Source organism: Daucus carota, chromosome 3, assembly GCF_001625215.2.
Source record: "Daucus carota subsp. sativus chromosome 3, DH1 v3.0, whole genome shotgun sequence".
Taxonomy (NCBI): domain Eukaryota; kingdom Viridiplantae; phylum Streptophyta; class Magnoliopsida; order Apiales; family Apiaceae; genus Daucus; species Daucus carota.
The window spans coordinates 58,590,092-58,873,976 of NC_030383.2; the positions used below are offsets into that span (position 1 = coordinate 58,590,092).

The 283,885-nt window shown below is 33.5% G+C and overlaps 41 protein-coding genes, 1 long non-coding RNA gene and 1 other non-coding gene across 52 annotated transcripts in view; 18 read left to right on the top strand and 25 right to left on the bottom strand.

Annotated features, from left to right (window-relative positions):
- Window positions 1–247: 247 nt before the first annotated feature.
- Window positions 248–2,505, bottom strand: LOC108214475 (uncharacterized). Its single transcript, XM_017386486.2, has 2 exons — window positions 1,639–2,505; window positions 248–564 (listed from the first exon to the last, which is right to left on the bottom strand). Exons 1-2 carry the CDS (start codon window positions 2,457–2,459, stop codon window positions 399–401), a joined length of 987 nt encoding a protein of 328 aa, XP_017241975.2. The 5' UTR covers window positions 2,460–2,505; the 3' UTR covers window positions 248–398.
- Window positions 2,506–6,951: 4,446 nt separating this feature from the next.
- On the top strand, window positions 6,952–9,296 carry LOC108214476 (tropinone reductase homolog). The gene is made up of 5 exons (XM_017386487.2): window positions 6,952–7,103; window positions 7,695–7,902; window positions 8,362–8,578; window positions 8,688–8,794; window positions 8,918–9,296. The coding sequence occupies exons 1-5, from the start codon at window positions 7,015–7,017 to the stop codon at window positions 9,107–9,109; spliced, it is 813 nt and encodes a 270-aa protein (XP_017241976.1). The 5' UTR covers window positions 6,952–7,014; the 3' UTR covers window positions 9,110–9,296.
- Window positions 9,297–9,436: 140 nt separating this feature from the next.
- Window positions 9,437–15,321, bottom strand: LOC108214474 (transcription factor LHW). 2 transcript variants are annotated; one of them, XM_017386485.2, is made up of 10 exons: window positions 14,586–15,321; window positions 12,860–13,066; window positions 12,134–12,221; window positions 12,004–12,045; window positions 11,829–11,888; window positions 10,511–11,743; window positions 10,298–10,399; window positions 10,018–10,161; window positions 9,808–9,933; window positions 9,437–9,703 (listed from the first exon to the last, which is right to left on the bottom strand). In XM_017386485.2, exons 1-10 carry the CDS (start codon window positions 14,681–14,683, stop codon window positions 9,644–9,646), a joined length of 2,160 nt encoding a protein of 719 aa, XP_017241974.1. In that variant the 5' UTR covers window positions 14,684–15,321; the 3' UTR covers window positions 9,437–9,643. The 2 variants fall into 2 exon arrangements, with proteins under 2 accessions (XP_017241974.1, XP_063945771.1); XM_064089701.1 differs by lacking the exon at window positions 12,004–12,045 and having other exon boundaries at window positions 14,586–14,827.
- Window positions 15,322–34,818: 19,497 nt separating this feature from the next.
- LOC108212787 (putative F-box protein At5g15660) lies at window positions 34,819–36,081 on the bottom strand. Its single transcript, XM_017384502.1, has one exon. The coding sequence runs from the start codon at window positions 36,079–36,081 to the stop codon at window positions 34,819–34,821; it is 1,263 nt and encodes a 420-aa protein (XP_017239991.1).
- Window positions 36,082–41,506: 5,425 nt separating this feature from the next.
- On the bottom strand, window positions 41,507–42,769 carry LOC108212788 (F-box/kelch-repeat protein At3g23880). Its single transcript, XM_017384503.2, has one exon. It carries the CDS (start codon window positions 42,767–42,769, stop codon window positions 41,507–41,509), a length of 1,263 nt encoding a protein of 420 aa, XP_017239992.2.
- Window positions 42,770–65,338: 22,569 nt separating this feature from the next.
- LOC108212793 (F-box/kelch-repeat protein At3g23880) lies at window positions 65,339–66,601 on the bottom strand. Its single transcript, XM_017384506.2, has one exon. It carries the CDS (start codon window positions 66,599–66,601, stop codon window positions 65,339–65,341), a length of 1,263 nt encoding a protein of 420 aa, XP_017239995.2.
- A 1,979-nt stretch (window positions 66,602–68,580) lies between these two features.
- Window positions 68,581–69,840, bottom strand: LOC108212794 (F-box/kelch-repeat protein At3g23880-like). The gene has a single exon (XM_017384507.2). It carries the CDS (start codon window positions 69,838–69,840, stop codon window positions 68,581–68,583), a length of 1,260 nt encoding a protein of 419 aa, XP_017239996.2.
- Window positions 69,841–73,458: 3,618 nt separating this feature from the next.
- LOC108211324 (uracil phosphoribosyltransferase) lies at window positions 73,459–77,671 on the top strand. 2 transcript variants are annotated; one of them, XM_064089702.1, is made up of 12 exons: window positions 73,459–73,682; window positions 73,889–73,978; window positions 74,250–74,328; window positions 74,562–74,620; window positions 74,835–74,912; window positions 75,128–75,209; window positions 75,427–75,475; window positions 75,677–75,738; window positions 76,597–76,664; window positions 77,072–77,127; window positions 77,207–77,254; window positions 77,369–77,610. In XM_064089702.1, the coding sequence occupies exons 1-12, from the start codon at window positions 73,539–73,541 to the stop codon at window positions 77,418–77,420; spliced, it is 867 nt and encodes a 288-aa protein (XP_063945772.1). In that variant the 5' UTR covers window positions 73,459–73,538; the 3' UTR covers window positions 77,421–77,610. The 2 variants fall into 2 exon arrangements, with proteins under 2 accessions (XP_063945772.1, XP_017238379.1); XM_017382890.2 differs by having other exon boundaries at window positions 73,460–73,682; window positions 73,886–73,978; window positions 77,369–77,671.
- Window positions 77,672–78,838: 1,167 nt separating this feature from the next.
- LOC108215166 (PRA1 family protein A1) lies at window positions 78,839–82,423 on the bottom strand. The gene is made up of 8 exons (XM_017387542.2): window positions 82,076–82,423; window positions 81,491–81,531; window positions 81,330–81,408; window positions 80,556–80,642; window positions 80,395–80,483; window positions 80,223–80,294; window positions 80,000–80,122; window positions 78,839–78,980 (listed from the first exon to the last, which is right to left on the bottom strand). The coding sequence occupies exons 1-7, from the start codon at window positions 82,231–82,233 to the stop codon at window positions 80,019–80,021; spliced, it is 630 nt and encodes a 209-aa protein (XP_017243031.1). The 5' UTR covers window positions 82,234–82,423; the 3' UTR covers window positions 78,839–78,980; window positions 80,000–80,018.
- Window positions 82,424–85,406: 2,983 nt separating this feature from the next.
- On the top strand, window positions 85,407–94,150 carry LOC108215026 (serine/threonine-protein kinase ATG1c). The gene is made up of 13 exons (XM_017387339.2): window positions 85,407–86,072; window positions 86,699–86,819; window positions 86,918–86,976; window positions 87,565–87,629; window positions 88,319–88,412; window positions 88,503–88,583; window positions 88,712–88,820; window positions 90,212–90,284; window positions 90,378–90,748; window positions 90,859–91,214; window positions 92,312–92,600; window positions 92,975–93,045; window positions 93,585–94,150. Exons 1-13 carry the CDS (start codon window positions 85,830–85,832, stop codon window positions 93,822–93,824), a joined length of 2,172 nt encoding a protein of 723 aa, XP_017242828.1. The 5' UTR covers window positions 85,407–85,829; the 3' UTR covers window positions 93,825–94,150.
- A 1,294-nt stretch (window positions 94,151–95,444) lies between these two features.
- Window positions 95,445–99,948, bottom strand: LOC108215077 (BEL1-like homeodomain protein 9). Its single transcript, XM_064089703.1, has 5 exons — window positions 98,950–99,948; window positions 97,329–97,699; window positions 97,178–97,238; window positions 96,339–96,998; window positions 95,445–95,682 (listed from the first exon to the last, which is right to left on the bottom strand). Exons 1-4 carry the CDS (start codon window positions 99,697–99,699, stop codon window positions 96,480–96,482), a joined length of 1,701 nt encoding a protein of 566 aa, XP_063945773.1. The 5' UTR covers window positions 99,700–99,948; the 3' UTR covers window positions 95,445–95,682; window positions 96,339–96,479.
- Window positions 99,949–115,777: 15,829 nt separating this feature from the next.
- LOC108211268 (protein NRT1/ PTR FAMILY 5.6) lies at window positions 115,778–118,524 on the bottom strand. Its single transcript, XM_017382824.2, has 4 exons — window positions 118,289–118,524; window positions 117,858–118,075; window positions 117,135–117,679; window positions 115,778–116,972 (listed from the first exon to the last, which is right to left on the bottom strand). Exons 1-4 carry the CDS (start codon window positions 118,422–118,424, stop codon window positions 116,099–116,101), a joined length of 1,773 nt encoding a protein of 590 aa, XP_017238313.1. The 5' UTR covers window positions 118,425–118,524; the 3' UTR covers window positions 115,778–116,098.
- Window positions 118,525–121,519: 2,995 nt separating this feature from the next.
- LOC108215141 (protein NRT1/ PTR FAMILY 5.6) lies at window positions 121,520–124,553 on the bottom strand. Its single transcript, XM_017387503.2, has 4 exons — window positions 124,339–124,553; window positions 123,513–123,730; window positions 122,868–123,412; window positions 121,520–122,686 (listed from the first exon to the last, which is right to left on the bottom strand). Exons 1-4 carry the CDS (start codon window positions 124,472–124,474, stop codon window positions 121,813–121,815), a joined length of 1,773 nt encoding a protein of 590 aa, XP_017242992.1. The 5' UTR covers window positions 124,475–124,553; the 3' UTR covers window positions 121,520–121,812.
- A 3,733-nt stretch (window positions 124,554–128,286) lies between these two features.
- On the bottom strand, window positions 128,287–132,630 carry LOC108215142 (uncharacterized). Of its 4 annotated transcripts, none has more exons than XR_010290167.1 (2): window positions 131,478–132,630; window positions 128,287–128,435 (listed from the first exon to the last, which is right to left on the bottom strand). XR_010290167.1 is itself a non-coding variant. In XM_017387504.2 (1 exon), exon 1 carries the CDS (start codon window positions 132,517–132,519, stop codon window positions 131,557–131,559), a length of 963 nt encoding a protein of 320 aa, XP_017242993.1. In that variant the 5' UTR covers window positions 132,520–132,630; the 3' UTR covers window positions 131,299–131,556. The 4 variants fall into 4 exon arrangements, 1 of the variants encoding a protein (XP_017242993.1); XR_010290166.1 differs by lacking the exon at window positions 128,287–128,435 and adding an exon at window positions 128,521–128,668; XR_010290165.1 differs by lacking the exon at window positions 128,287–128,435 and adding an exon at window positions 130,424–130,562.
- A 2,532-nt stretch (window positions 132,631–135,162) lies between these two features.
- TRNAP-AGG (transfer RNA proline (anticodon AGG)) lies at window positions 135,163–135,234 on the top strand. The gene has a single exon. It is a non-coding gene; the product is annotated as a tRNA-Pro (tRNA).
- Window positions 135,235–135,570: 336 nt separating this feature from the next.
- On the bottom strand, window positions 135,571–137,166 carry LOC108212795 (probable E3 ubiquitin-protein ligase ARI8). The gene has a single exon (XM_017384508.1). It carries the CDS (start codon window positions 137,164–137,166, stop codon window positions 135,571–135,573), a length of 1,596 nt encoding a protein of 531 aa, XP_017239997.1.
- A 2,381-nt stretch (window positions 137,167–139,547) lies between these two features.
- Window positions 139,548–140,944, top strand: LOC108213607 (uncharacterized). Its single transcript, XM_017385414.2, has 2 exons — window positions 139,548–139,955; window positions 140,458–140,944. The coding sequence occupies exons 1-2, from the start codon at window positions 139,619–139,621 to the stop codon at window positions 140,712–140,714; spliced, it is 594 nt and encodes a 197-aa protein (XP_017240903.1). The 5' UTR covers window positions 139,548–139,618; the 3' UTR covers window positions 140,715–140,944.
- A 1,367-nt stretch (window positions 140,945–142,311) lies between these two features.
- On the top strand, window positions 142,312–146,985 carry LOC108212796 (probable rhamnogalacturonate lyase B). Its single transcript, XM_017384509.2, has 16 exons — window positions 142,312–142,379; window positions 142,579–142,651; window positions 143,081–143,202; window positions 143,421–143,468; window positions 143,571–143,687; window positions 143,811–143,930; window positions 144,099–144,240; window positions 144,340–144,510; window positions 145,038–145,202; window positions 145,308–145,414; window positions 145,499–145,589; window positions 145,687–145,828; window positions 145,942–146,089; window positions 146,220–146,336; window positions 146,417–146,540; window positions 146,627–146,985. The coding sequence occupies exons 1-16, from the start codon at window positions 142,312–142,314 to the stop codon at window positions 146,867–146,869; spliced, it is 1,998 nt and encodes a 665-aa protein (XP_017239998.1). The 3' UTR covers window positions 146,870–146,985.
- Window positions 146,986–151,618: 4,633 nt separating this feature from the next.
- Window positions 151,619–152,805, top strand: LOC108210968 (probable glutathione S-transferase). The gene is made up of 2 exons (XM_017382433.2): window positions 151,619–152,108; window positions 152,312–152,805. Exons 1-2 carry the CDS (start codon window positions 151,788–151,790, stop codon window positions 152,654–152,656), a joined length of 666 nt encoding a protein of 221 aa, XP_017237922.2. The 5' UTR covers window positions 151,619–151,787; the 3' UTR covers window positions 152,657–152,805.
- A 781-nt stretch (window positions 152,806–153,586) lies between these two features.
- LOC108210969 (probable glutathione S-transferase) lies at window positions 153,587–154,730 on the top strand. Its single transcript, XM_017382434.2, has 2 exons — window positions 153,587–153,930; window positions 154,175–154,730. Exons 1-2 carry the CDS (start codon window positions 153,613–153,615, stop codon window positions 154,514–154,516), a joined length of 660 nt encoding a protein of 219 aa, XP_017237923.1. The 5' UTR covers window positions 153,587–153,612; the 3' UTR covers window positions 154,517–154,730.
- A 4,008-nt stretch (window positions 154,731–158,738) lies between these two features.
- LOC108211468 (probable glutathione S-transferase) lies at window positions 158,739–159,972 on the top strand. Its single transcript, XM_017383074.2, has 2 exons — window positions 158,739–159,198; window positions 159,400–159,972. The coding sequence occupies exons 1-2, from the start codon at window positions 158,881–158,883 to the stop codon at window positions 159,736–159,738; spliced, it is 657 nt and encodes a 218-aa protein (XP_017238563.1). The 5' UTR covers window positions 158,739–158,880; the 3' UTR covers window positions 159,739–159,972.
- Window positions 159,973–164,456: 4,484 nt separating this feature from the next.
- On the top strand, window positions 164,457–165,680 carry LOC108211221 (probable glutathione S-transferase). The gene is made up of 2 exons (XM_017382761.2): window positions 164,457–164,888; window positions 165,018–165,680. Exons 1-2 carry the CDS (start codon window positions 164,571–164,573, stop codon window positions 165,351–165,353), a joined length of 654 nt encoding a protein of 217 aa, XP_017238250.1. The 5' UTR covers window positions 164,457–164,570; the 3' UTR covers window positions 165,354–165,680.
- A 182-nt stretch (window positions 165,681–165,862) lies between these two features.
- Window positions 165,863–167,301, top strand: LOC108211220 (probable glutathione S-transferase). Its single transcript, XM_017382759.2, has 2 exons — window positions 165,863–166,325; window positions 166,836–167,301. The coding sequence occupies exons 1-2, from the start codon at window positions 166,008–166,010 to the stop codon at window positions 167,184–167,186; spliced, it is 669 nt and encodes a 222-aa protein (XP_017238248.1). The 5' UTR covers window positions 165,863–166,007; the 3' UTR covers window positions 167,187–167,301.
- Window positions 167,302–168,552: 1,251 nt separating this feature from the next.
- Window positions 168,553–169,761, top strand: LOC108213210 (probable glutathione S-transferase). Its single transcript, XM_017384983.2, has 2 exons — window positions 168,553–168,956; window positions 169,221–169,761. Exons 1-2 carry the CDS (start codon window positions 168,639–168,641, stop codon window positions 169,563–169,565), a joined length of 663 nt encoding a protein of 220 aa, XP_017240472.1. The 5' UTR covers window positions 168,553–168,638; the 3' UTR covers window positions 169,566–169,761.
- A 5,994-nt stretch (window positions 169,762–175,755) lies between these two features.
- Window positions 175,756–177,211, top strand: LOC108213553 (uncharacterized). 2 transcript variants are annotated; one of them, XM_017385356.2, is made up of 3 exons: window positions 175,756–176,045; window positions 176,208–176,402; window positions 176,651–177,211. In XM_017385356.2, exons 1-3 carry the CDS (start codon window positions 175,896–175,898, stop codon window positions 176,924–176,926), a joined length of 621 nt encoding a protein of 206 aa, XP_017240845.1. In that variant the 5' UTR covers window positions 175,756–175,895; the 3' UTR covers window positions 176,927–177,211. The 2 variants fall into 2 exon arrangements, with proteins under 2 accessions (XP_017240845.1, XP_017240846.1); XM_017385357.2 differs by having other exon boundaries at window positions 176,654–177,211.
- An 806-nt stretch (window positions 177,212–178,017) lies between these two features.
- LOC108212797 (copper transporter 6) lies at window positions 178,018–178,823 on the bottom strand. Its single transcript, XM_017384510.2, has one exon. The coding sequence runs from the start codon at window positions 178,700–178,702 to the stop codon at window positions 178,253–178,255; it is 450 nt and encodes a 149-aa protein (XP_017239999.1). The 5' UTR covers window positions 178,703–178,823; the 3' UTR covers window positions 178,018–178,252.
- A 1,367-nt stretch (window positions 178,824–180,190) lies between these two features.
- Window positions 180,191–184,500, top strand: LOC108213826 (phosphatidylinositol:ceramide inositolphosphotransferase 1). Its single transcript, XM_017385614.2, has 12 exons — window positions 180,191–180,544; window positions 180,627–180,716; window positions 181,577–181,663; window positions 181,749–181,817; window positions 182,254–182,334; window positions 183,012–183,083; window positions 183,213–183,270; window positions 183,368–183,470; window positions 183,650–183,745; window positions 183,836–183,882; window positions 183,968–184,080; window positions 184,188–184,500. The coding sequence occupies exons 1-12, from the start codon at window positions 180,512–180,514 to the stop codon at window positions 184,266–184,268; spliced, it is 930 nt and encodes a 309-aa protein (XP_017241103.1). The 5' UTR covers window positions 180,191–180,511; the 3' UTR covers window positions 184,269–184,500.
- Window positions 184,501–186,570: 2,070 nt separating this feature from the next.
- Window positions 186,571–190,360, top strand: LOC108211198 (serine/threonine-protein kinase BSK5). The gene is made up of 10 exons (XM_017382729.2): window positions 186,571–186,797; window positions 186,896–187,107; window positions 187,198–187,333; window positions 187,481–187,614; window positions 187,692–187,797; window positions 187,918–188,003; window positions 188,500–188,688; window positions 189,279–189,443; window positions 189,627–189,740; window positions 189,973–190,360. The coding sequence occupies exons 1-10, from the start codon at window positions 186,713–186,715 to the stop codon at window positions 190,213–190,215; spliced, it is 1,470 nt and encodes a 489-aa protein (XP_017238218.1). The 5' UTR covers window positions 186,571–186,712; the 3' UTR covers window positions 190,216–190,360.
- A 143-nt stretch (window positions 190,361–190,503) lies between these two features.
- Window positions 190,504–191,311, bottom strand: LOC108212798 (uncharacterized). The gene is made up of 2 exons (XM_017384511.1): window positions 190,872–191,311; window positions 190,504–190,753 (listed from the first exon to the last, which is right to left on the bottom strand). The coding sequence occupies exons 1-2, from the start codon at window positions 191,309–191,311 to the stop codon at window positions 190,504–190,506; spliced, it is 690 nt and encodes a 229-aa protein (XP_017240000.1).
- A 1,551-nt stretch (window positions 191,312–192,862) lies between these two features.
- On the bottom strand, window positions 192,863–194,331 carry LOC108213915 (uncharacterized). Its single transcript, XM_017385698.2, has 2 exons — window positions 193,644–194,331; window positions 192,863–193,285 (listed from the first exon to the last, which is right to left on the bottom strand). Exons 1-2 carry the CDS (start codon window positions 194,228–194,230, stop codon window positions 193,048–193,050), a joined length of 825 nt encoding a protein of 274 aa, XP_017241187.1. The 5' UTR covers window positions 194,231–194,331; the 3' UTR covers window positions 192,863–193,047.
- Window positions 194,332–199,970: 5,639 nt separating this feature from the next.
- Window positions 199,971–200,598, bottom strand: LOC108212799 (uncharacterized). Its single transcript, XM_017384512.1, has 2 exons — window positions 200,375–200,598; window positions 199,971–200,232 (listed from the first exon to the last, which is right to left on the bottom strand). Exons 1-2 carry the CDS (start codon window positions 200,596–200,598, stop codon window positions 199,971–199,973), a joined length of 486 nt encoding a protein of 161 aa, XP_017240001.1.
- On the bottom strand, window positions 200,244–202,294 carry LOC108212800 (uncharacterized). The gene is made up of 2 exons (XM_064089704.1): window positions 201,975–202,294; window positions 200,244–201,402 (listed from the first exon to the last, which is right to left on the bottom strand). Exons 1-2 carry the CDS (start codon window positions 202,217–202,219, stop codon window positions 200,907–200,909), a joined length of 741 nt encoding a protein of 246 aa, XP_063945774.1. The 5' UTR covers window positions 202,220–202,294; the 3' UTR covers window positions 200,244–200,906.
- Window positions 202,295–204,167: 1,873 nt separating this feature from the next.
- Window positions 204,168–205,748, bottom strand: LOC108213534 (uncharacterized). 3 transcript variants are annotated; one of them, XM_017385337.2, is made up of 3 exons: window positions 205,522–205,748; window positions 204,822–205,258; window positions 204,168–204,627 (listed from the first exon to the last, which is right to left on the bottom strand). In XM_017385337.2, the coding sequence occupies exons 2-3, from the start codon at window positions 205,256–205,258 to the stop codon at window positions 204,366–204,368; spliced, it is 699 nt and encodes a 232-aa protein (XP_017240826.1). In that variant the 5' UTR covers window positions 205,522–205,748; the 3' UTR covers window positions 204,168–204,365. The 3 variants fall into 3 exon arrangements, with proteins under 3 accessions (XP_017240826.1, XP_017240825.1, XP_017240824.1); XM_017385336.2 differs by having other exon boundaries at window positions 204,169–204,627; window positions 204,822–205,318; XM_017385335.2 differs by having other exon boundaries at window positions 204,170–204,627; window positions 204,822–205,332; window positions 205,522–205,747.
- Window positions 205,749–206,597: 849 nt separating this feature from the next.
- LOC108213542 (uncharacterized) lies at window positions 206,598–208,737 on the bottom strand. Its single transcript, XM_017385344.2, has 2 exons — window positions 208,102–208,737; window positions 206,598–207,244 (listed from the first exon to the last, which is right to left on the bottom strand). Exons 1-2 carry the CDS (start codon window positions 208,548–208,550, stop codon window positions 207,007–207,009), a joined length of 687 nt encoding a protein of 228 aa, XP_017240833.1. The 5' UTR covers window positions 208,551–208,737; the 3' UTR covers window positions 206,598–207,006.
- An 11,619-nt stretch (window positions 208,738–220,356) lies between these two features.
- Window positions 220,357–223,012, top strand: LOC108211602 (laccase-7). The gene is made up of 5 exons (XM_017383238.2): window positions 220,357–220,557; window positions 220,712–221,108; window positions 221,198–221,326; window positions 221,580–222,530; window positions 222,654–223,012. The coding sequence occupies exons 1-5, from the start codon at window positions 220,468–220,470 to the stop codon at window positions 222,782–222,784; spliced, it is 1,698 nt and encodes a 565-aa protein (XP_017238727.1). The 5' UTR covers window positions 220,357–220,467; the 3' UTR covers window positions 222,785–223,012.
- Window positions 223,013–228,057: 5,045 nt separating this feature from the next.
- Window positions 228,058–229,898, bottom strand: LOC108211921 (uncharacterized). The gene is made up of 3 exons (XM_017383641.2): window positions 229,682–229,898; window positions 229,260–229,583; window positions 228,058–228,511 (listed from the first exon to the last, which is right to left on the bottom strand). Exons 1-3 carry the CDS (start codon window positions 229,749–229,751, stop codon window positions 228,321–228,323), a joined length of 585 nt encoding a protein of 194 aa, XP_017239130.1. The 5' UTR covers window positions 229,752–229,898; the 3' UTR covers window positions 228,058–228,320.
- Window positions 229,899–230,101: 203 nt separating this feature from the next.
- LOC108211920 (receptor-like protein 52) lies at window positions 230,102–233,091 on the bottom strand. The gene is made up of 2 exons (XM_017383640.2): window positions 231,680–233,091; window positions 230,102–231,344 (listed from the first exon to the last, which is right to left on the bottom strand). Exons 1-2 carry the CDS (start codon window positions 232,869–232,871, stop codon window positions 230,194–230,196), a joined length of 2,343 nt encoding a protein of 780 aa, XP_017239129.1. The 5' UTR covers window positions 232,872–233,091; the 3' UTR covers window positions 230,102–230,193.
- A 5,106-nt stretch (window positions 233,092–238,197) lies between these two features.
- LOC108213663 (uncharacterized) lies at window positions 238,198–241,906 on the bottom strand. The gene is made up of 7 exons (XM_017385463.2): window positions 241,629–241,906; window positions 241,136–241,373; window positions 240,035–240,223; window positions 239,297–239,957; window positions 239,098–239,204; window positions 238,912–238,971; window positions 238,198–238,804 (listed from the first exon to the last, which is right to left on the bottom strand). Exons 1-7 carry the CDS (start codon window positions 241,803–241,805, stop codon window positions 238,740–238,742), a joined length of 1,497 nt encoding a protein of 498 aa, XP_017240952.1. The 5' UTR covers window positions 241,806–241,906; the 3' UTR covers window positions 238,198–238,739.
- Window positions 241,907–245,654: 3,748 nt separating this feature from the next.
- Window positions 245,655–248,234, bottom strand: LOC108214618 (tubulin beta chain-like). The gene is made up of 3 exons (XM_017386716.2): window positions 247,731–248,234; window positions 246,634–246,903; window positions 245,655–246,544 (listed from the first exon to the last, which is right to left on the bottom strand). The coding sequence occupies exons 1-3, from the start codon at window positions 248,122–248,124 to the stop codon at window positions 245,862–245,864; spliced, it is 1,347 nt and encodes a 448-aa protein (XP_017242205.1). The 5' UTR covers window positions 248,125–248,234; the 3' UTR covers window positions 245,655–245,861.
- Window positions 248,235–253,038: 4,804 nt separating this feature from the next.
- LOC108214479 (heme-binding-like protein At3g10130, chloroplastic) lies at window positions 253,039–253,766 on the top strand. Its single transcript, XM_017386489.2, has one exon. The coding sequence runs from the start codon at window positions 253,093–253,095 to the stop codon at window positions 253,699–253,701; it is 609 nt and encodes a 202-aa protein (XP_017241978.1). The 5' UTR covers window positions 253,039–253,092; the 3' UTR covers window positions 253,702–253,766.
- Window positions 253,767–253,799: 33 nt separating this feature from the next.
- Window positions 253,800–262,584, bottom strand: LOC108214477 (protein TIC 100). The gene is made up of 11 exons (XM_017386488.2): window positions 261,949–262,584; window positions 259,549–259,620; window positions 259,245–259,334; window positions 258,982–259,155; window positions 258,241–258,331; window positions 257,916–257,978; window positions 257,769–257,835; window positions 255,960–256,063; window positions 255,740–255,866; window positions 254,653–255,392; window positions 253,800–254,332 (listed from the first exon to the last, which is right to left on the bottom strand). Exons 1-11 carry the CDS (start codon window positions 262,542–262,544, stop codon window positions 253,997–253,999), a joined length of 2,460 nt encoding a protein of 819 aa, XP_017241977.1. The 5' UTR covers window positions 262,545–262,584; the 3' UTR covers window positions 253,800–253,996.
- A 6,729-nt stretch (window positions 262,585–269,313) lies between these two features.
- Window positions 269,314–271,162, bottom strand: LOC108210565 (arogenate dehydratase 3). Its single transcript, XM_017381904.2, has one exon. The coding sequence runs from the start codon at window positions 270,880–270,882 to the stop codon at window positions 269,656–269,658; it is 1,227 nt and encodes a 408-aa protein (XP_017237393.1). The 5' UTR covers window positions 270,883–271,162; the 3' UTR covers window positions 269,314–269,655.
- A 10,727-nt stretch (window positions 271,163–281,889) lies between these two features.
- LOC135151707 (uncharacterized) overlaps window positions 281,890–283,885 on the top strand; it is a 2,760-nt gene continuing 764 nt past the window's right edge. For both annotated transcript variants that reach the window (XR_010290591.1, XR_010290590.1), the window contains exons 1-2: window positions 281,890–283,447; window positions 283,740–283,805. This is a non-coding gene — a long non-coding RNA (uncharacterized LOC135151707). The remainder of the gene's footprint in view (window positions 283,448–283,739; window positions 283,806–283,885) is intronic.

Below are 283,885 nucleotides of genomic sequence, written 5' to 3' on the forward strand. Positions count from 1 at the left end.
AAATGTCACTCCATTTTCCCTTCATAATCTTAAAATTTGGAGTATGTAATACAGGAACATAAACATTTAATCTTATATAATTACAAAGGTATGAAAAGCAATTTTCACATTCCAAATAACACAATTGGATAATGAAATCAACACATACTACAGTAGTCTATTGAGATTCAATCTCATATGGACTATACATTCTCCCATTCCAAAATGACCACCACACCATCCTATACATTGCTATACATTGCCCCATTCCAAATGACCACCGCACCGCACCAAATAGGCTTCTTAAAGTCACGCAACACTATACATTGCCCCATTCCAAATGACCACTGCATCATCCCGCGATTGGCTTGAAATTGTAGGCTTTGGAAGTCCCAAGTTGGGAGCCCAAGCTACATCTCTCAAACAATCGTTGTGTTATCGAATGGCAAGGAAGAAATACATATTTCAAGTACCATTAGACAACTTCTACACCTGCACAGTATTGTCACAGCCACCTGACGACAACTTTTGAACAGGGTCAAGCAAGCCGAATCCAACCAAAGCGTCAGGAGCCATCTTGAGCACCTAAATACAAAAAAAAATTCAAAATTACTTACTAACCAAAACAATATAACATTATATTAAATCAAACAACAATCAATCAACTACACAGATTCTAACAAAACACATACCCACACGTGCAAAACAACAAAAATAAACATAAAACAACGATGTTTTTAATAAACTGAAAATAGATTATAATATTATTAATGGAACATAATACAAACACCTTTAGACATGTACTGCACACAATTATTTGTTGTAAGAACATCTGCAGAACCTTTTTCAATGTAATTAAAACAATAAAAAAATTGTGGAACTTACTTGAATCTTCATTCGGATCAGACATTAGAGACTTGTAACGAAGAAAAAATAAATGTGCTTCAGGAGGAATATATTACCGCTGCTCCAGATCAAAAAACGAAAAGGTGAAACGAAAAAAACATATAAACAACGAAGGACCAACTAATAATCTAGCATTTTACAAAAAACTATTACTTCAGCATGACATTACGAAGGGAGCAATATACACAAACCTTCAACAAGTCCTCCACACATTTATTTGATGTAGGAATATCTTGCGAAACTTTTTCAATGTAATTAAAACAATTAAAAAATCTGCAAAACTTACATGAAGAAAAATAAACGTGTTGTAGGAGTTATATATATTGGCTGCTAAACATCAAAGTACGAAAAGGTGAAAAGGAGAAAAATAAAAGAAACAACGAATGCAGGACATGTTTTCTTCCCATAGAACTCGAAACACCCAAGCAGTTGTAACGGCCGCGTCAATCAGGCAAAACACAGACCCTACTCAAAATAGTGCGGCTGTTTGTGTAAAATAGAAAACAAAATATAGTTTTTAAAAATTAAATCAAATATGCTATTAGCCGTTGGATCTAAATCAAAATGGAGGGCCTGGATTGGGACTCCAAGACTCCAACAAATTATAGGACTCCAAATAACTTTTTATATATATATATATATATATATGCTGGCAAGGCATCCATATATAGAACACTAAAGATGACAATTATACAAAATTTAATATGTTTAATGCGCACATGCATGCAGATGTGTGTGTTTTATTCCACCAACCTCATTGTCGTCTTCGGATTTCTTGTAGCACAATCGATATGAAGAAAGATTCTGCAACCGGCACAATAGTAAATCCATTGTGTTGGCACTATGAACTGCTTGCAGATTAAGCACTTGCGTTTGAAATTAAGATATTGTTGAGGAAAAGAATAAGCCAAGAGAAGAGGATGTGTATGGAATTGAAATTTTCTGGAAGAAGATAAGATTGCACAGTCTGTGTGGATCCAAAAGGGGCATGTGCTGCATTTACATGAGGAGAAACCGCCAGATTCCAGTCCACAGGCGTCACAAAGAAAAGTGGCCATACGCTCTACTAGCACAAGTGCGTGTTGATTGTGACTAGGATGATAAACAATTGGACATGTAACACATTGCAGACACAGTGTCAGATCACACGACTCGCAAGAATAGACTACGGTATGCGGTGGAGGCCAAAAACAGAGAGAACAGAGTTGGGACCGGTGATTATATGGCATTAATTTTGGACAAACAAGGGTAATAGGGTGTTGTGGGTGCTTATAGTAGTCTGTCATTTTGAGGGGCAGTTCTGCACAGCTTTTGTGCACAAACAGTTTAACACAATCAACATTTTCATCAGCAATATTGCCGCCATCACTTCTGCTGCTGCACCGATAGACAGAGTGTATGATTTGAGAGCGTAATCGCCCTTTACAGAGATAGCAAGCTTCTTCTTCACCACCATAAAAGTTTTCATCAAGGATTAGTGGATGGTTATGCTTAACAAATTCCATTTGCCGATTTCTGTCAAGACAGGAAGGATATGTATATGTATAAAGAAAAAATTGGTTAAGACTAAACATATCAAAAGCTCACCCCGTTATAAAGGACAATATTTTTGGATGATACTTTTTCTTTTTTAACACTCTTACGCTTATGGACAATGTTTTTGGATGATACCTTTTCTTTTTTAACACTCTTACGCTTATGTTTTGATTTGGAACATGGATCATTGATCACACATCTTTAGAAGCAACATTTAACTTAAGCATTTTAACATTAATATTTCAGCATTAAAATATGTTTTAATTGTAATAAATATCGTCAACATACTTGCCATGCAACCTCATATGCCATTTGTAATTTAAAACATCTCATAAAACATATGTTTTTGAAACTTTTATAATTCCTTGCGTGTATATATTGATAGGCTAAAACTTTATATATTGTACATGTATTCTTTGCCTTAGTTTAAAACATCTCACATATGTGTTTATAAAACTTTTATAGTTCCTTGCGTGCATATATTGATTTCATGGGTTAAACATTTCACTTCATCGTACATATATTCTTTGCCTTATGTAAGCTACCTAATGACCTGTACCAAGTATGGACTTAAATAATTTTTAAACTACCTTTTGTTTTTAAATTCGTAGTATTGTGATGTACTAGAGTATAAGGGATTTGCGCACCCGTCGCAGAATAAAATCTTGTCATTTTCTACAATGTATCTCCAAATCCTCGTAAACTTAATATCTTTGGTAGGAGAAGAATTGTTTATGAGAATCTTTGGATGGTGATTTCTCAGTCGGTAAATGTTGATCATGAGACGGGTGTTTGATCACCTCCTCATTCAGTTTCTGATCACAATACCTTTTGATAAAACACTGGCGCCAGAACTTTAAATTTGTTTCATCCAGCACTGGCATTGGCACAGGGTCAAGACCAGAATCTCCAATGCTGAAATAAATCAATGTTATTGAAATAAACTAGTATTTGTTTTCTTATGGGAATGCTGCAGGACCGCAGAGCAGAGCCTAATGACTAATGTATGCCTAATTGAGATTAAATAAGATTTTGAAATTAAATAAGATTTTGAATAAAGAATAAGAGTATGACATATTGTGACTTATGAGTTATGACTTAACGTGACTTATGTGATAAGCTGAGGAGCTTAGAATATCTCTTTGAGTAATTTGATTTATTAATGACTTATAAATTATTAAAAATATAATAATATAACCAAAAGTTATTAATAAATAATTTATGTCTTAGGAGTAATATTTATCGAAAAAAGTTAAAAAAAATTAATTTATTGATAAAAATACATCAAACTAACTTTTAGTTTTAAGTCAATTTCCGACGTCGACTTTTGTCTTATTACACAAATATATAGTATATTTTTCAGTTTAAAGTTGTAAATAACTTTAAGCCAGAAGTATTACATATTGCAGTGTCTCACTTAACTATAGTCTATAGAAGTATTACATATTGGCGAAACTGTGATGAAAGCAGTACCATTACTCCATTAGTTATCCATCATATATACTGACATTACAAGCATGTTACACCTGTGGTCAGGATGACTAATTTGTTCATCATTTTCTCGCGTTAATAGCTGAGTGCAAGCAAGGTAGCAAAAACAACAGAAGAAACAGTCAGGTTTACACAGATACAGAGGGTGTTGGTCTAGTTCGCAAATGAAAAATGTATGTTTGTATAATAATTTAGAAGTCGATTTAAAAATAAAAGTAAGAAGGGTATATTGGATTTAGATTTTAAAGCATTTTTTTGCATTCATGAAATTCAAGGGTATTCGATTGGGATTGTTTGAAATCCATTAAAATCTTGAGGTATTCGATTGAGATTTGAAATTATGCTATAAAAGCTGGCGGTATTCAATTAGGATTTTAAATTATACTTTAAAATCCGATGGTATTCAATTGGGATTGTTTAAAATCCATTAAAATCTGATGGTATTCAAATGCTGATGAATTTTTTTGGATTTCATAAAATGATGGATTTTGTGGCATTATTCAGTGTATTTTAAGTTTTTTGAAATCTCATCAAAACCAATGAGATTTTGAATCATTGTGCCTAAATCCTATCAACTTTGCGACATTTGATCAAGAATCCGCTCAAAATCAAAATCACATACAATCCATTAAAATCTCAATCCAATACACCCTTTTAAGTTAGATTCGTACTTTTTTAATCATCTTATTTTATTTTTATAATTTTTCTTAACAAAAATCAATTTTCAACATTAAAATAAATAAAGTATCAAATTTATTTTTATTATTTTTTTTAATAATTCATATATTATCTACAAATATAAAATTACTTAAACGGAACATTTATCATATTAAGTTACAAGCACGAGGGGAGGATTCTAGAAGAGGAGTTGAGCTCCAAAAAAGATAAAATTTGGCCTGTTTTATTCATTGGAATTTTAAAAAAGTATCTGAGATTCCCTCATGGAAATTAATAAATATAGGGATCCTTTTCGCTTTTCGGAAATTTAATTGACGTACCCGAAAGAAAAAAAAAATACTTCCAGCCATCCATCCACCAAGCACAAAATCCTTTCCAAGCAGAAAGCGCCGATTCTTAGTGAAAATAAAATGACAATATGAACAGAGGTTCTCTCGAAAAACAAAAGGACAGCTTTTCAATTACTCCCTCCGTCTCAATTTATAGGTCCAGTTTGGAAAAAAAATTTGTCTCAAAATACTTGTCCCTCTCTTCTTTCAATACAAATTTATCTATATATTAATTGTGATTTTTTTGAAACTCAACATTATTCTCATTTCTCAATGCACTAAATCTCTATATTTATTGTGATTTTTTTGAAACTCAACAATATTCTCACTTATCAATGCACTAATTAATGATACATGATATAAGATTCCATCTAACCAACTTTTTTCTTAATATGTGTGTTTATTCCAAAATTGACCTATAAATTGAGACGGAGGGAGTAGAATAAAAGCATAGCACCAACAGAAAACATTTCACTTTGGAGTTTCGATAACTAATGTAATCAACACCAGCAAACAAAGTTTCAGTTTTCAGATATCTTCATATAAATGCTGCTGACATGTACAATGCGATTCATTTAATTTGTTGGGGGATGGCAGATACTCCCTCCGTCCCTTTTTATCTGTCCATTTTGGGGAAAAAAACACATACCAAGAAATACTTGATTGTGTAAACTTTTTCATTAAATACCTCTAATTAATATCTTGAAAATGGTGGAATATCCCTACTTTATGTCTTGAAAACATGAATTCAACCAAGTTTTAAATAAGTCAAGTCTTGAAAATTGAAATTATGGAGATATATTTGAAAAACTATCATTAAATTAGTATTGAAAGTATTAATGGACAGATAAATAGGGACAAATTTTTACTTCCAAAATGGACAGATAAATAGGGACGGAGGGAGTATCTGAAATAATTTAATACTCCCTCCGTCCCTATTTATCTGTCCACTTTGGAAGTAAAAATTTGTCCCTATTTATCTGTCCATTTATACTTTCAAAACTAATTTAATGATAGTTTTTCAAATATATCTCCATAATTTCAATTTTCAAGGCTTGACTTATTTAAAACTTGGTTGAATTCATGTTTTCAAGGCATAAAGTATGGGTATTCCCCCATTTTCAAGATATTAATTAGAGGTATTTAATGAAAAAGTTTATACAACCAATTATTCCTTGGTATGTGTTTTTTTTTTTCCAAAATGGACAGATAAAAAGGGACGGAGGGAGTACTATTTTTTACCAAGTTTATCATCACATTGTAAAATAAATTAATAAGAGGTACTATTATTTTATTAATATCGAGTTGGGTGGAGGCACGATGATCTTGCATACAGGTAAATAAATTTAAGGAGAGTGGCCAGTAGTCTTAGAGCACCTTCAACGGCGTTGACTAAATATTTTAGTATGTTAAAATAGAAAATATCAGTTTAATATGGTAATAAATGATGTGCAATCATCCTATAAATTTCTTACAGAAAGGTTCACGTGGTTGGAGTATGAATTTTTCAACATGTTGGCTAAATTTTTTATATTTGGAATGCTAACTCATTTTTTAGCTAAAGGATTTGTATGGTTGGAGATGCTCTTATCTATAAACTTAGAGTGGTGAATTAGATTGAGATTTTAAAGCATTTTTTGCATTCATGAAATTCGAGAGTCTTCGATTGGGATTGTTTGAAATGCATTAAAATCTTGAGTTATTCAATTGGGATTTTAAATTATTTTACAAAATCTGGTGATATTCAATTGAGATTGTTTAAAATTTATTAAAATCTGATGATATTCAATTGGGATTGTTTAAAATCCTTTAAAATCTGATGGTATTCAAATACTGATGGGTTTTTTTGCATTTCATAAAATGATGGATTTTGTGAAATTTTCCAGTGTATTTTAAGTTTTTGAAATCCCACCAAAATCATCAATTCTGCGACATTTCATCAAGAATCCGCACAAAGTCAAAATCACATACAATCCATAAGCTAAAAACAATCTATTAAAATCTCAATCGAATATACCCCTTAAATATAAATATAAGGAGTGTGTTGCAATTTATATGAACATTTGATCTCGAAATAAAGAGATAGATATACGTGATGGCAAGTGAGCACATAAGTTCCAAAGTTCAGAGATGGTCTCTTGCTGGAAAGACTGCTCTTGTTACTGGTGGTACCAGAGGCATCGGGTTACTCTCTTATTCTCTTTCTTTACTTAAATATATCATTTGCTTGTGTGCGATGTGGGAGGGAGAGAGAGGGAGGGAGAGAGAGGGAGGGGGAGAGAGAGAGGGGGGGAGAGAGGGAGAGAGAGAGGGAGGGGAGAGAGAGAGAGAGGGAGAGGGGGAGGGGGAGTGGGGGAGAGAGAGAGAGGGAGGGAGGGAGGGAGGGGGAGGGGGAGTGGGGGAGAGAGAGAGAGAGAGAGAGAGAGAGAGGGGGGGGGGGGAAGGGGAGGGGGAGCGAGAGAGAGAGAGAGAGAGAGGGGGGGGTGAGGGGGAGGGGGAGTGGGGGAGAGAGAGAGAGAGAGGGAGGGGGAGGGGGAGAGAGAGATAGAGAGAGAGAGAGAGGGGGGGGAGGGGGAGGGGGAGAGAGAGAGGGGGGGGGAGTGGGGGAGAGAGAGAGAGGGGGGGGAGGGGGAGTGGGGGAGAGAGAGAGAGGGAGGGAGGGAGGGAGAGGGGGGGGGGGGGAGGGAGAGAGAGAGTTTGGTGTCAAGTTTATACTGCTAATCAATTCTAATCATGGGTTGTCTTTGAGTTTTTATGATTTTAAACTGGGAACAGGTGTGCCATAGTGGAGGAGCTAGCAGAGTTTGGTGCAGAAATATATACATGTTCAAGAAACCAAACAGAGCTTAATGAAAAGTTGCAAGAATGGAGAGGCAAGGGCTACAAAGTAAGTGGTTCAGTTTGTGATTTGTCTTCAAGACAACAGAGACAAGAGCTTATGGAGTCTGTATCTTCTACTTTTGATGGCAAGCTCAATATCCTTGTAAGTCTATCCTATATGACTTCTTCTTTGTAAAATTAAATATCTTTACTTTCTTCTTGAAGCTGAGATTTGGAAGGTAACTATTGTCTCGTGGCTCTTCTTAGATGAAGGAATAAAAAACAAATTTAAAAAGATGTTTCACATAACCGTATGTCTCACTTGGAAGTGAAGTCTTGAAATGGCTCGGTATTTGAAGTTCCGGGTAAAGAGAATATGTAATAGGAATATATGTTTCGACATCCTTCTTCTAACTCTAACAACTCTAAGCATTTCAACTCCCGTATAGATGTCTGAATCCGCATTCCTTATTCTGTTCCTAATTTTGCCCATGGAGCCGATTAGAATTCTGCACTACATCCTTTTTCTAGATCGTGTTTGTTTGTCTTATATCTGAGTGTTAAACTGTATATCAATGCTGAGTTTTCGACATCTAATATCATGTTGGTCTGCCATAATCAGATAAACAATGCCGCGGCATTAACAATGAAACGAGCTAATGATCACGAAGCTGAAGATATCTCAAATACAATGGCAACAAACTTTGAATCCCCTTATCATTTGTGCCAGCTCGCGCACCCGCTCTTAAAGGCATCCGGGAATGGATGTATTGTGTTCATTTCATCAATAGCTGGTGTTGTGGCGCTGCCTGCACTTTCAGTCTATGCGGCATCTAAAGGTAAGAAAATTTTGAGAAACAGTATTCTACTGTGTACCAAAGTTCAGCGTTTCAGATATCTCATAAAGCTAATGGTCTAGTGAATATATCTGAATCGAAAATTCTGCAGCTGCAATCAACCAACTTACCAAGAATTTGGCATGTGAATGGGCAAATGACAAAATTCGTGTCAACACCGTTGCACCTTATGGAGTCAGAACAACAATGCAGCCGCAGGTACTACTACTTTCAAACCTAATGTTTACTTCTAAGACATCCAAATTACTCTTACCTATCCTCATGGTGCAGCTAAATATTTTCTTCACATATTGTTGATAATAAATTTTGACTATACTCCAGGAAGAACTTGATAAATCAGTTACAGACACGCTGGTGTCGTTGATGAGTAGAATTCCTCTTCATATGATAGCAGAACCTAATGAAATTTCCTCTGTGGCGACGTTCCTATGCCTTCCTGCGGCTTCATATGTCACTGGGCAGGTTATTGTGGTTGATGGTGGATACACAGCTGGTGGTTTTAAACTCGGCTGATCTTTACGATTTGAAATCTTGAAGCAGCATATTGCTCTTATTGTTACTGCTTGCAAGTGTTATCTAGAAATGACTAGCTTTTGTTTCTTCTTTATATGTGCTTATGTACAAGACTATAAATGTTTGCACTTGTGGCTCACTTTGCAAATCTTCAGAGATTATAAAAAGTTTCCTATTTCTCTTCTTATTTTTCAAAATTCAGCTTGTTCGGCTGGTTCCTAGATCTGGAACATGCAAGGTTTGTTTTTTATGGTAATTAATTATTTAATTTGTCTGGAGAATAAGAAACAGACTTAATAGCGTTCATTTGTTTGGTGCTCGATCATATTGAAATGAAGACTGAATATATATATATACATAATTCGAATAAAATAGCATTTCGGATATCTGATGTTATATACCTTCTCTACTTAAAATACAAAGAAAGCATCAACAACAATCCAGTTCATGTTCAAGCAAATAATTTAAATCTACATAGGTCCAAGAAGGGAGTGTTTCAAGTAAACAAACCAAATTTATATAGATGAGATCATCTTACTGTAGAAGTTGCATCAGTGGCCAGAAGATATCTAATCTGTGGAAACCTCTTGGAACCTGTTCACAGAAATATAATCAAGTAAAAAAATACTTTCCATTTTCAAATAAGTTTTAGATGGTCTAATTTGACAAGTGAAAGGCAAGTAAGGCAAGCTACATACTTCAACAATGAAGCGAGCCCATGTGCTACCCGAGTGATTCTCCATCCCACCTTTCAATATAGTCAATTCCAAACGACGAATTACCTCAGCAATATCAAGGAAGTTTCCATGATCACCGCATACCATCTGTAAATTGAAAACGCTACACTAGAATCATGATTATTATAGCAAATAATCAAAAGTCCAAATGGTAAAAAAAACATGGCAGACCTCGATTAGCATTGTTCCCGGGCATCCAAGATCTTCAACTACTATGGGGCATAGTTGTTGCTCGCTTCCCAGATCATAAGCCCAGCTTGTCCCCTTTTGACTGTCATTTCTGTTAGCAGATTTCCAGTTCTTTTCTTGGTCTGCCTGAATATTGTCTTTTAATGTTAAACTTAAATGCATAGCTATTTTGCTTCTTAACTCAAGATAGGAAATGATAAACATTTAAAATCAAGGAGAAAGTTCTTATTTTCCATCACATGTCAGGGTAAAAGGTTTTTACCTCTCGATGAACTACTTGTCTAAGCTTATCAGCCTGATCCGTAACACTTCTCAAGAACAGCATGTGTTGTATGGTTTTATCTAAAAGACCATCAATGCTACACTGAATATGGAATTCAGAATTAAAATCAATATAGAAAGAGAACGTGTTATGTGAGGAAGGAAAGACAGTAATAAAAATAACCAATCAAGTCTAACCCTGACAAATGCTCACCTTTACACCATCTGGAACTAAGTCACGCAACTCTTTGAGACGGTCCTGGATCAGTTGCCTATCTCGTGGTCTAGCCTTCTGATTATCGACAGCTTTGGATCTTCTTTTGCTATCATTGGACAATTTTGACCCCTTTCTAGGATGTGTATGAGGCCGCCCTTTTTTCTGATTCTCTTCTCCAATCAATGCACTTGTCATACTCTGAAAGGAAGAAGCCGATGGTGAAGAAATGCCACTTGCTTTTCTAACTCTATCCATAACAGAAGATGTCACACAGCTTTGTTGTTCTGTATCATCCACAACCAAGGGACGCCTTTCAGATTGACATTGTTGTTTAGGAAAAGCAGATTGCAGTGTGGTTGTAGATGACTTGATATTGCTAAAGCTATCTGATACGTCCTTTTCCAAGCTAAAATCTGCACCAGCACATAGAAACTCTAACAGATGTTCATTATCATCTTTCATTATAGGCCCCCTTGTTTCCAAGACTGCTGGCTCAGTATAACCATTGAAATTACCACTGCTTATCAAATTCGAAAAATTGTACTCTTCCTCGGCCAAAGGAGGGCTATTTCTTGAGAATTTACTGTGGGATCCCATAGTTGTAGAACCAAGTGCCTTGTGAAGTTCACAGTCTTCTGGGAAGCTGAAGAAAGTGTCAAGATTATCGAAATCCTTGTAAACTGGCGACTTTGTGCCAACAACCCAATCTGAACAAGATACTATATTTGTAGTAAAACTGCCTAGTGCCGCCATATTGTCATTCACGGACTGAAACTGTTCTCCAGTATGAGGAAAGTTAAAGAAACTATTTTCATTACCGATCATGTTGGAATTAAATCTCTGACAAAGTGGTACGAGGCCTTCATGCTCTTCTGCGGAATGGATAGATAGGACTTTGGCATCATTTTCGATAGAACTAGTAGACACTTTCAGCACATCATCCAAGTATATTCCTCCTGAATTCTCAGCCCTGTTTGATTGTGTAATCTGATCCATTGAGAACATGTGGTATGGTTGACTGATACTGAAAATCTCATTTGGTTTTTCACATTTTATACCATTCATGGTCCGGTCTGACATTACATTCTTTGCCATAGGGCACATTATTGATGGTGCTGAATTAAAAGGCAACTGCATATTCTCTGAGACAAGGTTAAAATTCCCCAGAAGTTCTTGAAAAGCGAAAAACATATTTTTGATATTAGCAACTACTGCCTGATCCTCAGCAACCTGAACACACGAAAAGAAGAGTAACAAGGGATGAACATGCTATAAAATTGGAACATCAGATAAATTACCCATAATAATCACACACCTTTTCCAGTGAACCAAGTTGTAGCACTCCATGTGGAAGAACCGGCACCAGGAGAACAGTCTGCATAATCATTTCCATAAATTTTAGAAAGGTTCGAAAGAATAAAAATGGCTACTGTCAACTATAAGAATGCTTCTAATTTATGTTTTAATTTATTGTACCATCATTTGATTACCTTGATACCTGCTGCAAATTGAAATACCCAATCGCTCGAACACTGCCAATTATAATCGCAGTTTCAGTTTGTGCAAAGTTATAAACCAGTTATTTTTCAGCCTGAACCTCAATAGTCGTTAATAATTTACCTCATGTTTGAAGCTTAATGCACCACTTGACATACAATCAGCAGAAGTCCAGTAGTAGATTCCGTTATGTGCCACCTCACCAACAATACTGCATAAAATTTTAATTTTTACAGTAAGATGCATAATCTGCGATGTTCTTTTTGGTATTTTCTACTGACAACTTAATATTACTTAAAATAAGAAGGTATAAACATCAATATCGTCGCTATCCATGAAGATAGAATGATCTTAATTCTTAAACCCACACATAAGCAGCCGAACGAGCATTGGGTAGAGCTGATATAACTATCTAGTCAAAACCCAATAGGGATTCATGGTGCAGATCATCAAAAGACCTCAGTTCATATGACTAAAGACATCAAAAGACCTCAGTTCATATAACCAGCTCATATGGACTTATATTCTTACAAGAGTTCATCTCTAAAAGCTAGCTACTAGAAAGGGACAGCCAATATTTGACACTGGTCCAGCATAGACCTACCATTAACATAATATAGCACTAAGCAACGCTCTCAGGTTGAAGTACACTAGGGTTATGATCTCAGGGCAACTCATCTCCTAAAGCCTACTATCTTGGGATAACCAGTATTATATAGACAACTCTCCCGGTCATGGGAGATCAATATATATACCGTCATTTAGTAATGTGTAATACATTAGATGACTAGATGTACATCATATCTGTATAATATATTTGACTTAAAACAAAACAAACACAAAACTTACCCGTCACCCAAAGTGTGCTGAGCACTTGACATGTAAGCCAGAGCTAGTTCCACAGGATCGGTACCCATATCTTCATTGTTGCATTTGTACTTATCTTTGGGTGAAGAAAATCTGTGTGACTCGTTATAGCGGATATTATCTGATATGCCTTCTGCGGAATTTCTCTCTTGGGGAGTTTGACAGTAGCCTTCTTCTAATGTCAGAAGCCTGAAACGTCAGAGAACTTCTTTTAATACAGATGGATTGGACATAAGTACAATTTGGTGACTGGATTATGACAAATTCAAAGAACTTAGTATCCCTACAAATACAATGGGCAGTCACATGATGTTTTGCCGGAACTAAGTATATTCTACTTTCCTATCCTTACATTCTGTCTTGTTGCAAGCTGAATGGACTATAGGGTTTTTAAGCTAAAATGGTCCTCCAGATTAACTTGCTTGTATCTTATTTGGAAATACCATCTCAAACACAGTAAAAAGGCCTTATATTGGAATAATCAGAAATGTAAGTGTCATGACTTCATTGTATCACAAGCAAGTTAGCTTTCATTTATATTTTGTAAAGAATTCAATTTCAAACTTCACAAACAATATGGCATTAGCCGTTAGATAGACCTCCATTATTACTATCTTGGATACCAATGAAATGTCATTAAAAAGATTGAAGACTCAACATCAACATGGTGTGAAAGTGGTAAATCTATCATACTACTCTATTGCTATATTCGACTATAAGCTTAAGTAGATACCCTTGAATTTACAAGATAAAATTAAGTACAAATTCTCTTTTCCATAGAATCGGCTTAATATTTGCGTAGTTTATTAGAAGTAACTCCTACAATATACTCGCTCATCAGCAAGGTATCTTCATCGATAACAATACATCACCCTCATTACTTTGACCATTGTCCGAGTTCGTACATTTAAATTCTGTATAGAGCGGTTACTTAAATGACAAAAAATACAGAGTGGTGTGAGCATAATTACTTCAGTTCTGCATCTAATTTAACTTTTTCTGCTGTTGCAGAATCTATTGCCGGCAACTGCTATATAAATTATCTTTGATGCCTTAAAAAGTATCCATTCTATAGAACTGATAAGTGGTACAACTTCACATGCGATGCATGCTCTATAGAACGGAAGGTCAGATTCTCATCCTGCTAATTAAAACTTGATTTCAAATGATTTTGCAGACAGATAGATTTGATGAAGAAAGGAAAGGGGGTATCTTGGGAAGGGGGAACCTTTTGATGCTGTAACAATCAAAAATCTGCCGAGAACAGGGGGACCATCAGATTCTCAAGTCAACTTCTCAAAGTCGATGAAAGACGCAGAAGATGCTAAAGTGTAAAAAACAGCTATTCCTAAGTTTCACAGTTTCGATTAAGAGGGGAGATGGTTAAAAATTAATTTATCATAAAAAAATAAAAACAGGATACAATAAAAGCTTTTAAAGGATTTTAATCACAATTCAAGGATTACAAATGGAAGATATATTTAGCACACATAACACACACACACACACACACATATTACAATCAACAAAAGGAAGCTTAGGACAGCTTAGATGACAATACAAAACTATGAAATTGAAATTCTTGTATACTAATCAAATAAGAAAATATTAGACACGGAACCTTCTATAGCAATAATGCATAAAGAACAAACTTGCAGTACTAACTACTCAGTAATTAAGCTGATTTTAGATCTCAAAAAGAACTTACATTTGGTTATGCTGCTGAAACTTCCAAAAGAGTACATACTTCCAAGGAGAACTGTAGCAGATGGTCTGCAACAACTGCCTCAATGATGTACTCTCCATTCTTCTAAAATTTCTTCAAGGGGTCTCTTAAAACTTCTAAATAAATGTAAATTTTGCAACCCAATCTAAATTTAACAATCTAAACTAACTTGCACGGTATGAACCTCTCCCTGCTTGCTTAATCCTCAAACCAGCTCTCTTTTTTATTGGTGGCCCAGTTGAAATAAACCTCATTTCTGAACACCCCCTTTCTCTTTATCCCTGAAGAACAACTATTCACCACTATATATATATATAAAGACTCAAACTTTGTATGAGAATGAGTATGACCCAGATTCAAAAACAACAAAAAGACTCAAACTTGATAAGTTCTTCATCAATCAAACACAAAATAAGGCAAAACAACAAGTGGGGTTTCAAGAAAAATGAAAATCTTGAAATCACCTTACAAAAACCCAAGAAAATCAAAGAAAGTAGAGATCAGACTCATGGGCTTCCATATCTTTCAAAGATGAAGCTCAAATCTAGCTCATTTGATCAAGAAACGCAAAAAGATGAAAACTTTATCACTTTGACAAGAAGAAAAAAGTGACACAAGAAAAAAGTTGCAATTTTTTGTTGAAAAAATAAGTGGAGTAGAGAATGAAATGGTTTATAGGGGTGAAAGGGTTGGGGGTAGTGTCATTATTAATTTGTTTATTTTGTCGGATTTGAAAATGTCCAAAGTTGGATTTAATGAAATGAGAAAGAGGCAGAACAAGTGAGATACCGGGCCCACTAACAACATTGGTTGACAAAACCAAACAGCCAATCATAATTTACAGACAAAAAGGCTTTTATTAAAGTCATTTCTTCACACTCTCTTTGTACAGTATTTTTCAAATCCTTGGTATTTGTGGTGCAAGTAATATACTCCCTCCGTCTCAATTTATAGGTCCACTTTGAGAAAAAAATTTGTCCCAAAATACTTGTCCCTCTCTTCTTTCAATACAAATTTATCTTCATATTAATTGTGACTTTTTTGAAACTCAACATTATTCTCATTTTTCAATGCACTAAATCCCTATATTTATTGTGATTTTTTTGAAAATCAACTATATTCTCACTTTTCAATGCATTAATTAATGATACATGAGATAAGATTCTATCTAACCAACTTTTTTCTTAATATGCGTGTTTATTCCAAAATGGACCTATAAATTGAGACGGAGGGAGTATTTGTGTGGTTGTTTTTGGATTATGAGAAGGGTTTAATAGATAATGAGTCTAGTATTTGTGTCTAAAACTGCTTAAATGAAAATATGAATGAGTAGTTGTGAATTATTTTTAGTGAAATTTGGTTAAATACTAGTAATCATCCATCAAACTCATACAATGTATGGATGTATTGATGTTATTTTTAAATTTTAAATCATAAAAGTGGATTACGAATGAGAGGTTGCTGGCTTAGATTTTTATTGTTTTTTTAAGGAAAACATTCAAACTCAAATTATTAAAAAGAACTCTCTCGTCTCGTTATACATGTTCATCCCTTTTCAAAACAATGTTTCGTATAATTGTCCTTACAATATCTTTGAAATAATGGTGTACTATTATATATATATATATATATATATATATATATATATATATATATATATATATATATATATATATATATACTTATAATATAATTTTATTTAGTGTAATTGTAAAAGAATAGATAATGAAATAAAATACTTAATAAATATTTTTTGAAGATATACAATCTTTTTGAAAGATACATCTAAAATGAAACCGAAAAATATTATACTAGATTTGATTTTAGACGTATTACATAATTCTCAAGAAAGATAATAAATATGCATCAATATGAATGAGAAAACATGTATTACGGGAGTAAAAATTTAAGGGATAAGTGAATATGTGTACTCTACTCTCATAAATAGATAATGGTTTGAATTGTCGTTCACTGGTCTCTAGTTTAACTTATTACCCATAATTATCATAACAAGAACATCACGATCAATTAGTAAAAAAAACACATCAACAATGATCAAGTAAGGCGGCTCATTTGTGGGGTGGTCCTCTTCTGAATACTTAAATGAGTAATTCCCACAAAAATAACATTAACTTGAACATGAGGAATCCAAAGTCCCAACTACTTACCATACTCAAAAAAATTCTTTTCTCTTCTATATATATAAATATTTGGTAGAAAATAATAAATATAGTGAAATTTAAAAGTATAACAAGATCGTGCGGAAAATTATTTAAGTAACTAAATAAGTGAGTGTAAATTTTTACAAATGTATGTCAAATTTTGATTTAATATTATGAATGAAATTATAAATTTATATTGAGAACATGAATAATATATTTCAACTTTTATCCATTCCAAATCATTAAATATGAGTCATCTAATGATAAAATTAGTTCAAGAAATTTTTTTAGAAATACACTTCGATTTTAGTTTTTTCATAAAATACCTTTTTTTATTAAATATTTTGATTAGTTTTTTTTCCAAAATTATGATTTTACAATAAAATGCAACTAAAAGTCAACCTTCATGTAGTTTATCTTAACTTCATTTTTTTCTCAAAAAAATTGGAGTGAATATATATGTATCATGCCATAATGTGGAAACTACACTAAAACTAAATGGATATCAAATGGCATATTTTTATAAAATTATTTTATGATTATATATATGGACTTATGTTGAAGTGAGCAGCAAATTATCATAATTTAAATAAAGACCGTTTCATATATCCATATCAATGCATATTATTAAAATCGAACATGCAAAACTAGTGTTGAACTGTTGATCATTTATCAGTACCCGGCCTAGACTATAATTTTGATCATAGTATATGGGAGGTTATTCGATTGGGATTTTAAAATATTTCTTTTAAATTTGAGATTATTCATTTGAGATTGTTTAAAATTCAATAAAATCTTGGAGTATTTAATTGGGATTTTAAATTATGTTATAAAATCTGGCGGTGTTGAATCGGGATTTTAAATTATACATAATATTAAATTGGGATTGTTTAAAACCCATTGAAATTTGATAGTATTCAAATGCTCATGGATGTTTTGAATTTCATAAAATGACGGACTTTGTGACATTACCCGGTGTGTTTTTAGTTTTTTGAAACCCATCAAAACCCATGAAATTTTAATGTATCGTGGTTAAGTCCTAAAAAATCTATATCAACTCTAATTCGCACGAAATCAAAATCACATTAAATACATTAAAATCCAAATTAAATACATCCCGTATATTTATTTTTGTTATTAAATTTTGTTGCAATATGCAATTATTTTAATAGTGTTTTATGTAGTACATTATAAACGTTGAATTATTTAAATCAAATTATGGGAACCCTTAAATTGAATTTTCAGTAATATTTCATTAAAATGTTCATAAAATTCTAAAATTTGAATCAGGTCAACAATATAATAAAATCAATTATGAATTTAAACATATACATAGTTATTAATTATTAAAATACAACATTACATGCTAATAGTATTATAAGCACTTTAACTGCCTTGTGCACGGATATATGCAATTTTTCAGTATATACTTGGCAACATATCCACCTATATATACAAAAACTGGTTAATGTGTGCACTCGTCAAGAAATAAACTATAGATGGGATGACGACCCAAAATGAATCTTCTTGTTAGGTCCAATATAATATGGCTGTTTGAGTGTTTTATTTCATATAAAATAGTATTTACATTCAAATATTATATATTTTTGGTAAAAAAATATTCAAAGAAAATGATCGATATCTGCCACGAGGGTTTTCAATTTTTGGTCAGGCAATATAAAATGTAAAAAGATCAACATCATGTAACAGCACCAAATTAAAGTCAATGAAATGTACATGTAATAATAAATAATTATAACACAAAGGAGACCAAATGTAATTATATATACCAAAGAGAGCGATGGCAAAGAGATGGATTCAGTGCATGTAATTTTGGTGAATATAATATCTGCGAATACTATTTCTAACTTCAACTCTTGAAGTTGTTCAATGGAAGACAGCCTGAAGGACTTGCAAAAGGGCCAAAAGTAAGGAAGAAAATACCATAATTGGATATAATATATTTAATTATTGCATGATTAAATGGCTATCCAGTCTTGTAAACTACATTTGCTTGTTATAATTGGCTCCTCTGTAAATCTTTCCTATATCATAAAATGTTACATACTTCAAAAAGTGTTTTCAAATGTTTTTGTTAAATCTATTTGACAACGTATGATTGACACGACTCATACTAATAATAATAGAATCTTCTCTATGCACATAGATCATTTAATTAAAATTAGTCATCTGTCTTCCACATCATTTGAGAAAAAATTTGAAAACAGAATTTGGAATAAATAGCACTACTTTTATAAAGAACACTTTCACTTATAAAAAGTTTTAAAAGTATAATCATGTTGTTTTATTGATTCATATTTATACAAGTTATAAAAAATAATAGAAATTATAAATAAAGTTTAATCGAAGCTTCCACCTCACGTCTTAATAGGGATGTCAAAATAAATTGATCTACAGATATCTGATTCGATATAATCAGGTATACCAACCCAGAATTCGATCAGTGATTCGAAATCTTATCTAAACCCGATCTGAATTCAAATTCAAAATAAACCCAAATATGTATATATATATACACACACACACATTCACACCCACATATGTGTGTGTGTATAATATTTTTTTATTATACATACATTAAATATATTATAATTTATACTTTATTTAATATTCATAAAATATTATATTATAATATATTATGAGTTCAATAATTAAAAATTAATTTCTACTTAGTCCAAAATTGAGTGAAGTAGTGATTATCATTTAATGCATGGTTATGAGATATCTATAATTTTTTCTTTAAAATAGTTAATTATTAATATATTTTAATTTTTAAAGATATATCCTAATCCTGCATATTAAGAAGTGTTAGTGTATTTGAAGTTTAATGATTAAGTAATAATTATTTTAAATTTTTAGGTTTTGATTTGAGTTTCGGATATTATCCATATTTAAATTAAAAAAAAACTTGGGTTTTGGACACACCCGAATCTCATGAGAAAACCGTCAGGTCGGGTTGAGAATTTATTTTAAGATATTTCATGTGCTTGATGCGCTTAGGCCGGGTCAATTAAATACGAATAAAAATTCAAATTTAAGTTTGAATACTGTCTCATCAAATCTGAACTGATTATCAGTTAGAGACCGTTGAAAAAAATGTATTTCATTTCAAAGGACAGCATTTGAGTTGTCACTTGAAATTCTTAGATTCATACAAATATTTGAATGTTCGAATTTCAAATAATCTAAATCTAAATTTTTAAACAAATTATTAATTCAAATTCATAATTTCAAATGAAATCCAAATTTCTAACATATCATTACAGTAATATAAATCACTCCACGTTAACGTTAGTTTTAGCGTCGGGCATTTGATGGAGAAATAGGCACGTACGTCTAATTAGTTTCCAGGGCAGAATCTTGTGATAGTTGCACTTTGACATTTTCATATTCTTATGCGGTTACTCATTAATTAACATAAAACAAAATTATACCTTGATGAGTTTATATAAATTGAAAAGTGCTATACTTTTCAAGTTCGTTCTGCAAAAAAAAAAAGAAAAATTACTATTTTTTTATTATTTGTGTTTTTGTGAATTTTTACTTATTATATGTGGTAATAATGAATTAAGATGGAATACGACGGATTTGAGAATGATTTGTGGAGAAATATTACACCTAAAAGAAATTGAAATTTTCAAATATTTGATTATAGTTTGAAGATAAAAAAATAGTCGATCATATACATCAGCAACCTCACATTCCTCCGTTGAGACGGCCGCTATTTTCCAAATAATTAATGCCGACATGATTAGGTGGTTGATTACTTGGAGATAAATGAGGTTTTGACATCCACACATTAGTTTTCCTTATCACTAATTACAAGAAACTGTTGTACACATGTTAAATCAATCGGGATCAAAACATGTCAGTGTTGTGCTACTCCTGTTACAGATAACGTAGATTGTGAGTTTGCTTTAACACCGAGGATTGCGACCAGAAAACTTCCAATTGTAGTTTTTGTCTTTTCCCGAGTTTTCATCTCCTCCGTCTTCTTTTTGGATTTATCAAAATATAGGGTGGTAAACAAGGGTTGGATATGGCCAATTCTGTTCTGAGGATCAAAATTCAAGACTACATGACACCGATCACACATACAATCTTGAAAAAGAATTACTACCAAACCAACCATCGTGATATAAATTTATTATCTCATCCCATTCGGTACCTGCTCCACATTTATTATCTCAACTATGCTTGCAAATGAATCGGATATCCGATCCGATCCGTGGTTAAATAAATAGATTTGGATTCTTAATATAAAAAAATCCGGTCCGATAAAGAATGAATATGGACATGATCAGATCCGATATGTTAACAATTTTTGGACAGAATTAACAATCCGCACATGTTCATGCTTAACTATATTATATATTTTATATTATATTATATTATATTATATTATATTATATTAGTATATTACATACAAAATAAAATATTTTAAAAATACAAGACAGAACACTAAATCATATTTTCTTATAACTCACTCCTAAATCTTGATCTGACTCTCACTTTTACTATCCGGTTAATCTAATAAACACTTTTTTCTGTATGCAGAGTGGGTATAAACACAAGGGAGCTAATCTCTTACAATTAACACCTCTTCAATCACCTGGTTATATATTTAAGACATATTTATTGATTTTAATCCTTATTAATATATAGAGGAGCAGATCATAATTTGCTTTTCCCAAAAGTATTAAGCAACTTATTTATTATTATTTTTATTTACTTGATACATTCTATGTTGAAGTTTTTATAGGAACAAGCAACAAAGTTTTTCAGTTGCATTTTTATTAGTAACATGAAGTTGTAGACTTTAATTTACTGCTTTCTTAGTTTTTTTTTGTGCTTGTTACGTTAAAATTTATGAATTAATATAGGAAAATGAAGATGAATAGAGAATTCATATTATCATGAAGATGAATAGAGAATTCTTTTCAGAATATACGGATTAGAGAATGAAGATGAATAGAGAATTCTTTCCAAAATATACGGATTAGATTTATTATTCAAATAATTTAAAACAACATTACTGAATAAATAAAAATTATATATATGTTTCTTGATCAGCCGCAAGATAGGCGTACAAATTTCCTATTATCTTCCGATCGAAATGCATAAAAGTGAATGCAAGCTAGAATCTCAAAATGAATTCATCATTTTCTTCTGTTTTGATAATTTTGGTGATAATTTTCTTCTGTTTTGAAAATATTGATATATTACTCTCTTAAAACACAAGTATATAGTGTCGGCGCATCTCCGGAAACCACAAATCTTAACCAAAAATGCAAGTGTTATACTATAAATAATAAGAACTTTAATTAATTAACCGAATATTGTTTATATATTGGTGAAATTTAAAATGTTACGGGGTGTATTCGATTGGGATTTTAATGGATTGTTTTAGTGTATGGATTTTAATGGATTGTGTGTGATTTTGATTTTGTGCGGATTCTTGATAAAATGTCGCAGAATTTATAGGATTTAAGCACAATGCTTCAAAATCCCATTGATTTTGATGGGATTTCAAAAAACTTAAAATACACTGAAAAATGCCACAAAATCCATCATTTTATGAAATGCTAGAAAATCCATCAGCATTTGAATACCATCATATTTTAATGGATTTTAAAGAATCCCAATTGAATACCATGCATAATTTAAAATCCCAATTGAATACCACCGGATTTTGTAGCATAATTTAAAATCCCAATTGAATACCTCAAGATTTTAATGGATTTCAAACAATCCCAATCGAATACCCTCGGATTTCATGAATGCAAAAAAATGCTTTAAAATCCTAATCCAATACACACCTCTTAATCAAATCTATTAGACATGGTTTTTCTTTTGATTAAATTTAGAAATTGTTCTATAAACATTAAAGCAGGAGAGATGCCTCGAGAGCAGGGTAGCTCTCGGCTGAGGATGGCCTACTAAATGTTTCTCCTTAATTCGTTCTCCCATATAGTTTTAAGGAGAGAAGTACAAAAAATATCGAAAAGAGATTTCACTGAATTTCGATAACAAAACTTAGCTCTTCAAAAATTCAAAGATCTAAAAGACAAATAAGTAACACGAATTCTTTTATATTTCTACTTATCTCTTTTTTCCTCGCCCCACTCTTTCTACCAATTTTGAGAGCACAAAATGAGTTCTCTAGTGATTTTTTCTTTTATCATAATTCATAACTTATTTTCACAATTTATCTGAGCTTAAACTCCAGATTTTAAGTTATTTTCAATTTTAAACTAAAAATATCCGTTTAATAAGTTAGAAACCGGCTTAAACTTAAAAATAATCATAAACTGACTTAAAACCGGAAATTAGTTTGAAGTTCATTTTTCAGTGACTTAATTTTTTTAAATAAAAAACTGATTAAAATTATCCATAAGATATAAGTTACTCATAAATTATTTTTATTTTTATTATTATCTTGTTAATAACTCATAAGTCATTACCCAAACAGACATCTCAGGATCCCAACATATCACATTAAGTTATAAGTCATACTTATAAGCCGAACGAGCTCTTATAATTTATTGCATTGATCCTTACCTCGTTGAAGATCTATTCATCTTTCTTATCCACTCTAAAAAAAATTCTTTTTTTTGAATAAGTCAATAACTTAACTAAAATTAACATATTTTGGCAGTTATGATTAATATTTTCATTTTTTAGGTTTTGTTAACTTTTTGTTGATATTATAAATATTACATCAGCCGCACTACATTTTGGCTTTCAATACTACTCCCTCCGTTTCTTTTTTCTTTTCCTGTTTGCGATGTCGGTACTGTTCATAATATGAGACAAATTACTAATTTACATCTAATCTATGAAACTAAATATAGTCATGAGTGATCTTGTTAGATTCGTATTCACGAGTACTTTAATACAGTGAAGTTTTTATATTTAATGCTACTACGAAATGAAAGATATTAACGATTTAAAGTGTGTATTGGCAAACGTGAAAAGTACAAACAGAAAAAGTATTTAGAGACGGAGGGAGTATTAATCAGGTAAATGTAGACACGCAGCGGGGGAGATAAGATTTTTCGGATCTGAAAGAATCTTAATCGAACGGTTATGCCACCGACAAAATCATGAAAACTTATACGGAGCATGTTGGTCCGGCGGCATACTCATGTCAGTTTTTCCCACGTGTGTAGGTCCCTTGCCCTTTTCCTTTATTTTTCACCTCTTACTTTGTTACTCCCTCCCCGTGGTTGTTTACATTCACTGTTTGCAAGCATTTTGAGGCTCCTATAAAGTATAGGTTCATAATTTTTTTCTAAATTTTTTTTTGAATAAAAGTTTAAATAACAAATTTTTATTTAGAGAAAAAAAAATTAAAAAAAATTATGAAACTATACTTTAAATGAGTGTGGAAAAACGTGTCAAAAAATAATGTAAAGAAATGAGAGGGACAGAAGGAGTACCTTACTGTGTGTTTTGGTCTTTTGGGCAAAAATATTTTCAAATTCTTTTTTTTTAAGTATATTTTCTTCAGATAAATATTAAGAGATGTTTTATATTCGATATATAGCAAAAGAATAAGAAATTAGAAATGAGAAAAATTTTATGTATTTCTATCCGAAATTAAGTTCTTATTTTCGAAAAATAAGTTTGATCAAATAGTCACTTAATCGCACACTTGGCATGAATCTGCCCGGGGCAAGGTTAAAAAGGGAGTATGTATTGCTTAAAATAAAATAGTAAACATATATATAAATTATTTAAAAATTATAAACTTATGAAGAGATATATGAAGTGCCCATTATTCTTATCAAAAAATATCAAGAAATTATACAATCATTGTAATAATTTTTTTAAGTTGTTAAAATTATTATATATATCACCAGCTAAATTCTGAAAACATATCAACGAAAAAGTAACAAAAAGATAATATATTTACTATGATCTTTTAATATTTCTTTATACTTCAATCCATGTGGTTCATCATAATCTGCTGATTAGAATTGCATTAAATTCCTTAAAAAAAAAAGAATTGCATTAAATTTTTCATTAATTATTTTTCAAAATTTAACATAATGATACATATATGGTGTGTTTGGTTGGGATGGAGAAATAAATGAAATTACTTAACAATTGCTAGTAATCTAATTCATTTTTCAGTCATGTTCTAGAAATTTCGCAATCAATTTAAGATTAAATACTTCATCGTCTATCCTCCCACTTTCTTCTCAAATCTTATAAATTTTTTTGTCTAATTAGAGAATTCTCGTCACGCTTTTTTCTTTTATTTGTTCATTGTAACTTACATTCACTCAATTTTTTCAAAATTTTCTTTTGATTTATATTAATTTTAAATAATCGTACTTTTTTCATTTTATTATTCTCAACCAAACACTACAAATCTACGATAGTGGTTCAAAGAGTTCATTTTCTTAGCTCACTGTGGTGGTAATTCTCACTGTGGTGGTAATTCTACGTACCGACACAATTCAAAATTTCTTCCCCTTTGTGCATCTCTGCAGTAAAATAGATACTTATCGCTGGAACAAAACATAATTAATCTATTAATCACCGGGATTAGTTAAAGAAACACTTTTCTTAAAAAAAGATAATGTAAGGATGTATGTTGAATCTACGAAGAAGTCGATTTTTAGGGTCCCTATACCGTAAAATTTAGAGTCATTTATTTGATAAATAAACCTGCGAGGACATATATTAGTTATTAAATACTAACTTGTTAAAAGAAGTCTATTTAGGTTCGTAATGTAAAATCTTAGAACATTTATTTGATAAATATGTTGTTTACATAATCGATATCAAGTGACAGATAGTTGTCGACATCAATGTCGTTGTAGTCTAGTCGATTGCATAAGCTCGAAGAGAAAATCAATCGTTTATGCCATTTATTTAAAATGCAAAATAAATCCAAAATATCAAAATAAATCCTATGCACAAAATTGGATGACCGATAAAATTTAAAAATATATTGAATAGTATTGTCGTTTGCCAAACTCTCAACTATACAGTTTACATAGTCCAAACAACGGCCACAGGCATGAACCAGATATAACTCGCTTTTTTTTTTTTTTGTCAGCCGAATATAACTCAATTCCAGTTTATTTGGTTTCCACAGCGTTGCACTGCTAACATACAATATCACACATGCAGGAGTAGCTCACCTAACAAAAAAAGGAAAGGCAGGGTAAAATAAGAGCGCGCATGCAAATGCACACATTGCATATCCGCTCCGGCACCGATAGATAGTATCATGTTACATCTGCTGATGAATTTGAAGGATGTACCTCCGGATATTACCCAAAGATTAAACGAAATATATCCGGTATATCATATTTGAAAAGATGAAAAGATAAACAACACACTATCGACATCGATTAGGTACCTCTCATTTTTTTACGTGACTTTTTGGCACGCTTTTCAACCCTCATTTAATGTATAGTCTCATAATATGTTTTTTAATTTTTTTTGCTCTAAATAAAAATACGTGCAAACAGTGAACGTAAACAACCCGGAGGGATAGAGGGAGTAATTGATAAACACTAATATCTTTATTAAATTTTTTTCTGATCCTGGTATAAAATAGATAAATGTATATTTATTTTTGATAAATTAGTAATGAACTCGATAAAATAATATATTTTGTTGATCTCAATGTTATTATTTTAAGAAATTTAACAATAACTTTATGTATAATTATTCTATTTTATTTGAATAAATGGTATTTAGCATAATTTCACATTATAATAAGTTTAAACCATCAGGTTGTCGAGTTTAACATTGTGATATACTAATATCATCGAACTTGGCAGTCAAATTTTATGTCAAAGATACTTCAGTGTACCGGATGCTTAAGTAATTTGATTTAACCTTAGATGATAACAACTGCTACATGAATAAACATAGATGGTGTCGGTTTCACAAATAAAAACATAGATGGTGTCAACACTTGCACTGTGTACAGGTAAGATATAGTCGATTCAGGCACGTACATACGTAGTACTGATTAACTTGCTTTAATTTAGCTCATAAAACAAAGTTGACCACTGTACGTGCAGTTCCGGTACGTATATGCATAATCAATCTATCTGCATCAAACTAGGCGTCTTCATTCTGAATTTCTAATAGAGGACTGTAGGAGACTAGGAGTAGTACTACTTGCTACTCCCTCCGTCCCAGTTATTTCTATACAGTTTTCTCTTTGGGATGTTTCATCATTTCTATACATTCTTAAAATAGCAATTTTTAATAATGTAAAACACTATTACACCAAATACTTTGTTCCACTATCTTTATTAATAATATAAACACTGTTACACCCATTACCTTCCTTCACTATCACAAATCTATCATTAAATACAAATGGGTCCCATCACTTTACCCACTTTTCATCCAACTTTTCTCATTTTTTACACTTTTTCTTGATCTCCGTGTTTACATCAAACATATATAACCTATTAGGACGGAGGGAGTATACACACAACACAGTGCTAATAGTTTCTCAGTGATTATTGATGCTCATATATACAAATATATTTGACTGACGGTAGCGTTTAAAGCTTGATGTCTTGAGGTCGCGATTTCGAGTCTCTGGATGCTCCCGGAGCAAGGAGCTATCATACTCGGTGGTGTGAATGTGCTTTAACCAATTCAAATATAGGTTTCTTTGTGTTATTTTTAACTAATTCGAAACTATTCGAGTGTACAGGTTGGCTAAGAGCATCTCCACTAGTCTCCTAACACACTCTTAAATATAATATAAATTATTGGCTCCTAGTGATTTAAAATGGGTTGAACTCCAACAATACTCCTTATATTCACTCCTTACTTTATTTTATACGGTCTTTCTAATGTGTGCCCAAGGGCACACAATAAACACCAACTTTCATGAAAATGACTTGTTTTGATTGGTGGAATTGATGTGAATGCAGAGGGCCATTTACATTTATTATCCATCCACCAATCAAAAGCTAGTATTCTCGTGGATGTTAGTGACTATTGTGTGCCCCTGGGCACACCATAGAAAATTCGTATTTTATATTATTAAAAGTAAATTATGTACATAAAAGTACAAAAGAAAGTGGATGGAGAGAGAATGTGTGCTTACAAGTTTATTATAAAATAATAGTTAAGAGTGACTAGTAGCTCTTAAAAGTGAGGAGAGAGAGGAGAAATTTAGTGAATTTAAGAGCAACTAAGAGCTTGTTGGAGCAAGCAAAAATGACATTCTCCTCAAATTTCAATTTAAGAGGCAATATAAAGAAGTTATTGGAGATGCTCTAATTAGCGAAACAATTAAGGGCGTTGTGATGTGATTTGCTCTTTTCGAAGGCTGTTGTCTTAAGAAATTATGTGTGAGCCTTTGTGCTATGTCGTTCTGTAATAAAGTTTCAAAACTCCGTAATTTCGCTTTCGGGATGTGTTGTATCATATAACCAATGTATTATATATTTTTTATCTGCACAATATTGTAATCCGAACTGAATAACAGTGCCGGAACAAGATTTTTATTTATGCATAGGCCCAGCATCGCGGGCTTAAATACTAGTAGTACAAATACATTTGACTGACGGTGGCGTTTAAGGCTTGGTGTCTTGAGGTCGCGACTTCGAGTCTCTGGATGCTCCGGGAGCAAGGGGCTACCATACTTGGTGGTGTGAATGTGCTAGTATGTCTTCCGGATTAGTTGAGGTGCGTGGAAGCTGACTCAGACACCGGATTAGTAAAAAATATATATATTTAACTGAGTATTGAGGATTTTTCGAAAACAGTCGTTCTGCGAGACATGATCAACGTATATATTACTCTCACAAGGTTCGCTATAAGCGGGATATAGTCGATATCCGAGAATCATATTATCATACACGATTACAAAACTACACATTCTCGAACAAACCAGCCGAGACATTGCAAGTAATCATAATAATCAAATTCTTGTTTCCCTGCACTTGCTTGTTTGAACTAAACCATAGAGTATGACAACCCTAATTCTTGAGAGCACAGAGCAGGAAGGTACACACACAGTTGCTAAATCTCGAAAATGAAAAAAGCGATCTATTGCATTGTTACAAGAGCCACCAATAAATACGAAAAGCCAAAATGAGTAGTTGGGGGGACAGAAGGTATTGTAGGTGTAGTGTACGATCGGGACCATGCAGCTTTCATAATTAGGGCTTTTATTCTGGCCACTCTACATATCGTGGGTAGGTTTTCTAGAGTGCAACTCAAGCAATGCATCAAAAGAAGAAAGCTACGTTACTGCCACTATGTTCTTACTATCATTGCACACACATTCATTCTTTTATGTAGTATAGCTTTCTCGGTTTTACATTTAGCTTGCTTCATGTTATTGTCTTTTTCTTCTACTTGCCTCGATTCAGGGTTGTTTGTAGTTCCAGAATTGGCAGTTTGGTCCCGTTCTCAAATAATTGCTGTTCTCGAAAATTAATAGGTCTCTGACAAGTCAGAACCAACGTTTTCAAGAATTGCAGTCCTGGTTTAGCAGGTTATATATAGTTCTAACTTCTAAGAGCTGCTCCCTCCGTTTCATTTTACTTTTCCCGTTTGAAATATCAGGACTATTCATAACATGAGACAAATTACGGATTTATGTCTAATCTATACTAAATATAGTCATGAGTGATTTTGTTGAATTCGTATTCATGAGTATTTCGATACAGTGAAAGTTTTATATTTAATAAGTGTGTGTTGGCAAACGTGATAAAGACAAACATGAAAACGTGATCACAGAAAATTTGTTATAAATTCTTGTGTCCATTAATTTGAATTTCTTGTCTCTGATGACAATTATAAATGCTTATTAAAAGAATTTCAAATTAAACAATCTCAAATTTATAATTAACAGGACTCAAAGGCTATTAAAACAGAATAAGTAAATTTCGAAAATTTATATAGGAAAAGTCAGACCACTACTACTATTTTTTATCACTTACCATTATTTTGAATGGGAAGGAGAAGACGCAACTCAGAGAGGACTCTTGGAAAACAGAGAGGGCGCTATGACAAAACAAAAGATGTATGTGCAGCTCTACAGACAACAATATCTACTGGGCCGACCCGATCTGATATGCGGACTACTCATCGGGCCGCCAGGAGCATAGCCCGCTAATTCAGTAACCTTTCTTTTTGGGCTATTACACTGGACTGTGTTGGAGTCTTGGAGATCTCACAGCACTGTTCTCTGCTACTATTTTTTGTTTATATTGGCTGGCTCAATATATTTTTCCGAAATGAGGTTTTATTCATGAAAAAAAATATTTTTGTTAAATAATTTATATAAACTTCGTCTTAATGTTTAATTTCAAAAAAATTATATATATATGTATGAAAATTTTATATAAAATAAATTCTTTTAATTATAACTTATTTGTCGAACAGCATGCCATGTAATTTTTTTTTTTTTTTTTTGAGTAAGCATGCCATGTAATTGTTAAAATCCAATTGTTCACGCACATTGCCTAGCATATCCCAAAAGTATTTGAATGTGTATACTATAAGGCAAATAATAAACAAGATTAAATTGGGCACGTTTGGTGCTCCAGAATCAGTGACTGATAGTTCTGAACATTGGGTTACAGATGATGCTTATGTGAAGGTATACTACTAATTTCATAATTGATGTAGATTGGATTGCTCGAGATATCGGGCCGTTTGGGTTAGCTTAAAAGAAGTGATTTCTTGCTTAAACTAAAGAAGTGAAGTAGAAGTGAGAAATAAATAAGTTAATAAAGTGTTTGGAAAAGAAGTAAAAGCTGTGAGAGAGAAGTTAGCATTCTCAGCTTCTTAGAAGTGCTTCTGTTTATTTACACAAACGGGTCAAAAGAAGCAGAAGCCAGAAGCAGCTTCTGCTTCTATGAAACAAACAGGCACATCATTATAATACTTTTTAGATCTAAGGATATGAATATTTTATTTGTTAAGCGATCTGAAAACAAAACGACTATTTTTTAGTTCGTTCTTTGTTTCATAATCAGGTTGTAGTTGACAGTTCGGGGTTCGAGGGTTTGTCCCGACTGGGTTTGCGCTTCGTATTAAGAAAATCCTTTGTTTGTCAAAAAATAAAAAAGATTAAATTAAATCCCAAATAATTAACATTAGTTATATTGATTAAAACTTAAAATAAAATATAGTTATTATAACATCTCAAATTAAGGCAAAATCCAACAAATTTACCTTCACACCAATCTATTATATGCACGTCCAACCATTCTCTGTCAGTTTAATTATCTAAATCAAGTCGTATTAAATAAGATTAATCTCAATAATCCACAAAATAAACTACATGCCTTCAACATCAGTATACTGATCCAGATGTTACAGATTAGCAATTAAGCAGCAATATTTGCAGATAAAATCATTTTGCTCATCTGACAAATGGCTTTATATTGGTAAAAACTCATTGTCTTTGCATTAGATTCACCTTGAAGCTAGCTATCCACCAGCAAAGTTTCAACTAAATAATCAATGATTTTTCTAGAGCTGTAAACAGCTCAGCTTTCTCAATATTTTTATCCATTGATAGTCTATTGATGGATACAGACAAACAGTAGCCGCACATTTTATTAACCTGGTAATTATATATAATAAATTAATAATAATCTGCCAAGTTTTGAGCAAATAAACATCACATACTATAATTGTTGTTTAGATGAATATGGTGGATGTATACCTATATAATTAATCGTGCATACACGATTTGTTACATTTTAACTAACGTTATATTCATATTTATATGTTGATACCGAGCCTACCTACCATTATATAACAATTTTACTGCTGCATGCCTGCACCAGGCCGAACCAGAATCTTTGATAATCCGGAATGAAGATGCATGACTATAGAAATTACGCTTAGATTGCGTTTGGATGGAATGTAATGAGGGAGAATTAAATAAATAGATATAAAAAGAATTTGTGAATAAATAAAAAATCATAAAATGATTAAATGTGAGAAAATTTAAATGTTTTATGACAAAGATCACATGGAAATATGGTAAGAAGTTGAATGAGCGATCCTTCCAAAACATTTAGGTTGTAGTTTTCATACAAATAATTTGAATGAAATGATTGACATAATGAAAATTTGGACGATTTATCTAATCACCCAAACTTGTAATTTCATCTAAATGAACACAACTTTAATTTTCATAATAAGAGTTTAGACAATTTTTTTAATATAATTTTACAAGATTAATTATGGTTTCACCCTGCCGGATCTGGCATATATTTTTTGGAGGTACCAAACAAAGTTTTAGAAAATTTCTATGTATTTTCAAGTTTTTTACTTAATTTTGTAAAAACCTGCTCCCAGTTACTCCCAATGAAGGGCTTCCAGTGTTCCGAGCACTAAGCACTTAGTTTTGATGGTAGCAGTTAGTTTTGATGGTAGCAGTTAGTTTTGATAGTAGTATACCACATAGCAATTAAGTTAAAAAACTGAAATGAAAATGAAACATGCCCAGATAAGATGGCTTACCATCCAACATATGTGATCAACATCTTACCATCTTCTACACTCACCAAATCAGAGTATTTTATATCTGTGTATGATTATATGGTAGACTTAGCCCTCACAATTAAAATAAAAAAGACTTTATAGACTTAGCAAACAAGAAAGGGTGCCCCTGGAATTACTTAAAGAATATCTTATGTATATCCATCATTAAACTAATCGATTAGAACAAAAACAATTATGAAAATTGAATTTAGTGAGATATGCAAGTAGTTTAGCTGGACCTATCACAATTAAGTAGCAAAAATATAATCCTCTTTTTCGAAGTCTTCGTGCAAGTATTATCTTGCAATTTTCTTGACTTCAACTCTATTACACCTTCCCTTCTACTACTCAATTTAACCATTCCTTCCTCTCTTATATATGATCTTGAGATTCTCTCTTGATTCAAACAAGAATGGAAGGTTTGATTCCTTTTGTGTACAGGGCCATAGTGCAATATCGAAACGGTGGAGACATGGGGTCTTTTCTCAGTGAATCACCTTCGGCTGCATACATGAGACTCCCTGGTGATTCTGGGAGGTTTCAAGCTCTCCAGGCCAATCACCGGGGCAAGTCCCCGTGCTCATCGCCTTCCAAGGCCGCTAAACAGCCTGCGGTTGGAGTTCAGACACGGGGGATTCATGGTCCGGTTATTATGTGATCAAGTTAAGACTCTAGCATCTGCGCCCAAGGAAATCCAGGGACGGATATTAGTTGTGGTCTATTCAATAATATGAGCAGAATGGTAAGTAATTATGTGCAATGCAGTACAACGCCTTATTTATGTTGTAAATTAAATAATGTAACAAGCTGGTGGATAACCAAACGGACCACGGGCTTTGTCATGTGTTGTTTATATTATTATTAAGCTTGGGAGATTTAAAGCCTAATCATGTCGTGAAAATTACGGCAGCTTTGAGAGTGTGTATATGGATGGTTGATTGTGAGCAAAGATTGTGTTAAATGGTTAATTACATGTCTGTTTTTTCTTTAAACATCATTCTAACCGAGAGAAGAAGGGTCCGGGTTCCTGACATACGTATGTTAGTAGCATTTTAACATAAAAAGGATTTTTCACATCCAACGCTTTATTTTCGCTGGATGTATGCTAGTATCATTCGTATGTTCTGGACCAGCTGCCGGAGAAGAATAGTATGATTAACTAGTCTAGCAGGTCTGCACATATGTTAGTATGTGACATTTTCCTTTCATTATCCCAGACTCCAAAGTGATAGAACAGAACTTACATGTTTTGCTGAAGTTAAGCTAGTGTTCTTCTTTTGTTGACGGAGATATTTTCTATATAGATACACGCTAGGAACGAAGTGATGCTAAGTAGAGTGTATCTCAGTATTTAATCAAACTAAAACGTTAACACATTGAGAGAAAGCAAATTTTTCAGCAAAAGACTATATTTAAAAGATATAACTTAACTAACTCTCCAGATATGAAGTGAACCAAAATAACCAAAGCTTCTCACTGAAAAAGTAATATGGATCAGAATACACAAAAAGTGCATCCGACAACAAAAAACTGAATTTCTGATCATCAATCAAACATATAAGTAAGTTTAACCAAAACGACTTATGCAAGAAGTAGAAGTCCCCTGCTCTATCAGATACCATCCAAATCTATAACCTAGAATGGTGACTCGCTTGCTATAGTAAATTGTTCACTAAAAGGAGAACCAACTGGTGAAGAAAAGAATTTGACCATCCCAAGAACACTTAATGATCAACTCTGCAAATGATAGAAGGAGCGAAAGACAATAGTGCTCGGGTTACAACAACGAACCATATTAGTCCATGCACAATGGCACATACAATAATTATACATTCTGGTAAGGGTATAACTTTATAATATGCTAGATTTTGGTAATTGGCGATAAAAAAACCCTTGTCGTACAATGTGTTCAACATTCCAACTGATCGGCAAGTGACTTAAGCAACTCAAACAAACACCATAGTTATGCACACAAAAACAGAGTGTCATAGTCTCTGTTTTTCATACGATCTTCTTAAACATGAACGGTTCTTATACTAGAGACATTACACCATCATCTCAAGTTCAAAGGTACTATATATCTTTCTCTGAGCAAATGTAAAAGAATTGACAACCCTGTCTGACATTCAAACAAACTACTTGATAACCACATTAAGTTCTGCCAATAGATGAATATAGCAATGAAACATGGATCAAGTCATGTAGATCACATGATAAAGGATCAAGAATGTTAAAGCAATAGCAGGGAATTTACCTGCAAATTAAAAAGGATTATGATCAAGACGAGGGAATGTTTCTTAATCTATTACCAAGTTAAATTTTATTAAAAGTTTCGACACAATACATATTAATTAAATTATCTCAACTTAGATCTTAATTAAAATATATAATACCAGCAACCAAACTTCATCGCAAAACAGTACATATTAATAATCTATATGGATCAATGATGAGGATTAGTAGACTTAGATTTTAGGCATCTACTTGCAACCATGATTGCTCCACTCTGCAGACTTCAACAGCTACTTCTGATCTCCCTCGTACATGACCAAACTCTCCATGAAATGAGTGTCCACGGTATATATCGACGAATACTCTGCATATTTTTGAAACTTAGAAAGTCCAATATCTCTATCATGCATGCTTTTGAGATTACATGAGAAAATCCTTGTATTCCAATTGGAGTACCCATATGACTCTATTATAAATGATCCACTCTTTGTAATATTCAGAGGGCGTGCCGCCCCTTCCTTCAGCCGAAATCTAAAACGTAGACTCCAAGAGATAACACCATTTTCAGACCTCATCGACCATATACTGAAAAGCTGGCCACTACTCCTGTATTGAAAATCAAAAACACAAACACAGAGTAAACCCTCAAATTCCATCAGCTTAAATTCGGCAGCTTGTCCTACACAGCTAGACACTTCATCCGGCAATTTTAGTAATTCCCCAAACGCTTCCGTATCAAAATTAAATGACAATATCCTCAATTGTTCAGGATTACAAGAATAGCGAAGAGTAGAAAGCTGAAAAACATCATGAGTTTCGGGGAGCATTGTACCTAACCAGTAAAACCTACCATCGACATATGTCTCATTTTTCGGAATAAGTCTAGGAACTTTAGAGTTTTTTAACTCCTTCCATGCATGCTCCCTCAAACTATAAATCTCAGCCTTAGGAGCTTGCTCTTCATAGACCTTCCCCTTTTTATCCGCGCCAGAAAAAGCCATAACAACTCTATAATCATTAGTAGGTTTATGAAAACCTAATCCGGCTAGAAGAATTTGTCTTCTCCATCTATAAGCCCTTTTATCAAAAGGGCTTTTAGTAACAAGGGCTCTATGTGTTCCAAGAGAGGGATTCCACAGATACAATTCAGAACGTGAACTCAATTCATCAGAAGTAGATAATAAAACAAGTCCATGCAATGATGCAAATAGTGCTTCGGAACTTGTAGTTGTACGCCTAGTATCAAAAGGAAACTCAAATTTTTGGATAAGTGAAGAAGTATCAGTGGAGACTAAGGAGCAATATTTCTCAAAGGAGCCCATATAAGGGACTAGTAACACAGCACTTTCATCATAACATGACACTGATCGTTGAATGTGAGCAGAAATAAAATCAGGGTTTTTGATCAAGGAGCGCCATGATTTGTTGACCAGGGTTGAGCGGATTATAGATTTCACCGGCAGTTTTAAGAGGATTTCGAAGACCGTTTCGTGAGGAAGATCATCGAACGATGACTTGCGCTCAGCATTCTTCGACAACTCTGTGCTTCCCATGTTTCTTCAGAGAAAAAACTAGGGTTCTCCCGGAAGAAAAAAAACATACGATGAGTTCCTCTGGTTGTTTGGACTTTTTGAGTTTATATAACTAGTTGAGAAGCCGCGCGCTGCGGCGGTATATAAAAATTATATTAATGATTCAAAATTAATATTTGTAGAATAAAATCAATTTGTAGTGACTTATAAAATTATATTAATAATTCAAAATTAATATTTGTAGAATAAAATGAATTTTGTATTATAAACATCTTGATGCAATACCAATATAAATATTTAAAATTGCAAAATTGGACTATAATTCATGAGTGAAAAAATGAAAATAAATTTCTACATGTAATTAATGATTTAAAACACGACGAATCTTAATTTTAATTGTGTTTTTTTTCTGGAAAAGTAATCATGTTCTTGACTAACATTGTTATTAACTATTCTAAACACTACTTCTTAGACATATACACCATTCTCTGCATATAAAAAAGCATACGGCTCTTTGATAGAACTGATTGCCTTCGTAGACATATACACCACTCCCTGCATATAAAAAGCATACGGCTCTTTAACAGAACTCATTGATGACATCTAGTCATATACATCGATCGCCCAATAAAGCAGACAGCAAGCTTGCAAACAACAACAAATACGTCCGATAAACAAAACAAATATTATAAAAAAAAAATAACCAACAAACATATAGAGGGAATGTAGGTCGTGTTTAGATGATGCAAAACCATACAACCTATAAGGGTATTTACAGTTGCAGAGTGACTTGTGTGCTACTCTTTTCCATAATTAAATAATCTGAAACAGAATCAGATTAAAAAACTTGCAAGTTACTATATTCTATATATAATCCGAAACAGAATCAGATTAATACTTGCAAGCTATTATATTCCATAAATAATCTGAAACGGAATCAGATAAGTTTATGCCAAGATATATACCATATCAATTAATCTGAAACAAAAAAAAGTAGTTTTTATTTTTGATATCTTTCATCCAAAAATTCCAGATAATTAGAAAAATCGAACGGAGATATCTGAGAGGCGCCACCTACACGCCCCTCGATTCTCCTTTATATAAGTATATTGATGATTTTTGAATAAATATTAATATATTATTTTTTATAATTTTAATTGAAACAAATTTAAACTTTTAAAATTTTTATTGGTTATATATATGTCACCTAATCATATAACACCATGGTGTCAAACAGATAATTCGGATACAATCTGCTTCTATTCGAATCAGAATCCGAAAATTCATATTCGTACATATCCATATCCATACGTGAATTCGAAATTTTTCAAAAGATAATAGGGTATTTATGAAATATACCTCTTTTTAACATATTAATTGCAATAATACTACCTACCTCAAACACGTGCACATTTACTTTCATTTCTCAAAACTTTACTTATAATTTGCAAAAATACGTTCCTGCTCTCGCCCCTCTTCACACCTCCATCCTCATTCTCTCTTTTCACTCTTTCCCTCTCCTATCTCTCCCCGTTCCCTCTCTTCACTCTCTCCCCGCTCCCTCTCCCTGTTCCCTCTCTTCGCTCTCAACAATGGCGATCGCACAAATCGCCACCATTGTCTTCATATACATAATATCCATCCTCTCAGAGTCACGAAACTCCAAGATACAGCGCTCCGATGGCTTCACTTTCCGCATCACTTTCTCTACCAAAAACTCATCGAAGTCTCTCTGTCTTTTTAAATCTCTTCGATTTCGCTTTGTTGGTTTGGGTGTCGAATCCGAGGTTGAAGGTAGGTAGATCGGGTTTATGATGGTTGAAGGTAGGTAGATCGGAGTTTATGGCGATTTTTGATTTGATTTTAGTTGATTTCATGGTTGCTTTTGTGATATTAGTATTGGCCCCGCAGGTGCACTCATTTTTCGTCATTTGAAACTGCTTGCAACTTATTTTGCAACTAAATATAATTTTCAACAGATTTCGTCAAAGTTGCATTTCCGGTTGCATATATGGTTGCTAGCAGTTGCAGACATGGTTGCATGTGCAACCACCGTATTTTTGCAATTTTTTTTTGAAAGATGGTATTTTTGCAATTTCTTTTAAAAAAATGATAGTATTTTTGTAATTTTTTTTAAAAAAATGATAATATTTTTGCAAAAATTCTTTTAGACTTAGTTATTTATGAGAAAAGCCCAAGATAATATGCGAATCCGGATTCGACGGATACTATCCGCATATGGATACTATCCGAATCCGAATCCGATTTTGAATAAGATTTTTTTTCATTAAAAATTAAATAATTTTAAAAATTAAATATTAAACTATAGTTTATGGCTTTACACATCTTGCTTCAGAGAGTATATGTTATGTGGTGTCCGTGATTCACTATCCATGCTCCTACTTCTACTGTATCTTGGTTTTCACTTAGCATGGCATTCTACTAAGCCATTGTTCTTAGCAGAGATGATTAAACACTCCAACCATAACGTTTGGACTGTGCTGTGGCTTCCAGATCTTGAGAATGGATTCTTAACCACTCCTATGCCAATTAATGCAACTTCAAGACATCACAGTCAAAAGTTTTATTGAATTGGAAAACAAAGCCTGGGACTATAAAGATCTCATTAAGTGGATTCCAATTCCAAGAGAGCAGAAAGAAGACTCGTGGTTACAAGGAGAGTATGCTCGTGATCATGAAGTTTCTTGGAAGTGTTTATGATCGTTGAGAATGTCTAGCAAAGTTCGAAATTTCTTGGGGACACTGTAAGGGTTATTTACCAATAGCATATGCTCTGGCAACAAAATATACATTGTTTTTTTCGAAGTTAGGGGGGCTCTAGCATCCCCTAGCCCCCCTCTGGTTCCGCCACTGGGTGTCATGGTGTGGAGAGTGATACCCATGCCCTTTTTTTAGTTTGTGATTTTGCTAAAACAGTGTGGCAGACTACAGAGCTCTGGACGCGGCTTGAAATCTTGCCAAATGACACTTTGTTTGACATATTGCGGAGGAATTCCATTAAGTGTACCAGAGAAAATTGTGTGCTGATAGGATGATCTTTACTAAATTACCCCTATTTCCATGTACAAATACTACTGTTAGAGCATCTCCGACCACTGAAAACCTTTAGCTAAAATATGACCAACAGCTCGAAAAACTCATACTCCAACCATATCTGGCTGTTGTTATAATTTTAGCCAACCTCAGAGCATCTCCAACGGTGTTGGCTATAATCGTTGGCTAAATTGGACCTGTAAGACATTATGTAAAATTTGCTGAACCTGTAACACATATTGCTTCAATGGTATTGGCTATACTGGTTGGCTATAATTTAAAAATAGTATGTTATTAATATTTTAGATTGTTAAAATAGAATATATCAGTTTAATACGGTAATAAATGATGTGTAATCTTCCTACAGATTTCTTACAGACCTGTAGAGGTTCGACAAATATAGCCATCCATAGGAGGTTGGCTAAAATTATAGACAACAGATTAGTGTGGTTGGAGTGCTATTTTTTCAGGACGTTGGCTATATTTTTTAATTTTGGAATGCCAGCTCATTTTTTAGCCAAGGGCTTTGTATGGTTGGAGATGCTCTCAGATGACTAAATTTGTCGAACCTCTACGGGTCTGTAAGAAATCTGTAGGAAGATTGCACATTATTTATTACCATATTAAACTGGTATATTTTATTTTAACAATCTAAAATATTAATAACATATTATTTTTAAATTATAGTCAACCAATATAGCCAATAGCACTGAAGCAAAATGTCATACAGGTTCAACAAATTTTACATAATGCCTTACAAGTACCATTTAGCCAACGATTATAGCCAACGCCGTTGGAGATGCTTTAGAAGTAATTTTGGCCGCCAAAACTACGAGCTTTGTTTAAAAGCCAGCTGGATGTAGGTTGCAATGCCACCGGCAGCCACCGGCAATCAGTTAATTTCAGCTTTAAGTGTCATATTTTCAGCTGTTAAAGAGTCTACTTTTATTGCAAGTTCTTCAGCCTCTGCCCGTGGGAGAAAATTTTACAAAACTGAAATGAAGTTTCTATATACACCTACCTTTAACTAATCAAGCTATCTAATTTTTCACCGAACAAAATGTATGCAAAAAGCTGTACATGTTTCCTCAGCTGTAGGAGAAACTATTATTGTTCCAATACATCCCCCTAATACCAACAGAGTAGCCACAGTACTAAGAGCTTATCAGATATAGCTCGAGAGTAGGGGATTAAACTGCTACGTGTCTCAATCAGTTAATCTTCACCTCTCCACCTGTCTATAAAATGGATGAAAACAAAACACATAAATCATTGACTTTAATTTGGTATTTACTTTTAAGTGTCTAGCTTCCACAAATTTTGAACGAACTATGTCATTGTTAATAATTTTGGGGCAGATGGCAAGTCAAAAATTGGTACCAAACCATGGATACCAGAATTAAGTTACAGTGACGGAGGCGTAAAAAGTTACATTTGATATGGCAGAATAATATATAACAATTATAGATTGTAAAGGAATTCACGAGAATTTCATTTGAACTCTGCTGCGACTCTGATCTACATAACATAAATACTGAAAAGGTTGAACCAGAAGAACAAATGCTGCACAAAGTACCTGCCATGCCCATCCACTTTTGTTATTGATGGATTGGATGTCAAAAACAGAGTTGCATGATCTTCCGAAAATCCCACCCAGAGAAGAAACGCATTGAAGCCAGCCGCAATTCTGCCAAGAATATCAGTACCTTCTGCTGTTCCGTCAATAGCGTTGCATACTTTCTGTACATATCTTGTTGTAGGAAAATCATACTGAGCAGACACCATGAATGAAAGTGCTAGGAAATCTTTTAGTTGCTAGGATCCAGTCATGTAGATCACATGATAAAGGATCAAGAATGTTAAAGCAATAGCAGGGAATTTACCTGCAAAAAGGATTATGATCAAGACAAGGGAATGTTTCTTAATCTATTGCCAAGTTAAATTTCATTAGTACATTTAAGGATCACTAGACCAACACTACAGGGAGAGATCTTATATTCTCTAAACATAGACCTTAATAAACATATATAGTGCCTGTTTGGCTGCATAATTTAAGTGCTTCTTTTTCGGAGAAGCTAGTTTCTGTTTTTCTTAACTCGTTTGTGTAAAAAGTCAAAAGCACTTAAAATATGAGAATGCTAGTTTTTGTTACACGACTTCTACTTATTTACCAAGAATTTTAATCACTTATAAAACTTAAATTATTTCTAACTTCTACTTCACTTTTTTTACTTTAAACAAGAAGCACTTAATTTAAACTCACTCAAACGGCCCCGTAATAATACATCAACCAAACTTCTATCGCAAAAGAGTACATATTAATAATCTATATGTACCTATGATTAGAATCACTAGACATCGATTCTAGATATCAACTTACGACCATGATTGCTTACTCTGCAGACTTCAACAGTGACTTCTGATCTCCCTCGTACATGACCAAACTCTCCATGAAATGAGTGTCCACGGTAGATATCGACGAATTCTCTGCATATTCTTCAAACTTAAAAATTCCAATATCTCTATCATGCATGCTTTTGAGATTACGTGAGATCAAAATCCTTGTACTCCAATTGGAGTAATCCCCAAATGATTCTATTATAAGTGATCCACTCTTTGTAATATTCAGGGGCCGCGCTGCACGCACCTTGAGCAGAAATCTAAATCGTAGACTCCAAGAGATAACACCATTTTCAGACCTCATCGACCATATATAGAAAAGCTGTCCGCCACTGTCGTATTTAATATCAGAAACACAAACACAGAGTGAACCCTCGAACTCCATCAGCCTAAATTCAGTGGCTTGTCCTACACAACTAGACACTTCATCTGGCAATTTTAATAATTCTCCAAACTCTTCCGTATCAAAATTAAATGACAATATCCTTAATTGTTCAGGGTCAGGACGATAAGGAAGACTATTAAGGTACCAACCATCATAAGTTTCGGGAAGCAGCATTGTACCTAACCAGTAAAACCTCCCATCGACATATGTCTCATCTTCCCGGATAAGTCTAGGAACTTTAGAGTTTTTTAACTCCTTCCATGCATGCTCCCTCAAACTATAAATCCCAGCCCTAGGAGCTACCTCTTCATAGACCTTCCCTTTTTCGTCCACACCAGAAAAAGCCATAACAACTCTATAATCATTAGTAGGTTTATGAAAACCTAATCCGGCAAGAAGAATTCGTGTGCTCCGTCTATAAGACCTTTTATCAAAAGGGTTTGAAGTAACAAGGGCTCTATGTGTTCTAAGAGAAGGATTCCACAGATACAATTCAGAACGTGAAGAGAATAAAACAAGTCCGTGTAGTGATGCATAAAACGGTTCTAAACTTCTACGCGTAAAAGGAATCTCATATTTTTGGATAAGTGAAGATGTATCAGTTGAGACTAAGGAGCAATAGTTCTCAAGGGAGCCCGTAAAAGGGACTAGTAACATAGCACTTTCATCACAACATGACCGTGATCGTTGAATGTGAGCAGAAATAAAATTTGGGTTTGTGATTATGGAGTGCCATGTTTTGTTGACCAGGGTTGAGCGGATAATAGATTTCACCGGCAATTTTAAGAGGATGTCGAAGACCGTTTCCAAAGGAAGATCATCGAACGATGACTTGCGCTTAGCATTCTTCGACGACTCTGTGCTTCCCATGTTTCTTGGGAGAAAAATCCAGGGTTCTCCCGAATGAAGAAAAAACATATGAGACTTCCTCTGGTTGTTTGGACTTTTAAAATTTTTATTGGCTATATATATGTCTCCTAATCCTGTAGCACCTGGTGTCAAACGGATAATTTGGATACAATCTGCTTCTATTCGATTTGGAATTCGAAAATTCATATTCGTACGTATCCATATCCATATGTGAATTTGAATTTTTCAAAAGATAATATGCGAATCCTAATTCGACGGATACTATCCGCATATGGATATTATCTGGATCCGAATCAGATTTTCAATAAGATTTTTTTCATTAAAAATTAAATAATTTTAAAAATTAAATTTTAAACTGTAGTTTATGGCTTTACACATCTTGCTTCAGAGAGTATATGTTATGTGGTGTCCATGATTCACTATTCCTGCTCCTACTTCTAGTGTATCTTAGTTTTCACTTTTCACTTAGCATGGCATTCTACTAAGCCATTATATCTTGCAGATTGTTCCCATTGCAGAACACACATCATCTATCTTACCTGCAACAAAGACATACCACTTAGGTTAGAAATCGCTTTTTTGTCTGTTGAACAACTTCATTATCATTTTTGTATTAAGCCTAATGGAGGGACTTGGATACAAAATTATGTACTACTAGTAATTAGTTATCAGTTTTTCTAGTGTGTGCTCATGGCACATGCTAAGCGCGGAATTTTATAAGTTTGAAAGATTTTGATTGACTCTCATATCTTAATAATGGTGGACCACCCTGCAAATACAACAATCACACCAATCAAAACCTCCCAAACATATCAAATTCCGCGCTTAGCATGTGCCCATGGGCACACACTAGACAAACCCGTTAGTTATATATGGATGGCAACCTTATTCCAATACAAATATCTGTCCTGAAGTGTATATTCAGATATTACATCATATAAGATAATCTAGTAGTTTTTAATTTTATTTTCTGCTATTGAACTAGGGATGAACAGAGATGAGGAAACACTCCAACCATAACTTGAAGACATCACAGTCAAAAGTTATATCGACATGGAAAACAAAGCCTGGGACTATGAAGTGATATATGATATTTGCAATGAGAGAGATAGAGATCTCTCATTAAGCGGATTCCAATTCCAAGAGAGCATAAAGAAGACTCGTGGTTTAGGATTTGAGATGAGAAAGGTTTATTTACAATCCGAAGTTGCTATAGGTGGTTATATGCTCGTGATCATGAAGTTTTTTGGAATTGTTTATGATCGTTGAGAATGTCTGGAAAAGTTCGAAATTTCTTGTGGAGGGTAGGGTTATTTACTAATAGCATATGCTCTGGCAACAAAACATGTGGATATTAATATCAACTGCCCCTGGTGTCATAGTGGTGTGGAGAGTGATACCCATGTCCTTTTTTAGTCTGATTTTGCTAAAACAGTGTGGCAGACTACAGAGCTCTGGACGTGGCTTGAAATCTTGCCAAATGACACTTTGTTTGACATATTGCGGAGGAGTTCCATTAAGTGTACTAGAGAAAATTGTGTGCTGATAGGGATGATCTGCTGGCCTGTGTTACATTTTTACAAACTACTTGATAACCACATTTCAGTTCTGCCAATAGATTATAATAGCAATGAAACATGGATCCAGTCATGTAGATCACATGATAAAGGATCAAGAATGTTACGCAATAGCAGGTAATTTACCTGCAAAAAAGGATTATGATCAAGACGAGGGAATGTTTCTTAATCAATTGCCAAGTTAAATTTCTTTAAAGTTTCGACACAGTACATTTAAGAACCATGATTCAGTACAAGCGCCTTGACAAACAGAAAAAGAGGAGACCTTATATAATCACAACTTAGACCTTAATAAAGTTAAATAATACCAGCAACCAAACTTCATCTGAAAACAGTACATATTAATAATCTATATGTACCAATGATTAGAATCTACTTATGACTAGGGGTGAGCATTCGGTACGGTTAACCGAAAACCGAACCGAATAACCGAAAAAAATTCGGTTCGGTTAACCGAATTAAATATTTCGGTTCGGTTTTCGGTAGGGAAAATGTCAAAAGTTCGGTTTTCGGTATTTCGGTTATTTAACCGCGGTTAACCGTTAACCGTTCGGTTAACCGGATTTTAATATATATATATATATTAATATTTTATATTATAAACATAAATACATATCTGTATTATTAATTGGTATATACATTACCTATTTACTTTACTTTTACTCACAAACACTGAACTGAACACCGACGGCCAACACTTCCCTACTTCAAACTCGTTACTCGCCTGCGCAGCCCTAAACAACAATCGAAGTATCAGAACTCAGCAGTCAGAACTCAGCAGATGCAATGTAGCACTTCGACAGTGAGCGAGTCTGCCCTTAATGCTTAGCAGAAGACAAGGATTTGTGGTGTGTAACTGTGATAAACTAATTTGTGATATACTAAATTTAGACTTATGAAGTGTGTTGGTTTAAACTTTTTGTTTGAGTAATCATTCATAACTTGTAAACTTTGGATCTAGATTTGTTTGTGTGTTCTGTTATTCTAAATTTTTTAAAATTTCGGTTTTAAATTTCGGTTTTCGGTAATAACCGAAATATAAATTTCGGTTCGGTTACAAAACCGAATTAAATTCGGTTCGGTTTTCGGTAGGGATTTTTCAGGTATTTCGGTTTCGGTTAACCGAATTGTAATTCGGTTCGGTTCGGTTTTTACCGAATGCTCACCCCTACTTATGACCATGATTGCTCACTCTGCAGACTTCAACACTGACTTCTGATCTCCCTCGTACATGACCAAACTCTCCATGAAATGAGTGTCCACAGTAGATATCACCCAATACTCTGTATATTCAAACTTAGAAATTCCAATATCTCTATCATGTATGCTTTTGAGATTACATGAGAAAATCCTTGCACCCCTGTGGTAGTCCCCATATGACTGTATTATAAGTGATCCACTCTTTGTAATATTCAGGGGCCGTGACTCACCTTCCTTCAGCAGAAATCTAAATCGTAGACTCCAAGAGATAACACCATTTTCAGACCTCATCGACCATATACAGAAAAGCTGGCTGGGACTGTCGTATTGAAGATCATAAACACAAACACAGAGTGAGCCCTCGAATTCCATCAGCTTAAATTTAGCGGCTTGTCCTACACAGCTAGACACTTCATCTGGCAATTTTAGTAATTCTCCAAACTCTTCAGTATCAAAATTAAATGACAATATCCTCAATTGTTCTGGGTCGTCATCAGAATAGCGAAGAGTAGATAGGTACAAATCATTATAAGTTTCAGGAAGGAATGTACCTAACCAGTAAAACCTACCATCAACATATGTCCCCTTTTCCCGAATAAGCCTAGGAACATTAGAGTTTTTAATCTCCTTCCATGCATTCTCCCTCAAACTATAAATCTCAGCCTTAGGAGCTACCTCTTCAAAGACCTTCCCCTTTCCGTTCACGCCATCAAAAACCATAACAACTCTATAATCATTAGTAGGTTTGTGAAAACCTAATCCGGCTAGAATAATTTGTGTGCTCCGTCTATAAGCCCTTTTATCAAAAGGGCTTGAAGTAACAAGGGCTCTATGTGTTCTGAGAGAAGGATTCCACAGGTACGATTCAGAACGTGTAGAGAATAAAACAAGTCCATGCAGTGATGCATAAACTGCTCCGGAATGCAGAGTATTGAAAGGAATCTCAAATTTTTGGATAAGTGAAGATGTATCAGTTGAGACTAAGGAGCAATACTTGTGATAGGAGTCAATACAAGGGACTAGTAACACAGCACTTTCTTCATCACAACATGACACTGATCGTTGAATGTGAGCAGAAATAAAATCAGGGTTTGTGATCAAGGAGTGCCATGTTTTGTTGACTAGGGTTGAGCGGATAATAGATTTCACAGGAAGTTTTATTGGATTTCGAATACCGTTTCCTGAGGAAGATCATCGAATGATGACTTGAGCTTAGCATTCTTCGACGACTATGTGCTTCCCATGTTTCTTCAGCGAAAAATCTAAGGGGCTGATATTGTATCATGATTTTCAATGACTTTTATTGACTTTTAAAATCTAGGTGTATTCAATCAAGATTTTTAAATGCTCTTTAAAAGTAAAGAGGTATTGTATCAGGATTTCTAAAAAGTCTTTCAAAGTTTGAGGTATTGAATTACAACTTTAAAGAGTTATTAAAAGTCAGTTGTTATTCAATATATCAATGACTTTGGTGGAAATATATAATTGATAGACTTTTAATGACTTTCTATGGAAAATTGCATATATTTTTTCAAAAAATTGTCAGGCCATTTTTGAAAAGATTTGACATGACTTTTATCTTCCCTCAATTAACCGGTCGCTCCAACCTAGGGTTCATCCTCTGCAAAAAGTCTCTCCAATTCATCCTCTGTGAAAAAGGTTCCTTTTTTTTATCTATTATGATTTTCTATTATCATTCTGTGTTTTTACATACATATAGATCTACTTGCTTCTACTCATGATTTTTAATTTATACAGATTGTCGAAAATCTCAATCTTGTTAGAGCATCTCCAACTATTGAAAACCCTTGGCTAAAAGGTGAGTTGGCATATTTAAAATAAAAAAATTTAGCCAACAACTCGAAAAACTCAACTCCAACCATGCTCAGCTGTTGTCTATAAATTTAGCCAACCTCCTGTGGATGACTAATTTGTCGAACCTCTACAGGCCTGTAAGGAAATCTGTAGGAAGATTGCACATAATTTATTAACATATTAAACTGATATATTCTATTTTAACAATCTAAAATATTAATAACATACTATTTTTAAATTATAGCCAACTAATATAGCCAATACCATTGAAGCAAAATGTCTTACAGGTTCAGCAAATTTTACATAATATCTTACAGGTTCTATTTAGCCAACGATTATAGCCAACGCCGTTGGGGATGCTCTTATAAGCATACAACGAAAATTCAGCTACATTCAGAGCCTACCAGGCATATATGCCATGCAAAGGCCATACCTACCAATTAAACATCCGTACACTTTCAAGCCTAACAATCCACATATAGTGACTGAATCAAGTGAAGCAGAATTCTGTATCGATGAGAAGCACTACTTAAGTAGACCAAAAATGTTGCAGTATTAAAGGCAACATGATCAGTCTTCCAACAACTCTACGTACTTAGCTATATCAGTCCGTTTATGGTATCAAAACACATCATTATTAAATATGAAGAGTAAAAACATATAATTCTCGAACTCTAAAATCGGTAAATTTATAGTATCAAAAGTGAATACGAAAATCTGATACAAGGTCACAATTAACATTATGTTTATAAATATGATTCAGTAAACAGTATTATAGTATATGCACCCAACTAGGGTATAGCAGAAGATCGAGAGGGTATAGCAAAAGGTCTAGAGGGTTTCAGAGAGGCTATTTATGATTTTAATAAAAGTCTATTAAAGTATTTCAAAGTTATGAATTTGTAAAAAAAAAAAGTCCGTTAAAGTTTTAAAAGTCATTGTCTCGGGAGTCATGAATTGTTTTTGAAATCTTAAGAAGTCAACGAGAGTCATTAACAGTCTATAAAATCCATTAAAGTCGTCCTCCCAAAATTTGTCATTAAAAGTCACGATACAATACCAGCCCCTAAGGTTCTCCCGAATGAAGAAAAAACATATGACTTCCTCTGGTTGTTTGGACTTTTTGAGTTTATATAATTTTTGATTAAAATATTAATATATTATTTTGATTGAAACAAATTTAAACTTTTTTTCTGAAAGAAAAACAAATTTAAACTTTTAAAATTTTTATTGGTTACATGTAACACCATGGTGTCAAACGGATAATTTGGATACAGATCTTCTTCTATCAGAATCGGAATCGGAAAATTTATATATGTATCAATATCCATATGTGAATCCAAAATTTTTCAAAAGATAATATGCGAATCGGATTCGACATATACTATCCGCATATGGCTTTACACATCTTGCTTCAGAGAGTATATGTTATGTGGTGTCCGTGATTCACTATCCATGCTCCTAATTCTACTGTATCTTGGTTTTCACTTAGCATGGCATTCTACTAAGCCATTGTTCTTAGCAGAGATGAGGAAACACTCCAACCATAACGTTTGGACTGTGCTGTGGCTTCCAGATCTTGAGAATGGATTCTTAACCACTACTATGCCAATGCAACTTCAAGACATCACAGTCAGAAGTTTTAATGACATGGAAAACAAAGCCTGGGACAATGAAGTGCTATATGATATTTGCAATGAGAAAGATGGAGATATCATTAAGCGGATTCCAATTCCAAGAGAGCAGAAAGAAGACTCGTGGTTTTGGATTCGAGATGAGAAAGGTTTATTTACAGTCCGAAGTTGCTACAGGTGGTTATATGCTCGTGATCATGAAGTTTTTTGGAATTGTTTATGATCGTTGAGAATGTCTGGAAAAGTTTGGAATTTCTTGTGGAGGGTGTGTAAGGGTTATTTACCCACAGCATATGCTCTGGCAACAAAACATGTGGATATCAATATCAACTGCCCCTGGTGTTCATATTGGTGCGGAGAGTGATACCCATGTCCTTTTTTAGTGTGATTTTGCTAAAACAGTATGGCAGACTACAGAGCTCTGGACGCGGCTTGAAATCTTGCCAAATGAAACTTTGTTTGACATATTGCGGAGGAGTTCCATTAAATGTACTAGAGAAAATTGTGTGCTGATAGGGTTGATCTGCTGGAGTCTCTGGAATCGGAGGAATAAATGGGTGTGGGAGAAGGCAAATGAATCAGCTTTCGGTGTTAGGGCTGCAGCCTATAATCTGCTTCAGGATTGGCGGGCAGCTCAGGCAAAGATGACAAGCACCATTTTTTTGAACACGGCAAATGGAGAATGGAGTAAGCCCCCAGATGAATGGATTAAAATCAATGTTGATGCAACTGGTGCTAATAATGGTGGAGTAGGAATTGGGTGTCATTAATAACTCCAGGGGAATTTAATATTAAAAACACAAACACAGAGTGAACCCTCGAATTCCATCAGCTTAACTTCGGCAGCTTGTCCTACACAGCTAGACACTTCATCCAGCAAATTTTAGTAGTTCTCCAAACTCTTCGATCGGTATCAAAATTTAATGACAATATCCTCAATTGTTCAGGATCACGAGAATAGCGAAGAGTAGAAAGGTCGTACAAATCATTACAAGTTTCGGGAAGATGTATCAGTGGAGACTAAGGAGCAATACGTCTGAGTGGTGCCCATACAAGGGACTAGTAACACAGCACTTTCATCATAACATGACACTGATCGTTGAATGTGAGCAGAAATAAAATCAGGGTTTTTGATCAAGGAGCGCCATGATTTGTTGACCAGGGTTGAGCGGATTATAGATTTCACCGGCAGTTTTAAGAGGATTTCGAAGACCGTTCCTGAGGAAGGTCATCGAACGATGACTTGCGCTCAGCATTCTTGGACAACTCTGTGCTTCCCATGATTCTTCAGAGAGAAATCTAGGGTTCTTCTGGTTGTTTGGACTTTTTGAGTTTATATAATTTTGGAATAAACTAAACAACCTGTAGTCCACATATCATGTAGTACCGTAGACCACGTATGTTTTACAACTATAAAATAACATAAAAACATTGCAAAATGTGTTATTTTGCAAATCATGTTTCATAAACATCATTAATTTGTTAAAAATTTTGACAATTCTAAACATTCTACAAGTTAAATAGTGAAAAACACATTATTCTGCAAAACATGTTAAGTTTGCATAACATATTTACATATTACAGAACATATGTGTTCTACTTATTGAACATAAATGATTTTCAATATTTTTCATGAAATACTGATATTTATAGAATGTATTTCACAAAATAACAAGTTTCATACATTTTGCAATATTTTTATGTCATTCTATAGTTGCAGAACATACGTGGTCTACGGTACTACCATAAATATGTGGACTACATGAAACTTAACTCTAAAATATTAGTATATTATTTTTATTTCTGGCAAAAAAAAATATTATTTTTATTCAAAATAGAGAGTAAGAAAGCGATTTCTTTACTTTCCCGCATAATTTTACTAAATTTGTTTTACCACCTTAATTTCAACTAATATTATATACGACTGGCAATATTAAAGTCGACCCGACAACTCGACACGAATTCGACCCGTAAAATATAAATTAGATTTAGAGTTTTTCGGTTCAGGTCGAATTCGGGTTGACCCAAAATCAACCCGAAAAATAATGAGATATTTATGGGTTGAATTCGAGTTAGTCGAAATTACCCAAATATGAATATAAAAATATATATATTATATATATTTAACAAAACTACATCGATTTATATTATTTTTGTAATATTTATTAGTTAAATTGGATAAAATTTATTTCATTTGATAAATATTAATTTATTTAGATTTAAATGACATTTATTTATTATTTTAAAAATCAATACCCTTTATTAATAAGCGAAACCACATTTCAGTGGAACATCGGTACCAGAAGTACCAAAATTTGATCACTTTTATATTGATTAGGATTTTATGATCATTATTATATTATTATCAAAATACTTTTATAAGTATAAGTACTTATACTTATAAAAGTATTTTAACCAAAACCACTTATGCAAGAAGTACCTTATGCATATACTTATAAAAGTACTTATACTTATAAAAGTATTTTAACCAAAACCACTTATGCAAGAAGTACCTTATGTTATAAAGAAGTTCCCTGCACTATCAGATACAATCCAAATCTATAACCTTGAATCATGACTCACTTGCTATAGCACACTTAATGATCAACTCTGCAAATGATAGAAGTAGGGAAAGACAGTAGTGCTCGGGTTACAGCAACGAACCAAATTTAGTCCATGCAAAATTGCAGATACAATAACCATAGTTATGCAAAAAAAACAGAGTGTCATAGTCTCTGTTTTTCATACGATCTTCTTAAACATGAACGGTTCTTATACTAGAGAAATTACACCATCATCTCAAGTTTAAAGGTACTATATATCTTTCTCTGAGCAAAGGTAAAAGCAGCATTTAAGTATAATTGCAAACGGTTATAGAAACGACAACTACTTCCGTAAAAATATCTTTCTTTCAATATCAGACGAGAACCATCAGGTCTCTGGAGTATAAATTTTCAAAAGGATTAACAAATGTAATATTATGGTTTAGAGAATTAGCAATCCTGTGTTACATATTTACAAACTACTTGAACCATATTGCAGTTCTGCCAATAGATGAATATAGCAATGAAACATGGATCCAGTCATGTAGATCACATGATATAGGATCAAGAATGTTAAAGCAATAGCAGGGAATGTTTCTTAATCTATTGCCAAGTTAAATTTCTTTAAAGTTTCGACACGGTACATTTAAGAACCATGATGCAGTATAAGCGCCTTGACAAACACAACAAGAGGAGATCTTATATTATCTCAACTTAGACCTTAATAGAAATATATAATACCAGCAGCCAAACTTCATCACAAAACAGTACATATTAATAATCTATATGGATCAATGATGATTAGGATCAGTAGACATAGATTTTAGGTATCTGCTTACAACCATATTGATTGCTCACTCTGCAGACTTCAACAGTGACTTCTGATCTCCATCGTACATGACCAAACTCTCCATGAATGAGTATTCTTCATTGGACAATTGTTAGCAAGATGGCCCTTCTTTCCACACTTGTGACAAGTCACCCAAGGCATGGCATAATTGTATGGAATGCCATTTTTCCCTTCATATCTCATTGATGATGTGGATGTAGAAGCTGCACCAATGCCTCCTTTGTCATGAGAACCTTTAGCTTGTTTCATTATAGATTTGAGACTTTCTTCTCCTTGAACAAACTTTCCCATGGCTTTCTGAAGATCTTTGACTTCTTGCTCCAATGACTTGATCTTTTCAGCTTGAATAGAGATTTCGGCTAAGCTTTGGGATTTGCTTAACTCGAATGCCTCCAAGCTTGCATCCTTAGCCTTAAGATCAGCTCTCAGCGAGCTGAGTTCCTTCATGAGTGTATCATTCCTTCTTTGGATTTGCATGTTGTTCCCTTCAAGTTGTGAGATTTGTTCCTTGAGAGTAGCAATGATTCCACTGCTTGCCTTGGCACTCTTTTCATTCAAGAAATCACCTATGACTTTCTTCAAATGAACATTTTCTTTCTCGAGCTCATAGTTCTCATTCTTTAGATCAATGAGTTCCATAATTGATAAACAACTCTTATCCTGCATGGTTAGTTCACAAGATGTTGTATCAATAGAATGTAATTCAGAATTAATAGAATGTACCTCACTATTAGTCTCTGAATCCGAATCGGTTGTCTCTATTGAGCCATCGAGACCAACAAGAGCCAAGTTAACCATCTCATCACTTGAAACATCAGAAGCTGATTCATCTTCATCATCACTCCATGTGAGAAGTGCCTTTGATTTCTTCTTGTTCTTGTAATCAGCTTGCTGTTTAGGCGGCTTAGACTTGTTTTTCAGCTTGTAACAATCCCTTTTGAAATGTCCTTTCTTGCCACATTCGAAACATGCATCATCTTTTGGATCTTTCTTTACACCAAAGGCTTTGCCCTTTTCTCTTTTCATCTTATTCTTCTTTTCAATCATTCTCTTGATTTTTCTGGACATAAGAGCTAGATCCTCATCTGATTCTGTTTCCTCATCTGATTCCAGCCTGCTGGTAGTAGAGTGGAGTGCAAGATTCTTCATTTTCTCTGTTGGCAGCTTGCTGCTTTCTGAGCTGTTAGCTTCAATCTTAGCTTCAAATTGTTCCAACTCAGCAAATATAGCCAGGTGATCCATAGTATCAATGTTGAGAGCTGACTCCAATGCTGTGACCTTGGCACCATATTCGAACGGAGCTGCATTTAGAATATTCATGTTGATTTCCGATTGAGGAATCTTTTTCCCAAGTCTTTCAAGGCTGTTAAGAGTAACTTGGAATCTAGCTTGGCTTTCACGAATGGATTCTCCTTTCTTGATAGCGAAGCTTCCAAATTCTTTCATGAGCTTTCCGAGCTTGACCTTCTTTAGACCTTGTGAGCCTTCATGATATGTTTCCAATGCATCCCAAATTTCTTTTGCTGTTTTGAGAGAGGAGACCTTGTCATATTCAGCTTGATTCAGCCCATTGATCAATGTACTCCTTGCTTTTCCATTGGCAGCAACCTTTGATAGCTCGTCCGCTGTGAGAACATCAACGTCCTTGACTTTGCCATTGCCATCCATATATTCATAAGGACCTCTTTGCACAACTCTTTGCATTAGGGGATCTCTGGATAGATGAGCCTCCATTTGGCCTTTCCACCAATTGTAGTTGTCAGAACCCGTGAGGAGAGGAGCTCTAAAATCGGACTTTCCCTGAAAGTTATCAGCCATATCGATCGATACTATTCCTGTTACAGAAGTATTAGTACAAACCTCGCTCTGATACCAATTGAAATTACACACCTAGAGGGGGGGTGAATAGGTGTTATGGCTAATATACCCGAATTTTAAAAGTTACCGAATACTTAATCTGTCAAAGACAGCCTGCTGTTAATTTTCAGAATAAACTGTTAGCCTGCTAATAAGATAAATGCAATGCAGATAATGTAAAGCAGTATGCTAGCAACACCAAGAATTTTAGCCAGGTTCGACCCCTAACCCTAATGGTCTACGTCCTGGTCCCCTACCAACTGGTAAGAGATTATATTATTAATCAATAATATCAACAATTACAAGATTCAATAATATAACTCCCTTTTTCTCCCTTGTTCCTGTTATCAGCCTGCTGAAACCCCTGAACCACGAACCAAAAGCCTACCAAGACCTATACTTCCCAAGTATACTCTTCTAGCTAACTAGTTCCCTTGTTCCCTTGTTTCACAAGCTGGATACACAGCAACAAAACATTACACCTTGAACAATACAATGAATAAGTGTAATACAACCGAAACTATGAACTCTCAATATAGATATATATACGAATATAAGCACTAGAGCTCAATAAAAGATTTAGCAATGTAAAGAGTTGTATTTCAGAAAGCTTGGTGTGTTCTCCTTCTTCTCTAAAACGAAACCACACTCAAGTTTATATACATCATACCAACGGTCATAATCCAACAAATTTCCCAACGATCTTGGTAACAACCTCACGTTTAAATTTGAATTGAATGATGAACGTTTGAATGAAGTACAATTACTGAGTAAAAGATAAGACACGTTTGAAATCATCTCAGTAAAGATATTTAAACTAAAACCCGTTTGAAACAAATTAGGAGTTTGTTAAAGATAAAATACTTTGAGATAAAATCTCCTATTTGTTAGGAAAACGTTTTTGAATGAAACTCTTTATAAAACTGAGCTCTAATATTTATATCAGATATATATAAATATTAGAATCCTTACAAAGTCGTTTCCTATTCAATCTCCTTGAAAATAGACTTTGATCTTTATCCGATTGTTTCTCTGTTCACGCTGTAAGCCTGCTGATAGCTTGTAAATATTCCTGTAAGCTTGCTGACAGCTATAATCGTGCTAATACCCTGAAATACTGTTAGTCCGCATAAACAACCTTTGATAGCATGCTGACACATATCAGTTTCATGTTATTATCTTGCTGTTAGTGTCATCATCAAAACCTTGAGAGTATCAATCTCCCCCTTTTTGATGATTACACTATATTAGGAAAAGTAATAAACTCCCCCTAAATATAGCAATCTAATATCACTAAACTTTCACAATTATCACAGAGAATATAATCTAACAAATATCTAATTCACAGATATGCATGCAATATTACAGATATTTAACTAACACAGAAACAATTAATCAAAGCAACTTGCATAGATAATTAAAAATAATCCTAACCAGGATAAACCACCTGGTATTTAAAATATTATCCAACAAAACGGACCAATTCAAATCCAACCAACACAAACCAACTTAGTCTTAAAAACAAATAGGGCCAATGTACTTAAGCAGATTAAACAAACTTAAGTAAGTAAAGTATTATTAATTTCCTAATTTCCTCCCCCTTAATCATTAAAAAGGTTAGAAAATCAGGTTCCAGGCTTGTCCTGTGCATCCTTCTCCAGTCCATACTTCTTTGCCAGCTCTGCCGCAACCGCATTCCTAGCCAGCATCTCTTCCCCTGCAGCAGCATACTTGGAGTCTGTGCCAGCAGCTTCCTTGAGCGCATCCAAACATGTTCTCGGCCGTGGGCTATCAGTAGCATCATCCTCTGAAGTGAAAGTAGCCTTCACATCAGATGAACCCCCGGATCCATACATCCTTTTGCACAGCTCATAGGCAAAGCTTCCAGAGCTGCACTTCTCTGACGCAGTTGAAGTTCGAGCCCCAAACATCATGTCCTTCCAGAAGGCAAATTGAGTATTCAACTCAACCATCTTCTCAGACAACTGCTTCTGACCATCCATCACTTCCTTGTGATTGGCTCGAAGTTCATCCATATAATCATGAATAGCTTGTGCAGAGAGTCCCAAGTCAACAACATTCACAGATTGAGCAGGAGGAGTAGGTGGAGACACCTCAACGACAACCAACTGACCATCCTTATCCAACTTCAAGTTTGATTGAGTTAAGAATTTCATATCAAGAAATTCTTTAGCAGACACAGAATCCTCACCAACAAAGGATACCCCAAACCATTCAAAAACTCTAGTCAACAAAAACCCATATGGCAGTCCACCAGATGACTTACCCTCAACTGAATCCAGCATATTCTTTAAAATCAATTCAGCCAAATCAAATTTTCTACCAGCCATTATCATTGACACAACAACAATATCTTGTGAAGACAAATTTGACCTAGTACCAAGTCTTGGACTGACATTCTCAATAGATAGCTTAAAAAGTGCTTGAGCAAGTGGAAGTAGTTGTGTAGTGGAAGGAAACATAGTATCAGAAACATTCTCAGACCCAGTTATCAATTTCAACTGATCGTTGTGAGTAAAACCCTCGACATCTTTAGGACCTCTCTTAGTATGGATAGACACAGTAGATGGTGGGATTTTTAAAATCGCACCCAAAAACATCGAAGACAAACAGATCTTAACATCCGAAACAAAAGAAACAAACTGATCCGACCCAACCAGTTGCAGGTTTGCATAAAACTCACGCACTAAGTCAGGATAGCAAGTTTTAGGCAAATCAACTAAGAAAGAGTGAAACCCTAAATCCTCAAATAACTTGACAATACCACAGGTAAAGAGAGTTTTGCCGGAAATAGGCTTACCCAAGATGACTTTCCGACCAGCAAGTCCACGAGCAGCAAGAACTTCCGATTTGACCTTCTTCTGACCCGATTCAACTCCAGTATCACCGCGATTGACACCAGACAACTCATCGCCGCTTTCCACAGTGACCAACTCATCCTCATCCTCATCAATTAGCTTTCTCTTTTGGGAAATCGAAGAGGGCTGTGGGGTGTGGGCTTTGAGATTAGCTCTCGTCTTCTTCCTCATCGCAACACGGAGACCGATCGAGGCGATGGTGAGTACGAAGAGTTTGCGGAGTAGGAGAGATAAAACCCTAGCGTCTCGGGGAGGTGTATATATGTAGTTGAAGAGGCGCGGAGAAAGGATAGATTTTAACACTCTTTTAACAATTATCAGGGGAGTAGTTTTAGGAATAAAATTAAACGAAGTGATATTCCTAAAATAATTCATGTTAATCTATTATAAACCGAATGAGTTAAAAGATGTTAACACTACTTATCTCTTATCACATATATATATCCATTTGAACGAATTTGAATTTTAAACCTTATCATAAATTACACAGATAAGCACATAATCACGTATCAAAATTCAACAGAATATTTCAACTTTCTAAACACATAACGGCAATATCATTTATGAGCACAAATTTCAAATTAACACTTAAACTGACCGGCATGCAAAAATAACAAAAATTATGTAAAATGTTAGAAGTAAGCTGATAGTACCCGGACCATGCTTAAGAGCATGCTGACTGCACATCACACATACCCAATTCCCTTCTCAGCACGACATAGCGTTCTTCAGGAAGAGGTTTTGTGAAGATGTCAGCTAACTGATCTGCTGTAGCCACAAATATTAACTTGACAGCACCCTTTGCAACATTGTCTCTCAGAAAATGATGTCTAACATCGATATGCTTTGTCCTTGAATGATTGACTGGATTTTCTGAAATGTTGATTGTACTTGTGTTGTCACAAAAGATAGGAGTTTGCTTGCATTTGATCCCAAAGTCCTTCAATTGTTGTCTCATCCATAGCATTTGAGAGCAACAGCTACCAGCTGCTAAATACTCCCCCTCAGCCGTAGATAGAGCAACTGAAGTTTGCTTCTTGCTTAACCAAGAAACTAAGCTTTGACCCAAAAATGCACAAACACCACTTGTACTTTTTCTATCAGTTTGACTCCCTGCATAATCTGCATCACTATACCCAACAAGATCAAAAGCATTTGTGATAGGATAGAATAAGCCCAAAGTAATGGTTCCACTTAAATATTTAAAAATTCTTTTAACAGCTTGTAAGTGAGAATCCTTTGGTTTTGCTTGAAATCTAGCACAAACACAAACACTATACATAATATCAGGTCTAGAGGCAGTAAGATAAAGTAAACTACCAATCATACCTCTATACATTCGAATATCAACATCTTTACCATTTTCATCTGCTGTCAGCTTGCTGACAACGCTCATTGGTGTTGATTTCGCCTTGATATTCTCATATCCAAATCTTTTGAGTAGATTCTTGATATACTTGGATTGATGCACATAAATTCCTTCTGGAGTTTGCTTAATTTGGAGCCCCAAGAAATAATTGAGCTCTCCCATCATGCTCATGTCAAACTCACTATGCATGCACTTTGAAAACCACTTACACAAAGAATCATTAGTAGATCCAAATATAATATCATCTACATATATTTGAACAACTAATATATCTTGACCTTTAATAATGGTAAACAAAGTAGGATCAATTTTACCTCTAATAAAACCATTTTTGATCAAAAATTCACTTAACCTTTCATACCATGATCGAGGTGCTTGCCTTAATCCATATAGTGCCTTCTTGAGCTTGTAGACACGGTTAGGATATTTTTCATCCTCGAATCCTGGTGGTTGCTTGACATAGACTTCTTCCTTTAGATATCCATTTAAGAATGCACTTTTGACGTCCATTTGATGTAGCTTGAACTTCTTGTAGCATGCAAATGATAACAGCATCCTAATAGATTCCAATCTTGCAACCGGAGCATATGTTTGATCAAAATCAATCCCTTCTTGTTGATTGTATCCTTGTGCAACAAGTCTAGCTTTGTTTCGAGTGATAGTACCAAATTCATCAACTTTATTCTTGAATACCCATTTGGTTCCAACAATTGAAGCATCCTATGGTGGATCTACAAGTTCCCAAACATCACATCTTTCGAATTGATTGAGTTCTTCTTGCATTGCCATGATCCAATTTTCATCTTGTAAAGCTTCTTGAACATTCTTTGGTTCCTCTTGAGCTATGAAGGCAGCATAAGCACAAATGTTAGCTTGAGCTTTCCTTGTCTTGATTCCAGCTGATTTATCTCCAATGATCAACTGAGGTGGATGATTCTTCACTGTTCTAGTTGATTTCGGTAGATTATGTTGAGCTATGACTTCTTCATTCCTTGTAGTCTGCCTAGGAGGAGTCTGATCAACAACATTTTGACTTGCTGATGAAGTATGACCTCTGGATTCATCCAATGTAAGCTTTGACATCTTATCCAAGGTTTCCTCAAGAGATGGAGTGGATTCAGTAGCTTTATTGCTTTCTGAAGTTGTGGCAGTTGACTTGTCAGCTTGCTGATTTCCAGTTTCCTTCACTGTCAGCTTGCTGCTAGTACCTGTACCTGCACATTCTTCCTCATCCCTTGCAAGATCATCAGTAGACTCTTGAAATGAAACATCAATAGACTCTTCAACAGTATGTTTAGCAAGATTATACACTCTATAAGCACGACTTGTTAAAGAATAACCCAAGAATATAGCTTCATAAGATTTAGAGTCGAATTTACCATCCCTATCAATGGTTTTGAGTACAAAGCACTTAGATCCAAAGACTTTGAAGTAGCTAATGTTAGGCTTCTTTTTCCTTAGCAAATCATAAGGAGTCTTGTTGAGAATTGGCCTGATAAGCACTCTGTTAAGAACATAGCATGCTGTGTTGACAGCTTCTGCCCAAAAGCTTCTTGGCAGCTTGCTCTCCTGCAGCAATGTCCTAGCTGTTTCTTGTAAGGACCTGTTCTTACGCTCTACAACTCCATTTTGCTGAGGTGTGCGAGGTGCTGAGAACTCATGTGAGATTCCTCTTTCTTCACAATAAGTAATGAAGTCCTTTTGGAATTCCCCACCATGATCACTTCGAATACCTACAAGTCTTGTATCTAGCTTGTTCTCAAGCAACTTGATTAGTTTCTCAAATTCACTAAAAGCACAATCTTTAGTACGCAAAAATAATACCCAAGTGAATCTAGAATAATCATCAACAATAACAAAGGCATATTGTTTACCTCCAATACTCTTATAAGCTTCGGGACCAAAAAGATCCAAGTGAAGAAGCTCTAAAGGTTTAGAAGTAGATACCATTTTCTTTGCCTTATGTGGAGTCCTTGTTTGCTTTCCCAATTGACAAGCAGAACATGTCTCCATCTTGACATACTTAAGCTTTGGTAGTCCTCGAACAAGCTTCTTTGCTGACAGCTTGCTGAGATGATCCATATGAGCATGTCTAAGCCTTCTATGCCAAATTTCTGGATTATTATCCATAGCTGCTAAACAAACACCTGCCTCCTGTTCTTCAAAATTCAAAACATATATATTTCCTTCTCGTTTTGCAACTAGAGGAGTTTTGTTAGCACCAACAAGTATAGTACATTCATCCTTACCAAAGTTAACAATATGACCATCATCAAATAACTGACTTATACTAAGCAAGTTATAAGTAAGACCTTTAACATATTGTACCTTGTTGATAGAAATGATACTATTACCTATAGTTCCTTTGCCAAGAATAGGAAGAGTTTTGCTATCACCAATTGTGACACGTCCACCCTTCTTCATCTTCAAGCTTAGAAACTGGGATTTGTCTCCACTCATGTGCCTAGTGCATCCACTATCCAATATCCATTGATTTGGCTTTACTTTAGACACGAGACAAACCTACAAAACAAACACAACCAACTCAACGTTTTGGTACCCAAATTTTGTTGGGTCCAGCAGTGTTAGATGATAAAACATATAGAACATTTAGATCAGATTTCTTGATCCACATTTGGACCACTTTAGAATTCTTCTTCCATGTTCTGCCAGTCTTATCAGCATACTGTCTAGGAGCTGTCTTCTGTCTGTTTGAGTTGTCAGCATACTGTCTGTGAGCTGACTTCCCTCTCCAGCTTGCTGATTGAGTATTCTTCATTGGACAATTGTTAGCAAGATGGCCCTTCTTTCCACACTTGTGACAAGTCACCCAAGGCATGGCATAATTGTATGGAATGCCATTTTTCCCTTCATATCTCATTGATGATGTGGATGTAGAAGCTGCACCAATGCCTCCTTTGTCATGAGAACCTTTAGCTTGTTTCATTATAGATTTGAGACTTTCTTCTCCTTGAACAAACTTTCCCATGGCTTTCTGAAGATCTTTGACTTCTTGCTCCAATGACTTGATCTTTTCAGCTTGAATAGAGATTTCGGCTAAGCTTTGGGATTTGCTTAACTCGAATGCCTCCAAGCTTGCATCCTTAGCCTTAAGATCAGCTCTCAGCGAGCTGAGTTCCTTCATGAGTGTATCATTCCTTCTTTGGATTTGCATGTTGTTCCCTTCAAGTTGTGAGATTTGTTCCTTGAGAGTAGCAATGATTCCACTGCTTGCCTTGGCACTCTTTTCATTCAAGAAATCACCTATGACTTTCTTCAAATGAACATTTTCTTTCTCGAGCTCATAGTTCTCATTCTTTAGATCAATGAGTTCCATAATTGATAAACAACTCTTATCCTGCATGGTTAGTTCACAAGATGTTGTATCAATAGAATGTAATTCAGAATTAATAGAATGTACCTCACTATTAGTCTCTGAATCCGAATCGGTTGTCTCTATTGAGCCATCGAGACCAACAAGAGCCAAGTTAACCATCTCATCACTTGAAACATCAGAAGCTGATTCATCTTCATCATCACTCCATGTGAGAAGTGCCTTTGATTTCTTCTTGTTCTTGTAATCAGCTTGCTGTTTAGGCGGCTTAGACTTGTTTTTCAGCTTGTAACAATCCCTTTTGAAATGTCCTTTCTTGCCACATTCGAAACATGCATCATCTTTTGGATCTTTCTTTACACCAAAGGCTTTGCCCTTTTCTCTTTTCATCTTATTCTTCTTTTCAATCATTCTCTTGATTTTTCTGGACATAAGAGCTAGATCCTCATCTGATTCTGTTTCCTCATCTGATTCCAGCCTGCTGGTAGTAGAGTGGAGTGCAAGATTCTTCATTTTCTCTGTTGGCAGCTTGCTGCTTTCTGAGCTGTTAGCTTCAATCTTAGCTTCAAATTGTTCCAACTCAGCAAATATAGCCAGGTGATCCATAGTATCAATGTTGAGAGCTGACTCCAATGCTGTGACCTTGGCACCATATTCGAACGGAGCTGCATTTAGAATATTCATGTTGATTTCCGATTGAGGAATCTTTTTCCCAAGTCTTTCAAGGCTGTTAAGAGTAACTTGGAATCTAGCTTGGCTTTCACGAATGGATTCTCCTTTCTTGATAGCGAAGCTTCCAAATTCTTTCATGAGCTTTCCGAGCTTGACCTTCTTTAGACCTTGTGAGCCTTCATGATATGTTTCCAATGCATCCCAAATTTCTTTTGCTGTTTTGAGAGAGGAGACCTTGTCATATTCAGCTTGATTCAGCCCATTGATCAATGTACTCCTTGCTTTTCCATTGGCAGCAACCTTTGATAGCTCGTCCGCTGTGAGAACATCAACGTCCTTGACTTTGCCATTGCCATCCATATATTCATAAGGACCTCTTTGCACAACTCTTTGCATTAGGGGATCTCTGGATAGATGAGCCTCCATTTGGCCTTTCCACCAATTGTAGTTGTCAGAACCCGTGAGGAGAGGAGCTCTAAAATCGGACTTTCCCTGAAAGTTATCAGCCATATCGATCGATACTATTCCTGTTACAGAAGTATTAGTACAAACCTCGCTCTGATACCAATTGAAATTACACACCTAGAGGGGGGGTGAATAGGTGTTATGGCTAATATACCCGAATTTTAAAAGTTACCGAATACTTAATCTGTCAAAGACAGCCTGCTGTTAATTTTCAGAATAAACTGTTAGCCTGCTAATAAGATAAATGCAATGCAGATAATGTAAAGCAGTATGCTAGCAACACCAAGAATTTTAGCCAGGTTCGACCCCTAACCCTAATGGTCTACGTCCTGGTCCCCTACCAACTGGTAAGAGATTATATTATTAATCAATAATATCAACAATTACAAGATTCAATAATATAACTCCCTTTTTCTCCCTTGTTCCTGTTATCAGCCTGCTGAAACCCCTGAACCACGAACCAAAAGCCTACCAAGACCTATACTTCCCAAGTATACTCTTCTAGCTAACTAGTTCCCTTGTTCCCTTGTTTCACAAGCTGGATACACAGCAACAAAACATTACACCTTGAACAATACAATGAATAAGTGTAATACAACCGAAACTATGAACTCTCAATATAGATATATATACGAATATAAGCACTAGAGCTCAATAAAAGATTTAGCAATGTAAAGAGTTGTATTTCAGAAAGCTTGGTGTGTTCTCCTTCTTCTCTAAAACGAAACCACACTCAAGTTTATATACATCATACCAACGGTCATAATCCAACAAATTTCCCAACGATCTTGGTAACAACCTCACGTTTAAATTTGAATTGAATGATGAACGTTTGAATGAAGTACAATTACTGAGTAAAAGATAAGACACGTTTGAAATCATCTCAGTAAAGATATTTAAACTAAAACCCGTTTGAAACAAATTAGGAGTTTGTTAAAGATAAAATACTTTGAGATAAAATCTCCTATTTGTTAGGAAAACGTTTTTAAATGAAACTCTTTATAAAACTGAGCTCTAATATTTATATCAGATATATATAAATATTAGAATCCTTACAAAGTCGTTTCCTATTCAATCTCCTTGAAAATAGACTTTGATCTTTATCCGATTGTTTCTCTGTTCACGCTGTAAGCCTGCTGATAGCTTGTAAATATTCCTGTAAGCTTGCTGACAGCTATAATCGTGCTAATACCCTGAAATACTGTTAGTCCGCATAAACAACCTTTGATAGCATGCTGACACATATCAGTTTCATGTTATTATCTTGCTGTTAGTGTCATCATCAAAACCTTGAGAGTATCATAGATATCGACGAATACTCTGCATATTCTTCAAACTTAGAAATTCCAATATCTCTATCATGCATGCTTTTGAGATCACATGAGAAAATCTTTGTAATCCAATATGAGCCCCCATATGACTTTATTATAAGTGATCCACTCTTTGTAATATGAGCCCCCATATGACTTTATTATAAATTGAGCAAAGATTGTGTTAACTAGTCAAGCAGGCCTGCATATATTTAAGTATGTTACCTTCTCCTTTCATTATCCCAGACTCCAGAGTGATAGAACAGACCCTATATGTTTCGCAGAAGTTAAGCTAGTGTTCTTCTTTTGTTGACGGAGATATTTTCTATATAGATACACACTAGCAACGAAGTGATGCTAAGTAGAGTGCATCCGACAACAAAAAACTGAATCATGACTCACTTGCTATAGTACATTGTTCACTAAAAGGAGAACAAGAAAAGAATTGAACCATCCCAAGAACACTTAATGATCAACTCTGCAAATACTTAAACCTGCAAATAGGTTTTTAGACAAACATCCAAGTGCTCCGGTTACAGCAACGAACCAAATTTAGTCCATGCACAATTGCAGATACAATAATCACACATTCTGGTAAGCGTATAACTTTCAAATATGCTATAGTACATTGTTCACTAAAAGGAGACTTTAGCAATTCAAATAAACATCATAGCTAGTTATGCACAAAAAAAAACATAGTGTCATAGTGCCTGTTTGGCTGCATAATTTAAGTGCTTCTTTCTCGGAGAAGTAAGTTTCTACTTTTCTTAACTCGTTTGTGTAAAAAGTCAGAAGCACTTAAAATAAGTTGAGAATGCTAGTTTTTGTTTCAAAAATTCTACTTATTTACCAAGAATTTTAATCACTTATAAATCTTAAATTATTTCTACTTCACTTTTTTACTTTAAACAAAAAGCACTTAATTTTGAACTCACCGAAACGGCCGCGTAATAATACATCAACCAAACTTCTATCGCAAAAGAGTACATATTAATAATCTATATGCACCTATGATTAGAATCACTAGACATAGATTCTAGATATCAACTTACGACCATGATTGCTCACTCTGCAGACTTCAACAGTGACTTCTGATCTCCCTCGTACATGACCAAACTCTCCATGAAATGAGTGTCCACGGTAGATATCGACGAATTCTCTGCATATTCTTCAAACTTAAAAATTCCAATATCTCTATCATGCATGCTTTTGAGATTACATGAGATCAAAATCCTTGTACTCCAATTGGAGTAATCCCCAAATGACTCTATTATAAGCGATCCACTCTTTGTAATATTCAGGGGCCGCGCTGCACGCACCTTGAGCAGAAATCTAAATCGTAGACTCCAAGAGATAACACCATTTTCAGACCTCATCGACCATATATAGAAAAGCTGTCCACCACTGTCGTATTTAATATCAGAAACACAAACACAGAGTGAACCCTCGAACTCCATCAGCCTAAATTCAGTGGCTTGTCCTACACAACTAGACACTTCATCTGGCAATTTTAATAATTCTCCAAACTCTTCCGTATCAAAATTAAATGACAATATCCTTAATTGTTCAGGGTCAGGACGATAAGGAAGACTATTAAGGTACCAACCATCATAAGTTTCGGGAAGCAGCATTGTACCTAACCAGTAAAACCTCCCATCGACATATGTCTCATCTTCCCGGATAAGTCTAGGAACTTTAGAGTTTTTTAACTCCTTCCATGCATGCTCCCTCAAACTATAAATCCCAGCCCTAGGAGCTACCTCTTCATAGACCTTCCCTTTTTCGTCCACACCAGAAAAAGCCATAACAACTCTATAATCATTAGTAGGTTTATGAAAACCTAATCCGGCAAGAAGAATTCGTGTGCTCCGTCTATAAGACCTTTTATCAAAAGGGTTTGAAGTAACAAGGGCTCTATGTGTTCTAAGAGAAGGATTCCACAGATACAATTCAGAACGTGAAGAGAATAAAACAAGTCCGTGTAGTGATGCATAAAACGGTTCTAAACTTCTACGCGTAAAAGGAATCTCATATTTTTGGATAAGTGAAGATGTATCAGTTGAGACTAAGGAGCAATAGTTCTCAAGGGAGCCCGTAAAAGGGACTAGTAACATAGCACTTTCATCACAACATGACCGTGATCGTTGAATGTGAGCAGAAATAAAATTTGGGTTTGTGATTATGGAGTGCCATGTTTTGTTGACCAGGGTTGAGCGGATAATAGATTTCACCGGCAATTTTAAGAGGATGTCGAAGACCGTTTCCAAAGGAAGATCATCGAACGATGACTTGCGCTTAGCATTCTTCGACGACTCTGTGCTTCCCATGTTTCTTGGGAGAAAAATCCAGGGTTCTCCCGAATGAAGAAAAAACATATGAGACTTCCTCTGGTTGTTTGGACTTTTAAAATTTTTATTGGCTATATATATGTCTCCTAATCCTGTAGCACCTGGTGTCAAACGGATAATTTGGATACAATCTGCTTCTATTCGATTTGGAATTCGAAAATTCATATTCGTACGTATCCATATCCATATGTGAATTTGAATTTTTCAAAAGATAATATGCGAATCCTAATTCGACGGATACTATCCGCATATGGATATTATCTGGATCCGAATCAGATTTTCAATAAGATTTTTTTCATTAAAAATTAAATAATTTTAAAAATTAAATTTTAAACTGTAGTTTATGGCTTTACACATCTTGCTTCAGAGAGTATATGTTATGTGGTGTCCATGATTCACTATTCCTGCTCCTACTTCTAGTGTATCTTAGTTTTCACTTTTCACTTAGCATGGCATTCTACTAAGCCATTATATCTTGCAGATTGTTCCCATTGCAGAACACACATCATCTATCTTACCTGCAACAAAGACATACCACTTAGGTTAGAAATCGCTTTTTTGTCTGTTGAACAACTTCATTATCATTTTTGTATTAAGCCTAATGGAGGGACTTGGATACAAAATTATGTACTACTAGTAATTAGTTATCAGTTTTTCTAGTGTGTGCTCATGGCACATGCTAAGCGCGGAATTTTATAAGTTTGAAAGATTTTGATTGACTCTCATATCTTAATAATGGTGGACCACCCTGCAAATACAACAATCACACCAATCAAAACCTCCCAAACATATCAAATTCCGCGCTTAGCATGTGCCCATGGGCACACACTAGACAAACCCGTTAGTTATATATGGATGGCAACCTTATTCCAATACAAATATCTGTCCTGAAGTGTATATTCAGATATTACATCATATAAGATAATCTAGTAGTTTTTAATTTTATTTTCTGCTATTGAACTAGGGATGAACAGAGATGAGGAAACACTCCAACCATAACTTGAAGACATCACAGTCAAAAGTTATATCGACATGGAAAACAAAGCCTGGGACTATGAAGTGATATATGATATTTGCAATGAGAGAGATAGAGATCTCTCATTAAGCGGATTCCAATTCCAAGAGAGCATAAAGAAGACTCGTGGTTTAGGATTTGAGATGAGAAAGGTTTATTTACAATCCGAAGTTGCTATAGGTGGTTATATGCTCGTGATCATGAAGTTTTTTGGAATTGTTTATGATCGTTGAGAATGTCTGGAAAAGTTCGAAATTTCTTGTGGAGGGTAGGGTTATTTACTAATAGCATATGCTCTGGCAACAAAACATGTGGATATTAATATCAACTGCCCCTGGTGTCATAGTGGTGTGGAGAGTGATACCCATGTCCTTTTTTAGTCTGATTTTGCTAAAACAGTGTGGCAGACTACAGAGCTCTGGACGTGGCTTGAAATCTTGCCAAATGACACTTTGTTTGACATATTGCGGAGGAGTTCCATTAAGTGTACTAGAGAAAATTGTGTGATGATAGGGATGATCTGCTGGATTTAGCAATCCTGTGTTACATTTTTACAAACTACTTGATAACCACATTTCAGTTCTGCCAATAGATTAAAATAGCAATGAAACATGGATCCAGTCATGTAGATCACATGATAAAGGATCAAGAATGTTAAGCAATAGCAGGTAATTTACCTGCAAAAAAGGATTATGATCAAGACGAGGGAATGTTTCTTAATCAATTGCCAAGTTAAATTTCTTTAAAGTTTCGACACAGTACATTTAAGAACCATGATTCAGTACAAGCGCCTTGACAAACAGAACAAGAGGAGACCTTATATAATCACAACTTAGACCTTAATAAAATTAAATAATACCAGCAACCAAACTTCATCTGAAAACAGTACATATTAATAATCTATATGTACCAGTGATTAGAATCTACTTATGACCATGATTGCTCACTCTGCAGACTTCAACAATGACTTCTGATCTCCCTCGTACATGACCAAACTCTCCATGAAATGAGTGTCCACAGTAGATATCACCCAATACTTTGTATATTCAAACTTAGAAAATCCAATATCTCTATCATGTATGCTTTTGAGATTACATGAGAAAATCCTTGCACTTGAACCCCTGTGGTAGTCCCCATATGACTGTATTATAAGTGATCCACTCTTTGTAATATTCAGGGGCCGTGACTCACCTTCCTTCAGCAGAAATCTAAATCGTAAACTCCAAGAGATAACACCATTTTCAGACCTCATCGACCATATACAAAAAAGCTGGCTGGGACTGTCGTATTGAATATCATAAACACAAACACAGAGTGAACCCTCGAATTCCATCAGCTTAAATTTAGCGGCTTGTCCTACACAGCTAGACACTTCATCTGGCAATTTTAGTAATTCTCCAAACTCTTCAGTATCAAAATTAAATGACAATATCCTCAATTGTTCTGGGTCATGAGAATAGAGAAGATCAGATGGGTACAAATCATTATAAGTTTCAGGAGGGATTGTACCTAACCAGTAAAACTTACCATCAACATATGTCCCCTTTTCCCGAATAAGCCTAGGAACATTAGAGTTTTTAATCTCCTTCCATGCATTCTCCCTCAAACTATAAATCTCAGCCTTAGGAGCTACCTCTTCAAAGACCTTCCCCTTTTCGTTCACGCCATCAAAAACCATAACAACTCTATAATCATTAGTAGGTTTGTGAAAACCTAATCCGGCTAGAATAATTTGTGTGCTCCGTCTATAAGCCCTTTTATCAAAAGGGTTTGAAGTAACAAGGGCTCTACGTGTTCTAAGAGAAGGATTCCACAGGTACGATTCAGAACGTGTAGAGAATAAAACAAGTCCATGCAGTGATGCATACACTGCTCCGGAATGCAGAGTATTAAAAGGAATCTCAAATGTTTGGATAAGTGAAGATGTATCAGTTGAGACTAAGGAGCAATACTTGTGATAGGAGTCAATACAAGGGACTAGTAACACAACACTTTCTTCATCACAACATGACACTGATCGTTGAATGTGAGCAGAAATAAAATCAGGGTTTTTGATCAAGGAGTGCCATGTTTTGTTAACCAGGGTTGAGCGGATGATGGATTTCACCGGCAGTTTTAAGAGGATTTCTAAGACAGTTTCTGGAGGAAGATCATCGAACGATGACTTGCGCTTAGCATTCTTCGACTGCTCTGTGCTTCCCATATTTCTTCCAAAGAAAAATCTAGGGTTCTCAAGAATGAAAGAAAAAACAGAACAGAATATTTTACTGCCTCCGGGACTTGTACTTTTTGCCTTTATATAATTTCTGGAGAAAATATTAATATTACCTGTCATCAAATAAGACAAATCTCTAATATTATGAAAGTAAATATAATTTAGATTAATAAGACATATATTTATGGAATAATGATTTTGAACAATAAGAGCATCTCCAACGGTGTTGGTTATAATCGTTGGCTAAATTGGACCTGTAAGACATTATGTAAAATTTGCTGAACCTGTAAGACATTTTGCTTCAATGGTACTGGCTATATTGGTTGGCTATAATTTAAAAATAGTATGTTATTAATATTTTAAATTGTTAAAATAGAATATATCAGTTCAATATGGTAATAAATGATGTACAATCTTCCTACAGATTTTCTTACAGACCTGTAGAGGTTCGACAAATTTAGCCATCCATAGGAGGTTGGCTAAATTTATAGACAACAGGTGAGTATGGTTGGAGTTGAGTTTTTGGAGCTGTTGGCTAATTTTTTTTATTTTAAGTATGCCAACTCACCTTTTAGCCAAGGGTTTTAGATGGTTGGAGATGCTCTAAGATCAACATTGGATAATAATTAATACTGTAACATATATGTTGGGGGGTGGGCGGACTAAAAAACCCGGCGTCTATGTTCAATGGTGTATCGGCGGTTTTCGAGATCAAGGCAGACGGATGCTCTTTTGGGTTGGAGATATTCGGGATTGATCCGATGAGATAAATTCAAGTGTGTGTGGGATTAATTTTGATCGACTCATAGTGCTCAAGATTGTCATGGCTGAGATCTCCAAAAATACATTTAAAAAACAGGTGTGATCTTTTCAAAACAAAAATCTATATGATTATAATTATGTGATTGTTTATTGTTTTACTGTATATATTACTGTGGTGTGGTTCATATTTCATGATTAGGTATAATTGGGTTGTTTTGTATTCTATTTCGTCTTTTTCAATCTATTTTTGTTTCAATGTGAGTAGATTGGATATGTGTTGTTAATCCTATATTATGTGTTCTGCTTATTCATTTTATGTGTTCTGCTTATTCATGTTCATGTGCGTCTCTTACTATTTCGCTTGTGTTCTTGATTATTGTTTGCGGTTCTTGGATAGTGACTTGGATAGTGGCAATGGAGGTGGTGAGAGTGGTGACTTAATTAGTGCACGTTATAATTTTGGATTATCGTGATTGACTAATTTTATTGCGTGATATTAGTTTTTGCTTTGTAATTTTGGATATGATTTGATTTAAATAGTATTAATTGGAGAGCTTAATTTTAGTGATCTTGAATGGTTAGTTGATGTTTTTAAATTTGTTTATTTTTGATTTTGACCATTTTTGGATATGATTTGATTTAAATAGTATTAATTAGAGAGCTTAATTTTAGTGATCTTGAATGGTTAGTTGACTTTTTTAAATTTGTTTATCTTTGATTTTCACCATCTCTTCGTGTTTTAATTTGAAAATTTGTGTTTTTATTAAAAAATTAATTGATAGAATTTTGTTGCGGATTATTGTACCTGAATTCCATTATTCATGGGCGGCATATAAGATTGTTTTATTGTGTCTTAATGAGGTATTAATGCGCCATTAATGGTGGATTGGTTTGATTGGTGTATACCAAATTTATGTTGCTGATACTGATGACAGCTAAAATCGCGAAAAATTTGTTTGCCAAGAATATTTGATTAGATATATCTTACCTTTGTTTTCAAATTTTATTTATAATTTCTTAGTTATATTTTTAAATATTTATTGACATAATTGTTAGTTATTTTCTGATGGTCCTAATATGTATCTAACCAAAGAGATCTCATTATCTCTTTGGTGTAGATTTTTTTAGTGATTTGTTTATATAAGTTTTGATTTTACTTTCCTTATTTTTAAAAAATTATATTATATTCAATTTTTTATGAGCTTGTTAAATCTTTTCCTCCATCATTTTAGATAGTTTTATTATTTTGCTGTATGTATGAACTTATTATGTTTTATTTGTATTGTATTTTTTCAGGTATGCGATTGGAAGAAAGAATGATAGCGGGACCTTTATGGGTGTTTTCTTATCGAACATTAAAGCTTTATTGTCTAAGTGTCCCCGGTCATCTCTGCATGTCCGAGGGTTAGATGGTAAACTTTCTTGAACGAAAGGAACTCCTTGCAGCGGCTTTTGTATTCTGATACAATTCGTTATACGAGAAAGTATCTTGTGACAAAAAAAAAAAAAAAAAAGTTAGAAGCTCAGGTACCAAGTTGAGAATAGTAACTATTGGGGCCTTTTGGACTAACTTAAAAAAAGTGATTTCATGCTTAAAGTGAAGAAGCGAATTAGAAGTGAGAAGTAAATAAGTTAATAAAGTGTTTGGAAAAGAAGTAGAAGCTGTGAGAGAGAAGGTAGCATTCTCAGATTTTTAAAAGTGCTTCTACTTTTTTACACAAACAGGTCAAGAAAAGTAGAAGCCAAAAGCGGCTTCTACTTCCTCCAAACAAACACCCCCATTATTTCATGACTTCTACTTCTTTTCAAACACTTTAATCACTCTTGTTTCTAACCTTTACTCCACTTGTTTATTTTAAAGGAAAAACTTATTTTAAATTCACCCAAACGCCCCATTAAGATCCATTTGAGAGAATGTGGGCTAGTTTTCAATGTAAAAATGTGACACTACTTATAAATTTATTTTAAAAATATTCTCTGTAATATCAAATATGTTAATGTAATGTTTAATCTGGGTTCAGAAAATATCCTACCTCTGTCTCATTTATTTTTATATACTTTTCTTATTTTTAGAATATTGATAGCCATTCCTTACAGAATTATCGATCTCTCAATGTCGTCATATATTTTTAAAATTATGTGAAATATAATTTTATAAATTTTCGATTCAAAAAAGATCCTATTTCAGTATCATGCATTTTCACTCACTTTTTTATACACTTTTCTCATTATTTGAGAATAATAGTCATGCCCTACATAACTATCGATTACTGAATGTTATCATATATTTTAAAACTTTTATTAATTACAATATTATAACTAATTTTTTTTGATAAAAATTTCAAATTAACTTTTAATATCTTTTACTTCAAATCAGGAAAAAATCAAACTAATTAAATGAAATTATTGCATGACAGTGTGTCGTATACAACTCCTTTTAGCAAGTGTGGTGTTAGGTGTACAAAACTATGTACCAAAGATTTGTGCATAATAATATTTTCAAAAAGCAAAAAAGACATGTAAATTGAGATGGAGGAGTATTTTAACGGAAGTTAACGGAATTCAACGGAGTAGGCGCGTATCGTTCTTGAAATATAAAGATAGGTGGTTCAATTTGGGTTTCCAAAAGTATGAGTCCAATATCATTTTTGAACGTAAATTAGGGGGTTCGAATTGCAATTATATTTATAGTGACTTAACGGAGTGCACAGTTAACGGCAGTGGTGCATCTCGGGCTTGAACAGTAAAGACAAAAGCTGCGAGTTGAGTTTTTCAAAATATGAGTACAATATCGTTTTTGAACGATAATTAGGGGTAATATATGTTTTATTACATTAGAGTACACTTTACAGTAGCAGCAAGAAAAGATAATAATTGAAAATGCTATCCAATCTCATAAACAAAACAATCAACACTCAATAAAAATGGCTTCTCGAATCACTTCTCCGGTGGTTGCTTATCCCTCCGGCCACCCCCTTCTCGCCGCCGTTCACCACCGCCCCACACTTACCTTCCCATTGGGTCCCACCTCCTACCTCTCCCTCTCCTCCAATTATCATTTCCCCAAGGTACATCTCAATCTTCTTCAAATCTTGAACTATATTTACAAGTTTTTGTATATCAGTATTTATAGATTATCTGTGCTTGTTTTTGTGTCAGTTTGTTTGTTTTTATATGATTATAGAAGCTGTGTAATAATGTAATGATGTGTGTGTGTGTCTTTATAACTTTATTATTGTAAGGAAGTTGAGTTTGATTTGTGTGATTGTAGAAGGTGTGCAATAATGGTAGAAGGACTATTAGAGATTTTTCGATGAATGCGCAGACGATGGAGCAATTGCCCGTTACTGATGGCAGAATGCTAGTGAGTATATATCTATTTGATTCTGTATGTTAAGAATTATGGTGCAAATGCTGCGCTTTTTGGTAGAGGGGGCAATATCGAATCCTGACATACTAGACAAAATTTTAAACGACACAGATTAGAAGTTTATTCCTTTTAGCCTAAGTATATATGGTCTTTTTTCGTAAATAATTCCAATACCATATGAACACGGTCTAAAATACAAAATTGCAATACCTGTGTTTTTGGGCGGTTTGTGTAACTTTGTATTATAAAATTTACTGTTATGCAGGTGTTTGTTCCTCCACACCCGTTAATCAAGCATTGGGTTTCGATTCTGAGAAATGAGCAGACTCCTAGCCCTGTATTCAGTAAGTTGACATGGGAGAAAAGATAAAAAAATTTGTTCTTCTTTTTTTTAGTTTCCTAATAATTTTATTTAGAGGAGGTTGTTAGTTTGAGTCGAATGAGTACATTCCCTTTATTTTGTTCATTTTGCACATGTTCAGTAATTATGGCGCTCAACTGTAAAATTGTAGCAGTGTTATGAACAAAAGTTATCATTTCTATGATATATTGTAAATCCATGCTCATTTGACTTTAGGGAGTGCTATGGGCGAATTAGGTAGGCTGCTTATCTATGAAGCATCACGGGACTGGCTGGTAAATCTGCTTGTAGATATTAACATTTATCACCGAGTTCAAAGTTTTTATCTTTAGTTTTTTGTTAGTACTTTTTTCCTCTAAAGATCTGCCTTTTAGTGATGCTATCTTTCACCTTTGTATGATGTTTAGAGAAATCATGTATTCTTATTAAGTAGTGTATTTACAGTTTAATGATGTCTTTTTAATAAAAATATGGTCTTCTATCTGCCAGCCTACTGTAACAGGGGAGATTCAATCGCCAATGGGTGTAGCCTCGGTAGAATTTGTTGATCCAAGAGAACCTGTTGCGGTTAGTATACTAATGTTTTGCATACTAGAGTTAATAAAATTGAACAGGGAGCTGTGCACTGTAATTTTGTTCACTATAGTTTATGGCTTTACACATCTTGCTTCAGAGAGTATATGTTATGTGGTGTCCGTGATTCACCATCTCCATGCTCCTAATTCTACTGTATTTTAGTTTTCACTTAGCATGGCATTCTACTAAACCATTATATCTTGCAGATTGTTCCCATCTTGAGAGCTGGTTTGGCTCTTGCAGAACACGCATCATCTATCTTACCTGCAACAAAGACATACCACTTGGGTAAGAAATTGCTTTTTTGTCTGTTGAACAACTTCATTATCATTTTTGTATTAAGCCTAATGGAGGGAGTTTGGATACAAAATTATGTACTAGTAATTTAATTATGGATGGGAACCTTATTTCAATACAAATATCTATCCTGAAGTGTATATTCAAATATTACATCATATAAAGATAATCTAGTAGTTTTTAATTTTATTTTCTGCTATTGAACAAGGGATGAGCAGAGATGAGGAAACACTCCAACCATTTTTGTATTTAAACAAGTAAGATCTTATGTACTGTTTTGTTTGTCCATAAGTGTTTTTTTTATTAAGAGGTATCTTTTGGTCTGCATCCTTTGTTTCTAGTTTTCTAGATTATATACATACATATGCATACATTGCTATTAATCTCTGTGTGTAGGCATGCAGGTGTATTTTAACTATATGTGTGCTTATTGTCATTTCTTACCTATCCGTGTGCAGGCTGCCTGAAAAATTTACGGATGAAACTCGTGTCATTATTTTGGACCCTATGCTAGCAACAGGTATTTCTCATTTTATTTCTGTTAGTTTTAGAATTAACAAGCATTTTCAATGCTCAATCCAATAGTGATTAGTTTAATAACTCAAAAATTATGTCCATATTGGCGTGTGGCTAAAATTAAAACTCATATGTTGGTAATGAAGTTCAGAGGAAATACAATAATAATCTAACAACCTAAATAAATAACTATTAAAAAAAACGACTAAAAGTTACAATGTATCAGACTAGCTTGGCTTAAAATCTTATAACATCTTGAATATATGAATTGACAAAAATAAGTGAAGTTATTGTATCAGACTAGCTTGATTCAAAATCAGGTCTTAACTCATATCTACTCCCTCTATAGTCCATCCCATTCACTCCCAACTTAAAAAACAACTTCCTTCCCTCCTACAGGACTTGTATTGAGAATTTTATAAGTATACTGCATTTTTAAGATAACTGTTTTTAGAATTATGAAACACTGAGATGGCTTGATGAATGTCTCAGAAATAACAAAATCCACATTTGATACCTTCGAATTGTCTTCATATTATTGCGCTCCATGGATATGTCTGTGCTCCAAGGGAAATTCTCTATTTATATTATTGTAGTGGAAGCAACCTCATCCTTAATATCAATTTCTTTAGTTTTAGAAGACTTTTACACGACACAGAACCAAATGTCTAATTTGGAGATTTCTAAAAAATTTGCGTTGTGTTTATTTTGGATACAAGTAGGAAACACGGCATGATTCTTCAATACATAATTTGACAGGACTTTGCAGAAGCTTTGTTGCTTTTAACACTAGAGCTATTTGACATAATGTTACGTGATTTACTGCTATTTCTTGTTGTGATACTTCATATATAATTTGTAGGAGGTACAATAGTTGCAGCTTTGGATATTATAAAGAAGCTTGGAGTTGACAATAGTCAAATCAAAGTGGTAAGTAGACAAGTAACTATCTAATGTAAATTTTAAAATTATCATATCTGTTTATTAAAACCTGCATCAGTAAAGATTATCCCAGTGCCGTGGTGATTAATTATATGCACCTTGCTGCTTATTACTTGCATATTGCAGCTTTCTGTATGTCTCATAGAAATGATGTTACTCCTGGAAAATTCAAGAGTTCAATAAAACCTCAAATTGAATAAATACCTTGTTTACATTTGTATGGCCTTTTTAGAACTAGATAGAGTGAATATCTTGTTACTAATGTATTTTGGGCAGGATTCCTAATAGTCCTTGTATGCAAATGCACTTTTAGCTTTCAGAGTGTATCAACATGCTTATAAGATGTCAAATTTTATGTATGATTAGGACACTAATTTTGCAAACTGCCTTTTTAGGTGTGTGCTGTTGCTGCTCCTCCAGCCCTAAGGAAGCTTAGTGAGAACTTCCAAGGGTAATATATCTATATAATGAACTGTAGTTTGTAATAATCACCCTCGGCAATTAATCCTGTTTGTCTTTGTGATTTACAGGATTCATGTATATGCTGGTATCATAGATCCAGATGTTAATGAGAAAGGGCAAGTAATCTCTATATTTATTGAAAAATCAACTACATAATAAGACCTTCTAATGAAGAAGACTCGACTCATAGTAAGACCAGACTATAATTTGCATCTCTATTCTTATTTCAGGTTTATAATTCCGGGATTCGGAGATGCTGGAGACCGTAGCTTTGGTACATAAAAGTAATATAATTATACCTGTAGTGATTTATAACTCTCAATTCGGCCCAAATTTTAATCAATGAGAATCAGCCATAGAAAAGGTCTACTATAACTTGTTTCTAAAGTCATAGAATATTAGATGTGCCCACAAAAGCATAAGTTATTGATGATAGACTTGGATTATATGATGAAAAATAGAATTTACACTCTGTGGATCGTTGTATTTTGTATTGTTTCATAATAACAAGAGGATAGCTCAATTCTTGCTTAGCTCTATCCATAGCTCCTCTATAGTCAACATTACTCTTTTTTACCCTTGGATCTTCTCAATAGATTACAATTTTGTGATAATTAGAAATCTAATAACAAAAAAAAATAAATCAAAGAGCAAATAAATAAAAGAATGAGTTGTGAAAGGAGGATGCCTAACAATTTTAGAGAGAACTTCGTCAAAAAAAGTTGCACAACAAATTATGCCCATTGTTTATTCCGACTATCTTCTTCAATTTAGGGTGTAAAACTCACTAAACTATAAACATTCTCTGTAAATGCTTTTAAAGGTTTCTAAACAAGAGAAATAGTTAGTATAACAAGAGTAACTACATTTTTATGGATTCCATAACCAATTGATTTTATACGACATGGCTTAAGTTGCATTCACTAGATATAATGTAATGAAAAATTATACATAACAGAAGAAGAAAGTACGAGATAATAATGACTAAATATAAGTGCATCTAAATGGAAACATAATGAAGTGAAATGAGCATTGCTTTCAAAATATGTGAGCTGGTTTTCTGGTTCAAATAGTTGGTAGGATATGATACAAGGAATGAAAAACATAGACGTTTTCCTCTCATCAACCCTGATTTAGAGTACACATTTCATTCAATTCTCCCCCATATTTCATCACACATTTCATTCAATTCTCCCCCCACTCCATCCAAGTAAACTCAGTCTCAAAATATATCAGCCTACAGAGTATGGGGCAAGCCTCCATCCATCCTAAAATATATTTGTATTATAATATCAGCATACAGAGCACGGGGCAGACCATCCATCCTACATACCCTGCCATCCTACATACCCTGCCGAGACCATAGGCAAAAGTTCATTTCTTTTTAAGATAAATTTGACAAAAGCCTCACAGCCCAGCAATCCCAAGTTATCTGTCAACATTGCTTATTTTTTTGGATTCCAAGTATCAGAACTTGTAAGAGTCCATGTAAACTTTATAGCATGAAAATCATGTCTTTTCAACAAATGAGGAACTGAACTAATAGCAGAAAGCGTTTCATATGCTATGTATTGACAAGACTGACACTAGCAGATACAGATAACTCCTAAGCAAGAGTACTATAAGAAGTCTCTGGAGAAACTGCTACTGGACTTTCCACTGCAGCCCAATATCTCAACTTCTAACATGAAATATAAATGGAAAAACTATGTCCTAGTGCAATTTAATTCCCGAATGCAACGATATCTGCATCCAGCTGGCACTTAGTTACTCCAGAATTTTAACATCCAGGCAAGCACGGTATTCACTAAAGCATTGACAGAAAGCATGATCCTTCGCTACCTTCACAACACAACAGGATATTCAAATCAGAGAATAGCAACAGTAGTTAAACAGAATTAGAGGTTACCAAAGATAATATAGTTGCTCCAGTAGCACAGTATCATTTAAGCTAATACCAGATCATGCATGCAGTTTAAATTGCCCTTTCTTCCTGGGGTAAACTTGTTAACAGTAGGACTCTACAAGGCATGCACAACTTGATCACTTAGAACAGAAACACGAGGCATGGTTTGCTTAAGTTGAGGTCATTGTTTAGGATTTTAAAAACTACAAATACCAAACGGCAGTAATAAAATGTCCCTCGAAGGCTCACTACTTATTTGTCATTACTCGGTATCTACCAGAGTAACACAAAATCAGTTATTTCCAATTTTCTTTCTTGAAAACCGTTTTATAATTTTGACCATATTTCCGCAACATTCTACTTAGTCCATACGGCCTAATAGGCCAACAACAAAAAACCTGATATCCAGCAATAGACGGCTCACAAGAAAAATGTCAGTACCGCAGATAACACATCAAATGTAACGGCCATTCAGCTTCCTACAGGTACATTGTGGCCCCACTCAGACACAGTTTACGAATTATTGGTCAGTTTTGAGATCTTTTTGAACCTATGCTCAATTAAAAAAGTGTTGATTGGCGACTGAATGCTATGTTATTAGTAAGAGAACAACACCTGACAACTGTGTCCGGCGTATACTTCCCTACGTAAGAAACTTTCTATTTCCCTGCATTATATGTGACGGACTCGCACCTTATTGGTTACAGTAACCTGTTAAAGTAAAATATTTATCCAAAGGCTTGAACAAACATATTACTAGCATGGTTATTTATTTTACAAGGATAGCATGCATGCAGATTGACAGAAGATCTTGCAAGACACTGAAAGTAATTCATAGAACTATACTGAAGTCCAGATAAGTCACATTTTCTTCATCCCAAATTTCCTAGATTCCAAGAAAAGAAATTTCGAAAAACATATTAAATATACAAACAAAAGTTGGGGAGATACTTACTGCATTAGTATCCATCAAGTTATATATCACTATAATTGCGCCAAACTGCTCGGAATTCTTCACGAAATGTGTTTAGACGAGCTTTGAGGTTGGGTGTTCTAAAACTTGCATGGATCACAGTGGCTGTCAGTCAGAGAGATGAAAGGGTTAAAACAAGGGGGAAAAGAATCAGAGATTTATGTCCAAAGAAGATTGTAAGATAGGACAGCATGAGTGACTATACCAAGAATGCCAATGGCAAAAGCCCATAAAACAGTTAAAAGGCCACATGACACGAACCAAAGTAGAGAACTGGCTGCATAAAAAATAAGAACTAGTTAGCTACTAGTCTACCAGATAACTAAATTATCGAACATGAAACGGTATGAATAAAATGGTTGAAAGTCGAACCATACCAGCAGAGAAGATAGAGACAAACACTCGACGAGGCCGTCCACATATATAAATTGCTCTTTTAGCGGAAGGTCGGCCTCGAATAACAGGTCTGAAAATTGCCAGAAGTCATGTAAGAATCAAAATAAATGCTTTTGAGAAATTAAAAGAGAATTTCACTCACGTGAGTGGAGGCCTCATTTTTGCAGCTAAGTGTGGAGAAAACCGCCTTACAGTTCTTGTTACTTTTTCACTAAAAGTGCCTGCAAAGCTGTATGACAAGGCCTTAGGAAGAGCAGTGAGAAAAAATAGTAATAAAAAGTGCCGACAGGCGACAAGCAATTAATTTATATTCTACATAATTTAGTTTTAAACTTTTATGAAATTTTCCAACATAATCCCCAATTGTTTCTGTTTTTTCTGCATTTCACACACACAGGCACACACATATATAGTCTTCTCCTCTTTCAGCGCATTTTATCTCCGCTTATGAAGATCATTATAACACTGGAAAATTGGAAATGCCACTCAGAAGAAATCCTTATTAAATCTCTTTCTTGTTTATTTAAACACAATAGATTTTTACCTCAAGGTGCGTCATGTAATCCTCTAAAAAGTGTGTGCAAATAAAAATCATGAACAACACATGCTTAAAATGTTTCTTTGATAGAGACAAAATTTTACTTCTGAAGTCTGAAACATTAAATCCCTAGATATTATTTGCACCACATCTTGGCAATTTCCAAATCTATCCAGCTCAAAACACCCCACCACAAGTTTCTAACACAAATGCCCCAGAGACTTTACATGGAGCTTTAAGTGTTAAACCTTTAAGCTCTGGTTTTTAACGCATGGTAATACATGACAAGAAATGTAATCACAAGTGCGGGAAAGGATCGCTAAGAGATCAACACCATAAGTATAAAATACAACATACAAGAATTGCATAATATCACACCTATCATTCAACAAGGCAATAGTCAAAGCGGTTAATAGGGCAGCAAGAATAGCAACTGGCCTCCTCAGAAACCCCATGCCTGCGATACTCAAAAGTTACATACATACGCTAAATCAATATCCAAAAAGCCAAAAAAAACCCAACGGAAAGGCCAAACTTACCAAGAATCAGCACAATCATGATGAAATAATTGGTCCTATAGCTGAAACATCACATCAAAACAAAAGATTTATCATTTTTATATCAACAATTCATGCACCTACTATCTCCCACAAAAGTTCAAGAGTCAATACATACTATAGACGAGAAAAGAGTTCTATAACAATCAAGAAAACCTCATATACATATTAACACAATAAAGCACTTATAGCCCACGCAAATTTAAGAATCAACACATACTATACACAAGTAAAAAAATTAGAAAATCTAGAAATCTTCACACAAAAAATCTACAATTCAATCACCTTTAGTCCATAACATTCAAGAATCAATACAAATAATACCCAAAAGATCCTTTTACAATAATCAAGAACACCTCATACACACTTCTAGAAATTTCAAGAACCAAAACATATCATGAACAAAAAAAGCTTTACACAACAATCAAGAAACCCATATACACAAAAACAAGATAAGTTGATTTTTAACAACATACTAATAGAGAAATCATAAAGAAAAGAGCTTTTCACAAGAATCAAGAAACCCATGTACATAAAAACATAAAGGGTTGATTCTTAAGAACATACTAATAGAGATTACACTTGAGCCGACTAGCCCACTTAGCATAAGATCTTGGAAAAGTGAATCTTGAGAAGAACTCATTGATGGGCCTAGGTGGTGATGACCAATCCACTTCCCTTAGAGCTTCGATCAGATCTTCTCCACTCACGTTCCCCCAATCCATCTTGATCCAACCCAAGATTTTGTGTGTGTGTTTTTGTGTGTGAAACTGGGGAAGACCAAGATTTTGTAATGGGAAGGAGTATAAAATGGGATTTTCTATCTGGGTTTGTACAAAGCAATCAAGATATGTTGTGTGCTTGTGTGTTGTGTGTGTATTTATTTTTCTTATTGTCCAGGCAACATAATTAAGTTGTCATAAGAAAATTCTTCTGATATATATGCACTTATTATTTATTTTTTTGTGTCCATTCCGGAGGAGTGGGATACTGAGATGGGTTTTTCAAATGAAGGCCTGGCTTGGGCCTTAGATTTGGTTTTTGATACCAAACTCAGCCCACCAACTCGATTCAGATATATTCGGCAGAGTTGATTTAGTTTTGATAAAAAAAAAAAAAACCTGATTTTGGGACGGTTTTGACAAATTTAAAAAAAAATGATTCTTTGCTTAAAGTAAAGAATTGAATTAGAAATGAAAAATAAATAACTTAATAAAGTTTTTGGAAAAAAAATAAAAGCTTTGAGAGGAAAACTAGCATTCTCATCTTCTTAAAATGTTTCTGCTTGTTTACCCAAACGGGTCAGGAAAAACAGAGACCAGAATCAAGAGTTGGTTCTGCTAAACAAACAGGGGGTTTGAATCATTTTTAACTTTAAGCTAAAAAATATTTGTTTAATATTGTGAGAAAGTGATTTAAAAATTAAAAATAAGTCATAAACTGAATTAAAGTGAGAAATTAGTATGAGGTACTTTTTCCGGTGATTTTTAATTATTATAAATTTTTTTGATAAAAATTACTCATAAATTATAAGTTACACATAAATCATTATTATTATTATTATTATTATTATTATTATTATTATTATATCAATAAGTCAAGATTATAAATAGACATTAAACTCCTAACTTATCATTAAGTCATGTTAAATCGTAAGTTATAATTTTAATTTCAGCCAAATGGTATATGAATTAGACTCGTGGATGTTGCATAAATTTGTTCTAACCCGTAACTTGTAAGATATTGTGTTCCAACTAGATAATCACTATTTCTCTTTTCTTTTTTTTGTTCTCTTTTTTTGAAGAATCTTTTCTTTTTTTTTAAACCACCCCAATCAAAGAGGGTCTTAATATAATAACAATTTTCTTCCTACAAAAAATTATAAAATTTTATATATTTTGATGATTGCATTATTCTCTAGGATTCACTAAAAAATAATTAATGTTATCAATCACATTCATATACTTTGAAAGACATGATATAATAACCAAAAACTCTTTATATAAACATATTTCAGAATTAAAAATATTCAACGATATCTTAAATTATGTGAATAACTTAATGTCATAACAACATAATTATAAATTGACTTAATTATCCTCGTCGTCTCCATCTAAATGTTTACATTTGAGTTTGATACGGTAATTAAGAAAACAAGTACAATAAGGACGAAATTGTAACAAAAATGAAGATAATGATGGAACCGATTGATATTTAATGTATAAAAGAAGTATATTGGAGAATAGTAGTGGAATTAGTGGATTTTAAAATTATAAAATTTTATTATATTTGTTAACTTTTGAAATGTAAAGAATTGGACGTCACGTTCAAAAAGAAAAGTGCAGAAAAATATTTAGGACGGATGGGGTAACTCAATAAGAACTATATAATGGCAAATTGCTTTTTTATTTAATCATATCCTAACTAGTGAGTGAATTATAAAATTTAAAAAAAAAATCAAATACATGACTAAATCAATTAAATCCGACAAACTAATAGCTGAATACAATTTTAGTAAGTTGAATTGACTTTAACAGAAGTTATTAAATATGTTTTGTCAGCTCCACCTCACGTGTCACTTAAACATATTATGTGTAAGTTGAATGGAAAAACTGACATGAAAATCATTAAACTGATGTTCAACTTGGAGGAGTTGTCCGTCGTCGCACATCCGTTGTGAGAATGACAGAAAACTAGAATATAAGTCAACCAGAATAATTTCAATAGAATGAAGGTTTTTAAGAGATGCCTAAAAACAAAGTTATGCTGGCTAGACTCAAAGCGGAAACTATCATATCATTGTGGAGTTATGATCGTTTAGCTGGCCAAACAAGTGGCTCGACCCCGGTTTGATCCCCGCTCTCTTCACGTATGGGATTTAGGGGATTTTTCGGGGATGGGGATGGGGATGGGGATGTTGGGGGGAGGGGGGAAGTCCTATAAAAAATTTGGGGTTGGGATTCGTGTCTCCCCGTCCCGATCCCCGACCCCAATTGTATATATATAAATAATATATTTATTGTACTAAACAAATTATTGAAAATAGATATTTTTTTATAATATTATATTAAAATTAAAAAATAATCTTTATTTTTATTGATCGGTTATAATTATATTGTAATATGATATATTTTATAATTTTAAAATTGTCGTTTGTTTTTCCATTAAAAAATATATTATATATTATAAAATAATTATTTTTTTATTAAAACATAAATTTCACGAATCCCCGCGGGGATCCTTGTTCCTCGTTCGGGACGGGAAAGAATCCCTGTTCGGGTTTCCGGACGGAGTCGAGGATGGATATCGAATTGGAGGATATGGGGTGGGGATAGCACCCCGAAGTGTCCCTATGTCCATCCATATAGACAAGTGGAATTCCACTTGTCTCATCCTTAAACCTATCCCGGGGTCGCCCATCCCCACTTCCTAGGCATGTCCTAATAGTCCATGTGAGATTATTGCGAACCGTTCCAACCTCGCTTTGATACTACTTGTTTAGATAGTTAAGCGAGCTATAACTCAACAATATTATAATATTATTCGCTTTGCCCCATGACCTTGTTTTTGGACACCTCTCAAAAGGCATCGTATTATTAAAATTGTTTTGAATTTCATCTTCTAGTGTGCGATTGGGCTCCCTTTTAAGCCCATACTGAAAATACGTGTGGCTACCTAACTCATATTAAAACCAACAATTTGTATATTGATTTCAGCTAATGTACTCATTTAATATTAACATATTCAATATCTTTCTACGATAAAAAAAAATTAACAATAAAACAAAAACATAAATATGAATACATATATTTTGATAAAAAAATTAATATTGGAATATCAATTTCGATTTACACACCCATTCAAATGTTCACATATTCTACTTCTCTCCGGAGTAGGGAAAACTTACAAAAACAAAGGCAAACTCAACCTATAAATACATACATTTAGATAAGGACAAACAAATGTAAATAATTAATACAAGAAGAATAAACTTCTCTTGCAAATCGAATCACATCAATCCCAACACACAGTGCCTTCTAAATTCAACTCATTCACAGAATCTTTCACTTCACAGATTTACATACACATGAACATATCAGTAAATCACGTTTAGTAACACCAATTTGATTCATCATCACCCCTCTAATCCCGATCATCAAAACCCATTTTTTCAAACTTCAAAAAAACACAGATAAAATCAAAAAGATTCGAACTTTACACGAACTAGTGCATATTCTTGCAATTGCTTTCTGGGTTTGTCTCAAGGTTTTGATCTGAGTGGAGGGGTGTGTGCTTTTTTGAATTTGGAATTAGGGTTTTGATGGGTCAGTCCAACAAGAGTGTTAGAGTGATCGGGGATTATTTGGTGGGCAAGCAAATCGGGTCGGGTTCATTTTCAGTTGTGTGGCATGGGAAGCATAGAGTTAATCATACAGAAGTTGCAATCAAAGAGATTGTTACTGGGAGATTAACCAAGAAATTGGAGGAGAGTTTGTTGTCGGAAATTCGGATATTGAGACATATTAATCATCCTAATATCATTCACTTGTATGACATGATTCAGGTATGTTTCTAAATTTTTGTACATTTATGTAAGTTTGTACAGTTTAAATTTTTATTGATTATCGAATGGGGTTCAATAATGCGAGACTATGATTTCATGCTTGATGAATACGGACACGTACATTCATGATCAATATGAAAAAAGTTAAACTTTTATGATCGCGGTTCCATTTTGACAATTGAAGTTCACAGTTAAGAATCTAGTGGTTTGATTTATGAGATTATTGATTAGCTTCTGCTAAATATGATTGTACTTTAGGATTAAGTTGTTTGATCTAGTTTATATTTCTTAGACGTTCTATGAAGAATGGTTGTTAATGCAGGATATTGAATGATGATGGTTTTGCTTTGCATATGTATAATATTTGTATGGGAGTGTGGAATTTTCGTGAATTATGCAATCTTTACTCTATAGTCTAGACAGGTAATGCACCAGTGTGACTTGAACAGATTAGGCAACTTCCTTTTTCTTTTTCTTTTTCTTTTTTTCTTTTTCTTTGTATATTGTTGTAATACCTATTCATGAATTCATGTGATGGATGGACTTCTAAGTTCTGTTTTAATACTTAATTAAAAAAAAAATAGTTTATTGCTTTGAAATTTTAAGAAATATATTTCATGTCTCAGGAACCAGGAAAGATATACTTTGTGTTGGAATTTTGCAAAGGGGGTGATCTTTCGATGTTTCTTCACAAACGTAAAGGAAGAATCACGGAATCTACTGCAAAGCACTTCATGCTGCAGCTCGGTATTGCTAAACTTTTCTATGAATTGATCACACCTATTTCTAGTTTGGTTTCTTTCAGAAATCCAGGCAGTAATATACTAAGATTATTTATTCTGCAGCATCGGGACTTAAAATCCTTCGAGACAATGATCTCATACATCGAGACTTAAAGCCGCAGGTAGATTCAATCTCCATTGTCTGGTTTTGACATATGACTTCATTGATGACTTGTCTTGGTTGATGGTTAGAGTATCTGGTCAGTTCTTTCATTTGGAAATCTCCATATTGGTATATGTAAATAAGCATATACTCTCTTTTCCCATTAGTCTACAAGCAGGCAAAAAGACATACTAAATTTAACCATTTTGGACGTCTGCAAATTTCCCACCTTTTGTAAATCTGAGTTAGCCACAAAATATTGCTTTATGAAGAAGATCTCGGGAGAACGGTGTAACAGAGTATGCCGCATGGGCATCTAGATGAACCTGTAGTCTTTTTTAAAATTACTTAGTTTGCTCACTGGTTTTGATCCATCATTACACGAAAGATGTTTCTAATTTTCTTTAAGAAGTTGACTATATCTCAGGGATCGTAAAGCAGTTTATTAGCAGTTCAATTCTTTTACAGAATACGGCTGCTTATTATTGTTATCAATTATTGGTCATAGGATGCCCTCTAGGACTGGCTAAATTCATTGAATGTACTATATATAAGCACATCTGGCATCAGGGTTTTTTCATGTGTCATGTATCTTTTTATTGAACAGAATCTACTTCTATCAACTCCTGGCGACGACTCAGTTTTAAAGATTGCAGATTTTGGTTTTGCAAGGTACTAATTTGTATTTTTGGCAGTTTCTTTTTTCCCTAGAAGCGCATTGTTATGTAAATCTTCTATCAATGAATGAAGCACATTTACATTCAACATGCCTATGATCAGTACAGCCATTCCAGTGTCTTTGTGTTAGATATGTATATATATAGCCTTCTTCCACAATCTATGTACCTAAATTACTATCGGATTTTTATGAATAAGAGGATCAATTTGTTTATATCTCAGTAGATTCATTTGCCACCACACAGTTATGTCATCTGTCATTCTTTTGAGTCTGAATGTTAGTTTGAAACTACAAACAGTACATAAGAGGAGATTTTTGATAGTATCGATAAGCATATTCTTTAAACCTTTTCTTATTACTTCCTGAATCATGACATGACACATAGTCGGAAAGCCACATCAATCTTCCTCAAATATAGGCACCACCCATATTACGATCTGTTTTCGAAGCATACTTGTATACAAGACTAATAGATCAGATGAAAGAAGGAAGTGGTCAAATGAAATATTATTGTTTATTGAGAAGCCTTACTTCTTTGACTCGTTTATAGGTGGCGTTTAATCTTAAATTGTTCTGCCTTTTTTTTTTTTTTTTTTTAATTGAATTCTTCACTAGCTCAACAAGACTAATTTTACCTATTTTTGAATTTTGATTTTGATTACCAAAAATATCTTTTCTGTAGATCTTTAGAACCGAGAAACCTTGCTGAAACACTCTGTGGATCGCCCTTGTATATGGCTCCAGAAATAATGCAGCTGCAGAAATATGATGCAAAGGTACATAATAAACTATCATTCTTCGGTTTTAGCTTATTGTTTTGTTTTTCATATTAAAGATATAAAAGTAACCCTAACCTATAATTACAGGCTGATCTCTGGAGTGTTGGTGCAATTTTATTTCAGCTTGTAACTGGGAGAACTCCTTTTACAGGAAACAATCAGATACAGGTTTGCCGGCTTTGTAGAGCATTGTTTTTTAGCAAATTTCAAGGGGTGATGCATCATAAATTTGGTCTAGGCATGTGGCAATTAATTATGCAGCACAGGCTCATTTTCTTTTCTTGTGTTTATTGCAGTTGCTCCAGAATATAATGAGGTCGACTGAATTGGCTTTTCCTCCACATACAACGGGTTTGAGCCTCGAATGCATAGATTTGTGCCGAAAGTTGTTGCGGCCCAATCCAGGTTTTTTTCAATTCTCCTCATTACTTGCTAAATAAAAAGGGCTGTTCTCAGACCTTAAACTGCTTCTTGGGCATGAAATTCCTTTAGTTACTTGTAAGTTGCATGAAGACGATTTTCAGCTCGGACTCGGGTACCGAGTGTCGGACATGACACATATCCGAGTGTCGAACTTGGGAACTTTGAAAATTGGGGACACGGGGACATTATCCCTATGTTACCCGGACTCGACTAAAAGGGTCCAACATGGATACGTGTCCGAGTGTCAGACTCGGCAATAATTTGAATATTTTACATGTTTTTAGCCTAAAGTAAGTGTCGGCGTGTCCATACCCATGTCCGAGTTTTGAGTGTCCGACATGGGTACTCGAGGCAAAATGAAGAGTCTGGCTAACATAGCATTGTCCTATTTTTGGACACGGGTATGGGGACACATCGTAGTATACTAATAAACAAGTATGGTAAGTTAGACATCTTAACAGAAAGTAACAATAAAACTCAAATCAGACATGATTTTGTAGGGGATTGTAAAGATTAGGCATCTTCTGTGCTTTAATCCCATTTTTGCTTCTATCTTTTTTCTCACATATTTCTTTTGAATTGTAAGTTTGACTCATATTTGATTTTTAAATTGGTCAACGTGTCCACATTTTAGTCAATGAATCTGACACGAAATAAGTGTCGTGTCTGAGTGTCCAAGTGTCCGACACGGGTACGGCAACCTAAACAGAAGAGTCGGAGTAACATAAATATTTCTCCACTAAAATTGTCATTGCAAGTGCATATGTATATATAGACAAATAATCAATAGAAACTAAAATTAAAATAGAAATAAACTTTCTATTTCAACGAATGCATTGATTGATCTGGTTGGCGTCAACTAGGAGTAATCAATTCTGTTCTGAGAGCTTAAATTGATAATATATAGAGTTTATGGTCAATAGGAGTATTGGATTATTGAGAATTGAAAGGTTAACCTCTGACAGAAATATTGATGTGAACAAGTATATTGTCCTTATGTATAACATCAGGAGTCTTAATCAGATCTTGATAGTATAAAGATGCAGTTTCCTTCCATTCCATTTTTCATCGTCGAATTTTATTTTGCAAAAAGGGAAGCTACAATTATTCTCACATTATCTATAGAAAAACTTAGTAGTTACTAGTTGGTATGCACTATGCAGTCCATTTATACCCATATACTTAAATCATCGTAGGATACCTGCAATATATTTGTTGACTAGTGAGGGAATGAGCACAGTGGATGTTCAGGTGTCTTTCAATAAAATGTAACACTATTTAAAGATGGAACAAACAATATTAACATATTTTCGTTACTTTTAGTTTTCTTGCTATGATAAATTGTGTAAAAATTTCAAGTGTCTGTTCTACAGTGGAAAGGCTGACTTTTGAGGAGTTCTTTAACCATCCATTTCTTTCTCAGAAACTGTCTGATAAATCATTGAGGTAAACTTGCAACCGTTTACAATATAAACACCTGTAATTAGTAATTCGTCATTCTTTCTAAATTGGTATAGTTCACTTTCGGGTAATGTGCAGAAGTTTAACATCAGTGGGAAAAGGTGACTTCCCCACAAACAAGACCAATCCTGACTTAAGAACAAACAAAAATTCCAAAGATCAGTTGCCTTCTAGTCCAGAAGATAAACCCACTGGTCCTGAAAGAAGTCTAACCCACATCAACAAGTCTCCTTTAAGATCTACTTATGGATTTTCTGTGGATACAAGAGCCGAGAAGAAAAATGTGCAGAACTTTTCAAGCAACACGGATCTGTCTATTAAGGATACTTGTGATAGACAAAAACCGGAGCTTCTGGCTTATAACTTCAGCAACAGTAATCCATCTGAAGGAAACATAGAGAAATCTCTGAAAACAGTGGACCATCAAACAGTAATTGTTCCTTCAACAGGTACATAGTTACCTTAATATCCTCTATTCTCATTCATTATTTTCTCAATTGCTGTGTGTTCAACTTTAGGAAATGGTCCCTTTATAATATTGTTTTCATATCTGTAACAGTTCTGGATTCATTCGAGTTAATTGCTCAGGAATATGTTATGGTCTCTAATCCGCCTCTGGACATGTCATCGTCAGATTGTGCCTCAGAGCTTAACCATGTACCATCCAAAGTAAAGCACCCTCTTCTTGGTGGGAATATTAACTTGAAACCAAATATCCCTGTAACCATTATTGCAGCTACCACTAATGAAAGCTGCCATGGTAACATGGGAAACCATGGTTCTGCTCCATCTGGGACTTCAATAGGTTCCTTCTGTGTCAGGGAATCTTCAGGTCTGCCATCTACAGATTACGTTTCAAGAATTAAGTTGCTGCAGAACTGTGCATCGACCATTACACAATTAGTGCATGAGAAGGTAAACATACTGCGTCTCTCTTACGCAACAAAATTAGTTTATGTTACAAAGTCCTTGGAGATTGAACCGAGGAAGGTTAAAGGAAGTCTCTGGTAATCTGAGGGGTGGGAAGTCATATTATAGTGACATAAGCAATGCAAAAGCCTATTCATTCTTCAATTCTTGCCCCCCTCTTTCCCTATGTTGTGCATCCACATATACTAAGTGAGTAAGTGGTCATGATTTGTTTAGGGTGTGGGAAGGAAATAAGAGGGAATGAATTTGTAAGAATGGGAATGAAAAGAAAATAAATACATCAGAACTAGTGTTTCTGAACTTTTTTAGTTGACACACACTAAAACATGTAAGGAATAACAAGTTATTAAAATATTGGAAAGGGCATCTATGGAATTGTCAAAACTTTCGCCGTGTTCTGGAGTCTAAGAAAGAAAAGAAAAGAATAGGAACAATTGTTTTCTTTTCTCTCCAATATATACAAGAGATTTCTTTCTAAATCTTTAGATTTCTTTTCCTTTAATTCTCAAAATATTACTTGAGAACATGTTAAAGTTATTAAATCTTTCTCTTTTCATTTTATCATAAGATAAGTTCTAGAACACAGCGTTTTGTACGTGTTTTGCCTATGTATTTTCAAACTTTTTAACTTCAGGAAGGAGAAGTAAAGGATCTTTCTTTTTAATCTTTCAATAAAAATATTGTATTTACACTTGAAGGTTTTTTTAGTAACTCAGGAAAATGCTGTCATGGACATGTATGATATCAGTTTTTATTTAGGGTTTGCCTGATTACTAGATACATAACATGTTAGTGTTTATGGACTTCTACTCAGGATAGGACATAAACTAAAACTTTGCACATCAGTAGCTACATTCCAACAATGTACAAAAGGAAAACACCATCTAATATGCTCATTCACTTTTGCAGTAGTACCATGAGAGCCCAATGTTTATTTGCAATTAAATACAATTAGTTTTGGGATCCCATAAATGGAAAGAACCTTGATTGGAATAGCCCTGTTACTTGTTTATAAATTAAAGCTTGTTTTACACTGCATGAGCTGCTATTGTAATGTTTACTTGCTTCATAATGTTCAATAGGTTGAATCTGGAAAGCATTTAGAAGCATTCTCAGTACAGCTTGTAATTCTAGCAATATGGAAGCAAGCGCTTCATATTTGCCATACACAAGCTGCATCAGCTATAGAAGGGAGTCCAACCCAAGAAACCGTGAGAGAACTTGCTAGCAACGATCATGCTACTCCTAATAGCCGAGAACATCTTATTTCTGCTAACTGGCAAAATCCACAAGATGTTTACTCTCATATTGAAGGGGCATTTCTCCTTGAAGTTGGGAACGCGGAGGAACTTGCCAAGCTTATTGAGCCTGGTATGTTTAAGAAGAGTACTATTAATGTTTCCTGAATATGCTGGTATTTATAGTTGTAGTCTTGTAGGCTGTATGTTCATTATTGCATTTAACTCTATTACACTGCAGTAAACCCTAGTTGATTAATATATATAGTTTTAGGCTCAATTAAATAAAAATCTCTATTAATTAAAAAAAAGCCAGTCCTGAGGATATTGTGATATAGGTTTACTATATACCTAGTAATCAACCCTTCTCAACGTAATCCTGTGAATTCTGCTGGGAGTAACAATTGTCTTATCTCTAGATGCATATATTTAATGTTCATAAGCTGCATCTCTGTTGATTTGTTTCTCAAGCAGTGAAGTTCTGATATTAGTTCTGCTACTATTCAGGAAACCAGGAGATGCCAGATGCAATGGAAACGATATATCAGTCGGCCCTTGATTCGGGCAGACATGGGGCTGTAAGTATTTTCAAATGCTTGGTTTAGTGTTGTGCAAGTCGACAATGAATGCATGCATATATAGACTGTAAAATATTAGGCAAAAGCTGATTCATGCATATGCATTTTGAGGGAGGAAAGTGTTTGGCTGTGATGCATATTGGACCCTATATGTGGAAGCCAATTTAAATGTGATTCAGACCTTAATGTTGTGAATTGTTAAAATTCTGTTATGCAACCAGGCAGAATTGGGTTTATAAACGTCGGGTCTAATATTTTTCTTGAGCTGAAATGTGTGTGCTGTCTGCAGTTTCAACTGGCTTCCTTGAGTAACATGTCTTGGGTATCATTACTTATTTTCAGTTCACTATCATTTTATTTTTATTAGCTGTTTTCACTCTCTGTTTATTCACTTACTGTGTTCCTAAAACTTGAGAAGATTAATACTCTGAGACTTAAACAAGGAATAAACAGGAGGAAAATTGTGACTGCAACCAGTTTGAACTGTAATGTATAATTTGATGATTAAAAGTTGGTGGTTTTCCATGCATATTTGACAGGTCCACGAGTTCAACGGCAACACTGAAGATGCAGCAGAATTTTATTCAAAAGCACTGTGCTTGTTAAATTTTCTTCTACTCGAGGGTCCCTCACTCATTATAAACCATCCTTTTTCTCTCACAAACTCGGACCGTTATAGGCTGCAAACATATATTGATGTCCTAAACAACCGGCAAAACCATTCAAGGTCTCAAAGGATGGTTCTTCTTAATTGTGAAGATCAACAATCCCCGCCTTAAATACAAAGGGAGCTGTTAATATTGACTTGTGAGACCTCTCCCTGTTCACTTTGTATATATTCTTAATGTACAGGCATTCTTTTAGGGACTTTGGAACTTTAGCAGAGTTCACCTCCCTCTATATTCAAAATTTCACGAGCTGTAAATCTAGAAGTAAAAATATACTAGAGCCGAACTATTTCGAGTTAATGCCCTACTCTATTATGAGTGTAGGGGTTCTTTGCATTAACAATTTCGAGTTAATGCCCTAATATGTGATATTCTTGAAATCTCGTTGTAATATGGTGCTTTTGAGTTTCAGGAATGCAAAGTTACTATTTTATTAACTGCTGCTATATTTATTGCATTTTTGCCCTGTCTAGAGTGCTAAACCTTTTGGTTAGTGAATCCTTTGACAGTTTTTAACTCAGTTGCACGAGGTTACATATGAGTTTAACTCCTTTTTGCATCCCACTGGTTTGGGCCGAATGCACTTTTTTACCTATACTTTATACAATTGCACTATGCACCCCTTTACTATTTTTAGCGCATCACTTTGCACCTTTTCGGTTAATTTTGACCAGTAAAGTTAAAAGTCTCGGGGGTAGTTTGGGAAATTTAAAAAATTAATTATAAATAGACTTTTATTTAATTTTTTTAACCCTCCAAATGTTATTTTTCGAAAATTCTTAAAGAATGAAAGTTGTAAAGAACGAAAAGATCATTTCAAAACAATAAAAATTAAAAATTAATGAAATCTTTTGTGTAATTTTTTAATAAATTACAAAAATTAGATATCTTTTAAAAATTTGTAATAAATTCAATTAATTTCATATATTGATATTTTTTATGATTCGGAAAACAGTTTTAATTGCCTCTAAATTTTGTTCATATTGTTTCCTCATATTATGTTTCGAGATATTTTCGAAATAATAAAATGTATTCACAACTCATTTTTAGTTTAAAATTCAATTAAAGTAGATTTTTATTAATTCTATCTTCATTATAACTATTATAATTTTGAAGCTTATTATTTCAAAAAGATCTTTTCATTCTCTACAATTTTCGTTCTTTGAAATTTTTCAAAAAATATCGTTTAAATGGTTAGAAAAATTAAATAAAGATCTGGTTAAAATTAATTTTTTAAAATTTTCCAAACTGTCCCTGAGCTTTTTAACCTTAACAGTAAAACATAAGTGCAAAATGATACGACAAAAATAATAAAAAAATGCATAGTATAATTATATAAAATATAGGTAATAAAGTGTATTTGGCCCAAACTAGTGGGATGCAAAACGGAATTAACTCTAATAAAAATGTATTAAAATCTTCATCACCAATAGAACCCAAAGTTGAAAGTTACAAACGGGTTCAAAAACTTGCACAGTTAGCAAAACGTTTATTTTTAATTTGGATCAATTGTAATTATTACTTAAATTTTAATTATTATACCGGTGCTTATAACATTACATCTTAGTTAATTTTTAAATCTATTTAACCTTCCAAATTTTTAAGAGAAAATGCATTCTGCAATTATCTAAAATTTAAATAATAAAGTATAATTGATCCAAACTAAAGGAACTGTTACGTTTAGTTTGGAAACAAAGAGGGAACTATCGAGTAGAAGTTGCTCAATCCATCTCAGCAGAGAAGTTAGTCTTTCAAATATCAACAAAAACAGGGTTAAAATTTATACAATAAAACGTGCTCAACTGCATGCAAGTAGTCGAAAAAAAAGGTCTTTTGCAAGTACAAGAATCCAGCTGCAGCTTACAAGTTTACATCACATACAAACGCAAAAAGACTTTAACATGAACATCATAAACATCCTCAAGTTCGAAGACAACCCGGTTCCTGAGTCGAAATGCAATGCACCTACCTGCACGATGTCGACGAGCAGAATCATTACCAACAATAAAGTCGCTAAACAAAGTTCATAACAACATCTGAAAGGATCTTAAACACTGTTATATGAAACTTTGATTGCATATGATAGTGTTATCAATCTGTCACATGTGAAGATTGACCCACCTCTTACTTGAAGACAACTCTAAAGTTATTCTCTTAAACCCCTTGCAAAGTGATTATGATTAAAGTAATACAGTTACACCAACTAAAACTAAGGGTGCCCATCATATCATATGTAAAGCCAAAGGATATGATGATTCTTACAGAAAGCAAGCAGAGCCATGCAAAAAAAGCACTTGTGAATCATTTGGGAAAAATTATTTCCCATTTTGGCATGAACTGCCCCCTTTAACAGGACTATTCAAGATTTTATCCAAATTTAATAGATTGCATTTTATTTTTTTAATAGACTTGCAGAGTTCAGCAGTATTCTACAGACATAAGTGTAAGAACATCATGTGAAGTGACACTATCAATAATTTAATCATGCTTGTCATGTCTTATACTAGGACACATGCATATGCAAGTAGCAACATATGGGGCATCTACAACATTAGTCTATATTTCATACATGTAAACAATGGGATCATATATATACACCAGAATTCTCATAAGATGTTATTATACCTTCTAAAACCACAATAGTTAAAAGTGGCTTTAAATGACTTGCTGCTTGGATTCAGATGATTGACTAGGTGGTGTCTGAATGAATCCTGGTACATGATTCGGTCGTGAATGATGCCAATGCAACTCTTGAAATACATGTTTTCAGCCAACAAAATCATGCAAAAGCTGGCCACCAATGTAGTCTCTTCCAAATTGTCGATTTTGTGTTTCAAAGGTACCCATTACGAATCCCTCGTTGCTTGCCTCTATACCGAATCGACGAGCTGCATTCATAGCAAAGGGTTCTGACATTCCTATTCCATTGTTCTGGAGTCCAAGAGTCAAGGAGACACCACTAGTTCCAACTGGACCGTTTATGCCAACACCTACATGTTGATGGCGCAATGCATTGCCATACAACAAATTCATTGGCTCTTCACCAGTCATGATATTATTGGAATAATCGTCTCTAGAGCGTTTGGAGGGGAGTTCGTGAACCCTTTGGGTTGATGTCGAGGCATTTTCAGATGGGACTGAATCGGATGCATGCAGATGGTTGTTAGTCTTTTCAGCACTTTGTTCATCCCGCTGTGAAGGTTTCTGCCTTGTTTCCAGGTTATGAATCTCTTCCACCATAGGTTTCCACAATCTTACTCTTGCGTTGATAAACCAGTTGGATACCTGCCAATTTAAAGCACATTCTAAATCAAATATCTATCTGAACTTTACAAATAATATTAATGCCAATGCTATGGTTACATATAACTGTATCTATGATGAATGATAGAGGAGCAAATTGCGAGAACACATGTGAAGCCTAACAAAGCTGTAAGATCCATACAATAAAGGGTACAAAATACCTGATTTCGTGAAAGGCCGGTCTGCTTGGCCAACATTAATTTGTCGGTGTCAGTAGGGTACCTGCAGCAATATTAGCAACGTCAATAAGGATGCAAAATAAGAACACAGAATTTACTTCACAATATTTAATGGTGAAAAGTAATCACTTACGGGTGAAGGAAGTGCTCAAACAACCATGCTCTCAGCACAGTTACTGCACGCTCAGGTAGTCCCCTTTGGGGTCGCCAAACAGGCTGATGTTCTATAAATCCCATGTTTTGAATTGGCTTTTGGCCGTAGATACTGGTATCTGCATTCTCAGCCCTTGGGATTCCGTCTTTTCCATAATTTACTTGACCGTAAGATTTTATTGTAAACTGCAACTGGTCAGTGATTGCATTCTTTAAGTAGCGAAAATGTTTCGACATTGCCTTTAAAGCCAAATTCGCGAAGGGAGCTGCAGTGCTGAGTCCAGCAACAGATTCAAATGATGTCACAACTGCCTGCATCTGTTGGTAGTATTGTCTGTACCTCTTGTAAACCTGGAACAAATGGAAAATATTCAAAACAAATTGTCTGTACATCAAATTAGCTAACTAGTAAGAACAAAATTTGTCTGAATTAATGTACAATTAAATGAACAAATGCTAAAAAACACTCAATATGCCCACAATTCTTGACATGTTCGACTGAACATACAAAGATATAAACTATCACCGTTCTATAAACAAAACGCCCTACATGCATGACCAAGACTGCAACTACATTCCTCCATTGACTGTGTATTTCCTTGTGCCAGACCACTAAAAGTCGAAAACTCTTGTCATCCATAATTTACTTAACTTGATTACAAACCATTTTGCATTATCACTATCTTGTGAACTGAAGAATCATTTAATTATTCTCTAGTTTATTTCAGTCAAATCTTTGGTATTACTTTCAAAGTAACACTTGCAGTCGAGAACCATCAATTACCCCACATACAAAGAGAAAGATCATCTGAATAAACAAAGTAACAGATTAAATGTATTATACTAAATCATAGCATCTGATGCCCTTGATCACCAGCTTGCTCGGATAAGACATAATTATTAAAGTAGTAGCTTAGAAGCCATTCAGCCACATCTACCATCTATAACTATTATCGAATCGGTAGCACCACTTGCCAATATGAAAAGGATCCATTGTCAAACTGGACTGATGCTCATTGTCTCGGCATTATAGCTCGACAGAATCTAAAAACCTGCATAACGCTTTGCCAAGCTACCTTATCCCAGTTCAATTCTCCATCAGAAAGTAAAAACTACAAGCTGAAGAAAAGTAGATGACGTACACATCTAAACTTATTTCTGATTAGTGTTCATGCACAGTACTTTTCACAAGTATAAATGTGACACATCTTATCAAATGGATTCCTTGAGTGACTTTAAGCAATTTACAACCCCCTTCAGCTCTCCCAAACCCCCAGGCTAGTGGCATTAAGCCAGAACACCTCTCTTTCCATTGTTGTCAGGCACTTTATAGCACTAATATTTGCACATATATTCCTCCCAATCACCTTTTTTAATAAAGACACAGATTCTGCAAACCCTCAAGACTAAAATTTAAGCATCTAATCATACTTCCATTGCAGTTATCAACACTTAAAAATCTGAAAGAATAAAAAGAAAGGTGCACACTTTATGCAAACCAATCATTCATGCAGGCCAAAACAACAATTTGCATCAATGCATGACATAATATCAAATCGAGACATGAATTAATTTGAACAAAATGTTGAAATTAGTACTACCTCGTCAAGCATACACAGAAGCTTTGACTTCTTACTCCTTTGTTCCACAGAACTCCTGGGATCATCATCAGAAACATCACCTCTGCTCAAATTAGTCTCTAGAGGAATAGGATCAAGCAAACATGCATCACCACTAAACTTTTCATTCTGAAAATTCCCCTTATCCACATCACAAATCTCCTCCAGCATTTGCTGGGCAGGCTTCAAGAATCTTGACCCTTTCAGAATCAAAGCATAGCCTGTAAATGGGCCTAAAGGGACACTACTTCTGGACAAATCATAAGCCTGCTGCTCATATGATCTTTGCAGATTGAGAGACAAAGGGGCAGAGTTTTGGTGGGTTTGCTGAGAAGACTTGAGTGAAAGAGATAAGCCTTGCCCACTTGGTAAAACCCCAGCAAAAGACTGATCAAGAACTCTGAGTTGGTTGTTCTGGTAAAAATTATTAGGGTTAGTATTGTTGTTTAAATCTTGAATATGAGCAGGGTTTAGATGGAAAGAGGCCTGAGGATCCATGTAAAGATTGTGAGAGTTTGATGAGGAGCAAGAAGAGATGTAGCCCATGAGATTCATGCGTTCTTCTTTGACACCATGTTGAAAGTTGAGCAAATCTGAGGAAGTCATGATGGAAGGATCATAAAAAGGTGGGAGCAGAGAAGATGAGGTGTTATCTAAATTGCACCCAACTCTTAGCTTATCTCTTCTGCTTTGTTGTGGGACATGATACTGTGAATCAAAGCCTTCAGCCATGATACTACAAGACCAAAAGTTGGATTATAATGAAACGAGAGAGAGAGAGAGAGGTGGTTTTAAAATGTTTTTATTTGATGTTGCAGAGAGAACAGAAAAGATGGAAATATACTCTTTGATGGAGGAGAAGGATAGAAAGATAGATGGATGGATTTGATGGTGAGTGAGTGAGTGAATGGGGATCAAATTAATAAATTATGGGAGAGAGATGAGAGAGATTGGGAGAGAGAGGTCATAGGACAACAGGATGTAGAGAGAGAGAGAGAGAGAGAGAGAGAGAGGGGAGAGGGTAGCTAGAATGATCTTGTTGATAGAGAGCTAGTAGTTCTACTCGTATGAACAGAGAGAGGGAGAAATGATAATGAGTGTAATGGAGTAGAGTAGCTGCTGAGGATGAGCTTCAACTTCTGCATTTAAAATCAAAAATTATTATGGCAGGCAAAAAGGAGACCTCTCCTGACCTTTGGTGGGGGCGCGTATAAGCACAATGACAAATTCCCTAAAGCAACAAGTACCCCATCCCCTTCATGCTACGTACAATTTGGGCAACATAACTCCTTCGTTTTAGTTTTTAATTATTTCGGATATTGTTTTAACTTAGAAATAATTGAATTTTTATAAATAAAACTTTATTTATATGATAAAATTATTCTAATTATTTGTAAATCAAAATTGACAAGATAAATAAATGAAAACAAGTCTTCCACTTTAACGTTATTAATGCATCAGCTTATATTTGCTTTTCATATTTACTAATTTATCTCTTTTAACATACCAGACTTATGAAAATAAAACCCACGGCGCACGATAAATATCAGAATTTGCCACAGGATAGTGAATTTTACTCGTCTATATCATCTCCAGCTCATCTTTATAAATGTGTCATTATGTCAAATTTACTTAATTATATCTGTTTAAGGTTAAAAATTACTACCTCTGTTCCCCATGTTGTTTATAAGAGTTTGACATCCTAAAATTATAGCGCCGTGACTTATTTTTTAATCTTTTTTTAAAATAAAAATTTGATATTTGAATTTTTATACATAAAAAAAAATCTAGAAAATAAGTTACGGAACTATATTTTATAAGAGATTTAAAATGTGTGTCGAGCAATGGAAAAAAAACCGTCAAAAATAAAAGGAACGGAGTATGTCCATGTTTTAGTTTAATACATTATCAAATTTTTTTATATTTTTATAATTCAAAGTTATCCCTCCCCTAGCAACTCCATGAAATATCTCCTTTATTATAAATTATACACAATCCGTGTGAATAAAAGTAGGAGTTTAAATAAGAAAAAACTCATTCCAGCCATGCCTTCTTTATCTAAAAATTTTAGATGCTAGGGAAATGAACTCCGATTAAAAGCAAATTTCTATTTAAGAAGTGTTTGGATATTTTTAAAAGAAGTTAACTATTGTTTAAAGTAAGTGAGCGAATAATAAATATAGGTTACTAAAGTGTTTAAATAATTATTTATAATATATATGAAAGATGTATTTAATCAAGATTTTTTTTAAAATTATTCATGAAATTCAGGTATATTAAACCTATCTTTAGACAAGTCAGCGTCAGAGACCTTTAAGAGAGTCCAATAGGTTACGTATATAATGTGTTAAACTAACATTTAGGTAATGTGTCAAAAATTATTTAAATCACTAGCACAACTATTTATAAGTAACCCCTGGCCATTACCAATTTAATATTTATGAATAAAATAATTATCTCTCTCCTTCTTTCTTTGTCTTTTCTCTCCTTTTCTCATTCTCTCTGTTGAATTTATTATTAAAAAAGAACAAATATAGGAATTGTTATTGGAGTTGACACTAAAATTAGATTACCTAAGAGCATCTCCAATAGCCTCTTTATAGTGGCTCTTAAATTGATATTTAAGGAGGAGTGTAGTTTTGCTTGCTCCAATAGACTCCTAGTTACTCTTAAATTCCTAAAAATTCTCTTCACTCTCCTCAATTGTAAGAGCTACTAGCCACTCCTAACTATTATTTTATAATAAATTTGGAAGCACACATTCTGTCTTCATCCACTTGCTTTGGTACTTATATGCACATGACTTGCTTTTAATAATATAAAACAAAATAAGAAGTGAATATAAGAGGTGTTGTTGGAGTTGAACCCATATTAAATCAGTAAGAGTCACTATTTTATATTATATTTAGTAGTGAGTTAAGAGACTATTGGAAATCCTCTAAATCACTAAGAGCAAGTCCAACACTATACTAAGAGGTTCCCTAAAAATATTATAAAATAATATGTCTTAGTGATTTAGCACAAGATTTAGCACATGAGCTCCAATAGTACTCCCTATATCCATTCCCTATTATTATAATAATATTAAATAGTGGAGGAGAGAGGGAAAAAAAGAGAGGGAAATGATGTGAAGGAGAGAGAGAAATGAATATTTTAATGATAAAAATAGTTTAGAAGTGGCTAGCATATTCTAAAAATAGGGAAGGGGAGGCTTGTGCTAGTGATTTAGCACATCACTAGCATAGTGTTGGAGTGCAATTTTATCCCATATTCCCTATTTTTGGATTTAAGACTTGATTTAGCACACCTATTGGACTTGCTCTAAGACTCACTAGAATTTATTATTTTATATTATTAATAAGTAATGAGTAACTTGCTCTAACAATGCGATTTTCAAGCAAAATAGGACTAGGTATGATGCTCATGCACCATTTATCGTCTCTTTATGGGCATGTTTGGGAAGGTGAACTTCCGGCCGTTTTACATAAAAAGTGGGGTTATATTTTTCATGAGCCAAAAATATTATTAAAAATTGAGAATGTTAAATTTTTTTTCCAGAACTTCTATTTATTTCTCAAAGAATTGAATCATTTATAAGTTTTAATTTACTTTTCATTTTTAGTCCGCTTTTTTACTTTGAAAAAAAATATTATATTAAATTTATCAAAGGGACCCATGTAATTCATCGGCTCCTTCTCGCAACTCAAATGAATCATGTGTTTTTTCAGGAAGTTTGATCGAGGAGCAGTATTATCCAAGTAACAGACAAATTTCCATATTACTTCAAGGTAATCCAAGTAAATAAACCATATAGATAAAAAATAAATACAAGAAGAAGAAATCTGATGAAGGTTGAAACAAACAGTCTCCCCGAGCAGTGCTACTGCAAATTGAGCATTGATTATGAACAGATGCGTTGTTTGTTAACTTAGAGACCTACTAGTCTTGGCAATAAATATGATATTTTCTGCTGCACCATGTTCATGCATGTTCACGGGCTCACATAGCTCAAATTATTACTGCCTATCACCATTGTTATCTTCAAAAATCTTTCACAGAATCACCACTACTATTCAATGCATCCTGTCATCATCGTCATGTAAATTTGCAGTTATGCAGACTGAAACCTTTGTAATAATCTACTTGTGCAGTACGTATTTTTCTAAATAAATGAATAGTCGTCAATCCAAAAAGGCTACTGTATTGATTATCGTATTTCGTAAGAAGACTCTACTAATATACCTAATTATCCTACGTAATTTATCCTTCGATTACGTGTATAATAATCATTACTCTAAGAGCATCTCCAATGTGAGGTGCCAACCAAAATTGCTAAACATGCTTATTCATAAAAAATATCGATATTTTATTTTCTCTTTCTTTTAAGTTACTTTTGGCACCCCTTTTATCGTATTCACTCCAATGGTTGGCAATTAAAGTTGTCAAAAATACTATAATTTTGTTTATCTAGAATTAGATAGGATATTATAGGCTTTTATGACAATAAATGAATTTTTCCCATTTTGGGAGGGTGCCAAAGGGTGCCAAAAATTGGCAACTATGTTTGGCACCCCTATCACTTCAACGGGTAGCCAAAAAGATTGTTATGCCATGTCATGCCGCATGGCATTTTGACACCTCTCCTGACACCTCCATTGGAGATGCTCTAAAAGCAGATGAATTATAATTTCAGAAAGGCCGAGACTAAAAATAAATAATAGTTGATAAAGCAAATCTATCATATTAACCTCTAATATATTTTGAGTACTTTGACTCATTTATGATTTTAAGCCGACTTTTTTTATTAGGCAAATATACATTTTTCAGCTTAAATTAAGGATATAAGCGCATGTAAACACATAATATATATGTATAAATATATGGCTGTACTGAGAAAAGAATTTGAATTTTAGGAATAATTAGAATAAACACAAAGAGAAGAAAACAAAAACTTTTGTGATTCATAATTGAAGTCACATTAAAGTTTCAAATCATGTTTATTTTTTGGTAAACAGTGTTAAGTCGCATGTACTAATAATTTGCCAGCAAACAGAAAAGTAGGGTCTAGTTTTCAAACAAAGGTTGGCCACAGTTGGGTAATGTAGGGTAGTATTAGATGAACTGCACTTTTCATAAATAGTCTTAATTACTTGATTAAGGAACTACTGGTTAAAAGCAATTCACTGTTAATCCAACGTTTGAGACATGATTGCACTCTAATTCGTCATTAGTTGGATGATTACTACTCCCACTCCCTCTTCCCGGTGAGACTTGTACACTTGGACAAATGACTTTGGCATGTACTCCCTCTCCCTCTGTCCCTCTCATTTCTTTACCGTTACTATTTTGGGATGTCCCTCTCAATTCTTTACGTTACTATAAATAGTAAGCTTTTCTCATCATTACACCCACTATCTTCCTCCACTATCTCATATTTAACAATAAAAACTACTATTACACCCACTACTTCCCTCCACTATCTCAATTCTATTATTAAATATTGGTAGACCCCACCACTTTACCCACTTTTCATCTAACTTTAATCATTTTTCATACATTGTCTTGGTCTCCGTGTCCCCCTCCAATGTAAACAATTGAGGGGGACGGAGGCAGTATTGGAAAACTCTTTCAAAATATGATTTTATATATTTTTATAATTTTTTTTACTAAAACTTGATGTTTAAAATTTTTAAAATAAGTTATAAAAGTATGGTTTATAAAAAAATTAACAAACGTGCTCACTAATGAATTTTTTTTTTATAAAAATAAAATGAAACAGACAGTCCTATTAATTATTTTGGATTATATTGGTTGAAATTTTAAAAGCACATGCAGAAGGAATGAGACTCCGGTTTTAAGCAGTGCGAAGTTGTCCTTAATTTACGAGTTAATAAATAAAATAAAACAGTGTACAATGTTAGAGCTTGTTCGACTCAATTCAAAATCATATCATGTCCTCGAGTGAATTTTGATTTTATCTATTTTGTAATAAAGACATAGTTAAAAGATTAGCTTATAGAAGGTATTTTCTTGAATAATTTATTTTATTTTCAAATTTTAGTTGATAATAATTTATATAATTATTTTATATATTTTCCTTAATATCCAATATATATTTTCCTTAATTCTCAAATCAGCACCTATAAATTGAGTTAAGACATCATAAAATTTAACAATTTTTTTGTGTCTATTTATCTTCTCCATCTAATACAATAATGAGTCACACTATGCTACATGCTTTGAATGACGATAGAGATGATTGGCCGGAAAATATTATTCATGCAACACTTCGATAATATCTATTCACTCGGTTAAGCATCTTTTAAGTGAAAGTTGTTTATACAGTACTATTAAGAAAAAAAAGTTGCAAGCAAAGATAGTTACAGACCACTGTCTAAGCCACTATCTCATGGATTTAAATTGATGTTTTTGCGCACAACCAATCCAAAAAATTGCTCCGTCTCTTATATATGATATTATTTTTATATCTATTTATGTAGATGTCGTTGTTTGCTTGACATATGTGGGTGGCTTCAAAATTGTCAGTGACGCGTGGAAAAATAGATATCTAAGAATCGTGACAGATTTGTAAGTTGCTTTAAATCGTTAATTACATGTGGAAATTTATTTTCATTTTTCCACTCATGAACTATAGTACAATTTTGCAATTTTATACATTAATATTGATATTGCATCTAGATGTTTATAATATAAAATTTCTTTTATTCTGCAAATATTAATTTTAACTCATTAATATATTTTTTATAAATCGCCTTTTATTTAGAAAATATTAATTTTAAATCATTAATATAACCGATATCAATATATTTATATAAAGGAGAAGCGAGGGGCGTGTAGGTGGCGCCTCTCACATCGCTCCATTCTATTTTTCTAATTATCTCGATTTTTTGGATGAAAAATATCAAAATTTAGAACTACCTTTTTTAGTTTTGGAAGTAAGTTTCAAAATCTGATTTTATTTCAGATTATTTAATTATGGGAAAGAGTAGCACACAAGTTTCTCTGCACCTATAAATACTCCGGTAGATTGTAGGGTTTTGGATCATCTAAACACAATCCACTCTCTCTCAATACCACAACTCTACTTCTCTCTGGTGATAGTTCTCTTACTCGATTTCTAACTCGGTCTTGCCGTTTTTCTGCAATGATAAGTGAAGGCTGTATATACGGTAGTAAAAAAATAAAGGTTGTTCCAAGCAAACGTAGTTATAGACTGCTATGCGGGAGTCGACAAATCCAAACACGAGAGAAGAATATGTCTTGACATGATATTGATGGATGATATCAATTAATTAATTATTAGTGATGTGTGTTTGTTGGTTATTATTTTATAATATTTATTTTGTTCATCTCGGACATGTTTGTTGTTGTTAATTTTTATATGATTTACTTTGTACACAGGAAAATATTATTAATGCATTATCTGTTTCCTCCGTTCAAGCAACTCTCAAGTGAATTAAGACTGTTCATACAATATTAAAAAACAAAAGTTGTTATAAGTAATGGTAGTTATACACCGCTATCCCACGGATTTAAGTTAGATGTTTTTGTGCACAATCAATCCAAAAAAAATTGGAGGAGGGTGACAATGTAAGAACATGATTACTTTTGAAAAAAACACAAATAAAATTAAGATTCGTTATGCTTTAAATTGTTAATTACGTGTAAAAATTTATTTTCATTTTTCCACTATGAATTATACTCCCTCCGTCCCCCTCAATTGTTTACATTGGAGGGGGACACGGAGACCAAGACAATGTATGAAAAATGAGTAAAGTTGGATGAAAAGTGAGTAAAGTGGTGAGACCCATCAATATTTAATAATAGATTTGAGATAGTGGAGGAAAGTAGTGGGTGTAATAGTAGTTTTTATTGTTAAATATGAGATAGTGGGGGAAGATAGTAGGTGTAATGATGGAAAAACTTACTATTTATGGTAATGTAAAGAAATGAGAGGGACATCCCAAAATAGTAACTGTAAAGAAATGAGAGGGACAGAGGGAGTAGTTCAATTTTGCAATTTTATATATTAGTATTGGTATTACATCAAGATCTTTATAATATAAAATTTATTTTATCATACAAATATTAATTTTTAATCATTAATATACTTTTTATAGACCAGCCACAAAATTATTGTATTCTATAAATATTAACATTGAGTTATTAATATAATTTTTATAGGCCGCCACAACGCGCGGCTTTTCAACCAGTTTTTATAAACCGCCGCAACCCGCGGCTTCCCAACTAGTTTGATATATAATATAAATAAACATTTAACGCGAAGGAAGAGAAAGTGTTCGACTCTGAGATATATACAGCTCTCCTTCTAAGCGGAGTGGGGGAAATCAAATATTTAATTTATTATTTGACGGATACAAGTAGCTTAGTAGAGTAAGTATAAGTGGCTATTTAACAAACTAACGTGTCATGCGACCAAACCCTAGATCATACGAGGCAGTTCCAGACTTTCCGGCCGTGTTTTATACTAGCGTTGATCGTTTTAGGACACTTGTTTGGAATATCCTACGAGAAAATAATGAAACAAAGAAAGAATGATGAATTTTTTTGACTAACGAGGTAAATGCGGTCTTTTTTTTTTTTTGAAAAAATAATAATTCAATAACGAAAAACTGTATGTCATCTGCGTTTATAATTTTTTTTTTTTTTTTTTTGACAGCATCTGCGTTTATAATTGAAATTGAATAAAAGCATAATCGTATAATCCTTCCTTCTTAGCATATAACCAAGTGTATTTTTGAAGATATATATATGTTATAATTCTTCCACTGTTGTTTAGAGTAATCAACACTTAAATACATTATCATACAAACTCTTATCATTAAATCAACACCATGAAAATCTCATAGCGATTCCAAAAATGATGTACAAGAAACAAATTCAAGCAAAAACCAAACTCTTACAAAGTGTGACTAAAGAAAACCCGAATAAAGTAAAAATTTATTGAAAAAAACAACCAATAAAACAGAAATAATAAAAAGAATACAAGAATGAGGCTATCACGGATGAAAGCTAATGAAAGCCCATCAGATTAAAGAGACCGCTACTTGAAGGGTAGAGAGTAACTTTTAGGATATTTCAGTTAAAGCGCTCCTTGATAAAAAAAATAATTTTTTGTTTGTTAATTTTAAAATCAATTTTTCATAAATATTTTTGAATTAAAAAGTTGCGGATTCTGTGTTTTTGAAAAAACTGTTTTTTAAACTTTTGTCGGAAACCATCTTATATTTCACTGTCAAATCTATCTACTAAAAAATATACTCATTTAGAATAGCGTGAACTAAAATCTAATTCTCTCTAGCCTCTTTCTTGTCGTAGCCGCCTGAGGTTTCCATCGATTTTCACATGTGGAAAGCCCCAAGTCACTTAATTGCTTTGTTTTCTTCTTAGTTTTTGAATAATATATCTTCTCGGGAAACTTAGATCTAAAACTATTGGAGATTTCGTTGTCTCTTTTCCAAGCGGGTGAGTTTCAGTCCGATTTCTCTTATTTTTGTGGTTCTACTCCGGATCTATTTCTGGGAGAATTCTTAGATATATAACCATCGGAGATTTCGTTATCTTTCTTCTCTGTTTAAAGCGGGTGGATTTTCAGTCCGATTTCTCTTGTTTCTGTGGTTCTGCTTCAGATCTAAGGTTGTTTTCTCTCCCTGGAGAGAGCTTTGTTTTTCGTTTCTTAATTATAAGCGAGGTCTTGATTTGATGAAAGTTCGTATGGAATCGCCGTTTTGGTTGATAGCTCAAACGATAGTTTTATCAGAGCATGATGAAGAGGGTACCAGTAATTCAACGAGGATGCATGAAGCCGGTGCTTGTATATACATTTTCTTCAAAATATCGTTTAACTGTCTCTTTATGAGAACGGGAGATTGTAATATATTGTTTGTTCGACTCGATCATTGGTGTAGATGCCGTATGTTTTTTTATTATTAGATTAACACCTTTGCTTCAAAAAAAAACTCATTTATATATTACAAAATAAAATATATAAATATTAAAAAAATATCAATACTTATTTGAATTCTACCGCAACATTTTTTTTCTCACAGCATTATAGTTTTAACAAGACCTCCAATAAAAAATACTCCCTCCGTCCCTCCCGTTTCTTATCGAATGTGTTGGGATCACGGAGGTTAAGAAATATGTACAAAGTAGTGGAAAAGTGAAAGAAAAGTGAGTAAAATGGTGGGCCTAATTAATTTTTAATGTATGAAAGCAGATAGTGAAGTAAAAATAGTGTGAGAAAGAGAGAAATATAGAAAACTAATGAGACATATTAATTTTTTTTAATATAAATTTTGAAATTTAAAAAATTTAATTGAACATCCTACCAACAAAAAAGTAAATAAATGATTACGACAGAACAAGCACTTTCGTAATACTCCGAAAAATAACCGCGAGAAAAATGGGCAACGAGTAACGACATAGTAATAACATCGAAAACCAATTAAATACAAATAGTAGCAAGTGTACCTCCAAGTCTAAGCTGGTGGGGGGATTTTAATTAAAGGTAACATGGATGGCAGTTGGTGTAGTTTGACTGATAGAATAATGAGAGATGACCCCAAAATTTAATAAATCATCGAGGTACAATTATTCATCTGAGATTCAAGTACTCTTAGTAGTAAATGTACACAATCACTGTGAGCCTGCATACACATTTCAGTGACCTAGCTACTTGGCCTAGATTCATAGCTAGTCTTTTGTCATGCAAAAACATGTAAAAATAAGAGAGAAAGAGGAGAGAGTGTGTTGAGAGAGAGAGAGAGAAGTGATGATGAATGGGTCAGTGTCTCAGGGTTCAAACGTCAGTCAGTCAAGGAAATGAAAATCTTTTGCTTGGACATGCATCAGATTCATCTCTCTACTACTATCTCTTTCTTCCAGCTCCCCCGTGTTTGGCGTCGCTTTGATCGAACGGACCTTCTGTTTATTCCCCATCTTTTCTTTTACCTTCCTTTACCCTTTTACTGCTCATATCAATGCACCTTTGTCTTTGGACCCTCAAAACAAACACTCGGAGTTGGTAAATTTTTAGTCCGGTTTTATCAATGTCTCTTAAAATTTGAAACGGAGCACGAGGATCGGGCTCCTGTTTGGCTGAGTTTAAAATTATAACTTGTGGACTAAATATAATTTAATATCATAAATTGAGAATTTAAGCTGTTTATTTAGATAATTTTAAAATAAATTATGTAAAAAAATTCAGATTTTAAATCTAGATACATATTTTAAAAATTATTTTAAATTTTTTTACATTGTTGTGTGGGTTCAAAAATAACTTCAAAATATAATATATAATTTTTGAGGGATCACAGGGTAAAGCAGCGGTTGGAAATTAATATACACACTGATATCACTCAAACCGTTAAAGTTAACGACAGATTTGGACAGAATAGTACGGGACTAGAAGTTACAATTTGCACGGAAATGTTAAATATAGGGTTCATATTGCCACGTTTTAAAGTTCAAGTACTAAACTGCGTTTGAAACAAACCTATGAATTACAAAATGTAATTAACTCTATTTTAAACTAATCCATGGATTAGTTTGGCCAAACGGTCTCCTACGTATAAATCAATTGTCACTCATATTCTTTGCAGATTATGGGCCTGTTTGTTTAATGCTTCTGGCTTCTGCTTCTTTTGACCCGTTTGTGTAAAGAAGTAGAACACTTTTAAAAAGCTGAGAATGCTAGCTTTTGTCTCACAGCTTCTGCTTCTTTTCCAAACACTTTATTAACTTATTTACTTCTCACTTCTGCTCCACTTCTCTAGTTTAAGCAAGAAGTCACTTTTTTTAAACTTGCGCAAACGGCCCTAATATTTGGTGAACATTTTAAATGTACACGTATTCATGTTTTATGAGCAAAAAACTTGCAAGTTACATTCTGAAATGATGAAGGTTTTGAATGGGGAAGGAGACGATCACTTCTGGAAAGGTGATATGAACTGTGAGCATAGAGTTAAAGAAATAGTATTCTGCTCTATTTTGTTATATGTGATGATGCACTAATCTAGTTTCATCTTCTACTACAGTAATGTTGCGTCTCTGTATTGTATGCGTTTCTTCATTCTTGGCATGAACTTTGAAAATACTTTCGCAGAAGCAAGATTCGTTTACACTTTTAGAATGCTTTTCAGGTGCCATTATAAACGTCTGTATTTAGAATCGGTAAGGGTGGGGGCCATGTATATAAAATCTGTTTTATATCACAAAGAATACAAATTTTTTTTGTAAGGAAAGAATACAAATTTTTATTTGACTTATCTTATTTTTTTTCAATAAAATTTATGTCTGAAAAAGTATAAAAATATTTTTTTATGAAAATAATAAATTATTTCTGCAAAAAAAAAAACTATTATAACCTATCAAATATTTAATGATAAAAATTTATGTAAATATGAAATTTTTTTCCCGGAATTCATATACCGTAAATTAACAAATTTGATTTATCCCAGAATTTGAGGAGAAATTATATGAAATATATATATTTTTAAAAGAAGTTATTTATTATGTAAAGAAAAGAAAAATTATTTATAAGCGAAAAATGACGGTTAACTAATAATTGAGAGGCCGTCGTTCCCTATCCAAACCTTATTTTTCTCAACTATTTCTTTTCTTTTGCTTAGTAGACGTCAGGTTTCTACCAGATCTCTACGGATGAAAAGTCCCAAATTTTTTTATTTTTATTTTCATCCTTCTTTCAATAATTTTTTTTGATATTAATTTGTTTTTTCGGATCTAAGAATTCAAAACTTTTCAAATTTGACTTTCTTTTTCTTAGATCTCAGTTCCACGAAATTACAGATTTCTCGTGCTTATCGGCGATTTTATTCTCGAAAGTGGTTCGAATTATTTTGTTTTTGTGGGTTTGTTACCAGGATAATGATTGCCTTCGTTTATCTAGTATTTTATTTATGCATTTTGTTGCTAGTTTGTAATTTATGGTTTTGGTTTTTTTATTGTCTTACCGTTTGTGTTAATTTTGTTATTTTCTCACCGTTTGTGCGAGTATGTTGCTTGATTTAGTAATAAAAATTGTTTGGGGATTGCATTCTCAATTGATAGCTCAAACTGGTTACGAAAGAAAGTGGCAAAACAGGTGTATATATCATTTTCAACAAATCACCTGATTTTATTTTCAAGATGAATATCTTAATCAGTGATTTTTTCTATTTTGTTTGTTGGATGTGACTGCTTATGTAGATGGCGTATGACTTTTTATTATTGAATTAACTTATTTATAAAAAAAGACAACTAATAATTGAGACTAATTTATTGATAACTTATAATTAACTAAATATTAAATTTAATAACTAAATATTTTTTGATATATATTTTTATGAAGTTAAAATTTACTTTTCCGAATAATGGAAAGAATACAATAAATCGGTTAAACTGGAAGTTCGGTTTAAAAAGCCAGGCAGGTAGTCCGAAATAACATTTACACCCTTCATTTTCGAGGCAAAAATGATACTCCCTCCATCCTAAATTAAATGACTTCGTTGGTTTCGGGCACATATTTTAAAATTCATTGACCGCATAGCTACATTACTTATTTTTAAAATTTTACTTTTGTAAATAAAAATTTAAATATGAAATTTTTGTTTATAAAAAAAAATTTAAGAAAATTAATTTCAGAGCTAGACGGTCAATGCACCTTAAGTTACGTGCCTAAAGTCAACTAGCTCATCTAATTTGGGATAGGCCTGTCAATGGATCGGGTTCGGATCAGATCAGCCTAAATCCATATCCATATCCATTTATTTTATCGGATTCGGATTCGGATCAGATCGGATCGGGACCGGATTTTTTACAGGCTGATCCATATCCGAATCCATTAGGATCACGGATCACGGATCCATTTAGTTTTTTTTTACTTAGATTTAAAAATATTTTTTAAAAAAATCATGTCAGTGATTCTTAAAGGAAGGACAAGATGAAATGAGACGCCGTGATCGAAGTAGCTTCTTACATTTTTATTCTATTAAAAATCACAAATTAAGAGGCAAAATACACAAAATAACCACCGCAACTAAAAAAATATAATTTATTTATTTATATTATATATATATATATATATATATATATATATATATATATATATTCTACCGGATTGAGTCATTAACGGATCGGATCACCTTAAATCCATATTCGCTTCATTTATAATCGGATTTTTCTTATCGGACCAAATTTCGGATCGGATTTTTTCCCGATGAATCAATATCCGCTAAAAAGGCCCCGGATCGGATCGGAGCTCCGCTCTATTGACAGGCCTACTTTGAGACGGAGGGAGTATTTTTTTAATTCAATGTCCAGTTATGAAATATATAGTACGAATATAAGTTGATTCCGAATCCAAAAAAGCGGAGCCATGAATGTACGCATAGGAAGTTAGGTTTGGTTGAAAGCGAGGGTTTGGTAGAGTTTTAATTAAGTAAAAATAATTGTAGTCAGGTACTGTACGTCTGTCTGACTGTGGTGTCATCAGCAAGCTCAGGTGTTGCGTGAAAGAGTTTCCCCACCTCCTCCTGCCTCAGCCTTTTCTCATTTTTATTTTTGTCCGCTTGCTGCTGCTGAGTGCTGCCACTCTTTTTAATGTGCCCATGTGATTTTCGTTACTGTGTTTGTGTGTGAAAGGTTTTCCTCACGCAAGTCACACAAGTAGAAATATCTGTTTTTTCTTTTCGGAAAATATGCTTCATGAATTTCGTAAGAAATTGTTTTATACATGCATCTGGATCTTGTTAACTTAGAGCATAAGGTATACTCTCTCTATCCCCTCGTTTCCTTACGTTACTTTTTGGCACGTTTTTCAATACTTATTTAAAATATAGTTCCCTAATATATTTTTTATTTTTTCCTCTGAATAAAAATTTGATATTTAAATTTTTATTCAAAAAAAAAATTTAGAAAAAATTATACAACTATACTTTATACGAGCTTTAAAATACGTACAAACAGTGAACGTATACAACCAGGGGGAGGGAGGACAAAATTTAGGTGGTGTTTTGTTTTGCTTTTACGTCTGGATTCGAATTTATAAATCTCAAGTTAGTTTATTTTACTCATATCAGTGTAAAGAATTTATAAAGCGAAGCTATAATTCTAATATTTTTAACAATTTATTTTTATTTTTAAAATTTGAGTTTAGAAGAGAAAATCCCACATTAAAGATAATTTATAATATATATTTATTATTATATTAATAATTTTTATACATGATAATATGTAAATATCAAAATAATTATCCTAACACATAAAAAAAAGTTGTTCACTTGATTTCACGCTTACAAGCATTAAGCACTTCTTTTAAGTCAAACTGTTCCTCGATTTATAACTTATATCTCCGTCACATCCAAATATTTATTTTATATATTATAATAATATCTTATTTTTAGTAAATTTTAAACTATTAAAGTTAGAAGAATTATAAAAATCCTACTTAAATATTGATGGTCGACACCTGAAGAATATTACTCCCTCCATCCCATTTTAAGTGTTTTTGACTTTTTTACACGTATTTTAAGATGTTAAAACAATCACATCTAGACATAATTATTCTTTATAAAATTTATATCAAATAAAAGTTTAGAATCTAAACTTTTATTTGATATAAGAATTGAATTTTTTTATTGAGTATAGATATTGTTTTTTCACACCTCAATATACGTGTCAGAAAGTCAAACATCAGTTAAAATGGGACAGAGGGAGTATTCAGATTTGATTGAGAATTGACATCAGATTCGATATTGAAATTCATAACGTCTGTATAATCAACTTCAAGTCCGACGAGGTTAATTGTTCGTGAATAGCTAGAAGCCATAAATGAAGAGTCGAAAATCGAACCGAATACTATCGATAAAAACTGGACCCGGAGTCTAGAAAATCCTAGAAACAGTACTGGTTGGTAGCTTTGCGACTTTATTAATTTCCACAACAATCGACCCAGCTTCCTTTCAAACAAGGTTGCCTATAGTGACAAGTCACTCATGACCCAAGTCAGTCAAACCTAACTAAGTTACTGTAATATTTTAATTTATTTAGGTGCAAAAAAATCTATAGATCGTGTCAAATTTAGTCATACTTGTGGTGCAAATAAATAATTATTTATTAATAATAAGGTCGTTACAACATTTCTAAATTTCTAGTTAAAATAACGTGAGTATGGTGCTTGATTTAGTAATAAAAATTGTTAAGATTGCATTCTCAGTTCAACATGTGTATATATCATGTTCAACAAATCACGTGATTTTATATTAAAAAAGAATGGATTAATAAATGATTGTTTCTGTGGTTTTTTTTTTCAACGCGACTGTTTATTATTGAATTAATTCATTATAGGGAAAAAAAGTGTTGAAAGACCAGGTGCATTTTCGTAAATAAAAAGTGGAATTTATCTTCTCAATATTCCTTCTCATTTGTCGAAACAATAAAGATCAGAAAATTCTACTTTTTTGAATATATATTCCCTGTTTTCTTTAGTTATTTGCTTAGTTTGATTTCCCTGCCACAAGGTGATGCACTACTTTCCTAAAGAAAAAAAAAAGTGTAATGCGCTACTTGGGCTCAGGCTCAGCTAATAAACTACTACCTATATCCACATGATTATGGGCCTCTGGGGTCACTACAGCCCGAGCTGCTTAATGGGCCTCTCTTGTGTACTGTAATAAGAGATTATAAGTGAGATTTTTACATAAAAGTAAAAGACCACCATTATATACAATATTTTATTATTATATTACTAACTATTATACACGTTAAGTTGAAAATATCAGAAAATTTATTCAAATACATAAACCAAAAGTTTTCAGCTATAAATAACTTCACATTTCATGTTTATAAAAAATAAGCAGGGACTTTTGCATTTCCAAGGGTATATTTGTTTTTCTCTACTCCATTGTTCTACTGCAACCTGCAATATATGGTTGCATTTGCCTGTACAATAACACATTTTTCTCCAATTTCGCACAAATTATATGAAACTAGACCAACATTTCTTGAGCAAAACCATGAGTTCTCTAGTTTCTAGCTATAACATGCAGACTTGCAAGGCTGAGCATATGCAAATGAGAGCAACTTTTTTTTAAGGTGTGGCCTGCATTCTGTCACCTTGATCACAATCTACAATGGCCTTACCGCCTCGTTTCTGAACATTCTTGTATGAGTATCTCTGTGCCACAGCCACATACGCGACGAAGTTCAAGACAGTGAGCACTGCCAACAGCCAGTAAAAATAGTCCAATCTGCTGCTGTTCACATCCTTGCCAAACCAGCTCTTCCCACGTCTCTCAGTCACTTGATCAACAATTGTGATCAGGAAGCTACTAAGGAAATTCGAAACTCCAAGCACACTGAGGTACAGGCCAATGCCTAAACTTCTCATCGAGTCCGGGACCTGATCATAAAAGTACTCTTGCAATCCCACCAGAGTGAATCCATCTCCCAGACCAATGATCACAAACTGTGGAGCTAGCCAGAACACACTCATTGACTGTGAACCATTGATTGGATCGTTGTAATGGCGGTTTAGTCTCTTTTTTTCAACTAAGGCTGCTACTACCATTGTGGCGAATGTGAAGGTCATTCCAACGCCTATTCTTTGGAGGATACTGAGGCCTCTTTCGTTACCTGTTGCCCGTCTTAATAGTGGAACTAGAAGTTTGTCATAAATTATGACTGAAATGATCACTCCAAGGGCGTTTAGGCTGTAGACTGAGGCTGGTGGGATGATGAAACTGTGGGTGATGTTACGGTCCATTGTGGCACTTTGTTTGATAAAGAATGTTGAGATTTGTGCTTGACAGATGCCGAAGGTTAGAGAAGTTAGCCATATTGGAATGGTTTTTAAAATGAGTTTGGTTTCCTCAACTTTGGTCACTGTTGTGAGTCTCCAGGGGTTATTCTGTTTGTCAACTAAACTCTGTCCGCCTTCAATGATTGCAGCCTTGTCAAGAAAGCTGAAAAATAAAGACAATAGAAAAAAAGAATTCACAAATCACAATGTAATAGAGGTGCTTAAGGAATGCAGAGATATCTGATATTCATCTAATATAAGTACCTAAAAATACAACAAAGAATCAATTGTCTCAATGTCTCATGATCAAACCAACTTTGCTCACCTAAGACCCGTTGTGTGGCAGAGAAGCCTTCCTTGATTGTTCGCTGATTTAGGGGCCTCGTACAATTGATCTGGGCTAGAAGGAAGTGGCAGTTTCCTCTTGGTTATAGCTGCCACAAAGACTTGCAGCATTGGCGTCAAGGGGCTTCCTGATGGTATCCTAAAACGATAAAATGGCCTTCCCAAACAGAAGATCACTATAGTAGAAGCCATAACACATGTGAGGATAATATCTGCAGTCCCCCAACCTGCATGGTCTTGGACATAAACAATAACAGTTACAGCAGTTAAAAGTCCAGAACAGAGGCCACAGGACCACCAGTTGAAAAAGGACATCTTTTGTATTCTCTCTTCGGGGTGATCATCATCAAATTGGTCTGCCCCAAAGCTCTCGAGAGCTGGCTTGTGTCCTCCAGTGCCTATAGAGATCAAATAGATTGCAAGAAAGAAGAGCACTTCATGTAACTTCCTTGGTTTGTGGCAAAGGCCGGAAGCACAAGGCCTCCAGCTCGGAATTACTCTTGACATTGTCAAAAGAAGTAAACCCTGTTTTAGCAGTAAACCAGAACGTGTTACCTTCTAAAACAATCTGAAACCACTAAAAAAGGTAACTTGAGTCTTACATTAGTAGTGCCCCTTACTTTTACAGGATAAAAGCAACTAGATACTGACGCTAAGCGGCTCTAGTACAAATAGACCATAATTTGGAATCATATGTAGTTACCAGCAGATAAACAATAGACGATATCAGAACTGTGGAGAATCGTCCCAAGTAGGCATCCGCAACAAAACCTCCGACCAGTGGCATTACAGTAGTTACGCCAGACCAATAATTGACACTCTTTGCTGCAGTTTTAAGGTCCTGATGGATCACCTTGGTTAGGTATATGATCAGACTCGTCGCTATCCCATAATAACTCAATCTCTCACTGAACTCAATTGCTGTAGAAAAAGGCGAAAAAAAGATGCACAACTGCAGTTAAGACTCTGCACTGAAGGTGGAAATTTGATCATATATGAAATAATTTATGATTCTTTTTATAATTTTAAACTTTTAATCACGACCTTAGCAATTCCTAGCAAATCCACGCAGAAATGAAAAATCACCAAATCTGTATATGTAACAAGAAGCAGAAATGTTAAACTAGTTCTTACTTATGATAAACAGAGAAGCTTTCCATACACCAGTGGAGGCTCGAAGAGGAACCTTTCCTTTATGATCCACCGAATAGTCATGCACAAATTTATCTTCATTATCATCAAGAGTCTCTTCTTTCTTTAGTTTCTCCATCTTAAGTTGTCAAGTAGGTCTGAGATGATATGTTAGAGTTTGCTTGTGGACTGATGGAGAATGCAGTCTCAGTGTTGTGGTTCTTAATGCAAAGAATATATAGGTGGTCTTACATTTTTATAGACATTACAATATTGGACCATACAGGGTTGAATACTAGCATGCTTTTAAAAATCAATCATGTCAAATAATTACCTTTCTAATAGTCAATTTAATGGAGTCATTTTGGAGTACTTAAAGAGTACTAAGAGACTGAATTACACCCTATGAAAAGTATGCAAAAAATCTCATTCCTTCAACTAGAAGAACAGACAGTACTCTTATCATGGCTTGTGTGAGTGTGACACAGGCATGGCGTCTTAATAATCATAATGGATCATTGTCCATTTTAGTCATGGTTAAATTTGTTTTTATCATCACATCTAGCCATGGTTGTCGAAATCACGAATCGGAACTAATCAGTTGACATACCATTTCAGGAGGGAGAATTTTTTCCCGTAAATTCAGATTTTTTAGTCAAATCGGAGTGTAATCAATAAATTGGTAAAATATTTTTTAAGGATTAACCGGAGAAATCTCTTGGGATTTTCCCATAAATCAGGATCTTTAGAACAATGCATCTAGCAATGTTTGATTAGAATAACATTAAATTTAATATAATCTGCCCTGATAATTATCGCGTACTGGGATCAAATATTTTTCATCTGTTATACTAAGCAAGAGGACCTAGTGATATAAATTATTTTTTATTATTGTTTTCAGATGAAGAAATTCGTATCGATTCTTGACTAGTATTAGGTTTTTTCTCATCAAATAATCTGTGTATCCCGTTGGTAAAAAGTTGATCTGCGCATACGATGAATCATTTGAACATGCTTAAAGTCAATCAGAGGTTTCTAATGGGTTGGTGGCTATGGTCTGATGAAAGCTATAGGCCCTGGTGATCCACTTAAATAATGGAAACGTTGCTTTAAACTTTGAGTTAATTAAGATGCTATGAAATATGGTTATGATCAGGGTTAACTTCAGTAGCTGATTGTGCAAGCCACTACCAATAGTTCATCGCGAAAAGTTGGTTATTGCCTGGAAAATGAGCTTCTTGTATGCTCTATCGAGGTTTCGATATGTGATGTAGAGAAAGCTTTGAACTGATCTGACATATATTCAGCAAGAACGTCCAGAGATGGCTTTTAATAAGAATCTAATCAATAAGTATAAAAATCTCGATGTTCATGGTGGCTCTTATTTCATCCATTCTGGTAAAAGGTTTTTCAGGAATAGAAAAGGAAACATATTTAGCACATGTCAGATGAAATGGAAAGTGTACTGTCCATGAAATGGTCCGGCTTTCTCTTGACAGATGCTTTTCACCGGAAAGGACTATGGATAAGAAATCAACATTATCGCGCCTTTTTTCTTAAAGATGGATAAATAATCAGTTACATTAGTTATGATATCATATTAAATGACCAATTCTCCTAAAATCTCAAAATGTTAGGAGGAGAGTTTATCAGGATGATATTGTATTCTAACACTACTTCCTTCGTTTTCCTCTTTTAATTTTGCTCTTAATTTTCCGTTCCATTCCATTCCATTCTACCCAATCGAACAAAATATCCCACGGTTCTGCTTCAACCCTCACTCACAAAGCCTCTCGACAGAAGATTCTCCTCTGTCAAAACGCAGTGTTGCCATTTTGTGCGCAATAAGTGGTTTCTGGTTTCTGAGTGGGATTTATCTTTATCTAGTTGGAGACCAAGACCAGAGTCTGATTTAGTACTAGTATGTGGTCAGACATTCCTCCAAAGAAGACTCCTAGATTCCATAGCCCTCAGAAATATTTGCACATGAGTTGTTGCCTAGTGAAAGTCAAGCGCACCAATGTTTATTTGTGGTGGCTAAAAACTTCTGATTTGATAGCTTGAAAGCCATTTGCGCAACTAAAGCATCGCTTATTAGCTAGAAAATAGAAATAACTAATTATGGTCTTTTACGTTTCCATGATCTGCAGACTGCACTAAGTTGTTATTGCTACTGAATAGCACCACCTCTGATATATCTAGTACCAAGGCTTTGGCCAGTAAATTTTTCCCCAGCATCTTCTTATCAGAGAAAATTCCATTGTTACTAGACTAATAAGAATTGTAATTATAGACCGACTCATCAATTAAGACAAACTTGAACTAAGAAATACTCCTTTTTAGTAGCCTTCTTATCAAACTACTGAGAAAGGCTATAGCCAACAATAAAGGGGCAGGAAGAAAACACAGAAAGAATAATTCTTAGAATTTTTTATTTATTTATTTAGTTTCAGATAGCCAAGGGAAGAAATTTAAAATTCTTAAGCTGAAATATCTCCAGGATCGGAGAACATTCTTGAGCTTATCATCATTAATATGCTTAACTTTATAGGATATCTGAGACAGACTGTTCAGAATTTGACGGTGAAGAGATTCTAACCTTTCTTCTGTTACAAGGATTATCAACTGACTACTCAAATGCACAGCAATATACTGATCCTAATAGCTCGTGATTTCTGAACTTTGCAGATTGAGTTCTGCATGGATATATCTGAAATCCATCAAGTTACCTATCACTTATAAGCAATAAACACTTCCTTTAAGTTAAGTCAAAGAGACACATCGCCTAGCATCCCTGCACAGATGGATGTTGTTGACATCTTTCTATAATTAATCAAAACTAGCTTGCTTTTCCTTGATTCCCAGTCCCTCAATTCAACAAATGCAACACCTTAAATAGCTTCCTTCGCATCTGGAAAGAGTAATACAATTTCTATTTGTCTCTGCAACTAACTTAGGTTGCATGTTTCGTTTATTCTTGAACTGTTGTATGCACATTTCTTAATATAAATTAATTTATGCAGAACCAGAAACTATGGTTCAAAGATGCTTTGTCTTATGTCCACAATAAACTTTTTGATTCACAAAATTTTTTAAATGTATTATTCCAGAGCATACAGTTTAGAACACCTTGGGTTTTAAAAATTAGAACAATAGGCAACTCAGCATTGGTCGAGATCACGAGTTCGAGTCCTTACCATCCCCCCCATCATTCTCAGAATTTATATGGACAAGCAAGCAAACTATATACTGAAGTGATTCATACTGTATGTTAACACAAAAAGAGAACAAGAAAGTTGCAAATCCATAGCCTATTTATAAACACTTCATATACACTTCTGAGTCCAAAGATAATCTCAGTCGACTTACATTAACATAAATACTTCTGCTTTCCCCTTTATTCTTTTTATGACCTGCAATTTATTGAAGTACTTTCCTTGCACAGTACTGTAATATATCTTCTTCCATTAATACGCGATTGATATCAAACCAGATCAGCATTTCTTGACAAATAAAGTCAACAGAATTCAAGGTATTTCCTCATTGCTGTCACCTTCATAACAATCCGCTATAGCCACAGCGCCCCTTGCCTGAACACTTTTGTATGAGTAACGCTGAGCCACAATCAGATAAGCGCCAAAGTTTAAGGCTGTGATGGCTGCCAACAGCCAGTAAAAGTAATCCAAGCGACTGTGGTTCAAATCCTTACCAAACCAGCTCTTTCCACCTTTTTTCGTTGCTTGGTCCACAATTGTGATCAGGAAACTGCTAAGGAAATTTGCAACCCCGAGAACACTGAGGTACAAACCAATACCCAAACTTCTCATTGAATCTGGAACTTGATCATAGAAGTATTCTTGCAATCCTACTAGACTAAATCCGTCTCCCATTCCAATTATAAGAAACTGAGGAGCTAACCAGAACACGCTCATTGACAGTGATCCCTTTATTGGATCCTTGTGAAAATGGTCTAGTCTCTTTTTTTCAACCAAGGCTGCAACTACCATTGTCACAAATGTGAATATCATCCCAATGCCAATTCTTTGGAGGATACTAATGCCTCTTTCGTTTCCTGACACTCGTCTTAATAATGGGACAAGGAGTTTGTCATAGATTATAACTGAAATGATCATTCCAATGGCGGATAGGCTGTAGACTGAGGCTGGTGGGATAACGAAACTAGGAGTGATGTTGCGGTCCATTGTAGTGCTTTGTTTGATAAAGAATGTTGATGTCTGTGCTACACATATACCGAATGGTAAAGAAGTTAGCCAGATTGGAATTGTCTTAAGAATGAGTTTCGTTTCCTCAACTGTAGTCACTGTTGTGAGTTTCCATGGGGTTTCTTGTTTGTTTGCTGTGCTCTGCTTGTCCTCAATAATTGCAGCCTTGTCAAGAAATCTGAAGATAGTAGAACATTTTCACTCTCCATGTTAAATATAGATGTCGTGTTCCTCAGGGAATCCTGAGGAGTCTATTCCTTATATAATGCAAGTACCAGATAGTAAAACTAAGAATTAGGAAGTTTTAGGTTTGTATAGTATGATTATCTTATGCAACTTAGCAAATTAACTTGGCTTACCTAAGACCCTCCGTGTGGCATAGAAGCCTTCCTTGAGTGTTTGCTGACTTAGGAACCTCATGCAACTGATCTGGGCTAGAAGGAAGTGGCAGCTTTCTCTTAGTAAAAGCTGCAACAAAGACTTGCAGCATTGGTGTTAAGGGGCTTCCTGATGCTATCCTAAAGCGATAAAATGGCCTTCCCATACAGAAGATCACAATAGTAGAAGCCATAATACATGTGAGGATAATATCTGCTGCGCCCCAACTCACATTGTCTTGGACATAAACAATTACAGTCACGGCAACTATAAGTCCAGAACAAAGGCCACAGTTCCACCAGTTAAAAAAAGACAACTTTTTTCTTCTTTCTTCGGGATGATCATCATCAAATTGGTCTGCCCCAAAGCTTTCAAGAGACGGCTTGTGCCCTCCAGTACCAATAGATATCAAATAGATGGCAATAAAGAAGACAACCTCATGGACCTTCCTTGGCTTGTGGCATAAGCCAGAAGCGCAAGGCTTCCAGCTCGGGATCACTCTTGACATTGTCAGAAGAAGTAAACCCTATTTAAAATGAAGAAGGTAAACAATTAAGGAAGTGGAATGGCGTGGTTCTATTATAAATAGTTCAATTTTCTTTTGAGTATCGAATGAGATTGATTACCAGAAGGTAAATTACAGATGATACAAGCACTGTGGAGAATCGACCTAAGTAGGCATCAGCTATGAATCCCCCCACCAGTGGCATTATAGTAGTTACACCAGCCCAATGGTTGACACTCTGTGCTGCAGTTTTAAGGTCCTGATGAATCACCTTGGTTAGGTATATGATCAGACTTGTTGCTATCCCGAAGTAACTCAACCTCTCACTGAACTCGATTGCTGTAGAAAAAGGGAAAAAATATACATAGTTCACAGTTACCATGTTAAGAGTTGTAAGAGGATAGGTATCACTTTTAAGCAGCACTACAATGGTGCAGGAAAAAGAAGAGAGGATATATTTTTCCGCAAGGTACATCAGAAATTTCAGTTTAATATAGATTCTTCTAATGATTGTACATCAGAAATATCACTTCTAATATAGATTCTTTGTTCAAGCTCCAAACTTCATACCACAAGACAGAAAGATTGATCACACTGTAAAGCATGATTTTTTAAAAGGTGCAGTTGGTAAATTTTCCGTTTTTATGGGGCATCTGATACATGCATCAATGTGACCACAATATTGTCACATTATGTAGTGACACCTAATATGTTGGATTTTTTTGCAAACTCACGAAGAATATCCTATGTTTTCAGTTAGAGGTTGAGACATATGATAATGATGTTTGACACCCTTAAATTCTTTGAAGTCGTATACTTATGTTCAAAGTAGTCAAGTTTCTGCACATTATAAAGCCGAATAGTACCAGCAGAGCATGTAGTTAAGAACATGAATTATCATAGCACGAAGCAGACATGGCTTTCATATCTAGTGTCGTAGTACTTACTGATAATAAACAGAGAGGCTTTCCATACACCAGTAGAAGCTCGGAGAGGAACCTTGCCTTTATGATCCACAGAATAGTCTTGTACAAGTCTATCTTCTTTAGGATTGAAGGATTCTTCTTTCTTTAGTTCCTTCATCTTCTGTTATCACTACAAAAGAGAGAAAATAAGTAGGCTAATATTGAAAAGGTTGCTGTTTTAGGTGGTGTACTTCTAAATGCATATGAAGTACTTGTATATATAGGCATCTTAGAATTGGCTAAACAGGATCTCTCAAGTAACCATCACTCCCTGAGTCCCTGTAGTTTATGCTGTTGGGACGCTCGACATGTATCATGGTCACGTGTTGATATGCCCCCTTACTCGAGACTCGAAAGCAGATATGGTTTAATATGTATATTGTGCAGTGTGTTGATTGGAACAATTTTACACACCCGACACACTCTTAATATGTTTTGAAGCTTAACTTTGAACTGATACAACTATTGTTAGATCAAAGTAGAGATGCAACTTTAGGCCTTAAAGGTATGTAGATGTAATTTTTTTACCAAGATATAATTTTAAATTGTATCTTCTGCAAATAAACCAGAACTGATTTCCTAGCAGAGTTTGTATTCAAAGTAAAGTGAATGGCATTTATGATTTATCTTCATATGGGTCCGGGCTTGTGACTCAATAAAAAACCGTTGGAAGATGGTTACAAACAATCGCTAGTCAGGGACTAGCTGACACCTCTATAAGATTTATCATCCCACGAGTTGCTTTAGAATGACTGAGACATAGATAAAGCAAGATATACTAATACTTGATAGTTGCTTTATACAAGAAATAGAAACATATCAATAGCAACTCAATACATGGAACTAGTGGGAGTGTATACTCAAAAAAGCAAGTAGCTTAAGCCTTTGATTAATTGGTCAATCTGTAGAATTGTACTGCTCCAGCCATAATCTATTTCTTAATTTCTACTTCTACTTGTAGAACTTGAAATAATTATGTCGACAAAATGCTTAAGTATGGTGGAAACATACTGCTCTAATTTAACATACAGAAAATCATGCTTTTAAAGAGGACCATCTAGATGCAATACGCATTATGGACTGAAATGCTACAGGCTTGAAAATATTTTAAATGTGTGCAAATTATTCTCTTCAGGTACAAACGTCAGTTAATTCATGCGGTGATTGACTCAAAGCGGATAATATCACACTATTACGAAGCTAAGTAGGACATCCCAGGATGGGCTAAGGAAGAGGGAGATGGACTTCCAAGCGGAATCCAGGATGGCCTTTGTAGTTTGTAGTATCGGTTTTGGGGAGCCAGATTACATGGTATGGAGACAGAATTCTACGGGTGTTAGTACTATGTGTGAAGGGGAAGATTGTTGGTTTATCTCGCCTCAATTACGAAAGGAGCGAAATGTAGATTAATAAATAACCCAGTTTTTTTTTTTTTGAAAAGGAATTAATAACCCAGGTTGATTTACTAAAAGAGTATGTCAACTTTTGTTAAATTAAGAACATGGTTCAATGAACGGGGCAAGTACTATTGTTAAAAGAAATAGAAAAGACATTATGTTAACTATCAAGAAGATGCCAAAGGACTTGTGAGATAATGCATAGACTCAGATGATTACAACTTGTTTTGCATATCACACGTTTGCTGAGTTCCCATCAAGACAAATTGCACAGCCACAGCTTAATACTGAGTGTAACAAAAAAGGATGCTATTTTAAAACATTACTAATATGCTGTATTTTTATGAGATTTGAACTCTCGACATTTAAGAAGTGAGAGTGTCTCGACAATCAGGAAATGAGAATGATACGTTTAAAACACCGAGAAAGTCTCTCGTGAACCTGACCTCTTATACCATGATAAATGATTAATTCTCTCAAAATCTCGACATAGGATCATACTCTAACACAAAAGACCAGAAGTATGCAAAATGTACAGTACATTACCATATTATAATCACGTTCATATGTAACATAATGGATTTGGAGAACTCGGAAAAAGTTAAAGAAGAACTGTTTGAATATCATTGATTCCTTTAGTGGTCATAGTGTCATACTGTAATTAGTTGCATTTCACAGAGAAGCAAATAAAAAACAAGTTTCTTACTGTGATTAGCAATTGGCACTAATGACCTACTAAAAATATTGGACGACATCATTACTCTAAACTTGATTAACTACTAGAGCCTATTAGAACATGGTTGACAATTGATGTCAATGTTCAAACTTCAATGACAGTACAGTTGAAGACAACTAGTGCTATGTTCAAAGCCAATACTCTCTCTATCTCGATGGACTTATCCCTTTGACTTTTGACTAGTCAAATTGATTATATTTTAATTGAAATATATATATATATATAATTAAAAAATATATAAAAATAATTTCATCGAAAAGTAATCTAGTCTATTTTAATATGTAACTTTCCATTTTCTAAAACAACAAATAAATATTTTTTAATAGTTGGTCAAAAATTAGTCAATTTGACTCTTCGAAAAACAAAACAACGTGTAAATTGAGACGGAGTGAGTATAATTTTATGTATAATTAAACCGAACCAAACGAATGCAATTTGCAGATTAGTCTATAATATAAATCATCATGGTCAATGTGTTTATTATTTGTATGCTCTTCATCTTTGACTGCTGCTCTAGATTGTAAAGGATTTATCGATAAGATATAAAGCAGAGAAAGCTTTAACTGAGGTGATAGAATTAGCAGAACCAGACCCAGAAATGCGACAAGATCCATGCAAGTGAATTATCAGAAACCTTTAATTCATCTTTATACAATAATTTTAGTTATCTTTTACATTTGAATTTCCTTGGTTCTTTATCCTTTATGAATTTCTCATGTATAGAAAAGGCAACATATTTGGCACATGTCAATTGAAATAATAAGTGTATGTTCTTGATTTACAGTAGAGATGATCGGGTTGTTGGGAGATCTTCTGTCTTACTATTGACATATATTTATTTGTACAACAAGTAGCAGGTTCGATTCCATCTTCCTCATGTATCGATAATAGGCGGATCTAATAACAAGTACAAGAGACACATGTCCCTCCTAAATATTTTTTTTACACGTTTTCAACATTTTAAATTTTACGAAATTATAAAAGTGTCCTCACAAATTTCGAAAAGATACATGTGTTTTTCAAAAATGTGTTCAGTGCCCCAAGAATATAATCCTAGATCCGCACCTGGCTCCATTTGATCTGTTCCCGGTAGTATTCTTAAAAAAAAACCTTCCCTCTCCGGGCCATTTCGGGTTAAGAAGATGCGAAAGCGTTTTTCTCGAATAGATGAATTTTAATTTCTATAGTATCTCTGTCTCTCCAAATAATGGTTTCTGAGTAGGATTTATCTTATCATGGCTGGAGAGCAAAGCTGTTTTGTGTGGCTAGCTGCTTTTCAAGCAACATTTCAAAAGTTGAAAATCAAAGTAGGGAATATCTGGATACTGGAATCAGGCTGCTCCCACGTTTCCTTGGCTGCAGATGATTTCTATCATCTCCACACTCCACTCCACCTATTTCTCAAGTTTCACCTAACTTATATTCTCCATGCAAAAGCAAGGTGCACTACACTAATTCAGATATCTCCATTTCCACTTCAAACTCCCAAGTCCTAACCACAACATCAAAACACAAACACATCTCTCTAGTCCTAACCACAACATCAAAACACAAACACATCTCTCTAGTCCTAACCACAACATCAAAACACATCTCTCTGGTCCGGAACGACCTAGATTTATACCTAAACTTTATATAATTGCACATTACATTCCTTTACATGTTCCGGGGTAACATATTGGACCTTGGTTCATGATTACATTTCCATAATCGGCACATCTTCCCTAAATTACTACGCTGACTGCCCACGGCCACTCTGTTAAATCCAAGTGGCCAGGGGCAGAAGATTTTATTGAATAAGAAGTCATAAGCTAACATGTTTCCATAATAATGATTTGCATTACCTATTTCAAAGCTTAAAGGCAGAAAAGAATGATTACAGAAACACATGAGCGAAGAAACTATACCTTCTCCAATTATGAACAGCACCGATTTTGTAAAGTGGCCTGCAAGTCAACTAATTACGTTTGTCAACCAATAACATATGGCTAAAAAATAACTTATTAGTGGCGTATTAGAAAATATTATGTTGAATGTTTCCGCCAACAAGAAAAGAACTTCTAGCCTCTTGTAAAAGAAGCCACTGATTCAAACCACTATGAAATATATTCTGCAGGTGAAAAATGTTCCTGAATTCAAATTGCAGGGAGCAAATGAAGCAGATGGACCAATTCATTCACTGAAAAAATATTAAAGAATGAAGCCCACTTAGATCAACTCGAGAGGGTGGCTAAATATTAGAACCCTCACTTTAAACTAGTGCTAAAGAGTCAAACAGTTGAATTTAAGATCAAAGAAGATAGAAGGTTCTACAGAAGCACATTTGGTTATGTAATAAGTAAGTGGCTTCCACTTTCCAGAGATTTCAAAATAGCAAGTACTTTTCCTTCATATCAAATTAGAAACCAAGACTGACCAATCATATCTTCAATATCTCTTAATTAAAGAAAAATCCATTATCGCTAAAACAGAATGATTACAATCTAGAGCTAGACAAGAATGATTACGAAAAACCAACAGAAAGCACAGTTGTGCCATTTTAAGACAAGAGACCAAATTAACCAGGACCAGATCCAACCATTTGCCAACAACAGAGGAAATAAAGAAGAAAATCATTCCTAGCCTCTTATGATAGGAGTCACTGACATTCTTACGAATCATTTTATGCGTAAAGAAAAAAAAACTCTGCACATTTGCAGCACATGGATCAATTCTTTTAAAATACTAAAGGAATGCAGCTACTGAGATCCACTGGATAGGTCAGTAATGGTTGTAAGAACCCACTTTTAAAAGGTGCTAAAGAGTGATAGTGCTTTGACCACTGAGAAGAGCAGAATTAAACTCAAGAGTGACAATAGAATTTAAATCATTAAAATCAATTGAAGTTCAGACCAGTTATGTATGCAATGATAACCACCCGAGCAGCGCAGAGCTTGGTTCGCTAAAAAATACAATGTTCGGGGATCAGGAATGTGCTTGAGTTTAGCTAGTTTAAAATATATTGTGTTTGAGCGGAGTTGGTATTTCATGATCATTTCTTGACCCACGAGTTCGGTTTCACAGAACCTCATTTTCAAATACACTTATATTGTGTTTGGTTGGGGAGAATGGAATTGAATGAATAATAATAAATGAAAAAGATAGAGGTAGGAGAGGGAAGTTTTTTAAAAAAATTGAGTGAGTGCAAAATTGTTATTAGAAGATTTGTGAAGAAACTTAACAATTAACATAGGAGAGGATGGAGCATTCCTTCACAAATTGTAGGTGTGATCTTTATTATAGGGTGTAAGTAATAGAATGGAGATTTTAATGAAATTTATAAATAATTGCCCACAACAATGTTCAAATTTCATTGTGTTCCTTCCAAATTCATTCACCCCAACTAAACACAACATGCATGTTTATATCAAAGAGTTAGCAGGTTCGTTAGTACAAACTTATATCCAAACTACTCAGAAGCCTTAACAAATATACATGGTTCGAGCTTCAGCAGAACTCATTTGACTTTCTAATGAGCACGTGCGAGTTTTCATCAAATAAACAATCAAACGGCCTATGATTGGCTTGAATCATGTCCAGCCCCGGCTAATTAAAAGAGATTCGAGGATGAACCTCAGTTTCTTACTAAAATGTGAACACGATAATAGGAATCTTAAAATATATAAATTTTGCACGTTTGAACCTAGTCTGTTAGTAGGATGATTGGATGAATCAATTTGGCAGCAACAGTTTCGTGGAGTCCTATGTAAGATTTCTGTCGATAGAGCATGTAAAAATATTTAAGTACTGGCTTAGGGAATTTATAATAGCATTAACCAAGATTATATCTGATTTTCTGCATATTTAAGCTTAATGAAAGCTAAGATGGTTGTATGAATAAGTGAATCCTAGATGCTTCAAGCTATCAATTCATCTGATATCAAGTAATTCATATAATATTAGACATCTTGATACTGAATCTTTAACTCTCTCTGTGATAGCTAATTTAGTTTCAGAATAAAAACGACCAGTGCTATGATTTAGAAGTAATTCCATTGTAATAGCCCCTTTGACATCTAGTGTGGAAGTGTGGCCTGCAATAGGGATGACCGTTTTAACATTAGACAAGGGAATTGGTTTTGGGGCTTCAATTCATTATACATTTTCCAGATGCTAATGAGCTTCCAGGACTACTCCGGCTTGTCCTTGTACATAATACTATGTAAACTCACCTTTCGTTTTCTATAATATGAAATTAGTTTCCCTAAAGCTTGTGTTCTGTAGCAACTAACCCCCAAACAAAACAACATAAAATGCTCAAAATTCAAATGGTGACCTGCTCGCTTGAGCAAGCTAAACCATTTTATTTCTGTACATGTATGGTATGGTAAGATATGGTACACGCGTTTTGCAGGACACCGGATGCCCATAAGCTAAAAGATTTTGAGAAATAAATAAAATTATTTAGCCTCACAAAGCCTGACAAAATGACAATGGCTAGAGCTCAATCAAAAGTACTCGGAGGTGAATGTAAGTACCTCAATAATATAATCGAGATGCATCGGCAATATATCAATATCTTTCACGTTTTCAATCTTTTCTGTGCTCTAAAGATGGATATAAATTATAGAGAAATTATCATGACCAACGTATTATGTAGCAATCCAGCAACAATTTTAACTTAAAACAGTATGATGTAATTTTCTTTAGATTACATGTATTACAAATGTTTCAGAGTCAACATATGATTAATTTAGAATCAGGTGGGTGAATAACTTAAAGCAACAAGATGTAAATACGTAATATTAATATCTCATTATCTGATCATCATCCAAACAATAATCAAGTGTAATTAGTATACCACGTATCGGTTCAGTCCTGTTATGTCATCAAGCTAACAACTTGAACTTATAAACGCAATAAACATGGATAAGCTGTCGTGTGATGACAAGTAAATGCTCTTCTACATCAAATATTTGATAGAAATAAATCAAAATAATGTTACTTACATATCAATCTCTCCTAGCTCAACCAGCACTATATACCAATCCTCTGGCGAGAAATCCAAATGAAATCCTTAATTCAAACTCATTCATTTTGTTCTTTAAACCAGTAACTACCATCTCGTTGCAAATCCATATCATAAACCTCCGAATTAGCAACTTTCACTTCCCGTTTATGCATTCCCTTACCAAATGACCCATCTTTCTTCACTACCCGTGTTCTCCCACTATCACCCCTATCATACCCATTTTTTCTTGAATGCATCCCATTACTCATATCCCTCAACTTCATACCATTATCGTCCGAAATCTTATATGATCCATCTTTCACATCCCTCAAATCCGAATCCCCCACCCTTTTCCCATTTCTCTTCTTCCTCACTTTCCCCTTCCTACCCTCATTCAACAAATTCCGCTTTTCAACATACTCATCAAAAGATCCAATCTTTACCCCCTTCTCATCCCCTAAACCCTTCCCCAAGTCCCCAAATTCCTCAATTTCCTCATTAACCCTCCCATAAGGCCTAATACTATGAACCACCCCTTTCGGGAAAAATCGTGCAGAGGGGAACCCATCAACAGTCTTAAACAACTCAGGCCCATCTTTCTCAGACCACAAATCAAAGCCACCAGGCTTCTGAAACCTATCAGCCAAAACCTGGACTTGCTCATCAGCACTAGCTGAAAACAACTTCGGGGCCTTCTCCACAACTTCCCAGGGTCTCTCGAGTTCCGAAACAGCAGCTTTCAGCTCAGCCCTCTTCCTCATTTCATAAATTTGCCTCTCCCTAGCCAATCTTGCCTTAAGCAGCTGTTTGGCTTTCTTGGCTTGCATTCTTTTCCACTGCCACTTGTTGACCCCACCTGGGAATGTCCTGGGCCCACCCCCCATTCTGATTTTTGTGGAGGTTCTTGTGGTGGGAGTGAGAGAGAGGTGGGAGAATTTGGGGATGAGGGTAAGGAGTGTTTGGCCTGAGAGGAAATTGGATGATGGTGCTGAGAGATTTTGAGGGGTTTGTAGGGGAAGTGACATATGAAAGATTGACATTTTGGGGTTTGCCAAACAGGGTCTTAGGTTTGAAGAAGATGTGCAGAGAAGGAGGAGAAGAGATGGAAGATGATAAACGATGAATGATTTGTATTGTAGGGCTGTTCTTGATTTTCTTTGAACTTTTTAGTAGAAGGAAAAACCATAAATTAATAAATTATTATTATTATTATTATTGTTATTATTATTATCATTATTCTTATTATTTGGTTAAATAAATGACCTAAAACCCTGTTTCTTACTGCCCTGTTTCTTACCATTATCAGTGGATTATTTTATGATGCCCAAAATTTTCTATACTAAAGTTATGTTCAAAGATTCTCGATTTACTAATTTTTTTTGATTACTTACCAAAAAATATTTTACTAATTTTTCGATTACACTTCAATGTGATTCTTTTCAGGGTTGGTTTCCTGTTTTTTTGGGGCAGGAAAGCAGGATTTTGAGGACCCTCCAAAATTTTCTCCCCGAGTTTCAAACCTTCAAGTTGTTGTCGATGAGTCTTGTATCCATTTACTTCATTATTTCATAGAACTGCACATTTTCTCCTCAAACTTTGTTTAGTTATGTTTCAAATAATGTGATTAATTTATCCCCAAGATCATTTCCAAAATACAGGTTGTTTCCTGCTGGAAGGATAAACATGTGCATGGTCTGAGGTTGCCGAGCTGCTGCTTGCACGCGCAGCTCTGCGAATCAACGCCTTGTCTCTCACTGTATAATCTAGTTACATCTGCAATTTGGCACAGGATCTCCAACAAATTATTTCTGTTTTTATGTTGAGAAATTAAAAATAAGTATTTCATAATGTTACAGACAAGTAAATGTCAACAAATTAATTTTAAATAGGTTAGGAGGAGACTTTTCTGGCCTTCAGCTCCAGTCCTGCAATATGAATTACATAATGAAAGTCCTATACGGTCATTGGAGACAAGCTACTAATCTATGGAGCCGTTTGGCTAAACTTATAAAAAGTTACTTAGTGTTACTAGAATAGAAGATAGAATAGAAGTAGAAGTTGTAAAAAGAATACTTTCTCAACTTCTAACTTCCCTCTTTAGAGCTTTTAAGAAGTACTTTTGCTTCTTTACACAAGCGGGTCAACAAGAAAAATATAAGCCGACTTTTTATTAAAAGAAGCCCTAGCTTTTCATCGCCAAACATGCACTATGTCACATGTCCCAGATTCTACATTCAACAAAATGCCATAAATGTAGCAAATCTGATTTTGAAAAGAAGTTAAAATACTAGAGATTTTGCTGAAGCAACAGCTGCATAACACATGCTCCATATCAGATGCTGCAGAAGTTGCCTAAACATGTGGTTTAATATTAACTTCAAATGGCTGCAAGCCTAAATAGCAACCTCTGCCATCTTCTTAAATTCTAGATTTACACGACAAGAAGTCAAATTAATACTTAATTTCCTACTACAATATATAAATCAGTACTCTGTAGCATCTGTACATATAAACATGAAAAGATCATGTTCCCTGATTCAGATGATAGTGGTATCGAACATAATCAGAAGACCACACATGTTTCATTATTGATTTCCCTAATCTCAGGACAATCCGCTGATAGCTACCTGTAGTCTGCTAACAACTTGCATTTTTAATTCTGTTTTTGCTAATTTTTGGCCTATATTCTTATAAAAAATAAAGAGAAGTTTCCACGCTGGAACACAATGTCGTCTTAGATATGTTGTCGCTTCTCGCCATTCACCTATATATACTTCCTAAAAAGGCTCTGCTTACATAATCAGTTCTGGATCATATATTATAGAGCAACAGATCACATTTTTATACATTTTCGCCATGGCGCAGCTATCTGTCATCTTCTTTATTTTTCTACCTTCTCTTATGATTTTTACCGTTTCCAGTGAGTCAATTGCAGCACTGAATACAAGTTCATCAAGCAATAACAAGACCAGAAAACTTGGGAAACACAACCTTCAAATAGTAAAGTTCTATGCTGATGCACCACATCTAGGTCCATCCAAACCACCTCAAGGTATAGACAAACATTCAAATTCTAACAAAGAAACCAGCCAAAGTCCTCAAAGCGCGCTTGGGGACAAGATTCACGGGGACAAGGGACATCATGTTAAAGGATCAGGCAATGACTCTCCTGCAGGTGGTGAAGTGATTCTTGGAGGCCTTGCCACCACTTTCTTAATTGCCATTTTTTGTTACATTAGAGCGACTAGAAGAAATAATGCAAGGCTTCAAGAGGCTAGTCCTTTAGAATAATTATGGCAAATTGGCCATCATTAGTAACAGAGAGAGTGGCATACTGTAAAGAAGCATGACAAGTAAATAGTAACATTGATTAATAAAGCCTTCAAAAATTTTATACAGCAAGACATTGGCATGGCTAATGGGAAATATCTGATTCTTCGCTTCACTAATTAATTCTGATTCAGTTTCAAAGAACACATTTGGCCTATTATTAGCTGAACTATGGTTCTTTGTTAAACTTGTCCTAATCACCGAATTTCAGCTTTCTCTAGCCACTGTCTGTGTCTGAAATTTGCATGCATTGACTCTGAGTCATTTTGTTAGAACAATCAGAAACAGAGTTCACCATGCTCCATATTTGGCAGGCAGGTGTTCCAACTATTGTTCTGTTTTCTGAACCGTCTGGGCATTTGGTCTAGTGGTATGATTCTCGCTTAGGGTGCGAGAGGTCCCGAGTTCAATTCTCGGAATGCCCCCTTTTTCGTGGCCAACATACGACATTTTTTTGAGTTTATTCATAAAGACGGAAAGCAAAATGTAACATTTTTTGAGGTTATTACAAACATTAAAATGTAAAACTTGCATAATATAAAATACGAGTTTATTCTAAACATTAAAATGTAAAACTTGCATAAATAAAATACATGATAAAAACGGGAAGCAGAATGTAAGTAAACCTTTTAACAATGTAAAACTTGCATAATATAAATTACATGATAAAAACGGAAGCAAAATGTACCTAAACCTTTAACACGACATTTTTTCTCGCTTCCTCGATAGATTCTTACCTAACGAATCTCTGGCATGGTGCTTTAGCTCCCCCTAACCATCATGCAACTATAGCAAATGTTATGCTCACCATCATTCAGGAAGGTGCAAATTGGACACTGCCAGTCACCATCGGTCCGTGAGACATGCCTTACTTCCAATGGAGCATCATCAACTTCAGAGAGCCCATTTTCTAATCCCTTAAGAAAGTTAGCAAAATATCTTCCAGTTACCCTGGTCAGATTTGCAAGCTCCTTCCGAAACACCTCATTAAACTTCTCCAAATCAGCATCATCTCTAAAGTATTCCTGGACCTTATTCTCCGCGTAATCATGAAGCCTTTCCAAAGCCACCTCAGCCTGACCTTGTAAATACTCAAACAGTTCTGTCTTGGTCTGTTCTTCCGGTGCCATATAATATCCATAAACATACGTCCACTTCAACACTCTCCTACATTCAACAATCTGTTCCCAGGCTTCCGTAACAAAATTCAGCTGTCCTGCTGGCAGACAGAGCTTTTCCCCAAGTTGCTGAAGTTTCGTGGTCTTTACCTCAAGTAAATCTGCTTCTGCTTTCTCTCTAGACTTGCGATTTGCATTCCATCTTTCAAAATAATGAGCATATCTCCTAATGTATTCCCTAGCGGACGCTCTAAGCCTATCCACTTCACTCTCGCCTCTCCTTACCGTCTCCTTATAACCATTACACGCCCTGGAATCATGAGACCTATACGATCCGAGGCAAATCCAGCAAAAATGATATCCGCAGGGAGGCTTACAAGTCATGTGCATACAGCCAATGCCTTTCTCAATTGGCACCTTGCATTTAGGACAAGGCTTCGTATTAGCAAGTACCCATGTCACATTCTCAGACTCCGAATTATTCTTCAAAATCCAATTTTTCACCGTCTCACATTCAACCGGACTATGAGAATCCTCAGCACAATGCCAACAAAAACTCCGCAAACATTCACAAATGACACCAGAGCTCTCACTCCCGAGTTCATACTCAATAGCACATCCACAATCCGGGGCAGGACACCATTTCCTCTCGCTATTCAACTCAACATACGATCTCAAATAAAATTCAAAATATTTTTTCCTATCTTTACGAGTCACCAACAAATTAACCATATCTTTCCCAATTACAGCACGACAAGACATCTCCGGACATCTCAAATCCAAGCATCTAGGACCCTCATCAATAGCCACACTAACATAAATCCTCAAACATGCAGCACAAAAACTATGATCACAATACGCAACAGCAACAACACTTTCACAAAGTGCATTATAACGATAAGGCTCAAAACATATACCACATACCAATAACTCTCCGTGTTTTCGTGATCCTGCATCAGGCTTCATGAGCAAACCAACAGATTCCCTCACTGCATCTTCATCACTAAACCATGCTTCTTGCCCATTCTCGACATTCCACTTATAATTCAGTAGCAATACAGCAGCAGCAGTTCTTGGTACAGAGAGAGCAGAAGAGAGTAGTGCAACATCATGTTCTTGATTTTGCTGTATATTATCTTTCGTCAAAACCTTGTAATTCTTTGAGTCCACAGTCTCTGTTGATTCATCGATTGGTTCATAGCCTTCGTCATCAGAATATGGATCTTCCAAATAATCCATCTGTATTGGAACAAAAGAAAACACGGTAACAAGAGCAGGATTAACAGAGTATATGTAAACAATGCGTAAAGATTTATGGTATCTAAGATTTTCTTTGTACAAGAGAGACTTGGTTTAAACAGATTTCTACACGGATTATAGTTCTTTTAAGAATAATATACTAATCAAAATCATGCATGGTACAGTTTAAAAATTATCACATATATACATCTTTTATAAGATAAACTTTATCCTGTATTTCGATATGTTATCGAATTCCTTTTTGAGCAAATGTTATCGAATTCCTATTCCTAATTGTTATAGGATTTCAAACTAATTAAATTTTGATTTATAAATTATATATTGATCATAAATTTTTTTAAGCAAATGATACTGATAAATTAATTCTCACAAAGATACAAACACGCCTAGTCCTGGGCAACGGTGTAGGGACAAAATTAAGAGGGGCACAAAAATTTTAATTTACGTAACTGAAATATAATTTTTTTTTCTTAAGACAGAAAATATTAAAATTAATTGATGAAAAATTAGAAGGGTTAAAAAATTCCGCTCATCGTGATAATAGCAAAGAGAAGTTTTTCAATATCAAAACTGATAGAAAACTATTTGAGGTCTTTAATGTCACAAAATCAGTTAAATGATGTTGTAATTTTATCAATCAGAAGGGACGTCCGAAAATATTAAATCAGTTATTATTATGAATTTTGCAACTTAAAACTCGAATTTTATAAATATATTTAATTTTTTAAGTAATCCTAATTTATTTTTTGATTTAGAACCCCGATTACAAACAAGCAAGATAAACACTACAAACCGCCACCACTTTTATATTAAATGAGTAGCGGTACCTGACATATGATTGTCACGGACATGTTAAGGAACATATAGTTTCTGACCGTTGGATGAAAAGTATTATAACATATTTATTAATCCGTCTAACGCTTTTTAACCGCTAGATGGGGAAAATCCGCGCTAGACGAGATTTTTCCCACATGTTAAAATCTTGTTTAATCCTAACCGCTGGATATTCATCCAACGGCCCAGAACCTGTATGCCTCTCATATGTCAGTGACCGGGACTCATATTAAATTATGTCGCAGTGTTTGACATGCAATGGTTGAAGTTTCAATATGCAATACAAAACAACAGGCTAAATGTTGTCCAAATCATGGACAACCAGAACATAATGAACAGCTATCAGAAATTAAGTAAAAAAACCAGAGTATAGTGACGACCGCATATAATTAAAAGAAACTTATGCATAGCTTTCTTCATTTAGCAATATCTATCAGAAACATTGCAGTTGCCACTACTCATTCTTCAAAACTCGACTGAGTTATAAGGAATTTACAGACTTATGTTTTGTCTATATATTCGAATAGTTTTATCAATTTTTAAATATAATATTATTATATATTTATTATATATTATATGTATAATATTTTTTATTTATCATTTTAATAACCAGTTTAGTTCGGTAGTATAATCAAAACCCAACCATTTAAATCGGAGAGGTTTTTAATTTTTCAGTTTCGATTTCCGATCGGTTTTATTCAGATTGGTTTTCTCCGATTCTTTTCAGTTTCGGCTCGATTTCGGTTTCAAATCGGTTTTTTCTCATCCCTCCATGTGATGCCAAGAAATCGTCATGACAATGTCACATTGGTGTTACAAACTTACAATGTGTAATGCAGCCAACTATTTGAAATTTGATGCACTTATTTGCAGGTTCAAATGCAATACAAGAAACTAATGCTCAAATAAACTTCGTTGACATATTCTTCAATCTCTTTTCACTTTTTTTCAACAAAAGCTGAAGAAGAAGACTTCTTCCTTTTACAAGACCAACTAATCTTTGGCAAATTCTAAGTAATCAAAGCAGGATTAGTGGACTTATATTGTAGAGACTCATTTTTCTTTTATGTAGATTGCAATTGCAAATCCATATTCACATTTTACATTAACAATTTCAAGTATGGACTCAAATTTAATTTACATTAATAATTTCAAATGTCATGCCAACCCATTTATTAAGAACTAGCAAACCCTTAGGGGCCGTTTGGCTGAGCTTAAAATAAGTGCTTATTGCTTAAAATAAATAAGTGGAGTAGAAGTTAGAAGCCAGACAAGACTTATAAGTGATTAAAGTGTTTGGCAAATAAGCAGAAGTCCTGAAACAAAAGCTAGCATTCCTAGCTTTTTATAAGTGCTTCTTGACTTATTACACAAACAGTACGAAATAAGTGCTTCTAACTTATAAGCCCAGAAGTCGGCTTAAAAGCCGTAGCCAAACACCACCTTAAACATTAGGCCAATTTGCACTCTCCTCTTCTAGATTTGTCACAATGTTTGCTATATAAGCTCATTAACAAGTACTCACTTCATCACACAATTCACAAACCATCTTTGTATTTCTTACCAAGTGTAATTATTCTACATTGTCTTAACCATCATGGCTTTCAAGTATGTTCAACTAGTTATGTTATTACTTGTTGCAGCTACATTGCTGGTGGCTAGTGAGGCTAACAGGAACTTCGCTCAAGGGCCTCAAAATTCAGATTCTGGCTTCAATCTTACTTCCGGCTGGCCATGGAATTCACCAGACTCTCCACAAAATTACACCAGTCCTCCGGGCTTCAATTTTACGGCTAACTGGCCATGGAAGGCTCCAAATGTGAAGCAGAGCTCGAGAAGGATTGTCGTTGGAGATGACCAGAAATGGCAGTTTGGGTTCAACTACACAAACTGGGCCATCAAGAATGGCCCCTTTTATCTCGGTGACACTCTAGGTATGTTCACAATTCACAAACATGTATTTGTTACTGAACTGCATGCTGCTAACGTTTGTAGTTCTATTTGTTACCTCAGTGAGCTCATTTCAGAATATTTCTTGGTAGAAACTAATTAATGGTTAGGGACAGATCTGGTAAGAGGCACGGGGGACACGTGTTCCCCTAAAAGTTTGTTTCAAATTTTCTCAATATTCTAAATTTTACAAAATTATAGAAGTGCTCAAACAAAATTTAAAAATATATAGATGTTTCTCAAAATTTGCTTGGTGCCCCCAAGATTTGAATCCTAGATCCGTCCCAGGTTACCCTTCGTTGTATTCCTGGCGGAGTATTAATAACATAAAATTCTAAGGAATTGAAGTAGTAATAAAAGTTGTGGATGATGCACTTACCGTAAAGGGAAGGCTAGTACAAAATTTAGTAGTGCAGAAGTCTGCATTTTTGAAGCAGAGTAAATTATTGATGCAATAACTTATGTAAATGTGCTTTGTTCTTGCAGTCTTCAAGTATGATCCACCAAGCAACACTACACATCCTCACAGTGTGTATCTTCTCCGAAACTATGGTAGTTTCGCGAATTGCGACCTGCGAAGGGCAAAGAGGTTGGCCTCAGTGACACAAGGTGCAGGAACTGGATTTGAGTTGGTGCTGAAGAACCGGAAGCCTTACTATCTGGCTTGTGGTGAAAGCAATGGCTTCCACTGCAAAGTTGGCCTCATGAAATTCTCTGTCATTCCCCTCATCCGTTGGACTTGATCATAAACAGACCTATCCATATATCTAAGATCAAGAAGCAAGAAAGATTTATAGTATGATTTTTAGACTGAATTGTTATAGTTTGTTGTCGGAACAATAAAAGAAAGATGTTTTTTCTTGGAGAGTTTGAGTTCCCTTTATGTATTTGCATGTACTTTTTAGTCGACCACAGAGTCCTGAAGCATCATTTGTAGTCTTTGGTGCAAGATAAATCTATTTGTTATTTTCGAGTTTCGAGTTTCGATTTTCACTTCCAAACTACAAGTACTCTAGCTTTCAGCTGGATTAATTTTCTAAGAAGAACATAGATAATTTTTTTGATCTTCGGATCCATAAATTAAAGAGATACTAGTGATGGTTAATTTTTGGCCAATATCCTTGCCAAAAAAAAAAAACTTTTGGCCAATATAAATTTTAGATTTTAAGTGGATGACGTTTCATGATGTTTCACCTTTCTCTGTAGAGATTTTGCCGGACAAAAAATGTGACCACTCCTTCCACTTCTCTGTTCCACATTTCCTAATTTCTTTTATCTCGAAAAATGTGTCCATTCTAAATCAATATGAAAATTATAATTAAAATTATTAATTTTTTTTGAAGAAAAATATAAATTATAGTACTATATAAAACGATGATTTTGATGGGACGATAAAAAAATTGGGACAGTACTGTACCCATGTTACATAGCTGCCTAATCGTATTTTGATCATCTAATTTTGGCCAAAAATATACCCTCGTCACTAAAATCTTCATGAGAATCTTGTAAAAATGTTCACATTATCAAACGTATTTTCCAAAATATAATTAAAATTGAAAATAATTATTTTTCAGGTTATGACAGTTGCAATTGAGGTTTATCTCAAATTAAATAGAGACAATTCAATCAAATTTCTTATATGAAATGCAATATTATTGAATCTTACCGAACTATAATCTCACTTGTAACGAGTTACGATAACAAGAGCCTCTTACAGTTAAGATATTATTGAATCGGACTAACTGCAATAACGCTCGCAAGATATTATGATAACAGTAGATAGATTTTGATGGCTCGTCGCCACCAATTTATTGCATCTCCTTGTGTGTAAAATAATGATGTCGGAGTGAGTCAGGTCGAATCCATGACCTGAGACGATATAGGATAAACTCTTAACTATATCCAACCGTACTCTAAGAGAAAAACTTTTAGTCAATGCCTTACAGATGTTATAAATAATCCGGATAACTTATATAGGACATGCAAGTCAAAAATGATAGAAGGAAGTGATATTATATGACTATTTTACATGATCTTGGATATAACATAAGCAGTGACACAGTAATATCAAAGATAAGATATCCTATCATCCTAATTAAACTTCTAAACGGAAATCCAAGTTCCATTGATTCACATTCCTCTAACATAACGGAAATAAATTCATTTAGTGCATATAAATAAAATCTCATATTAACACATTCATGCACATACATGTAACATAAATACTGATATTATTACTGCTGCAGCTCCACTAACGCTTCTTCTGTGTCATCCAACTCTATATATTCACACACCAATATACTAGCTAGGAGGATAAAAGTTCTGCACAACATGTTTAACATGGAGAAAAAAGCTTTGTGTTTCTTGATTTTTCTCCAGTTGCTATTGCTGAATCAGTGTTCTGCTAGGTAACATATGAACACCGGGACTAGACTAGCGCGTTAGCTTCTATGTAGCTCCGTCCCTGACTAGTATATATGGAAGTTTTTAATACAGATTTATGTCAGGATCATGCATGCACAAGTTTTTTTTTTTTGATAAAATGCATGCACAAGTTAAATACCAAATTTTGTGACTCTAACAGCTTCTTTCTTGATTAACCTGCAGATCGAATCCAATGAACAGCTACAAAGATGCAGTGTCATCGCCTCCTGTTCAGCTTCATCGACTCCCTGATAATGTAAGAAACGAAACTACAAGATAATATTTCCTACGAGGGGTACTTATGAACTTATGATCAGACCCTGGTTATGATCAAACCTGATGAATTTCTGAATAACTAATAAAAATGGGTGATCATTTCTAAATCCTGGGTGATCATTTCTAAATACTGTAACGTTTTACGGCAGTCAGCAGTTTGTTTTTAGAGAGTTTCGATTCATCTATAAAATTTGGTAGGAATTCGTGGATAAAAAATATTTCAGTTTTCATTTTTTAATCTTATCTCTTTTAATGTTCTGAGTCTGTTACTGATGCTATGAATGCATGAAAAGTACAATACTGTTATTTTTTTTTGATGGATTAGATAGAAGTATATCAGTAGTGCCTTTTTGGCAACAATTAATATTAAAAGGTGAACATTTATTAATTTTATGTATTTTTTATTCAGGTGGTGATGGACAATGGATTGGCACAAATAACTCTAACAATTCCCGGGGGTATGATAGCTGGAATCGAATACAAAGGAATCAAAAACCTTTTGGAATATGAATATGGCTCAGAGTACAGAGGGTAAAATCAAGCACATAAAACTTTTCTTTTAATAAATAAATGCACTTACACACCAAACTTGTCGTCGAATTCATCAACATTAGATAGAGACAGAGATACGATCTGACCAAGAGGTCATTGGTCACAAACTTATTGCTATCACTTATTTAAAATCTTGATTAAATCTGCATAACTGTATAAACTCTTATGCATCATCTTTGTTTGATTGTTTGATTTAGATACTGGGATCTAGTTTGGATAAACGGAGGAAACAGTACTGCAGACAGGTATATACATGGACTTTTCCGCAGTACTACTAAGTTATGATACACATTCTTTGTATAAATTTGAAATGTATGTCGCATGTGATTTGTATGTTGAATGTACAGGCTGAACACAACGCATTTCAGTGTCATAGCGGAAGATGAAAACAAAGTGGAGCTTTCATTTACAAGAACATGGAATCCTAGTACCCCGAATCTCCCTCCAATGAATATCGACAAAAGGTAGTCTCATGAATACATTCTGGTAAACTAGTGCTTGGACAAGTTTAATGTCAAGTTAACCAAATTACTACTTGATTAAGATTGCAGTAATTAAGATTGCTAACTCAGAAAACCTATGTGCAGGTATGTAATGTTGCGTGGCTCGACTGGTTTTTACACATATTCAATATTTGAGAGATTAGGGGGAATGCCTGCTACAATTATCTCTCAAACAAGGGTCGCCTTCAAGCTATCAGAAAAACTGTATGTACACATACGAAAACTCCCCTATATAAATTTACCTTTGTTCATCTATCTTAATTTCTTCAATCACGTACATTTATGAAAAATTTCCTTCTTGATAGAGACCCTGGCTGGTTTTACATATTGAAAAGTAAAGTAATGATAATTTATTTAAATGCACTTGAATAGGTTTCATTACATGGCAATATCTGATAATAGGCAGCGATACATGCCAACACGCGAAGATCGTGAACCATCAAGAAGTGTTCAACTTGCTTACCCGGAAGCCCGTCAGTTGACAAATCCTTCAAACCCCAGCTTCAAAGGAGAAGTATGTCTGCATATTTATAACAGTGATTAGTAGCATACTGATATTCGTCGATTCAACAAACTGTATTCTTATTCATGTAAATAAGTACATAATGTGCAGGTGGATGATAAGTTCCAATACTCTAAAGACAACAAGGATAATGTGGTACATGGATGGATAAGTGATGAGAATGGCGTGGGCTTCTGGGTGATCACTCCAAGTTATGAATTCCGTTCTGGAGGTCCTTTTAAACAAGAACTTACCTCTCATACTGGCCCAATCTCCTTAGCAGTAAGTCATTTGTACCCTTTTAATGCATTTCATGTGTATTAGGCCACCGTCAATTTATATTATAACGATGTCATGTCACTGGTGATTAACCTGGAAAATATTTTATATCCTACAACTTAATACAAAATACTGGTGATATGTTCTAGATTAATCATCTATATTTCACCAAAAGATTTTGCATCTAAGTAAATTGACTGAATAAAATTTAACAGGAGGTCAAATACATGAAATAACTAACAGAGATTGACCTTAACCAGATATGAATTTGATGGAAAATCTTCAAATCAGTATCTAGTTTGATGGGGAAATGAGAATCTAGGGGAAAACCATATACTTGATCAAGGTCCTATGAATCTATATCAAACAGAGGTACCAGATTACCTCTGAGAGTATAAGAGAGATTTGACGGACAATAAACTAAAGTTAATGGAGCAACTGATACAAATTAAATTGGTTCTTGTCCATTAAATATATGTGTTTTACTTGTAATGTTTATCACTGTATTTACATATCTGTGCGTTCTACAGACGTTCTTTTCTAACCACTACTCTGGAGACGAGTTGAATTTACATTTTGGGAAAGGAGAGGCATGGAAGAAAGTTTATGGGCCAGTTTTCATCTACTTAAATTCAGCTTCAACTAAAAAGATTAATGATCTTCATTCCACACTCTGGACAGATGCTAAACACCAGGTAATCGATCTTTCACTTACCTAATTGACTAATTTAAAAACTAATTCAAGTACCAAGTTGTTTCTAAATGCACTCTTATTTGTTACCTACCAATGATGTTTTCAGGCATTGATTGAACAACAAAGCTGGCCATATAGTTTTCCCCTGTCTAATGACTACCCACATGCCGATCGACGTGGTACAGTAAGAGGCCGGTTACAAGTCAGGGACAGGTACGAGAAGTCAAGCACCAATACATATATTGTCAAGCACATTATCTGACTTAACTTTTGGTTTCAACTTCTCATCTCCTCTAGGTACTTAAATCAAGGGCTGATAAATGCAGAGTTTGCTTTTGTCGGATTGGCTCCAGTGGGGGATGAGTTATCATGGCAAAGAGAGAGCAAGGTCACGCGCACACACATTTATTAGCTTAGTCATAATTACCTTTTGCTCAAAAACTTGATAGACATTAACACCAAAAATCCAACTATGATTTTTTCAGGGTTACCAATTTTGGAACCAAACTGATGCAACAGGAAATTTCTTACTTAAAGGTGTCCGATCGGGGACCTACAACTTATATGCTACAGTTCCTGGTCACATAGGCCGTTATGCATACAAACTTAATATTAATATTACGCCAGGTTTGTTTTTAATTTCTTGAGGAAGCACTTCTATATATATTTATGATCATATACATATACATGAATGATAAGACCAAAAGGCTAACTATATATTTAACTTATTCACCTGGCAGGAAGTGCAATCCAACTGGGCGATCTTATTCATGATTCTCCTCGATTTGGACCAACATTATGGGAAATTGGTATTCCTGATGGTACTGCTGCTGAGTTTCACATTCCTGATGCAAGGCTTATCAACAAATTATACATAAATCATGACAAGTAAGCAAATAAATTATTTTAACCACTTGCACACACACATTTATGATATATATAGGGTAACCAAATTAGGTGAATTTACAAATATATTAACTTAATTTTATAAGTTAACCTCGATTGATTTTATGAACAGGTTTAGACAATATGGCTTATGGGAGCGATACACAGATTTATACCCTAAAAACGACCTAGTCTACAATGTTGGAAGTAGTAATTACAGCAAAGATTGGTTCTTTTCTCAAGTTACAAGGTTTGTTTTACAAGAACTATACTTATATACCAACAGCTATTGCTTATAACTTTTGAACTAATCGCAATTTACAAGTGCAGGAAAATTAAGGATGAATACCATCCAACAACCTGGCAGATTACTTTTGATCTGCCACATGTCATCGCTAGTAGAAATTATACACTTCAATTGGCCTTGGCATCTTCAAATTTAGCTCATCTTAGGGTATGGACTTATAGCTGTTTCATCAATTCTACTCCTATATGATTCAAGAGATATTAAGCTTAATTTAATTACTTTCCAATATGCAGGTATATGTTAATACATCTCCGGCTAAGGGAAATCCTGTGTTCACAACAACGGAAATTGGACAGGACAATGCAATTGCAAGACATGGAATACATGGATTGTACTGGCTCTTTAGTGTTCAAATACCAGGCCGAACTCTTGTTGTGGGAAGAAACAATATTTTCTTGAATCATCGTTCATCCTCAATTCCTTTCGCAGGCATTATGTATGACTACATCCGTTTAGAAGGGCCTCCTACATTATAAGACAGGAAAAATTAGAAGTCAGATGTATATTGTTTGATTGTTGCATCTTTACATTTAGCTCTTTAAGTCAAATGGACTGATCAGTGATCACATACATATATTGTTTCCTTCTTCTATTAACATTGAATAACCTATGGAATGTTGAGTTAACATATTAGCTTTCTTCCTCGGTTATTTTAACTTTTTGACTTGAATACATGCTTGGTTCACTTTTCATGAGTCATGGACTAATGTAAAATTACAAAGTACATATTTCTGCACTATAATTATGTTCATTGTGGAGCTGAAGTAGAAGAGCCACACTGAGACCAAGGACAGGTACTAAATTAGTTAATGATTTTGATATTAGCATTAGGATTGTATAATTGAGTTAGTTTGACCTAATTATATTTCATCAGGTCGCAATGTTGTACATTCATATATTTAGAAATTAAATCAAATCAAATGAATCTATGATATACATAATACATCTGACAATGTTTCTATAAGCCGGACTAAAAAAAAAATTGTTTACAGAACTGAAAAAATCGTAGACCAAATTTTCTAACATTGCAGAGTACAAGCAGACACAAACTTAGGTCCATGTCATTTCAGTCAATCAATATGCATGGATAACCATAAGCATCAATTTAAGCTCGAATCTGTCAAAAACTTCTTGTCATTCACAATTGCAGGTAAACTGAAAACTGAAAGGATTTGAAATTCTATTCAATTATCTCTTGAAGATTAATTTTAATCAGTGTTTAGTTCCCAGTTCTCACATAAACCAAATAATAGATCCCTCTGGCTATGATTTGTAACCAGTTGTTCCTGATGTATCTTGCTCAGCGGCATAAAATAATTTACAAATTATGAAACTCAATCTCAGCCATCAAATCTTGATTATTTGCAGCTGAGTTATAACTCAGTCATCGTAACCACTTGTACCAGGACAAATGACCTCATTTTTAATGGTCTTATTTGCAGCTGAGTTATAACTTAGGCATCGCTGAGTTATAACTCAGTCATCGTAACCACTTGTACCAGGACAAATGACCTCATTTTTAATGGTCTTATTTGCAGCTGAGTTATAACTTAGGCATCATAACCGCTTGTATCGGGACAAATCACCTCGTTTTAATTAGTCTTATACACCGTGTATACCTTTGCTATTAATTAACAAGACAAGTATCATATTACATTGGTTTGCTTATCAACCCATTTCAAATATTTTAGAGTATTAGATGACCACTCCATAAGAAACCTTATGTATTAAATCAATATGAATTAAACTTCTCAGCATTGGCTTCGACTACCCCTAGCAATGTAACCCATGGGATCCCCCATTTTTCAACACAACAAGAATTCTAAGGGTTCATAATCCTGTGGAATATAATTTCAAATTAGCAAAGAAAAAAATATATTAAGGGTCGGGTCCAAATAAAAGCATGTCGGCAAAGTATCTTAAGGTCTATTTGGGACTGCTGTTAAAAATTGTTGTGCTGTCAAAAAAAGTGCTGGTAAAAAAAGTGCTGTTGTAGAAATCAGAGAATTGTTTGGTAATTTTTTTGATATTTGCTTATTTTGAGTTATAAAAAAAGAAAAATAATATTTTTGATGAGGCCTGATAATAAAATCTGTAACAGCTTTCTGCAAAAGCTGAAAGCAGCTTTTTCTAAAAGCATTAGAGGACCTGCTTTTTCTAAAAGCAGCTTTTCAGCTAAAAGTTTCTGTTCGGAAAATCTGCTTTTAGATTTACCAAACAGTTTTGCACCTGCTTTTCAGCAAAAAGCTGATGTTGCTGCAACAGCAACCCCAAACAACACCCTAATTTCTACAAACTGAACGTCACCCGACAACAACTATGATAGCCTAATTTACTACTCCCTCTATCCCAAAATAAGTGTCGCTTTGACTTGTTGCACGTAATTTAAGTTGTTAAAAAAAACATACTTTTACACATTATTTTTCAAAGTTTCTTTTTCTAAATAAAAATATAGATGTTAAACATTTTTTCGAAAAAGAAATTTTTTAAAAATAATATGTAGAATTATGTTTTTATTGCACCTCAAATTACGTGAAAAAATTCAAGAAAACACTTAGGGGCCGTTTGGTTTGACTGATGGAAACGGAAAGGAATTGAGAAAGGGAAAGGAACAGAAAGGAAAAGATTGGTACTGAATTGTATTACCTGTTTGGTTTTGATCCGGAAACGGAATGAAAAATTATATGATTATCTTTATATTTGATTTTTCAGAGATTAAATAATATCAAAAGACTCAAATATATTTATGTTTATAATAATATAATTTATTTATATTTTTCATATTTTTATACAATTTATTATTTAAAAATGTCATTAATGTTTTAAATACCTTGACTTATAAATTATATCAAAATTATTTTTAATATATAAATACTAAATTAAAATTTATTTTTATTTTTTTAATATATTTTAAATATTAGTTATAATTTTAATGAATTAGAAAATAAATTATAAATGAAAATGAAAAAAAATAATCAAAGGGAAAGGAAATACCTAGTGGGGGGTGGGGAATGGGGTTTGGAGGATATTGGGTAAACCCAAAACTGAAAAGAGGGAAAGAGAATGATACTTTTTACAAAACAAACACCAACTAAGGGAATCAGCCTTCATGTTTCCCTTTCCCTTTCTTAACTACCCCCAACCAAACGGCCCCTTATATTGAGAGGGAGTAATTCTCATAAAATTTCGAGATGTTTTAAAGAGAATTTAACCCGATCAGGTATAATCTTAACTAGCTAGACTTTTTGCCTTTTGACAACAGTTTAAGCATTAAATTTGCAATGTGCAGATATAAACAAGCATAAAACTAATAAGCAATGTAGTAATGTACTGAAATGGAATCATAACCAAACTGGAAAATAGAATGTAAACAGTAAAGAGCAACTATGATCATTTATTTTATGCTTGAAATTATTTGGTAAATACATAAATTGCAAACATGGAGGTACCTGGAGAAGTGAAAAGGCCCATGGACTCCAAAGTCCAAACAAAAGGCCTGTCAGCAAGTCTGCAACATCAATTTGGGGGTTAGGTTTGTGACATTTGATGGGGAGAGAACGGGTTAATGTGACAGATGAGACAAATTTTTTTAGCATTTGTCTGAATTATAAAAAGTTTTTAAATTTCATTTTCTACAAATAATTTAATTAAAATTATAAAATATTTTTTAACGGATGAAAAATAAGTTGAAATAGTCATGAATGTCTCCTTTTTAAAAAGGAAAATAGCTGCCATCAATTTTGAGTTATTTAAAATATTTAAATAAAAAAATATTTGGAATATTATTTTGAGAGAAATATGTTTTGAAAAATAATTTTTTTAAGATAATTTATTTTAGCCCTTGAGCACTGGTTTTTAAATATAAGTACATCCACTGGTGCGGGTTTCGGGATTTGGGCTCTTCTTTAGGTTTTGTGTATGATAAGCTTGGCCCATTTATTCGTGTTATCTACGGTGCTTGTGTTAGTTTGGACTTCTCTGCCCATTGGGCAGGCTACACCAAACTGTAGTTTTCCATGCCTTTTAATATAAAAATGCCAACCTCATTATTAGTGAATATTTTTTTCATTAAAAAAAAGTGTAAAAAAAATTAAAAATAATAACATTATAGGGTTAAATATCAAAGTGGTCACTGAAGTGGAGGTCATATATCACTTTGCTCACTAATCTTATCGGGGTCTCATTTCAATCATTAAAGTCACAATAAATATCAATTAAGTACCTCCAAATTTCAGTTCAAGGAGTAAAAATATTATTTATAGAGTTTGAAACATTATTTTTGAATACTACCACAACCAAGTAAAAGGTTATGACTTCTACTATTTATGATAATATATTTAGATTTTTTAAATTTTATTTACTATTTATTTTTATTATATTAATACATTTTTTTGTTTTAATTAAAAATAAATACCAAATAAAATTGATAAAATCTGAATATATTGTCATAAATACTAGATGTCATAACCTTTTAATTGGTTGTGGTAGTATTCAAAAATAATGTGTCAAACTCTCTAAATAATATTTTTACTCCTTGAACTGAAATTTGGAGGTACTTGATTGATATTTATTATGACTTTAATGATTGAAATGAAACCCCGATAAGATTAGTGAGCAAAGTGATATATGACCTCCACTTCAGTGACCACTTTGATATTTAACCCTAATATTATATGTATTATGAAAGGTCACGATAAAATACACACTAGTCTAAAATCCAACTCAAGAAAGTCGTTTAGAATTGTAAATTACAATTTATCTAAATGAATTATGTGTATTCATAATTCAATAGATAAAAATGTCAGGAGTTTCTTTGAAGAAGTTTTGTTTTGATATATTTATTTTATTACGATAGATAATCTATTAAAAACACAGTAATCAAACGCAAAGTTTGGAGCATTATTGAGGATTATTTTGACTTTTCTGATTAAATACAGTAAATATGATATTAAATTATATTCAGTTTAGATTCGAATATTAAATATCCGAGATCGGTATATATATGAATAAAATGATCCCGATGTGGAGAAACTCATGATAATATGATCTGATATTTTCACGAAAATATGATCCGATATTTGAGACTGAATGTATATGTTATAATTGAGACCATTTTAGAACCCTACTCATCTCTATGATAGGCAGAGGAGTATTCAAATTGGACACGATATTCCACAATTCCACTAGTGTCAAGTTGCAGAAAAGATAATATATTAAATGATATGTGATCTACTGGATGAGGTCATTTCCAGACTCCAGTACTACCAATCAAATTCAAACACTCTGCTAACTGTACCAAAGAAACATACATTCTGCAGAGCAAAACCAAGATTCTATATTATACACAAAACCTTAATTTACTTCTTTTTTTCAAAAGCCCAGAAAAGCGTTACAATGGCTGCTAGACAAGAAGTTAAATTGTTTGGCACTCCAAATAGTCCATATAGCCGAAGAGTTGAGATTGCTCTAAATTTAAAAGGAGTTGATTACGAATTTGTCGCAGAAAATCTTTCCAACAAGAGCCCTGAGCTTCTCGAATACAACCCTGTTCATAAAATGATCCCTGTACTATTGCATAATGGCAAACCAGTTGTTGAATCTGCTGTTATAATTGAGTACATTGACGAGACCTGGAGTTCTGGCTCCTCCATTTTGCCTGCTGATCCTCTCGGAAAAGCCAATGCCCGTTTCTGGGCTAAATTCATCGACGATAAGGTACCAAGACATATTCGTATTATGAATTTATCTGTCGTAAATTTTATTTAAATAGTATCGGCTGTTGTACATTTATGTAGCAAATTTTATTTATATAGTAGAGAATTTTATTTAAATAGTATCGAATGTTGTACGTTTAAATAATATTTTGTCATGTTCTGGACGGATGTCTGTCATGCTAATGAAAATAATTTGGATTCCAGGCAATGCCTGTGATAAGAAGTATTCGTCGCTTCCAGGGAGAAGAACAAGTTAGAGTCATTGGAGAAGCTGTTGAACTTTTGAAATTACTAGAAAGTGAACTAAAAGGGAAGAAATTCTTCGGAGGGGAGACGATTGGACTAGTTGACATCACAGCTAATTTCATCGCGTTATGGATCGGAGTTTATGAGGAGATAATGGGGATCCGAGTGATCACCAAGGAGAAGCTTCCTGTATTATGTCAATGGATTGATGACTATCTTAACTCCAGCATTGTCAAGAAGAGTTTGCCTTCCAGAGATCAACTATATGAGTATCTAGACTTACAAATCAAAAAACGTCGTTAAACTCACAAGCTATCTTTATTTGTCGTACTCAATGCACAAGGATCCCCATCCTCTTGGTAGGTTCCGGAGAAGGTCCTGGTTTAATTTTCGATTTCTTTGTAATTTATGTTTATGATTTGTCCTGTATTTTGAATCTTGTTTATCGATCAGCTGGTGTCATGAAGTGCTTGTTAAAACAATTTCAACTTCAGTGCCATAGAATTCATCAATCAGAAAGTTGACATTCCAATAATTAAACATCAATAATGACAGGGGAAGGATGTTGAGCTGGACAGGTTAGATAATACTACTAGGAGGCAAGGAGCCGCCTCGCCTTTAAGTCGGAGCTTAAAATTATTTCTGACTTTAAGTCTAAGTCAAAAATAAGTTAGAAACGGATTTAAAACCATAAATTAATTTGAGGTATTTTTTCCAGTGACTTGATTTTTTAAAACTTTTTTGATAAAAATTACACACAAGTCATAATTTACCCATAAATCATTAATAAATCAAAATTATCCAAACAGATATTTTAACTCTCATCTTATAATATTAAGTGATAAGTCAAAATTTTAAGTTCGGCCAGACGGGCTCTAACACAAAATATATGCAATCCAAAATTTAACTGTTGTTGGATTATATTTATTTCGAACAACAGTTCAAAGAAATCAACTAAATTTTACTGAAGTTTCAAAAAAATTTCATAATTTAAAATTTTAACATTTATAAGAAAATAGTATACACAAATATGACTGCTTATCTTTTGTAAATTTAAAGATCAAACTTTGGTTTAGATTTTTGTCAAAGGAATGAAAGATCAAAGAAGTATAGTTTATCTGTTTATGCAGCTTGCTTGCCAAGTTCAGATGCCAAAACTTAGTAGTTCCAGATGCCAAGGAAACAAAACAAAATAAGAGCAGGGCCCATCTCTCTTTATATATTCCTTAAAAATTCCTAGAATCCAGAACAGTGTAAAAATGACCAATCAAGAAGTGAAGGTTTTTAGTGCAATGGAAAGCTCCTTTGGCAAAAGAGTGGAAATTGCACTGAAAATGAAGGGAGTGGAATATGAACATGTAGCAGAAGATCTTTCTAACAAGAGTGCTGAACTTCTCATGTACAACCCTATACACAAAAAGGTTCCTGTGTTCTTGCACAATGGAAGACCAATTGTAGAGTCATTAGTCATTCTCGAATACATTGATGAAACCTGGAAATCAGGTAAATCCATATTACCAAAAGATCCTTACGAACGTGCTGCTTCGCGTTTTTGGGCCAATTTCATAGATAGCAAGGTATGTTTATAATTACTCCTTATATTTTGTCGATAGACTTGATGAACTCAATCTTATTACTAAGAGAAGAGGCGTGCATACTAACATTAAAATTGAAAGATGCATAAGGAAAAATATAATTTAAGCGAAAATTGAAATTAATGTAAATCTACTTTAAGAAGAAGTTTTACCATTGCTACTTGCTAGTAGGATTTACACGTTTAATTTTAACGTACAAAATTCTAAAATTTTAATGTTCTATTAGGTATTAGATGCGCTGACAAAAATTTACAGAAGCAAAGGCGAGGACCAAGATGCAACTGAAGAATTAGGTGAACTGCTAAGTATACTGGAGAATGAACTCAAAGATCAGAAGTTCTTTGGAGGTGAGAGTATCGGGCTAGTCGACATTGTGGCTGATCTTATAGCTCTGTGGTTGGATGTTATTCAAGAAGGTTTGGGTATAGAGATATTCACGCAGCAGACACATCCAAAATTATTTAAATGGAGTGAAGAGTACATGAATTGCAGCATCATAAAAGAGACATTGCCTCCCAGAGCTGATTTACTTGCTCACTATTTCCGGTCCGCCTATGCTTCTAAATGATTTGGTTTGTATTTGATCATACGTCTTCTCTGCGGCCAAAACAGTCAAGTTCATAAACAAGCTACCGTTTGTATCTTTTCTGTGTTTCTTTTATGTTTTTCGTCGGTATGTAAATGTCTTCTGTCAAGATCCAAGGTCTAATGTTCAATAATGCAAAGTTATAATAAGGTGATCACCTCTCCTGAAACCTTTAATAATATCAGATGTTTAAACACATGTATCTTTCAAGTGAATGACTCTAATTTTTTTTAATTATATGAACGGTTATATATATTACCAACTACTATGAACCCCATCTTTGTGATTCTGAATACTTCGAATGAACTCATCTCTGTAACTCTAGAAACTCCGATTTGAAACTTGTTTATAAGAGTTAAATTACTTAATGTACAACTTTGAAGAGTAGAAGAGATAAGATTTTGTGATATATATAATTTCATAACGTTTCGTGGAAATTTCTCTAAAAATTCCAAAGAAATAACGCAGAATACATCGTTTTCTACTTAACTGGCACACGTAATACTCTCAGTAATACTCTCATACCATGTACATTGGTAGTTATGGTTTTTATTCCGCTTGGTAATTTATAAGTAAATGCAGCCGTTAAGGAAATGAATTTAAGTTCTCATCACTTTAGCGCTTGTTTGTGAACATTTATTCTGAACTAGAATTAGTTGATCGCAGGATAAATTCTGCGAATTAGAATAACTTGATTTCATGATAAATATGATGACTTTAATATAGAAATTTCTGTGTGTCTGCTGATAAAAACTGTGATCCAAAAAGTAGAGCTGTGATGTTTACTGACTGACACGTATCAGAACATGCATTTCCCCATCTACTTTACTTTTTTAAAGCTAGACTGATATGATGCAACTTAACACAGGCTATAAGGTGCACAATTCAGTGACCGACAACAAAGACATAGAAGGCCAGGGAGACGTTTTGTTCATAATTAACGAGTCTGGTTAATGAAAATCAGAATTTCAAACTCATATGTTGGGGTTTGGATTAGCAATTTTGTAGTATAGAATGGGAACTGCAATTTCACTTAGAGGGTAAATAATTTCTTACACTCTTTTTGGATACTCATTCTCATACACATCATTCCCGTTCCCGATTCCTGTTCCTGTTCACGATTCAAAAGTCCTGATAATTTTTTATCCAGTTGCCTTGTATGAAACCCTACCACTTTGGTACTTTGTCTCAAATGTTAAAATATCATATGTCACTTGTTGATTGCATAGATTATGTAAATCAAAGAAACAAGCGCCAAGTTCATATCATTACAAAATTACAACTTGTTAGCCAAGTCCAGATCTGAGAACTTACAATTGAACAATTCCAGAAGCTACAAAACATTAATAACAATGAACTACAAGAATAGCGCATCTATCATATTCTGACAAGTCTTCAAACCAATAAAGGGGTAATATTCTTAAACAAGACAGAGTTTATTCTGAGTATATTTAAGGATATATCTGCAATCATCAATATACTTATATAAAGGAGAAGCGAGGGGCGTGTAGGTGGCGCCTCTCACATCGTTCCGTTCTATTTTTCTAATTTTTTGGAATTTTTGTATGGAAAATATCAAAAATTAGAACTACTTTTTTTAATTTCGGGTATATTAAAAGCAAGTTTGAGAATTTGATTTTGTTTCAAATTATTTATGAAATATAGTAACTTGAAAGTTTTAATCTGATTTTGTTTCAGATTATTTAATTATGGACACATCTGATTTTGTTTCAAATTATTTATGGAATATAGTAGCTTGAAAGTTTTAATCTGATTTTGTTTTAGATTATTAGATTATTTAATTATGGACACATCTGATTTTGTTTCAAATTATTTATGGAATATAGTAGCTTGAAAATTTTAATCTGATTTTGTTTTAGATTATTTAATTATGGGAAAAAATAGCACGTACACAAGTCTCTCTGCATACCCCTATAATAGATTGTAGGGTTTTGGATCATCTAAACGCAACCTCCTCTCTTCCAATACCATAACTCCACCTCTCTGTTGTGATAGTTCTCTGCTCGATTTATATCTCGGAGGTGAGCAAAGGTTGTTATAGACCGCTATATTGGAGTTGACAAATCCAAACACAGGAAAATAATATAGTCTTGACATGATGTTTATGATTGATATCAATAAATTAACTATTAGTGATGTATGTTTGTTGGTTATTCTTTTATAATATTTGTTTTGTTTATCGGACAAGTTTGTTGTTGTTAATTTGTATATGATTTATTTTATATACAGGAAAAAATTATTCATGCATTATCTGTATGCTCCGTTCAAGCAACTTTTAAGTAAACGTTGTTTATCGACCGCTATCTTATAGATTTAAGTTAGATGTTTTTGTGCACAATCAATCCATAAAAATTGGAGGAAGGTGACAATGTAAAAACATGATTACTTTTCAAAAAAAAAAAATAAAATTAAGATTCGTCATGTTTTAAATTGTTAATTACGTGTATAAATTTATTTTCATTTTTTCACCATGAATTATAATCCAATTTTGTAATATTATATATTAGTATTACATCAAAATTTTTATATTATAAATTATTTTATCCTATAAATATTAATTTTGAAATATTAATATATTTTTTTATAGATAGTCACAATATTATTTTATTCTACAAATATTAATATTAAATCATTAATATAATTTTTATAGGCCGCCGCAAGGCGCGGCTTCTCGACTAGTTCTTTATATATATAAAAAAATCTTCTATTTTTTTTTCATTCATGAAATCTGAGGATATTCGATTGGGACTGTTTGAAATCCATTAAAATCTTGGGGTATTCAATTGAGATTTTAAATTATACTACAAAATCTGGTGGTATTCAATTAAAATTTTAAATTATGCTTTAAATCCGATAATATTCAATTGGTATTATTTAAAATCCATTAAAATATGAGGATATTCAAATCATGATGGACTTTTTATGGATTTCATAAAATAATGGATTTTGTGGCATTCTTCAGTGTATTTTAAATTTTTTGAAATCCCAGCAAAATTCATGAGATTTTAAAGCATTGTGCTTAAATCAACTCTGCGACATATTATCAAGAATCCGCACAAAATCAAAATCACATATAATCTATTAAAATCCCAATCGAATACACCTCGTCAGTTTTGATATCTGAATTTGGTTTAAAAATCATTAAAATCGTAACTTCAACTCAATTCAAGATTATCATCATCTAGTCGAACTCAAATCCTTAAACAATCCCAAATCAAACTTTTAAGAGCATCTCCAACGGCGTTGGCTATAATCGTTGGCTAAATTGGACCTGTAAGACATTATTTAAAATTTGCTGAACCTGTAAGACATTTTGCTTCAATGGTACTGGCTATATTGGTTGGCTATAATTTAAAAATAGTATGTTATTAATATTTTAAATTGTTAAAATAGAATATATCAGTTCAATATGGTAATAAATGATGTACAATCTTCCTACAGATTTTCTTACAGACCTGTAGAGGTTCGACAAATTTAGCCATCCATAGGAGGTTGGCTAAATTTATAGACAACAGGTGAGCATGGTTGGAGTTGAGTTTTTGGAGCTGTTGGCTAAATTTTTTTATTTTAAGTAAGCCAGCTCACCTTTTAGCCAAGGGTTTTAGATGGTTGGAGATGCTCTAAGAGCATCTCCAACGGCGTTGGCTATAATCGTTGGCTAAATTGGACCTGTAAAACATTATGTAAAATTTGCTGAACCTGTAAGACATTTTGCTTCAATGGTACTGGCTATATTGGTTGGCTATAATTTATAAATAGTATGTTATTAATATTTTAAATTGTTAAAATAGAATATATCAGTTCAATATGGTAATAGATGATGTACAATCTTCCTATAGATTTTCTTACAGACCTGTAGAGGTTCGACAAATCTAGCCATCCATAGGAGGTTGGCTAAATTTGTAGACAACAGGTGAGCATGGTTGGAGTTGAGTTTCTGGAGCTGTTGGCTAAATTTTTTTATTTTAGGTATGTCAACTCACCTTTTAGCCAAGGGTTTTAGATGGTTGGAGATGCTCTAAGTGGCCTCATAGAGACATCGGATATTCAGCTAATATTCGCTAATAAAACCTTTTGCTGATATATAATATTAATGATTTGTGATCTCATCGGTGAGGTCATCTAATAATTTTCTAAAGGAAAAATAAATCGCAGACGCGCACCGAACATATTTACTTGTTCATACATGAGTCAACCATAGCAACGCTTGTCAAGATCCTTATAAGAAGGAACTCAAGAAACCACATTTTCTACAAATCAAAACCAAGATTCAACACACACACACAAAACCTTAAGATTTAAACATTTTTCAACCAAGAAACTAAATGGCACATCAGGGAGTTAAATTGTTGGGTGCATGGGCTAGTCCATACAGCCGAAGAGTTGAAATTGCTCTGAAATTAAAAGGCATCGATTATGAATTCGTCGCGGAAACTCTGTCGCCTAAGAGTGCCGATATTCTTAAATACAACCCTGTCCATAAGAAGCTCCCTATATTCTTGCACAATGGCAAGCCTGTTGTCGAATCTCTTGTCATTGTTGAGTATATTGACGAGACTTGGAGCTCTGGACCTTCCATTTTGCCTGCAGACCCTCTCGGAAAGGCAAATGCCCGTTTCTGGGCTAAATTCATCGACGACAAGGTACTAAAATCTTTTTTAAATCCTTTTCATACAAGTTTGTAACAAGCGTGTTAAGTTATCAGTTCTCCCAAAATCTCAAGATTCAGTATCCAAAACGAATCATATTAAATTTAATTGATCTTTTTCAGATTTAATTTAATTTGTAGCTTAAGGCCTTTGCGGATGAATAAATGTCGCTAATGATTTTGATTTCAATTTCAGTTGATGCCCGCGATAATGAACATTCGTCGCTGCCAAGGCGAAGAGCAAGTGAAAGCTATCGACGAAGTAGTCGAGCTTTTTAAGTTGCTCGAAAACCAACTCAACGGGAAGAAATTCTTCGGAGGTGACACAATTGGACTAGTCGACATCACGGCTAATTTCTTAGCACTATGGCTTATAATTCATCAAGAGATAATGGGGCTACAGATTGTGACCGAAGAGAAGCTTCCTGTATTTTGTAAGTGGATTGATGAGTACCTCAACTCCAGCGTTATTAAGCAGAGTTTGCCTTCCAAAGAAGAATTATCAGCCGCCTTGCTTGCCTATCACAAATCTTAAACACCCACTTTCGCGAGCTATTCCTGTTTTCGTAACCAGTGCACGAGTTTCCCGGAATCAGGTTCATGAGAACGTTTCGGTTTATTTTTCGTTTTGTATTTTGAGATTGTGTCTTGTATTTGTTCCAGAATTTCAGCATTGTTTTGTTTAGGTAGTTAAAATTTAAAACTGGTATATCTACCGTGTACTAGTTTATCAGTTTCAGTAATAAATCATTGGATACTTGTTAATCAAGGTACTAATAATTGAGTTGCTACAATTTCTTTAGATCAATCGACCTATGAATTGTTTAAGGGGGATTTAAATTAGTTGGATTGTACTGCAAACTATAATGGCACGAGTGGACATTGATTTGGACACTGATTCAGACTTGGAGATATTAATTGGATTTGACAATGATTCATTAGAACCAAATCTACCCGTATATTTTTAGAGAAAACTGTATTATTACTCTATTAAATAAATCTAAATAAAAAATAATTATTAGTGTATGTTTATGAACATATAATAACAAGATTTATAAATAAATTAAAAAAGATTTGTTGGGCAGAGAACAGTATTTAATTGTATACATATTAAAGTCTTCTTATTTTATAAAAATATATATATTTCTTCAATTTTATCGATCAAAAATTTAATAATATTTTGCAAACAATCACATGTTTTTATAATTTGTTTTGATAAATTTGTTAGCAGTCACGTGATTTTATGCTACAATTTATAAATTCATGCGGGGTCCATGTCAGAATACTCCTCACCTTAATTAATTATGTGTATTTAATGACACATTTTTTTTTATCATAAAAGAAATTAAAAGATAATTATTAAAATTATCAACTATTACATGTTGAACACTATATTATTTATTAAAATGAAAAATATGTTAGGAAAAAAAATCAATATCAAGGAATAATTAGTTAAAATTTGACATTATCCTAATAACTAATGACAAATCCGACTCAATACATATTTGGGATATATAAATTCTGTCCAACCGTAAATTTTATCACCACCATCATCTCAAATTTGTATCATTTGGTTTGATATTAAAATAATAGTTTTATAATTCATATATTTTGAATTTATTAGATTTAAAATTGATAGGTGTTTTCTAAATATTTAATTAATAATATTTTTTGTTAATAGTTAATAATATAATAATAGAAACATAAAATTTTATTTTCATCGGATAAGTTATTTATATTTTTTCAAGATAAACAAAATATTATCCACATCCATTTTTATTATTTTGAGATTGTTATTTTCACCTTTATTATCTCAGTTATGAGAGGTTTATCTTTGTTCTCGAATCGCTAATAAAGAGAATTTGTTTGTCCCTAATTGTGCATTCAATTTTAATATCATTTACGTATATTAAAAAGGATATTTTTTTTTGAAATAAAAAAGGTTTATATTTTTAATTTAATAATTTAATTAAATATAATATTAATAATAGCTAAATATTAGGTTAAAGTAAAATAGTTTAATATAATTTATATGGGTCGCGCTCAAGAGAGAATCAGTCCTTAAAATAAAACCACTTAGATTCTGCTGCAGAACTCTAAATTTTAAATAGATTTTTAAGATTTAAATCTAAATACATGTTTTTTTCATATTTGTGTGCATTCAAAAATAATTTAAAAATATATACATAGATATTAATATTTTTTATTTTGCTGCAAAACCCATAGATAAGAGTTCTATGAATTTTTTCTAATGTTTTTTCTTCAACATGCCCCAATTTATATAATATGATATATAAATATAAGTTTAAATCAAATTTCGGATAAGTCGCCGAATGAATCAGAATTATACGGATTACGGACTGCATTTTGTCCCTGATCTTGGATTTTTCAAAGATGGCATAATAACCCATGTCATTCCTTCCGAGAAACATGCTACTCCCTCTACTGAGGCAGGTATAATAGCTTTTTGACTTTTTTTTTCCACATAATTTTAAAAGTTTTGACTGTATATTTATAGTATTATTTTTAAAAATTTCTTTTTATCAAAAAAATTATTATTATCACATTTTGTTCACAAAATTTTTTTTTTAAAATTAATATTTATAAGTATACGGTCAAAACTCCTAAAAATACGTGAGAAAAAGTCAAGTGATTATTATATCAGAGGAGTACTCGCATTGTTGAAGAACAACATAATTGATCTGTTTTAGTCTCAATACAATACAAACACTTTTTAGTCTTTACGAATTTTTTGTGAAGCTTCTTCATGATTGAATTTTATGAAATTAAATTATCCAAGGATTTTGAATTTCATTTCAAATTTTAATTTTGAACAAATAATCTGTTTGAGAATATAAATTCAGATTTTATTTAAAATCAAAACATTTGAAGACTACTATTTATGAATGAACTTGAAATGATAATTTAAATTCTATCATTTGAACATCTTGAAATCCACTCAGTTAAAAATATATCATCTTCAACTATTAAAATTAATAATCAATCAATCATTTTCGTCTTATGAGAGTCGGCCGTCCCATTTCTCTCTAACTTTGATCGCCTTCATCTTCTTGTCCACCTCTTCTACCCATCTGCACCTTCATCTCTGTCATCTTTCTTCCCATCTCAATTCTCACCCTCTCTCATGCTAATCTCAATTCCTTGCCAGCACTTCTCCATCCACAAAAACTCTGCTTTTCTTGTTTTTGATTTTCAATCAATAAACATCATCTTTTTTGTTTGTTTCTTCGTGCAATAAAATTGAGTTTTGTGGAACAAAACTCGAAAAACCCATTTGGGTTTTTTCGTTTCCTTCTGTTTGAGTATTGTTTGTGTGTTTGAGTGTATCGTTTTGTGCGATGTGTTGGTTATGTTGAAAATGATTTTATGATGTACCGGTAGATATGGAAATCTCGCATCAACAACACGTGCGGCAGGTCTATAGCCGGTGTACTTGAGGTAGATAGCTAGAGTACATTTAGAATGGTGGTGAATATCACATGTGCTCACCTCTCACAAAAAATATTTGTTCATGACGTGAGGCATCCAAGCTCAGTTTTTGCAACTGAATCCTCTGAACTTTGTACTATCCATGAAATTACTTTGAAGGTCAATTGTGAAGTTAGGGGTCGTTTGGTTCACGGAGTGGTATGTGGTTGGAACGAGGAATCGGGTTAAGGTGGTATGAGGATGAGGTATCATTCTTGATATCATTTGTTTGGTTGAGTGATGGAATGAGTAATATATTGAATTTAAATATTTTTAGATTATTATTTTTTATTGATGAAAAATAATTTTATAATTTTATTTTATCCAATTTTGAGTTGTTGATTTAATTTTGTGTCAAGCATCTGATGTAATTGTATATAATATAAAAATATTTTTTGATTCTTCATACCCATGTTCCATACCCACCTCCCTCCTAAGGTATCAAAAATCCATATCTTGGGGGTTTGAGGTATGGGTTTGGACGAATAAATTTTCCAACCAAACATCAGGTATGAGTTTGGAATGAATAAAACCCATACCTGATACTTGAAAAGGCTGGACCAAACGACTCCTTAGTAGTTTCCATGGAGATGCAGGCTGGATTACTCAGAAAATCATTATCTTCAATTTTCAATTTTCAGAATATTTGTATTCAAATTGTTAAGCAATCCGGAAACAAAACATCTAATTATTTAACTCATTTATTTGTTTTTCAACCTGATTGCATGATCAGTCGGGGGTTTGTCCCGATTTGAGTTTCTTTCAAAATATTAATGAAATTCGCTATAAAAAAAATCAATAATCAATCAAATCAAACTTGATTAAATACCTACATGTTGGATTAAATTTATGCGGAATCAACAGAAGTAAACTCCAAGTCGGGCAAGACTCACCTATCTATAGATAAAAGTAAACTTTCGAAGACATCACGGACACTCTGACATACAGGTATATTATTATTTATATCAGTATTTAATACCTCTGACATTTTGGCCGCCCATCTTCGACAAAGATAAAAATTAAGAGTGAGCTCAGAGTATCAAATATGTCACATGTGTACATATATTACTTGGTTTACCAAAAATCGATGTATGAAAATATTATATGTTCACACCAGTATTCCAATGGTTAGGTAAAGTTCCTCATCCTAGGAATTTTTAAAATGATAAAACAAGCGTGAATCTCATGTAAGCACCCATGTTATATTTTGTTTTGTTTTTGAATTCAGGTAATTTTATGTGGCCGTAATTTGTTTCATTTCACGGTTAAAAGTATAAGATACCGGCCGTTTTTTCTAAAATTTTCATCTAACATATTTAAATTAATATGTTACTTCTTTGATATAAGACCTTGATTTGGAACTCATTTAGCTGAGTTTATAACTTATAACTTAAAGTAATTTATGTCATATGCTAATAGTTTAAAATGTCTCCTCGGATAATTGTGATTTATTACTGACTTGTGAGCTATTAAAAATACAATAATAAATATAAAAATGATTTATGTGGAAATTATGTTTTAAGGATAACTTTTTATCAAAAATAAGTTCAAAACAATTAATTGATTGCAAAAAATATACCAAACAAACTTTTGACTTTTAGTTCGTTTCACTTATTTCAAATTTTAAACGGACTTTGACTTATTACACTACAAACAGTATTTTTAAGCTTAAATTCTTAAATTGGAAAATGGTCTAATTAAATCCGGACAAACATGCTCTTAAAATGATTCTCAAAAGATCATATGACAGATTAACCTGTTATTTAACAAACGACCAGCAAGTTGATCGGATTACTAAACAAAAGACCAGCAAGCCCTTTAAGTAACAAAAGACCTGTTATAACAGCAGAGTGCACCCCTGTGAACAAGAGTGTAAAAATGACCAATCAAGAAGTGAAGCTTTTTGGTGTCTGGGAAAGCCCCTTCAGCAAAAGAGTAGAAATTGCTCTAAAAATCAAGGGAGTGGAATATGAAAATGTTGAGGAAGATCTTTCTAACAAGAGCCCTCAACTTCTCAAGTACAACCCTGTACATCAAAAGGTTCCTGTTCTGTTGCACAATGGAAAACCTATTGTCGAGTCACTACTCATCCTCGAATACATCGATGAGACCTGGAAATCGGGTCCTTCCATTTTACCTAGCGATCCTTATGAACGTGCCACTTCACGTTTTTGGGCCAATTTGTTAGATGATAAGGTATGGTTTTTTTAGCATGCATGCTTAGCTACGGAAATTTAAATACTCAGGCACATATTTCTTGCGCCAGAAATAAGATATATAGTATTAATGAACGGAATCTTGAGATTTTTTTTTAAATTTTTTCAGTTGATTCCTGCGGCGATGAAGTTTATCAAAAGCAAAGGCAAGGAACAAGAGGTCATTGATGAAATATGTGAGCTGCTAAGTAAACTAGAGAATGAACTCGGAGACAAGAAGTTCTTTGCAGGTGAGAGTATTGGGCTAGTTGACATTGCAGCTAATATTGTAGCTCTCTGGCTTGATGTTATTCAAGAAGCTGTTGGTACGAAGATTTTTACGAAGGAGGCCTACCCGAAATTATTCAAATGGATTGATGAGTACATGAATTGCAGCGTTATAAAAGAGACTTTGCCTCTTAAAGCTGATTTACTCGTCCACTTTGCCCAGTCCGGCCATGCATAGATCTGGTGTGGATGCTCTTCCACTTGCTCCGCGGATGGAATAGTCATGTTCTACGACAAACTATCGTTTGAATGCTTTTTATGATTGTTTTTAGTGATTTATGCTTGTATGTTAGTAGCACGGACCTAAGTCCAAGTCCAAGGTCTGAAATTCAGGAGGGCAGAATCTTATCAAGTGTTCTCAGATCTTTAACTCCATGTTTGGAGTTTTTACCTTGTAATTTATAGATCTTATTATTCAAACCGAGTCACTCGAGCTCTGATGTTTGATTTCTGCATCTTCACTTTTGTACATCTGTTCACTTCAATCATACAAAAAATTTGATATTGTGCTTGTATTTTGGACGTCAAATAGAGTATATCAACGCGTTTCATTGCTTTGCCCTCCTCTGGTTCCGCCCCTACCAAGCCGGTAATTCTTGGTTGCCTTGTAATAAGAACTCACCCTTCTGTATTTTTTTTAACATATAAAAAAAAACCTTATCCAAATAGAGACAAGGGTTTAAGCTAAGATCATCACATATGTCACTTAGTTGACCAAATAGCTTATGTAAAAACACTTTATGTTGGCCCTTGTTCCAACTCCAGATCTATAACAAAATTCAAAGCAGACCTAACTTCTATTTTCTCTCAAGAGTCTTCGAAACCTGTAACAATGGTCAGACAAGAAGTGAAAGTTTATGGTGCACAGGAAAGCGCCTTCAGCAAAAGAGTCGAAATTGCTCTTAAACTGAAGGGAGTGGAATATGAATATGTAGAGGAGGATCTGCTGATGAAGAGTCCTGAACTACTCAAGTATAACCCTGTACATGGAAAAGTTCCGGTGCTGTTGCACAATGGAAGGCCAATTGCAGAGTCGCTGGTTATTCTTGAATACATTGATGAAACCTGGGATTCAGGCCCATCCATCTTGCCTAAAGATCCTCTTGAACGTGCCAATTCGCGGCTTTGGACCAAACTCATAGATGATAAGGTATTCTCATACTTTCGCACAATTTGTCTATGTTTTAATTTTTGTATGATATGTTGTCAATAATCTCTTTTAGCTATTTTTCAAATTATAATATCAGAAAAAAAACCTAATCAAAGAGGCTACCTCAATAAACCAAACTGGGTCTGTAAAATGTATGCAGATCATGCTCCTACATAGTAGGGAGGCCATCTCCGTGATGAAAATTATTGAATATTTTGAATAAATTTTGAAATTTGCAACTCTCCATGTTCCCTATGAACCGCATGTTTTTAACAAAATGGACAGAACTTTCTCGATTCCAAGTGGCCAAGTGGGGGTATGTAAACAAGGAGATAAAATCCAAATGTTATACCGTAAACCTTCATTAGTTATTAGCATCGGATGCAGAGAATGTGATTAATTAATCTAAGAACTGCACAGTGTCCATTATGATTGGGACCAGCAAACTGTATTATTGTGATTGTTAACCAATTTATTACTCTGACAAAGTTCTACTCCCTTATCTTATAGTTATTAGGCGCGGTGTGGAAGTATGTCACGAGCCAAGGCAGAGACCAAGATGCCATCGACAAAATAAATGAGGTGCTTGGTGTACTGGAGAATGAACTCAAAGCAATGAAGTTCTTTGGAGGTGAGAGTATCGGGTTGGTTGACATTGTGGCTAATCTTGTAGCTCTTTGGCTTGATGTTATTCAAGAAGTTTTCGGTACCAAGATATTTGAGAAGGAAAAGTATCCAAAATTATCTACATGGACCGAGGACTACATGAATTGCAGCATTGTAAAAGATACTTTGCCGTCTAGAGCCCATTTACTTGCATTCTGGAGAAGTCGCTTCCCTTCGGCCCCTGCTTCCAAGTGATTACATTAGTGTGATCATATGTTCTTACTTAGAAGTTCAAGTCTGGAACAATTATGTGTCACAGACTGACGTTTGTAAGGCTTTATCCGATTGTATGATGACAAAAGTTTTTTTCTTTTTTTTGTAAATAATTTTGGTATAGGTTTTTATAATCTTCTCATATCATTGAGTAGATCAAAATCCAGAGCTTACAGACCTCTCATCATATATAGTTGCGATCAGCTTAGGAACAGGGAAGAGAGCTCTTGCAAATTAGTACCACGTTATTTGCAGAACGCTTAACAAACAATAATGAGGGATGCCTCGTTTCTGAGTAATAAAGATGACAACAACACACTGAAGTATGTAACAATGTAAATTGCGGTGATCATTGGATTGAAATTCATTGAACCAGATACGGTGTTCAGAAGCAGAGGGGCTAATGGTTCGGAAGATAATTAATCATTTTAAATAGGAATTATAAGATATAAATAGGTTTCAGAGAAGCCGATGCATATATATTATGGGATGTAAACTAGTGATTAGTAAAAATATGAGTGCATGATTATCTAATTTTCGGTGATTAGAAACTTTAATCTATTTCCAGAATAGTGCATACTGCATAGTTTAAATCGCTGGAGAACTGTCAGAAAACAATGCCAACTGTACTGTTGCTAGTTGGAATTAATAATTTGATCTCTGATTATTCATTAAAAACAAAAGGCACAAGGCTCATATCAAACTACTCTGTCGATATATACAAGTAGATGAAATCAATACTTTTATCAGCATTAGCACAACCCTTGTCTGATATAAAGCTATGAACCCTACCAATTTGCCTTATATTTCTGACCAAGCCTCCTTTGAATCTTTGATAATCCATATTCATTAAATCTTCTATTCCAGCTTGATTTTATTTTTCACTTTCCGAATAAACTTTTTCAAGGGAATAAAATTTCTCATTTCTTGTTCAAGTTGTTTTTTGTTAAGTAACTAGTTCATCTAAAACAGATGTCAGAGAAAGGCCTCAACAAGATCTCATGCCACAATAAACATTATTCAACACTCCCCTAATCGTACAATTGCAACAACAAAGTATACTAAACCTTTAACATCTTTCGTACCAAAATTTTAGATCTAATATACTTAACATGACAAAAAAACCAGCCAAAATTTTCATCTATTTTATATTTAAGATACTAGAGCCTCATAATTTTTTTGCACATGCAAATATAGGTGGGGTAAAGCTGAGATAATCACATATGTCACTTGGTCAATATAAGTCCAATCAATGGGAAACCAGCCTCCATGTACACACTCATATGTCATTTTCTGCAACTTGTTGGCCTATGTCCAATTCTCTTTAAGAGTTCCAGAAGCTGAGAAAGCTAAGACAAATCAGCACCAGATCAAATCTATATATAGGTTCTCTGATAAGTCTTAGAAACCAAAAAAAAAAAAAAAGGTTCAGCAATGGCCACTCAAGAAGTAAAGGTTTTTGGTGTATGGGAAAGTCCCTATAGTAAAAGAGTCGAAATTGCTCTGAAAATGAAGGGAGTGGAATATGAATATGTGGAAGAAGATCTCTCTACCAAGAGTTCTGAACTTCTCAAGTACAACCCTGTACATAAGAAGGTTCCTGTGTTCTTGCACAATGGGAAGCCCATTGTGGAGTCCCTTGTCATTCTTGAGTACATCGACGAAACCTGGAAATCAGGCACTCCTATTCTGCCCGAAGATCCTCATGAACGTGCCACTTCACGGTTTTGGGCTAATTTCGTGGATGATAAGGTAATTGTTCTACTTGGTCATGCACATACATTGAATATAAACAGTGTTCAAGTTTATAAATCAGAATCTGAAAACTTGAGAATTTAAATGTTCAGCAATTTAACATACAAATATTAAATAGTTTTTAGATGTTTAATTATTACATGCAAAAAGTCAAAGCGATATATAAAAAACAGAGGGAATATATAGCAACATAAATAAAATTGCAGAACATTTGTTCCGCTCTAGTTAATTTAATATCTAAGCTTTCTTGTTCTGCTCTAGTTATTGCCAGCTGCGGTGAAGTACTTGAAGAGCAAAGGCGGAGAGAAAGCAGTGAACGAAGAAATAAGCGAGCTGCTAAGCGTCCTAGAGAACGAACTCAAAGGCAAGAAATTCTTTGGAGGCGACAGTATCGGACTAATTGACATTGCTAGCAACATTATTGCCCTTTGGCTCGATGTTATTCAAGAAGTTGTTGGCGTGGAGGTATTTACCAAGGAGAAGCATCCAAAATTGTTCAAATGGAGTGAAGAGTACTTGAATTGCAGCATTATAAAGGAGACTTTGCCTCCTAGAGCTGATTTGCTTGCCTTCTGGCAAAGCCGCGTTCAGGCTCCTGCTGCTTAGTATGACTGTTCAGTTGTTCTGCATGTTGCATTAGTTGAGTTCTTGAGCAAGTAATGTGTTACAATTTACAAAATCTCGTTTGTAAGCTTTCTTGTGCTGTTTGTGCGTCAGTGTTTTTTAAGAAATTTATTGTTAAGCATTCTTATTCGGAGGGACATTTTAATATAGTGTTTTTAGTTTGACAATTTTTACATAACTACTCGTTAGTGTTTTTACAATTTTTGACAATCTCCTCGTTAGTGTCGACATAGTTTTTGCAGACATCAGTCTCATACTCTAATCCCTGCTTGCAGGCCGGCTGCCGATGCTCATTGATACAACTGTCTTTGTTTTTGTTTTTGTGAAAAATGCTTAAATGATTATAGGGGCCGTTTGGCCAAGCTTAAAAGAAGTGATTTCTTACTTAAAGTAAAGAAGTGGAGTGGAAGTGAGAAGCAAAGAAGTTAATAAAGTAAAGAAGTGGAGTGGAAGTGAGAAGCAAATAAGTTAATAAAGTGTTTGGAAAAAAACAGAAGCTGTGAGAGAGAAGCAAATATTCTCAGCTTCTTAAAAATGTTTCTACTTTAAATAGAAGGCAGAAGCAGCTTCTGCTTCTCATTACCAAACAAGCCCAATATTTTGTGGCCCTGCTGTCCAAAAAAGCAAAAAGTGTACATCAACGCTAGATACCCCATATTTTTACTCCCAACCCCTCAATAAATATGGAGTCTGGATCCTCTGTCTCCTCTTTTTGTCTCCCTCTGTGTCCCCTCTTTCTTATTGGTCAGTTTTTTTACTTTTCACGTGATCTCTCCCCTTCAAAATTTTATTAGTTTTAATTAAGATATATTTTAAATATTATTGCAGGAAACAAATAAACTACTTACAGATCGTGGGTATATCTCAAACTCTGGTATATTAAGAGGGTTTTACTTTGCATAACAAACTCGATTCAATTAGTTAAATCGGAACTATCAAAAAACCTAATACTACAGTATGAATACTGTTTCTCAAACACGCCACTTGAATTTTGATGATTATTCTTTGGAAGACATTGGAATACCTATTACTCCAACAAAGACTAATGAAATCGATGAAAGTATGGTACCGAAGGTAGGGCTTGGGTTTGAAACAGAAGAAGCTGCTTATATGTTTTACAAAGGACATGGAAGAGTTCAAGCTAATGGACAGTCAGGCTGGGCAGGAACTGGTTTTGGTGGATTTTAGAATCCAATAAGTATTATTTGTGGAGTGAACTCTGATATAAAATCTTCTTTTAGTTGCATGCTTAATCTGTTTCTTCTCGGTGTACACCTTCAATTTATAAATTCCCAGTCATGCTTTTTTGTTGCATTAAATATTAACTCTATGATTTACAGTTTGTTTCATCAAAAAATGTACCTATGAATTTCCTTCATATACCACCAATATATTTGCTTTACTAAAAAAAATTCATTATATAAAATTTAATTTTAGTAGATTAAATACTATATTAAATCTCAATTATTAAATATAATTTAAGTCATTAATTAAGTGTTTTTTTTGTTTTAAATTTAATAATATTAAAGTTTTCAAAATTTTAATTACTTATTTAATATAGAAAACATAAAAATAAATTTACTATATAATATTATATTTATACCATGTAAAAAATATTTTTAGTTGATTACGTACTATATGAAAAAGGTATTTAAATAATTAAGATATACGTAAGTAAAGTATTTTTTTTGCCTTTAAATTTAATAATATTGAACTTTTCAACATTTTAATTAATTATTTCATATAGAAAGCATAAAATTAAAGTTACTATATAATATTATATTTATGTCTATGTAAACAATATTTTTAGTTAATTAAGTATTATATGGATAAGATATTTAAATAATTAAGATATAGTTCTATAAATTTGAAAAGGTTAAATAAATTCTGATGAGAAACGATGCAAGAAAGAATGATAGATCACGTGACAAGTAAACAACTGACCAATAAAAATGAGGGGATATAGAGGGAGACACAAAGAGGGGACAGAGGATCCGGACTCATAAATATGAGCCTTCAAAATAAAATTTACTACTTCTTTATTAACTTCCGCGCCGCAAATCATAAAACTCAACCAAGTCCTGTTAATAAGATCATAGGGTAGAGCAAGTCCAACAATGTCTTAGTAAGTGCCCTATAAATATAATAAAAAATAGTGTCCTAGTGATTTAGGACATTCTTTTGATACATGAACTCCAACAACATGCCTCATAATTGTGTCTTATTATTAAATTAATAATTTATTTGAAATAATATTGGAGGGAAGTGAAAAAGTAAGAGGAGAGAGATGCATTGAAATGATGGAAAGTTAATATTTTATTGAGAAAATTGGTTTAGGACAAGCTTAGGAGTGCCTCAAAAATGAGGCACTTGTTGGATGTCCTAGTAATTTAAGGCACCACTAGAACATTGTTGGAGCACGCTTCTCATCCAAATGTCTTAAATTTTAACTTAAGATATCAATTTAGGACATTGTTGGATTTGCTATTAGTAGTTAGTACAATATACACGATTCGTTTTGGGCCGGGCTTAATATACGTGGAATGATGTTTTTCAGGAGTAGCGTTTCTGGACTTTGAGCCTAGATATAATTTTAAGTTATAATTTATAACTAAATTGATGAGTGATTTCCAACCTTAAAAAGTTAAAATTTAAAATTAATATTTATTTGTATTATGAGTAATTTATACTATGACATTTATTACCATGAGGGTATTACGGGTAGAAGTCAAAAAAGTAGGTGTACCAACGGGGAAAAACCAAATCTATGAGTATATCACAGAAAATTTGCCTATATTTTTTTATGTATGTTACATGTGTTATTTTTAGAAAATCAATTTCCTTAGTGAGTAAACTGAAAAAGATATTGAGCCTGTTTGTCGCGGCTTTAAGCCGGGACTTAAAAGCTGTTTTTACTGTAAGCTGAAAAATATCTGTTTATGTAATAAGTTAGAAACCGACTTAAAGTCAAAAATAAGTCAGAAACTGACTTAAAAAAATACTCATAGAATATAAATTACCTATAAATCCATTTTATTTTTATTATTATATTTTTAATAACACATAAATCATTAATAAGTCAAAATTACCCAAACAAATATTTTAAACTCCCAGCTTATCACATAGGTCACGTTAAGTCATAAGTCACATTAAGTTATAAGTTATAAACTCAGCCAAACGGGCTCAATGTGTTTTAGTTAAAAAGAGTAGTTGCTATGTTGTCCGATGTTATTTTTTGAATATTGAGTTTTTTATTTCAAAAGTAAAAAAGATAATAATTTTAGTTAAGAAGGATAATTGATTACATAAAAAGACCCATAATTCGGCTCAAGTACCGACCAGCCAAATTTTTAATGTTTCAGCTTTAAGAGTATTGCATAGGTGTCCGTGGTCTCTTTTTGACAAATAAATGATTTTATTCGGACAAAGAATTTAACAAACATATATTATAAATATCGAATTTTGAATATCTTTTTTAACAAAAATCTTCACATAACTTTTTTTAACTCTAACATGTTCTATTTCAATATAAACACTAACCATTACGTTAAAATAAATATCTTTTTTCTTGCATATGAAGATATACAAAATATGAAAAATTTGATTTAAAATCAATTGAATAATAAATTATCACATATTAATAACTGAAAAAATATTTATAAATAGATAATAAATTGTAAAAGCCAAATTTTCGTGAGAAAATATAATCAGTTGGTTAATATAATTTAATTAAAATTCAATAAATATTAATGAAATGATGTTAAAATTTAAATAATAAATTACGAATTATATATCCGCCCAACATTACTTGTTATCTAACATTTAGAACTATAACGATATCTGCCAACATCTCAAAATTGATGTGAGTCTTATAAATATCTCAAAATAACATATACATACTCCGCCAAAACTGAGGTGAGTCTTTAAGAAAAATAACCGAAACACGTACGAAAACAGACAAAAATATCAAAATATAACTGAATGACATTTGAAAAATATATGAAAAGAACTAAGAGCATCTCCAACGACGTTAGTTATAATTGTTGGCGAAATGGGACCTGTAAGACATTATGTAAAATTTACTGAACCTGTAAAACATTTTGCTTCAATGATATTGGCTATATTGGTTGGCTATAATTTAAAAATAGCATGTTATTAATATTTTAGATTGTTAAAATAGAATATATCAGATAAATACGGTAATAAATGATGTGCAATCTTCCTACAGATTTGTTACAGACCTGTAGAAGACCTGTAGAGGTTCGACAAATTTAGCCATTCATAGGAGGTTGGCTAAAATTATAGACAACAGCTGGATATGGTTGGAGTTGAGTTTTTCGAGCTGTTGGCTAATTTTTTCTTTATTTTTAGAGCATTTCCAATGGCGTTGGCTATAATCGTTGGCTAAATTAGACCTGTAAGAGATTATGTAAAATTTGCTGAACCTTTAAGACATCGTGCTTCAATGGTATTGGCTATAATTTAAAAATAGTATGTTATTAATATTTAGATTGTTATAAATAGAATATATCAGTTTAATATGGTAATAAATAATTTGTAATCAGCGGAAAGGATGAAAATAAATTGCGGGAGATGACGTGGAATTCACTACAGATATGCAGTGGTTCGACGAATATAGCCATCCATAGAGGGATGGCTATAATCATAGACAAGGGGTTCATATAGTTGGAGTGCGGTTTTTTGTGGACATTGATTATAATTTTTAATTATGGTAATCCAACTAAACTTTTAGCCAACTCACCTTTTAGCCAAGGGGTTTCAATAGTTGAAGATGCTCTGACAACCTTAATACTTAATACTAAGGTACTCAATAAAATCTAATCAAAAAGAATTAAATCTAGATTCTATCAGAACACTGTATAAGAAAGAACATAGAAGAGTGAAAGGAGCTTAGAGCAACTCCAGCAGCTTCCCTATTTCATGTCCTAAGTTCAATTATAAGGAATGTGACGTAAATTAGTGCTCCAGCAGTGTCTTAGAGGTGCCTTAAATCACTAGGATCCTCCTTCCATGCCTTATTAATAAGGCACCACTAGCCATGCCTTATTTGATTTCTTTAATAAAAAAATCATTTCTCTCTCTTATTGTAACTTATTTTCTCTCTCTTTCTTCCATCTTTTATCAATCTCTTTCCAAATTTATTATTATAATAATAATAAGGAATGAATTATAAGGATCATTGTTGGAGTTGAAATACAAAATCTTGTCCTAAATCACTAGGATTCAATATTTTATAATATTTATAAGGAAGACACTAAGACACTGCTGGAGATGCTCTTAATCAGCAGAGAGATGGAGATTTGAAAACGGATAAATGACTACCAAAACCCTAACTCGGGGAGTGGACTCTCAAACTAGCTTCTTTCTTCTCTTTCTCCAAGGATTTATAAGGTTTTCCTTTTTCTTTTCTACCATGTCCGTATTTTAGTATAGTTTTCTCTTAGAGTACAACGTGTTTGTCTGATCTTTTCTACTTTATTTTACAGAAAATTGGAAGACATGAAAAGTAGAATTTTATTTAAACCAGCCGGAAGCAAAGTCAAAAAGGAGAAGTCAACAATCGAAACTGATAGGCCGTTTGTGCTTTATGCGGAGTATATCTCCCCTTTCGGCGGGAAAGAAGATTTGGAAGCCGCTTGCGAGAATGTGAAGCAAAGTTGCACACTTTCATACTTTACACAAGACTACTAACACCTCCGAATATTTTTTATTTTGTACTCCACTGTGGAGTCTAATTACATCATTTGATATTGCTAATCCTTATCCTGAATCGTCAACAAGAAATTTAATTTTAAATCATAAATCCGTGCTGAATAGATTATGATACAATAATTTAAACCAGAACAATTTATGTGAGAATAATAAAAATAATTACTTATATATCTTTCAAAAAATAAAAATAAATATATATATTTTTTTAATATTATATACTCTTTTTTTTTACAAATTAATATTATATATTCTTAAACAAGTGTTTTGTATAAAACGCGATCCAAATTATGGATCTGTACCGTAAAACGTAAATATACGAAGAAGAGGATAATAATAAAAAATAATATAAAAAATTACGCGGAACATGGGAAGCATGAATGACCACGTCTGAAAGCGTGGATGAATGGGTGCCATAATAACTTTCGAATTACAGATCGAACAAACTTCCACGTTCTCCACTTCTATATTAAAAAAACGATATAAATTTGAATTTAAACTTCTCCAACATCAGGACACTGCATAGTCTCTGGCTTTGAAGTTTAGTTTGTTTCCTCGGATAAGAGTTCTTGTCTTAAAATTATGGCTGATGAGTTGAATGAAGGCGAGTTTCTGAATGAGCTGTCTCGGAGACTAGCTCATTCCACTAAGAGAATACGGGCCATTTACGACGGACAACTTGCGACAGAAAACAATGATCCATGGAGACTGAACTACAAGGACACAGATAGGGTACTAATATTACTCTCTCAATTTCTCTGTTAACAACATATGTATTAATTTCCGTCCTTTCGGTAACATTCGAACCATCAAACCTAATAGAAGATGGCAATCATTGTTTATATTATTTTTGATTTATTTTTGCTTTCTGGTTCTCTAAATTTATAATCGCAGAACATCGTTACATCGCCTGGAGGTGATATCAGTAATCATGTTTCACCACGTTACGAGGAAGCCGTGAACAGGAACATCGAAGCCACTGAGCTTCTTTATGCTGCAGCCGAGGAAGCGACTAGCCTCCAACGACGAATTACCGGCACCGGTGTTTTCAGTATTTGTGCTCTTCCACCGAAACCTATCTCTAACCAAGTAAGCCAACTATTGGTTAAGCAAAACATTTGAAATTTGGATTTTGTGGGCACAGAGTGACAACCACTTTTTAGTGAAGTAGTGGATTTCTATTGGTTCTGATTTCATTAATAATGATGGTTCCCAGCATGCACAAAAATCTCCACCAATAAAAATTTTCCGCTCAAGTAAAAAGTAAAGACCTTTTGAAATTTAGTAGCTTGAGTAGTTTATAGTTGGTTCATTAACTAGAGTTTTTGGCCTTGTAGCAGTTTATGCAGCAACAGTCAACCAAAAAAAAGCAAAAGGGCTATGTTGCATCTGGTTTATTACCATCTGCTTGGCCGAAACAGAAAAATTCTCACTTCCATGAAGTATCCGTGTCGGATGGTTCAGAAATAAGGGCTGTTTTTCTTGGTAATCAAGTCACCAATGGTGAACGTTCCGGTACTGGAGTTTTTTTGCCTCGCCAAGCTGGAAGTTGGAACAAACATTCCCCTGAAATAGTTCGCAAGAAGCCAGATTATACCTCTCACATTTTTTAGTTCAGCATTGCAATGTGCACAGTTATTTTTTTCCTGAAATTTTTGTAAAAAATTTATATTTTCATGTACTCATGCTTCTACGGATAAATCCTACATACATTTTAGGACCTCACAATCTGATGTGTCTGCAAACAAGAATATAAAAAGTTACAAGGTGTTAGATGAACAACACCAAAATATATGGTATCGACAATGTTTCAAGCCTTAAAAGTATAACATATTTGTGCGTGGTTAGGTTTTATGTATTAATTACTTGAGTTCAATGTTTAAACTGAAATCCGGATTTATGTTTTCATGGTATGAGTTTGGAAACTGAACATATGCCTTTGCTCTGTAATTAGTAGGATATTCAACGGTGCTGCTTCCGCAAAGGGTTGTCCAAGCTCTTAATTTAGACTTAGGAGCCATGGAAACACCTCACCAGCACAATAAAATTGGTTTCTTCCATCAAAAATATGGTAATTGCCCCCCTGCCCATGTATCGACACATGCTGAACTGAGACGGGACATGGGCTGGTCAACAATGACAAACAAGGAGCTCCAGCTTCCTCAGGAATGGACCTACTGACGGACACATTGGATTTAGCTAGTGAACATCAGGCAGCAAATTATAGTCGGAATCATGATGAAGAGGGATATTTATGGTTACAATCATAGTACGAATTCTATGATAGGAGATAGGTTATGTGCAAAAATTGCAGCAATTTTATTTACATACTTGCTGCTTAGTCGTTCTGGTTTCTGTTTTGTTCCTTGGTGGAAACTTGAAACTAATAAACACTTCAGCATTGTTTAGGTTTTCATGGAAGGAGAAAATGTTATTAAGTGTGCACATTTCAAAGTCATTTTGAAATTTTGATGGAAATGGTAGAATGATCATTTGGCTAAATTTCTTTGAAGTGCAAGGTTGCTGCTTTTTGTATTTGTTTCCGGGGTGCAGAATTTGTTCTCATTCCTTTTAACAGAGTAGAAATCAGATGAATCAAACGATCAAATATCTTATCAAAATCTAGGCGCTTGTCTGATACCTCATTCCATAAAATTGCAGTTGCTGGATGCCTAGCAAGATTTAATTGAACACAATAACAGAGTTAAGCAAGATGGCTAGTGACTAGCCATGGATAACAGCATATCAGTAAATAGTGAAGCTAAAAAAACTATTGGACACAACTGTTTTTTTAACAAAAAATTTTGGAACGAGGTTAGAAGACATACCTAAACAGTAAACATAAACAAAAAATACAGCAGATAAAAAGAAAAATTGTTGAATCCAGTGCTCAAGCCTCATTAATCAGAGTGCAGGAAAATGTCACATCTTGACGTTTATTAAACTTTAGGATCAGGACCAGCCTGATTAGCAGCTGCAGCTGCTGCAAGAGCTCGGATCTTAACCAACAAGAAGCCAACACCATGGCCTGCAACCGCGACAATAAATATTCCAAGGTTGTACGACATAACAGAGAGCATAACCAAGTAAGCAAGAGCCATCCGCACAGCATACACAGTCACCTGGATCAACAAACCAATCATTGGACTCGAACCTGGCTTAACAGCATGAGGAATTGACAAGACCTCGATAGCTGCAGACAGAAAGAACACAAAAGCTAGAGCAAGTATGTACATGCCAAGATTGTCCTTAGGCCATCCTTGAAAAAGAATGAGGACATCTTTTCCCCAGTAGAAGTTCATGTGCATGGTCATATGATGCATGTTCGGCCATCCAGGAGTCATGTTCGTCGATCCAGGAGGCGACATAGGCATTGACATTTCCATCATTTTCTCTAGAAATTTTTCGAAATTGGGACAGAAAACAAGAAACAATTGTTAGGCTGTGTAAAATTTATTTATCATTTGTAAACTTGTTTGGTGTAAACAGGGGAGGGAAAACCAAGGGCGTGACAACCAGGAGAAAGGCCACAAGATTCTTCATTTTGTTAGATTACAAACACTGTCTTTGTATAGTTGGCTATTGGCATGACTAAAACCTTGGCAACATTAACAAGAGATGCTTTATTCTCGCCTGGGAGATAATATAGATGCAGGGAGCTTTGGTTTAAGTTATAAAAATAGAAGAAATATTTAAGTTATAAAAATTAAAGAGTGTTAAATAACATAACGCTGATACAAAAAATGCTGAATATTTGAACTTACAAGACTTATTTAATCAGCAAAAGAAAAATCTTGGAAGAATAATTAAATTTCTTTTAAAATAAAAATATATATCGAAAGTTTTGTTTATGTTTGTCTCATAAAAGTAATCTTTTTTTGAAAAAATGGAGACATAATGTAGTTAAAAAAATTTTAAAATTAATAAATCATTATATAATATTTTTTTTGAGTAAAATCATTATATAATATTAAATTGTGTTATATTTTTGGAATTAAAAAATTATTTAGCATGATGATTTGCCCGGCCCTCTCAACACATGCATACAACACAAATTTTAGTTTTCATCTGGATCTAATTTAACGAAAATCAGAAAATGCTTGTATCCAAAGTTTGTTTGTAATTTTTTTTTATTACATCTTACTTTGTTTCTCACACTAGGAGTGACAATCGTTTCGTTTTGTATACTTTCATTTTGTGTATTTTCGTGTTTCGTGTACTCAAAGGTGAAACCCGTATCTGTCCGTTATTAATTTCGTTTACTTAATTTGAAACCCGCATCCGATCCGAAATGTTTCGCGTATTTTTCGTATACTTTTCGTGTATACTATATATATATATATATATATATATATATATATATATATTAATATAATTTTTAATCAAAAAACAGATTTAATATATTTTTCTATATAATTTTATTAAATGTGAACGATATAATTATACTTGTATACAATTCTCTATAAATTTGTTAATGTATCTACAATATATACTTACATATACATAGAAATATGTACTTCTTACATAATTATATATTAAATATATCATAACATATAAATAATAAAAATTATGTACAAATATTTCGTGTACTTTCGTGTACCCAAAACGAAAACTCATATCCGACACCAAATCTATCGTGTAATTTTGTGTTTCGTGTATCGAAAATCAAAACCCATATCTATTTTTTTCGTGTCGTGTTAGCATTTCACGTGTGAAATTACTGGGTCTGCTTATAATATGTCTGTATACACATAAATCTTCATGTAAGTAAATTATGTCCGTAGAATGTAATGTTATTTGATAAAAATTTGCAAAGTTTTCATTTTTGCTAAAGTGTATATTCTATATATTTGTGTAGAGTGTAATATTATATTTGAAATTTGATGCGTCTCAACTGTCCTCCGTGTTCAACTCGCAGACAGTGGTGGACAAATGGAATAACCGCAAGAGACTCGATTTTTTAGTTTTTTCCACTCCACTTCTCCATCTCTCTCTTTCTTCTTCATCTCCAATGTGTTTTCATCTTCAACATTTCAACTTCAAAAGCTCCCCTTCATCTTTTATTCAAACTTTTCGTCACCTTTTGAGATAAATTCAGCAAGAAATTGCTCAAAACTTCTAAAAAGATTTGATCTTTATGGTATTTCTTGCATGCATGATGATGGGTTTTTAATGTGACAGGATTAAACAACAATACCATGTCCCTTTACATTAATCGTGAGGATTCTAAGGTATGTGTCATATAAAATATGTTTATGTTTGTGATTATGATTTAATTTTTTAATTATTGGGTGTTTAATGTTTATATGGAAGATATGGAGGATAATTTGTGCAGAAACTACTACAGAAATCAACCTTCTCTCTGAAAATTGGAAGTATCTTCTTGCTGGTCTTTTTGGCCAGGTTTGCATTTATCCCTTTCTATGTTTTTTTGGATTTTTTGTGCTTTGATTTGATATACTATAATACTACTCCATGCTGCTCCCTTTTTTTCACAAGTATGTGGTTACATGTTCGCGGTCTTTGTATAAACTTAAGTCGAGCTACTAATTGCACCAAAAGAGCTTGATGTATCGGAGAAAGTGATGTGCTTGATTGTGAATACTCTAAAAAGTTTAAGAAAGAGTGACTTGTCATTCGAATAAAAGATTACGAATTTTAGGGGCATGTAGGGGACTTGATTACCAACTAAAAACTAATTGCAAGTTATGTATTGTCAGAAAAAAAACAGGTTTATAAAATACATAAAGGCCATGTTTGTTTTTCGGAGATTATAATCCCAGAACATAACATTAAACTATATTTACTGTTATCCCTATGGTTAATTTTTTAATTGTCCAATCCTATGGAGTTTGTTTAGAAGGAAGAAGTTTAGAATTGGATTATAATCCTTAAGAAAAAAATTATGTTGTATTTTATTGAGCGATATGTTTGGGATTGAACTATTATCCTTTAGTTCTTCAAATCTTAAAATGAAGGGATTATAATATTTAAAAGATGACTTGCTATAGGGGATTAAATAATACATCCTCCACTCGGCCTTTGGCATGTATACACCAGATATTTACATGTGTTGTTTAGTTAGTCTAAGTGTTCAAAAAATATATGTAGATGACATTATTTGCGAGTTCTCTTTTGGGCTTAATATGTCGACCTATATAAGGCGATCTCATCATCATATATATACCTTTAATATTTTAATGTTTGGAAGTTAAAGTAATTTTCATCTAATTATAATAGCGAATTTGGTATGTTCTATTCAGTATATACATGGGGTAGCTGCACGAGGAGTTCATTTTATCCATCGGCCAGGACCAGTTCTTCAAGATACTGGCTTTTTTCTTCTACGGGTTAATATTTAAATCTTTTCTGCATTATTGGTAATTTAGAATCTATTGTTTGCAATATATCACATCTGAACTTATTTTACTATAGGAACTTGGCGAACAAAGAGCATACATCAGTGAGACTGTGTTCACCTTCATCTTTTTGTCATTTTTATTGGTGAGATTCTTTACTATGCGCTGATCTCCAATACTAATTTGTCTGCTTCTCAACTATTGATTGAATTGATTTAATATCTCCTCTTCTAGAACATCTAGTGCCGGTTAGTTTTTTATAGCTGAAATAATTACATGGAATCATAAAACCAATCAGGTGTTTAATATCAAGAAAGAAAATCACCAAGGATCTAAAACTCAGAATCTGGACTAAAATGGGAGAAGCCTGATAATAATGCAGTCAAATAAAAGAATTTTCAGACTGCAGTTGTCTTGGGGGACTCCAGGACCTGAATGTTTAGTTTCTAGGAAATGGCCTAATTTCAAGTATGACTTTCAGAAGTATGCTACTTTCACTTAGTTAATCTCCTCAGTCCTGATATTATGAGAATATGAATTTCCGTCTAATTCCTTAATAAAGAGGCTATGTTTTGGTGCAGTGGACTTTCCATCCATTCATTTGCAAGAGCAAAAAGATCTACACAGTTCTTATATGGTGCAGGGTCCTGGCCTTTTTACTTGTAAGAAGTTATGTTTTAGTTTTTTTTCTTTTTTATTTGTTTTTTGTGAAATTGCATGTTATGCTTATTACTTTCTGTAAACAAATGTACATCACCATTAATTATGTGTTTTACGAATTTCTTTGTCAAAGAACATGACTATGAATTAGTGCACTAATTTAGAGGTAGTTTCTGATCTTCAAATGGATGTTTATTGATTTTTATGCTACCAATTGGCGTTGTATATCTTTTGTAAGTGTCATGAGTAAAAGTGACTAAATGCTGAAGTGCCATAATTTGTTGATCTTATGAACCCCTTATATTAATTTCTCTGGTCCAAAAATCCATAAACCAGTTCAGTGGCATCTTATCTTATTGTTTATCATTTTTTCTGGTATTATAATTATATGCTATTTTAGTGCTGTTCGTTTGAGCACATTTACTTGTACACAATTCACACAAAATTAGAAGTTATGCACACATTTGAGATGTTTCTTTGTCATTAAACGAATTTAATTTATTTTATTTGTTGTCGTACAATACCAACTCTTCCATGTGTATTTCAAGGTTCATATTTGTCGATAAATATTTATGTTCACTTTTTTTGGTTGAGTTCAGTTCTATTATGGTTTCCGGAACTCCAAATCATTATATACTGAATTTTAATCGCTTTTATCTCTCATTTTGTTTTTCTGTAGGGTTGTCAAATACTTCGAATATTAACATTCTACTCTACTCAGCTTCCCGGTCCAAACTACCATTGTCGTGAGGTAATATTTATATGTTGTAGTTGCATGCTACAGTAGATCAGTTGTTTATTTTCTGCTACAGAATGTTTGGTAATTTATTCTGTTAGTTGGTTATGAACATAATGTTTTAAATTTATATGCATCATACAGGGGTCAAGAGTTGCAACGCTCCCACGACCAGACCATATTATAAAGTATTTCATAGTTAGTGAGTGTTTATTGTTATTTTTTCTCAAAGATTTCCTTCTTCTTTAGGTCAAAATGTATACCTATTTATTCGCTTACACAGTTTTTGGAATCTGCAGTCCCTCGTGGTATGCTATACGGTTGTGGTGATTTGATTTTTTCATCTCATATGATCTTTTCTCTGGTCTTCGTGCGAACATATCAGAAATATGGCACGAAGAGGTAATTCTTGGATGGAATATCACAGACTGGATTTATATAGTCCTTGTGTGGTCATACAATTGATAATTGTTTGACAATTAGTCCTGCATTCTTGACATGTTGTAGCCACATTGTTCAAAATTTGCGGGCTGCTCATATTTTAAGCTTAGTTTTTTTCATTCTTTAATGTCTCATTGTAGGTTTATAAAACAGTGTGCTTGGTTAACTGTTGTAGTCCAGAGCCTGTTAATAATTGCTTCCCGCAAGCATTACACAGTCGACGTGGTTGTGGCATGGTATATAATCTTCAATATCTTTGCTATTTGTGTATACATCTGGTAAATATGTGGAAATAGTGGCTTAAGTTATTTTGAAATTTACTGTAGGTATACGGTCAATTTGGTAGTATTCTACATTGACACTAAGTTACCTGGTAAGCAAACCTACACTGATTAATGTGTCCGCTTAATTTTTGGATTTATAAAGACAACATTGACGCTAATTTTGCACCTGTATAGAGCTGCCTGATCGTGGTGCAGCTGCATTGCTGCTTCCGGTGACCAAGGATAGCCGAACAAAAGAAGAGAATCACAAACTATTGAATGGCAATGCTGGAGATCCTACTGATAGGGTATTGATGAAAAGCATCTTTAACTACCTTTCATTAATAATTTACCTTGTTGATTCTGGTGTTTTTCCCCTCCCTCAGTGATTTAACATTATTCTGTTTCGTAGCAGAGGTTGAGATCCCAAGTAAATATAAAGGCTGTGGAAGACGGTAACATATTGCTTGCTGAAACAGTTATGAACGGTGTATAGATGGTAGAAGCTCCTTAAAGAACAACTATCCCCTTTTATCTCTTTGATTCCGAAGGAGTCCAAGAATGAAGGCATGTGTTGTAGTTCTAGTCCATGTAGTGTAACATGTAATGATAGTTTCTAATGCATCAATTTTAGATTCCCAGCATTTGTCTGGCATTATTAAGCCTTCCCGTTGACACCCTTACCATTCATTCAGTTCACAAACATAAGAAACATGGCCAATCTGTTGACAGTGAAACGTTAATTTTCGATTTGATAGGCTGTCAGAATTTGCAGGGACTGCACAGTTTCTACAGCTTTGTCATGGATATTTTAATAATCAATGAACATGTGTAAAGCACAAAATGCATATGGAACAGAGATGTGACCTGATCAATGCTTCCAGCATGCTAACTTTTCCGTTCCAAGTTGTTCATAGTCCTAGTTGTTTTGCAGTACTAGAAGTGTAAACAAGGCTTTTCAATTGAAAATAAGGAGAGCCAAACAACACATGACTTAAATTTGTCTCATCTGTCGAGATTCTAGATAATGAGTAGAGTTTCATAAGGTGAACTCCATAGGGTGGTGATGCATTAAATTTCTTTCTTTCACAAGGCAAAGTCTACAGGTGACATGTCAGGTGACTAACCCATAACTGATAAGCCTTTATCACTAGACTATCCCGTCACGCTAAAAAATGGAATATAACTGGTTAAAGATGACAGAGAGGTATCTTATCCGCTTCCTCACATTGCTAAACCTTCCACAAAGAAGACGAGGACACGAAGAAGATTTCCCGCCCTTAAAGAAGGTATTACCAGAGAAAGAGTTTTTTTCTCCAGTAAAAATACAGAAATTTATCTTTCTTGCAGGATGGCTAGAAATGTGAAGTTCTGCATTTTATGTGCCATGTTGTCTACTTGTCTGTCTTACTCTAGACCTACTCAATATATAGCAACAAATTAAAGAAGGCAAGGCATGAACATTTTTGCTTTGGTTGTTGTTGGTAGGCCTCCATCAAATCTATCTGTCTCTTTAAGCTTTGAGTGGCATTCCTTATATTTTGCAGGTCTATTTAAAGCAGTGCAAATGATTACTACTTCATATAAAGAAACAACTATGGCAACTTTGCAAGTTAATGCAAAAGCAAAAGCCAAAGCAAAAGCCAAGTCATAAGATCTTTGAAAGTCAAGGGACCAATATGTAAAATTAAAGATACAAAGTTCTTATCATCTCTTTAGTAAAAGTTTCAGAAAAATTAAAAAATCAAAGAAAAGAGAAAAAGAAAGAAAAGAAGAAAAACTTTACTCATTATGTCTTATATTTTTAATAATAATTTGGCATCTTTCTAGTCAACTATAAGTAATGGGGAGGTTCATCATTACGCTACCTCATGTCTAATTTGTTTTATTTTAACTGATTAATTTGTTATATTTTTAACTAATTAAACAGCCACAATTTTCACACAATTGGATAAGATAACACAAACAATGATGGCTAATATATCTAATTTTTGCAAAATAATCACTCTACTTATTAAAAAATAAGTAAAAGTTATGAAAATCTGTCGAAATTCTCCCAGAAACTCATTTTTCATTTATGTGTCATATTTCGCTCACATTACATATAACCTTGAAGCTAATAGTGACGATCATTATGTAGCGAGGTATAGCTGTGTCATAGCCGATTCTGTGGCAAAAAAAATAAAAAATTTTGGAATGAAATTATATTTACGAGATCTGAGCCTTGGCCAGACGACATACTTTGGCCTTTGAGCTACTAGAAAGTCATTTTATTATTTTTCTTTCCCAATATTTTATTTTTTTTCTTGATTTCTATTTGCCATGCATTCATACTAAAGCTAACTGCAATTCTGTAAACTTCTTCACCTTTGCAAATTCAATATATACAAACAAAATGCAATGTTTATAATGTGCAAAGGTAACGAGAGATGTTATAAATAATCAAAAGGAGTGCCCAATAGTGCCCATACGCTCTGCATTTTAGTGGAATACAGATGTGTCATTAAAGACTTTCCGACTTTCATAAATAATAGACGTATATTCGGTCCAGTTGGTCTCTGATTTTCGAGTACTCGTCCAAATTGACCGATTTTTACGTGATCACCGAATATAGATGTCAAAATAAAGTGAGAGTAAAGAGGTGAAAACAAAAGGCTGAGAACATGCAGAAGAGTCCTTTATACAAAGACCAAGAAAAAGTTGACATGTACAGAGAAAAGAAGCAGGGGGTAAAATGATTATGTACTTAGTTAAATAAACAGAAAAAAGTCTATGTTTTATGTTTATGTCGCATTGCATGATGTTTTTATTGCAGAATCGTTAAAATCGTTTTTCACTAGCTCTCTGTACTTCTTTTTCTCTTCTTTTAGTACTAAATTTTGCACTCAGGCTTAAAATAAATTATGCAGTAATGCACTTTCCGGCCTAATTGCTCCAAAGATGGGTGCTCGTTGCTGCAAATTCTCCGTCTGCTGGTGGCATTCTCCGCTGAAGCCTTCCCTTCTGCAGCCTTCCTCTGACACGGGTTGGTCTCGCAAATTTGATCTGTTTGCTTATTTTTTATGTTTTTGGTATGAGTATTTTTAGGCTTACTAGGTGTGGTTGTGTGTGAATTTTGCTCAGAGAAAGATGAGAAAAGTGCATTGCCTATTTTCAAAGAGTTTAGCTTAGAGGAGCTGAAGGCAGCCACTGCTGGTTTTTCGACTGATAATATTGTGTCGGAGCATGGGGAGAAGGCTCCTAATGTTGTTTATAAAGGGAGGCTTCCTGATGATTGCTGGATTGCTGTTAAGCGGTTCACCAGGGCTGCTTGGCCTGATTCTCACCAGTTCATTGTTCGTCTTATCTCTAATAGATTATAGGCTACTCACATTTCAGTTTTCATTATGAGATGGCCTCAATTATGATATAAGTAACTTTTGTAGGAGGAAGCAAGATTGGTTGGGAAACTGAGAAGTGAGCGGTTAGCGAATCTAATTGGATTTTGTAGTGATGGACATGAGAGGTTGCTGGTGGCAGAGTTCATGCCTAATGACACACTGGCTAAACATTTATTCCACTGTGAGTTCCATTTTTCCGTGATCATATGCATAATTGTCTTGAGAATAAGAAGTTACTGAGAATTTTTCTAGGCAATGTATGAATCTGTTTCAAGTCTTAAGTCATTTTTCTTCACTTTATATAGTAATGTTGCTGAATTTGTTATAGGGGAGAGTCAGCCTATGAAATGGGCTATGAGATTAAGAGTGGCTTTGTATTTAGCTCAAGCTTTAGAATGTTGCAGCAGTAATGGAAGGGCTCTATACCATGATTTAAATGCTTACAGAGTATTGTTTGATCAGGTAGGGATTATCAATGGTTCATAATTTGTTCCTTCAAATTGGCAGCACCACTAAGCTAACCTGTATTTTAAAAATAGGATTGCAATCCAAGGCTCTCTTGCTTCGGTCTAATGAAGAACAGCAGAGATGGCAAGAGTTACAGCACAAACTTGGCTTTCACTCCTCCAGAATACTTGAGAACTGGTAAGTAACTGATTTTATATTTCCAGCACCAGGCAATGTAGTAACGACTCCTTGCTAAAAGGCCGTAAATGTGTCAACCAAAACTAAATTTAAGTTAATTTTTGTATGTCAATGTGCCAGGAAGAGTGACCCAGGAAAGTGTAATTTACAGCTTTGGCACATTGATGTTAGATCTTCTAAGTGGCAAACATATTCCGCCAAGCCATGTAAGCACTCGACTCTTTAATATTTGTATCATTGGTTCAATACATGGGTTGCAAGAACTGACCTTGTGCGGTATCAGAAGTTGGTGGTAATTGCAAATACTGCAAATTTTGATGTCTGTTGTACTTTTCACTTAATTATTAACCTAAATTGATTTCGTCATCCTAGTGATCAAGAACCTACAGTCGCTTAAATATTGAAAAATTCTGTACTGGATGGTAAAGGTGGATCATGTAGCTTCGCAGAAAAGTAAATAAATAGGGTAGCTCTTGTAGTCATGTTAGACTAAAGTATCACTTATGAATGCGATATCACTACTTAATATGCGAAGCTGAGGTGTAGTCAGGAACTGAAAAGAAAACGATTTACGCTCTCGTATCACTTGTAAATGTAATATCTGCAATGTCTGTTAATGATTGCAAACAGTTGCCACAACTTACCTGAAACACTTTTTTTTTTAAAATAAAAATTTGAAGCTAACACTCGCATTTTTTAAAGGCTTTAGACCTCATTCGTGGAAAGAACTTCCTAATGCTTATGGATTCTTGTCTGGAGGGCCATTTTACAAACGATGATGGAACTGAGTTGATGCGACTAGCTACACGCTGTCTGCAGTATGAAGCCCGTGAGAGGCCAAACACAAAGTCTATTGTCACAGCTCTCATATCCCTTCAAAAGGAAACAGAGGTATTACCCTCCCTTTTCATAAACCTTTAATAGTGCCAAGGGTGGTCCATAGAACTACTTATCTTCAAATCTGCAAAATTGACTTATATGATACTGCATAATCATTCTTGTTATAGGTTAATTAGGGGTGGCAATTTCGGGTAACGGGTCGTGTTCGTGTCAGCAATCGGGTCGATATCGGGTCAAGCTAAAATCACTTAAAATTGAATAAAACTGAAAATTGAAGTTATTAGAAATGAAATTCTAATTTCAGGTCATTTCGGGTCCATTTCGGGTCAATTGGGTGATTTTCGGGTTTCTGTCTCAGTAAATCGGGTTTCGGGCTGGTCGGGTTTCGGGTCGTGTCTGATATTGCCACTCCTTGTTATTCAGAAGACAAAATATTTTATCCAGTACCTATATAAAAGATCTATACGCTATTAATGAACCGAGACAGTATTCTATGAGTCATTTTTTCCAGCTAAGTCAAATTTTACTTGATATACTTGAGGGAAATCACATTATATCTTCTGTTGTCTAAGAGTTATTTAAAGAAAGTTAATGTTTTCGTCTTAGCATAATACCAACTTTTTTTAAAACAAATAAATCAGGTACCATCGCGTGAATTAATGTGTATTTCAAATGAAGATGCAAACTCATCAGAACCATTGTTATTGACACCAATGGGTGAAGCTTGCTTGAGAATAGATTTGACAGCTATACACGAGATATTGGATAAAATTGGATACAAGGATGATGCAGGAATTGCCAATGAGGTATGTTTCCAGACAAACTGAAATTATATGTTTAATATTTTTAAGTTCATGGTTTGGGGATAACAAAGTACTGTTTACTAATGACAGTAGGTTAAAGTGGAAGGAACTTGTTGTAAATGGCTTTTAACATTCTTTACATTAGTGATAGTATGCTAATCTCAGTAACGACATACTGGCTTGCAGCTATCTTTTCAAGTGTGGACAGACTTGATGCAGGAGACATTGAATTCAAAGAAGCAAGGAGATTCTGCTTTTCGTGCAAAGGATTTCACAAATGCAATCGAATGCTACACACAGGTGCCTCCTTTGTTTACTCTTCTTATAAGTTATAGGATTATGCTTCTGTTATTTTGTTCTTAATTCCAACAAAAGAAGTCTGAAAGATATGACAATCTTGAAAAACCACATTTACTGCTTCTGAGTGATGTGGAAGCAGAGACTCTAGGCAGGTTATATTGATTGTATTTGACAGTAGAAGTCTACCAGTTAATAAGTAATTAAGCTAATGCAATTTTTATGTCCAATGCAGTTCATTGATGGAGGGACAATGGTATCACCGACAGTTTTTGCTAGGCGTTGCTTATCATATCTAATGACGGACAAGCCACAACAAGCTCTTGGAGATGCTATGCAAGCCCAGGTAGTGTCTCCCGAGTGGTCAACTGCATTTTATCTGCAGGCAGCTACCCTCTTCAAACTCGGCATGGACACTGATGCACAAGAATCACTTAAAGAGGCCACAAATTTGGAATCCAAAAGAAACAAAAAATGACAGTGTATAATTCCTCAATTCCTGTCTCAGGTTTCTAATAGTCTCTTGTATTTATAAGTCTATCTGTTTGTTTATTCAGAGAGTATGTTTTAAAAGTTTGTTTATTTGAATTATTTTTTCCATGGAAAAGTTTATGTACTTTGCATCGTTTACAGAAATTCTATAAATTTAGTGACCAATATCATTAGGCTTCACGCGATCTTCTGCTCAAAATTTTGTAAATCCTGCTGGCTCATACAATTTCTTTCATTAACGTATCAGAATTCTTTAGCATTACAAGAAATCACATCACATGAAAAGGACGACCAGCAATACAATAACAATAACCAAAGCCATAAAAGTAAGTTGTAAAAAGCTCCGAGTTTCAAGATTTGATGATTCCTGCATCGCGGCTGCTTGTGATGTTAAAGCTGCAGTAATCTGCTGCCATGCTTCAGCATCATTTGTTTCTGCAGTAATAACTCCAGTTGGCAACCTTGACTCGATATCATGTGGGATGTCAACATTTTCCGCGACTGAATGGCAAATTTCACAGATGCTGAGAATGATAAAAAATAAATAAATTAGTTTTCAATTTTAAGATAATCAAGAACTATCTGAATACTGCAATAACAGTAAAATAAGATTTAATAAATTTGAGGGTAAGTAAAACTCACTTATTTCCTTTGATTTTGAACCATGTATCTGCACAATGCTGATGCACTGCAGCCAAATCATCCTTACAAGAACACCCTAACTCCAAAGCCAAACCATACTCCTTGTCTTGAAGACTCAAATTACAGATTCTACAGTCTCTGTCCTCTGTCCCCGAAAAAATTGTTAAAATTGTATGTTCAGGAACTTCCTTATCAATATCAACCACACAATCTGAACCGACCACAGACGAGGCTCTATCAGCATCCAAAACTCGTTCACTTTCAGTTTCGGAATCAGAATCAGAACCAGAGCCATGAATTGAACTATTGGCTGTTGAATACGACGAAGAAAAACAGGAATAACCCTCCTTATCTTCCGAAAGACGTATATTATCCTCATCATAATTTTTCACAGCCGATGAACCAAGTCCACCACCGCATTCTAAATCAACACAGTTCATCTCAAACCCTCAATGTAAGATACTCAGACCTGAATCACGATAAGCCACTTTAGTGTACTAGCAAAGAACTTATAAGTAAAAGCTACACAAGCTCCGAACAGTAACAGAAAACCAGAGCTGCAAGTTATGAACGTAGTAATAATTTATTCTATAACATGCATGTGGGAATGGTTATACGGAGATCGTTGCGGAGACCTGGCCGATGAAAAATAAAACAAATATCGCTGTAAGATTTTCCAATATGTTCTTTACTTGTATCGAAACCTAACACTTGAAGTTATGTTTTTCTATGTCAGATTAGTTTTCTAACTTAAGGAGAAGTATGAAAATTGTCCAGGAGAAATAGATGTCGATTAGGATTCGAATTGTAGATTGCGAGTTGTAAGTTGTAATTAAGATCAAAACCAATTTTTTTTCAATTTTTTGATATTTTATGAGTATTTATTGTTATTTTTTTCGGTTTATATTTATGATTATTGTTCTATCAATATCTTTGATTTCTTTGATATCTTGAGCAAAAATATTATCATATTTTTTTATTAAATTACTTATTTGCTTGTATTTTTATCTTAAAGAGCACGCATATTAATCAAATTATAACAGCATTATTTTTAAAATATATTTTTAATTACTTTTTAGTTTAATTATTCATATTTAAACTCATGTTTGAAAAGATATACTTTGGTTAATTTTATTCTTGGATATATGTTTTTATAATATTTCTATATAATGTATTCAATTAGGTTTATACAGATTAATAATAATATATAGATTTTAATGGATTTTGGATTCGGGCATACCCGAAACTCGAATATTTTTGGATTGAATATCCGAAACCTGAACCCGAAATCTGAAAATATTTATAATTATATATATTCCAAGCACTTGAAATCGCCCACGCTACATGGAGCACTAATAAGAGATAGAATTTTTATATTTCAACTTCAATCATTATATCACAATATCATTTTGGTTTATATATGTATAATTAATATTTTTTAATCAACCCAACTAATAATATTTATCATTACAAAATATTATATTCACCACATTATCCTTTTGAATTATGTTATAGTTTAATTTTGTTAATTATTAGTCAATTTTTAGGTTGAAGATAAATATATGTTCTAAAAATTATACAATAATATATATATATTTATATATAATATGTGATATATAAAGTTATATATAAATTTTATATAATTATATATATATATATATAATATTATATATTCAGGTTTTTTTGGGGTTTCGGGTTCGGATCGGGTTTCGGATTTCGGATTGGGTTTCAGATCCGTATAACTAATATCCAAATCCAAAAAATCGGGTTCGATAAATCCAAAATCTTGGATTTCAGATCGGGTATCCGTCGGATTGGATTATGTTGCCATCCTAATTACTTTCTATAATATATATGAGAATTGCGGAGCCGACGAAGAATGGAAGAGGAGCGGGATGAGGAATTCCGTGCCATAAATTTTAGGGGCTTATCATTTTATGATTACAAATTGACACGTGCGAACAGTTCCGGATCAATTGAGGTGTGTAAACACTTGCTAGGACACGGATAAAAAAACAATAATTCTTAGCTTAACATTGATTTATCAATTAGTGCTATCAGAACAATCTCCATACAACAATTCACGACAGAAAAAAAAGTTAAATTACGACGTAAGTCATCTTATTTAAAAACTAAAAGGACTTATTTGGTGTAGTTGATCGTACTTTTTGGCATGTCATACTGCCATGTGGAAGTGAAATATCCATATGAGGAAGACTGCAAACACCATACATGCAAACATAGAATCCAGCAACAGATGACCATATGAGAACGAAGGAGTCACTATATTCGATGAAACAGGCGCTGAGGCTGCATTTTCAGACAAAGTTAAGGCTTCACTTGCTTGCTGTGGTGGTTCCATATGATCCGAGGCAACGACATTTTGTGCAATTGACTTGCAGATTTCGCAGATCCTGAGGATGATCAAACATCACAAGGAAAAACAAATTATTTAATAATACGAGAAAAATCATGTAAAGATAAATGCACGGGTGTTGGTCTCAAATGTCACTATTTAGCAGCAAAAGGTCTCTATTGTCATTTTCTGAAAAAATGGCCTCAACTGTCAATTCAAAACACAAATTCGTGTTGTGTTAACAAAAACGCAGCTTCAAGACGTGTTTTTCACGTAAAAGTCAAAACGTAATTTCAAGTAGTGTTTTGAAATGACAATTGAGCCGTTTTTACGGAAAATGACATTAAGACCCACTTAACTTAAAATAATGACTTTTTGGACCTTCTCAGATGAATAGAGGTTAAAAAACAACTAACCTATTTCCCTTGATTCTGAACCATGTCTCAGCACAATCTTGATGGGCTGCAGCCAAATCGTTCTTACAAGAACATCCTAATTGAATTGCGGTTCCAGATTCTATGTCACTCCCACCCTTCTGAAGACTCAGATGACATATTCTGCAATCTCTTTCCGCTGTCCCCAACAATAAGTTAAAATCAAGAACATCACTTTGTATATCGACAGAGCACTCTGTTTTAACCAGAGTCAACACTCGTTTAGAATCAAAAACTTCCTCATTTTCACAATTAATGAAGTTATAGCCATCAATTGAACTGTCAGAGTTCTCCGAAAAGGACAGGCTTGCCTCATAATCATCACTCAAAGAGGAGGAAACGCGGTCATCACCACACTCCAAACTAAGACAAGCAAGCTCAAGACTCTCCATCGAAGAAGAATAAGACAGTGAAGTGAAAAACTCATAAAAAAAATGATCATCTTGTATTTTTATAAAGGTGCATGGTGGAGAAGCTGATGTTAGAATAAGTGGGGAGTGGTAATATTTGGAAGAGTCTTTTTGAACTTTTTCTTGGACTAAATTGTTTATCCGACTGACAGTCGTCATCTGATCATGGATTTTCGATACACAAAGTGTAAATTCGAGTAGGGATTCATCAAAATGAAGTCATACAGATTGACTGGGAACTTTGGTGTACTGAAAGAATACTTGGGCATGAAGAATTCCCAAAATATATTGTGGAGATAACTATAGTGCACATACACTTTTAAGTAGAGAAGCACCATTCACCCATTTGATGCATGTCATCGACAGGTAGACTTTCTACCTTTTCACTCTCAGCATGATTTTTCTTTGTGGTTTTAAACCAGATTTTTTATTTTTGATTTTTGGATATTCAAACTGAGCTTGGACTGAGATTTACAAACATCAAATAATCCTGAAAAATAAATAAAAAAAGAAAAAGAAAAATTAATTACAATATTTTATTATATTTAATTTTAAGTTTTTTAAAATAATCAAATAATAAGCTGTAAAATTTTGTCAAAAATAGGTTAATTTGATCATTAAAAAGTTAACATCATCGCAACTAATCAGGATGATGGAGTACTCCAAATTCGCACATGACGTGACAAACTATTTTAATGGGATGGTTTATATTTATACAAGACCATAAATGTGAATGTGAATAAGACCTATCAAATATTATTAACATAATAAAATTTGGAAACAAGTTTTGGATCTTACATTTTCCATAAAAGTTTTATCAATCAGATTACGCCGATTTGGGGTAAAATTAGAGGTAACTAACAGCTATTTACCAAACATAACCGTTAATTCAATCCACTAGTCAAAACACCTATTTCAGTCAATTAGTCAAAACATCTGATTCAATCCGCTAACATCTAACCGCTTACCGCTAATTCCTAAACATGGCCTGCATGTTTAATATCAGATTATGAAAACCAGAACAAAAGCATCATTAGTATAAGATTATAAATCAGCCCCAAGATCTCCAACCCTGTGCATCTGTTAGCTATAATATCTAGCTGGCATGCTGTATGCCTAATAGCTTCAAAAATGGGCCACTCCAACGGGCTCACCTCTTAGGTATATTTTTACCTACCGCAAAACAAGTACGCTACATCTGTTGAATCAAGACCGTCATCTATATTACATCCACGTCAGATTCTTCTCAAACTTATACATATATTCACATATTCAATAATTATATTAAGTCTATTACTAGTTTAGTTTTATATTTAAATTTTATTTTAATTTTAAATGTATATTTTAATAAATTTAGTTATTAAGTTAATAAAGCAAATATAATTTTAACTTCTTAAAAGTTGAACTAAACTGTAAAAAGACATACTTTATTATTTATAATAAAAATATTATATATATATATATATATTAATTTTTAGATATAATATATGTTTCTCACTTTTAAAATTTACATCAATTTAGAGCTAGATGAAAATATATTTTTTTATATGAAAATAAATTTATATGTTAATCAATCTAAAAAATAGGAAAGTTTATGTCAAAACAAGAATAAAAGGTGAAAGATATATAAGTTGGTCATATAATCACATGTGAAAATAGTAAAATGACATATTTTTAAATAATAATGTTATTTTAAATTATTATAATAACATATATATTTGTATAAAAAATTAGCGTAAAATTTACGTTTATAATTCAGAAAATAATTTATTTTTTATATTTATATAAAATATTTATTTAACTGAATTTATAAGAAAGTTATTCAAGAAATTCATTCACAAGAAGTAATTATTATTTGAAAAAATAATTATTAGACTTTGAAAATAATAAAATAACAGAATTTTAAAATATAGCTAATCATTATAGCTAACACCACTGGAGCAAAAAGCTTACAGGTTCAGCAAATTTTTAACTAATCATCTATATTTACACTTTTAGCTAACAATTATAGCTATCTCTCTTGGAGATGCTCTGATACATGTTCCTGTGTACTCCCTCCGTCCCCTTTTACTTGTCCCTTTTGAAAAAATAACGCATCTTAAGAAAATGTTAGGTGGATATCTTGTTTTCATACATATCCCTAATAAATGTAATGAATTAGATAGAGTTGTGTATATATATATGCTAGTCAAACATTGGAAGTTGTTACATTTTGAAAAAATATACAAAAAGTTGCTTTGAAAAGAGAAGTGGACAAGTAATTTGGGACAAAAAAAAATTTCAAAAAGGACATGTAAAAGGGGACGGAGGGAGTATCAATTAAAGAGTCACCGAAGAAACACCACAAGGAGAACAATAGTCAGCAAGCCGATGAGTATTGCACACACAAAACATAAGCAATATTGGCATCGTGAAGTAGATTCTTCAGCTGTCGGAGTTACTGGCTCTAAAATTGCATATGTCGCAAATACGTCGTTTGCAGATACCGGGACTATAATTGCATCTGTCGAAAGTACTGCAGGCTGTAAAACTGCATTATTTGTCGAAGATGCTGGCTGTGAAATTTCATTTATTGGAGAAGTAATGACTTCATATATGGGTGTTGATACTTCATCCATAGAAGAAGTGTCGTCTTGATCAGAGAACTGCTGCACCCATTCGATATATCTTGGGATGGCCACAGTCTGTGCGATTGAATGGCAGATTTCGCAGACGCTGAGAACAATGAAGCAAATCAGATAACATACAAACAAAGTGTTAATCAATTTGAGAAAAATCAAGAATTATATGCATTCTGCAAAGCACAAACAAGGAACTTTCGATAAATTAAACATAATTGCAATCACGTACGGATCTAGTAAGAGGCACGTGACAGTGTACCCCTAAATTGTTTTTTAACATATTTTCATTATTCTAAATTTTACCAAATTATAGAAGTGTTCTTGGAAAAAAATCGAAAATATATAGTTGTTTTTCGAAAATTTGATTGATACCCTCCCAAGAAAACAATTCTAGATCCGTCCCTGATTATATGGGGATACAAACGTACGTGATTATAAAACAAACTAAATTTGTTCCTTAAATATACAGTCATTAGAGTATCTCCAACTACAGTTAAACCTCTTTAAAGTAATATCCCTCGGACCGGGAAAAAATATTACTTTACCGAATTTATTATTTTATCGATATAATAATATTTTATTACTTTATCGATAAAATAATATTTTATTATTTTACCGAATTTCTATATATTTACAAATTATAATTCATTATTTTTAAAAACAAGAATCGGTCACATGCAATGTATTTGATTTAAAATTATTTTTATAATATTTAATAATATGTGAAAACTAAATTCATGCATGCATTAGACGATAGCAATATCATCCCAAGCGTGTCATCAGAGTAAGCACTTCAAGCAATCAACACTTTAAACAATTACTTGTTACAACACGAGCAAAGCATACCAGGAGTTATTTATACTTTACATAAAATCAAGGATGAGGTTAATTTTGGCCTTGGTGAGAAGAAGAAACAAGCTAGTACAGATTCATATTTTAAAAAGAACTGAATTTTGTAATTTATATACATTATGTATATATATAATTCATGAATTATTACTTTACATATTACCTGGGCCTTTAATGAATTTTTAAATTTTTATTATCTTATGCTTTTAGCGAAAATATTACTTTACAACATTGGCCCAAGTTGGGACCGACAAAATTAATTACTTAAGCGAGATTATTACTTTATCGGATATTACTTAATCGAGGTTTAACTGTATGAGAAGCCTTTAGCTAAAAGTCTAGGTGGAAAAAATTTAGCCAATGTCCACAAAAAACATCACTCCAACCATAGCAAACCATTGTCTATAATTATAGTCACCCCCTATGATGATTATATTTGTCGAACCGCTACAGATCTGTAATGAATTTCACGTCATCTCTCGCAATTTATTTACCTCCTTCCCGTGGATTACATATAAATTATTACCATATCAAGCTGATATATATTATTTATAACAATCTAAATATTACATAATGTCTTACAGATCCAATTTAGCTAACGATTATAGCCAACGCCATTGGAAATGCTCTCATATGGACAAAATTTAAGGATGACAAGAACTTACTTATTGCCTTTTTTTATGAACCACTTTTCAGCACACTGCTCATGGACCACCGCCAAATCATCCTTACAAGAACACCCTAATTTAAAAACACTTCCTGCAGGCTCCGAATCAAGACTCATCATACAGATCCTACAATTTCCTTGCACCTTCTCCTCGGGAGATCTAAATTTATCAGCAACGTCCTCGATATCAACAATAACATCTGTACTATTGTTATTTCTCAAGGAACTGTGAAAATCACCGCACACATCACAAGCCATCTCAACACTCCCCATCTTAACAGGTGAATGCTTCTTCAACCACTACACAAAAAGCGGCTAATTTCGATTTGCTACGTAAATTATTATGTTGTTTGTAAATTAGCTGCGTGTGCTTATTTGAAGGGATGTAAATAGGGTAGCAGTATCCGCGTAGTTTATGTGTTCTAATCTTTATCGGATGGAAGTGATGGCTAGAGTTCCATTCTGTATCTATGTCTTGGAACGTTCTAAGAAATATAAACACCTATATTCATGTAGGTTTCTCGTATATATTATTATCTCATGTAGAGGCTAGAGCTATTATAAACGGATTTGAAATAAACAAGATTATGAGAGTTATATATGAAGATCGGCATATCTTAATATTTATTATTTTATTGTTTACATTTTATTTTTATATTTTTTTTTGGAATTTACTTTTTATTGTAATTTAAGATTTATCGAGATAATATAAAAATAGTATATAATGTTTTAAAATATGGTGGTTATTAGAATTTATATATTAATATATAATTTTGAAAAATGTATTAGTATCATAATAATATATGCATGACAAATATAATTGGATATATTATATGATCTAATAATATTCTAAATATATAATTATATTAAGTTAAACTAAAAATAAATATAAAATATTATGACATTACAAATCATAAATATTTAGTACACTAGTTACAAATATTTAGTGCTAAGATTTATAGCAACTATCATAATCGTAAATATTTAGTGTTAAGAGTTATAATAATAATGGGTTGTAATTGATCGATTACGCTCAGTAAATAGAAGTATTATTTGATATAAAGAATGTAGGAATCAACTGATTTTTTTTCCTTTTTAGCAAATGTAACCAATGATTTTTTTTTCCTTTTTAGCAAATGGAATGATTTTTTTTCCTTTTTAGCAAATGGAACCAACTGATCTAATTATATGATCGAAGTTGTGATCGTTATAGCGGTTGTAATTTTAGAAAAATGCAAAACCGTGTGCGTCTGGAATCACAATTTTCTTTTAATGAAAAAAATCAATTAAAGAAACTTAATAATCTTCCCTCGAATTATAAGAAGATTATGAAAACATTATATTTCATAACCTATTATTTTATTATATTTCGGGTTACTTTGTTTGTTCTAGTTAAAATTTCTCAATTCCTGCTTAAAATATGAATACTACGGCTGGTACCTAAGTGTATGCGTGCATGAATTCCTTTTACTTTTTTTTCTTAAATTTCATTTTCTAAATTCCTTTACTTTTGTTGTTTTAAATTCAACGTTTAAGAGTGCATATCACAGAACTGTAGTGAGAATTCTCTTTTCCCTTTTGCTTTTGAAATACATAAACAACTACAAAGAGCTAAAAATAATAATTTGAATCCAAATCCAAATACTATTAATATTTACAATAGAACCCCTACATATAAGGTTAGCACACAAAAGTACTATATATTCTTACCTACACAAATACCACAAAGCTAATTAACAATTTCTTTCTCTCCTATACCATTTCAAAAAGGCATGTGAAAGTGGAATAGCCATGACAGGAAGAAAACAGAAACTACACATGAAAGCAGAATATTGACCAGTTGGTGTCCTATAAAGAATGTCAAAGTCTCTGAAGTTGATGGTGAATTTGTTGCTGAAGTTGATGCTGCTGGTACAGGATCTGCATTTGTTGAGTAAGTACTCAACTCAGCAATCTGCTGCGTCGATACAATGTCACTGGGAACAACAACATTACGTGCAATTGCATTGCAAATTTCGCAGATTCTGAAAATGAACAAGTGTAACAAGAAAAAACAGATCATGTTTAGGATTTAGAAAAATCAAGAACCATATTAGAATATGATATGATCCTACTAAGCCAGAAGTGGTCACGTAACATGATGTCAATGGAACAATCTGATCCAACAGATGACGCTCTTCTAGTATCCAAAACTTCATCAATTTCAAATCAGAATTGAGACCATCAATTGAACCACCAGAATTTGAGTAGAACTGTGTATGACAAGAACCCTCCTCGGCTTCTGAAGTACATGTACTTCTCTCATCATCATCGTCATCAACATCCATGATGAACAAATTGGAGCCAAAACCGCACTCTAAATCAATACGCGTAATCTGTAAACTTCCCATCTAAGATATCCAATGCAAAGTAGTTGGAAGCCACTTTACTTGGTAATTCAGGAAAGCAAACTTCCCATCTATTATTTTATGTTATAATTCAGCACAACATTTTCAACAACACCTTAAATGACCAGCTGAGTCTTTAGTATCAGATTATAAAACCACAACAAAAATACGAACATTTTTATTTTACCTGATTAGAAAAAGAATTCAAGCAAACAGATACATAGCATTCCATGGAACTGTAAAAGTAGCTAGTTCAATAGTGATACCGTCTGCAGCCCCAAGACCCTAGACCAAAGACATGTTCCTATGTATCAATTATAGAGTCGTTGAAGAATCTCCATAACGATAACCAAAGTGATCAGAAAGCAGACGAGTTTTTCACAAAAAGAATCTACACAATCTATGCAATATTGGGTTCGTGAATTAGAAACTGCCACCCCAGCTGCATTTGTAGAAGATACCGGCACTGCATCTGTATAATTTGTCGAAGAAACCGGAACTAAAATTGCATTTGGTGGAGAAAGATCAGCTTCATATACAGGCACTGATACTTCATCTGTCGAAAATGCTGGCTCTAAAATTGTGTATGTCGGAACTAAAATTGCATTCGTCGAAAATAGTACAGGCTGTAAAACTGCATTAAATCTCGAAGATGCTGGCTGTAAAAATTCATTTGTTGCAGAAGTATCGACTTCAAATACGGGTATTGATACTTCATCTATTGAAGAAGTGTCGTCTTGATCAGAAAAATGCTGCACCCATGGGACGGCCACATTTTGTGCGATTGAATGGCAGATTTCGCAGACGCTGAGAACGATTTAGCAAACAAGAGAACATACAAACAATTTATTAGTTGATCTGAGAAAAATCAAGAATTTTGTGCATTCTGCAAAGCATAAACAAGAAACTTCTGATAAATTAATATAATTACAATCAGCAAGTTAGCATAAACAAGAAACTTCCAAAAAATTAATATAATTGCAATCAAGGACGGGACAAATCTGGCACCGGCCCGGACATCCGGACATGTATCCCTCTAAAAAAAATTTGACGTTTTTTCATCATTTTAAATTTTATAAAATTAAAGAAGTGTTTCTAAAAAATTTAAAAATATACAGTTTCTTTTCAAAAATTTGTTTGGTATCCATCTAAGAAAGAAAAACAGTTTTAGACCCGTCCTATATAAAGGATAATGACGTAAGTGATAATGAGACAAACTAAATTTATTCCTGAAATATACTGTCATCTTATGCATTAACAAAACGAAGAATTAACACAACATTCAACAAGAACAACACAGTTTTTTTTTTTTAATAGAACACAGTTTTAATTAGTAAATACGGTGAGAAAGACAAAAATTAAGGATGATAAGAACTTACTTATTGCCTTTTTTTATGAACCACGTTTCAGCACACTGCTCATGGACCGCAGCCAAATCATCCTTACAAGAACACCCTAATTCAAAAACACTTCCCGCAGACTCCGAATCTAGACTCATCATACAGATCCTACAATCTCTTCCCACCGCCTCCACGGGAATTCTAAATTCGTCAGCAAAGTCCTCGATATCAACAATAACATCTGTACTATTGTAATTTCTCAAAGAACTATTATGACTCCCCATCTTAAGACGTGAATGCTACTAAAAGCGGCTAATTTCGACCGACTACGTAAACTATTACGTTGTTTGTTTTGCAAAACCTCGACGTCAATGACACAATATTTACTGCGTGTGCTTATAAGAAGGGATATAAATAGGGTAGCAGTATCCGCGTAATTTATGTGTTCTAACCTTTATCGGATAGTGATTGCCAGAGTTCCATTCTGTATCTTGTCCTTGGAACGTTCTAAGAAATATAGACACCTTTGTAAACACGGATAAGATGTAGCTAAATTCATATCCTAATCTATTTAACTTTATCGGGTTTAGATCGAATCGGATTAAGGGTCATTTGGCAAATCTGAACTAAGTACTATATCTGATTGAATAATATATCTGAATCAATAAAATATCTGAATAATGCTGAATAATAAATATCATTTGACATATAAATTTCAGTAATATATGAATGATTTTATTTCCAAATTTTCTAATTAATTAATTAGTTCAACTAAGAAAATTATAAAAAATCTTTATTAAATAAACAAAAAAATAATGAAAGAATCTTTTAAGCTTCATGCAAACAAATAATAACTAATTCATAAATTGTTAGCAAAAAAAAAAAACTAATTCATAAATTGTAAAAACACTTTTTTTGCACACTATAAAGCTGTAAAATTAGTAATCATTTATATTTTTATTAAAGCTGTTAATCTATTTATTATCTACATGAATTTGTAAATAAGTCTAAACCATGCTTCTGTCAATAAAAAAAGTCCAAATCATGCTAATTCTCCGTGGGTGCACACAGCTGAATTGATAAGACAGAAAATTAAGCAGGAATGAGTCAGCATAATATGTTTCGCTCAGCTATGTGGAAAAAGATTATCAACTGAGATTAATTGGTCAGTTAAGCTCATTAAGCATTATTAAGCAGTAAACAAATGAGGCCTAAGACTCTGATATTTTACAAATCAATCCATATCCGAATGATCGTTGAAAATCGGAATGAGATCCGATCCACTAAAATTTATGAAATATATTTTTGCATCATGGACAAATTATTAATCTTTCCTAAAGAAAAAAACTGAAATATATTCATGAATTAGTAAAAAAAATTGAAATTCAATCAAAGTTATTTATAGCGACATGGACTAACCATGATGAACACATATTTTATGTGGCAACTATAAGAATTAGTAAAAATAACTAAAAAGAATTATTTTTTTGAAGAAATCTATAAGATCTACAATCAGTACAATTTATAATTTTGATACAAACTTTCGTATCCACGAGGTTTAACAAGTAATTATGATGATAAAGTAGCTTACTTGACACATTAAAATTATTCAAATTAATATAATAAAAAAATAATGAAAATAATGAGACACTAGACAAGCACATCTTCACTTGTTTTCATGTTATTTGTTAAATCAAAACTAACAACTATCATACTATCAAATCACAATCCGTCAATTATTCTCAACTAGAATATATATGTGACATATAAAAATTAAAGAATTAAGCAGAATAATTAATATAAATTAACCTTAAATAAATTATAAAAATTATCAAAATAACTTATTCTCTGGTACAAGATGATGAAAACCCTGGGATCTTCTGTGTAGCGTGGGTTCATGAATTAAAAAATTATAAATTATTAAAAAAAAACAATTATATTTATTAAAGAATAGGCAATATGTGGGACATACGTGTATAAAAATATGCAAATAAGGGAAAGATACTTAACAAGTTAGATTGGTAAATTTAACCATGATTTATTTTTATTTTTTATATAATTTTAATAAAAGAAAAAATGACAAAAATGACAAGTTGACTGGATTTCTTGGTTAATAATCATAGTAAATTTATAGATTTTTTGGCAAAACAATGACAAGTTGATTGGATTTCTTAATTAATAACTCTTCTCAATTTAAGGTTCAAGAGTGCATATCTGAACAAAACTGTAGTGAGAATTCATTCTTCTTTTTCGCTTTTGAGATACATAAACAACTACAAAGAGCTGAAGAAAGTAATAATTTGAATCCAAATACTATTAATATTTACAATAAAACTTCTACAAATAAGGATTATCACACAAAAGTACTATATATTCTTATAACTGCACAAATACCACAAAGCTGGAAATCTAGTTGCCTAATTAGGAATTTCAAAAAGGCATGTGAAAGTGGAATAGCCATGACAGGAAGAAAACAGAAACAACACATGGAAGCAGAATATTGACTAGCTGGTGTCCTATAAAGAATGTTAAAGTCTCTGAAGTTGATGGTGCATTTGTTGCTGAAGTTGATGGTGCTGGTCCAGGGTCTGTGTTTCTTGAGTAAGTACTCACCTCAAGAATATGCTGCGTTGATACAATTTCACTGGGAACAACAACATTACGTGCAATTGCATTGCAAATTTCACAGATTCTGAAAATGAACAAGTGTAACCAGGAAAAACAGATCATGTTTCGGTTTGGAGAAATCAAGAACAATATTAGTATATAATATGATCCTGGTAAGCCAAAAGTGGTCACTTAACATGGTATCAGAGTTCAGGCTCACAATAAATACTTCTGAAATTTGGTTAGAGAAGACAAAATTAAGGGTTAAATAAAACTCACCTATTTCCTTTGATTTTGAACCATGTTTCAGCACAATGCTGATGAGCAGCAGCTAGATCATTTCTACAAGAACACCCGAGTTCGATTGTGATTCCAGACTCCACATCACTCCCATGAACTTGAAAACTTAAATGACATATTCTGCAACCTCTTTCCAATGTCTCCGAGACATCGTCACACTCATTTCCGATATCAATGGAACAATCTGATCCAACAACAGATGGAACTCTTCTAGTATCCAAAACTTCATCAATTTCAAAATCAGAATTACGACTATCAATTGAACCACCAGAATTTGAGTAGAACTGTGTATGACAAGAACCCTCCTCGGCTTCTGAAGTGCATGTACTTCTCTCATCATCATCAACATCCATGATGAACAAATTGGGGCCAACACCGCACTCTAAATCAATACGCGTTATCTGTAAACTTCCCATCTAAGGTATCCAAAGCAAAGTAGCGTAGTTGGAAGCCACTTCACTTGGTAGTAGTAAAAACTTTGAAGTAAAAGCTTTGGAAGTTAAGAGTCCATTAGAAAGTTAAAAAATTAGCATATATAAAACCACTTAATACATTGAATTTAATTCAAAAGTAACAGAAAAAACAGACTTGCGACATACTACAGGTATCATGAAACTCCCACTATACAGAAAAAAATTAATATATAGTAAGGGGTTCATATATGATCAATTTTACTTACTTGTAAGTACTAGACAGTGACGAAGAAAGGACAGAGTGTCAGTCGAGGGATCTGGGGCTCCATAAGTCTGTATATGGAAGCGCGGAGAAAGGGGGGGAGAGAGGAAGAGAGATGGTGGAAGAATTTACAGTTTGAAAGAGAATGAATATACTGTACTGTATTGCAGATTTTAACTCAAGGAATGGAGTTATTTGGTTGTTTTCAGAATCTTTCAAAAGAATTTACTTGTGCATCAAGAATTCTTTATGATATCAGTATATTGTACTAAAAAGGCCTTTAATCAGAGCACTCTCATAAAGTGTATGCACACTTTTAAGAAAGTAGAGGCATTGTCGAACCATTTGAGGTCATCGACATGTAGACATCCTTGCTTTGCACCATCAGGATGATCTAAAATGCCAGCCTTCCATATCCATATAAAAGTCTTGTTATATTTAAAACTTTTTTAAGGTATCAATGTTTCTGAGATCATAATGCCATTATTTAAGCGGATTCCTTGATATTTTTGATCGGTCAAGTATAAAATTTATCACCAGCAGCTTCCTCTTTGTTTCAGGTAGACATCTTTACAATCAGATAACAGACTATTATCAAACGAAGAACTATCCCTAGGTTTTTGTTCACCTGATACCAATGTTGTTTATAGTCCAACAGGGCAGCGCATACCAGTATACGACTCTACTCTTGGTAACAAGAGATTGGAATCAAAATTCAAGGCAAAAAGCTTGCAGAGTGCAAATCTTTAAAGAACATACAATTCAAATTTATTGTTGGCCTTCTGCTTTAAAGATTAAGAAGTTCAATAGAAAATTAGAAAGGGTCGAAGGGGAATGATGCTGTCTTTTTTTTAGTTGCTTATTCAATGATATGAAGTTATAGGATGTGGATATCTTTAGTCTTTACACTCTTTAGTCTACGTAGGAAAAGGGGCATTTCCACAAGGACAAGGACATGAAATTGAATACACCCGCCTAAGTGATGATACTCGCGCACAAAGACACGACTGGGAATCTTTATCATGCTAAGATATATGAAAATATATATTTTATCAGAAGAATCCTTTAGTGATGGCACTTTCATGAAGTTGGTCTTTACACTTTTCAGGAAGTTGAGGAATCTTCCAACCTAGTCCATGTTCATCAGTATATGATCATGCAACAATGCCTCGACCGTCTTACCTATCAACATGATCTAAAAGCCCAAAGCTTTCCATATCTTTTTAGGATACTAATTAACTTCACACAAGTTATATGTATGCATTTGATGAAATAGTAATTGACTTCAAATTGTTTTGAAGTTTGAATCAGGATAAAAGAAACACTCTGATTATTGCTAAATTTTTTACAAGAAATAAAAATTCTGGCACCTTCAGGCTTCACATGTATCAAAAAACCTCTTCAGCTATGAATATGCTCAAGGTAGTGTCCGAAATATTGCTGCTCTCTATGATTTCTTTTCTCATCGAAACAAAATTCTTCGGTAGCATCATGAAGGCATGTGAAAGTGAAAAAGCCATGACAGAAAGAATGCAAAAACAATACAGGCAAGCAGAATGTTGACGAAGCGGTGACCTATTAAGAATGCCCGACTGTCTGAACGCGACGAAACTGGCACTGAGGCTGCATTTGTTGGAATAGCACTGACTTCACGAATCTGCTGCACCGATTCAGTCTCAATTGGACCGACAACATTTTGTGCAATAGAATGGCAAATTTCGCAGATCCTGAGAGAGTGATGAAATGTAACAAGTAAAAAACAAATTATATGTAGATTTTAGGAGATTCAAAAACTATCTGCATCATGTAATCAAGATGACTCAAGACAAACATAGCTGCGTGCTTCTCTAGTTCTCTATAATTTTTCGACAATCCTTATTTGTTAGAACTCTGAATCAAATTTTGCCGCGTCATTGCATAAAAGGACCACAGAAAAGGAGACAGAGTGGGAAAGAACAGTCTGTGCATATGAGAATATCACTAATCTATCCAATTGCTTTTTATAACTTTTGCTTTTTTATCTCAATTATTTCCTGCGTCAGCGCAATAAAAATTCTCCTTTCTTAGATATACCGCAATTTTCTAAAAATAACATATCGAGATATACATGTACAGATTAATCAATGCTATTCTGTTAGAACTGAATGGCTGTGAGTTGTAGTTTGTTGCTTGCTTTTGTCATGTAGCTCATGGCCCAGGAAGTTTCTTTACTCAATTCTTAGCAGAACAACAAAACATGATGCATGACTTTTGTGCTCTTCTTTTAGCTATCAAAACATGACCAAATTACAGAGTACAAAAAAGCAATTATGCCGTGTAAGACTGAGCTATGATACCATGTTAAGTGACCAGTTCTCCAAAAAACTCAAGGCGTTGGGGGGAGGGCTTAACAGGATCATATTGTATTCTAAAAATATTAAACAACGTTGTTGAGGAAAATCATCTATGATTAAGTTAACTCCTCGTAACGAGTAAGGCATGCATGCCGGAGAAATCACAAGACTATCAACATGAACACCGCAATTCAAGTACATACTATGCAACAAAGTGAAAGAACATAGAAATTAAGGTAAAAAGAACTTACTTATTTCCTTTGATTTTGAACCATGCCTCGGCACAATGTTGATGAGCTACAGCCAAATCATTCTTACAGGAACACCCCAATTCGATAGCATCTCCAGATTCTAAATCACTACCATCCCCCTCCCCTCGAATACTCAATTGACAGATTCTGCAATCTCTCTCCATTCTCTCCAAGAAAATCTTAAATTCATGAACTCCATTTTCCATATCAACAGAACAATCTGAACCAACCACAGATGACACTCTTCTAGAATGCAAAACCTCATCAATTTCAGAATCATAATTATAGCCATCAATTGAACCATCAGCTGTTGAGTAGAACTGAGAATAACAAGAACCCTCATCAGCTTCCGAAAAACATATACTTTCCTCATCATCATCATCCAGGACCGACGAATCCTGACCACCACCGCGCTCCAAATCAACACAATTCATCTCAGAACTACCCATTTAAGACTTTTACACCAAATAGTTAAAAGCCACTTCACTAGCTATAATGCAGAGGAATGAAGTAGTTAAGCAATAATTGTACTGCGAAATTTGTTTCAAAGAGGAGAGAAAGTGACGTTATATTTTGGTTGTTTCTCAAATTTTCTGATCACACAAAAATCTTTAAGCTGCATGCATTTTTTTATCTACAAAACAATTAATTTCATAATTTATTTAAGTCACCGTCTTTATCTTTACAAGATTCTGTAAATTGGCTTTACTAATCTTGAATCTAATCATCAGTATTGACTAGTGAGTGTGTGTGATGTAATTACACTCATAAAGTGTGTAATTTACACTTTTTTAACAAAGTAGAGTCACCGCCCAACCATTTGATGTTGTCAACATGTTCTAAAAGCCATGACTAACAATGCATTAAAGTTTACTTAACTTCAAAGAAATCAGTAGCATCTTGGCAGTTCTCTCATGTTAATCTGCAGACACTTTGTCAAGAAAAGTACTCTCAGTGCCAATAATAACTTGCACTGCTTATCAGTGGGTCTGATAGTGTAAGTTTTGGTCTAAACTTGTTGGAATTTTGTCATTTTGAGCATCAATTTGAGTGAGCCTCGGCTACGTGTTTGTGGCGGGTTATGCTTGGATTATGTTCTACTCCGAAAGAGCTTTCCAATGCATGTTTATTTACTCAAAACGATTAATGAATGAATGAGTTGTGATGATCCAAAATTGCTTCCTTGGTAGTAGAAAATTGGAGAGGAAACCTTGAATCTCACGTTGATTTAATAAACAACCTTTGAAAGTTTTATATAGCAAGACATTGGTAATATCTAAATATGTTACTAATGTATTGTTCCACCACCTATCTCCACAGAGCACGCAAAAAATGTCGTGTTTGTGTATTATATTAGTTAGAACCTAAAAATTCTACAACAGATCACACATAAAAATGTCGTATTTGTATATTATATTTTAAACATAGAAAGATGCAAAAAAACATATGTTTAGATTTGAATCTTGAAAATCTATTTAAAATTTAAGATTTTGCATCGAAACATTAATAGTTCTATTTAAAAACCCGTTAGATTTTCAACTCAATCTCTTGCGACATTATATGATTATGGATAACATAGAGATAAGAGATTCAATCTTGACACATTATTTAATAGAAAAAAGGTTGAATGAATGCAAATTGTGAACTGACAGAACTTCACAAATATGAGTTGGGCTTTGCCCCCGCATAAGGCCCGAATATCCTGACTTAAGTTTATCCTCGTACTCCCGAGTTATAAACATGAAAGAATGCTCCCTCAGCTAAACTTGCAATTAATTCATCCAACTCAAAAAGTTTTGAGTCACATTATTGTATTCGTTTTTTATTTATTCAGGTCACACGCTGTTACATTCCATTCGTTTTTTATTTATTCAGGTCACACGTTGTTACATTCCATTAACAATTATATTAAGTCAGATTTCCGTCCAATTTTTAACGGAAGGTAACGGCCTATGACCTGAATGAAAATTTTTAAAATTGTTTATGTTTACTGTTTGCACGTATTTTGGTGCTCTTATAAAATATAGTCTAATAATATTTTTTTAATTAATTTTTCTTTTTTGAATAAAAGTTTAAACGTCAAATTTTTATTCACGAAAAAAATTTAAAAAATTATTATGAAATTATAGTTTATAAGAGTCTCAAAATATGTGCCAAAAATTAACGTAAAGAACCTGGTGAGACTGAGGGAGTATTTTTGTTTTGCTTGATATTCTGACACCCTTATGAATATTTTGATTATACGATAAAGGTTATTATTTTAATAATTTTTCTTTTATAAATAAAAATATACGTAATTATAATTTAGCAAATCTTGCACTAAATCATAACAGTACTAAATGTAAAGTTTTGTTTGTTTTGGGATTTGAGATTGTCCAGGTACACCTACGTCACTTAATAAATTACCTCACTCTGACCCAAATTTAAATTGAGAGAATTTTTTTAGCTAAACTGGTGTTCTATTTTACGCTAGGTGTGACACTACATCGATTTAATTCGTTAAATTAGTCAGTCATTTTATTAATAATTGTAAAAATATTATTAATGTATTTCTAAAATTTGATTAATATATTTACAAATATAAATAAATTAAATTTTATTATTTTAATTTTAAATCGTATAACTGATGTTGGCCTTTGGGCAAATATAAATCACTAAAACAATCCCTTTCAAAGAAGAAAATGATGAGTGCACGACGTTCCAACTAGAACATTCCCTCTCAATATAAAACCCTAAACCGGAGCCTCCGCCGACGACTGCCCTTAATGCGGTGGCAACCCTCCATATTTTAGCAACAAATATTAATATAAAATAATCATTAACGAATGAGTAAACGAAATCTGAAGGCGTGTGCACGCATTTTCGCCGATATTTTTTTATTGAAGATGATAGAAGTAAAATAAATATTTTATGTAGTATTTTATGTGATGCAACATCAACAAATAGATCGAGAAACACATGGTCAGGCAGTAATCCGCGTGTACTATTATATATCTACAAAATTTGAGAAATTACAATGTTATTATTATTATGGTTATAGAAATTGAAAATCGAAACTTAATCGATTTTATTAGAGACATTTTTAATTAATTAAAAAATTTTGGTCAAACCAAAATATAATCAATAAATTGATAAAATATTTTTTTAAAATTAATCAAGAGTTTATCAGAAAATTTAATAAATATTGGAGATCTTTAAAATACTATTATGTACATGATTAATAATTTAATATTTTTAAACATCAACCGTCCATCTATCTGACCACTGGAATGTTAGAAAGCACAGTCTTGTTTTGGTTTAGTGCCAGTGCCCCAAAAAAAGTCGTATGGGATCTAAAAATTCCTGAAATTCGATCTAATAATTGCGATTCCACTGACTTCCCACCCGCAACGTCTAATAATTATATCACTTCCGATCCGATTCGATTTCATACAAAAACAATTGGCTTTTAGTTATTGCCTTGTTGGCTCAACCAGAACGTGCTACTCTGGAGTCTGGACTTAGTTACGAGTGATACTCGGTTGCTTCATCTGATTGAGCTCTGATACTTGAACGACTTTGAACTCGAATGGCGTCTAGTTTATCGATTTTACTTGTTATGTTTAATTTTTTATACACATTTTTAAAGTTTTTTTTTTTTTGCCGCGAATAGAAAGGTTTCATTAAGCTTTCAAATCATTTAACAGTACATGATGAAAATCAGAGTGGACATCTCCCACCCGCCAAACACGATCAGCAATTGAATAGCTATATCTCGCTAGATAGTGAGCTACCCTTTTCGCGGACCGTTTAACAAACTTGAATGTTACGTTTTTGTCACTTAAGCCTGCAAGCATGTCTCGACACTCTTGAATCACTCTTCCCAGGTAAGAATAACAAGAGAAAGAGCACTGAATGGCCTGGACTACCTGCAAACAATCAGTTTCCAGCACCACGTTCATCAACTCCTTTTTTTTTACCCAGCTAAGCGCCTCTCTTATCCCAATTGCTTTAGCTAGGTCCGAGCTTGGCTTTCCTCTCAGGCACTTCGATCTTGCTTCTACTAACCTTCCTGCATGATCTCGAACAACGAATGCATGGCTATAGCAATCTGTTTCTTCAAAGATAGCTGCATCGGAGTTTATCTTAACTCTGTTCATCATTGGAGTGTGCCAGTTACGGGTGTACATGAATTGTCCAAACCGTTTAACTCAACCCAAACCGGCCCTATTTTTGGCCCAACCAAACCGAAAAATCTAAACCGTTATTTAATTGGGTTGAATTTGCTCCAACCGGGTTCTAATGGGTTGGGCATGGTTTTAGATTTTATTGGGCCAACCCAACCCAACCCGAAGGTATTTTAATAAAAATATATAATATATATGTATACCTTACACAAAGCAGGAGACATAAGCTCAAAGTCTCAAACCCATTTATATAATTCAAGTTTACTAGTTAATTCTTAGTTGCAGACTAGCATGTCCCATTATATATGTATTACTTCAGTGTACAAGTGTAATTGACAGTGGCTTACTTTTCTTTTTCTAGGAGTAGATACTGGAACCAAGTGTTTTCACCAGTGTTCTAAAAAGCGCATTAAGCGGCCGTCTAAGCGGGCGCTTAAGCGGAATCGGAGGGTAAAACGCTTCGATTTTATATTAAGCGGGAGATTAAGCGTTTTTTAACATTAAGCGGCCTGTTAAGCGGATTAAGCGGACATTAAGCGGATTAAGCGGTCAGAATGATTTTGACTTGCTAATTTTTTATATTTAAATACAAATATTTTTTTATAAATATTATGAAAATTATAATAAAATATTAAAAATATCTTTTTTATCAAAAACATTTTATGTTTAAATTCTTATTACTTAATTATTTTATAATTTTAATTATATATATAATATTATTATATATATAATTTTAAATATATATTATTAATCCGCTTAATCACCCGCTTAAAATTCCGCTTAAGCGTCCGCTTATCCGCTTAAGCGCTAGAAGGTCATCTCACTGCTTAGGACCGATTTGCGCTTTTTACAACACTGGTTTTCACAGTATTATACCATCTTTATATTGATGGGTGACGCTTTCTTTATGCATGACTTCCTTGTTATTTCTTTCTTTTTCAGACACGGATAAATACTCGCATCACCTCTTAGCAATTCTTAAAATGTTTGTTTGAATCTGTGTGTTTCTTTTTTTATATAGGAGCTTTTTTTTAAAAATTTAATAGTAATTTAACCGTACAAACCGGCCCAACCCAACCCAACCCGAAGTACGACAAATTGGATTGGGTTGTAAATTAATTTTAATGGGTTGGGTTCAAAAAATGACAAACCGAAATTAATGGGTTGGGTTGATAAAAACCTCAAACCGGGCCAACCCGGCCCGCGTACACCCCTAGTGTCAGTGTTCATCTCCATCTTCATGAGTCATGTAACTTACAAGACGATCAAAAATTTTATCTTGAACACTCTTCCACTGGTTAAGAATAGAAGATGTTGATTCCACTACCTCTGTAATCTCCAAAATATGTTGGTTCCATACAACTTCGTTTCGATTTTTCCAAATCATCCAGCAGAGCATGACAGTGGTGAGAACTTCAGTATTTTGCTGCTGCTCAAAAATTAATCGAAGCCAGTCTAAGAAGGAAATGAAAGGAGCACTGAGCGGTTGAACATTTAGCCGAGCTCTACAGGATACAGCAAATGGGCATGAAACTAAGGAATGAAGAACTGTCTCAACTGAAGCATTGCAAACTGGGCATAACTCATTAATTTGGACCCTCTTTGAACGTAACAAATCCTTAGTTGGCAAACAATTTGTAGAAACACGCCATAGAAAATGCTTTACTTTGGAAGGAATTTTCAGGTTCCAAAGTTATCTCCAGAAGCCTGAGTTGTCGTCTATGCTATGATCATCTTTGAGATCTTGAAGCAACAAATAAGCACTCTTAACAGAATAGTCTCCCAACTTATCACAGCGCCAATATCAGGAGTCATCTATATCATTATTCAAAGGAATTGATAGAATAACATTGGCTTCCCTTGCTTCAAACACATCTAAGATCAAATCAACGTCCCAATTATTATTGCCATCCATAAGAGATGATACCATTTGACGTTGCAACGCCGGGTTGTTTGAGTGAATATAAGCATCTTGTTCCAGAGGAAGCCATGGATCCTTCAAAATGCTAATGGACGATCAGTACCGACCCTACAGCCTATTCCTTGTTTCAACACTGCTTAACGGGCTTTAAACACTCTACTTATCAACTTTTCTGGATATTTCAGCAACCTCCATCCTTGCTTGCTTTTCTGGACATTTTTAAAGTTTTTGATCGCTTTACTAAATAAAAAAAAAAGTTTTTGATCGCATAATTAAAATCACTAATTTTAGAATATCCTTTTTGAATAAAAAATTATATAATTAATATTATAATTATAAAAATAAAACTTTTGAAAATAATAATTTCAATTTTGCTGTCAAAAACCATGTGTACCAAAAAGTAAGACGACGACCCATTATCATCGTCCTTTTCGTGATCGTGTGCGGGAGATAACGTAGCAGTTGTGGCTGAGGTGGCCGAGAGTTGGGGTGACGGTTTCGGAAAGGAAGGAGTTAATTACGCCTTAATTGAGGGCGTAAATTGTGCCTCATAATTGAGGCCTTGAGGGCGTAAATTGCGCCTTATTTATGGGTGTTAATTGTGCCTCCTAATTGAGGGCGTAAATTGTGCTTCATTTGTGGGCCTTAATTGTGTCTTAATTAAGGGCTTTAATATTTTATTAATTGTGCCTTAATTTAGAGTTTAATTGTCTCAATTATGATAACTCATAATTGTGTGAATATTTTGTTCAGCACATGCATATACACGTGATTTTATTAATAATTAATTATTGATATTTTTTATATTTGTAATATATATAATATGTTATATGTATCGACTTATGTTTTTCTTGTTTCCTGTGTTTTATTTTCAGGATTCTTGGAAGAAGACGCGTTTTTCTTTTCGGACATTAAAGTTTTATTATCTAAATTTCTCCGGTCATCTTGCATGCCCGACGGTTAGATAATAAGTTTTCTTGAATGAAAGAATTATCACAGTTAATTGCTGATTCATATCTGTGAGATTTATTCTCAATTTCAAAAAAAAATAAAAAAATACGGTACCTGACCCCTTTTCCGGCCTATATTTTGAAACATAAAGAGTATTTTATTAATGTGAATTTGCATCCTCAACTTCATTTTTGTCGGAATAACCTAACAAGTTATAACTAATTTTTATAATTTCGAATATTGCATGAAACTTGTTGCAGTAACATAAATACGTAAGCATGCAACTTATAGGCATATTTTTCCGCATCAATTTTTCATGGCTTGTTGATTGTGATAAGATAGTGTTTAGAATAGCTTTTTAAGTTGAAAAATTCTTTTTGTTTTTAGCTTTAAAGTTATTTACCAAATAAGTCAAACAAACTTACATATTAATAAAATATTCTCTCAATTAAAAAAAGGAAGATTTTATATACTTTCGGTCAGTGTTTTAAAGATTTTTGATTTATTAAAAATATTCTAATAAATCTGGAATTGATCTTTAAAAAATATTTTACGTACCGATTTACTAAATTAATTAGACTTCGATTTGACTAAAAACCCTCCAAATGCATAATATTATGCATAATTTATACTTCCTCCGTCCCCTCTTAAAAAAAAATTAGTTGAGCATTTGATTTAATTGTCTACCCTTAATAAATTTACTGAATGAAATTGATTTATGTGTATATGGTAGTCAAACATGAAAATTTATGTTCAAAGACTATTTTTTGGAAAAACATTCAAAAAATTGTTTTGAAACTAAAAATGTGACAAGTATTTTACGATAAATTTTTTTTCTAGACATTTAAAAGGAGTCGGCGAGGGTAACAAATTTGAGGCTTTAACTATATAATACCTTATATGCACATACGCTATCAGATGACATCAAAAATTTACCAACTTAACGTCTACCAAGTAAAAGAACGTCTACATACCAAAGGACTCTATCAACTGTGTGAAATTAATACAGTAGTCAGTAGTAGAATAAAATTGGATTTAACTTATCAGTCAATTATATCTAATACTACGTTTATGCATACGTAATCAAGCCTAACACGCAATAACCTAATCAATAATCATAAAACTATTTATCTAATTAACTAATTTCCACGTTGAGCAATTCAAACTTCCGACTTGATATTGCAACGACAAAGGGGCCTACCGGTTTCACTCGCCCAACTAAACTATAGCAACCAAAATATATAGGCAGATTAGCTCATCACTTTGCATATAAAATTTAGAGTTAGGCGGGCCAGTACACATCTCGAATAGATTGATTTTAGTTAAATTAGAATAGATAGTTAAGACAGTTGCAATTGGCAGCTAAACTATTACCATCACTGCATCGCCACCATTTTAGCTCTTCAATTTTTATTATATGCAGACAATCTTTATTCTAAGAAAAATTATAAAAATAAATTATTAAAAGTATATAAAAAAAAGCATGAGAAGATAGATTTTATGATGAAAACTGTAAAAAACATGATTAAAAATTGTAACGATATTCTTTCTAAATCACGTGGGTAATTCAAATAATTTGGAATGAAATTGTTGAATAAATAAAATTATATAATTTTTTGTAATCAACTCGATTAAGATTATAAATTTCATTCAATTCTTTCTCGTTCTATTTCATCAAAGTAAAGTCGAGTTTAAATTTTATGAATGACCTAGGAGCTTATGATGATTTTTTAATCATGATAATATCTTTTTATTAATTTTATTGTCGTCAGATAATAATTTTTTATTAAAAATGTTAATGTATTTCAGTGTCCGGAATTAACGTGCGGCACGTGATTTTATTATTCATGAATAAATATTTATACGGGATCATAATGGGTTCATGGAAGAAGACATTGAGACAAATTATGTGTACACATCTCTCTATAAGAACTCAACTCATCAGATGGGTGTCAAAAAAACCTTTCTATATCTGCGAGTAACAAATAATCCCCCAGTCTCATTTAATTATATACGTTTTTTTTAACTTCTCAGACACGCATTTTAATGCTCTTATAAAATATAGTTCCGTAACTTATTTTTGAGATTTTTTTTCTGTATAAAAATATAACATCCAAACTTTAATTCAAAAAAAGAGAATTTTAAAAATAAATTACACAACTACACTTTACAGGAGCATTAAAGTCCGTGCTGCGTCCCCATCCTCCAATGTATACAACTCAGTAGGATTAAACATAAACCCACTCAACCCGCTAACCCAACCCAACCCAACCCTTTTTTAGGCCGATTAACCTGACCCGTTCAAAATCGAAAAATAAATGGGTTAATTTTTGAAAAACCTGATAAAGTTGGGTTGGGTCAGGATTTTACAGATTTCAACCCTGAACTTATAACTCAACCCAACCCGATTTTATATATATATATATATATATATATATATATATATATATATATATATATATATATATATATATATATATATATATATATATATATATATATATATATATATATATAATATTTACATACCTATCTTACATTTTTGAGTTTATCTCAATCAATCTTTAACCTAGATTTGATTTAATTTATTTAGGGTCTGTATATACATTTACAATAATAATATGAATAATTTGAAGTACTCGATAACTATAAAATGAAAATGATGATTTTTTGAATTTGAACATGGTTAATGATTTGTTAATGAATTGATATACACCTTATAAATAAGAGTCCATATACTGAGTGTGTATACAACAATTTTCTGTTATTTAACCATTGTTCAAATGTTTCACTAATGTAATAGGCTTCCCTCTTCAATCAAAAACTTACGCATCAACTAATATTGGTGAATAATTCATAAAAACTGAGTAACTATAAATATAAATATGTATGCCGACTCAGGGGGACAGAGGGAGTATATGTTTTTAATAATAATAATCTTAACATTTTCCTTTTATTATGTCATAAATTAAATTTTAATTCGTTTTGTAGATAAAAATTTGTATCACATTTTTTTCCTAATAAAAATTTGTATCCATTTATATCACATTCATTTGGAGAATAAACCGCTCCGTAATATATAATTTATAAATTATAAAATATAATTTTTTTTAGGAAAAATAAACTCTTAAAATTTTTAAAAATATTTCTTCCAAACATACTTAATGGTCAATAGAAGCCCAGCAAGCCTGTCAATATTAAATAGAGCATGCACTCAACATATCCTGTTGCTAATGTTATATCGGTGGAGACTTGAGGTTCAAGAAATAACAGTCTCTATCAAGGGAGATCTTTTATATATAACATATTTCTATCCATTTTAAAAGTCGCAGGGAGAAAGTGTCAAGAAAAGCTCTTCATCTTTCCCATACGTTTATCTTTGCAGTTTGCCAACTCGAATCTCCCCGTGTATCCCTATTCCTTTTGACCACTTAAAATATTAATTTAACTACCATCATATTTTTTATACATTGTTCAGAAAATGTGCTTGCAACTAATTAACAAGCACATAGACTGCATTCAGAAGCTTAGCAGTTGACTTTCTGGGTATATATCAAAGAAAAGAATGCTGTATCTTCGGGATTGAGCTGCCACATGGATATGTTTGATTATTTGAACACCTTTCCTTGTGTTATCACCCCACGTTAGTAGAAATGTTATGTTGTCTATTGCAATACTTTCTGGAATCCATATCTTAAAACTCAAATGCAGAAATAATATACATGGACTGTTTGGTTGGAATTATAAGCCGAGAAGCATTTTATTTGTACTGGTTGTATAACAAATTTATGAATCAATTCCCGACTTATAAGTCTGAATATGAGAAGTAAATTTGATTTTACAAACATGTAACTAGAGAACCACTTTAAAAGATGATCTATAATAATTTATTATCATATTAATAATTTTATACCAAATAAGTTGTAAACACCAAAAAATATATCAAAACCAGTGTTCTAAAAATCGCCGAGTCGGCCGAGTACTCATTCCGAGTACTCGTTTTTAACCCCTCGTCCGATCCGAGTTCCGAGTAATCGGGTTTAAAACCGATTTATTAAAAAATCGGTCAAACTTCGGTTTGACTCCGAGTACTCGAGGTCATATCCGAGTTTGACTTATCAATTTTTTATTGTTTTATTTGAAAATTATTTCAAAAGAGACTAAACGTAAATTTATGTATGTTTTGATCTTTTTTTAGTAAAGTATTGACATTAATTAGAAAGTATATGTGTTTTATGATTAAAACTTGTGAATGATTATTATGTCAAAAACTATCAAACAATTAACTTATATTTGAACTTCATTATTTCAAGTGTTTTATTAAAATATTAATATTATTAGATAGTTTTATTATTAATCAGTATATAACTATATATGAGAGAAAAAAATTAATTAAAAAAAATACCCGATTAGTTATCCGATTACTCATTCCGAGTACTCACCCGAGTTCCGAGTACTCATTTTTCCGGAACCAAACCGAGTTGGACCGAGTTCCGATTTTTACAACCTTGATCAAAACACATAAAATAAAGTTACTTCTTAGTCATAACTAATTTAACATTTTATAAAAAAAATAAGCACTTATTTTAAGTGACGCCAAACAGCCTCTAATTGTATTCTTCTTACTTATATGCATGTAATTAGATATATGATTAAAGCAGCATTATAACAAAAAAAGAGAATCGAACTTAATCGTTCGTGACACGTAATAAAGATTAGTCGTCAAATTAGGATTATTAAATTAATAAGAGATTAATCGAATAATTAATTAAATATTAAGAAATTTAATCAATTCGACAAACAGTTGTCCTACAAGTAACTGAATTAAAGTATATAGTATAACTTAATGTATTGAGTTTAACAGACAAGATCAAATTAAATTTTGTTGCTAACCCATGTCAAACTTCAAAGGTAACAAAAACACTCAAAACACCTAATATTTGTTGTCCTATGCATCATTTTTACTTTCCGCCACGAGGAAACGAATTATAGTTACGTTTAAGCTAATTGGTCAAAAATCTGAACCTTCTTATTAACTTCGAAGGGAGAATCGCACTTCAATTTATTTTTAAATACCATTAGTGGGCAGCATTTATATTAAATTACCACGCAATTGAGGGGTAGAGGCTACGCTTCAACAACTCTAAACTATGAAATTAATTAGGTTTGTATAAAAGTCTATACAAGCAAGTTATTAGATATGTATTTGAAAATTAGGAGGGCTTTTTCTTTTGACCATATCAAAATTAACTAAACATCACAATATATAAATAGCCTTCTCTCTTGCCTTCATTCCATCATAATCCAAAGTCTCACACACTTTCTCAAATGGCACGTCTTGCTTTCTTGCTAGCAACTATCTGTGTTCTTCTGGCTCTCTCTGTTGCCTCTGCTGATATTGTGGAGCATACATTCCATGTAATTTTTTATACTCGGGTTTAAATTTCCGTCGTAAAAAGGCTGTATTATTGTAGTGGTCTAGTGGATAACAATAACAGACTGTCGAAAATAAACTGTCGAAAATAGTAGTTTTTCTGGTAGTATTTACTGATAATATTATTCATGTGTGCAGGTGAAAAATCTGACAGTCCAGCGGTTGTGCCAGAACCGAGTGATCACCGCGGTGAACGGAAGCCTTCCGGGCCCGACGATCCGTGTAAACGAAGGGGACACACTTGTTGTTCATCTCAGGAATGAATCTCCTTACAATATGACGATTCACTGGCATGGTATTTTCCAGATGTTAAGTGGCTGGGCTGATGGACCTGAACAAACGACTCAGTGTCCGGTTCGTCCAGGGCATAGCTACACTTACCGGTTCAACATTACAGGCCAGGAAGGTACCTTGTGGTGGCATTCTCACGTTCAGTGGCACCGTGCCACTGTCTATGGTGCTCTGATGATCCGCCCTCGAGCCGGGAGAACTTATCCTTTTCCTAAACCTTACAGAGAAGTTCCAATTTTGTTAGGTAACGCGTTTTTTTGGAGTATTTCATTATATTTTTAAATGCTGTTTTTTAAGCACATGAAAATATTAATAACGTGATTCGAATTGCAGGAGAGTGGTGGAATGCTAATGTCGTTGATGTGGAGAACGAAGGCCTGGCGACAGGCGCTGCACCTAATATCTCCGATGCTTACACTATTAATGGCCGCCCAGGCGATCTCTATCCATGCTCTTCTGACAGTAAGTCTCATTTGCATGCAAAACGATCGGTTACAGAAATTTAAATACTCAGTCTATAACTATTGGGCTAAAGTCGGCTTAATGTCTTTTTAACTTTCAATGTTTGGGGTGTGATGCCACCTCAATATTTTAACTCGGCCGATTCAATCATCCAAATATTTGATATGTTCCGATTAGCCCTCGATACTGGGATAAAGTCAATGCATATAATTATACGATTCCTCACATTAACATGAGTATTTCTCTTATGCAGAAACATTCAAACTTGAAGTCATACAAGGAAAAACTTATCTATTAAGAATCATCAACGCTGCACTCAACAACCAACTCTTCTTCAAAATAGCCAACCACAACATGAAAGTTGTTGCAGTTGATGCAGCCTATACGAACCCCTATGTCACCGACGTAGTCCTCGTCGGGCCGGGCCAAACCGTGGATGTTCTCCTCACCGCGGATCAGTCCCCTTCATTGTATTACATGGCAGCACACCCCTACTTCACAGTGCCAAATGTACCATTTGCCAATACAACCACCACCGGGATCATTTCCTACAAGGGAGCCACCGCATCAACGCCCATAATGCCCGTCTTGCCCGCCTTCAACGACACCGATACAGCCCACAAGTTCTCCACAAATTTAACCGGCCTTGTCAGCGGCCCGTTCTGGCTACCCCCGCCACTCGAAGCCGATTACAAGATGTTTGTTACTTTCGGTTTGGGATTGGTTCTATGCGAACCAAATGCAACTTGTTTAGGCCCGAATGGGCTTAAATTTGCTGCAAGCATGAACAACGAATCCTTCGTATTCCCTACTAAATTGTCAATGCTAGAGGCCTTCTTTAGCAATGTTGATGGCATTTACACTACCGATTTCCCCAGCCAACCTCCTCTCGTATTCGATTACGTAAATGCGAGCAATAGTTTCAACCCGAACCTCATTATCACGAACAAATCGACGAAGGTGACGAAAGTGAAATTCAACTCGACAGTTGAGATTGTGTTGCAGAACACTGCTTTTATTAGTATCGAAAATCATCCGATCCATCTGCACGGATTTAACTTCTATGTGCTTGCACAAGGCTTCGGCAACTATGACTCCGTCAATGACCCGAAAAAATTCAATTTGGTGAATCCTCAAGAACGGAACACCATTGGAGTGCCCGTCGGAGGCTGGGCCGTTATCCGATTCCGGGCTAATAATCCAGGTGCGTATAATTAAAAATATTTCGTATCCACCAGACTACAGTGCCAGAACTTCCTTATTTCGATAATATGATTAAATTGAGTACTAATCACTTTGTTCTTTCATTCTTATTTCCGAAATCCAGGAGTATGGTTGATGCATTGTCACTTGGATGTACACATGCCGTGGGGATTGGCCACAGCTTTCGTCGTCGAAAACGGTCCGACACCGTCAACGACGCTACCTCCGCCACCAGCTGATCTACCAAAATGCTAGGGCTGATTCATTGCTTCCACTCCAAGGCACCACCACCATTTGTTTGTCTCGTCAAATTAAAGTTGTTGCGCGGCGTCCGAAACCAATCTAATTTTTTTGTTCGTTGCAAATTCGTTGTAATTGTGAAGTATATTGAATCAATAACAACTGTACAATAGTACTGTTTTGTGTTCATAACATTTTTTTTAAAATTTTGATGGAATTTATGTATAGTATTATATTTGATTCTGCCGGCTACATATACGGGATAGCATGTATATTTTTATCATGTCGAATCATACATCAAGCAACCAGAAACGTTTTGTTAGAAAAATAGAGAAGAAATTAGAATAATGTTGATAGAAACACAGGAGCGAACTCGATCTAAGTTCAACGATATGTTAATTTATACTAAAGAAATTGCTGTACACTATATACAATTGCCCTTATAACGTAAAAGTTAAGACGGAGAATTAACAATACAATTCTTTTAAATAAGGAGGTTTGGGCTTATTAACAAAGAATATAGATTTATGTGTTCGTTCAGCCGTTAAGCAACGAAAGCCTTCCGGGTCTCACATGAATGTTAACGAAGGCGACACCCTTACAACGAATCCTCCTTGCAACTAACATGAATTATGACAGTTCACTGGTAAATAATTAAATCTTAATTCTATTGTATGATTAAGGAATTACATATTTTGAAACTCCTATCACTACAACAGTATGGGGGTCTTTTACGACGGATTTCTTGCGACGGATTTTATTTACTCCCCGAAGTTACGACGGAAAGCTATCCGTCATAAGATATGGTCATTTTTTGGCGCATATAAGTCGAATACAATAAATTTTTGCCGCGTTTAATTCCGTCGGAAGAATTCCGCCGGAAATTAAATATTTTAGATAAATAAATGCATTTCAGAACGGAAAATAAATAAAAAATAAAATGTTCTAATTTCCGTCATAAGTATTTCATCGGAAGTTAATTATTTTTGATAGATATATGCGTTTTAGAACGGAAAATAAAAGAAAAATAAAATGTTTTTGAATTCCGTCTTAAGTATTCCGTCGAAAGTTAAATATTTTGTCGCAAATTTCAAAGAAAATAGCCAACTGGGACCTACACTTAAACTACGACCCTTTTTCCGTCGTAACTTTACGATGGACCCCATCCACATTAACTTATGACGCAAATATGAATTTGTTCATATTTGCGACGAAATTTATACGGGCGACCAAAATTTGAACTTAAGACGCGTGTAAAGCGACGGAAATATTCCGTCATAATAACTGCCATTTACGATGGATCTAATGTTAAAAATCCGTCGTAAAAACCTCAGATTGTTGTGGTGTATGTAACGTTTTTTAATTTATTTCTTCTGAATAAAAGTTTTAACGTCAAATTTTTATTCAGAAAAAATAATTAGAAAAAAGATACTCCCTCCATCTCATTTTAAGTGTCCACTTTGCAAATTTCACACATCTTAAGAAACAATTAATGTAATATTTTTATCATTATTTTCACACACCTATTCACCTTGGTTTTTATAAATATTAAATACATATAGCACCACCCCTATTGTTTATTTGACCTTTCTTCATAGGGGCGAGCAGGAAAAATCGAAACCGCAAAAAAAACCTAAAAAAACTGAAAAACCACACCGAAAAAAACCAAACCGCAAATAAAACCGAAAATAACCGAGATAAAAAACCGAAATTAGTGGTGCGGTTTTATTTTCGGTTTTATGCTAAAACCGCACCGAAATTAACCGAACCGAAATATATATATATATATATATATATATATATATATATATATATATATATATATATTAAAAATAGTAATAAAGCACCTTAGTCATTTTTAAACTGCACATCTAATTTTATATGGAGGTTCTTCTTCCATATTTGCATACTTGCTGAGTCACTTAAATAACCGGGCACCCAAATATTTGAAGGAGCGCTTGATCGAAAACTAGGGCTATATATTGTGATTTTCCACAAAGCAGAAATATTTCTGCTGATCAAATTTTATTATGAAACCTATTCTACTTTTTTTATTTATGCACTTTTTGAAAACTTTTTATTTGAATTTCATGATTAGTTGATTTTGGGTAATTTTATTGACTTAACATCATCTAATTTCTTGTCAAAATATGTATGTTTTAGTTTTTATTGTATATTAATGTTTTTTAGATGAAAGTATGTAATGTTTCCTATATCCTCAAATAGAAACAATAGTAAATAGTAACCGAACATATTGTACATGTTCATGAAAATTTTATATATTTTTAAAAAAATTATTATGCACAAGAGTAGCAAATAATAGTGGAAAAACCGAAAAAAACTGCAACCGACTAATGGTTAACCGCAACCGAAAAACCATTTTAATTGGTGCGGTTATGGTTAATGATGATTAACCGAACCGAACCGCATTCATCGGTTTGGTAACGGTTAATGTCCGGAACCGCACCAAACCGCACCATGCACACCCCTATTTCTTCATATTGGAAAGTTGGTTGTATTTAATACTATATTGGAACTAGTAAAAAATTGCATAGGTTAAAGAGTATGACACATATTTTGGGAATTTTTTTTTTGGCAAAGTGGACACTTAAAATGGGATGGAGGGAGTATTATGAAACTTTATTTTATAAAAACCTTACCTTTGGTGAGAAAAAGTAACGTAAATAACTTGGAAAAGGGGGTACTAAATTATTTTTTGCTTGCATCATGTATACTAATGGAGGCATGGGATTCAATTTCCAGATATTGGCCATGTTTGGAAATTAGCGGTTAGCTGTTAGCGGATTAGATGATTTGACTAGCTGATTGAAATAGATGTTTTGACTAGCGGATTGAATTAGCGGTTTCTTGTAAAATTGTTTGGTAAATAGCTGTTTCATTAGTTTTTTATGACACATACCCAAACCTCTAACACAAAAATCTCCTCAAACTAGCTTTTTGAAAATTAGCCTTTTGAGGTCAAACCTCTATTTCAATCCGCTAACTATCAAACACTATCATTAGCGGATTGAAATGGTCAAACCTTTAAATAACCACAAACCTCTATCTTTTTTTCTTCTTTTTTTTTTTGTAAGGTCTACATTCGTAGATGAATTGTATCGAAATACAATAAACCGCATCCGGGATTTCTTTCTTTCAAGAAAGTTTATCATCTAACCGAAAGTCATGCAAGCATAACTCCGGACGCTTAGACAATAAAGCTTAAATGAATTAGAAAAGAAAAACCCATAAGTCCCGTAACAGCTCGCTTCCAAAGTATCCTGAAAAAAACAAATCAAACAAAACATAAATCAATATACAAGAAAATCACGCATATATATAAACAAAAGATTTTATATAACAAAAATAGATAGAAAATAAAATAATATAAAAATATTAATTAATTTCTAACCAAAGGATAATCCTTTGGTTAGACACATGAAAATTAAAATTTAAGTGAGCAATAAAAACAAAGTTTAAAAAGTAATTAAATATATGAAATATAATGATCTACAAAATGGTAAACAAAGCCATAAAAATGGCATCCATAAGTGGAACAAAAAGCCATCAAAGGCACAATAAAGCCATAAAGGCACAATAAAGTCATTCTTAATGACTCTCATAAATGGTATTGAATATTCATAAAAAATATCTATCCAATCACAATCACAATTTAAAATGTAACTATTCAAATTGATGCTAATAGAGTCCAATAATAAATAGTCAACAAAACGGATCCGTAATTAAAGACACTCCAATTTAAAAAAAGAATTATTGCCTAAAAATCAAATTCATAATAATTATGGATTCAAAAACGTAACGGATTCAGCCGCCGGAACAACCACCGCTACACCACCAGCACCACCATTGACCAAGATGTTACATAGTTCTAACATCTAAATGATAAATCAAAAACCTAATTCACACGGACAGTAAAAAACCAATTAAAAAGAAACAAGATTTTAATTTTCTTACAAACAATATAAACAACAATATTCTGAATCACTTAAAAAGAAAGGAACATAATGATATGATAAAAGAATAAAGGGTTGATCAACAGAATAGAGACAAGAGATTACATACCAAATGAAGCTGGTATATGTCATAAGTGCAAAAATAGGGAAAATTAAAAACGTAATGAACAAATGATACAAGCAAAGTGGTCGAAATCTGTAGGCTCTGATCGAAGATGTCGTGGTACCAATCGCGCCGGAAAGTCCAAATCGAAGATCCCAAATCAGCTGATGACGGCGAGGATAACACAATCTCGCTTCGAAAAACCCTAGTTACCTTGAACCAGTAGCCTATTTAAACAGAGCACAGATTTGACCTTTAGCTTTAGTACAAGTTTAGATGGTTGCGGGGGACAAACTCAATTTGCCGGTTCCTGCTCGATTTACTTGTAGTCTTGCATTCGAACTATTATAGTGAGTCCAGCCAAGAAAAAAGAATTTTTAAACGAGGGAGGGAGAGAGAGAGTGAGAGAGAGAGAGAGAGGAGAGGGAGAGACAGAGTGAGAGAGAGAGATAGGAGAGGGAGAGACAGCAAGAACTCACTTTAGTTGCATATCACAAGAGATTTAAACAAACACTTGAGTCAAGTACAAACCTCTATCTTTAAATAACCGCAAACCTCTAATTTTTCCCCAAACTGCTAACTTCCAAACACGGCCATTAAGTGCATGGGCTGATGGGCCTTGATGGCAGCGTGTCACTGTTTATGGTGTTCTCTTCATCTATCCTGGAGCCGGAAGCAGCCACCCTTCTCGGGGGCTTAAATGTGTAAGTTAACGGTTCTCCCAAAATCTTTCACGTATTAAGTTATATAAGCAACTAGCTAGGTCGAAAAACACTTGTAGGTTTTTGGATAGCCGTGACATAAGGAAATCAACAGATATAGCTAATAGCTAGCTAGTTTGAGAATCACAAAATGCAATAATGATGACGTGGTGGAACGCAAATGTGTTTGATGTGGAATACGAAGGTTTCGCCAGTGAGTATTGTCTGCGATTTCATGTTTAATTTTTCGGTACAATCTAATATCTAAATGACTAATGTAATCACTGATTCTTATTCATAATTATCCAAAGCAGACGTCAGAAATAATAATGTGGGCTTCTTTTTGTGCGTGTTTTTACTAGTTAAACACACGGATCATATTTGACAAGGTTCGAACTCTCGATATTTCGTTGTTCGTTGACCGGCTTTGTTAATGGATCATTCTGTTTAATTTTAATCAGATGTTTCCAACCAAGGTTTAACATCAATAGCGCCTGGCTAGTGAGTACATAGCATTCAAAAGTTAGTTTCAAAATAACCAGAGACAATTAGACAAAGCTTTGTCGAACTAATCGACAAACATTACACAGATTAAATAAACTACAATTAAGTAAGATTCTGAGTACGCGCTCAAGAGCATTTTATTGCTTCCAATGTGTATCCAAATCCTCTGCTTCGTCGCTCATGAAAGAGCAATATGTTACTCAACCAAAAAGACAAACTCAATTAATCTCTTTTGCTATGTAGGCAGAAATATCATCACTCTTTCAGTTTCAGTTGCTTGAAGGAGCTGGAGCAATTTCGACATTTTCATCAACTTCACTTGAAGGAGCAGGTGACACAAAATATTCTTCAGCTTCGTCATTTGAAGACGGAGCAAAAGCTGGACTGGAATTCATTAGATCCAGCATTGCACGATGAGGGTTCGTCTTTTGTTTCTCACACAGATCAGGTAGAAACACTCCTGTGTTCAAAAAAAGAAAATTACTGTACTTGAGTAATTATGTAATTTTTACAATTTATTATTTAACAGATCTTGAATGTTGGAGATAATGTAAATATTTTTTTTCTAGAGTAGAGACTAATTAAGAAATCAAATGCAAATGATACTTTGATGTAATAAGAAGAAAAGCAAGTACAAGAAAAGAATATATTTTTCTGACATATGAGAATTAGCAGTGACAAGAAGGTATCAGAATATGAGTTTGCTCTCGTAGGTGGATTATAGTAAAGCGAAACTCTGGAATATCTTATTTTGCACAAAAGAAAGCGTCTATGTTGATGCGGATTTCTCTTTCTGTCATGCCATCGATTTTTACTGAAGTTATACATATACAAAAAAATTCTGCAGACATGTAAATTGTAGAGTGTCTGCAATGAATAGCTAAACTTTGATCCTGTAAAGCAATAATTAGACTATATGCATGAAAACAACCTCATAACCATACCGCTATTGACATGCTACCATTAAATTCTCCCTAGCTTTGCTTTTAAGAAACACGCGTAGATGCATATACAAGAGGACTGCATCTAGGTGTTGACGTAGTGTGTGTGTGTGTGTGTGTTTCAGAACATTATATGAGCCAATCTAATATGTAGACCTTACATCGACTACTAGCAAGATAAATTTCGGCTCAATACTCTATGTATGGTCCAATGCAATCACGAATCATTAATAATCGAGCTACTATTTATTTTTAATAAGGCTGTACCTTCTCCTGCAGCCAAATTGAAGTAAAGGTCAATAATGTTGGGGCAGTTGTGGTAACAATCTGGGGAGCAAAGCTTGGTGGTAAGCTGTGGCTCCAGCAATGAATCTGATGATATCCCTATCGTTCTCCGATCAACTCCACATGCATTAACACATGCCTCTGTCTCTATGTGCTCTGACATTCCCTGCACAACCACATCAGATGTACTGCACTGATCTTCCACACCTTTCTTGGTCTCCGAATTCTCCAGCAAGCACCTTTTCCCAGATGATGAAATGGAAAACGCGCATACATCTTTAGGCAACTCCTCACATATGATTTCACCTGCAAAACCTCATATAGTAGTATATCTACAAGATTACCACAAAAAGGCAAAAAAGCTATGCATATAAACTCTATGACACATTGATTATCAAGATTACCTAGACTTGTTTGCGAGATGAATGAATAAGCAAGGAAAAGAATCAACGCCAATCTGTTGGAGGAAGCCATGCCCTGGAGATTCTGATTTAATGACAGAGGAAACGAGATGATCGTGTGTGTGTGTGCTTGTGGTATTCGAGTGCTAGATATAAGGGAAGGTATCTTAAATAGTAAAATTGATGAAGTATGTCTAGAAATTTCTGGTTGTGCGTCTTGTGGTGGTTAACAACTGCTGGTGAAGTTTCATTGTATGCAAGTTCAAACGTGTCTTCTTTTTGTGCAAAATGAAGACATTTCAAGTTGAAGCTTTTATAAAACTAGCTTTCTTTTTCAAGCATAGTTCTATCAAAAATGAAAACTTGATTGTTACTCAATCAAAAGAACAAAATTGATTTTTTTTCAACCTAAATCCTTTCATTCAAACAAAATAGCTAGAGCATTTGAAACCGAATAATTTTATTTCTGTCAAACAGTTATTTCATTGAAGTGAGCAAGATGTGAATTAAGTGCTCTACAGGTATCTTCTTATCAACTTCTGCTGAGCTCTTTCAATGAAAATCACAAACCGAATAGGCTTTAGAGTTGTAAGAACAATGTATCCCGTAGATAATCCACATACCAATCCACCTGCATACCCTATTAAGATCGTTTTGGGATCAAACCAATCTTCTTCCTCATCATCAGTAATGACTGGTGTTGGAACCCCATCATCTCTGCATTTCTTTGTGAGAGGAACTCCACACAAAGCCGAGTTGCCTAGAAATGAATCCTTACCAAAAGTGTTTAATTGCTTTCCTCGTGGAATTTCTCCAGAAAGATGGTTTTCAGAAAGGTTTAAGGTCGAAAGAAATGTAAGACTGGTCAATTGCCAAGGAATTGTACCCGCCAATTGGTTAGAAGATAAATCTAACGATTCGAGAAGACTCATGTTTCCCAACAAGGACGGTATGTGGCCTGTAAGGCTATTATGAGAAAGGTTGAGCAGGCGAAGTGATTTAAGTTCTCCGATGACTTGTGGAATTGTGCCATTGAACTTGTTGCATGATAAATCTATACTCGTGTATATATTGAGAATCTTTTTCACTTCCAGCTCCACTCCTTTGACAATCAAATTAACAGAAGCTTCGTAATATTTACCTTCTACTAATGTTGTATTCACACCGATGAAAGGATCAGAATCCGCCTTAACTTTGAAATTATCCAAAAAGTTATTTGCCACGTTGCCCTCAAATTGATTGTGGGAGAGATCTATGACGCGCAATTTAGGGAATGGATCTTTCATATTGCTAACATTTAACATACCATGAAGTCTATTTGATCGCAAGACAAGGACTTGTAGCTTCGGAAGAGTAACTAGCCAAGGTGGAAATGTGTCACTTATTCTGTTGTTTCCAAGATCAAGAATTTGTAACAACTCACAATTAGCCAAAGCCAGGGGAATCGATCCTTCCATATGATTGTTGTTCAGGTTGAAAGTCGTAAGTTGGCAGCTCTTTGTGAAAGTTGTTGGTATTGTTCCTTGAAGTTGATTCTCATGAAGATCCAGTATAACAAGATTCTTGGCAAGATCTCCTATACAGTGTGGAATTGCACCGCTAAAGCTATTACTGGACAAATCAAGGATACGGGTTGCTGCTTTGCAGAGTGTTGTAGAAAGCTCTCCTGTCAAACAAAAAACAGATTAACACTTCAACAGTTTAATTATATACATTCACACAGATGAACTCTTGAAGTAAAATTCCTACCCCCATCCACATATATTTACTTAAGATCAAATCTACATTATGTTTTTAGAACCCGAAAGTACTTTAAATCTGTAATTGGATTTCATGAAACCCCATTAATTCAAGCAGTAAACTAAAGCATTAGAACTAGACCGATTATACTAACAAATACTCCATACATACCAATGACAATAGTTGATCAATGCAAGCTGCAACATACTCCTAAGTAAGTCAATGGATGAAATTAAAATTTAATGGTTCATCAATTCTTACCTGAAAAGTTGTTCTTTGATAAATCAACATAACTCAGTGAAGCATGATTTTTCCAGAAGTCCTTCGGAATGCTGCCTGAAAACCTATTGGAATGAAGGAGAAGTATCCTCATATAACTTACATTAGAAAAAGAATGAGGCAATTCTCCTTTCAATTGGTTATTGTTGAGTTGAAGAATACTCAGAAATGTCAAATTCCCAATCTGAGATGGTATAGTTCCACTAAGATTATTGGAGGACAGCGATAATACTCGCAGAAGGGGAATATTCCCAATTGTTGCTGGAATTGAACCTACTAGATGGTTTTCTGACAGTTGTATAATCCAAAGGCCTGTTATATTTCCAATCCCGTCAGGAATTGGTCCTGTAAGAAAATTACCCCCCGCAGAGATACTCATAAGATTTTTCAACATACCAATTTCAGAAGGAATATTACCAGTGAAAGAATTGTTCTGAATATCCAATAGCGACAATTTAGTCCATTTGCTGATATTCTGAGGCCAAATCTCACCGGAAAAGTGATTATCTGATAACTGTAGCTCAGAAATCTGTGTCAGATTTGACAAGGACAAAGGCAGAGGCCCGGTAAAAGAATTCACAGCCAGCCTCAAAGTTTCGAGCTTGGTACACAATCCAACTTCAGGAGGAATACTAGAGTTGAAATAATTGTTTTGGAGGTAAAGTGTTTGAAGCTCCCTAAGTTGACCTATAGACGAAGGAATACTCCCCGAAAACTTGTTCCATGACAAATCAAGATACGTCAAGTTTCTAGAACCAGTTACGAAAGAGGGGAATGTAACAGCCAGATCATTCTGGTTTAAGTCTAGGTGCGTCAGAAATGGCATTTCTAAGAACATAGACCACTTCGATTCAGCCATGAAATTTAAACCCAAGTCTAAATACTGTAACTTCTGCAGATGACTAATTTGGTAAGGAATTGCACCATGAAAACTGTTTTTGTTGAAGCTTGAGTACTCAAGTCGCATTAAATTTCCAATTTCTACTGGTATAGTACCTGAAAATTCATTGCTGCTCATGTCCAAGTGCTCAAGTTGTGTTAGACATCCAATTTCTACTGGTATAGTACCCGAAAGCTCGTTGCTGGTCATGTCCAAGGAAGTGAGATTCGGAAATGAGGAAAAATTGAAGTGAGCAAGTGTTCCGTTGAGTGATCCAAATGATAAGTCTAGCATAGTAACTGATCCTGCATTATTGCAAGTAATGCTAGTCCAGTTACAAAGATTTTTGTGGTTGTTTAAGGCCCAAGAATCGAGTGACGAAGATGGTAATAAACTGTTCTTCCATTTGACAAGGGCTATTGCTTCACTTCTGGGTGATGATGCTATATTGAGTGAGGGCAGAGAGATAAAAAAAGCATGAAAGAGTACAAAAACAAGAGGGTTGTGAAATATAGCCATTTCTTTGTATGTTTTTAATGCTTATAGTCGTGGTTTATATAGATCAACAATATTGTCGATGATTGTTTACAGAAACTTTACGTGTAAACTAAAATGGACATCATATATATATATGATAGAATATTTAAATTTTAAAATTTTAATTTATTAAGTAGGATATAATTTAACTTCCTAAAAGTAAGTGTTACTTTCATAACAAGTGTTACATGCACAATGCAAAAATTTGCAACATGATAATTGAGTTAGAGTGTTTTAATTGATTGTTTACGTCATTACATAGACTCATTCCAATCAAAATTTATACATGTCATATATTTTGTGAAAAAATTTGTACCCAATTTTATCCAGCATTTTCTTACTTTTAGGATTTTATCAGTTATTTTGAGATTCATTGATCTGATATATAATAATAAAATATTTTACACAGAAGAATAATACTCCCTCTGTCCCCTCATTTCTTTACGTTACTTTTTGACACCTTTTTTCACACTTATTTAAAGTATAGTTTCATAATATATTTTAAAAAAAAATTCCTCTGAATAAATGTTTGAAATTTAAACTTTTATTGAAAAAAATATTAAAAAAAATTATGAAACTATGAGTCTCAAAATACGTGCAAACTTACAGGAATACTAAAGGAGTAGAGAGCATACCCTAGTTGTTACTGCATTAACAGGAGTCCCCACCAATTGAATGGTGAGGAACGAAGATAGATCCAGTAGGGTACATGTCACGGCAGTTCTCACTGGCATGCCTATAGGCATGTATTTTACAAAAAAGCATGCCCAAATGGCATGCCATTTTCCATTATATATAGCAAAAACTGCTGCATCATTACAGGATTGATACTAAAGTGCACTTACAAATATAACAAAAGTTAGTAAATATTAAGAACAAAACTTAGTACAGTCTTAGTTTATATTAGTAGTTTATCTAATATTTAACTATGAAGTTGGACTATATTTAAAATTTTCAATATTTATAAGATATAATATTTATATAAATTTTATTATTTATATAAAAAATTAGTAAAAAAGCATGCCAAATGGACAAAAGGCATGCCTAGGGCATGCCCAGTCTGGCATGCCCAGTCTGGCATGCCCGTGCCGCTGTGACATGAACCCTAAGATCCACACAACTACTATGAAGCAGATGAACAGGCAGTTGGGCAATGAAAGTTGCAGCAAGTAGACTGACTTTGACTTTGATTAGTTCAGATTTGGAAACGGTCTTCTTGCTCAACTCTACAGTGATATTCCCTCTGTTTTTTTTATATGACACTTTTGATTTACGTAATTTTAGGTGGATTGATCGGGTAGTAAAAATTATTATTTTTAATTGATTTTTTTTGTGAATTAAAATTTTGATTACATATTTTTATTCAGAAAAAGAAAATTTTGAAAAAAATATTTTTAAATATCCGGTCAAAATACTTAAAAATATGTGCCAAAAAGTCAAACATCATATACTCCCTCCGTCCCATTTTAACTGCTTTTGACTTTTTTACACGTATTTTAAGATGTTGAAAAAATCACATCTAAACATAATAATTTTTCATAAAATTTATATCAAATAAAAGTTTAGAATCTCAACTTTTATTTGATATAAGAATTGAATTTTTTTATTAAGTGTAGATGTTATTTTTTTACACCTCAATGTACGTGTCAAAAAGTCAAACATCAGTTACAATGGGATAGAGGGAGTATTAAAAAAAACTGAGAGAATATTGAAGATGTGTCCATCCTGACTGATCATTTTCCTTACCATCCCCCACTAAATTGAAATATATACCAAAGGTGAATTATTACCTCAATCCTCTACCAAATTCCTGTAGAATTGATCAATTTTATAATGATAATTATTTATATTTATATTATAGTAATAATCATATAGAAAATTATGATCATAAATAATATTCACTCCATACCCTCACTCTTTACCATTTTTCTCATTTTCTGGCACGTATTTCAAATTGTGTATTGACTTAATTTTTATTATCTTTTTCATAAAAATATTTAGATGTTAAATTTTCGTTTAGGAGAGAAAAATAAAATAATTTATGAAATTATATTTTAGAGAAGTGCGTGTCAAACTCCCGTCTTCCCGAATAAACAACTTAGGGAGAGTATTCAATTTATTATAAAATTCAATTTCCAAATTTAAAAATAAACATAAAACGATAAATTTTTTTATTTGAGGCTAAATTTTGGCGATTTTACATGCAAATTTAAAAAAGGCCAAAATGAATGAGACATAATGAATATTATTTATTAATTTTATTTGCTTCTGGCAAACAAATAGATCCAGTATTTTCAGACTTTGTATTGTTGAAAAAATTACAACTTCGAGAAGTTCCCTCAACTCGGCAGAGAAGGTGCTCTTCTGGACAATTAGTTGTAAACTGTCTACAGTTTCATTCCTATATCCAAAATAGTATTTTGTTAATGGTTTATGAAATGCATGAATGACAAATAAAAGTAATATAAAACTAAATAAAAGTATTTTATTATATTGAAAAGTATTATATAAAATAACTATATCATAAGTCTTTATACAGACTCTGCATTAACAAATCAATCAAGCTAAACTAATCTCACTACTAATCGTCCAAACAAATACAACAGAGGATCAGGCCTTAACATCTGGCAGTTGAGACGGCACTGAAGAAGAGCTTGTTTGCTATTCAGACCTTAAGCAGCTGGTTACAAAAGCAAGAGTGAGCTGATATTATCAGTGCAGAGCTTACAAGTTACAACAGTACTCCTTTCAACTATTTTTTCGGATTTACTGGTAGTTAGGGGTGTAAATGAGCCGAGCCGAGCCGAACTCTAGAGTGCTCGTGTATCGTTTGTTAAAATATTAGCGAACTCGAACTCGAGCTCGAGCTCGAGCTTGGATCGAGCCAAAAATATTGTTTGAGGATCGACTCATTAAGAAATAGCGTTGTTCACGAACGGCTCACGAACCGCTCACGAACATGTCTCACGAGTTTTTACTCACGAACCGCTCATTGACTTACGTTCACGAACATGCTCACGAATTTTTGCTCACCAACCGCTCATTAATTTTGTTCACGAGCTTGTTCAATAAACTTTGCTAACGAGCTAACTTATACTCATAAATTATTTACGAGCTTGTTCGTGAGCGTAAGTTATGCTCTAATTAAAATAAATAAATTAAAATGCTAACAATATTTTAATTTATGCTCTGAGGAATCATAATTCATATTAAATTATTCATGAATGAAACTCCCACATCCACGAGCCATGTTTACGAATTATGTTCACGGGCCGAGTCCACGAACCATGTTCATGAACTACGCTCACGAGCCAAGTTCACAAACCATGTTCACGAACTCATAATTCGGACTTGTTCACGAACTATCGAGTCGAACTCTACTGTGCTCAAGTTCAGCTCGTTTATAAAACGAACCTTAAAATTGTGCTCAAGTTCGACTCGTTTATGAATCGAACCGAGATCAAACCGAGCTTTTTTCGAACCGAACACCGAGCGGTTATCGAGCGTATCAACTCATTTACAGACCTACTGGTAGTGCAGTTGGTGGATTTCATTGAACAAGAAGAGCAAGGATGTGAAGTTGAGGCTGATATACATGTGTGTGTGCGCGCTACTGAGATATTTGGTGGAACACAGTGGGCAAAAGGATCAGATGGCCATTCAAGAGTACATGATACCGTTCACAATGAGGTGATTTAGGCTAAAAAGAACGGTAGCTCAACTCGTGACTTACACTTAAGACATATGAGGCTCATATGATAAGTATACCTAAAAGGAATGTCGAAGGAGCTCCCTGGAATTCCAGTGTTAACACAGTTGAGCTCCATAACACTTGTATTGGACCTGTGAAGCTTGCCAGACCCCAGCCAGTGAGAAAATTAGGGTACAAGACAACAGTTGGTGGGGTAATAGTTAAATCCGCATCATTTTTAAAAAAAAAAATGGTGTCATTGTGGTTACTAGCTAGTAGCCGATTTGACAGTGGAGAAGGAAAAGCAAAGAAGCACTAGGAATTGTTGTGATCATTATGCTCATGTAATCAGTGGCGGATGTACAATGGAGAATGGTGTGTCATGTGACACACCATTATCTTAAAAAAAAAAATATTTTTTTTAATATATGTCTGTGTTTTTCAGCAGCATTTGTACAGGTTAGACTCTGTACTCCTGCTTGACTGCTTCTGTTCTTTCACTCTCCAGACTCATCTCAACGAAGATGCATTCATCCTTCAAACTCCACACATAAATCTTCTATATTGTCTTGCTATTTTTGATTCTCAAATTTCAAAAAATATACACTTTGACAAATAAAAAGTTGAGTTTACAAGGTGTTTGTGAAAAAATCGCAGAGAGTTATTTAATAAAATTTATTGCTTTTCTTATTTGTTGAGTAGTGACAAACTGAAAAGGTCGAATAGTGACACACCATATGTAAAATCCTGTATCCGCCACTGCATGTAATAGTTTATTTTGAGCAGTTTGATCATTTTGGTAATTCACAGTGCTTGCTACATTGAAACTGCTATCTTTTGGTGTAATATTATGTTAGCTGTGCTTGTTCATATGAACACGACATTTTATAATCCTAAGTGGTATTTTGAGTATGGATATGCCATCTCTCTGTTTAATAAAGTAGAAGTCATTTGCTAAATTTGTAAATTCATGACAAAGCCGGCATAGACTTCATTATTGAGAAACTACGCTTCATTTCATGCAAGAATAGGGGAAAGGTGAAAGTAAGAAAGAATAAAGAGGGTAGGAGCTACGATGGAAAAGAGAGGGAAGAAGAGAAAAAGGAAGGAAGGATATGTAGAACACTTGCGCTAACTCAGAACTCTCTCACTCTCACTCTCCGGCAAGTTAATATTGTTCTTATTCGACTGGAAAGGTTGTGGTGTTAGGATCCTCAAACATTATAGGTGAGTCTATCAGGTTTTTGACTTAAGGAGGTTTATGTGTAAAAACCAGCTCAACTTAAGGGCAAATGTCTAGTTAAGACTAGTAAAGAACTCCCATGACATTTTCTCTATGAATAGAGTAATCCAATACAGGCTCCTTTTCTTTGGTAAATTCATCAGTCTGTTCTCTTTCTAGAAGCCTGGATGAAGTAGACAAATTGGAGAACCGTCTAGCTTCACTGAAATTTGGTAAGGCAGGTAGGGAAGAACTGCACTTGTATCAACAAAAGAGATCCTCTGATCAGTTTTCAAGAACTGCAGTCCTAAATGAGTAGTAGTATATAGTTCAGGAAGGCTTCATAGAACATCTATTAGACAGTTATGAGCTAACAGAACACACGCATCAATATAGATCATCTCACAAACAGTATATCAATCTAATGTTGGAATTCTCCATTCAATTTAAAAACCAATTCAAGACTTCATAAGCATCAAAAACATTTGCCTCGGAAAAAGTTATATATTCCCCAGTCAGTAAACTATATCAGTTTAGAGTATTATGCCCACCTGAACCCTTATGCCAAAGCCTAACAAGAGACGTCAGCAACTAGCAGGTGATCAATATGTAATTAATCTAGATAGCAAGAAAAGAAATTTTTATAAAACGCTGACAACTATATTCTTTTGCTAGTAAGTTCCTGTGCTGGTGCCATGTTAGCCAAAGTCGTTTAAAGCTGTCGGTTTCTCATAGAGACATTCTCCTGATCTTTTGAAAGGATTCTTTGTTTTTTCACTGCACACAAAAACAAACAACACATACACATAATATATCAATTAAGACATGTATTCGTGTTAAACTGAAGCAAGCGAGAAGTAAGTTTAATCAGGTAAAACAATTACCTGGACTTAATATCTTAACACTTTTTGTTATGGACTTCATAGATGTCACTGAATCAGGCCCTGTTAATGAAAAGAATATCAATAAATTTGTCTGAATTCAGTAGCAAGCAGCTTTAAGATGCACCCTCTTTTCCTTTTTGTGCAAGGTATTACCGTATCTTTTATTACGAGATGCTTTCTTCTTACCTTGTACATTCATGTTTTTCTCTGAAAGAACCTCTGTTACAGTAGATGAAAACTCTGAGATAACTTGGTTACCACCAGCACTACCATCTTCTGGAGTGTTTGCTGACCTATAAATGAAAAGGATAAGGGAATTACTATCCACTGAGGGCATAGATGTATAATAGTAAATATACTTGTTAAGCTGTGCACAATAACTTACCCAGAAAGAGAACCTGAAGAGGAATTCATGACTGGCTGGAATGAACCATTCATATCTTCACCATCTAACCCAAGCTCACTCATCAGTTCAGAAAAGTTAAAGTCCGGCCCCAAAGCATCAAGATCAGGAAAATCAAAATCAAGATTATCTACTTCATTTCTGATTTCAGATGCTGACACCTCCCAAGATATTGGTTTATCTATGCTCGGAGCCGCTTCAGATCCATCAAAATCAAGCCTTCCTTTTACATGATCCCTTGTGTTGGCCCTTCTGATATCTGTCTTAATTGGTGAAGAAGAGGATATACGACAGTTCCTCTCTACTGAATAGGTGATCTGCTTGGAAGGACTAACTGTGATCGTCTCTGAAGCAATCAGGGTGGAGTTTGTGGTTGTTATAGGTTGAGGTGCCACATTATTACAAGTAGCATTTGTAATTTCTTGTGGAGAAGCAATAATTTGTGTTGGAATTGACATTGCCTGAGGAGGTGTATTGGGACTAGATGAATTATATGGATGCTGTTTACTAGGCTGATTGAACAAGCACTTGGCAACACCAGATCCCTGAACTGATGATCTACCAGACATATTAACATGAGCTGATGCTTTAAGAGACTGCAGACTGCAGTTAGATACGTTACTTTGTTGTTGTCTATTTGTATCTGCAAAGAAAAAGAATATCGGTAAGTTGCAAGTCTTGCAATTTTTTGAGGTAGCTATTGCTGAGAGAGTAACATGCCTTTTGTTTGCAAAATCCTACTGGGAGGTTGACTACGAGACCTTTTTGCTGTGCCAGAGTTATCTGAAACAATTTTCCGTTTTGATGTTGCAGCATTGGTGCTAGGTGTCGCCAGATTTTTGGAGGTTGCAGGAGTGTTAAAGGGCCTAGACTCAGGCATCACAGCTTGAGTGTTGTTAACAGGAAAACCTGATACAAATTAAAAGGGCTGAGAAATAAGCAAATAATATATTAAAAAAGAAACATTTTAAAATTAAGAAGCCAATTGCCAAAGAACTGTTTCCAAAATTCTTTTGCAACCTCTATACCCCCGTAGAAAACTATGCCTAACTGTGCAAGTAAAGCCTAAACATAAAATGTATACCAATCAACTACAAGTTGCAAAAGAATGTGTGCGTTGATCAAAACTTACCATGTATTAAAATAGTTTTGTGAATATTAATCCCATCTCAACTACATCAATGTTCAGTAAAAGCAATGTCATTAGCAAACTAGTATAGCAGCTATCAAGGTTCAAATACAGATTGTTTCAGACATTGATCTTTAAAATGTTCCGTCTGAAGTGAACAAAATACCCAGCTAATGTGTCTAAGTAATTAAACTTAGTATGTATCAATAAACTAACTTGAAACAAAAGTTACACATGAATCATAGTCCACATTCAAAAGGACTATAAGATTTTTAATGTGCTCAACTTTTTCATGAAGAATTACAAGCTAAGGTGCAAGACACATCAAACCAGCAATAGTACAACTTGTATTAATGTTCGGAAACAACTTAAAAGCTTATAGTATCTACAATCCCCCCCCCCCCCCCCCCCAAAGCTAAGTTTATCTAACACCACGCTTTATCTTGTAGACATGTAATGCAACCCAATCACTCCCATTTATCAAGCCCTTAAAATTAAGGAGGGTTGGAAACTTCACATTTTATCAAAGGTTCATGAGAGATCACAAGCCTCCTATCCAAAAAATGGCCTTTGGAGTCCTAAAAACGGGGGCTTTGAAGTCTCAAGACTATGACAGAGTCCTTAACATAACACATTACAATTTAGACAAAAATTACATCAAAATTCAGAGCAAGAATGACATTAAAAAGTACCTGCAGTAGACCCGATAGTCGAATTAACACGAGGAACCAAAGCACCAGAATTCGCAATCACAGGCTGAGGACCAGCAGCCACATTTGCACCAAAATTGTTATAAGCATTCATCACATCTTGCATACCCTTCATCAAGTTTTGGACCCGGAGATTTTCTTGATCCAAAATCACTTTCTGCCCTTTTAAAACTATATACTCATCTATTAATTCCCCTAAACTCAATAAACTCCTTGGCGCCTACAAAAATAAAAAAAACCCATATCACAAAAACATTAAAAATAAAAAACCCATATCACAAAAACATAAATAAACTCATCTACATTAAAAATACACCTGCGCAATTATTTATACGAACAAATAAATATTAATACATCGAGATTATTAATTTTCGAGACACAAAAACTTCACTATATCTGCAATGTCGCAACCAAAAAAATCAAAAAAAAAAATTGAGATTATTAATTTATCGAGATTTTTCGAGTTTTTGGGTACCTCTTGAACGGGGGATCTAGAGAAGAGATGCGAAGCTTCGATCCGAAAAGACGAGCGAGTGGTGGTGAATCTGTTATCAGCGAGATATCGATCCACCAGAAACGCAATCTGCACCGGCGTCACCTTGCCTTTTCCGATGCTACTCGCTGAATTTGTTGCTTTCGTTTGCTTCCTCATTTTTATGTAATAAAAAATGAAGAAGCAAGTCGATGTAATAAGAAGAACACGAAGAGTTGCAGAGAATGGTAGTGTACGAGGATATATATATATATATTGTGCGTGTGTGTATAGGTGTGTGTATAAAGCGCGGGATTGTTTAAAAAATTTGGAGGAAAATGAGAGGGCTGAAGGCTGTAAGTATTTGTTGTGTGTGTAAGTAAATATTAGGCGCTATGTTGTGGAGGGAACTAATTTAGCAATAAAATTTGGGGAATGTGTGATTTGATTTGGTATCGAATTTGTGAGATATTTCTTTTTTGTATTTTCTTAATCAGTGATGAATCTGTATTATTAAAATTATATAAAACTGCCCAAAAAGTTGTGTTTAAAAGTGATTATATATTCAAAGTATATAATTTATGTAGATGTATTCGTTTGAATATATTATCTTCTTTACCATAATTGTCAATTTTTTTCCAAATAACGGTTTAAGTAAAGAAGTTTTCATTGAAGATGAGGAATATAATCCATAATCAATATTTTTATTTTTTTTATCAATTTTTTATATTTATTAAGAAAAATAAACATTTACAAACTAATATCCAAATATGCGGACTCATATCTAATCTGTCAGATTTCAGTTCAGTTTGGATATTAACCAGATCTCGATTCATTTATCCAAATATGCGGACTCGTATCTAATCCGTTAGATTTCAATTAGATTTGGATATTAATCAGATCTCAATTTATTTATATTATTAATATAATTAGTTTGAAATTTTTTTATATACTCCCTCCATGCCCTCAATTGTTTATCTTGAGGAACGGAGACTAGACACACATTCTAATGCTCTCATAAAATACAGTTTGATAAATTATTTTGAATTTTTTTTTCTAAATAAATATTTACTATCTAAATTTTTATACGAATGGAATATTCCAAAGCATTCGCTTCTGAAGGAATTTGAACTAATTGTACCACAGTTGAGCGTCAAAGAGAAAAATTTCAAAAAAAAGTTATGAAACTATGTTTTATATAGGCCTTAGAATGCGTGTCGAGCAATGTAAAGAAATGAAAGGGACATAGGGATTAAGAACTACAAAATCTGATCTAATCAATTATTAAACAAAAAAAATAAAAACAATATATGTCTAATAAAAAAGATGTTTTTTATAATTATGAAATAATGACGTAATAATGATAGGTGACCGGTGTTAATTACAAATTCAAGATTTGTGATCCAATCAAAAAATAAGATCCTAAGTAGACAATTAATCTCTATAAGATATTAATAATTCATTATATATGATTTATTTATACAAGTAACAATCAAAATACGACCCATCTAATTTTTTTACCACCCAACTAATTTTTTTATTCTTTTAGTCACTAATGTTAAGTTTTGTTTTGTTTTTAGCCACCAGCTTGGGTTTGGATTTGATTACTAGCATTATGATAATTTTTTGTATCATCATTTATACATAGTGATAGTATCTAATATTTTGATGATGTGTTGTATGTTTATATCCTTATATATAGCAATAGTAATATAAAATGAGCCGATGAAAAATTAAAATCAGAAATAATAGTAATCAGATTCTAAAAATTCAATAAATCATGAATATGAAATCTATGACTTCAAACAATTCACCCTCTCTCATAAGATAAAGTGTAATTGAGTGATATGACGCATCATCTTTCGCTATTAAACTTTCAATGGACTAGCTCAGTCTAAGATCTTTCTTAAATTTATCTCAAAAAATTTTAATAACTTTATCTAATTACAATTTTCGAGATAAATAAATAAAGAGGAAAACTTAATTTTTGATGATTGTCCTCTATATATAATGCATCATTTTATATTATTATTACGGGTTAATTATCAAACTCATCACTGAAGTGGATAAATGGTATCAACTTCATCACTGATCTCCACGGGGTCTCAACTGGCTCACTAAACTCGCTTAATGGTATCAAACTCAACACTGCCGTTAAAAAAAGTAACGGAAGTTTGGACGGAATGACAGATTGGCCGTAGGTTTGACATGTGGCATGCCACATAATTTAATTGAATTTTATATGGAAATAAAGTATGCAATCTTTTTATTAAATTAATTTTAGGATATAATTATCTAAATAAATGCATGAAACTAAATTTTAATATAAAATTAACCAAAATATTAAAATTAACTTTTATTTTTTTATTAGATTATAATTATTTTTGAATAATTATAATCTATTAAAAAAACATAAGATAATTATATATAATTATTTTAATGTCTGTTTTATTGTCTAATTATAATCTAAAAAAACATAAAATAATTATATATAATTATTAGATAATTTTACTGTCTGTTTTATTGGTGAATCAATGTATATGGCTAGATGTCATTATAATCTAATAAAAAAACATAAAATAATTATATATAATTATTTCAAAAATAATTATAATCTAATAAAAAACATAAAAGTTAATTTTAATTGTTTGGTTAATTATATATTAAAATTTAGTTTCATGCATTTATTTAGATAATTATATCCTAAATTAATTTAATAAATAGATTGCATACTTTATTTTCATATAAACTTTAATTAAATTATGTGGCATGCTACATTGCCACATGTCAAACCCTACGGTCAATCTGTCATTTTGTCTAAACTTCTGTTACTTTTTTTAACGGCAGTGATGAGTTTGATATCATTAAGCGAGTTTAGTGAGCCACTTGAGACCCCGTGGAAATCATTGATGAAATTGATACCATTTGTCCACTTCAGTGATAAGTTTGATAATTAACCCTTATTATTACTCCCTCCGTCCCTCTCATTAGTTTACAAATTTTCTCTAGTGCTTAGCACGTATTTAAGATTCTTATAAAACATAGTTTCATAACTTATTTTTGTGTGTAAAAATTCAAACGCTGAATTTTCATTCGGAAGAAAAAAAATAAAGTTATATATGAAACTACATCTTTTAAAGGCCATATAATACGTGTAAAATTCTTATCATCCAAGGTAAGCGATCTTGAAGACATAAAAAGTACTACATATAAAAATACAAATATATATCAAATCATCAAAATATTACCGGCTACCACTATATTTTAATAATGATACACATAAAATGTAATGCTAATAATCAAATCTGAACCTAACTTCAGTGACAAAAAAAAGAGCTAAATCTAACACTAGTGAGTAAAATAAAAAAAATTATAGTTCAGTGGTTAGTTTCTAAAAATGCAATAAGTTTAGTGATAAAAAATTATCATAATGCTGGTAATCAAATCCAAACCTAAGTTGGTGGCTAAAAATAAAACCAAACCTAACATTAGTGACTAAAAGAATAAAAAAATTAGTTGGGTGGTAAGTTTCTAAAAACACTATAAGTTGAGTGGCAAAAAAATCTATTTCCCATTATAAAAATTAATTTAATCAAATGTCAGGAGAAATTTTAAAAAAAATACATATATAATAAATTAGGTCATTATCAAATAATGGCGTAATGATACATATATTAAAAAATTAGCCATGGTTCAGTGTGGACTCCCGAGTCTTGACATTACCTCAAGGTTAGGCAAGCACCACATTCGAAACCATTGGCTCTTGAGGCTCATGTAGAGGAGTTCAAAGCTCCAACACTTCTGTGCTGGATCGTCTTTAAGTGCTTGTAAGTTCCAATCTTTTGGTTGCTTCACAAAAACAAACTACTATGTGCAGAGGAGGCTATGTACAAGTAGAAGTTCCAAGCTTTGCCAAGTGATAATAAACAACAACAGATATATCAAGCTGCAGCCATTCACTAGGATAACTTCAATATTAACATTATGACACTTTAAAGCATAAACTTGAACTGAAGGAAAACAATAATCTAGAGGATAACAAAAGTGCATAGATGTTTTAGACAACCGAACATAACAATTCATAACAAGGTCTGCAACAAACTGTAATCAGGACATCATACTGTAACAATATGGCATAGTAACAGATAATTGAACAAGATAAGCACGACACAACTGTGCGTTGCAGCAAGCTAATTCAACCATCCGACAAAAACAATTCGCTTCTAATTTGGCCCATTACATATCTTGATGAGCCTCTTCCTCCTCTTCATCTTCATAGTAATCTTCCTCCTCAGCGGTTGCATCTTGGTACTGCTGGTATTCTGAAACCAAGTCATTCATGTTGCTCTCGGCCTCGGTGAACTCCATCTCATCCATACCTTCACCAGTATACCAATGCAAGAAAGCCTTCCTCCTAAACATAGCAGTAAACTGCTCACTCACACGCCTAAACATTTCCTGGATGGATGTTGAATTCCCAATGAATGTAGATGCCATCTTCAAGCCAGTGGGTGGGATATCACAAACAGTTGACTTCACATTATTAGGAATCCATTCGACAAAGTAAGAAGAATTCTTGTTCTGGACATTGATCATCTGCTCATCAACCTCCTTTGTACTCATCTTTCCCCTGAACATAGCCGAGGCTGTCAAGTACCTGCCATGACGAGGGTCAGCTGCACACATCATGTTCTTAGAATCCCACATCTGCTGGGTTAGCTCAGGAACACTCAATGCACGGTACTGCTGTGAACCACGGGAGGTCAGTGGTGCAAACCCCACCATGAAGAAATGGAGCCTGGGAAAGGGGATCAGATTTACAGCTAGCTTCCTCAGATCAGAGTTCAGCTGACCAGGGAACCTCAAACAGCATGTGACACCAGACATTGTGGCCGAAATCAAATGGTTCAGATCACCAACTGTTGTACCACAACCACATTTAGATCAGTACATGACGTCATTAAGTAAAAAAATCAATAGCTAAAAAAACACAAAACTAAGATCTTACAGCTAGGAGTTGTGAGCTTGAGTGTCCGAAAGCAAATGTCATAAAGAGCTTCATTGTCAAGAACCATGCACTCATCAGCATTTTCAACCAACTGATGAACAGACAATGTTGCGTTATAAGGCTCAACAACAGTGTCCGACACCTTTGGCGAAGGGAACACGGAGAATGTAAGCATCATCCTGTCAGGGTATTCCTCTCTAATCTTAGAGATCAATAGAGTACCCATTCCAGACCCTGTTCCTCCTCCAAGAGAATGACAGACCTGGAATCCTGCATAATTATGCCCAACACAAACATAAGCATCAAAACTAAACCGATCGAATGCACAACATAAGTTGAAGAATATGCTTTGCAGAAAAAATTATCTTAATGTACTAAAAACAGAATCGCACCACAAAAACCAGTGAAAAACATGTCAACATCAATCCACATAGCAAGAAACTCGAAAACAATTCGACATTTTCAATGGCGTATGTAATACAAACCTACATATTCTGACATAAGCATAAGCATCAAACTAAACTGATCTAATGCACAACATAAGTTAAAGAATATGCTTGGCAGAAAAAACCATCTTAATGTACTAAAAACAGAATAGCACCAGAAAACTAGTGAAAAACTAGTCACCATCAATCCACATAGATACAAACATGAAAACAGTCGACACTGCCAAGGGCATATGTAATATAAACCTACATATTCTGACATTAGAACACAAAAGCAATCCAAACGGCAGAATGTATACACTACAAAATAGACTTAAAGACCTAAATTATCAACATCAAAGCATCAGATGCACACAATCTGTTCGACAATATAAAAATTCTCCAGAATGACCAAAACAAGGCTTACATACACAAACACAGTTTATCCATATACACCAGACATATATACACAACAACATAGCATCAATGCACACCACCTGTTCGATAAATTAATTTAATAAAGATTTTTAATATGCATACCACTTGTTCGACAAAATGACCCACAGAAAAACACATCTAAATACCCACTAGATTTAGATAAAAAAACGCAGATCTACAACAATACATACAGAAAACACACACAAATTCATAGATCTGAGATGAGAATTATACCCTGAAGACAGTCACAATTCTCGGCTTCTTTGCGAACAACATCGAGAACCGAATCGATCAATTCAGCACCCTCAGTGTAATGCCCTTTAGCCCAATTGTTCCCCGCCCCAGACTGGCCGAACACGAAGTTATCGGGCCGGAAAATCTGGCCGTACGGGCCAGACCGGAGGCTGTCCATGGTGCCCGGTTCGAGATCCATGAGAACCGCCCGGGGGACGTAGCGCTGAGAACTGGCTTCATTATAGTAGACATCGATGCGTTCGAGTTGAAGGTCGGAGTCGCCGTTGTATCGGCCGGTGGAGTCGATGCCGTGCTCGGCGCAGACGACTTCCCAGAACTTGGCTCCGATCTGGTTGCCGCATTGGCCGCCCTGGATGTGGAGGATCTCTCTCATTTTTGCTGGGGAGAGATTAGGGTTTCGCGAGAGAGATTTGGGAGAGAAATTTGAGAGAGATGAGAGAGAGAGGGGAAATGACTAATGAGACTATGAGAGTGAGGGGAAGAGTGGTGGGGACTGAGGAGTTAAATAAGGGGGTGGGGTAGGGTTAGTGAGATACTGTTGTATTGAGATTTGAAAAAGAAAATTGGGATAGGGGTTGTAACGGCCAGTGCAAAAAATTTGAATTTCAAATCGAACTGATGAGCGTTGTGTATGCAATATTTTCTACTATTTTTGGTTAATTGAAATTTTTTGAAACGAGAAGAGGTCGGTTAAATTAGTATCGGTTTGGCTAGTGTGTGCCCATGGGCACATGCTAAGCGCGGAAATTTTGGTATTTGGTAGATTTTGATTGGTGTGGTTGGTGTATTTTCAAGGGGGTCCACCATTATCATGAGATAGGAGCCAATCAAAATGATCCAAATACAAAATTTTCCGCGCTTAGCATGTGCCCATGGGCACACCATAGAAAAACCGAATTAGTATAAATTAATTGAGTTATATGCAATTGGCACCCCTTATGTTTGGACATAATGCACATTGCACCTAATAGTTTAGGAAAATACACTTTGCAGCCCCAGACTTTTAACCCGTATACGCTTTGCACCCTTTCCGTTAATTTATGCCGTTACCGTTAACTTTTGCAGGGGCATTTTGGGAAATTTAATTATATTTAATTAAAATCATACCTTTATTTAAATTTTGTGACCATCTAAACGATATTTTTCGGAAAAACTTAAAGAACGAAAGTTGTAGAGAATAAAAAGATCTTTTTAGAACAATAAAATTCAAAATTTAAATTACTGTAATTACTGTTTCTGTGTTTTATGTTTCGAAATCCAACAGAGAAATTTGTATATATGACAAGTGTAAACGTGGTAAAGAAAATAATTAAAATTGAATTTTAAATAATACAGTGTTGAGTTTATTTATGAATTTCCAAAAAATTTGAATTTCATTTAAAATTCACGACATATAAATACAACTATTAAGCTGAGAGCTCAAATTATGTAATTTAAAATAAAATATATTTTTTCAAACATAACTTTGCGATAGTCTTTATATTTTTATTGTAAGTATATTTGATATTCCTCAATTTATGTGTCATCCGGTGTAAAATGTTAAGAAACTGTGTAATATATGTAACTTTTGGATTTGATAGTCAAAAAGTCTAGTAACTTTTTAATGCAAAAGATAATTATAACTTGGTAAAGTTGCTTCCTTTTTATTTAAGGGAAAATAGATTTTTTTGTCACTCAACTTATAGCGTTTTTAGAAACTTACCACCCAACTAATTTATTTTTTCTTTTAGTCACTAATGTTAGGTTTGGTTTTTTTTTTAGCCACTAACTTAGGTTCGGATTTGATTACTAGTATTATGATAATTTTTTTTGTCACTAAATTTATTGCGTCTTTAGAAACTAACCACTCAACTATAATTTTTTTTATTTTACTCACTAGTGTTAGATTCAGCTTTTTTTGTCACTGAAGTTACGTTCGGATTTAATTAGTAGCATTACATATTATGTGTAGCATTATTAAAAGAGTAAACTTCAAAGTTGTGGCCAAAGTTTACACCGATTTTAAAAAAGTTGGCCAGAGTTCCAAATTCTCAGAAAGGTGGCCAAACTTTGACTTCACTTTTTAAAAATGTGGCTCCCGTTAAATGTCACTAACGGAGTAACGGACTGAAGACTAAAAATGAGTTTCAAATTTTCAGAAAAGTGGCCAAACTTTTGGCCCGCTTTTCAAAAATGTGGTTCCCGTTAGTCTTCCGTTAGTGACATTTAACGGGAGCCACACTTTTAAAAAGCGGAGTCCAAGTTTGGCTATCTTTCTGAGAATTTGTAACTCTGGCCAACTTTTTGAAAATCGGTGTAAACTTTGGCCACAACTCTGAAATTTACTCTTATTAAAATATAGTGGTAGTGTGTAATATTTTGATAATTTCATATATGTTTGTATTTTTATATATAGTACTTTTTATGTCTCCAAGGTCGTTTACCATAGATGATAAGAATGTTACACGCATTTTATGGTCTTTAAAAGATGTAGTTTCAAATATAATTTTATTTTTTTTTCTCGAATGAGAATTCAGCGTTTGAATTTTTACACACAAAAAAATCACGAAAATAAGTTATGGAACTATGTTTTATAAGACTCTTAAATACGTGCTAAGCAGTAGAAAAAACTGTAAACTGATGAGAGGGACGAAGGGAGTAATAATAATATAAAATGATGTATTATATATAGAGGACAATTATCGAAAATTAAGTTTTTCTCTCTATTTATTTATCTTGAAAATTGTAATAAGACAAAGTTATTAAAATTTTTGAAGATAAATTTAAAAGAGATCTTAGACTGAGCTAGTCGATTGAAACTTTAATAAAGAAAGATGATGCGTCATATCACTCAATTACACTTTATCTTACGAGAGGAGGTCAATTGTTTGAAGTCATTAATTTCATATTCATGATTTATTGAATTTTTGGAATTTAATTACGATTTTTTCTGATTTTAATTTTCATCGGCTCATTTTATATTATTATTGCTATATATAAACTTATAAACATACGACACATCATCAAAATATCACATACTATCACTATGTATAAATGATGCTACAAAAAATTATTATAATGCTCGTAATCAAATCCGAACCTAAGTTGGTGGCTAAAAATAAAACCAAACCTAACATTAGTGACTAAAAGCAAAAATAAATAAGTTGGGTGGTAAGTTTCTAAAAACGCTATAAGTTGAGTGGCAAAAAAATTTATTTTCCGTAAAATGTTGGTTTTTTTTTCCCTTAAAAAAACGTTGGATTTTTTTTGTCACTAACGTTATGTTTTGATTTGATTATTAACAATATGTTATTTTTTTAGCATTATAAAAACATAGTGGTAGTCTGCAATAATATGGTGATATGATATGTGTCTATAACATTATATACAGTCATCTATATGTCCCTTAGCTAGTTTACCTTGAAGTATGAGAGTTTAACAGGCATTTTAAGAACCTAAAAAATTTAGTTTTATGAGTTATTTTAAGACTCCACAAATATATAGTATCACTTGACTTTATAGTTCTTTACCACTACTTGTCACGTATTTTAAGGTTTCCACTTTTTATAAATATAGTTCCATAAGTTAATTTTGAGATTTCCTTTCTGAGTAAAAAAATCCGTACTCTCGTCCTCTAAGATAAACCACCTGGGACACATATGGAGTACTACATATAAAAATATAGACACAGATCACTATTATATTGCAGACTACCGAAAAATAGATTTCCGAAAAATAGATTTCCGAAAAATATCGTTTAGATGGTCGGAAAATTTAAATAAAGGTCTGATTTTAATTAAATATAATTAAATTTCCCAAAATGCCCCTTCAAAAATTAACGATAACGGCTGAAGATAATGGAAAGGGTGCAAAGTGTCTACGGGTTAAAAGCAAGGGGCTGCATAGTATTTATTCCAAAACTATTAGGTGCAATGTGCAACATGCTGAAATCAAAGGGTAGCTAAATGCAATTAACTCTAAAAAGAATGTTAGTGTTAATAATCAAATCCGAACCTAACGTTAGTGACGAAAAAAAATCCGAACCTAACATTAGTGGCAAAAAAGAAAAAAGTTATAGTTCAGTGGTATGTTTCTAAACAAATAATAAGTTAGGTGGCAAAAAAATCTATTTTCCCTTTATTTAATTATTGCATTAGAAATTTTATACAATAATATGTTAGGGATGAGAAAAAAATTAATATTATAGAGTTCTATTTTTAAAAAGGAATACTTCTATTTTTACCGGATACTGTTTGCGAAAAGAAACATTACAAAATTTTGGATTGGGCTTTACCCTGTACTTCGACAATACCAAAAACCAAGCCTTTTCGAAATAAGCTGTTAAACTATAACAGATGGAGCCCCAAGCAAAGCCCGTGAAACTGTATCATCACGTATCACGACATCGGCCGCTAGTCATCATCGATGAGAAAATGACATAATTATCGTAAATTTTGCATATCTGCACCAAAACAGTACTTTTTATATTAATGATAAAAAATATTATCATATTATTAACTTAAAAATGAATAATCCCATTTCAAAAAAAAAATCCCATTTATTATACGGATAATTAACGATAACTCGATAAGGTGATGATCGACTGATTTAGTTAATCAGTAATATTAAACAAGCGGTGATATTCTGTAAAAAAAAAAAAGCGGTGATATATCTGTAAATAAATATGTAATATTATATATGTGTCTTATGACGAAAAAAAATGTAATATTATATATGATTAGAATTTAAAATAGCAACAAATAAAATTTTAGAAAACATACTCAGAACTAAGGATATATACTCAGAAAACATACTCATTTCAAAAAATATTATAATTTACATGTTATATCTATTTCAAAAATCCATATTTCGAATATTCATTTAGGAATCGGGTTGACCATCTAAATGTAAAATGATATTATTATTGAAGAAATAATTGGAACAAGTAAATTTGTTAATTGCTATTAAATAAAACACCAAAAAAAGGGTAAAGAAAAAATAATAATATCATAGTTAACATATACAGAGAAAAATGAGAAACGGCACCCAAAGTCAAACAACCAATCTACCACACGTAATCAAAAGAAAGACTTCTTATATTTGACCAGATTACATATTCACAAAATAAATATTCGACTTTTCTATAGCAATTCTAAGCGTAAATATAGAAAACGAAACGTTACACGTACCAAATTGTGGTATCCTCAACTCCACGTTACGCTTCAAACTGAAGCCACTCAAAAATAAAAAATCATGCAATGTACATTCTTGACCCCTTTGTCAAGCTTCCCCTTTATAAATAGTAGCGAGGTTTAAAACATAACTACAGCAGCAACACAGTTTTCCTACGAGATTCTGCAAAATGTTGTTTTTGGTGCGTCTTTTATTGGGAAAAATCATTGTGGAAACCCCGAAATACGAACTACTTAAATCTACAAGCAATTACGAAATCCGAAAATATTTACCAGCTGTGGTAGCCCAAGTTACCTACAATCCAGCTCAGTTTGATGGAGATAAAGATGGAGGATTCAAGTTACTAGCCAACTACATAGGTGTATTTGGAAACCCTCTCAACAAGGCACCTCAGAAGATTGCCATGACAACTCCGGTGATCACCAAGGCATCGGAGAAGATTCAAATGACAACGCCTGTTGTCACGAAGAGTAGCGGTGGGGAGGACGAGATTGTCATGCAGTTTATCTTGCCTTCGAAGTATACGAAAGCGGAGGATGCACCAGAGCCGGTGGATGAGAGGGTGGTGATCAGGGAGGAAAGGGAGAGGAAGTTTGGGGTGGTGAAGTTTGGGGGAACTGCGACGGATGAAGTGGTGGAGGAGAAGGTGAAGGACTTGAAGGAGTGTCTGGAGAAAGATGGGGTTAGGGTTATTGGGGAGCATCTGTTGGCTAGGTTTAATCCAACATGGACTATTGCTAGGTTCAAAACTAATGAAGTTATGATTCCAGTCGAATGAGCTTTACATACAAAGTTCTATCTTTCAATTTCTCTGCAATATTACAAAATTATTTCTATGATTCACTAGACACTACACAAATCCAGAAAAAAAATGTGTGCAAAGTAATAAAACTAGTCAATTTAAGCCTCGATTGTCAAAAAATGAAGTGTATCGGCTCATCAATTTTGATGCTACTCTCGGACCAGGCCAAACTGGTCTACACAAAAAAATGTACTGCTTAAAAGACTTGCACAACAGATGCATTTCTGCAGATGTTTGTATGATTAAGATGTATAAAACACAACAGATGAATCTATACTGGGATGCACAATGATAATACGTTTAGATTGCTACCTAAATCAGTGCAATTGGAATGCTTGGACTTGTGCTTTGAACGAGTTCTCATTCTTGTCTTAGTGACAGGCTTGGCATGGAGATGTGTCTGCTTCACTGCTCTTACCTTCCAACTTTGTTGTGACATGTGAGGAAAACTGACGGAGCTTGGTGAACAATGCTGTGTATTTGATGGCGACTTCTGGCAAGCAACTAGAGAAGGATAGGCCTGCGACTTAAGTAAAGGTGATAAAGGGTTCTTCAGCATACTGATTCCCTTCCATGTTGAAAATGGCCGCCGCAATTGAGTAGAAACCTGTGCAAACCATCACAAATATAGTAAGCATTTGAACTTGAGGACTAAACCAGAGTGGCAGAGTCCTGCAAGTATTATTTACTAACACGGTGTTTAGACCAATCAAATTCTGACTTCAATGGCCTAAAGGTTTCCTGTAATAAGTATTTTGTGTTCGCTAATAAGTCCTTATAGAGTCCGTAGGTGCAAAAGCATCAAGTGATGCAAAGTAACTTTACCATAACATGCCATATTCCAACTTTTAAGTTCTGAATGCTATTAACAGCAGTCATAGACTGATATGATTGATTAGAAGAATCTCGACAAAATTAAAAACTCACCGCCGAAACAAAGCTAGGAGTCAATGATAAAGAAGCTGCAGCAAATGGCGACCTTCCATCTTCTGTTCCCTTTTTATCTTTGTCTGGTGAATCCAGTTTGATAGCTGAGCCAAAACTAGAAGGTTCGTCTTCATCATCCTCATCTTCCTCATCTTCCTCCTCAATGTCTACCTCTTGCCCCGTAGTTTTCTCTTCCTCAGCAGCTTGCTCTTCACCTCCGACCTCCTCCACAGCCTCTTCCACGTCCTCCTCCAATTTCTTCTCTTCCTCTTCTTGCAGTTGCTTCAACTCCTCATCCATGTCCTCAATAACCTCTTTAAGAGTCAATTCTGCTTCTGCTAGTTCAAATTCCTTTTTAACCAGCTCTATTGTCAAATCTCGATCTTTTTTCTTCTCTTCACTCAACTTGCCTAATTTATCAACTGCCGATTTCAATTTATTTTCAATTCCTTTCGAGATTCGCATCCATATGGTGGGTTCAACATTATCATCTCGTCCAAAAAATTCATCATATCCAAGGGGTAGGAAATGTGCCTTTTCTGGGTCAGGTTCTTCACCCTCTTTCAATGGTGGTTGCCAAAATAGGCGGATACCATGTTCCTTATCATCCACATAATTGATTATCATTCCAGTTGGGGTATGTAGAATAAGGGGATCTTCAGTGTATATGAGCTTTGATGGATCTTCAGGATCAGGCTCTGGTTCCTTGTTAATGAGAATAAATTCTGGCCTTGTTTCCACTGGTCAAATTATAAAATTAAACATGTGTCAGAGCAAAAAATTATATAAAAACGAATTTTCCCTGTTTCAAAATATGTGTAGCCAAACCACATCTGTTTTCATTTATATTTTTGATCAGGGTCACTATGTCATCTAAAGAAACACAACTTTCCTATTATCCTATAAGTAGGCAGTTATATAATCGTTTTCCGGTCATGCAGCTCCATTTTATGATCTTAGTGTGCAAAACTGAAGAGATGCTAATAGGAAGTCAAATCTACAACATATCACATTGAATCAACAATGTTATTCTTAATGAGACCAAAACAAGTTCTCTGAGGAGCCAAAATAAAGGAATAAATACTACCATTCTCCCACCAATATTCAAGCTCCGAAGGCATAGGAAGCCTTAATGGAGCTTTATAAAAAGAGTTCAACCACATCTCCCTTTCTTCGTCTACATCCTGCACATATGTTTTCCAGTAATCTGGTACCTGACAAAGAATAAATCAGTTTCTCTGGATATTTCCATAATAAAAAATAAGTTGTTTCTGATCAACACATATATAGATATATTATTTACACACTTCATAAAACTGGTTGATGAAGCCTGGCGCCATCCAAACATCCTCTTCCTCGTACAAATATGGATGTTGAGGATCATTGTAAGGACCCCTCGCTTCTCTAACCACTGCATAGGTAAAGTAAAACAAGAGCCACGACCCAGTATGATCAGAAGTAGTCCATAAAAGCATATCACACTCAGTTTAAAAGCTAGAACATAGATCATACAAGGAATATTAGGAAGAAATGAATAGAAAACAGTATTCTGACATTAAAGTATAGTGTGTTGCTTTGGTCCCTACAGCAGAAACCGAAAATCAGTCCATGAAACCAGTACTTAAAAACCAATTATAATAAGATAGGGGGACCATAATAAGGGTTAAAGAAATATTCTGACATATAACCAAATAGCATGCAACAGTTCTTCCCTATACAGCCATGGTGTATAAGACATATGTTTCTCCTAGTTGTAATCAGTTTTAATGTTTAAGATTGTCAAATTGTATCAACCCAATATTAATTTTCTTCCTAGATCTTGTAAATATGTTGGAAACATGGAAAAAGAACTTTTGGTAATAAATATATAAAACTGAAAAAAAATATATGAAAAGGCAAAACACATCATGAACAGTATTTTTTGTCCCTGAACAGTAGATTTAAATCGGTTTGGCCAATAAAAAAGGGAGGGAGGGGGGGGGGGGGGGGGGGGGATGAAACAGCATAAAAAAACAGTACAATAGGTGTAATGCATGTGATAATACGACATGACACGATGTAAAAGGAGCATGACAAATTTTTCATGTTCAGTTACACTAGTTTTTTAAATGCAAGCATCTATTTCCTCACTCCATCCACAAAAACTCCAGACCTTTATGCACCTCTATAGCCCAGTTTAGGAATTCAAAAAGCTAATTGCAGCACTTGACACACATAGCATCCACAGTTCTGTTGATCCCCACATCTTTTACCTCACATCGATTGTGGAAGATTCATAGAGAACATAAACAATGTTTTTCACCCACAGTCAAAGTCTTGTGATATAATGGTTTAATTCCAAAGGAAAATGAATGACATAAATGTAACAAATACTCGTTCAATATCGGCTATCTTTGACATCCATTTTTTACACCAGCAGTGTAATTATCTCGCCCTTTCTCTTTCTTATGGATAAAAAACTTCTCCACTGATTCTTATCAGTCTTAGAGATCCGGTCTGTATCTTTACATATTTTGTAGATATTAAGCTGGGCATTTGACATTTTGTGAATATGTTGGGTTCATTGTAGGGATTGGTGTCGCTCACTACATTCGCAGCAGTATGATGGTGGATCAGAATTGGTGTAGTTGGAGATGTAAATAGCAATGGCATAAAGATGAAGTGCTTTCTAGTAAGAGGGAAAAAAAAATGAAGGTTGGTTTGGTTGGGACAGTTAATTTATAGTTCCACTTTAAATATCACAGTTATTCTTTTCGATACCAAAATACAGCAAGACAACTCACCCTATTTGGCAGATATGCACGGCAATGCATCAGCTATAATTTGTAATATTTCACAACTTAGAGTAATAGAGATGGCAATTAGTTCTAGATAAACGACCATTTATTATAGGTTCAAGCCGTTTAAAAATTATAATTATTTGTAAATTGCATACCAATCAAAATATCTCAAGTTGTTACCATCACAAGCCGTGGCTAACTGCTCTCAAGAAAACTCCCAAGTAACATAATGGTCTTGGCCTTTGTTTTTTGTCTTCTGGTTATTTATGTGCAATTCTAGTTGACATTTCACTTCTGTTCTATAAAGGAAACAATTAGAGTAGTTCACCGACTTACTTCCATCGGGCTTATTGATGAACATCCGTGCCTTTGCGGCAGCAACTTCTGCTATACCTGAATGCACCTGAAAGAGGATATCATAAATAGGTGATCGTGGATGGTCGAATATATATACAGGACAAACACATGAGTAATTGTCAATACCGATGAGACATTTGCATCACAACCATGTTCTTCCTCCATCAGGTTTCCAAAATAGAAGCGGCCCTGTGAAGAGAATACACAACATGTTGGATCAATATACATAGCATAGCATATAGCTAGAGCAATGCCCTCGTTACGAAGCTTTATCTATATAGCTAGCATTAAAAATTGTTGAGCACAACAGATGTTATGCCCCTGCAGAAGTAAATTAACATTCAACATCAGTAAAAATTAGAGAAGAACATGAGATATAAGAGAAAACAATTAGAGAGAGACAGAAGACCAACAAACACCAATACCATAACAGGTTGTTTCGTGAACTTACATATATTGTACGCTCGTTGACTTCATACACACCACATCCATGCATTCTTCCATGTTTCCATTGGCCAGCATACCGGTAGCGGCCTTTCTCCCTAGAATCACAAAGCCAAAATGGTCACATATTCCAACAAGTTAATGTGACAAATCGGACACTTTTAAGACAAATTACTGCGGAAAAAAAAAATCTCAATAGCAACTAATCAGGTATTTATAAAGTAACAGCTTCCCATTCTAGATATGTCATTGTTTCTAGAGTATGTGTACCGCATGGCTGCCATCAGGATAATTGTAGGTCACTAACATGCATATTTTGAAACCCAGAAAAACGAGTAAAGCGACAGATATAGTAACATTTATTTTGACTATTAGCAACTTCTGCTAGTTCAGTTTGCAGATAACTTCACAATAACAAATAAGTAAGACTCATAAACCACACACAATGAAGATGAGGTGCTGTTACCCTCTTGTTAACTGCTACCATTACAATACCCGTTAACCTAATCACCTAAAACAATGAGGAACCAAAAAAACTATACAAAAGGGGCCAATCAAACATAGAATGTTGCATTTGATCAAGAACTTGAAAATTATAATAAATCAAACGACCTGAAATAAATGCTTCTGAAAAAATATGAAGATAGTGCACTAGAAAGTTGATATATTTTACACCACTTGTGTAGTTCAGCATTTAACATTTACACATACAAAAATTAAATAATAGAGAATGCAACAAATAACTCACGGTTTGCTTCCGAATTGTCTGATCCATTCATCATTCTCATAAAAAGGTATTTCATAATTATCTCCAGCCAAACGAACACTATCTTCAATATCCTTCTCCAGCCATTCTCTGTCTTCTGGAGTCATATAATCCCTTTTTATTATTTTTCCTTCAGCACGCATTTCTTCTTCAAGCCTATTTTTTTTTAATCAAAGATAACTACTTATTTCAAGTCCCTGGGAATAATGACTACACCAGTAGAGAAGTAGGGATTTGTTGCATACTTGGAACCTGGCACTGGTTCTATATCAGGTATTTCAACTTCAACAACCCCATGACCTTCCATGTTGTTTTGAAGCCATTCCCCTTCATACCTAAAAGCAGCAAATGTCTGTGAGAACATAACAAGGTAAAGATAGATAAAAGACTTGGAGACTGAGCTTAAGTCTGCATAAATAACAAAATATACTCAGAAATCCTTAAGGATCAATGCTAAACAGCTAAAAGATTACTAAAAGTCATAGACTACCTTAAGCTTCCCTATATACCAATTTAAATTTATTGCCAAGACAAAACAAATATATTTACCTGACCAGTCCTTGCTCAGCAACATAAACACCTTTCCCATGCGCCAAGTCATCCCACACAGTGCCTTCATACCTGGGATAAGTGTAAAGGTCATCAGCTTCTGATAGGTCTAATATGTGGACAGGACAGTGTATCTCAAATATGTTCCTGAAAGAAGCCAAGTGTCTCCACTTTCTTTTCTATACATGAGTATTTTTCAATGTAACGGTAAGTTCCAAAGTGCAGTCATTAGGAACAACACAAGTGAATAATACAACGGATGACCAAGACAACAAAAAAAATTAAACCAGTCACTTCTTAAAATCTGGACAGACTTTTTCATCTAATTATTTGTTTTTAATTAAATTATCTTTTCACTGTTGAATATATAGATAACAAAATGCTTAGCAAATAGAACTTGTATAAACCTTAATCTCCGAAGGATACCAGTATCCAACCATCTACAAAACAAAGGACTGAAAGGATAGATTCGTCTTCTACAAGTCATTCATTTTGGTCTTTGTTTTACAAAACAAGTCCTTCCCATTTCAAGAGATGAACATTATCTTCAGTTTAAAATCACACTTTTATCTGTCCTAAAATCGATTTTTTATTAATAGTTTCAATATCACTAGTGATAACTAGAACTAAAATTATTCATTATTAAATTTATTAGTGGCAAACAGATAGTTTATATAGAAATGAAGGTGTATCATAATTAAACGATTCCAAAAATTACTCTAGTCCCCCAGGAACTTGCCATTGTTATACAGGACTAAGATGACAATTTTATATGTTTTGCACTAGATGTAGAGATGATCACAATGCGGGCGATGCTACTTTTTCTAAAACCGCAAATCAACCCCCATATGCGGTTTGATCGAACATTCAAACCAAAACCGCACCGTATAACATGAAAACCGCGTAAACCACACCTCAAAATGGGGTGCAGTGCAGTGCAGTTTGTGCAGTTTAGTCGAAATTATGGATAAAATTTTAAATATATGATAATTAAAATTATTTTTATATAATGAAGTTACATAACATGTATAATTTCAGAGGTAAAACTAATAAAAAATATAAACAAAAATATACGTATAATAATAATGAATACTAAAAGACATATTAAAATAATAGAATTGTTGTATAAAAAAATGGTATAATAACAAAACTAGATTTATAAGATTATTAACTATTATTTGAAAAGGTTGAACAAATATATATATAGCATAATTAAAAATAATATACACATATATAAATAATATAATTTTGTTTAACTATTACTAATATATTTATCTATATGTTATTAAATTGCAGCACGGTGCGGTTTGAACCATATTAGTAATATGTCAAACCGCAACCTGCACCACACCGAGCGGTTAGTGAAAAATTCAATCCACAACCACACCAGAAGGATTATAAAAACCGCAGCTTGCGGTGCATGCAGTTAATGCAGTTAATGCAGTTTTTTGATCACCCCTACTTGGATGGAATGTGCCTTTTTTAGTAAGTAATCCAATACATGACCTGTGCCCCAAACATGGATGACACATTATTAACTGATACCTTATAAAAGTTATTATTTCAATTAACAAGCATACTTAATTAGTGAAGTGTAATGCTTAAGACAATTTGTTTACTTTTGCCAATGCATTTAGTCATACTATAACAATTATTAGTATACTAGAGAATTCTAAATATAAATAAAATTAACTTATTGTCCAAATTCTCACTTGAGGAGCCTGTGAAATACACCTATTAAGTGATCCAATACAAAAGGTTGGTGCCTCTAGCCTCTAGGTGATGACACAAGACTGAAGCACACACCTTCATGACTTTTACCAGTTTCACCACACCTTACCAATAGTGCCGTCTGACACCTTGACAATTATGGGCACAGATATATCCTAAAGGTTTATCAAGAATCGGCAAGTTTACCTATGAAGTATAAGTAGCTATTATCAAATTCGTTTGGCTATTTTTTTCACAAGGTATTTATCTTACAATCTAAAGTCTACTGGAAAGTTCAGAATATGTAAAATAACCAAATTCCCGTACAAGGGACATATTCTAAATGCAAGAGGACATTAAAGCCAGGCTCTACAGCTACAACACTCAAATAAGCACCCACAAACAAGAAGCAACATTGCATCATATATCAAACCACATTGCGAAAAATAAGCATTATGTATCAAAGACACAATTGGCAGGCATATCAAACCACATTGCATAAATTTAGCATTCCACACTACGCATTTACACTAAACAGATTTACCATCACGTAAAAAGCCACATTGCGAAAATTTAGCATTACATATTAAAGACACAATGTTAGGCGTATCAACCACATTGCGAAAACCAAGCATTCCATGCCACACATTACATCCTACACACACACTCGACTCAAGAAACGCAACTTACGAGCTCCCGTCCTTGAAAATGAAGCTCACCCACTGCAAAAACTCCTCAATCCTATCCAACTCCTCCACAACCGCCTTCGGGCTCCTAATATCATAATGATTATCGGGTATCACCGGATACGACTTCCTATACGGAACATAAAAGGGCGCAATTGGCGGGTCCCCGCCCGCCTCCACCTCATCCCTAATTGCATTAATATCCTCCTCGTCGACAAAAGCCGGGTCCCAGCCCGGCTTTCCGGTCGAGAGCGGGCCGTCGGCCCAGTACTCTCTCAAGTCCGACTCGGTCCAATTCTCCCGGTCTACCGGGAAATTGTACCGGTCCGATAGATACCGGACCGTTCCGTCTTCTTCGAGCTGCTCCTTCTTGCGAGACGGCGAGTCGAGAATGTCGGAGAGTATTCTCGTGTTGACTGCCTCCGAGTTGTCGTTGAAGTCGATGGGTTCGGGTTGGCCGGTCGGGTCGGGTTCGGATTCAGAGTCGGGTTCGGTTTCGGACTCGGAGTCGGAGGAAGAGAGAGGTGTGTCGCCGGAAATGTCGGGTTGGGGCTTGACGGCGTCGTTTTGGGGGTTCTCAGTGGAGTCAATTGAAGCCATTTTTAAGAGACGGAGAAGATAAGGTGTTCAGTAGAGTGAGTGAGAAATGTTGGTATTTATATGAAGAAGAGACTGGCTTTGGGCTTTGGGGTTTTTGAACTGGGCCTTTGTTTACATAAAGGCAAAGGTCCGATTTTCAGTGGGTGTGATCAAGTGTGTGCATTGCAAGTGGCAACAGGCAAGGCCCATTGCAGTAGATTTGGTGGTCTTGTGGGCAGAGCATCTCCAATTATGGGAATCCCTCGGCTAAAAATCTAAGGGGTCATTTGTTAAATCTGGACTATTTTTTCTGGATGATTGAAATCTGAATGAATGGAATAATCGGGATGGTGAATAAAAATTGTTGTTTGTTATCTATTTTATACAAAATTCGTGAGTTTGATATTTTTTTATAGAGCATAGTCGTATGTTCAACAATCACAATTTTATATGAATGAATAATAAAATGAATATCTACTTACAAAATAAAATTATATCAGGATTTAATAATAATATAATATTAAAATTCTAATTTTTAAGATATTAAAAAAATGATTATTCATATATATTATTTTTTAATTTGATTAATTATATACATATACTAATTATTGTAGATAAGAATATATATTTGATTTTATAAGAAGAATATTTGAATATAAATATTAATTACATAAAAAATAAAATTACACGTAGAAATAAAAGTGTTAATATATTTTAGGATTTTAAAAATATCCTGTTATCAATAATATCGGCATTACTAATAGTTATATGTACTTTTTATTATTTTGAATTTTTTATAATTATATATTAATTTATTATTAATAGTACGATTATTGACAAAAAATGATGCAAAGTATGATAGGCGGTTATAATAATATAATAAAAGATGAAACAATTACATGTATTAATTAATTTTTAAAAAATTATATGCTAATATGGGGCCACATCTAAGTATTAGGTCACAATCTGAACGAGAGGGGGTATATTTTTTACCACGGCTTGTCCAGTAACTTTTTGGCCTCGTCCAACTAAGAAGGAAATTAACAAACAATCTTAATCAACCATAAATGAGTCGTTCAGCACATCAGGTGTCATTCACTTGTTAACAAATGACCCCTAAGTGGCTTTTCAAAATTAAAAATTTTAGCCAATACTCACAAAAAACACCACTCCAACCATTGCAAGCTCTTGTCTATAATTATAGTCATCCCCCTATGGATGGCTATATTTGTCGAACCACTACAGATCTGTAGTGAATTCCACGCCATCTCCCGCAATTTATTTTCCTCCATCCCGCTGATTACATATAAATTATTACCATATTAAACTGAAATATTCTATTTATAACAATCTAAATATTAATAACATACCATTTTTAAATTATAGCCAACCAATATAGCCAATATCATTGAAGCACAATGTCTTACAAGTTCAGCAAATTTTACATAATGTCATACAAATCCAATTTAGCCAATAATTATAGCCAACGCCGTTGGAGATGCTCTTAGAGTACCACACCTTGGATATAATTTAAAATTATCATTTACTAGTTTATAACCGTGATACGGATCATTTATAATATTTATAATTTTATCATCTATATTTTAAATTTAATAAAATACAAACGGATCATACTGACCGAATTTTTAAATGTTTTGACTTAATTGATAATAAAAACATTTATTAAACACACGTTATATATTAATGAGATTCATATAATAATACAAAGCGGCTGATAAAACTCGATTGACCAACAAAATTATTAATGTTTCAGTTTTAATTGAATAATAATAATAACAACATATAGTATAATCTGAATGTATAGTATAAATTTATGATATTACTTTTAAGGTGATAAAATGTAGTAATTTAAAATAACATTGATATATCTAATTGAATCATCGATAGTATATTAATAATAATATATAATCATATTATTTTTGTATGTATGTTGCATGTGTTGTTTTTAAGAAATTGGTTTTTTTAGTTAGGATTTTGAAAAAGATATTGTGTTTTAGTTAAAAAAAGGGTAGTTGTTATGTTGTTGAATGTTATTTTAGAAAAATGATTTTTTTTAGTTAGAATATACAAAAGAATAATAATTTTAGTTAAAAAGGATAGGGAAATTATGAATGGTACCATTGTGTAATTGGCTTCTCTAAATGGTACGATTTCGTGTTTTTGACTTACAAGTGGTACCACTCAGTTTATGATCCGTTAACGATACTACCATTCCGTTTATTAAAACATTAAAAACGTTAGTTTACCGTATTTATTTCGTATTTTTGCTTTTAAAAACACATAAAATACATTTGATATCCGTATTTTTCTTTGTGCGCAGTGTGTGTATAGCTGGATGAGAATAAAATCAAAAACAAAGGAGATATTCAGTTTATATGTACAACAGGGGCGGTGGGTTACGGAGTGAAAAGGGGGATTAGGTTTTGAGCGCTTAATTCAACAGATCTAGAAACTTGATTCAGGTGGGTTAATTTATATACATGTATTAAGTGAGTTGGTATGACTATGTTTGTATCTTGTGCTTGCGATATGATTTGGTGGTGGTTGGGTTTGATCTGGTGGCTGGGGCGGTGGCCGGAAACAGGTCTGGAAAGTGAAATAGGAGAGGTCGAGTAAGGGTGAGGGGTTGATTTTGTAAAGAATGGGTGTTGTCGTTGCGGCGATTTCGCCGGCGTCAGTAGCGACAGAAAGGCATGAAGGCTGAGTTAAAATCGCTGGTGGTCGTGGTGACTGAGAATCGAAAGGAGGAGGAACTCCAAACCCTAAACAAAGAACACAAAGAAAAAATACGGATATTAGTTGTTTTTTACGTGTTGTTTAAAGGAAAAATACGAGATAAATACGGTCAACTAACGTTTTTAACGTTTTAATGGACGAATGGTAATATCGTTAACGGATCATAAACTGAGGGGTACCAGTTGTAAGTCAAAAACACGAAATGGTACCATTTAGAGAAGTCAATTACATAATGGTACCATTCATAATTTCCCAAAAGAATAATTGATTATATAAGTAGGCTCATATTTCGGCCTAAGTACCGACCGACCAAATTTTTTTATGTTTCGGCTTTAATAGTACTAGCATTTAACCCGTGCGGAGCACGGGCGTGTATATAGTTCGTAATTCATTATATAAATTTTAACAAACACCCACTATATATCTATATGACTTATATGATATTTATATGACTCGAGAAACGGAGTTTAAAATTTCCACCCAAACACCCACTATATATTTATATGACTTATATGATATTTTAGCAAGTGGGTGTTTAGTTGGGCTATTAAATCAGATTTCGAAACCTAAGTCAAAAACAGTTCGTACTGTTTATGTAAAGAATTTGTAATTCAATTTCTGATTTATAAGTCAGAATGATAAATTAAAATCCTAATTTTTTAATTGACTTATTTTTATATTCAAAATTTAATTTTATAAAAATGCAGAGACCCATTTTATAAAATAATCAATAGTAATTTATTATTATATTAATAATTTTTGTACCCGATAAGTTGTAAATATCAAATAATTATTCAAGTATATAAATTAAAATTTAATTTTTACTTATAGCTTACCTTTTATTTATAAATAATAAACACTTCTAAGTGGATGTTTGGGAATGGGACTTCTGGGCTTAAAAGCTCGGTAGTCCATTTCCTCTTTTTTACCAACTATTTGGAAAACATTTTAAATCACTTAAAAAAATAAAAGAAGTCAGCAAAAAAAAGCTAGAGAATGTGGCTTTTTTCTGGACACAGCTTAAACTTCTTTCAGAGTTTCAGCGGCCGCTTCCTTTTCTTAGCTCCCCTGTTTTTGTTCATTTTCTAATCCTGCCGTCTACTACATGTTATCTCTATCTTTAATTATATTTTTAATATAACAGAAGTTTAGTCAAATTTTTTCATTCATTCCTTGATTATACTTTTAATATAATCCTAAAAAGTAAATAAATGAAACTTATAACAGAAGGAGAGACAAAATAAACAAAAAACCATTTTTTATATAAAATAAATATTAATTAATCTAATCTCATATTTTCATCAATTTATTTCGTAAATATCAAATAATTATATTACAAAACTACGAAACTATACCAACTTATATGATAAGTTATCCAAACACTCAAAAACTTATAAGTCACGGTAACCAAACACCTTATAAGTCAAAGCAGCTTCTCACTCCTAATGCACTTCTTTACTTTAAGCAATAAGTCATTTCGTTTAAGTTCAACGAAACGGCCCCTAAGTCAAACTACTCCTAAAAATATTTTTGGAGTAGAAATTTTCTGATCTTTGATGGCACTAACACTTTTGTCTTCTTTTTCTCTATCATTGAATTTTATTTTCATCTTTTTCTCTATTCACAGCATTTTCCCGTTGTTCAATCTATTTTATACATACGTACTAACTTATAATACGTGCTTTTATAACATTCGTAATTTCATCATTTATATTTTAAATTTAATTGAAATACAAACTTATCATACCGACCGAATATTTAAATGTTTTGGCTTTTTTGATAAGAAAAAGGTTTATTAATTAAAGCACATTATATATTAAGCAGACCCGTGGAATAATAACGATTGGCTGATAAAACTCAACCGACCAACAAAAATATTAATATTTCAATTTTAATAGAATAATAATAATAATAATAATAATAATAATAATAATAATAATAATAATACTAATAATAATAATAATAATAATAATAATAATAATAATAATAATAATAATAATATAGTATAAATAAATAGTATAGATCTATGATATTACTTTTAAAGTGATAATATGGAGTAATCAAAAATAACGTTAATGTATTTAGTTGAAACATATCATCGGTTGTATATTAATTATTATATATAATGTTATCTTTTTTATATGTATGTTGTATGTGTTATTTTTAAAAAAATCGATTTTTTAGTTAAGAATCTGAAAAAGATAATGTGTTTTAGTTGAAAAGAGTAATTGCTGTGTTGTCCAATGTTATTTTTAGAAAATTGAGTTTCTTTAAATAACAAAATATATAAAATATAATAATTTTAATTAAAAAAGATAATTAATTATATAAATAAGCTCATAATTTGGTCCAAGTACCGATCATCAAATTTTTAATGTTTGGGTTTTAATAGTATAATATAGATATGAATGATTTTTTCTTGTTTCATAAAAGGTCTTTATATAAGATGATAAGAAATATGCTAATAAAATCGCTTTCCATAATTCCATCTACTCTAAAAAAGAAAAATCGCTTTCCATCCCTGTTTCAGAATTTCTTATAAAATTTTACATAAATAATTGGTACTTGAACTCTCAAATTTCCCACTTCTAAAAATCGAGAGAGGTTGCCTAAAAAAACTGAAAAGTACAGATATTTTAGCTTGAGGCAAATGATTTTGACAATGAAATGAGTATGAAAACGAAGTTTCATGATCTAAGAAACACACATCTTTATCAAAATGATATACCACAATCTCTTAACATTTTCATCACATGGCATCATGGTTTACTATGCAACATGAAGACTAATTCTTTTGTGCGTTAAAGATGGGCTTTCAAGTTTCAACAGCCACCACACCAAACCTCTCCACAAGCCTTCACCTACCACCAAATTTGCATCATCAGCCACTTCTGCCACCAACCCCTCTACATTAACCTTCTTAATTTTTATCAAATGTATTCAGATTCATGATTATCGATCTTACACGTCACAATCCGAAGTATCCATCTCTTATAAATTCATATCGACAACATAAAAATTTACGTGTTTCATTTTATTCAGGTCTCTTGCAATATCGACAAACATAGAAATAAACGTATTCCATTCTTTTTCATTTCTGTTGGAGAACTAATTTCATAAGTATAATAGCTCAATAATTTACTAATATTTGTTCGGGAACATGTAATCATTTTAAAATTTGGATGTTAAAAAACATTCAAACCTAACTTTTTATGTATATCTAATCATGTCATTTGATCAAATTCAGGATTTCATAAAATCCAAATTTCCAAACTCAGCCATAGAACTGAGTCCTGGTACATTGCCCAACAAAATTTATCACGGGAGCAGAAGCAAACACGTTTCCTGTGGAAGGAAAGGTGCGAGCAGAAGCAATGTGAACAAAGTGGCAACTACTACTTTACTAGCAACAAGCCAACAATAAATTTAGCTATGAACTTGAAATATAGTAAAAGACAAGGCAACTAGAATATATCAAGTATTCAAGTATGTTGTCTTCACTCTGTCTATTAGCAAATGACTGTAGCATTACCAAATAATGACCAATACGCTTGTTTAAGTGGTTTGCTTGCCCTCTTCAACAATGATTACATTGTTTAAATAACTCATCCACCTACTACATTCACGTATCTCAACTCTTGTCACGTAAATTTTGCGAGACTACAAACAGAATGACTGTGGACTCTTCCGATCTCAATTATTTCTTGATATCAGGCAGGGTTAACGAGAACAAGGATGAAATTTTATCTGTGTTAAGAAATTACTATAATTTTAATCATGTTGTCATACAAAATTCGAGTCTCATAACACGACTTGACTTGTTTCAACTCAATTCTATCGTGCTTCATTGTATATCCAATATGCTAACTTACGACTTACAACTTTCTCGATTTAGGCACATACTTGATTTGTTTCGACTAAATTCTACCGTGTTTCGTTATATATCCGATCTTCTAAGTTACGACCTTAACCAAAAAAATGAACTAGCAAAACCAAAAGTTGAAAAAACTACAAGCAAAATATATGCAAGAAGTTGATCAATAAAAGCAGAAATTTGCAAGTTTGTCTTTCTTCAGGGCAGTTGACAACACAGAAAGATTGGCTTGTGTACACATTCAATTATACACAAAAAGATTGGTTGGTGTATACAATTAACTAGATGCATTCCCAAGCAATCTCAGACTCTAACGCACACACATTTCATTTATAAATATAAGTATTTACCTAACACTCTTTCTTTCTTCCCTCCTTTGTTTCCTTGGGAGATTAATTCAAATCCTTAATCTTAATCCCCAAGAATAAGCAACTTTAATTTCAAAAAATAAAATGATAATTTAATTATTTAATTCGAAGAAATAAACGACAACGCCGTTAATTAATCTTCCCGTGAAGGCGACCAGGGAGTCATATCCATTGGATAGCTCCCCAAAACCCTGAGAAACGAAGTGAATTCCTGAACTTCAGCAAGCGCATTCTGTGCCCTGGATTCTGCCATGGAGGCTTCAAAATCAACGTAGAACAAGTACTCGAAATGCTTTGCAGTTCCGACATTTTCGTCGTTCACTAATCGAATTGGACGGTTCCTGTGAGGCCTGCTCTCGATTTTCGTCAGGCTGATGTTGCGAAAAGCAAACGCGGACAGCACTTTGAACAGAACAGAAGTTCCTTTATCATGAGCGAAAACGATGCTCGTTTTAAAAGGCCGATCAGTCCTTGGAATGATCGGCTCACGAGCCAGCAGGACGAATCGAGTCACGTTACTCGAATCGTCCTGAATTCCATCAGCCAGAATATTCAATCCATAAAGCTCAGCGGCTCGTGCAGACGCGATCGCGCCTGTATCGAGCAGCTTATTATTCGCAACAAATTCCGCGGCTCCAGCAGTGTCATCAACAGCCTCTCTCGCAACATTCAATCCGAGCTTCGTTAACGTGTGTTCGCACTGCGCAAGCGCCTGCGGATGACTAATCACGCGAGTCAGGTACTCTTTTCGAGCGCCTGGAAGTGCTAAAAGACAATGATGAACAGGTAATTGAACTTCACCGACTATATGCAGCCTGTGGCGGAGGAGGAGATCGTAATTGCGATGAATGCTTCCACCGAGCGAGTTCTCCACCGGCAGAACAGCTCGATCTGCGATCCAGAGCTCAACAGCCTGGAACGCAACTTCGAATTGATCGCACGGAATCGCTTCGCACTCAGGATACGCCTTTCCGGCCGCTGCTTCACTGTACGCTCCCGGAACGCCCTGATACGCCACGCGCAGCGTAGATCCGTGCATCGGCGCCGGCGCCAGGTCACTAATCGTCAGCGGCTTCGGGAGATTATCAATCGGCACGAGATCCAATGTCCGGTGACCGTTAACCGCGGTAATTTCGCCGGTTTTCTCGGTGTCCTGCTGAGAAACGACTTTGCTTGCTAAGATAGCGCAGGAAGCTTGCCAGTCAGCGCGGCTCCCGTTCGCGCTGCTCGCCGCGTTAGCCGAGTCGTACCGGTAAGCGGAGCGGATGATCATTTGACTCGGTGCAACTCGGTTAACACGCCTTCTTCGTGCCAATAAAAACTCCAGGTTAGTACTCGTTGCCGGAGATAGAGCTTGCATTTTGCTATATTTGCACAACACGGGGTCAGCCTGGACTACAATCTCGAAAATTATTATACACCAAATTATGATATATGTGTACAGTTGCGGAAACAGGGGTCAGTCCAGACTACAGCTCTCGAGAATTTTATTTTTGTTTATTTGAAGCTTGAGGAGGTGTTCAAGCTGAGGGAAAAGAGATGTATGTTCGGGTTTATATACGAGAAGACATGAGAGTAAGTAGAAGATATGAACGGAGAGAGATGCGGTTTGGTCAATCTCACACCTACCCCCGCTTCCACTAAATCTACGTTTTATTTTGAAACCGAACGTATTCATTTTTATAAGCATTTTTTTCACAGTTTTATGCATTTTTTATTGGAATATGGGTAGGTAAGAGTTATTTGCGTGCGTGAACATTATGAATTGTTTTGGGACAATTCCACGTAGCTAAAGTATTCTTTAAAGATTATGGATTAGTAAAAACGACGTGTATTGGATATTATATTTATCGTGTTGCTATAATTGCAATGTTATGACCGTTACAAACGTTTAATCGTATAAAATCTTACTTTTTAACTTTTTATGTGGATGGATATTAAAATTTATTTTTAAAAATGCAGGTATCTTAGGTAGATATCAATATATCTTATGTGATCTAATAAATGTTTACATTATTGACGTAAGAAGATAAGAACATCTCCGATGAGCTGAAGAAATCGTAGACTTGATGGGAGTCTTTAGGATCTAAACATAATGCTTTAAAATCTCGTAGATTTTGATGAGATTTCAAATACCTTGAAATACAACGAACAATCCACAAAATCCATCATTTTACGAATTTCAAAAAAATCTATCAATATTTGAATACTTTAGATTTTAATAAATTTTAAATAATCTAAATTGGATATCATCGAATTTTAAAGTATGATTTAAAATCCTGATTGAATACCACCATATTTTCTAAAAGATTTTCAAATTCTTATTGAATATGTCAAGATTATGATATATTTTCTAAAATCTGTATTGAATTCTCTAAGATTTTATTAATGAAAAAAAATCCATTAACCAATTGAATACACTCTCTGGTGTCTATTTAAAAATCTAAGTGTATTCTCCCTCTTTTTTATTTTTAAAGAATATCCAGTTGTTCTTAACTTATTATTTTTAAATATAGTATTCATTTCCTTTCTGTTCTATTAATTTTTCTCCAACTTTTTCTCATATATTAATAAACTATAACCGGAAAGCGAATATGACAACTAGTATTGAAATTATCACAATATTCAATATATTAATTTGTTATAAGCCATACATTAATATTATTTTTGAAATGACCTAGGTGTCCCATTGCAAGAGATTTTAAATCTCTGTAAATTTTTTATATTAAAATTTTAACAAAGTTATATGTGACATCATATACTAACATTTGTAGAATTCATTAAAATTCTCCACAATATTTACAAGTTTACTTTTAAGTTCTTAAGTAAGAGATGATATTATAAGACATTAAGATCAGGGCTGGCAATTTCGGATTTCGGGTCGGGTTCGGGTCGGGTTGACAGTCGCGGGTCAAAAAATTTACCCAACCCAAACCCGACCCGAAAATTTAATGGGTCAGAATACCCGACCCGCACTACCCGCGGATAACCCGAACCCGACCCAAAAATTAATATTTATTAATAATAATATTTTTTAAATAATAAATAAATATTATTTTAATCCAAATAAATTAGTTTTTATTAAATTAAATAATTTTATATTAAATTTAACTAATAAATTTTATAAAAATAATAAAAATAATATAAATATATATAATATTTATATTATATATTAATTTTCGGGTAATTTCGGGTCAATTTCGGGTAACCCGAATTCCACCCGAAAATGACCCGATTTTTCTGGGTTGATTTTGGTTCAACCCGAATTCGATCCGAACCCGAAAACCCCCAACCCGAATTCGTATTTTGCGGGTCGAATTCGTGTCGGGTTGTCGGGTCGGGTCCAATATTGCCACCCCTAATTAAGATCATTATTTTTATAAATCTAAAATTTATTCAGATTTCAGATATCTATTTTAAAAACAATCTTAAATATTCATAATTGAATAACATCACGTATTTTCTCAAATACTTCAAACTCTCGATCGAGTACCCCATTATATCAAGTACGTACATGGAGGAATTCACTATATTCATAAATAATAATTAAATCACAACTCATCATATAAAAATATTATTGAGTTTCTTAAATGTAATTGTATTTTGAGAGACTAAGAGAATTTTCAACGACATTGATTAGATATAGTTGGTTATATTGAACCTGCAAGACATTCTCTAAAATCTGTTAAATTTGTAAAAAAAAATTCATTTTGCTATACTGTCTATATTAATCGACTATATTTTAAAAATGATATGTTATTATTATTTATTATTTTAAATTTTTATAAATAAAATATATTTTCATATAATAATAAATGATAAATAATTGTAACTCTTTAAAAGTTGTTCAAATATAAATATCAAAAGATCAGCTAAATTATAAAATAACAATATCTTATTAGAGTTAGCTTTTTTTATATAATCTCGCGGTTACATGTACTAAACCAACAAGCTGGAGTAATTAACCAAGAGAGGTACTCAAATAAAACTGCCGCACCATAACATAAATATCAACCCCTCGCGGCTCGCGAGTCCGCAAATTCTCGTCACATCGTATGGCTATGAAATGATTAATTTTGTTAACAATAACTAGGGGGAGATTAATTAGCTGGACCACAAGAGACCCCTACCAGAAACATCAAAACAAAATTACCAGAAATTAACAAACACCATCGACAAGCTAGAAGTCACCCCTCACCACAAGCCTCAAATGCTCATTTGCTCAATACTTTCACAATAATAATCTATCGATGCAAATACCAGTTCCACAGGCCACCACCTATTTAATTTGCTTATTTCTGCTCTGTGTTTCTTCAATGTGTTTGAGGTTTATAATAAGTGAATCAGTTAAAGAAATAAGGTAGCATGACTATGTAAGATGGAACAAATCAATGTGCCTGACATGTAAGTTTAGCGGTTGTCATCGCTTTGCCGTCCGATTTCAATCCGAATCATTTATTTTATTTAATGAATTTAATAAAAGAATAGATACGATAAAAAAATTGAAACGAAAAGTACTGGTGTTTAGATGAACAAATGGTGTGAATTTCTTTCTGAATTGGTGGCATTTGTCATAATAATTGTACGGTCGTAAGTTGCGAGTACAGCAATCAAAGATTTCGGTAAAAATAATTTATTCAGAGACGACCTGAGTATATTCTACTAATAATTTTTAACAGTTGTGAAGGAGAAATTCTCAGAAACATTTGGTTCATGATTTAATGAGTCCGGCAATCGGGAGTTAGAATTTCAAATTCATATGTTAGTGTTTGAATTAAATATTTATGGTATGGCATAGAAATGTCATCCTCGTACAATGAGTATTTTGATTCATCTTTTTTTTCGGTCACATATAATATTTGTTCATTACAAAGTCATCTTTAGTGTTTGGTAGATTTTTTTTCTTCTTCAAGCTCATATCTTAAAGATTTTCATACTCAAGAACGGATTTGAGTATGAAATATAGATTTGAGAATTTATTTTTTTATGTATATCATTAAATTCAAATTATTAGTACCAAATAAAGTTTATTTTTTGAAAGAAGTACCAAATGAAGTTAATGACTAAAAAACATATAAAAAATTATTTCAAGAATATTGTAAATTAAGTGTAATTAATTATTTAAAAATATTTTAAAGCAGAGATGCCCAATATTCCACTACGCAATCAAATATATAATATCAGAAATGATATCTCAATTCCATACCATTTCAAACCGATTCATGATACCAACCTCATATCCTCTCTTGAACCAAACAACCTCTAAACCATTTTTTCCACATCTCTTAAAATACTCATCCCCATTCTCTACATTTTCATATTCTTCGTTCTTGTTTTTCATTCTCATTCACTCGGAAAATTCTGGAAGATTATCCAAAAAATTCTCAAAAGGTGTGTCAACATGCTAGTATATGCTTGTCTCTCTCTTTCTAAAACAATGTTTTAAATGATTTTTCTTAAAATGCTCTTGAAACACAATTTTCCATATTTGACTAGTATATATATACTCTTAAGTCTTAACACACTTTAATTTAATGTAACTATCAAGAATAGACAAGGAAATAAAACCCAACTAATATTTTCTTAAAATGTGTAATTTATGAATATGACATGTAACTTGTGACGTAGAGCCGTGATGAAATAGTCTGAATAATAAATGACTTATTTCTTCTGATCAAAATTTTTACGATTATCCTGAAATCTATCAAAACTTATATAATAAATGGGGTTAATAAATCGAAATAGTACCTGACAAAAAATAAATAAATAAATCAAAATAGTAAATAAAAAAGTAATACCAAATAATCAAAAGTTTATCCAATTGAAAGTCCATGTCTCCACGGTGCTTACGAATGCATATACGTCCTGCGCACATTCTTTTTCTTAACAATTATAACTCTCTGCAATGTTTAAAAGTAGATGCTTAGCGGCAACATAATAGTCTCAAAACTTGATCATGCTTTTACGACAAGTGGTTTTAGGCAATGAACCGAGAATATATATTTAAATATTATGGTTACCTACTATAAATCAATATAAAATGAAACAAATCTTACTTAATTTGGGTCAGTTAGTTACATGTCTAGGGGAAGTCTGGACTTTGTGTGAGTGTGAAGACCGAAAGTTAATGGTTTTGGATGAAAATTTGCTACTCTTTTCATAGTAGTATTACTTCACCGGTCTTGTTAGCCATAAATATTAAGAGCTTTTCTGTCCAATGATATCTTAAAGAAAACAATAGGTTCAGAGTTGGAAGTTCTAATTTTATAAAATGTAAGATACATGTCTCATTCGGATTTGGTGAGACGAAATTGGAATTTGAATAGATTATAATCTCGAGTACGAGTTTTGAGAATTAATATTATTCCTTAAATGCATGATTATAATTAAATAAATATTAATATTATATTTTTTAAATTGAATTTTATAATTTAAAAGTTATTATTTTAAAGCTGCCTAATTTAAAATTCCAATTATGTCACTAAGGGCGAATTTGAGTATAGTAATAAAGTTAGCAATGGATGTATGTTTTAGCTTATAGTGAGAAAGTCCACAAAAGTCTATCTTTTTCCGTAAATAAGTATGGATAATCCACAAAGATAGGTTCGTAATCGGAATCAAAATCTGTGATGGTGGTTTTGCTGTCGGAGTGTGGTGGTTGTGTTTAAGGGTGACTGAAATTAGGATTTCGAGTTACCTTCTTTTGCTCCCAACTCGTATCTCCCTAATTTACCTACATACCCCTGTATTTATAAGGGATCAAGTCATACGTAATTCTTGGAGATCTAGACATCTAATTCGATTAGAAGTAGGCCTTCTGGAGATAAGTCCATTACCAAAATGGTGACTTATCTATTAGTCTTCTAAGGTCTTCAAAATTCTTCAGCCAAGGCGGTTTTTATATGTTTTGAAAGAGAATCCTACTTTGCTAAGAACTAGTCTTGAGGTCAAATACCTGATTCCTAATCCAAGTACATCACGGATATGACTTTTCGTATTATGGAAGGAATCGTTCGGTATAGACGTGACCATCCTTGAGGAGTAAGGAGGTGAGCATACCCACCAGAATACAGGGCAAGTCTCGCTCTAGACAATTGGAACATATGATCATCTCAATCCCCTCATGAAGGTAACTAATCGGAATGCAAGATCCAGACATGTGATTATTCTTCATACAACCCCGAAAAGCCTTTAATAAGAACCGTGATCACCTCAAGCCTCCGCAACAGGACAACGCCGACAAAATACAAGATTGAGTATCGTAGATCATGCCGGATGGTCTCCGAGATGCCTAGGTTTTCTGTTTTTATATCCCCGAAAGGGTAATCTTCGTATCATTAGGAAGGATATTTTTCATATCCCCAGAAGAATAGTCTTTTACGATAATAACTTAATAAATACAATATGTTCACAAAAGACAAACAACATCTCGTTAAACACTTCTTGACGAGACGAAAGTAGTCAAGAAGGTTTGACCCCATGTTGAGACATGGGGCGCGCCTTCAGCGTCTCGTCAAACAACGCCAAAGATCGCGCCTCTCCTCCCATGGCACATGTGGGCGTGCCCATATATCAAGAAATACAATAAAATTAGTAAAGCCCATATCTATCAAGCCCAATCAAGTACGTACCAACCCAATGACTCAATGAGGACTGAGCAAAATTTGATTATAATGGTATCAATGAAGAACCTTACAAGAAAAAAGTAGTTATTATTATTATTATTATTATTATTATTATTATTATTATTATTATTATTATTATTATTATTATTATTATTATTATTATTATTATTATTATTATTATAATTATTATTATTATTATTATTATTATTATTATTATTATTGTAATAGAATTGCTTTCCATTTCGGGTCATGAAATGAAGTTTCAAGACTTTTATTACTCCCTCTGTCCCTCCCATTTCTCATCGAATGAGTTGGGTACGGAGGTTAGGAAATTTGTATAAAGTAGTGAAAAAGTGAAAGCCCTCCCATTTCTCATCGAATGGGGTGACTACGGAGTTTAAGAAATTTGTATAAAGTAGTGAAAAAAGTGAAAGAAAAGTGGTTGAAGTGGTGGGACCCATTGAATTTTAATGTATAAAATGAAGATAATAGAGTAAAAGTAGTGTGGAAAAAAAAAGTGGGGAAGTGGTGGGACTCATTGACTATTTTTGGTAAATTTTGAAATATAAAAAATTGAATAAGATAAAAAAAAAAAGAAAAAAGGTAAAGAAATAATTAGGACGAAGGGACTACGAAACTTATCGGCAAATGTATTTCATTGGCCATGAGAGACCCTGATGTCCTCCGGAAAGTTGTTAAACTACTACAATTAGTCAATTTTTTTGCTATTTATGCAGAGCCTGAATCATATGGAAGCTCGGTTTAAGAGTAATTCCAACTTGAAAGAGTTTTTAAATTTAAATATTGAAAATGCAACAAGAAATTGTTCAGTATTATAATATCTAGCCTTTAACCCGTACGAAGCATGGACGGTTATATAGTTCATAATTTATTATTTATAAATTAAATTTTAACATCATTTTATTAGTATTTTTTTTTAACGTAGGAACCCGCAGCCGCTACCCTTTGGGTGCGCACTGGGTAAACCCACGAGCTCACGTGATAGCCTGCAATTAAAGTATTTTAATATTAATGAATTGAATTTTAATTAAATTATATTAACCATCTGATTATATTTTTTCACGAAAATTTAGCTTTTACAATTTATTATTTATTTATAAATATTTTTCTGTTATTAATATGTAATAATTTATTATTCAGTTAATTTTAGATTTTTCATATTTCGTATATTTTCGTATATATGGAAAAAGATATTTGTCGTGTAACAGATTAGAGTTAGAAAAAGTTGCGTGATGATTCGTGTTTGTATTGAAATGAAACACGTTAGATTTAAAAGGAGTTATATGAAGGTTCTTGTTAAAAAAAGATATGCAAAATTATATTTTATAATTTTATTTTTAACATCATTATAATTTCTTTCATGAAATATATTATGATAATGTATTATCATCCGTGTTTTTAGTATTTGAAACTGTTTAAAAATATAAGAGTAATAGACCTCCACATGTTGTAAACTTGTAGTTGCAGAGGAAGGGTACCAGGCCAAAAATTATAATAACTAAAATTTACCCATGTTGATTTATTATAATAAAGTTAGATTACCCTGTTATCAGCCCATTCTAAAAATCATTAGTCATGTCTTATTTTATATGGAACTACCCGTCATCTTTTATTTAATTTTTAAATAAATATTTTATTTTCCTCCCTTTCCATAATAAGGATCCCCGCTATTTTATACTTCCTATATTTTTCGTTATTGTTGTTTTACATTTACTAAGTTCAAGTAGGGCTGTAAAAAAAATCCGAAAAATCCGATATCCATCCGAAAAATCCGTTACCGTATCCGGGAAAAAGCGGATATAATCCGTATCCGAAATTAAACGGATATTATCCGGATTCGAATCCGGAGATTGCGGATACGGATATGGATATAGGCATATATATAATAGTACTTATATAAATTTATTATATATATATTTTTTATCATATAAATTTTAAATAAGAATTAATATTTAAAAATAATTAACTTAAAAACAAAAAGAAAGGAGGATGTACAAACATGATACACGCTGCACAGTAATACTATTGACACTCAACCCCCAACACAAAATACCTAATCTGATCCTTCACTTCAATTAGAAATCCATCTCTTCACCTTCACTTTCCATGACCAAAGAATCAATACGACTCGTGACAGCAATTTGTTTCTGAGATTTATCATCGTCATCGGACCCAACTGACTTGCTCTTTTTCCTCTTTAGTCGTGACCCACTATCTTCTTTCGCAGGTTCCTCATCATCAATCATCTCCTCAATCCTCACAGCATGAATAAGAAAAAAGCTGGTGAGTTTAAAACGGATCCGGATATTATCCGTATCCGGATAATATCCGACGGATATGGATACAGATCTTTTTATTTTTAAATTTGCGGATACGGATCCAGATTCGGATATGATTTTTAGTAGGCGGATTCGGATACGGATATGGGCAAATCCGTATCCATTTTATCCGTTTGACACCCCTAAGTTCAAGTATATTAGGGCATCTCCAACTCCAAAAACCCTTAGCTAAAATTGTATATGTGGAATCTAGGTGGCACTTGCAGATATTATCTAAAAATTATACAACTCCACCCCTTAGCAAAAAATATAGCCAACCATGTTTGGTTGGCTATATTTGTAGAATTAACTGAGCCATTAGGTATCATTTTACACCAGCAAAATTATAGATAATCCGTTGGAGTATATACATGTCCCCTTTTTAAAAGTGCTTCTACTTATTTACACAAACGGGTAAAGAAAAGCAGAAGCCAGAAGCATCTTCTGCGAAACAAACAAGTCCATATTGCCCTCGGAGATGCTCTTATTATAATAAAAATAAGAAAAAAATATAAAAATATAATTATAATTAACATATAAATTAGTTATGCTAAATTACTTGCACAATAAGATTCAGAATTAGCAATGACAAGCCTAATCCGCTACGAATGCCAGATTGTATCGTTGCATTAGGCCTCTCAAAACTGAGGCTTAAAGTTTTGGAAATTTATAAAACGTGCAGCGAATTACTAAATTGTTATGTCTTTATATATACTAGCCTTTAATCCGTGCGAAACACGGGCGGTTATATAATTCGTAATTTATTTTTTATAATTTAAATTGTAACATCATTTTATTAGTATTTTAATATTAATGGATTGAATTTTAATTAAATTATATTAACCAACAGATATATTGTCGTGTAATAATAGATTAGAGTTAGAAAAAATATGTAATTATTCGTGTTTGTATTGAAAAAAAATATTCAAAATTATGAATTTATAATTTTATTTTATCGTCATTCTTGTATTTATTATGAGATAGATTTTTAGTGTTGTAGTTTATTTTAAACTTGTACTTATAAGAGATAGATTTTTAGTCTTGTAATTGCTTAAGACTTGTACCTATTAAGAGATAGATTTCTGGTGTGATCCTTTTTTTTAGCAGGATAATAATATAAGAATGACCACAAAACATGACTAGACCAAAAAAACATGAACAAAATTTAGGATTACAAATTATACCCATGTTGGCTTATTAAAGTATAGTATAGACAATTTATAAAATATATTTTATTAATTTATTATTAAAAAATAAATTTAAAATTGATATACCTTGATAATCTTATTTTTCTTTTCATGTATTATTTTAAGAGGTATATTTTTCATTATGTAATTATTTGATTAATCTTGTGATTAAATTTTTGATTCTTTTAAAATATTTGTAAGAATTGATTGGATTCTAATACTAATTATTATTTTAATTTTAATTTGTCAACTTTTATGTTAGTAAAGTTTTAAGGATGCATTTTATTTTATAATTTATATGTTTAATGTATATTATAATTTTGCACTAATGTGTTTTTGTATTATGTTTATTTCATAATTTCATTTTCAATTCATTCTAGAAATTTTTTCAAATACAATCATATTTTTAAATCTTTTTCCCAGAACTTTTCTCTCTCTCTCTCTCACACACACATATTCAAATATTAATAAATAAATTTATTGAGGATAAGTATATTATTTCTGAGGTGAGAAGACGGTATTCATTGGACGAGTTTTTTTTATCTTATCTAAATTACATTTATAAATCACACACACTTATAGGGGCCTACCCTCTACGGGTAGGGGTGAGAAAGAAACCGAGTTAAAATCGAAACGCAACCGAAATTATTAAAAACCGACAAATATCAAATCGCATAAAACTGAATCGAATCGAAACCGAAAATTTAAAAACCGAACCGATTATAATGATTACGGGTTCAGTTTTAGGTTAGAACCGAACCGAAAAAACCGAACCGATTATAAATAAATAAATAAATAAATATATATATATATATATATATATATATAATTTAAACTTAGACAGTATTTTATTAGTATTTTAGTGTTAATGAATTAAATTTTAATTAAATTATATTAATCAACTGATTATATTTCTCACGAAAATTTGGTTTTTACAATTTATTATCTATTTATAAATATATTTTTGTTATTAATATGTGATAATTTATTATTCAATTAATTTTAAATCAGATTTTTCATATTTCGTATATCTCCATATGTATGAAAAAAATATTTGTCGGGTAACAAATTAGAGTTAGAAAAGGTTACGTAAGAGTTTGTGTTGAATTGAAATATAACATGTTAGGGTTAAAATATATATATATATATATATATATATATATATATATATATATATATATATATATATATATAAAAATTCTTGTTAAAAGTGATATTCAAAATTGGATACTTTATTGGCCATGAGAGACCAAGAAGTCTTCCAGAAAGTTATCGAAGAATTGAACACAAACCCATTTATCTCACACACTTTCTTCTGCTCTCCTGCGAAAGCCCATTTTATTCTTATATATTAGTAAACCTTTTTCATCTCTCCGTTCAAATCCCCCTAAAACCCCCTCTCAAAGCCCTAATTTTTTTGCCTAAACGCATCAAATTCAGTTGCCCCTTGACCCAATAAGTGGCCCTCTTCAAAATCCGCCTTAAAGGGTTGTAATTCTATTGATAGTAGTGACAATGGCTTCATTCTTGACGGAATTTTCGTGTGTCATAACAGTGTTACCACCACCATTTGTCGTCTTTATCAAAATCTTGTGAAGGGCAATGATTGAATTAAATTTTGTATTATTATAGATCTAGCTACTAATATCAATATGGACTCCTTAATAATATCAAATTTAATTTGAGAAAATTTGAAAGCCTAGCAGTTATAGATATGAGAAAGAGAGAAAGAACAAATCGTGTTTTTGGTGCTAGTACATGCCGCCTGCATTCAAGCTTTTGTGTGGATATGTTTGGAGTATAACTTGCATGTTGACAAAATACGTGATGATTGGTTAAAGGTAAGATTTTCATTAGCATCCAAATCATAAAATTTCTCAAGGTAAACATTTAAATTACAAATTAAATATTGTTTTTCGCCTGAGTCCTGTGATGTATTTCAAAAATTCTGAATTTTCACATTTTAAATTACTGCTTCTGTTGTACTTTATGTCTCAAAATCCAGCACTATGAAGACTATATATGCACTGCAAACATGTTCTATTAGCAACACATATATGATGATCTCCTGTCTTCAAGAAAATATTGATTTTCATATAAATTTTTCTTATACATATATAGATATTATAATTTACTTTTTAAACACTATATAGACTTTTAGAATAGAGAAACTACAAATATAAATAAATATTTTAAATGAGAAAGTATGTGGGAATAAGCTAAGTTCGTAAAATAATGGATATTAAATTTCTTATATATCCATATAACTTTGTTTTATAATTAGGTTATTGGAGAACAATTTATAATTTTAGCACGAATTTATGAAAGTCATTTTTTTTCTTGATGAATCTGTACATTTATCTTTAACACAGATGTCTATATTAAGTGCGAAAATTTTGAATTTCTTTATTTTCACCATGACCTTATTTATACATCGTCTGTGGATATTCAAATGGGCCTAAATTTTTTCTCGGCCCAATACAGGATCTTGAGCCATCTAGATACTTCTATATCCATCGTCAAGATCTATATATCTCAATAAGCATATACACATCTACAAACTATATCTACATATACATAAAAACACACATCGTGTGTATATATCATATTTTTACTAGATCTAGAACCTTTCAATTCTAATTTCGATCACTATATAGACCTTCATATACTGCTATTTGTTCGATAACAGATCATCGATCATATTTCTCGTCCACAATCGTAAATGAAAAAAAAGCGTGATAAAATTATCTTGGACGGGGTCATCTTGCTATCTTGTAAGTAATCCCTCTTCTATTTTGTATGTAATTAGTTTAGATCTTATTTTATCCAGAGTTAAATTATAACGAGTTCACGCTGCTTTAACGATATATCAATTTACAAGTGGCCATATTTTATCTTTGATAATCGTGCGATTGTTGTAAATTATTTCATTTTTAATCATTTTTTTCCTGAATTGATTTGGTTTAATTTGAAATATATTTAGTCGTCAATAATTGTTTAAATTACGTTATTATTGTAATTGACAACTGATTGATTTAAATATTTTTTTTATCCTTTATCACACAGGTAAAACTAACACTAATATAAGTCAACTTTATACTCAAACAATGAAGGAGGTGCTTCAATTTTCAGGTAATTAATGTTGATCAACTTATTGTTACTGCTAAAAGTATCTACCACCATAAAATTGAAGGACTTTCGTTATGATTTCT

Coding starts and splice junctions, on each gene's coding strand:
- LOC108214475 (XM_017386486.2), bottom strand. CDS start 2,459: ATGTTTAGTCTTAACCAATTTTTTCTTTATACATATACATATCCTTCC. Junction 565..1,638: donor AATCCGAAGACGACAATGAG/GTTGGTGGAATA, acceptor TTTTGTATTTAG/GTGCTCAAGATGGCTCCTGA.
- LOC108214476 (XM_017386487.2), top strand. CDS start 7,015: ATGGCAAGTGAGCACATAAGTTCCAAAGTTCAGAGATGGTCTCTTGCT. Junction 7,903..8,361: donor ATGGCAAGCTCAATATCCTT/GTAAGTCTATCC, acceptor TGCCATAATCAG/ATAAACAATGCCGCGGCATT. Junction 8,795..8,917: donor GAACAACAATGCAGCCGCAG/GTACTACTACTT, acceptor ACTATACTCCAG/GAAGAACTTGATAAATCAGT.
- LOC108214474 (XM_017386485.2), bottom strand. CDS start 14,683: ATGGAGAGTACATCATTGAGGCAGTTGTTGCAGACCATCTGCTACAGT. Junction 11,889..12,003: donor AATTTGCAGCAGGTATCAAG/GTAATCAAATGA, acceptor ATGATTATGCAG/ACTGTTCTCCTGGTGCCGGT. Junction 10,162..10,297: donor GACAAGTAGTTCATCGAGAG/GTAAAAACCTTT, acceptor GACAATATTCAG/GCAGACCAAGAAAAGAACTG.
- LOC108212787 (XM_017384502.1), bottom strand. CDS start 36,081: ATGGGAAGCACAGAGTTGTCGAAGAATGCTGAGCGCAAGTCATCGTTC.
- LOC108212788 (XM_017384503.2), bottom strand. CDS start 42,769: ATGGGAAGCACAGAGTCGTCGAAGAATGCTAAGCGCAAGTCATCGTTC.
- LOC108212793 (XM_017384506.2), bottom strand. CDS start 66,601: ATGGGAAGCACAGAGTCGTCGAAGAATGCTAAGCGCAAGTCATCGTTC.
- LOC108212794 (XM_017384507.2), bottom strand. CDS start 69,840: ATGGGAAGCACAGAGCAGTCGAAGAATGCTAAGCGCAAGTCATCGTTC.
- LOC108211324 (XM_017382890.2), top strand. CDS start 73,539: ATGGCTTCTCGAATCACTTCTCCGGTGGTTGCTTATCCCTCCGGCCAC. Junction 75,739..76,596: donor GGACCCTATGCTAGCAACAG/GTATTTCTCATT, acceptor TATAATTTGTAG/GAGGTACAATAGTTGCAGCT. Junction 77,255..77,368: donor CCAGATGTTAATGAGAAAGG/GCAAGTAATCTC, acceptor TTCTTATTTCAG/GTTTATAATTCCGGGATTCG.
- LOC108215166 (XM_017387542.2), bottom strand. CDS start 82,233: ATGGATTGGGGGAACGTGAGTGGAGAAGATCTGATCGAAGCTCTAAGG. Junction 81,532..82,075: donor CTCAAGTGTAATCTCTATTA/GTATGTTCTTAA, acceptor GTGATGTTTCAG/CTATAGGACCAATTATTTCA. Junction 80,643..81,329: donor ATTGCCTTGTTGAATGATAG/GTGTGATATTAT, acceptor CTTGTCATACAG/CTTTGCAGGCACTTTTAGTG.
- LOC108215026 (XM_017387339.2), top strand. CDS start 85,830: ATGGGTCAGTCCAACAAGAGTGTTAGAGTGATCGGGGATTATTTGGTG. Junction 88,584..88,711: donor CAGGAAACAATCAGATACAG/GTTTGCCGGCTT, acceptor TGTTTATTGCAG/TTGCTCCAGAATATAATGAG. Junction 90,749..90,858: donor AGTAATTGTTCCTTCAACAG/GTACATAGTTAC, acceptor TATCTGTAACAG/TTCTGGATTCATTCGAGTTA.
- LOC108215077 (XM_064089703.1), bottom strand. CDS start 99,699: ATGGCTGAAGGCTTTGATTCACAGTATCATGTCCCACAACAAAGCAGA. Junction 97,700..98,949: donor TTCTGTGTATGCTTGACGAG/GTAGTACTAATT, acceptor CATTTGTTCCAG/GTTTACAAGAGGTACAGACA. Junction 97,239..97,328: donor TTTGAGCACTTCCTTCACCC/GTAAGTGATTAC, acceptor ATATTGCTGCAG/GTACCCTACTGACACCGACA.
- LOC108211268 (XM_017382824.2), bottom strand. CDS start 118,424: ATGGAGAAACTAAAGAAAGAAGAGACTCTTGATGATAATGAAGATAAA. Junction 118,076..118,288: donor AGCTTCTCTGTTTATCATAA/GTAAGAACTAGT, acceptor CTTTTTCTACAG/CAATTGAGTTCAGTGAGAGA. Junction 116,973..117,134: donor TGCCACACAACGGGTCTTAG/GTGAGCAAAGTT, acceptor TTTATTTTTCAG/CTTTCTTGACAAGGCTGCAA.
- LOC108215141 (XM_017387503.2), bottom strand. CDS start 124,474: ATGAAGGAACTAAAGAAAGAAGAATCCTTCAATCCTAAAGAAGATAGA. Junction 123,413..123,512: donor CATCTGTAATTTACCTTCTG/GTAATCAATCTC, acceptor CATTTTAAATAG/GGTTTACTTCTTCTGACAAT. Junction 122,687..122,867: donor TGCCACACGGAGGGTCTTAG/GTAAGCCAAGTT, acceptor TACTATCTTCAG/ATTTCTTGACAAGGCTGCAA.
- LOC108215142 (XM_017387504.2), bottom strand. CDS start 132,519: ATGTCAATCTTTCATATGTCACTTCCCCTACAAACCCCTCAAAATCTC.
- LOC108212795 (XM_017384508.1), bottom strand. CDS start 137,166: ATGGATTATTTGGAAGATCCATATTCTGATGACGAAGGCTATGAACCA.
- LOC108213607 (XM_017385414.2), top strand. CDS start 139,619: ATGGCTTTCAAGTATGTTCAACTAGTTATGTTATTACTTGTTGCAGCT. Junction 139,956..140,457: donor TTATCTCGGTGACACTCTAG/GTATGTTCACAA, acceptor TTGTTCTTGCAG/TCTTCAAGTATGATCCACCA.
- LOC108212796 (XM_017384509.2), top strand. CDS start 142,312: ATGGAGAAAAAAGCTTTGTGTTTCTTGATTTTTCTCCAGTTGCTATTG. Junction 144,241..144,339: donor ACCCCAGCTTCAAAGGAGAA/GTATGTCTGCAT, acceptor CATAATGTGCAG/GTGGATGATAAGTTCCAATA. Junction 146,090..146,219: donor TTATACATAAATCATGACAA/GTAAGCAAATAA, acceptor TTTTATGAACAG/GTTTAGACAATATGGCTTAT.
- LOC108210968 (XM_017382433.2), top strand. CDS start 151,788: ATGGCTGCTAGACAAGAAGTTAAATTGTTTGGCACTCCAAATAGTCCA. Junction 152,109..152,311: donor CTAAATTCATCGACGATAAG/GTACCAAGACAT, acceptor TTTGGATTCCAG/GCAATGCCTGTGATAAGAAG.
- LOC108210969 (XM_017382434.2), top strand. CDS start 153,613: ATGACCAATCAAGAAGTGAAGGTTTTTAGTGCAATGGAAAGCTCCTTT. Junction 153,931..154,174: donor CCAATTTCATAGATAGCAAG/GTATGTTTATAA, acceptor ATGTTCTATTAG/GTATTAGATGCGCTGACAAA.
- LOC108211468 (XM_017383074.2), top strand. CDS start 158,881: ATGGCACATCAGGGAGTTAAATTGTTGGGTGCATGGGCTAGTCCATAC. Junction 159,199..159,399: donor CTAAATTCATCGACGACAAG/GTACTAAAATCT, acceptor TTTCAATTTCAG/TTGATGCCCGCGATAATGAA.
- LOC108211221 (XM_017382761.2), top strand. CDS start 164,571: ATGACCAATCAAGAAGTGAAGCTTTTTGGTGTCTGGGAAAGCCCCTTC. Junction 164,889..165,017: donor CCAATTTGTTAGATGATAAG/GTATGGTTTTTT, acceptor AAATTTTTTCAG/TTGATTCCTGCGGCGATGAA.
- LOC108211220 (XM_017382759.2), top strand. CDS start 166,008: ATGGTCAGACAAGAAGTGAAAGTTTATGGTGCACAGGAAAGCGCCTTC. Junction 166,326..166,835: donor CCAAACTCATAGATGATAAG/GTATTCTCATAC, acceptor CTTATCTTATAG/TTATTAGGCGCGGTGTGGAA.
- LOC108213210 (XM_017384983.2), top strand. CDS start 168,639: ATGGCCACTCAAGAAGTAAAGGTTTTTGGTGTATGGGAAAGTCCCTAT. Junction 168,957..169,220: donor CTAATTTCGTGGATGATAAG/GTAATTGTTCTA, acceptor GTTCTGCTCTAG/TTATTGCCAGCTGCGGTGAA.
- LOC108213553 (XM_017385356.2), top strand. CDS start 175,896: ATGGCTGATGAGTTGAATGAAGGCGAGTTTCTGAATGAGCTGTCTCGG. Junction 176,046..176,207: donor ACTACAAGGACACAGATAGG/GTACTAATATTA, acceptor TTATAATCGCAG/AACATCGTTACATCGCCTGG. Junction 176,403..176,650: donor CGAAACCTATCTCTAACCAA/GTAAGCCAACTA, acceptor TTGGCCTTGTAG/CAGTTTATGCAGCAACAGTC.
- LOC108212797 (XM_017384510.2), bottom strand. CDS start 178,702: ATGATGGAAATGTCAATGCCTATGTCGCCTCCTGGATCGACGAACATG.
- LOC108213826 (XM_017385614.2), top strand. CDS start 180,512: ATGTCCCTTTACATTAATCGTGAGGATTCTAAG. Junction 180,717..181,576: donor TTGCTGGTCTTTTTGGCCAG/GTTTGCATTTAT, acceptor TGTTCTATTCAG/TATATACATGGGGTAGCTGC. Junction 183,746..183,835: donor GTCGACGTGGTTGTGGCATG/GTATATAATCTT, acceptor AATTTACTGTAG/GTATACGGTCAATTTGGTAG.
- LOC108211198 (XM_017382729.2), top strand. CDS start 186,713: ATGGGTGCTCGTTGCTGCAAATTCTCCGTCTGCTGGTGGCATTCTCCG. Junction 187,334..187,480: donor GGCTAAACATTTATTCCACT/GTGAGTTCCATT, acceptor AATTTGTTATAG/GGGAGAGTCAGCCTATGAAA. Junction 189,741..189,972: donor CAATCGAATGCTACACACAG/GTGCCTCCTTTG, acceptor TGTCCAATGCAG/TTCATTGATGGAGGGACAAT.
- LOC108212798 (XM_017384511.1), bottom strand. CDS start 191,311: ATGAACTGTGTTGATTTAGAATGCGGTGGTGGACTTGGTTCATCGGCT. Junction 190,754..190,871: donor TTCAAAATCAAAGGAAATAA/GTGAGTTTTACT, acceptor TATCATTCTCAG/CATCTGTGAAATTTGCCATT.
- LOC108213915 (XM_017385698.2), bottom strand. CDS start 194,230: ATGACGACTGTCAGTCGGATAAACAATTTAGTCCAAGAAAAAGTTCAA. Junction 193,286..193,643: donor TTCAGAATCAAGGGAAATAG/GTTAGTTGTTTT, acceptor GATCATCCTCAG/GATCTGCGAAATCTGCAAGT.
- LOC108212799 (XM_017384512.1), bottom strand. CDS start 200,598: ATGGGAAGTTTACAGATTACGCGTATTGATTTAGAGTGCGGTTTTGGC. Junction 200,233..200,374: donor ATACTAGAAGAGCGTCATCT/GTTGGATCAGAT, acceptor GTTCATTTTCAG/AATCTGCGAAATTTGCAATG.
- LOC108212800 (XM_064089704.1), bottom strand. CDS start 202,219: ATGGGGAGTCATAATAGTTCTTTGAGAAATTACAATAGTACAGATGTT. Junction 201,403..201,974: donor TTCATAAAAAAAGGCAATAA/GTAAGTTCTTAT, acceptor AATCGTTCTCAG/CGTCTGCGAAATCTGCCATT.
- LOC108213534 (XM_017385337.2), bottom strand. CDS start 205,258: ATGGGAAGTTTACAGATAACGCGTATTGATTTAGAGTGCGGTGTTGGC. Junction 204,628..204,821: donor TTCAAAATCAAAGGAAATAG/GTGAGTTTTATT, acceptor GTTCATTTTCAG/AATCTGTGAAATTTGCAATG.
- LOC108213542 (XM_017385344.2), bottom strand. CDS start 208,550: ATGGGTAGTTCTGAGATGAATTGTGTTGATTTGGAGCGCGGTGGTGGT. Junction 207,245..208,101: donor TTCAAAATCAAAGGAAATAA/GTAAGTTCTTTT, acceptor TCACTCTCTCAG/GATCTGCGAAATTTGCCATT.
- LOC108211602 (XM_017383238.2), top strand. CDS start 220,468: ATGGCACGTCTTGCTTTCTTGCTAGCAACTATCTGTGTTCTTCTGGCT. Junction 221,109..221,197: donor AGAAGTTCCAATTTTGTTAG/GTAACGCGTTTT, acceptor TTCGAATTGCAG/GAGAGTGGTGGAATGCTAAT. Junction 222,531..222,653: donor ATTCCGGGCTAATAATCCAG/GTGCGTATAATT, acceptor TCCGAAATCCAG/GAGTATGGTTGATGCATTGT.
- LOC108211921 (XM_017383641.2), bottom strand. CDS start 229,751: ATGGCTTCCTCCAACAGATTGGCGTTGATTCTTTTCCTTGCTTATTCA. Junction 229,584..229,681: donor CATCTCGCAAACAAGTCTAG/GTAATCTTGATA, acceptor GAGGTTTTGCAG/GTGAAATCATATGTGAGGAG. Junction 228,512..229,259: donor CAATTTGGCTGCAGGAGAAG/GTACAGCCTTAT, acceptor TTTTGAACACAG/GAGTGTTTCTACCTGATCTG.
- LOC108211920 (XM_017383640.2), bottom strand. CDS start 232,871: ATGCTAGACTTATCATTTGGATCACTCAACGGAACACTTGCTCACTTC. Junction 231,345..231,679: donor ATCAAAGAACAACTTTTCAG/GTAAGAATTGAT, acceptor TTTGTTTGACAG/GAGAGCTTTCTACAACACTC.
- LOC108213663 (XM_017385463.2), bottom strand. CDS start 241,805: ATGAGGAAGCAAACGAAAGCAACAAATTCAGCGAGTAGCATCGGAAAA. Junction 240,224..241,135: donor GACTATCGGGTCTACTGCAG/GTACTTTTTAAT, acceptor AATTTGTATCAG/GTTTTCCTGTTAACAACACT. Junction 238,972..239,097: donor GAAAAACATGAATGTACAAG/GTAAGAAGAAAG, acceptor TTTCATTAACAG/GGCCTGATTCAGTGACATCT.
- LOC108214618 (XM_017386716.2), bottom strand. CDS start 248,124: ATGAGAGAGATCCTCCACATCCAGGGCGGCCAATGCGGCAACCAGATC. Junction 246,904..247,730: donor GAATTGTGACTGTCTTCAGG/GTATAATTCTCA, acceptor ATAATTATGCAG/GATTCCAGGTCTGTCATTCT. Junction 246,545..246,633: donor CAAGCTCACAACTCCTAGCT/GTAAGATCTTAG, acceptor GTGGTACAACAG/TTGGTGATCTGAACCATTTG.
- LOC108214479 (XM_017386489.2), top strand. CDS start 253,093: ATGTTGTTTTTGGTGCGTCTTTTATTGGGAAAAATCATTGTGGAAACC.
- LOC108214477 (XM_017386488.2), bottom strand. CDS start 262,544: ATGGCTTCAATTGACTCCACTGAGAACCCCCAAAACGACGCCGTCAAG. Junction 257,836..257,915: donor GTGATGCAAATGTCTCATCG/GTATTGACAATT, acceptor ATCCTCTTTCAG/GTGCATTCAGGTATAGCAGA. Junction 255,867..255,959: donor TCATCAACCAGTTTTATGAA/GTGTGTAAATAA, acceptor ATTCTTTGTCAG/GTACCAGATTACTGGAAAAC.
- LOC108210565 (XM_017381904.2), bottom strand. CDS start 270,882: ATGCAAGCTCTATCTCCGGCAACGAGTACTAACCTGGAGTTTTTATTG.